The sequence below is a fragment of the Zootoca vivipara genome, chromosome 6, assembly GCF_965207765.1.
Source record: "Zootoca vivipara chromosome 6, rZooViv2.hap1.1, whole genome shotgun sequence".
In the NCBI taxonomy this organism is placed as follows: domain Eukaryota; kingdom Metazoa; phylum Chordata; class Lepidosauria; order Squamata; family Lacertidae; genus Zootoca; species Zootoca vivipara.
Window position 1 is genome coordinate 15,539,223 of NC_142589.1, and position 207,782 is coordinate 15,747,004.

At 46.8% G+C, this 207,782-nt stretch overlaps 3 protein-coding genes across 5 annotated transcripts; 1 reads left to right on the plus strand and 2 right to left on the minus strand.

The window, feature by feature from the left end:
- Positions 1 to 79,754: 79,754 nt before the first annotated feature.
- C1QTNF12 (C1q and TNF related 12) lies at positions 79,755 to 112,734 on the minus strand. Of its 2 annotated transcripts, XM_035120700.3 has the most exons (8): positions 111,591 to 112,734; positions 96,447 to 96,566; positions 94,159 to 94,270; positions 93,284 to 93,465; positions 88,867 to 88,975; positions 88,499 to 88,589; positions 81,930 to 82,008; positions 79,755 to 81,076 (listed from the first exon to the last, which is right to left on the minus strand). In XM_035120700.3, exons 1-8 carry the CDS (start codon positions 111,777 to 111,779, stop codon positions 80,978 to 80,980), a joined length of 981 nt encoding a protein of 326 aa, XP_034976591.1. In that variant the 5' UTR covers positions 111,780 to 112,734; the 3' UTR covers positions 79,755 to 80,977. The 2 variants fall into 2 exon arrangements, with proteins under 2 accessions (XP_034976591.1, XP_060132185.1); XM_060276202.2 differs by lacking the exon at positions 96,447 to 96,566 and having other exon boundaries at positions 111,591 to 112,702.
- An 11,948-nt stretch (positions 112,735 to 124,682) lies between these two features.
- On the minus strand, positions 124,683 to 138,607 carry UBE2J2 (ubiquitin conjugating enzyme E2 J2). Its single transcript, XM_035119978.3, has 7 exons — positions 138,413 to 138,607; positions 132,702 to 132,832; positions 131,673 to 131,713; positions 130,823 to 130,925; positions 128,957 to 129,095; positions 128,719 to 128,799; positions 124,683 to 127,835 (listed from the first exon to the last, which is right to left on the minus strand). Exons 2-7 carry the CDS (start codon positions 132,830 to 132,832, stop codon positions 127,548 to 127,550), a joined length of 783 nt encoding a protein of 260 aa, XP_034975869.1. The 5' UTR covers positions 138,413 to 138,607; the 3' UTR covers positions 124,683 to 127,547.
- Positions 138,608 to 142,405: 3,798 nt separating this feature from the next.
- On the plus strand, positions 142,406 to 206,741 carry SCNN1D (sodium channel epithelial 1 subunit delta). 2 transcript variants are annotated; one of them, XM_035120046.3, is made up of 13 exons: positions 142,406 to 142,578; positions 188,560 to 188,897; positions 189,669 to 189,888; positions 190,937 to 191,130; positions 194,420 to 194,523; positions 196,401 to 196,564; positions 197,998 to 198,096; positions 198,704 to 198,821; positions 199,717 to 199,807; positions 200,619 to 200,676; positions 201,337 to 201,392; positions 202,511 to 202,592; positions 203,839 to 206,741. In XM_035120046.3, exons 2-13 carry the CDS (start codon positions 188,563 to 188,565, stop codon positions 204,232 to 204,234), a joined length of 1,917 nt encoding a protein of 638 aa, XP_034975937.2. In that variant the 5' UTR covers positions 142,406 to 142,578; positions 188,560 to 188,562; the 3' UTR covers positions 204,235 to 206,741. The 2 variants fall into 2 exon arrangements, with proteins under 2 accessions (XP_034975937.2, XP_034975938.2); XM_035120047.3 differs by lacking the exon at positions 142,406 to 142,578 and adding an exon at positions 174,877 to 176,488.
- Positions 206,742 to 207,782: the final 1,041 nt, after the last annotated feature.

Below are 207,782 nucleotides of genomic sequence, written 5' to 3' on the forward strand. Positions count from 1 at the left end.
TTCTTATGAGGAATGGTTAATATTGGTCGTTTATGAATTGCTTCCTTTGAAGCACCTCATAGTGGTTTCACAACACAAGAAGGGGGGGGAAGCATACCTTCAAGAATTGATATGTAAAAACAGTTGTATGTGCAAAAGCAATTCAAAACGAATACATACACCGAAACAGTTAACTGCATATGTAAAAACAATTTGAAAGAGCAAGATAGTGTACTGGAAAATTTGGAAAAGCAGGAGCCCATCATGACAGCTCCATAGCTCCCAAAGAGTCCAAAATATGCAGGCAGCTGGCTGCTTCATTAAACACACACACTCCATAAAGCAAAGAGCATTAGTAAATAGCATAATGCCCAATTTAGTAGGATCAGTTGACAGTAATAGAATAGCAAGCTGTTCTCATTCCCTGACTTCCACTGCCCCAGGGGTGGAGGATGTTTTTAAACCCAAGGGCCACATTCACTTCAGGGTAACCTCCTGAGGGTCACATGCCAGGAGTGGGTGGGGCCAGAGAAAAAAGTGGGAGGAGCAATTGATGTGAACTTTATCTTCGTACAATGGGCTAGTTTCCTCCTCTAACCTCCATGCAGGCAAGAGAGGCATTATCAGAGATTTATTTCACAGACTAAAGCATTTCATAGCACAAAAGCCACTGAAATGGTGCACAATAGCATAAAACTCCAAAGGGCAAGATCCAGAAACAAAAACCATTTCAGCAAGCGATAAAAACCATCTCCACAAATTTCGGCTGATGTGCAGTTAATATAAGTGAACTTGGGGAAAGCCTTTGACGAAAACATTCTCAATCAAGGACGCATTCGAGCCAGGCAAAAGCATCTCGAGGGTGAAACATGTGAAGTGGTGAGGTAAGTACCCTGCGGAGAGGAGTTGTAGCCTGGAAAGAGTTTCAAGAGCCACATAGAGATGCCCAAAGGGCTGTGTTCAGAAGGTGAATGTTGGATGGTTCAGGGTAGATAAAGGACTTCTTTATGCAGTGCATTGTTCGACACTGGAACTACCAACTTGGATGGCTTTAAAAGAGGATTAGAGAAATTCATGGAGGCTAGGCCTATGGAAGGCTACTAAACATGGTGGGAACTTTCTGCCTCCTCGGTTGGAAGAATACCAGTTGCTGGGCTTCCACGGAAGGTGAGAGTGCTCTTCTGCTGGAATCCTGGCTGTGGGTTTCTCACAGGCTTCTGGCTGGCTATTGTGAGAACAGGATTTTGGATATCATGGACCATTGGCCTGATCCAGCAGGCTGTTATTAGTCATTCACGGTAAAACACAAAGACCTTGTCGCCACATTCACTTGCTAGACGCATGCGTAGGCAACCTAAGGCCCCTGGGCCGGATGCGGCCCAATCGCCTTCTCAATCCGGCCCGCGGATGGTCCAGGAATCAGCGTGTTTTTACATGAGTAGAATGTGTGCTTTTATTTAACATGCATCTCTGGGTTATTTGTGGGGCATAGGAATTTGTTCATTTTGGGGGGGTCGAAATATAGTCCTCCACCACCACCACCCCCAGGTCTGAGGGACGGTGGACTGGCCCACGGTTGAAAAAAGTTGCTGACCCCTGTGCTAGAGCAAGGAGAGGACTCTGGCATTCCAGCAGGTGATATTACTTCTCCGGCTCTTGAAAAATCCTCTCTTGCCTCGCTTTCTGCTACGCCACTGCTTGCAACAATTCTCAGCAACGAGATATCAAAAATATGAAATCCAATTTAGAATGAGAACAGCAATAACAGCCTTGGAAAATGGTGACTGTTTTAGCTTGGTGTTTTAAGAAATAAGAAGGAATTTTGTAAGTTTTTGGTAAAAAAAATTGTACCCTCTTCCTTCCTTTTGAGATGAGAAACATGATCACTAGTCCAGGGACAGGCAGCCTTCATGGTTTATTCTGCTCAGTGCAGGATGGGCAAATGTTTTTGTGCACCTCTCCTTGAATCATTGTATTTTCCACTTGTTTTTCTGGACATTGCTAAGCATGCTTTGAGAAGTCCGGTCTGGATTTTTTTCACCATTATCTTGCAATTGGTGAGAGTGAGCGCAGAAGCCACTTAACAGTTCTTTTTCTGAAAGCTGGGACCTTGCAAAGATGGACAGGGTTCCTTGGAAGAAATCAGCGACGTGGTGTTCTGTGCTCTGTGTGTGTTGAAATCTATCAAACTCCCTTGCTAGTTTACAGCGCTGAGCTCACCAGATGGGAAATCAAGAGCTGTTTATTTCCTGCTTGGTTACAACATTGGGATGAAATGGGTGACATTATGAAAGCTGAGAGCAGCTTAATTTTGCTGGGCTGGAAGAGCAAGGAAAAAAGAACCACATACCCCTTCGTTTCATACAAAGCAGTCTGAATTGTGAGTGCAGTAAAAAAAAAGTCAATCAAATATGGTTATTAATTGGTCAGTTGACCTTCTAATAGAAATACTATTAGACAATTTCATGGAGAATAAGGCTATAAATGGTTAACCTCCACAGGCTGAACTAGGAACAACTTAAGCCAGATTATATGAACACTTCTGCTGCAGTGGAGAAACCGAGGCAGGTTTTCATTTCCTTTCTAGTTATCTGACACTAACCTGGGCTGCTTGTCTGCAAGATTTTGTTCCTTTGCCAGTCAACCAGATGTTTCCTGGTTAAACAAAAGGATGAAATAGAAAATAATAGAATGTCACAGCTTCGGCAAAGCCGATTATTAATTAAGGTGACAAGTTAGGGACTCGTAATCATAAACACCCGAGAGTTATTACAACCTTCAGATATATTGCCGCCTGTTTGGCGTTCAGCAGACCCCCCTCAAGGAAGAGACTCAAAAAGGTTTCTTAAGGATCAATCAGGAATTTGCCTTGTAAGTGTGCATTCTCTTAACCTATTGTGGGAGGAAACTCAGTAGAGGAGCACACGAGAGACTGTTTCAAGTTCATACATCAGGCATAAGGAACCTTTGACCCTCCAGAAGTTGATCAGCTTGCAACTCCTGTCATCCCCAGCCATTGGCCATGCTTGCTGGGGCTGATGGGAGTTGTAGTTCAGCAACATCCGGAGAGCCAAAGGTTCCCCACACCTGCTCTACATAGTTGCAAAGACGGCACCTATCATTGACTGGATTCTTCCCTTGCCTTTCAGATATTATTGAAGTGAGAGTTGAGGCCGACTCTCTGCAGAGAACTTCCTGTCCACCTTTGCAGTCTACCAGTGTCAATCAGGCCATTACAGGCTAGGGCAGTAGTCTTCAGGCATTTCGGCCCAGGATTTGCTTGGGGACTCATTTCTTAATCTTTTAGCATATATTTGCATGGGGGGTGGTGCTCCTGTTGTGACCCACCTTGGATCAGGTCCATGAACCACTAAGGGTGGTTCTAGGCTAGGAGATGCCCATAAGCAAACACTTCTTTTTCATCACCTTGGAACAAACGATACAGGGTGTATCAGACTTCCCCAAGATCTTAACAGATAGGGGATGGCACTGATCCTCTATCTAACAAATGTGCCTGGCAACCTCTGGAGACCATGGGAATTGCCTTCCATTGCCTTTGCCGACTCTTCCACGCGCCCAAGCATTAATGTTCAGCTCACGTTCTCTAATCGCGTTCTCTAACCCTCTATTTTTGTCAGAGGATCTATGCTTCCCATGTTCCAAGCGCAACGGATCGCTTTACTAAATCTCTGACGCCAGCCGAGTTGCTTCAAAGGTAGCCTTCGGGAGGCTGGCGTGCAACTCCAGGAGCATCTTAGCGGATCAAATGATGCCGGAGCTTTTAAAAACATGAACAAGAAGAGTTATCTACATGGCACACAGTTTGACCTGTGAAACTCTAGGCGTCCAGTCCTGGGGCTTTTACAAAGGAGAGTCTGGTGTGCTGTTGCAGAAGGCAGGAACTCGAAGCTCTTTGTGAGATCTCAGAGAAGAGAGTATAACCCAATGAGTAACAGTGGGACAGGGATGTAAGAAGGCACCCATTTCTGTTCTGATCTGTGTTCATCACCTGCTGCAGTTCGGCAAAAATCACATTATTCGGCTCACGGTCCTCTGTGCTGGAATTTTATGTAGTTAATTATAAAGCTAGGGGTTAATTAGAGAGCCTAGGGCTTGCTGATCAGAAGGTCGGCGGTTCGAATCCCTGTGACGGGGTGAGCTCCCGTTGCTTGGTCCCAGCTCCTGCCAACCTAGCAGTTCGAAAGCACGTCAAAATGCAAGTAGATAAATAGGAACCGCTACAGCGGGAAGGTAAACGGCGTTTCCATGTGCTGCTCTGGTTTGCCAGAAGCGGCTTTGTCATGCTGGCCACATGACCTGGAAGCTATACGCTGGCTCCCTCGGCCAATAATGCGAGATGAGCGCGCAACCCCAGAGTCGGTCACGACTGGACCTAATGGTCAGGGGTCCCTTTACTTTTACCTCATTATAAAGCTACGTTACCATTACAATAGAATCATTGTGATTTATTAAACTTGTTGGCTGCATTTCTCACAGAGTGACCCTGTACTTCTGGGTCCTTCGCTGTCACTTAAGGCTCAGGTGGCCTTGGTTGGGCAGAGTGCCTTCCATCAGCTTCGGCTGGTGGCCCAGCTGCACCCCTCTCTGGTCCAGGGATAGCGTAACTTCTGTCGTCCGACCTCTGGCCACCTCTACTTTAGATTCCTGCAATGCATTATACTGATATGTGGGGCTGCCTCCGAAAACGGTTCAGAAACTGTCAGCTGGTGGAAAATTCAGCATCCAGGTTGCTGACATGACTCAGAGGAGGCCCCCTAGATTAATGTACACAACTAATTCAGGTCCATTCAGTTCAGTGGGTCTACTCTGATTAAAACTTAGCTGGCTACAATCCTGGAAGAGGGCCAAATAAGTTATCAGCAATTTCTGCTCCCATTTTCATTCCCATCTGAGTTCTCTAGACGTCGATAAGTTATAGCTGATACAGTGGTACCTCTACTTACAAATAAATCTACTTACGAATGTTTCTACTTACGAATGGAGCTCCGTCCGCCATCTTGGATGCGGTTTAGATAGGATTTTTTCTACTTACGAATTTTTAGATAGGGTTGCTTCGACTTACGAATTTTTTCTCCCAGTGCATTCATATGGGATTCGACTTACAATTTTTTTCGACTTACAAATGTGTGTTTGGAATGCATTAAATTAGTAAGTAGAGGTACCACTGTATTAATTTGGGTGCAGGGGGGGAGACCTGGGGGGCATAGAAATGCAGCCTCCATATTTGCCATGGCATCTAGTTGTGCCATTAGCTTCCCGCATCTCTCTGCCCATCTGACCGGATTAAAGTTAGTGGTACATTTTGCGTACTCCTGTAAGCATCGCCGAGCTAATTCACACGCGGGGATCTCCATGTGAACAGAAAGTGCTGTGTACGTATCAAGTATCGTCTTCGGGAGGCTAATGCCTTTCAAGAAACATATATTCTGAAATAGCTTAATTGCCCTCTAAAAGCAAAATGCTCAAAGGCGTGCGGAGCCGTGTTGTCGGATTTTGAGCGTGGTGTAACGGCACGCGATTATGAATTGCCCTGACCCAATTAGGCAAGGTGCATCAGATGTTCGGCGAATTCCGACATATGCATTAAGCATTTAAAACAATGGAATGATTTGCTGAAGTGTGGGAGGCAAATCACGGTTTAATAAACAGGAGCCCAGGGAGGGTGGGAGAGAGACAGAACCCCCTCCAAAGTGTGCATTAATAATTCAGAAGCACTTTCCTATCTGGGGATTGGATGTAACCTGCTTTCTGCTTGCATAAGGGGGAAAAAAGATGCAGGAGCTTTTAGCAGAACCCTTCTGTTTTCCATTCACTCGTCACAAAGGCTATAATTGCCGCCACCCCCAACCCCAATGCAATGTAGCTGCGTAAACTGCTGGAATTCTGTTCTCACGCGGCCAAACAGAATCATAGAATCGCAGAACTGGAAGGGGCAACTGTAGAATTGTAAAGTTGGTGCCTATTGCCCCACATCTTGTGGGAATGAATTCTAGGGGTGCTCTGCGTAATCCATTGTAAGAAGTGAGCTACTTCGTGGTACAGTATTTGTATTTCAGTTCCTGCAACAGCAGGCCCTCTGATAGTGGGCCTTTATAAGATGGAACGCAGCAACCGTAACAACAGTAACAACTTTATTATTTATAACCTGTCCATCCATCTGGGCTGCCCCAGCCACTCTGGGCGGCCTACAACACATACAAAATCACAATAAAACACCAAACATAAAAAAAAACTACTGAGAAGGCCCTCTGCCTGGTTCCCTGTAACCTCACTTCTTGTAGTGAGGGAACCGCCAGAAGGCTCTCTGCACTGGACCTCAGTGTCCAGGCTGAATAATGGGGGTGGAGACGCTCCTTCAGGTATACTTGGCCGAGGCTGTTTAGGGCTTTAAGGGTCAGCCAAATTAACAGCAATAATTAGGAGGATCCCCAAGCAGAAGATTAAGGAAGAGTGGAAATATGTTGATGATTATTTTCACAAACAAGGAATTAATTCAAAATGGGTGATATGTTTAGAGTAAAATGCATAAGCTGATTAAGTAAATGGGAAGTATAAAGAAGTTTCTATATGGTATAGAACTTAAATGATTAGGAAAAGCCTAGGAAAATTGTACATGAGAGAGAACCGAATTTAAATGTTTGGAAGTTATTTTTTTATTTTTTTTATTTTATTTTTTGTTTCCTTACTTTGCTCTTATTTTTTTCTATTTTTGTCTCTCTCTTTTTTCTGTTCGCCTATGTTCCTTTTTACTTTCGAAATTTTTTGAAAATTTTTGAAAGTTATGTTTGATTATATTGGATTATGTTGGATTATGTTTTATTGGGTTTAGTTAGATTTGATTATGTTACATTTATGTTGTGTTATGTTATGTTATGTAGATTTTAACTTGAAATAAAATTAAGCTTTTTTTAAAAAAACAACAACACTGAATTGTGCTCAGAAATGTACTGAGAGCTAATACCTATAGGTCTTTCAGGAGCCAGGGTAATATGGTCTTTGTGGCCGCTCCCAGTCACCAGTCCAGCAACCACATTCTGGATTAGTTGTCGTTACTGAGAGACCTTCAAAGGTAGCCCCACATAGAGCACATTGCAGTATTTCTAAGCGGGAGATAACCAGAGCATGTACCACTCTGGTGAGACCGTGCGCAGGCAGGTGGGGGTCTCAGTCAGCATACCAGATGGAGCTGGTAGACAGCTGCCCTGGACCCAGAATTGACCTGCGCCTCCATGGACAGCTGTGAGCCTACCTGTTGTAACAGGACCAAAGGCCAGTCTAGCCCAGCATCCTGTTCTCACACTGGCCAAGCCGATGTTTCAGGCAAGCAGGATTCGAGCACAAACAGGAAGCTTTTGATAGCACATTGGCCAACCTAGCTTGACGAGGCTGGCCCAGAGAAGGTGAATACTTCGCTGCCCAAGAAGATGCTCCAAGCTGCAATTCTGAACGCTCACCACATGGGGTCACTGCACACACAGAATCAAAGGTTCCCGGTCCCAGCCTTCCTTGGGCTGTGGAATTCGCCTAGTGACACCTTGTTCTTCCTCTTTCTAACCTGTTTGGCAAATGATGCCAAGTATTGCCTGCTGGCAGTAACTGAGCATAACCTAAGTAGAGCCTCGCTGGATCAAGCCAAAAGGCCATCTAGTTCTGTATCCTGCTCTCACGGTGGCCAATCAGATGCCTCTGGGAGAGCAACTCTTCCCATTGGTGATCCCCAGCAACTGGTATTTTGTAGCATCTTGGAAAAACGTAGCCAGGGTAGCTAGTAGCCACTGATAGCTCTATCCTGCTTGGGTTTGTCTACTGTTTTTGGACTACAATTCCCATCATCCCTGACAACAGGTCCTGCTAGCTAGGAATGATGGGAGTTGTAGTCCAACAACAGACCGAAGGCTTGGGAAACCCTGGCCTAATCCTCTCTTAAAGCCACCCAAGTTGGGTAATTAAGAATCCCATCTGCAACGAGCTTTTATTTTCAGAATGAAACTAGCTTTTCAGGGGCAAAAGACATGCAATGCACCTAGAACAGGCATCCCCAAACTTTGGCCCTCCAGATGTTTTGGACTACAATTCCCATCTTCCCCAACCACTGGTCCTGTTAGCTAGGGATCATGGGAGTTGTAGGCCAAAACATCTGGAGGGACGCAGTTTGGGGATGCCTGACCTAGAAGATTGTGCATCAACTACATGGAGTTGTTGGAGGCTGAGCATGGGGTATTCTGCATGCAAAGCTATGTGCTTGTTTGTTTGTTTGTTGCATTTATATCCCACCTTTTTCTACAAAGGAGCTCAAGGTGGCATGCATGATTCTCCCCTTTCTCAGTCCACACAATAACCCTGTGAGGTAGGTCAGGCTGAGAGGCAGCGGCTGGCCCACGGTCACCCAGTGAGCTTCGTGGCTGAGTGGGGATTCGAACCCTGGTCTTGCAGGTCCTAGTCCAACACTCTAACCCCTGTGCCACACTGGTGGTTTGCTCAGCCACTGTTCTGGCTCCTCCCTAAGGGCGCACCCTTGAGGTTCACACACATAAATAACTGCAAAGCAATTTGCTCACTAAGTTTGCCATTGGGCCAATGTTATACCCAGCCACGCTAATTGAATTTGAGCGTTCGTATCCTTTTCCGAGTGCATAATCGGGGGAATAAGCACGGTTCCCAGGGACGCAACTGTAACATACACCAGAAAGCCCAAGGATAAAATCTGAGAAGTAACTAAGTACACCCTTGCAAGCAAGCTGCGTTACCCCAGCTCAGCCGGCATGTGGGCGGGGAAGAAAGCAAATACCTATGATTTCCTCTTGCATTTGGATACGGATGAAAGCATCCTCTGCTCCTCGAGGTACCTTTGCAACCTTTTCTCTCTCTCTTCCCATGTGCGCCCGTCCTCCCTTTCTTTTCAAGGACTAAGGTTAAAGGAAGGATAAGGGAGTCGGCTTTCCAAATCTCCCCACCGCATCTCTCTTTTTCTGGGCTTGGCACATGTTTTGGTTTTCTTTTTTAAAACCAACCTTTGCTAGAAGGCACCATGAATTATGCATGAGCAGCACGGTCCTGTATACTGCCAGCCAGAACTCGGATACCATGCCTTGTTTGCTTGTTGCTTCCTTCCTTTTTCAGCCACCAGGCACGGGGGCCCATGAGGAAACTGCCAGTCTGCCTGGCTGCCTGCCCGTACTGAGCCTCTCCATCAACTGGCTGGGCTGTATCCGACTTGGGCTGCTTGCACACAACATTTTACACTGGAACCAATGGAGGTGGCATATTCGTTCTTGTTGTTTGTCTACATAGTCCTCGCACAGTCTGGATTAGTGGTTCCCAAAGTGGGTGGGAACACACCCTTGGTGTGGGGGCGGTGGAATTACCTGGGAGGAGGCACAAGGGGGAGGCAGGGGGCACTGGAGGTGTGAATGACTTCGAAAAGCTGGTTTCTCTGGATCAAGTTCATCAATTCTGTTGAATTAAATCAAATAGTTTCAATTAGATTTTGGATAAATGGGCAATTCATTGCTCCTGCTTTGAATTTTGTTGTTTTGTTATCTTCCTTGGTGAGTCGTGCAAGCTGCAATGCTGAATAATGCTTTTTATAGGGTAGGGGCCAGTGAGGATAAGTTTATGGAACCAAGTGGAGGGTAGTTCCAAAAGCCCTGGAAACCACTGATCTAGATCCATTGCAAAAATATATATTTTTTTGCCCCTGAAAAGTGCTTCTTGAGAAACTCGAAAACAAAAAGCTCATTGCAGAGAGATATGCTGCATTAACCCAGAGCGTACCCGTTCAAAGACAGTAGTAACCATTTTTGTGTTATAGCAAAGGAAAATGAGCCACAATATTGGGTCTTAATTTCCCAGCAGCCAATGCCAATAGAGAAACAAGCAAAGTGATGTCATTTTCCTTGCCCAACAGCAAAAAGCCCGCAAGCTCAGTTGATGGAACCATTCTTTTCCGGTGGCTAAACTGAGACAGGTATTTTTCATGAAGGTATTTGGATAGAAGACCCAGAACAATGCAGTGGGCGATGGCATCTGTAATCATTTGAAAGCAGCTGTGGGCAGATGGCGAATGGGGGTACACACACCTGCCCAAGGATGTTATGGATCACAACCACCACTTCTATCTTCATCCAGCTGGGGCATGCATTGCAGGAGGTAGGACTAGATGGCCCTTGGGGAGCCCTTCCAACTCTACAATTCTGTGATTCAATATGCAGGGAGGGAAAGGCACGAATAACCCACTTAAGGGGAGAATGAGCAAATGGTTGTCAAGTAGCTACACCCACCACTTGTGGGTGGCAGGATCCAGAATCAATCTAGATTGAAAGTAGCATATTGAGGGTGAGCCTACATGATTCCCATTTGATACGAACTGGGGGGGAAAGGCTTAGTGTGTACTCATCCTACGTTTGATTTGAGAGTAAGCCCACTGAAAGTTGGTCATGCCCATTAATTTCAGTGAGTCTACTGAAATGTATTTATTGAATTTATATCCTGCCCTTCCAAAGGAGCCCAAAGTTGCAAAGTTATCCACATTTTAAAAAACAAGCGAGAAAACAGAACTTCTGATCCAAAAGTCTTCCTTGCCCAATTCAAGCCGGCTGCATCGCAAAAGCCTCTTGGAATAAATGAATGGAGGTTTGCCTGTGTATACATGTACTTAAGATTCTAACATGGCTAGCAACCATCCTATACCCCTCTAGGCTCTAGAGGCAATCTTTGAGCTCCGCAGGGACTCCCAGTTATACCAGTTACAAGATCAGCACTCCATTTAGCTTTCAATAATTCAGCGGAAGATTAAACTTTAATGCCATCCCCAGCAACATCCCAGAGAGGCAGGGGAGTTCTCTTTATTCATTAATCTGAAAATTATTATTGGTTTTAATTAAGCACACAGCCATCCCTTTATTGCAGAGGGAGCTGGGGGCCCTGGCGAATTAAGCAATTGGAAGTGATAACATGATTAATCTGCGACAAGGGCGGAAGGCGGGGGGGGGGGGATAAAAGGAGGAAATTGCACAGTGAGGTGGCTGTGGTGGGCCAGGCCTAGAAACACAGCTGGATGTCACAGTGGGGTTTTATCAACACCCCCCTCCCAATGGAAACTGGGTAATATGCGAAATTCTGCAGTGGTGGAGCTTCTGGCCGTGATTGGCTGAGCTTTCCTGATGTCACAGAAGGGAACGGTCGTTACTCAAACTGTTCCGATCCTAGAGACAAAAGGCAAAATGGGATCATTGAAGTTGGAATGGGTAATAGCAACAAAATGAGAAATGGAGGACAGGGAGAAATTTTTATATATATATAACTCTGGGCGGCTTCCAACAAAGATTAAAAATACATTAAAATGCCACACATTAAAAACTTCCCTAAACAGGGCTGCCTTCAGATGTTTTCTAAATGTCAGGTAGTTGTTTATCTCTTTGACATCTGATGGGAGGGCATTCCACAGGGCGGGCGCCACTACCGAGAAGGCCCTCTGCCTGGTTCCCTGTAGCTTTGCTTCTCGCAGTGAGGGAACCGCCAGAAGGCCCTCGGCGCTGGACCTCAGTGTCCGGGCAGAACGATGGGGGTGGAGATGCTCCTTCAGGTATACTGGGCTGAAATGGTAGCAAGCTGGACCAGTCCTGGCGAAGTGGAGTGGGTGGGGGTGGGGCAGGAGGATGCAGTAGAAGGTGGATGGGAGGAACAGAAAAGGCTGGCCCTCAGTGGTCAGCAGTTGTTTGCCAAAGAGCCCAGGTTCCCAGGGACTTGGCAACTCCAGTTACAACTGGGAGGGACCCCCGCCTGCAACCCTGGAGACCCACTGCTAGTCCGTGTAGACAGTACTGTGCTTAGATGGACCAGTGGTTTGATTCAGGATAAGACAGCTACCCATGTTCCTAGGATCCAAGCTACAAGCCCTGCTCCCACCCTGCAAGAATCCTCAGAATCATACTCATGTTAAGGGTGCTGGGAGTTGTAGCTCTGCGAAGGGCAAACTAAAGTTCTCGGGGTTCTTGGGGAGAAGTCATGCACCTTAAATGCACGGTGTGTACATCTGTACGTAAGGAGAGCCTGCCGGATCAGGCCAATGGCCCATCTAAATCCAGCCTCCTCCTGTTCTCACAGTGGCCGACCAGATGCCCCGATAGGAAGCTTAAAAGCAGGACCCCAGTATTCAGGAGAAGTAGCGCATTTGACAGCAGAGCCAGAGCACAGCCATAATGGCTGGTAGTCATTGAGAGCCCTCTCTGTGAATTTCTCCCAAGTTGGTGGCCATCACTGCCTCCTGTTCTTTCTTTTATCTCTCCTGAGTCTTCCAACATTCAACTTCCCAGATGTCCACAAGTTTTAGCGTGATGAGAGAGGGCTGAGAGGGCTCTAGACACTTTCCCCAGGCCATTTTATAAATGTCTGTGGGCGTGATCCAAGTCTCCAGCGTTCTTTTTCTCCGGAGGAAACTGATCAGCTGCTACTAGGGATATCCTGTGGCTCTGACAAGGCTGCAGAAAGATCTCTTTGCCGTTTCGAAAGAGCTCTCTGCACTTTTACCCCACTGCTTTAAAACACAGCTCTGAGGAGTTTACAAAAAAAGGCCTTGTGGCCTTTAGAAACTGGGAAGAGGGGACGGGGGATGCATGCCGGTCCTTCGGTGTTGAAGCATTGTATAAGTTGAAAGAGCGATTGTTACCTTATTAGAATAAGAATCCCAGCTGGGTCCCATAAAACCACACCGAAGGCGCGCTTCCAGGGTGAAGATGAAGTTTATGGGATGTGAAGACGGGGTAGGGCAACGGGAAGCCTTAACAACGAGGATCTGGTTTCTTAGAAATAACAGATCACCAGAGGAGGGTTAGAGCGGCTGGTCCCTTTGCAATCGCTGCAGATAAGATCAGCTCGTGGCTGGTGTTTGCCGTGAGGCCCAGACACTGAGGCTTGCGGGGCAGCAGAAATAAATTCTTAAAAGCTGAGACAAATTAAGTGCAGCGGTTAGAAAATGCTGACGGGCCCCTCTCCTCCCCGCTTGGTCCTATCCAGGCAAAGTAAATGAATATATGGGGGTGGGGGAACTACCCAAAGTTGAGCCATCCTATTCCAAAAGGGTTGTGGGTCACTGGAGATGACAGTGAGACGTCTCCCTTTGAGTGGAAGTCAGAGGTCCGCAGACACAGAAGAGAAGCTTAATGGGGTGCCAAGATCATTTCTGTCGCTGTCCGGCAGATGTATTACAATAGAGTTTCACACGTGCTAACACAAACCTTCCCTGGACAGTTGGAGATTTCGGAGACGAAGGGTTGTAACCAGCCAAGATAGTGATGGTGCACTGGGTTAGAGTGTGGGATTTGGGCCTGGGAGGTAAAGGTAAAGGGACCCCTGACCATTAGGTCCAGTCGTGACCGACTCTGGGGTTGCGCGCTCATCTCGCATTATTGGCCGAGGGAGCCAGCGTATAGCTTCCAGGTCATGTGGCCAGCATGACAAAGCCACTTCTGGCAAACCAGAGCAGCACACGGAAATGGCATTTACCTTCCCGCTGTAGCGGTTCCTATTTATCTACTTGCATTTTGACATGCTTTCAAACTGCTAGGTTGGCAGGAGCTGGGACCGAGCAATGGGAGCTCACCCCGTCACAGGGATTCGAACCGCCGACCTTCTGATCAGCAAGCCCTAGGCTCAGTGGTTTAACCACAGCACCACCTGGGTCCCTTGGCCTGGGAGACCAGGGTTCAAATTCTGGATGATCTTGGGCCAGTCACAGTCCCTCAGCCTAGCCTACCAAACAGCGTTGCTGTGAGGATAAATTGGGGACTAAGAGAACACTGAGCTCAATGGGAAGCTGGGATATAAATGTAATAAATACATAAAAATAAATAAATACTCAAGAGTAGGTCCGTTCACGTATATTAATGACCCTGAGTTAGTCATGTCCATTCAATGCAATGGGTCTACTCTGTGTAGGGCTAGCATTGCACGTAGATCATTGAAAGGAACGGAGTGGTGTTAGTCATGGCCATTCATTTCAATGGGTTTCCTCTGAGTAGGACTAATGTTGGATCTGTTTTCTTGTGTTTCTTTGTGAAATCCAGTCTGATGAGAAGTTCAGGAGAACCTAGGGGCTTGTTTGTGGTGGTGGTGGTGGTGGTGATTCAACTAATATGCCACTAAGGACAAATACAGGCTTTTAAGGAATTGAGCTCAGTGGCAGAACATCAGAAAGACCTCCACTGGTGATTGTTTTGCTTCTGGTTCAGTTTGGCTCCTGGAGATGTCCCACCTGATGAACATTCCTGCTTTAATACCTTGTTGTTTCTTGAGAGCTTGTTTCTTATGTTACAATTTGTCCCACGTTGGATCTTTGGTCATGAGCGGATGGGCTGCTGATGCAACAATCTGGCTGACACTGAACAGATTTGAGCCTGCTCATTGCCAGGTAGGATTCAGGGAAGTAATTCGGTTCTGTTTGGATTTTAACGTGGATCTACCCCATACGCCCTTGTCCCAAGCTACAGGCAAACTGAAAACACAACCTGTTCTTTGAAACTTCTCTGAATTTTGTAGCGCAGTGCTCAGGCCATGTAAAAGTTCAAAAATCCACATGTTCGTGAAAATTGCATACCAGAAAAACGTGCCGATCTGGAAAGATCGCACACAAAAATACAGCTATAAAGAGAAATTTGCACTTAAATGATGGTGAACTTCCATGAAGAGGCAGACAAAAAGACAGATAGATCTTCACAAATGGGTCTAGAAATGTGGAGAACCGACAACAGAAGCTGAAATTGACTAATGTGAATTATTTGTGGCCATCGTGACACACTTTAGTTTGGATCCCGTTTGGATTACTATAATGAGGCTGCCTTTGAAAAGTCAATTACAGCACCAGTCAAATATTCATGTCAGTTACATCACAACTGCCAGATTCATAATTTTTTTTCTTATTCTTTTAAAAATATTCTCCACCTCCTGCGGAAATGAGTTCCATAGTTTAACTACATGCTGCATAAACAACTCCTTTCTTTTCTCTGTCCCGAATCTTCCAATGTTCAGTTTCATTGGATGTCCAGGAGTTCTGGCATTGTGAGAGAGGGGGCAAACCTTTCCTCTCTCCACGCCGTGCAGAATGTTATAAATTCCTATCATGTCGCCTCTTACTCTAAACTAAAAAGTCTCAAATGCTGCAAACCTTTCTTCCAGGAGAGCTGTCCTATGCCCTTGATCATTTTGGCTGTCCTTTTCCAAACCTTGGCCGGAGAACGGCATTGCAGGGCTCGGGGAAAGTGCAAAATTTCAAGGGACAACTGCGTTTCGTTTCCGCAGATTGTTTCGGGAAACGTGACTCGGGCCTATTCCCTTTGATATGCAGGTTGAATCAAATTTCTTCCCCCACCCCTGAGCTAAGACTATGGAAATGTCAATCACCTCTCTTCCAGTTCACTCCTTGGGTGATTCGTCCTGTAGTCAGCTCCATGGAGGGTGCTAGCATTTTCCCTGTGATGAACTTGTTCTCTGGACCTGCTCCTTTCCTGCTGATTGGAGCCAATTTGTGATTCACCCCTTTCTCCCGGAGCAAATATGTGACCCCCCCCTTTTGCTTTCCGTGTAATCAAGAGCTCTGTTTATGCCTTCTCTTTCGCCTCGGGCCTCTGCCACAAACAAACAAACAAACAAACAAACCCTTAAGGCCACCAAATACCAATTTGCAACCCACCCACCCCCTTTCCCTTTTTTTGTGTCAGCTAAATGGGTTGTAACAGAGATTTGCAAACAAAGGAAATGGGTGCCGTCTGCGCTGATTTTCAGGGCACCTGTGACATTTTCACCTTCGCCTCTGACTGCCTTCTGTGCCATTTTATCATTGGGAGAAACCCAGGTGTTATTTTCAGATGTTGCGGTTTTGCTCTGCCTTAGTTATTTTAGAGGGGATGGATGACTTTGTCTCCTTAGATCAATAAAATGTTAGGCATGGGGAACCTTTGGTCCTTCAGATGTCTTTTGAAAAAATATTAATATTTTTTATTGAAAGAATTGCAATCATAAAGAAATAAAGTGATGCAAAGGGGGGGGAAGAGGGGGAAGTTAGGGGGGGAACAAAGATGCATAGAAAGAAAGAAAGGAAGGAAGGAAGGAAGGAAGGAAGGAAGGAAGGAAGGAAGGAAGGTAAAGGGACCCCTGACCATTAGGTCCAGTCGTGACCGACTCTGGGGTTCCACACTCATCTCACATTATTGGCCGAGGGAGCCGGCGTATAGCTTCCAGGTCATGTGGCCAGCATGACAAAGCCGCTTCTGGCAAACCAGAGCAGCACATGGAAACGCCGTTTACCTTCCCGCTGTAGCGGTTCCTATTTATCTACTTGCATTTTGACGTGCTTTCGAACTGCTAGGTTGGCAGGAGCTGGGACCAAGCAACGGGAGCTCACCCCGTCACAGGGATTCGAACCGCCGACCTTCTGATCAGCAAGCCCTAGGCTCAGTGGTTTAACTCACAGCGCCACCTGGGTCCCAAAAATACAAAAATGCAATGTAATATACTCCCATACATTCTTACATAAATGGCTAAGGTATTGCTATCCTAATGCAGATATAGATGTTAATAGCCTGTTACATTCTGTATGAACTCATTCCAAACGTTGTCCTTTTCATCCAAACAAAGTCTACATCTATAAGTAGTCGGTTCACAAATTGCAAGTGCTGCCATCCGACAGCATCTGTCCCCAGCTTAGGGGAACGAGGTTCCTAGCTGCGAGCAGCACAGAAGTGGCGACACAGAATTCCCTTCCCATCAGTTCCTCTCTCCCTTTGCCTTATCCCCGGTGCTCTCGCGGGGGCTATTTCACATGCACGCAAAGTTCCCACAGTACGTTCCCATCCCACCGCTGAGACGCATTAAAGGAAATAGCACCAACCATCCGGCCACAAGGCCATTCGGAAGCCAGCAGCCGGGAGACAAGCTGTGCCTCGTGCCAGCGCCTGCTCTGTCTTGTGGCTCCAGCCTGGCTCCACGGCTAAGTTAGAACGTATCATTAGGGAAATTAGAGCAAGGCACACGCCTTGAGAAAGAGGGGAATGATTGGAAGGCTGGCTGCCCAAGGTCAGGCCAAAGGGCCAACTTGTCTAGCCATCTCGTTGGAAGAAGCAGCTGGCCAGATGCCTCTGGGAAAAGCACGAGGAGCACCCTGCTGGATCAGGCCCTTCCAGCCCAGCCAACCAGATGCCCATTATGGGAAGCCCAAAGGCAGGGCTTTGGCACAAGTCGCATCACTCCATACCCTCCAACGTTTCTCCAATGAAAATGGGGACGTCCTAAGGGAAAGCAGGACATTCCGGCATCAAATCAGAAACCGGGGTGGCTTCTGTAAATCTGGGGCTGTCCCTGGAAAATAGGGGTGCTTGGAGGGTTTGCTGAGGAAGCAGGGCATGCGTAGCCATTGTGGCTAGCAGATGTTGAAAGCCTTCTCCTCTAGTACGTCATGCTGCTCTCGCGGTGGGCAGCAAGATGCCTTTGGGGTCTCCCCTAATAATTCATTTTACACATTGCTTTCATATACGTATGCATTCTTATGCCCCTTCCCCTGCACAGCCCCGACTGAAGTGTGGAGGATCAATTGTGTTTGTTTGTGTGTGGAATTGAAGCCGGTGTTGTTTGGTGCAATCGTAGGCGTGTCAAGCCCATGGGATAGCTCGGTTGGTAGAGCCTGAGACTCTTAATATCAAGGTCACTGGTTCGAGCCCCATGTTGGGCAAGAAGATTCCCGCATTGCAGGGAACCGGTTGTCCCTTGTGGTCCCTTCCCATTCTACTATTCTGTGATTCCGCTATTCTATGTGTTGAGAGAATATAGATGTGGGGAAGCAGAAAGGCATATGTATCGCCAGGCTCGCGTTGAACAGCAGAGGGTGCCCGTGCATTTGCAAACCGATAGCTTGCTGGTTCAGGGAAGGAAATAGGAGTGAAGTTCTCATGCAGCGTCTTTCTGAGACAGTGCAGAAGATCTGTGCATTTTGGGGAAGGGATGTCGATCGGTGGCAGAACATCTGCTTTGCATGAGGTTGGAGCTCAGGCTTTTCCAGGTAGGGCTGAGAATGTCCCCTGCCTGCAACCCTGGAGAGCTGCTGCCAGTCTGTGTAGGCAGTACTGAGCTAGAGGGACCAGTGGTCTGACTCAATCTAGTGAAGGGCTCAGTGGTATAACCTCTGCTTTGCCCACAAAGGGTTCCCAGGTTCAGTCTTGGCATCTTCCGTTAGACAGGACTAGGAAATCAGATGTCTCTGGGAATAGTTATGAGAACATGACAGGAGCCCTAGCTGAATCAGGCAGAGGCCCATCTTGTCCAGTCACCAGTTCTCGCAGTCCTGATTGTTTGCCACATTGGCTGTGGATGATGAGTGTTAGAGTCCAACAGGAATCTGCCGGGCCATTTGAGAGCGAGAAAGAAAGAGAGCGGGGTTTGATCGAAAGAGAGAAGGGTGAAAAGAACGGAAAACAAACAAAAAATATTGCTTTTCTGCTCTTTTTCTTCCTTCCTTTCGTATTGTTATATGTTTTGGAGAATCTAAAACAGGGGTAGGCAACCTAAGGCCCGTGGGCCAGCCAGATGCGGCCCAATCACCGTCTCAATCCGGCCCACGGATGGTCCAGGAATCAGCATGTTTTTACATGAGCAGAATGTGTCCTTTTATTTAAAATGCATCTCTGGCTTATTTGTGGGGCATAGGAATTCGTTCATTTTTTCAGCCAAAATATAATCTGGCCCACCACACGGTCTGAGAGACAGTGGACCGGCCCACAGCTAAAAAAGGTTGCTGACCCCTGATCTAAAAGCCTGGCCCAAAATGTGTGTGTGTTTTTACTGTTTATTTATGCACTTCTAAAAATAAATAAATCGCAACTTTCTTTTGTAGTTGCAGTTGCGGTTGAATCTGCAAATGGAGGACGTTAGGACCAGTATTTAATGATGACGGCTGTGTCTCCTACTGTCTCCATCTGCATTAAGATGCACCTTGAATGGAACCCTTGGCATTTCAGAAACTTAGGAGGAGAAGGGGGACTATAAACAACAGTGATAGAGCATCTGCTTTGCATGCAGAAGGTCCCAGTTTAAGTCCCCAAAATGTATCTCCAGGTAGGAAGGGGAGGGACTGTCCCCTGCCTGAGCCATTGGAGAACCACTGCCAGCCAGAGTAGGCAATATTGAGTTAAATGGACCAAAGGTCTGTCTCGGTGTAAGGCAGATTCATCTATTTCTAAGAAGAAGAAAGGAGGAGCGAGAGAGAGGCTGCACACACACATTTAAAGCCCATTCCCCACCCGGGGAAAAAAAAGAATCCTGGGGACTTTAGTTTGTTGAGGGTGCTGGGAGTTGTAGTTCTGTGAGGGGTAAACGAGTGATTAAGGGGGTGGCCCCACCCACTGCAGGCTCCGGTCCTGTCCACTACCTGCATGTGGTCCTTGATGGGGGAAGGAGCAGCCCCCCACCCACCCTTGCGTTTGGAAGATGTCCCCGCGAGAGGAGGCTGAGTTTGAGGAGCTTGGCGGATGCTCAACCTCCTTCTCCTTCCAAGCCCTCCTTTGTTTATTTGATTCTTGCACTGAGCCGCGTCCTGGACGGCTTTCCTTTCTTGGCTGGACATGACAAGTTAAATCTCCCCCGGGCTATTGCTTTTAAATCACTCTAAATATTTATCCCTTGTTTAGGCTGGGAGGCGCGAGGGGCTCCTCTATCGCACGGCTCTGGGAGAAGCGCCGGCCTTTCGCAAGGGAGGCTGCGATCCGTGGCACGCTCCCTCGGTGATCGGCCGCGGGGGTGGGGGGTGGGTGGGAATCTTGCGTAGCACCTCTTCGCCTCCTTCTGCGCATTCATAAGCGCATGGTGCAATGTCCATACAGGGACATAGTTAAAGATAAAGAGAATCCACACACACACACCCCTCAATTTCCCCTTCCTTTATGGTTTTCAGTGGGGGAATTTCTAAAATCCCAGAATTGGGACCTGTACAGTTTGCTGTTGTAGCATGCAGTGTGGAGTTGGTACAGGCCCAAAGGGTCATCTAGTCCAACACACACACACACACACACACACACACACACACACACACACACGATGCTGAGTTCTTAAATTTGTTTCTCATCCTCCTTCCTCACCACCATCCCTGTTATTTCCAGTGCCCAGGCTGTGAGTGCCAAAGCAGCGTGAAAGCTATAAGTGGGGAGTGGGCCCTTTCATGGTGCTGGGAACCTGGTTCTTGCAGTCCAGCAGCATCAATATGGCCAAAGGTTGTCCCTCCCTGTGTTAATCCGTCTCCGTAAAAAGCCTGAGCAGACACTCATGCAGAGGCACGGCAGGGAAACTCCTCCTTTCTGGATGGGGATTCCAGTTCCCAGGAGGTGTATATAGGAAGCCTGCCTTCATCTGGAGCCAACTAATCGGGAGATGAGTGGAAATTTGGGGTTGCATCCATCTCAGTCCTGCTCAGAGGTGACCCATCAAGATGAATGGACCGTGCCGATTGTCCTCAGCGGGTCTACTCTGAGTAGCACTAACCTTGGCTAGGCAACCCTTCGCCTCTGCCTTGTTTCAGAACTAAGGCAGCAAGTGCGTGCTTGTTCGAAGCTGGGAGTGTTCAGGCGCTGCCCTCTTGGGAAACGACTCATCAAAATCAGGAGGGAGAAATGCGGCAATATTTTGATCAACTTAATACATCTTTGTCATTCTCTTTTCCTAGGCCATTTGATCTCTTTAAAAAAAAGAGATTTTTTTCTGAGGGGGAAAAAATTACCTCAGCCTCTGCTGTTTACTTAAGAAACAACAGAGCAAGAATTTGGCCGGGGGTCACGTTGGTGTTGGGGGGGGCTTTTAAAAAAGGGTAATTAGAGCTCCTTCCGTGGCTAATTAAGTTCTCCGGTGAATGAAAACAAATTTCCTGGAATGATCGTCAGCTCATTTGAGGGGGTTTGCGCAAAAACGCAGGGCCCTTTGTATATCTTTCGGAGCTTTTCCCTCAGGGAGCTGGCTGCCTCTCTCCTGAGTCTTCCTGAGACTATACCTCAGGGTTTTTATTTTATTTTTATAAAAAATAAAAATAAGGCGACAACATACCGCATCCCTCCTCAGAGAGTTGCCTGCCAGTGCCGTGGGGCTTCAGAGCAGAAGTTCATTGGGGGGGGGGACAGCGGTGGCACGAAGGAGGCAGAAATATTCAGAGACTGTGGAACTTTCTCCCACAGGAGGCAGTGATGGCCACCAAGTTGGATGGCTTTAAAAGAAGACGGGGGAAATTGTGAAGGAGAGGGCTCTCCATGGCCCAAACCCCTGCAATGCAGGAATCTCAACTAGATCACCCAGGACAGATGGCCATCCAACCTCTGCTTAAGAACCTCCAAGGAAGGAGAGGCCAGCACCATCCTACTGTCGAACAACTCTTACTGTCAAAGAGTTATTCCAGATGCTTAGTCAGAATCTCCTTTCTTGTAAAGTGAATCTATTTGTTTGGGTGCTGCCTTCCAGAGCAGAAGAAAGCAAGCATGTGACAGCCATTCAGCTATTTGAAGATGGCTATCGAATCTCCTCTCAGTCTCCTCTTTACAAGGCTAAACACCCAATTCCCATGTCTTTTATGCTCTGCCATGCGGGTGGCGTTGTGGTCTAACCACTGAGCCTCTCGGGCTTGCAGATCAGAAGGTCGGCGGTTCAAATCCCTGTGACAGAGTGAGCTCCTGTTGCTCTGTCCCAGCTCCTGCCAACCTAGCAGTTCAAAAGCACGCTAGTGCAGGTAGATAAATAGGTACCGCTGTGGAGGGAAGGTAAATGGCGTTTCTCTGCACTCTGGCACTCATCACAGTTGTGCCAGCAGAAGTGGTTTAGTCCTGCTGGCCACATGACCTGGAAAGCTGTCTGTGGACAAACGCCGGCTCCCGCGGCCTGAAAGCGAGATGAACCCCATAGTCACTGTTGACTGGTCGTAACTGTCTGGGGTCATTTACCTTTACCTATGCTCTGCCTTCATGGTCAGAGGCAGTAATGCTTTTGAATACCAGCTGCTGGAAGGGGTAGGGAGAGTGCGCTTGTGGTGCCCGGATCCTGCTTGCGAGTTTCCCACAGGCATCCGGCTGGCTTGTGTGAGGACAAAGATGCTGGACTAGAGGGGCCATTGGCCTGATCCAGCAGGCTCTTCTTATGTTCTTAGAGATGGTTAAGCAGAAGATGGGGATGCGGGTGGCGCTGTGGGTTAAACCACAGAGCCTAGGGCTTGCCAATCGGAAGGTCGGCGGTTCGAATCCCTGCAACAGGGTGAGCTCCCATTGCTCGGTCCCTGTTTCTGCCCACCTAGCAGTTCAAAAGCACGTCAAAGCGCAAGTAGATAAATAGGTACCACTACAGCGGGAAGGTAAACGGCATTTCCGTGCACTGCTCTGGTTCACCAGAAGCGGCTTTGTCATGCTGGCCACATGACCTGGAAGCTGTACGCCGGCTCCCTCGGCCAATAAAGCGAGATGAGTGCCGCAACCCCAGAGTCAGTCACAACTGGACCTAATGGTCAGGGGTCCCTTTCAGCAGAAGATGGATGGCCGCCTATCAGGGATATTACAGGAGTGGGTTTCCTGCATCAGCAGATGGTCAGATTAGATGGCATTTGGGTTCCTTCTAACGGTACCATTCCATGTATGATCAGGGGGTCTGTGCCACGTTTTCTGCCATAAATGGCAACAGGCTCCAAAGGCGGCAGCACCAACAGGCTGGGCAAAGTAGCGGGCGGCATACAGGGACCCGTGAAACCGACCTCGGTGCCACCCTTCGTCTCGGGCTTTGCGTTAGCTAACTCCCTGGCACCGCCTGGCGTCGCGAGGAGTCAATGGCTTACTGTCAGATCCTGCTGCCCTCTGCGGCGTAATAAACTCAAATTGGCTCTGCCGTCCTTTTAATTCTTTTTTTTTATTGGGATTACTTTTCACACCGAAGGGCTGGCGTGTTACTAAGCAAACAAGCGTAAATGCGGCAGCTCTGCTCGGGGTGAGGTCACCTCTTACTCCCGCTGACTCCTCACGGCGGCGGCCCTTCTCCCCTCCTGCGCCAGCCTTGAGACACGGGGTGGCTGTCAGCTGCCGTCTCGGCTTACAGGGAGGGGTGGAGGAGTCGGAGGTGAATGCTGGCCGGCTTGCAAAAAAGCCAAGAAGTTAAAAAAACAAAAACAAAACAAAAACCCTGTATGCAGAGGGCTCTGGGTGTTGTTGTTTCTTAAAGTGGGCCTGCATCATAGAATTGTAGAGTTGGAAGGGACCTCATCTAACCCCCCCACCCCCCCGCAAGGCCAGAATCACCTTGCATGGACGGCACGCAGAAGTAGGGTTGCCAGAGGCACTTCTGTGCCTTTAATTGCCCTGCTTTCTTTTGAGTCTGGAAACCTTAAAGAGAAACCAGCAGACCCTTTGTTTAATTTCCAAGCAAAGGGTCTGCTGGTTTCTCTTTAAGGTTTCCAGACTCAAAAGAGAGCAGGGCAATTAAAGGCACAGAAGTCCTGTCCTCTATTGAGTCTGGCAACCCTACGCAGAAGGCCAGGAGACTCAAAGAAGTCCTGCAGGGCTGGGGCTGGCAGCTGGTATCCTTAGGCAGCTGATAAGGCCCCAGCAGTGGCAGAGGTGCTGTTGTTGTTTAGTCGTTTAGTCGTGTCCGACTCTTTGTGACCCCATGGACCAGAGCACGGCAGGTACTCCTGTCTTCCACTGCCTCCCAAAGTTTGGTCAAACTCATGTTCGTAGCTTCAAGAACACTGTCCAACCATCTCATCCTCTGTCGTCCCCTTCTCCTTGTGCCCTCCATCTTTCCCAACATCAGGGTCTTTTCCAGGGAGTCTTCTCTTTTCATGAGGTGGCCAAAGTATTGGAGCCTCAGCTTCACAATCTGTCCTTCCAGTGAGCATTCAGGGCTGATTTCCTTAAGAATGGAGAGGTTTGATCTTCTTGCACTCCATGGGACTCTCAAGAGTCTCCTCCAGCACCATAATTCAAAAGCATCAATTCTTTGGCGATCAGCCTTCTTTATGGTCCAGCTCTCACTTCCATACATCACTACTGGGAAAACCATAGCTTTAACTATACGGACCTTTGTAGGCAAGGTGATGTCTCTGCTTTTTAAGATGCTGTCTAGGTTTGTCATTGCTTTTCTCCCAAGAAGCAGGCGTCTTTTAATTTCGTGACTGCTGTCACCATCTGCAGTGATCAAGGAGCCCAAGAAAGTAAAATCTCTCACTGCCTCCATTTCTTCCCCTTCTATTTGCCAGGAGGTGATGGGACCAGTGGCCATGATCTTGGTTTTTTTGATGTTGAGCTTCAGACCATATTTTGCGCTCTCCTCTTTCACCCTCATTAAAAGGTTCTTTAGGGCTCATAATTGATGTCTTTACCTCCATTCCAGTCCCAGTGCTCAGAACAATGCCAGGTAGTTGGTTGGTTGGTTGGTTGACTGAGGTTGGTTGACTGAGGTTGGTTGACTGGAGGTCTCAGGGCGGCCGACAGAACAAAACCAGAATGCAAAACCACAAAATATATAATCAACATAAAAACAACAACCCAATAACACCCTCCCCCCAAAAAACACACACCCCACATTTTAAAAAGGCATAGGATTGAAGAGGGGTTGGTGGGAAGACCAGGTGAGTAGAGGATTGCCACATGTCCTCTTTTTCAGGGGTGAAAATTCTGTCTGGTTGGATTTTTTAACCCCCCCCCAAATGTCTCTGGCTATGCTTTCTGGATGAGATATAGACATAACTGAGGGTTGAAGATTTGCTTTCCTCTTCTCTTCTGCTGCCCCCCTTACTTTCTGCAATATATCACAGCTTCTATAGCCTACATATAGTAGGGGGTATTTAAAATGAGAGTTGTCATAGCATCCTCTTTTTTTGCTCTTCAAAACTTCGCAACCCAGAGTCACTCCAAAAGAATATTTAAAGAAATGCTATAGTATGATGAATTCGTGAGCAGGATTTGAACTACGAGCAGCAGAAGGAATTAGAGATTGTTGTACGGTGCTGGTATAAGAGAGAAAAGCAAAGGGGGGAAAATAAAAAACACAGTGGAAAAGGGGAGGGGAAGTTGGGGGGAGATTTTTTCAATCTATTGGAGTGTATATGTGAAATTTTATAAAATATAATAAGCAAAAAAAAGAAAAGTGATTCCTACATTGGCCCTTTGGGTACTTTCCAACTTGACATTTCTATGGTTCTTTGAAAACCTTTTACTACCCAGAGAACAGCTTCACCTTTAGCCCCAATGGCTATGGATAGACCAAGGGGTGGGATGTCTCCGGTCTGGAGGGGGGAGGAGGCAAATGTGGCCCTTGAGGCCTCTCTTTCTGGACTTTGGGGTTCCACAGGACCCCCCCCCCCCGAGGCCACAATCTCCTCGAGTGCTTGCACTGAGATGTGCCCTTGAACTGTGACCTCTTGAGGAGGAGGATGGAGGGGTTTGTATGTGTGTAAGCCTCTGACTTACACACATTTGTGCGTACACACAAATTGTGCTGACTTACACACACTTGTGCATGGCTGGAACAGAAGATCTAGCTTCTGAGCTAGATAATCTAGCTCAGTATTGCCTGCACTGCCTGGCAGTGACTCTTCAGGCAGGGTTCTCTCCCAGCCCTAACTGGAGATGCTGCAGATTGAATCTGGAACCTTCTGCATGCAAAGCAGGTGCTCTGACATCGAGCTAAAGCCCTTCCCTTAAGATGCAGGAACAGAGGAAGCTGCCTTATACTGAGTCAGACCTTTACTCTATCTAGCTCAATATTGTATACCCTGGCTGGCAGCAGCTCTCCAGGTTTTAAGGCAGGGGACAATTCCCAGCCCTACTTGGAGATGCCATTAGGGGTGGAACCTAGGACCTTCTCTGTGCAAAGCAGATGCTCTACGCCCTTTCTTGCGTTACCTACTCCTGTGCAAAAGTGAAGAGTCTGTTGTCCATAGCTCCACCCACTGTTACCTCCAGCCACTACCAACCCCCCATGAGAGAATGCAAGCTTTGGACTAAGCAAGGATCCCTATTCCTGGGTTGGACCAATGAGCCAAGTTCACTCTGGAGAAAGGCCAGAGCGCTGTGGCAGAGCAAATTCCTTGCTTTGCAGAAGGCCCTGGGTTCAATCTCTAGTATCTTCAGGTAGGGCTGGGAATGTTCCCCATTCTGAACCTTATTTCCCTCTCTTGGTTTCCTGTGAAGAGGGATGGATCGTTGAACCACTTTGGGAACCGTAGTTTGGGAAAGGGAATCACAACTCTCAGTACTCATGACAAACGACAGCTCCCAGAATTCTTTGGAGGAAGCCATGAATGCTTAAAGTGGTACGATTATGCTTGAAATGTAAAGTTCAAATGGGGCTAGTCGCACCATTTTTAAACCGTCATGGCTTCCCGCAAAGACCCCTGGAAATTCGAGTTTAATGGTGCTAAGAGTTGTTAGGAGACCTGTATTTCGCCCTCGCAGAGCTAAAATTCCCTATAAAGAGGAATTGACTAAGAAACAGCTCTCTGGGGGGAATGGGGACCTCCTCACAACTCTCTGCACCCTGAACAGTTCCTAGAATTCTCTGGGGGGAATTCTCTGGTTTAAAGTGGCATCCCAGTAAGAACGTGGCCCGTCTGGAGAGCTTGTATGTTGTGGGAGCAGGCAGGGTACCAGAGTGTAGACAAAAACAGAAACCAAATTCCTCAGCTTAGGTTGTTGATGGATCGTAGGGCTCCATACTTCGAAGGACTTTCTCTCTGTCTCTCTCCCCGATCCCTCCTTTGCGGACGAAAACGGCCAAGCATGTGTTGATCTTTGCTGATCTGTCTTAGAGGGCTAATGAGGAGAAACAGTGGCCCTGCCAAGAAAAATGGAATAACAGGAAGGCGTATGTCTGTTCGTGGAGGGGCAGGCACTGCCCCACAGATGGGTCCAGAGACAGCAACAAGAGATGTATTGCGGCTCCCAAAAGCTCCCTTGTTTGGGAGCGCTCAATTGCCTCCTCTGTCACTCTTCCCAGGAGGGCTCCTGTGGGTTCCTCAGCCCCAAACACGGACCTCCCACATGCTGACTCGCTGGGGGGTCTGTGGCCACTGGCTCTGTGGGATCCAACATCTCACAGCCATCAGGTGAGGCGGATCCCATTGCAGTGATCGCTCGGACAAGAGCCCCTCTCAACGTACGTGTGGGTCTTCACGCTGTAGGCAAGCAAACAAGCTGTTGCGCCGCTCTGGGTGGGCTTTTGAAAGCGCAGTTGTGAAGGGGTCCTGAGCCAGAGTCCACTTGGGAAAGCGGAAAAACTGGTCAATGGAGAAACTGCTGTAGGAAGAAATGTAAGAAGCTGCCTTATATCGAGTCAGACCATTGGTCCAACTAGGCCAGTGTTGTCTACACTGATTGGCTGCAACTCTCCACAGTTTCAGTGGTTTACTGTGGTTTTATAATTTGCTGGAAGCCGCCCAGAGTGACTGGGGCAATGTAGTCTGATGGGTGGTAGGTAGGGGCATTCCCAGCCTGACTTGAAGATGTCAGGGACTGAATCTGAGGTGCTCTACTGCTATCAAAAGGTAAAGGACCCCTGACAGTTAAGTCCAGTCGCAAACGACTCTGGGGTTGCGGCGCTCATCTCGCTTTACTGGCTGAGGGAGCCGGTGTTTGTCCGCAGACAGTTTTTCCGGGTCATGTGGCCAGCAAGACTAAGTCGCTTCTGGCGAAACCAGACCAGCGCACTGAAACGCCGTTTACCTTCCTGCTGGAGCGGTACCTATTTATCTGCTTGCACTTTTGGGCGTGCTTTCGAACTGCTAGGTTGGCAGGAGCTGGGACTGACAATGGGAGCTCACCCCGTCCATGGGGGTTCAAACCGCCGACCTTCCCATTGGCAAACCCTAGGCTCAATGGTTTAGACCACAGTGCCACCCACATCCCATTCTACTGCTATTACCAGTGCTTTCTTTTTCTAAGAACAACAACGTTTAGGGGTACTCTCATTTTCCTACTCATATTGAAATACTGCCCCTCAATGAGGCCAAACTTAGATTCACAAAATGTTATGGGGTATGTGTACCCCTGCGTCCCCCCAGAAAAAAAGCACTGGCTATTGCCCTTCCCTTAAGACACAGGAAGTTACTTCATATGGTATCACATCAGAACACTGGGCCATCTTGTTTCCTGTACTCTTCACAGACTTTAAGGGCCAGAGATTGCTTTTTTAAGGAAGAAAAATGGCAATTCTGTGGAAATGGCCATAGCTTTGAGGAGGGGCCCCAAGTCAGCGTTAGAGCACCTGTTTTGCATGCTGAAAATCTTCGTTCCGACCCCTGACATGTTAAAGTCTTCTTTCTTCTTGAAAGCCCGGAGAGGTGCGGCTGGTCAGAGTCTATAATATTGGGTTCGACGGACTAAGCGGCTCAACCTTATAAGAAGAGTCCTGGTGTATCAGGGCAATTGGTCCATTTAGTCCAGCACCCTGGACTAAATAGACCAATTAGTGGGAAGTCTGCAACCAGTGGCAGAGCTTCTAGCATTTATCTGAATTTTGCAAGGCAAATAATCTACAGTCACGCAATGCGCGCAAGTTTGCACGTAATAGGATTTGGTGCGCACATTTGCAAAAATAGTGTGCAGGCGTGCATTCTATTGGGGCAAATCGCTTTGCAAAAATGTGCAAATCAGGCAAAAACTGCATACAAAAGTGTGTATACAAAATAAAAAAAATTCCTTCAGTAGCACCTTAAAGACCAACTAAGTTTTTATTTTGGTATGAGCTTTTGTGTGCATGCACACTTCGTCAGATGCTCTTGAAACAGAAGAGCCAGGCCCTTATGTATATACAGAGGGTGGGGGTGGGTGGGAATGGGTGATGGGCTGGTAGGAGTGGTAAAATTGTTGATGGCTGTTAACGACTGCTGATGACTGCAATTGGTCCTGCGGGGGGAAAGCAAGGGCTGAGGCACTAAAGAAAGCTTGATCATGCATAATGAGATAAGAATCCAATGTCTTTGTTCATCCCAGATGGTTCCATGGTTTTAAGCTTGGTAATGAGTTCCAATTCAGCAACTTCTCTTTCCAGTCTGCCTCTGAAATCTTTCTGCAATAAAACAGCTGTCTTGAGATCTTGTATAGAATGTCCTGGGAGATTGAAGTGTTCTCCTACTGGTTTCTCTGTTTTGTGGTTCCTGATGTCAGATTTATGTCCATTTATCCTTTGGCGTAGGGTTTGGCCTGTTTGTCCAATATAGAGAGCTGAAGGGCACTGTTGACATTTGATGGCATACACAATGTTAGAAGATGAGCAATTAAATAGTCCTGAGATGGTATGTTGGATGTTGTTGGGGCCAGTAATGATGTTGTCCGGGTGTATGTGGCAGCAAAGTTGGGATCTGGTTTTATTGCAGGCTCTGGTACCAGTGTCCATGTTAAGTCTGGTGGTTGTATTATTGTGGGTGAGGAGTTGTTTAAGATTGGGTGGCTGTCTGTAGGCAATGAAAGGTCTTCCTCCCAGAGTATACAAAGATACATTAACACTTAAATGCTGCTGGATTTTCACGAGGATTTTTATTATTATTAAATAATCTCAGATTGTTGCAATATGTGGAGAGCTGGATGTAAGGGTAGAGGAATGAGAAACTGGGAAAAGTGAAATTGACAGATCCTTCCATCTGCTCCCAGGTATCTGCACCTAGTATTTGCAATGCCCTGTTACCAAAACCACAACGTTAAGAACAAACCACCATGATTTTTTCAAAAAAAATTTTTTTTTTAATGCAGCAGGTGCCTTACAAAATAAATAAATAAATGAGCCCTCTAACAAAGGCGTGTGTACACACCATACATTTAAAGCACATTAATGTTCCCAGTGATTTTACCAATAGCTGCTTATTCTACGGTGCATCTGTTGTGACACTTCTTCATGATTGCTAACAAAATGCAATGCTCACAGAATCACTGAGGGGCTGGGGGAGGGTTGCTACTGAATTTTCATGAGGACTAGTATTGTTGCTTATCGTTTCTGTTTTCTTAAAATTGCAAACTGATGTGGAAATGTGGAGAAGTGGACTTTGGAGAGGGCATACGAGGGATGGAGAGAAACTCAAAGCAAGGGGCAGATTCCACCCGTCCCTGGTGGAGGGAGGGTTAAGAGAGACCACCTCTTTCCGAAGTAGCAAAATGCCATTCCTTCAGACGGGGATGAGACAGAGAGTGAGACGGGGAGCGAGAGAAAGGCCCGTCATTCTTCTCGCCCTGTTTTCGTAAACCTCGGGACCCCCACAACTCATCGCTCCATCTGGCATTCCAGTCAGCCCGATGACATCTCCAAAGTAGCAGGGATTAAATTAATTTGTGTAAACATTACTCATCCCGGGGCAGACAGAGAGACGGGACACCTTTGCCGATTGGAGCCAAGCCGGCTGAAAGAGCAGCGCACGAAGGCACCCACCTACCAGCCCCGGCGAGGAGGGGGCGGCTGCGATGACACCAAGTGTCTGCTCCAGAGTCCTCGTCTCCAGCTCGTCCCGTTCCCTCCCAGCCCCTCATCTCTCTTTGCTGCGTTTCAAAAGCACAGATTTGGAGTGGAGGGAAAAATACAGGAAGACACTGTCAAAATTCCTGTCTGCTTCCCCCCCTGCCCACCCAATAGAAGCTGGTACAAGGGAGCCCCTCCGTCCCTGGGCTACCTCGGCCATAGAAGTGGAAGGGTTCTGCTTCCATTGCCAAAGGCAGGATTGTGGAAATTCCAGTTGTTGGGAATCGCAAGCGGGGAGATTTAATCTTGTGCTCGGGGTCTTCTTATGAGCTTCCCATTGGGGCATTTGGTTGGCCACTGTGAGAACAGAGATGCTGGACCAGAGATGGTCTTTTGACTTGAACCAGCAGGGAATTCTTTATTCCTCGTAGCTCTGCCTCCATGGTTGCTGGAAACCACAGGAAGAGAGGGTGCTCCTGTGCTCAGCTGTTACTTGGGGGGTTTCCCCCAGGGAGTTGGCCGGCCACTCTGAGAACAGGATGCTGGAACTGGATGGGCCATTGTCCTAACCCAGCAGGTTCTTACCGTGTATTTTCCTTAGATGACTGCTGGAGGCAGTAGGCTTCTGAATACCACCGGATAGGAATCACCAATGGGGAAAGTTTGCTGTTATGCTTTGCTTCCTGGCTTCCCAGAGGCCATGGCAGGCCTCTGGCCTGATCCAGCAAAGCTGTTCTATTGAGCAACAATGAGGCGGGACTCCAGACAGGGACATTCCCTGCCCTACTAGAGGCACCAAGAATTGAGCCCAAAACCTATTCCATGCAAACCAGAGGAGTCATAACCCTGAGTTATGACATTGAATGCCAAGGTTGCAGGTTTGATCCCCGTATGGGGCAGCTGCATAGTCCTGCATTGCAGGGGGTTGGACTAGATGGCCCTTGGAATCCCTTCCAACACTATAATTCTATTATTCTAAGCAGGGGGGGCACTGGAGGTGGGCCCATCGGAGGGCACTGGTTGCTTATTTATGATAGACCAGGCTAGACCCCAGAGCAAAACATCTTCCCCGTTTCTTGTTTAAAGCTTTGCTCCTCTCATCGCTTTCAATGCCATTTTTCTTTGGTCACATTTCGTGTCATGTGTTCGTGTCATGAGCCAATTATTGGTCATCGCTGCCAATTTTCTTATAACGTCTGCAGTAGGTGAAGAAATGTGCATGCTTGGTAAGCAGCAGTTATATAGAAATGTCCTATGCTTTACATTTCCTTCACTCTTACGTTTTCCTTGCGTAAAAATAATCTGCCGCAAAGTTCATCAAAGTTGGTGATCAATTCGTTGAATTAACTGATGGACTTGTTGAATTTATTTTGTTGACTTGATTAAGCTAAACAGTTTTAACTGGGTTTTGAATAACCGGGCAATTGACTGTTACCGTTTTGAATTTTAGATCATGTTATTATTATCTTCCTTAGTGGCTCATGCAAACCACTAGTCTGAATAATGCTTTTTATAGCGTAGGGGGGCACTGGGGTTTTTTGGTTTATGGAACCAAAAAGGTGTTGGCCCCCAATTTTTTTAGGAACCGCTATCCTAGAAGCATGATTTCTTTGGTCCCCTCCTGGAACAGGGGCAAAGTCAAATGAGGCCACAGTCAATCTGTGGCACAGATCACCCGGCCTCCTCCTGCCTGCCTACCTCCCTCCTTGGACAGAGCCGGCTGTGTGGTTCTGTGGCGGCTGCCATAATTGCAGCTGAGGGGGTCCGTCGGGAAGCCCAATTAAGTAGCCGCGAATGAGCCATGTTTCTCCTCCTGTCGCTCACGGAGCCTGGAACAAGCAGGTCCTCTGTGTTGCTTTTGGGAGCCGGCTCTGCGGCCGCCGAGGAACGGGCAGCAAACGGCGTGTTTATTTGTAAGGTGCAGCTCGCGGGAGGGAAAAACGAAATGGCTTAAACGGTAACTACTTAACTGCTTTAATTGCTCTGCGTGCCCAAATTGGCCGGGAGAAGCAAAGACGGGACATGTTTTGGCAGAGGGCGCGGTGAAAATGATCACAGATACAAAGTCCTCACGGGCCCTTGTGTAGGCGAAACAGAGCCATTGGAAAGGGCCATAGCTCAGTGGTCGCGCATCTGTCTTGTATGCAGGAGGTCCCAGGTTCAATCCTCAGCATCTCCAGTTAAGTCTGGGAGAGGCTCCTTGCCTGAAACCCTGGAGAGCTGCTGCCAGTCAGTGTAGACAATACTGAGCTAGATGGATCAAGGTCTGACTTGGTATGAGGCAGCTTCCAGGTTCCTGCATCTTAGGAGAAGGGTTCAGCTCTGTGGCAGAGCACCTGCTTTGCATGCAGAAGTCCTCAGTACAGAATTATCCTCATCCTACAAGTCCTATGATTTCAGAGCTACAGTTCTCAGAGTGGTCTAACAAGCCCCCAGGGATCTCTGGGAAGGGCTCCTAACAACTCTTAGCACCCTAAACAAACTACAGTCCCAACGATTCATTGGGGTAAGCCATGAATAATAATAATAATAATAATAATAATAATAATAATAATAATAATAATATATTTATACCCCGCCCATCTGGCCAGGTTCCCCCAGCCACTCTGGGCGGCTTCCAACAAAATATTAAAATACAGAAATCCATCAAACATTAAAAGCTTCCCTAAACAGGGCTGCCTTGAGAGGCCTTCTAAAGGTCTGGTAATTGTTGTTCTCTTTGACCTCTGGTGGGAGGGCATTCCACAGGGTGGGTGCCACTACCAAGAAGGCCCTCTGCCTGGTTCCCTGTAACTTGGCTTCTCGTAGCGAGGGAACCGCCAGAAGGGCCTTGGCGCTGGACCTTAGTGTCCGGGCAGAACGATGGGGGTGGAGACGCTCCTTCAGGTATACTGAACCAAGGCCGTTCAGGGCTTTAAAGGTCAGCACCAACACTTTGGATTGTGCTCGGAAACGTTTAAAGTTTAAAGGGATACAACCTGGCTTTAAATGTACAGTCATACCTTGGTTTTCGAACACCTTAGTTCTCAAACGTTTTGCCCGCCGAATGCCACAAACCTGGATGTGAGTGTTCTGGTTTGTGAATGTTCTTTGGAACCTGAATGTCCGATGTGGCTTCCACAGCTTCCAACTGAGTGCAGAAAGCTCCTGCAGCCAATCGTAAGCTGTGCCTTGGTTTTCGAACGTTTTCGGAAATCAAACAGACTTCCAGAACGGATTCCGTTTGAGAACCAAGGTACGACTGTATAGTGTGAATGTGCCCTTAGCCCTACTCAGAGCAGCACCCATTTAAATTAACAGACTTAAATTAGTTATGGCTATTCATTTCAATGATTCCCCTCTGGGGAGGGCAAACATTGGCTATGACTCTGAACCCGGGACATTCTACATGCATCCGAGAACTGGAGGTGAAGTCATTATCGATGGTGGGTGGTTCCCCAAAAGTCCCATTTTCACCAGCTGTGAAAAGGGATTGGGAGGTGGGGTTCTAAGAGGGCGTGGTGAAACATTGGGCAAAAGATTCATGCGCTGCAGGGGGTTGGACTAGATGACCCCTGTGATCCCTTCCAGCTCTGCAATTCTGTTAAAACAATGCTGCTGTGTCTCAGCGTACTTTTTCTTCTGCTTCTTAATTAGCACTTAAAAAAATAAAAATCCTGGCCAAGTCATAGCAAAGCATTAAACGCACCAGAACACGGTGCCTGATGAGCAGGCGCTTCTTCCCAGCTAGAGTTGCCAAACGATGGTAGTGCTATGGCTCTCAGCAGCTCTTATTTATGAGGACTTGGATTCCACAGAAGGGACCAGTTTATAAAACCTCAAAGCAGCCTGGGCTGGGCTGGCAGCTTTTGCACAGTTTACATCAAGTTGACTCCACAGTATATATAAGATAATGCTGCGAGTTTATGTAGCTTTTTAAAGATTGCACAGAGAGAGAGAGAGAGAGAGAGAGAGAGAGAGAGAGAGAGAGAGAGAGAGAGAGAGAGAGAGAGACCTTGAGGGGTCATTGTGCGCCTTGCAGAGGAGTAAGGAAGATTTTTCAGCCCAGGGGCTCCATTCCCTTCTGAGCGATATTTAGGTGGGCAGAGCAATGGTTCATAGAATCACAGAATTGTAGAGATGGAAAGGACACCAAGGGTCATCTAGTCCAACCCCCTTGGAATGCAGGAATCTCAACTAAAGCTCCATAGAATTATAGAACTGTAGAGTTGGAAAAGGCCCTTGATGATCATCTGGTCCAACCCTCTGCGATGCAGGAATTTGCAGCTGCCGCATACGGGGATCAAACCTGCAACCTTGGGCATTCTCAGGGCCATGCTCCAACTGAGCTATTCAGGCAGCTCAATGGCAGGATGTTAATGCTGCCTTCGTACAGTAGGCTAGTTTCTCCACACCCTCCCTATCCCTCATCCGGGCAAGCAAGAGGCACAATCGGAGATCAAGGACACAAAAACAACCAAGGAGGGCGCAGAGCAGGGCCACTTAAGGGTGTAGCTTGGGGAGATCCCTGAGGGCCAGATGGGGGGGTCTCAGGGGCCAGATGAAGAAGGCTGCAAGATAAAACAACACTGAGTCTGTTTACCCCTCGCTTAGCACTCCACTCAGCTGACCCTGAGGATCAATTTGGCCCCAACGGGCAAAAAGACGTCTTGTTCAGGTTTAGGATCTGGGCACAGGTTGGTCATAGAATCATAGAATTGTAGAGCTGGAAGGGGCCATGAGGTTCATCTCGTCCAACCCCCTTCAGTGCAGGAATCTTTTGCCCAACATGGGGCTCGAACTCAAGACCCTGAGATTAAGAGTCTCATGCAATTCAAAGCTGGAATGCTTGGCTTTTCCAAGGCAGAATTCCTGGAAGGTAAGTCTATCAATGGCTACTAGCCATGATGGCGGTTCTCTGCTGCTTCCACGGTTGGATGCGGTCGTGCTGCTCGATACCAGTTTCGGGAAACCGAAGGAGGAGATAGAAACGGTTGCGCTCCGATCCTTCCTACGGTCATCGGGCTTGGCGACCGTGAGAACAGGGATGGGGGGCTTGATTGCCATTGATCCATCAGAACGAGTCTGATGGTGTATGTTGCTCTTTTCAATTCAATGCAAGGATGCTCAGAAGATCAGGTCCTGGCCTTTGTCAGTCCTTGCCCAGAATGATAAAGGCTGAGGTTCAGGTCCTATTGGCTCAACATCAGTTTCTTGTAGGAGCTGTCCCAGGTCCTGGAGAACTTGGGACCTGCCTCTTCAAGGTCAGCCCCCTCCAAACCCTGTTGAGCACCCTTGAAGGCTTACACCTTAGCTATAACAGAGCAGAGTAGTCAGAGAGGAGAGCAGCATCACTTTAGGACATGGGATTGTGCCCACTACTAGTCTCACTCGGGCTGTGTACGCACCATACATTCAAAGCGCACCAAAAGCACATGATTGCCTCCCAAAGAACCCTGGGAACTGTAGTTTATCCCCCATAGAGCTACAACCCCCAGCACCCTTAACAAACTTTACTTCCCAGGATTCTTATTGTGGGGGGGGCGATGTGTTTTCAGTGTGCTTTAAATGTGTGTTGTGTGCACAGTCTCAAAGCAGACTCATGGAGGAGAAAGGGACAGCGTTATTGGGTTGTTTTTGTTTTGATTATGTATTTTGTGTTTTTGTAGTGTGACTTTGTGTTGTAACTGCCCCGAGACCTGCAGGTACAGGGCGGTATGCAAATTTAATAAATAATAATAGCCATGATGGCTAGGCTCTGCCTCCATAGCCAGAGGCAGCAATGTTTCTGAATACTAGTTGCTGGAAACCATTGGAGGGGAGAGTGTAGTTGGGCTTGAGAGTTTCCCAGAGGGATCTCACTGGGTACTGTGAGAACAGGTGGGCTAGACTGACCTAATCCAGCAGGCTCTTATGGGATAGGGTCATTGAAAAGTTAGTCTCTTAATTTCAGTGGGTCCACTCTGAGTGAAACTTCATTGACTGCAAACCAGGGTGGATAAAAATCAAATCAATTTTTTTATTTAAATCGGATTTTTTAAAAAAAAAAAATGCTTTTTGAGGAAAATATATTACCATCTAAAGGTTATTCCATCATGAAATAAAGATTAGTTTTTTAATTATGTAGAATAAGGTTGTATATGTTTAATTTTTTTTTTTTTTGGTAAATAAATTCCATTAATCCATTCACAATGTCATGCTCTTCCAGAGGTTTTTGTAAGATTATTGGGCAGTTTCTCTGCCTACAAGATATTATCACAGATGCTTGGTTTACTTTTGCAGTTCTCAAAACTGAATTTGACTCAACAGAGATCACATGCCTCTTCTTCACAGCAAAAATGTTATAACATGAACAGAGTTGAGAAAAAGACCTTAATCCTATTGTTCTACAAACCTATGAATACAGAATCAACCCCTTCAGTGCTAAGTTTCAAGAAGTTCAGTGAATAGAATAGAAACAATATTTTTCTGATTGTTTGGACAGTATTTAAGTTTTTCATGTGTAGGCTGGGCTAACAGTCTAAGTTTCTTTATATATATATATACTGTATATTCCTGCATATAAGACTACTTTTTAACCCAGGAAAATCTTCTCAAAAGTTGGGGGTCGTCTTATACGCCCAGTCCGTCTTATACGGTATCTTGTTTTTGTTTAGCCAAATTAGTTAACAAGCATGGATGTTTCTTTAAGCAAATAACATATGCTGTAATGTTATTGTTTCTGTTGAATAAATCTATTTAATTTGTTATTATTTAGGTAATGGTGATTTTTCAGTACAAGTAGATTCAGAGCTGATGAAGCGGCTGGGCCAAAGCCGAAAGGACACTCAGTTGCGGATATGCCTGGAAGCGAAAGGAAAGTCCGATGCTGTAAAGAAAAATATTGCATAGGAACCTGGAATGTAAGAACCATGAATAGAGGTAAGCTGGATGTGGTCAAAAATGAGATGACAAGAATAAATATCGACATCCTGGGCATCAGTGAACTAAAATGGAAGGGAATGGGTGAATTCAGTTCGGGTGACTATCATATCTACTACTGTGGGCAAGAATCCTGTAGAAGAAATGGAGTGGCCCTCATAGTCAACAAAAGAGTGGCAAAAGCTGTAATGGGATGCAATCTCAAAAATGACAGAATGATCTCGATACGAATCCAAGGCAGACCTTTTAACATCACAGTAATCCAAGTTTATGCACCAACTACCGGTGCTGAAGAAAGTGAAATTGACCAATTCTATGAAGACCTACAACACCTTCTAGAAATGACACCAAAGAAGGATGTTCTTCTCATTACAGGGGATTGGAATGCTAAAGTAGGGAATCAAGAGATAAAAGGAACAACTGGCAAGTTTGGCCTGGGAGTTCAAAATGAAGCAGGGCAAAGGCTAATAGAGTTCTGTCAAGAGAACAAGCTGGTCATCACAAACACTCTCTTCCAACAACACAAGAGACGACTCTACACATGGATATCACCAAATGGGCAGCATCGAAATCAGATTGATTATATTCTCTGCAGCCAAAGATGGAGAAGCTCTATACAGTCAGCAAAAACAAGACCTGGAGCTGACTGTAACTCAGATCATCAGCTTCTTATAGCAAAATTCCAGCTTAAACTGAAGAAAGTAGGAAAAACCACTGGGCCAGTAAGATACAATCTGAATCAAATCCCTTATGAATACACAGTGGAAGTGAGGAACAGGTTTAAGGATTTAGATTTGGTGGACAGAGTGCCTGAAGAACTATGGATGGAGGCTCGTAACATTATACAGGAGGCAGCAACGAAAACCATCCCAAGGAAAAGGAAATTCAAGAAGGCAAAATGGCTGTCCAACGAGGCCTTACGAATAGCGGAGGAGAGGAGGCAAGCAAAATGCAAGGGAGATAGGGAAAGATACAGGAAACTGAATGCAGATTTCCAAAAAACAGCAAGGAGAGATAAGAGGGTCTTCTTAAATGAGCAATGCAAAGAAGTAGAGGAAAACAATAGAATGGGGAAAACCAGAGATCTGTTCAAGAAAATTGGAGATATGAAAGGAACATTTCGTACAAGGATTACCATAATCAAGGACAAAAGTGGTAAGGACCTAACAGAAGCAGAAGACATCAAGAAGAGGTGGCAAGAATACACAGAGGAATTATACCAGAAAGATATGGAGGTCTCGTACACCCCAGGTAGTGTGGTTGCTGACCTTGAGCCAGACATCTTGGAGAGTGAAGTCAAATGGGCCTTAGAAAGCACTGCTAATAACAAAGCCAGTGGAAGTGATGATATTCCAGCTGAACTATTTAAAATTTTAAAAGATGATGCTGTTAAGGTGCTACACCCAATATGCCAGCAAGTTTGGAAAACTCAGCAATGGCCAGAGGATTGGAGAAGATCAGTCTACATCCCAATTCCAAAGAAGGGCAGTGCCAAAGAATGCTCCAACTACCGCACAATTGCGCTCATTTCACACGCTAGCAAGGTTATGCTTAAAATTCTACAAGGCAGGCTTAGGCAGTATGTGGACCGAGAACTCCCAGAAGTGCAAGCTGGATTTCGAAAGGGCAGAGGAACCAGAGACCAAATAGCAAACATGCGCTGGATTATGGAGAAAGCTAGAGAGTTCCAGAAAAACGTCTACTTCTGCTTCATTGACTATGCAAAAGCCTTTGACTGTGTCGACCACAGCAAACTATGGCAAGTTCTTAAAGAAATGGGAGTGCCTGATCACCTCATCTGTCTCCTGAGAAATCTCTATGTGGGACAAGAAGCTACAGTTAGAACTGGATATGGAACAACTGATTGGTTCAAAATTGGGAAAGGAGTACGACAAGGTTGTATATTGTCTCCCTGCTTATTTAACTTATATGCAGAATTCATCATGCGAAAGGCTGGACTAGATGAATCCCAAGCAGGAATTAAGATTGCCGGAAGAAATATCAACAACCTCAGATATGCAGATGACACAACCTTGATGGCAGAAAGTGAGGAGGAATTAAAGAACCTTTTAATGAGGGTGAAAGAGGAGAGCGCAAAATATGGTCTGAAGCTCAACATCAAAAAAACCAAGATCATGGCCACTGGTCCCATCACCTCCTGGCAAATAGAAGGGGAAGAAATGGAGGCAGTGAGAGATTTTACTTTCTTGGGCTCCTTGATCACTGCAGATGGTGACAGCAGTCACGAAATTAAAAGACGCCTGCTTCTTGGGAGAAAAGCAATGACAAACCTAGACAGCATCTTAAAAAGCAGAGACATCACCTTGCCGACAAAGGTCCGTATAGTTAAAGCTATGGTTTTCCCAGTAGTGATGTATGGAAGTGAGAGCTGGACCATAAAGAAGGCTGATCGCCGAAGAATTGATGCTTTTGAATTATGGTGCTGGAGGAGACTCTTGAGAGTCCCATGGACTGCTAGAAGATCAAACCTATCAATTCTTAAGGAAATCAGCCCTGAGTGCTCCGTGGAAGGACAGATCGTGAAGCTGAGGCTCCAATACTTTGGCCACCTCATGAGAAGAGAAGAATCCTTGGAAAAGACCCTGATGTTGGGAAAGATTGAGGGCACTAGGAGAAGGGGACGACAGAGGACAAGATGGTTGGACAGTGTTCTCGAAGCTACGAACATGAGTTTGACCAAACTACGGGAGGCAGTGCAAGACAGGAGTGCCTGGCGTGCTATGGTCCATGGGGTCACGAAGAGTCGGACACGACTAAACGACTAAACAACAACAACAAAAAAGTACAACAGAAAAGTTGTCCAAATATGAATGATTAACCTATTAAACTGGGGATAAAAAAAACTAATATGAAAAGTTGTTATTCTAAAAAATCTTCATCTACTTGCATATTAAAGTCATACCAGCAAGAATTAGTCTTTATGTAGAAAACTATGATTTAAACCAAGCCTTACTGACTAGTGATTTAAATCGTGATTTAAATCAAATCTACCCTGTTGCAAACCACCCATTTTCAAATTCTTCTTCGGAGGAACTCGCTCCCACGGGACACACTGGTGGCTGCTAACTCAGAGGGCTTCAAAAGAGGATTCTATAAATTCGCCGAATCATAGAACTGTAGAGTCGGAAAGGACCCTGAGGATCATCTAGTCCAACCCCCTGCAACGCAAAAATATGGAGCTACCTCATACAGGGTTCAAACTTGCAACCCTGTTTTTTTTCAGCGCCACCCTCTAACCAACTGAGCTAGTCAGACCAAGATGAGGCTATCAATGGCTGCTGGTCATAATGGCTATGCTCTCCCTCCACTCTCTGCCCTTATTAACCCAAAGCAACGTTTTGTTTATTTATTATTATTCTGTTTATACCCCTCCTTTCCTCCACAACAGAACTCAAGATGGTATACATGATTTTTCCCTCTCACCATTTTGTCCTCACAACAACACTGTGAGGTAGGTTAGGCTAAGAGACAGCGATGGGCCCAAGGTCACATGACTTCATGGCCGAGTGGGGAATTTTGAACCTCGGTCTCCCAGATCCTAGCGCCCAGCACGCTAACCACTAGACTACACAGTCTTTAGGCAAAACCCGTGTCAGTTCCTCCTCCTCCTCCAAAATCCACCCTGATGGCATTTTCCTGCCACTGGAACACTCTTCAGTTCCCCCTACACACACACACACACACACACACACACACACACACACACACACACCGACGAGATATTTTGAGATGAAAGGGCCGTCCCCCAGATGAAATGTTTATTTTATTTTAAAAGGAAAAGAGCAGCAAAATTCCAGGCGATCGTTTAAACTGGCAGCTTGACTTCGGCACCCTCGAAGCCGAGATTCTTGGGAGGGAGCCAAGCATGACACCACCCCAACACACTCTTAATCCTGCTTAATGTGGATTTGCGGCTGCCCTTGGGGGTCTTTCTAGAGAGATGGTTCTTCTGCCGCCCTTGACTTGAGACGAATGGCAGAGGAAAGGGAGCACAGGCAGCAGCCTTATATGGTGTCGGAGCACCGGTCCATCTTGTATTGTCCACCCTCAGCTGAAGATATGGAATCTCCGAATTGGAAGGGACCACGGGGGGTCATCTAGTCCAGCCCCTTGCGATGTAGGAATCTTTTGCTCAGTGTGGGACTTGAACCCACAACCCCGAGATTAAGAGCCCTGTGCTCTACCAACTGAGCTATCCACAGGGCTAAGACGCTGAGGATTGAACCTGGGTCCCAAGCGTGCCAAGCAGGTGCCCTAACTGTGAGCTGCAGCCCTTCTCCTAAATAAAAATAAAATAAAAATAAAGCCAGCTCCTAGTCCTCATGGTTAATGAATGAAGGGCTCATTTAAATACATGCAAACCTTCTGCATGCCAAGCAGGCGCCCTACCACTGAGCTACAGCCCCTTCCCCAGAAAATGAGTACCATTCGTGATGAATTCACAGTAGGGCTTATACCAGGCTTCCCCAAACTTCGGCCCTCCAGATGTTTTGGACTACAATTCCCATCATCCCTGACCACTGGGAGGGATCATGGGAGTTGTAGGCCAAAACATCTGGAGGGCCGCAGTTTGGGGATGCCTGGCTTATACGGAGGAGCAGTCTGTGAAGCACACACACTTTAATCAAATAATAATCACAATGTTGTTTTGTTCAAAATTAGTCGTTTGCTCCACCGGATGCTGTCCCCAGCTGCATGCTGGTGCTCCTGTATCTCTTGACATTCCAGGAACACTGGCTGGCAGCAGCTCTCCAGGGTTTTCAGGCAGGGGACTCTGGAGATGCTGCGGGTTCAGCCTGGGGACTTCTGCTTGCAAGGCTGTTGCTCTACCCCCAGAGACATATAACCCTTCCACAAACGGTCCATTTGTTGACCCAAGCCAAAAGTGCTTTCAGAAATTGAATCCAGCGTTAAGGCTCCAGGAGTGTGTGTGGGGGGTCCCCACTGCCTCATCTCCAGCCTCACCTGCCCTCTCTTTCCTCAGCCAGATTTGCAGGCTAGCATCCATGACTCAAGAGTGCCATCTAGGCTGCAACACAATCCCTCCACTGGTCTAAAGCAGCCCGTTCTCTCCCCTGTATGCAGACCATGACAGCGGGTGTTTAGAGGATCTTAAGAAGGTGAGATTTGGGGGTAAGAGTAGGGGTAATGTGCTAGCCCAGCAGGGTTATCCTCCCTGTGCTATTTTGCCCCCCCCCAACCCTCACAGCTTCTCAGGACCCCTCCAGATGACCCAAACATGCTTGGACAAAGCTTGTGCAAAGATTATACGGTGCCTGGTCTTTCTGGAGCATTGGTTTGGATATGTGTTCGGGGAGGCTATCTGACGACGAGCACTCATCCTGATTTGCCTCTCCCCAGACACACCTTTCCTTGAATGGTTTTGCCTGCCTGGAATAGGTCCTTGAACTCTGACCATACCTCTTGCTAGCCTAGATGAAGGTGTGTCTCTGAGTAGTAACTTGCCTACCGTACAAAGATCAAATTCACTGCTCTACCTACTTCGTCCCCCAGCGGTGCAGTGGCTGTTAAGCAGCTGACTGCTGACCAGAAGTTTGAAGGTTCGAGCCCATCCTGCGACAGCTGGGGGCAGCATTCCTGCACTGCACGGGGTTGGACTAGATGACAGCTGGGTGGCCCTTCCAACTCTACAACTCTACTCTGTTATTCTGTCTCTGGCCGTGCCCTGCCCACCAATGGCATATAACCCCTGGAAGGAAAAGTGTCCCTCAAGCTAAAAAAAAAAGTCCCCCCCCCTCCACAAGTCTAAAAGTTGCTGCATTGTGTGCTTGTTTGTATGTACCTTGCTTGTTTCTATGGATCTGCAATCTTTTGTTAGAATCTCTCAGTCGAAAGGCAAGGTATAAATCTTCACAAGGAAACAAATACTTAAATTTAATGTGTGCAGCTTTGGGCAGTTTTCTTTTCCTTTTATCATTCTAAACGGTCCTGGCCATTGTGACTGAGGAGGAAAAGCCTTGTCTGCATGTTCTAAACCAGCATCCCCAAACTTCGGCCTTCCAGAGGTTTTGGACTACAATTCCCATCATCCCCGACCACTGGTCCTGTTAGCTAGGGATCATGGGAGTTGTAGGCCAAAACATCTGGAGTGCCGCAGTTTGGGGGTGCCTGTCCTAAACCAACAGGCAGACAAACAGAAATAAAAATCCAGCGCCGAGGGCCTTCTGGCGGTTCCCTCATTGTGAGAAGTGAGGTTACAGGGAACCAGACAGAGGGCCTTCTCGGTAGTGGCACCTGCCCTGTGGAACACCCTCCCATCAGAAGTCAAGGAAATAAGCAACCATCCTATTTTTAAAAGACATCTGAAGGTAGCCCTGATTTAGGGAAGTTTTTAATATTTAATGCTGTATTGTTTTTAACACTCGACTGGGAGCCGATAGGGAGCCCTCTCCCTCTCCGTCTTCAATCTAGGCAAGGAAGGGTCAGAGTTCAAGGACACGATCCGCTCGAGCAAACAGTGAGAAGCAGGCCCAGGGAGAGCTGTGGCCTGCGGAGAGCTCGCAGAGAGGCTTAGGAGCGCCGTATTTGGCTGCCAGGCCTGAGTCTCCCTACCCCTGATTTAAAGCGATGGAGGAGACGCTTGCTGCAAAATCCCTTCCTTTGGACCACACACTGCCTCTATTTAATGCACCGCAACCCCGAAAGCTGTCTCCATATATATTTAGATAGATATAGATGTGCACTCGCCTACACCTCTCTCTCTCTCTCTCTCTCTCTCTATATATATATATATATATATATATATCGGTATACACACACACACACACACACACACACACACACACACACACACACATCTGTAATATAAACCTGCCGAATAGCAGTGTGTGGCCTGGCTTTGTCTTCCTATTTATAACTCAGCAGAGGAACGAATGATAACTCTTCCCTTTTATGACTGCTCTTCTCCCTTTGCAAGCCAAGAGAGTGGAATTCTGTCAACAGAGGGCAAGACCTCGCTATAAGAACGGGGGTATGTGCCTTGCAAATCAGGCAGCCAACGGAGAGACTTGGCAAAATGTTTTGGACCACAACGCCCACCAGCCCCAGCCAGAAGTATCTAGAGAGTTGATGGTTCTTGGAGGGTAGGGCCTGAATTGTAGAGTTGGAAGGAACCCCAAGGGACATCTAGTCCAACCCCCTGCCCCCTGCATTTCAGCTGAAGCACCCATGACAGGTGGCCATTCAACCTCTGCTTACAACCTCTAAGGAAGGGAGAGCCCACAATCTCTTGAGCGAGATCATTCCACTATCAAACAGCACTTACTGTCATAAAGTTTTTCCTTATGTTTACTCGGAATCTCATTTCTTTGTAACTTTAAGCCGTAGGTTCGAGTCCTACCCTTCAATGGAGCACAGGTTTCCCAAGCCCAGTTTTAATGGAAGACCCACTTTCTAATGGGGGGGGGGGAAGAGACTGTTTTAAAGAAAGGATCTGAGAGGGAGAGGAGGGACAGAGGTATCCTAATGATTCAGAGCCGAGCCAAAACAGTGGCCTGACCCACACATCCTCCATTCTCAATATCTGTGGGAACCTGGCTGGCTTATCAAGAGTTGGCCTTGAGAGGAACAGGTGGCTTTGATGATGTTGATGAGGTTAACGAGAAGGCCGAGCGATTGCTTTAACGAGGCTGGGGGAGGGAGCCGCCTCCCGACTGCCAAGGCTTGGGAACTCTGCAATGCCCACACTGTTCTCTTTGAGGCTTCCCAGTGTTATCTGCTTGCTATCATGGCATGGCGGAGTGGCCTTGGCAGGTGGCTACTGAAGTTGCTGCTCCTGGGTCTTTTCCAGATGCATAGGGTCAAAGTCCTTAGCAGGGAGTGGAGGAGTCTTGCATCGGGAGCTCTGCCATTTAAGCACTTTAAGGAAACAGGAGGTACCACAACACAGCCACTTGTTTAGGAGGAGCAGTGCGGTGTAGTAGTTAGAGCAAGGGGGGAAGAACCCAGTAGAGTTGCCAGACCTCCAGGTTTGACGTAAACTCTCCAGAGTTTCCTGCCCCACTCCATGTAGCAGGTGAAGGGTTTGGATCTCCTGGGGGGTGGGAGTGCCATTTATGGGTGAGTGGGCATGCAGGTTGCAAGCTTCAGCCCAGCAAGAACTACACCTCTGCCCTCTCCCAATTAGCCTCCATCTCTAGGGCCTACTCCATAACACAGACCCTCCAAGTGCCCCTATTTTCCAGGGACAGTCCCAGATTTACAGAAGCCGTCCCAGTTTCTGATTTCATAGAATCATAGAATCATAGAGTTGGAAGAGACCACAAGGGCCATCCAGTCCAACCCCCTGCCAAGCAGGAAACACCATCAAAGCATTATTGACATATGCCTGTCAAGCCTCTGCTTAAAGACCTCCAAAGAAGGAGACTCCACCACACTCCTTGGTAGCAAATTCCACTGCCAAATTTGCATTTGATCCCAGAATGTCCTGCTTTTCCTTGAGACGTCCCTATTTTCACTGGAGAAATGTTGGAGGTTATGGAGTTAGGCAATCCCTGAGCAAAGGAGATAAGTCACTCTACAACCTTCAGAAGACATCTGAAGGCAGCACGGTATAGGGAAGGGTTTTTTCCAATGTTTAATGTTTTATTATGTTTTTATATATGTTGGAAGCTGCCCAGTGGCTGGGGCAACCCGGTCAGATAGGTGTCTCGCCAGAGCGGTGCATGCTCTAGTTATCTCCTCCTTGGACTACTTCAACACACTCTACGTGGGGCTACCTTTGAAGGTGACTCGGAAAACACAACTAATCCAGAATTCGGCAGCTAGACTGGGAATGGCCATAGAGACCATATACCATATTTTTCTGTCTATAAGACATCGCCATGTATAAGACGCCCCCTATTTTTGTGGCAACAACCAATTGCCAGTCCACCCTTGGTACTATCCGTGTATAAGATGCCCCCTAATTTTTGACATTATTTTTTAGGGAAAAAACCAAGTCTTCTACACGAAAAAATACGGTAATACCGGTCCTGAAAGACCTATATTGGCTCCCAGTACGTTTCCAAGCACAATTCAAAGTGTTGGTGCTGACCTTTAAAGCCCTAAATGGCCGTGGCACGGTATAACTGAAGGAGCGCCTTCACCCCATCATTCAGCCTGGACACTGAGGTCTAGCGCCAAGGGCCTTCTGGCGGTTGCCTCCCTGCAAGAGGTGAGGTTACAAGGAACCAGGCAGAGAGCCTTCTCAGAAGTGGCGCCTGCCCTGTGGAATGCCCTCCCATCAAATGTCAAGGAAATAAACAGCTATCTGCCTTTTAGAAGACAGCTGAGGGAAGGTTGTTTGTTTGTTTTAAAAAAATGTTTATATGTTTTTATATATGTTGGAAGCTGCCCAGAGTGGCTGGGACAACCCAGTCAGATAGGTGGGGTATATTATTATTATTATTATTATTATTATTATTATTATTATTACAGTGGAACCTCGGTTTATGAACACCTTGGTTTACAAATTTTCGGTTTACAAACGCCGCGGACCCATCTGGAATGGATTAATTCACTTTCCATTACTTTCAAGGGGAAAGTTCGCTTCAGTTTATGAACGCTTCAGTTTAAGAACAGACTTCCGGAACCAATTACACCCATGCTTCGGGTTAAGTACGCTTCAGGTTGAGTACTCCGCGGACCCGTCTGGAACGGATTAATCCACTTTCCATTACTTTCAATGGGAAAGTTTGCTTCAGTTTATGAACAGACGTCCGGAACCAATTGTGTTCATAAACCAAGGTACCACTGTATTATTATTAGGACGCCCCTATTTTCATCAGAGAAATGTTGGAGGGTATGATATTTGCAATCAATTGCTTGCAGGGGGCTCTTGCGTAAAGCCGCCCAGCTGCGACCTTAAACAGAGGCAGACGTCCGGGGCTTGGAGTCGGCTTACCGCAAATCTTTGCAATAATGGCTCGGTAGGGATTTCTCCGCTTGCAGTCCTGACAGGCTAGCCGCAGAAACCGCCGGGCAATCAGACGGCTGGTCTTGGTTTACCCCCGAAATACTTGCTGGGTCTAGTTCAGACTGGAAGCCTCTCAAGGGCAGATGCTGTTTCCGAGATCACTCACTGTTTGGGCCTAAAAAGCTGCGCTCAGCCTCGCGGGCCGGTTAGCTGGAATACCCTCCAGTGTTTCACAACTGAAAACAGAATAACAAGGTGGGAGACTGGAGGAAGAGATAGGCACATTCGTCCAGCTCTCACCTGGGTGCCTACAATTGTATAGGGGAAAGGAAAGGAAAACAGAACAGAGAAAGAATAACTAAAAACAAACCTTGATCACATTTATGTCGTGCATATCACATCATATCATGCTTGCAGCTTCCCAGAAGCACCATCTGCTTGGCCACTGTGAGGGCAAGATGTTGGATGAGATGGGCTTTTGGCCTGATCCACGAGGGCTCTTTTTATATTCTTAGTTTCAACGGAGCTAACTCTTGAGTACGGTTTTGTTGTTGTTTAGTCGTTTAGTCGTGTCCGACTCTTCGTGACCCCATGGACCGTAGCACGCCAGGCACTCCTGTCTTGCACTGCCTCCCGCAGTTTGGTCAAACTCATGTTCGTAGCTTCGAGAACACTGTCCAACCATCTCGTCCTCTGTCGTCCCCTTCTCCTTGTGCCCTCAATCTTTCCCAACATCAGGGTCTTTTCCAGGGATTCTTCTCTTCTCATGAGGTGGCCAAAGTATTGGAGCCTCAGCTTCATGATCTGTCCTTCCAGTGAGCACTCTAGGCTGATTTCCTTAAGAATGGAGAGGTTTGATCTCCTTGCAGTCCATGGGACTCTCAAGAGTCTCCTCCAGCACCATAATTCAAAAGCATCAATTCTTCGGCAATCAGCCTTCTTTATGGTCCAGCTCTCACTTCCATACATCACTACTGGGAAAACCATAGCTTTAACTATACGGACCTTTGTAGGCAAGGTGATGTCTCTGCTTTTTAAGATGCTGTCTAGGTTTGTCATTGCTTTTCTCCCAAGAAGCAGGCGTCTTTTAATTTCGTGACTGCTGTCACCATCTGCAGTGATCATGGAACCCAAGAAAGTAAAATCTCTCACTGAGTACGGTTTAGTTAACTCCAATCCTGTGTTATTCTCGTTCCTCACACCTTATCCTCACACCTCACCCGAGGATCCGAGTGACTTTTTAGGAAAGCCGAATGGCTACTAGGCAGCCTTTTGAGGCCTTTTCTCTCTCTCTTTTAAATGTAGAGATGGAGCGAAGTGTTAAGGGGGAGAGAGAGGACCTGATGGAGATTTAGAAAAGAAAGTGTGCAAAGACCAGAGAAATGAGAAAGTCTCTTCACTCTTTCCTCAGGGAAGCAGATTAGTTGTAGGTTCAGGACAGGCAAGAAGCCTTTCATGTGATTACCGCAGCACATAGTTAAACTGCGGAACTCACCCCCACAGGAGGCAGTGATGGCCGCTAACTTGGATGGCTGTAAAAGAGGATTGGACAAATTCCTGGAGGAGAAGGCTATCAGTGGCTGCTAGCCACAATGGCTATGCTCTCTGCCCCTACTATCGGAGGCAATAACGCTTCTGAATACCAACTTCTGCAAGCAGAGAGAACCATTGCTGTACAGTGGTACCTCGGTTTAAGAACAGTCCAGTTTAAGAACAAACTCTGCAAAACCGGAAACAGTGTCTTGGTTTGAGAACTTTACCTCCGTCTAAGAATGAAAGCCGAACAGTGGAAGGGCACCGGCGGCGGGAGGCCTCATTAGGGAAAGCGCACCTCGGTTTAAGAATGGTTTTGGTTTAAGAACAGACTTCTGGAACAGAATTAAGTTCGTAAACTGAGGTACCACTGTATTCAGGTCCTGCTTCTGGGCTTCTCATTGGGGCATCTGGTTGGCTACTGTGAGAACAGGATGCTGGACTAGAAGGTAGGTAGCTCTTCTTGCTGCCCTGAGTCCCCATCGCAAACGCTGAGATGCACAGAGAGCCCTCCCCACTTCCCGGCCTGCAGTCCTGCTGCACGACACCCACGAGCGAGCGCGGCCCATGCTCTCTCCGAAATGTTTTCCATCCCGATAGCTGGAATGTGACCGGGGTGGGCAGACAAACGGCTCATCATCGCCAAGTACGGACCAACTTTGGCTCCAGCGCGAAGTTTCCAGCCACTGCGGAGCCAGACACATTTACATTCTTCTATTTGAAGTTAAACCCTAATCCTCTGAAAGATTTGCAGTCTGAGCTGCGAGAGTCGCTTACCAGCACCAGCACCACCGGCGCTGACGCGGCACAAGACGCGTTCTTGCTGCGCCTGGAAAAGCAGAGGCGGGCCTGGGCTTTGGGATGGGGAAGGGGAGGACGTTGAGGAAGGGCAGGTGGGGGTGCACCCTTTGATCAAGGTAAGTTACTAGAGGAATCAGGCTGCTGAAAACCTGTGTCCGAGGGGGCGCCTTTGCCTGACATTGTTGAGCAGGTTATAGGGTCCTATCACCATGCAGGGCCCACTGATGACTAGAGCTGACCCGCGGAACTCACTGTTACTGGAAGCAGTAATGACTACCAACCTAGATGTCTTTAAAAGAGGAACAGACCAGTTCCTGCAGGAGGGGGCTATCAATGGCTATTAGGCATGATGGCTATGCTCTGACTTTGCCAACAGAGGCCTTATGCTTCTGAGTATGCATTGCTGGAAACCACGGGAAGGGAGCTCATCTGGTCGGCCATTGTGAGAACATGATGCTGGACCAGAGGAGCCATGAGCATGTGTGGGAATGTTAGGGATGTGAATTAGGATATATTATTAGATAGATCCTATCCAAGCTTGTGTTAGCAAGCTTCCAATATCAGCAGAGTGACATTCCCCTTTTGTGCGCAGCAAAGCGTGAGCGTTGGGTTTGTTAGAACCTCTGCAACAATATTATACTTCAATATTATACTTCCTGGCAAATCCCCTTTGTCCCTCTTAAAAGGAAATACACGACACAGTATTAAAATAAGATAGAGTTTACTCACATGACATCCTGAGTTAACAGCATAATCTCAGAAAGGCAGGCTTATGTAGAAAAGTTACAGATATGTACATCTGGAGTCCACTTAGTAAAGTGAGGCTCCATCTGGTCTCTCTCTTGGCAGCAGGCCGAGAGGGAGAACCATCCTAACTGTAGATTCTCTGGAGATGTGTTCCCATTGAAGGAGAAATGGCTAAGAGAGAGAATGGCTGCTGGCTAGGGGCTTTTCTCTGCCAGCTAATCCATCTCATCTGCATATCTGAAGGAACAGGAACTGAACTTAGTCAGGTGTCCCTCCAGGTGAGTTCCTGTTAGTGGACACTCTAGGAACTGTTGTGACTTGTCTGCCCCAGTGTTCCATCCCACAGCATGAACCAGCAGGCTCTTCTTACCTTCATAGGCCTGCCCCACCCCAAGCTGGCAGGGGAGGTGCTTAACTCTCCAGGTGGGCGAGAGAGCCTTAATTTTTGTTTTTGTTTTGTTTTTTAGCATACAGCCTACAAGCTTCAGCCCAGCAGGATCCAGCTACAAATTATTACATAGAGTCATGGACCTGGGATGCTCTCCGCCCCTCCCTCTTCCCATCTCCCAATTAACCTCCGCCTCTGCAAATTGTTTGGGCCCTGAAATCTCAGGGTCTGGGATGCTCCTGACCTGGCAACCCTACGGAAGATGTCTGCCTTGGACCCATTCCTTATTTTAAACCCTTTAACTGAGAAATGATGATTCAGGTCTGGGTTTAGCTGCCACTTCTATTTCCCAGAATACCAGCTGCTGGGAATCCCAAGTGGGGAAGCATCTGATTGGTGAGCTCGAAAGCAGGACGCTGGGCTTTTTGTAGGGGCAGGGTCCCGATCCAGCAGCCAGGCTCTTCTTTGGTTTCTGCCCGCAATGTCGATTTCTCCCCAAGGAGCTGTGGCCGGATCCAGCCTCCCTTTGCCAAGCCGGATTGTCTCGAGAGCCAAGAGACGCTTGGCTCCTTTGTGTGCCTGCTTGCACAAAAGCCAAACACCCCACAGAACAAGCTTAGAAGCTGCTTGGTTGGAATCTTGTAAACTTCGCCCACCAAACCCATAAATCCATTTGGCTCCTGGGTTTCCAGGCATGGTCTTGGATCCCTCTGGCCTTTGTCAATTCCTGCCCTCCCACACCAGTACTGTATAGATATTGCAAAAGTGAATCGGGTGTTTGGCCTTCCCTTCCTCCCCTCTCCTCCTGTTTTCCTCATCTCTCTTCAACCTTAAAAGTACACGTTCTGGCTGACAGACCCCTTTGTTTCGACTCTCCTCCCGAGAGCAGATCTGCCTCCTCTGCTACTACCCCGTGGTGCTTATGACACAGAGAATTAGATAGAGGGTCCGTCTGCTCAATGCATTCAAAGCCCGTCTCATGCCATTTTAAAGGAACATTCTCGCCAGCCAATCCCCAACGTCTTCATTCTGTAACAGGCAGAAGCTTTGTTTACCCGTGTTCTTACTTCAGACATCGCCAGACTGCTTTTCCATTGAGAATACCGCTTGAAACACTTGTGTAAGTCGCTTTGGGTTACCGTGGGCAAGATAAAGGGACTCACCAAATTCAATAGAACAAATAAATAAAGTAAACAATGGATTCTGGGGGAGCTGTGGCTTCTTTAGGGTTGTGAAAAGTTGTCAAGAGATCCCTGATGCCCTCACATAGCTAAAATTTCCAGAGTGGTCTAATGCTCACAACAAGACCAGCGAAAGAAGAGCGACAGTTGAAAATGATGGACTTTGTGGAACTGGCGAAGCTGACGGGAAAAATCCGAAACCAGCATGATCAAGTATTCCAAAAAGACTGGACTAAATTCATACAAAATTCGAAAGACCATTGTAAGCAATTAACAACCCTAGTTGGGTTGTCTAAAGACTTGTAATGAGAAACTTTCTTCCTTTTTGTATTTATTTAAATTTTGAGGAACTTTGTAATGAGTTTGATCAGAATCGGCTACGATATACAGTGGTGCCTCGCTTAACGAATGCCCTGCTTAACGAAATTTCCGCTTAACGAAAGGATTTTTCGAGCGGAGGTTGCCTCGCTAGACGAATTCATTTTATGAAAAATTCATCTTGCGAATCGCGGTTTCCCATAGGAATGCATTGAAATTCAATTAATGCGTTCCTATGGGCAAAAAAAAAAAAAAAATCAAAAAAAATTTCAATGCATTCCTATGGGAATTTTTCGTTATAAGAAAAGACCCGTGGAACAAATTAAATTCGTCTAGCGAGGCACCACTGTAAAGGTTTATTTTGAAAGCCATGAGGGGGGAGGGAAGGAAGCCAATAGACTCCAAAGAGCCAGAAAGGTAAAGTGGATAATAATGATGTGATTATATATTGTTAAATGGAAAATTAATAAAAATTATATTTAAAAGATAACCCTGAATTTCTCTTCCCCGGGTAACTGGGAAACATTGCTGAGAGAGGCCCAAGGACATACCCAACGTGTGCATAGCCTCCAACATTTCTCCAAGGAAATAGGGAAGGGCTATTCCATTGTTAGGGAGGCGGGTGGCACTGTGGGTTAAACCACAGAGCCTAGGGCTTGCCGATCAGAAGGTCGGCAGTTCGAATCCCCGCGATGGGGTGAGTGCCCGTTGTTCGGTCCCAGCTCCTGCCCACCTAGCAGTTCCAAAGCACATCAAAGTGCAAGTAGATAAATAGGGACCGCTACAGCGGGAAGGTAAACAGCGTTTCTGTGTGCTGCTCTGGTTCGCCAGAAGCGGTTTTGTCATACTGGCCACATGACCTGGAAGCTGTACGCCGGCTCCCTCGGCCAATAACGCGAGATGAGCGCCGCAACCCCAGAGTCGTCCATGACTGGACCTAATGGTCAGGGGTCCCCTTACCTTTATTCCTTTGTTATTATTGCTACAGGTATTATGCTATTTATACCCCAGCCATGTAACTGGGTTGCCCCAGCCACTCTGGCTTCCAACATATATAAAAAGCGTAATAAAACATTTAAAGAAATTCCCTATACCAGACTGCCTTCCTATTGCTCAGGGGCCAGATAACTCCATACCTCTCCAATGGAAATAGGGATGTCCTAAGGAAAAGTGGGGTATTCCAGGAGCAAATCAGAAGCCAGGACGTAAATCCGGGACTGTCCCTGGAAAACAGGGACACTTGGAGGGCCTGCGAAGCTTCCTAGCCAAGTGGTAGATATGAGCCCTCTACAACACACTGGCTCGTCTGTGTTTGCTGCCCTGGGCTCCTTTGAGAGGAAGGGCAGGGTATAAATTTAATTAAGTAATAAATAATAAAGTTTTTTGGGGGGGGGAATAGAGAGGAAAAACAAGGGGAAAGAACTCATTCTTTCCCAGCAGCTTGTCTAATTCCATTATGGGGTTTTTTTGGGGTCTCCATTGCCAAACAGTCTCCGGCTGCCAGGTTAGGTGTGAGCAAAAGACCATCTGTGTTCACTGTTAGCTAAAAACAAGGGCGAATTTACTGCTATGGGTCATGACGTCCCCATCCAAGCCATAGCCAAGCTGTTCCCATGGGTTTTGCTGCCCCAGAACCTCTGCCAAGTGCTGCCTCTAAGAAAGGCTTTCCATAGGCTGAGAACATCTCTCTCTCTCTCTCTCTCTCTCTCTCTCTCTCTCTCTCTCTCGGCGATCACTCTGAGTAAGATTGTCTTCCATGAACACAGTCTTAGCTGTGTGTCTGTAAATGACTGTGGCAGCCAATTCTGGATCTGCACATCCTTCCACAGTGGGGACATAGGTTTCCAAGCAGGAGTTGATCACGGTGAGGATTTGTCAAATGGGCCTTCCTTTTAGCTTGTGTCTTTCCTTTCATCCTGAAGTTGTGCTTCTTCAAAAGCCATGGTGCCTTTAGTAGAGGCTATTCTCCAACTGGAGCAGTTGCAGGCCAATTATCCATGCTTATGCTACTTTTTTTTTATTTTAGGTTTGCCTTGAGAGTGCCTTTAAACCCATTCCTAAGTTGGGTATAGAGTAGTTGCTTTGGAAGTTGATAAGCAGGCATCTGATGACAATCAGAACATCACCCTGAACCTGAAGATGAATGGTGTAATATTCAGAACAGATAAAGTACTTCTTTATAGCTAAACTGCGGAACTCACTCCCACAGGAATAAATGTTTTAAAAAAGCAAAGCAAAGAGTGAGTTTTTTTTTAAAAAGGGGGGGGAAAGGGGAAAGGGGAGGGAAGGAAAGGGAAGGAAGAACGTGGAAGAAGCTTTTCCTGAATTGTATCTGCATGTTTTGTACTAACAGGTGTGTATAGGAAATTTTGCTGAGCATTAGCCAAGAATTAGTTCCTCTGAGTTTCTCATTCTTCAAGTCTTAAATTCAGCTCTCCTCATTTCTGCAATTGAGGGGAAGGGTGGACGTTCCAGGCAAAAACCAGCATTTTTCTGTGCTTTTCTCCCACTGTATACATTTTTATATGCAGTATCCCCTAAATACACACATTTTTGCAAAGCCGTTTCTCCTAATATGATGCATTTTGCATGTTATTTTCAGTAACCCGTGCATTTATGTACATTTTAGCATATGCATCGCTGTACAAATGACTCAGTTGGACAACTACATTGCAAAAGTTGGGAAAGTGCAAATTTTCAAAGGGCAGCTGGGTTTCCATTTTCTTTTTCTTTTGCAAAGTGTGAATTAGACGAGTCTACCTTTAATTGTGAACTGAATCCAATTCCACCTCCCTTCATCCCCAGCCAAGAAGAGGTATGTGTGTGTGTGTGTGTGTGTGTGTGTGTGTGAGAGAGAGAGAGAGAGAGAGAGAGAGAGAGAGAGAGAGAGAGAGAGAGAGAGAGAGAGAGAGAAGGAAGAGAGAGAGAGAGAGAAAGAAAGAAAGAAAGAAAGAAAGAAAGAAAGAAAGAAAGAAAGAAAGAAAGAAAGAAAGAAAGAGGGAGGGAGGGAGGGAGGGAGGGAGGGAGGGAGGGAAGGAAGGAAGGAAGGAAGGAAGGAAGGAAGGAAGGAAGGAAGGAAGGAAGGAAGGAAGGAAGGAAGGAAGGAAAGACAGACAGAAAGAAAGAAAGAAAGAAAGAAAGAAAGAAAGAAAGAAAGAAAGAAAGAAAGAAAGAAAGAAAGAAAGAAAGTTGCTGCTGCCTTCCTTCTTTGCAGTATCACACACACAACCAAATGCAACAGCTTGGTCTCGGAACCCAGGCGATTTGGTGAAAATCTAATGTGTCACAGATAAGGGCTTTTTGGAGCCATTACCTGGATTGACAGCCAGAGGATGGGAGGCAAAGGCTTGGCTCCAGCCAACTCAGCCGAGCAGAAAGTGTCCCCGTTTGCAGGCATACCCAGGTCAAGTGTCTTGGCGCCTTGGGTGTATTAAAGCTTCTTCTTTTTTTTTAAACAAGAGGGATTTATAGGGTCTCACAAAAAAGGAGCAACTTCTGCCGGGGGGGGGTTGAAGAGTTTTTCCCCTTAAAGGTTTTCCTCGGCGCTTTGATGCTCATCAATCAGATATGGGGGAGACGTCCTGGATTTTATAAAGAGCCATGTCTCCTCTTGAGGTGCACAGCGTAGGATATCTGCTGCAAAGAAGCAAATGATCCAGGAGATGGGGCGGCTCCCCTAGCAGGAAAGGGGGAGAAAAGCTGCAGCTGTTTCATTTAGGGAAAAGGCGGCATGACAAAAGCTTATAAAATTATACATGGGGTAGATGAAACGGATGGGAAAAAATGTTTTTCTCCCTCTGCCGTTACCTACAGAACTCAGGGACATTGGACGGAGCAGAATGTTGGGGGGAAATTGGGACAGGCAAAACGAAGTCTTTCTTCCAGAGTTATAACTATGGAATTCGCTTCCCCAAGGGTCAGCAATGGCCACCGACTTGGATGGCTTTAAAAAGAGGACCAGGCAAATTCGTAGAGGACCTGAAGGGCTCCTAGCTACCATTGCCTGTGTTCTCACTCCCCGCATTGGAGGCATTTTTGCCCCTGAATACCTGTTCCTGGGGAGACTTGCACTCAGCTCCTGCTTGTGGGCTTCCCATTGTGGGCACTTGGATGCTGGACCAGAGGGGCATGATCCAGCCAAGCTCTCCTCAATTGTTCTCAATGATATTATTTATCATTGTCGATCGTTTGGCTTGCCCTTCTCTGAACTGTTTCCAACTGTTTCTGCAATAGGGGGCTCTTGTAACCTGACCTGAAGCCCCTCACATGAAGATGCATACACCCAAATTCTATGTGACTGAGCAGGGTTTTCCTTGGGGGGAGGGGGCAGGGGGGAGAGACACCCTATGTCTCATTTCCTTAACTCAAAATGAAGGCTGCTAATAAATCATGGCCGAGGCCGCTCTGTTTTCTGGCTCCTCTCTATAGAAAGTACTGGGGATGGTGAATCTGCATTGTGGAAATGTCAAAGGTGTGGGATGTAAACAGGTGCGGTCAAGTCACAACAGTTCCTAGAGTGTCCACATGGAGGACCACATGGAGGAACACCTGACCAGGTCAGTTTCCTGTTCCTCCACACATGCAAATGAGATGGAAAAGGGTCAGATAAATTCACTGGCCAGTAGCCATTTTCCCTCTCTTGGGCCACACACTTCGAGCAAGCAACATCTTAGTAAGGAGACTCTCTCTAGGCTTCCAGCCAAGAGAGAGAGGAAATGGAGTCTCACTTCATATAAGTGAACTTCACATGTATATACTACTCTTATGTAAGATAGTCTACCTCCTGAGTTGTGCTGTATCTCAGGAAGCTTGTAAGTAAACTCTTTTTATACTTTTAAAAGAGCACTGTGTCGTGTCTTTTCTTTTAAGAGGGATAAAGGGGGAAATTACCAGGAAATATATACTTTATTCTAGAGGTTTAAGCAAACCTGTGCAACCGTTTTCTGCTGTGCATTGAAAGGGAATGTTACTCTGCTAAGTTTGGAGCTTGCTAACACAAGCTGGGAGAGGATATATTTAATAATATTTCCTCATCCACATTCCTGAATATTCCCACAAAAGGAACTTCAGCAGCAACTCATGTGGCTGGGGATGCTGGTCTCACTGCAAACTAGGAGGCGAAGGAGGAACCTCCTGCATGTTCTGCAAGAGCCACAAGAATATACGCTTTGCTGGATCAGACCAACGGAGTCCCTCATCCAGCATTCTGTTCTCACAGTGGCCATTCGGATGGCTCCATGAAGCTCACAGGCTAAGGTCCTCCTCGGATGCCTAAGCCAGTGCATAGCTTGCCTTCTCGATCGATGCTTCCTGGAATGCCGTGATACAGTTGTGCAACAACCTCAAGAGGCAAATCAAAGCCTACACATTGCAGGGAAAGCAGTGTGTGCAGACGCATAAATCAGCGAAGATCTTGTGGGGAAATGCATTTCAGGCGGGGTGGGGGGAAACCTCTTGCACAAGCGTTCATATCGGACAACGTTTTAAAAATGTGCATGATGCAGGGGGGACGCTGGCAAACGTTCACGCAGACTTGCAAACAACTAGGAAGCTGATGTGGCAATGAATGAAAGTATGGGGAAATGGGAAACTGAAAGCAGGCACAGAGAAACATAGGAAGCTGCCTCCTCCTCCTCCTCCTCCTCCTCCTCCTCCTCCTCCTCCTCCTCCTTTGGCGATCACTCGTAGCTGAGTAAGATTGTCTTCCATGAACATGGTTTTAAAAGTGAGTCTGTAAGTGACTGTGGAGGCCAATTCTGGATCCACACGTCCTTCCACAGTGGGGACATAGGTTTCCAGGCGGGAGTTGATCACGGTGTAGATTTGCCCAGCGTGCCTTCCTCTTAACACATTTCTCCCTTGCGTCCTGAGTTTGAATGTATTCAAATCCCATGACCCCTTTGGTAAAGGCTGTTCTCCAATTGGAGCACTCGCAGGACAGTGTTTCCCAATTGTCGGTGTTTATACTACATTTTTTTAAAAAATTGCCTTGAGACAGTCCTTAAACCTTTTTTTGCTGACCACCAGTATTACGCTTTCCATTTTGAAACTTGGAATAAGAGAGTAGCTGCTTTGGAAGATGATAATCAGGCACACAAACAACATGACCAGTCCGACGAAGTTGATGTTGAAGAATCATTGCTTCGACAATGGTGATCTTTGCTTCTTCCAGTACACTGGCATCCAGTTCGCCTGTCTTCCCAGGTGATGTGTAAAAATTTTCAGAGACACCATTGATGGAATCTTTCGAGGAGTTGGAGATGGCAAACCATCCTAAATATCTTTGCAGAAGCTTACGAAAAGCTTGGCCTATCACTCAACACCCAAAAAACACCAAAGAAGCTGCCGTATATTGAGTCAGACCATTGGTCCATCTTGCTCAGCATTGCCCACACCGACTGGCAGCAGATCTCCGGGGTTGTCAGGCAGAGGACAGTCCAACCCCTACCTGGAAATGTTGGGGATTGAACCTTCTGTGTGCAAGGCAGTTGGCTCTACTACTGAGCTGTGCCCCTCTCCTGAAGTGACAGATTCCCCAAACTCCTGACACCATGCAAGTGGGGAAAAGAGGCCCCTAAGGAGTCCCCCTGGGAGCTTCTGTCTGCAATGCATGTGGAGCAACAGGCTCTCCCTGCCTTATAAAGGTTCAGGAGCACATTCCTATCCTGGCAGTTCCAGCCAAACTCTAAGCGGTTTTGCAAACCGGTTCTTGATTTGGTTGTGTGTATCGGCCTTTGGTTGACAAACTGAGTCATGAACGATGTTGTGTCTTGGCATGCAGTGTTGGGAAGGGAAGGATGTCTTGTTACCAGTTTCAGGAGGAACAAAACATAAATGTGTGTGTAAGAATAAGGAGGCCCACACCAAACGCCTCCGAGCTATAGTTATATGTCATAAACGTGATGTTGGGAGGTGAAGACAGAACCTTTTAACAACATGCCAGTATTGCTACTAATTTAGAAGGCAAATAACTCACTCTAGGCATTTTCCTTCTTTTTGCAAAATATAAATATATATAATAATAATTTTAAAAATAAATAACTTATCCCCCCCCCCTGAGTTGCCTCCCCTCTTCTCCGATCTCCTTCCAGGCAGATTAAATGTTCTGTTTGGGAGTGTTTCAGAAAGTAGCATAAAAAAGAAGTATGTTGGGAGTTCCTGACGAGAGCAGCTCCGGGGAGGAAGCAAATTCAGATACTTGCTTGGGTTCTCTGATACACATGGGCAGCCAAAAAAACTAAATCAGCCAAAGGGCGGAGAGTTGATCCGGATTATTATCTGCTTTATTGATGGAACCTGGGGCTGAATTCAGGTTTGAGCAGGGCGTAAGAATATATGTAAGAAGAGCCTGGTGGATCAAGCCTATGGTCCATCTATTCCGCATCCCACTCTCACAGTGGCCAACCAGATGTCTTTGAGAAGCTCTAAATCAGGACTTGAACACAAGAGCCCTCTCCCCTCCTGCAGTTTCCAGCAATTGGTATTCAGAACCATTACTGCCTCTGACCACTGAGGCAAAGCACAGCCATCATGGGTAGCAGCCACTGATAGACTTATCTTCCACACACCTGTCAGATCCTCTTTGAAAGCCATCCAAGTTGGTGGCCTCTCGTGGGAGCAATTTTCATAGTTTGACTATGCACTGTGTAAAGAAGTGCTTTCTTTTACCTGCCCTGAAATCTTCCAAAATTCAGCTTCAATGGATGTCCACGAGCTCCAGTGTTACGGGAGAAGGAGAAAACGTTTCCCTATCCACTCTCTCCACGAAATGCACAATATTATAAATGTCTATCATGTTGCCTCTTGATCGACTTTTCTCTAAACTAGAAAGTCCCAAGCAGTTCCTCATGGGGGAATTGCTCCATCCCCTTGCTCGTTTTGATATGACCTCAACAAAGTTCTCTCTGATAGGCTCCCTTTGGAGGTGAACTGCACTTTCTCAAATGATATACAAACTGTAACGTGGTCATCCTTCAAAATTTTGCAGTGCAATTCTCCAACCAATTAACAGGCGCAAAAATGCATATGCTAGGGTAAAGCGTGACTATTTACGCATTTTAAAAAAGCAAGAATAGTGAGCAAGATTGCATTATACTGGGGAAAATTGCTTTGCAAAATTGTGTCTTATTAGATAAAATATGGACAAATCTTCGTGAGGACTTAAAAAACAACAACAACTTGCCAGAAAAGGATACTCGCCCTCACACTCTAAGGGTGATGAAAGAGACACATTCTCAGGCCTGGGCAGTGTGGACTGGGTTGTAAATTAGGGTGATGAAGGCTCCCTTTGAGTAGGGAAACTGAGGCATCATTCGAATCAGTCTTCTCCAGGCTAATGCTGGTACCCCAAAGACACAGACAGGAAGAAGAAGTAGAAGTTTCTGTCTCATTCTGGCAGTTTCCTCTCTCTCGCACACATAGGGAAACATGGGATACGTAGTCATCTCCATGTGCCTCATTTTTTAATAAAAATAAATAAATGGTTCACTCTCATCATGTCATTTTCTGCAGAGTCCCTGTGTTCTCATTGATAGCAGGACCAGAAGGATCGGGCCATCCTCTCACCATGGCTTAGGCGCCACAAGTGACAGTGTTTTGATGGCTTAAAGAGCCCCCTGACAGAAAGCACTTTGACAGCGGAGAGATGAGCCGTGGCTGCCTGCCAGTGCAGGTGATGAGAGGCAGCGTTTCTGCAGGCCGTTGTGAAAGATGCAATTTTGGGGAGGGGGTGGGCTGCGTGGCGGGGAGGGGAAACTCAGCATTCTCTGTATCGCAAGCTGAGAAATAGGGGTTGAAATGTTATTTGTTCCCGTTGGAGGCAGGCAGAATTATCCCTCCCGTTCAGGTATGGAGAATAACGTGGCCTGCCAGCTCCTGAGATGGCACCATGCGACTTCCATTAGGCTTTCCCAGTTTAAACTGAAGTACATTGAAATGCCCTCAGTTTAATTCCTAAGGGAGTGCTTAGAGGACAGGCTCTGTGTGAAGATGGGTCCCTTGGCATTTCCAGATCGGTGCAGCAGCGCCAAGGGTCCCAGGGATTTGAAAACCTGTTACAGTGGACCCATCTGGAACGGATTAATTCACTTTCCATTACTTTCAATGGGAAAGCTCACTTCAGTTTATGAACAGACTTCCAGAACAATTACACCCATGCTTCGGGTTAAGTACGCTTCAGGTTGAGTACTCCGCAGACCCGTCTGGAACGGATTAATCCACTTTCCATTACTTTCAATGGGAAAGTTCACTTCAGTTTATGAACGCTTCAGTTTAAGTACTCCGCGGACCGTCTGGAACAGATTAATCCACTTTCCATTACTTTCAATGGGAAAGTTCACTTCAGTTTATGAACAGACTTCCGGAACCAATTGTGTTCATAAACCGAGGTACCACTGTACTTTTTCTGCAGCCATATCCCAGCAGGGTCCCCGCCTCCAGCACCCTAGGTCTACCCAAACAGCATTAAAGAGGAACTTTTTTTAGACACTGAGAATGGAGTCTTCTCGCCCTCTGTGCTGATTGGAGCCAATCAGAGTGAAAGGAGGTGAGTCAGTCAGTGAGGATTGGCTCCCAGGCTCACTCTGAAGGAAGAGGGTGTGATAAGAGATGTTGTGGATGCCCCAAAGTGTTTAGGGTCACTGAAAACACAATTTTAAGACAGTGAGGTGCAGGTTCTGTTTCGTACAATGGCACCTCAAGGAAAACGCCATTTGACTCACTCCAAAAAGAAATACTGGAGCACTCCAAAACATTTGCCCGCAGAAAATAGTAGGTTCCGATGGAACACATGGGGGATCTATGATTATTGTTGCAGTGCATCCCTAACAGTCATTATTGTATGCTGTGGATTAAACCACAGATTCTAGGGCTTGCTGATCAGAAGGTCAGCGATTCGAATCCCTGCAACGGGGTGAGCTCCCGTTGCTCGGTCCCAGCTCCTGCCCACCTAGCAGTTCGAAAGCACATCAAAGTGCAAGTAGATAAATAGGGACCGCTCTGGCCGGAAGGTAAACGGCGTTTCCGTGTGCTGCTCTGGTTTGCCAGAAGCAGCTTTGTCATGCTGGCCACATGACCCGGAAGCTGTCTGCGGACAAACGTCGGCTCCCTCGGCCTATAGAGCGAGATGAGTGCCGCAACCCCAGAGTCGGACACAACTGGACCTGATGGTCAGGGGCCCCTTTACCTTTACCTTTAAGATTACTGTATAATCCTAGACGATTGCATAAATTTAGAACAGCGTATAGCTGCTCTGACTATCACGAAAGGACCCCGTACTTAAAAATGTGCTGTTACACCGCTGCATACAGCAGAAGATGAAATCAGAGAACTGAAGGAAATTAGAGCGGTGGATTCTTCCCTCCCATGGTCATAAGTGGATTACACCCCGAGCGTCTGAGCTTGGTTACTGGAATAAAATGGGCTGGTGATACCTGAGAACATCAGCCTGTCAGGGTTATCGTGGCATTAAAGACTGAAAGAAGAGAATCCACCTTTGCACATATGCCCAGCCCTGAGGCTGGTGGGGTTGTTGCTGAGGAATGCATGATGGCATGGGAAAGGGCCAGAACACACCTGCAGAAGGTTTTGGGTTCATTCCCCATCATCTCCATGTAAGGGCAGAAACCCCAGAGAGCTGCTCCTGGTCGAAGGAGACAAAACGGAACTAGATGGATCAATGGCTTGGCTTAAGGCAGCTTCTCACATTCCTATGCCTTAAGGAAATCACACTCATAGAATCGGAAGGGACCCTGAAGGCCATCTAGTCCAGGGACCAGCAAGGTTTATCTTGCCTGGGCCAAATCGGTCCCACGGAGATCCCGTTGTGTGCGAGTGTGTGTGCCTGTGATTTCTGACACCTGCGCATGTGCAGACGTGATTTCTGGCATCTGCGTCTGCGCAGGCGTTATTTTCGGCAGCACAGAAGTGAGGCCCCGGTTTAGCACAGCACGCGAGCAGGCAGCTCGGTTTGTGGGCGGCTCATGGGCCGGTGAAACGACCTCCGCAGGCCGCTTCTGGCCCATGGGCCTTAGGTTGTTGACCCCTGATCTAGTCCAACCCCCTGCAATGCAGGAATATGCAGCTGCCCCATACAGGGATCGAACCTGCAACCTTGGCATTATAGGTCAGAGCTCAAGGTTGGAGCATCTGGTTTGCATGGAAAAGGTCTCGGGCTCAATTCTTGATGCCTCTAGTAGGGCAGGGAGCTGCTGCCGGTCAGTGCAGTCAAGCCCTGAGCTTGCTGGATCCTTGGTTTCACTCTCTATAAGGCACCTTCCTAAATTCCTATAGAACTAGGGACACCCCCGGTTTATTATTATACAATGTCCTTGTCTGAAGTCTTGGAGAGCTGCTGCCAGTCAGGGTAGGCAATACTGAGCTAGATAGACCAGTGGCCTGACTTGGTATCAAGCAGCTTCCTAAGGAATATGCTCACTCAGGGCGATATTTTTGTCAGGGATTCTAGTACAGGGTGAAAAACATAGCAGTGAATCCCTGCTTAACAGACTGGAGTTCAATGTGGCATTGCATTTTAAGGTAAAATGTGAGGAATATTGCACTACTTTCCTGGGAAGCTTTTTCCACTGTCTGCCATCACACCTTCCTTTCTGTCAGGCATGCAGTTCTCTCTCATTCCTGTTTGTTATCAGATTCCCCATCCTCACGAGTCTAATAGCATCATCAAGTTTAACAGAGAGAGACAGGGGGGGGGGGGTTGTTATCAGCAGAGATCCATATCGTTCCTTAATATAGCTTGAGACTCAGACTTAATTTGCTAAAATTGGCGGGAAAAAGCTTGAAGAATGCGGCCCATTGAGGATGGCTGGGGTTGGTCACAATCATGGCTGTAGATTTGGAGCTAAGATGTCTAGCACCTCAGACCGTCCACCCATCTGTCAGTCGCTTTCTCTTGCTGGCATTTATTTGCTCGGAAATATAGAGACTATAAAAGAAGTGGAGAAATAGTACCACATAATACAATACAATACAATACAATACAATACAATACAATACAATACAAATAATATAATATAATATAATATAATATAATATAATATAATATAATATAATATAATTATAATATAAATACTGCAACAATTAATTGGTTAATTCATTAGACTGACTGATTTTAAATCTTTTCCCTTACTAAATATAACAACAGGGCAAGATTTAAACAACCCACACCTTTCAGTCCTATCCCTGCCCTACGCAGAGATCTGTTGACATCAGTAAACCTAAGTCTGCCATGTTCTTTAATGACTCTACTCTGTGTAGGATTAACTTTGAAGATGGCTCATTGTTAATATAAGGGCTAATACAATCAACAGCTTTAAGGCGTCACCTTAAAAGGGGTGTACTGTTTCTCTTACACACAGGGGGAAACCCATATTCTAATATGGTGTCTGCTGTGGCTTATAGGATGCTGAGCAGAACCGTTGTTCGGTGCAGGGGGTGGGGGACCTGAGGCCTAGGGGCCAAATGTGGCCCACCAGGCTTCCACAGCTAGTTATTGATACTCTCCCCGGGAGTATCAGCCCTCCCCTGTCAACAGCCCTCTCCCCGAGTGCCCTCTCCCTGAGTGCTGTCTGGAATATGTCCTCCAAGGCTTGTCTGGATGGACGGGGAGCATGTCTTCTTGTCATGTTCTGGTCTGGTGCCGGAAGGGAAGCGACAAAGCTGGAGGACCACGGACAGCTCCGAGTGAGCAACTTGCTTGGACAAGCAGACCTGTTCCATGCGCCAACTGCTTTAGAGAACTTCGGAGCCTTAAAGGGCCAGCCTGAAGAAAGATGAATGTTCCTCCTCCATTCCACAGCCTCCCTCCTGGTACTGCCAGATTGGTGGTGTGTCTTGGGAGGCCTCTGGACCTTCAGCCTCAGGTGTCCGTGAGGGGCCAGGTTCTGTTGGCCTAGGAGGCCTAGGAGGTTCTTCTGAGAGTTCCTGTCCAACCGCCTCAGGCGCACTGGTGTCTTTGTCTTCCACAGCCATCTCTGCGCCCTAAACCACATGGGCTTCCCTGCAAACTATGTCTCTGCGTTCAGATCACTGCTGGGTATGGGGGTCACAGTGTGCTGGTCCCGTGGGTAATCCGAGAAGCGAAGCCCAGGTCTGGTCTGTGGTCCAAAGAGTCAACGTAGAGTCAGTCCAATGTAGCTGAAGCAGAGTGCAGGACAGGAAACCAGGGCAGGAAGAGGAACACAGGGAGGATCTGGCAAACAGCAGCATTGCTCCCGCAACCTGGGGCGGGTTCTGACCACCTTTTATCTCTGACGGGGTAATGGCTGGTCCTGATCCCCTGATGACTCACCACCCTGTCTCACCTGAAGGCGAGCATTCCTCCTGCAAGTACTCAGGTCTCTCCTTCTCTCAGACCTGAGTCTCTGCAGCTCAGGAGACGCCGGTGGGTTACCAGACCCAGGAGCCGCCTCAGCCTCTCCTGACTCAGCCGGTAGTGGACCAGCTGTTGGTGATGACCCAGTTGACGGCAACGAGGTATTCCCCGCATCCGGAGCCAGGACAGGCTCAGGCCTCTGACTCGGCTCAGCTGGTGCCTGTTGCAGGGGAATCTGTGCAGACTGAGGCTCCTCAGAATCAGGCCCCCAACTTAGCTCAGCTGATGTCCGAGGCAGAGGATCCAGTGCAGACTGAGACTCCTCTGGTTCCGAGTCCGAGCCCAAGTCCTAGGCCATCACACACGGCACCTTTTGTACCCTCCCACATTTCTCAGATGAAAATAGGGACACTTCTCACTCCTCCGCTCCCCAACTGACCCTCCTCCACCCCCCATTATTTATTCCCTTCCTGCAGAGCATTTCCACTGCACCAGTGGGACACAGCACAAACAGCCTCCACCGTCTTGAGAAAACCCCTCAATCCCGATTTGATTTTATTTTATTCTTTTGTCGATGTACAAAAAGGAATACACACAGCCATAAATAAATTTTAGAAAGGGGCAAGATTAGATGCAGATGCACAAAGCATTTTTTAAAAAAATCAAGCCTCCTTGCATCCCATTCCGCTCCCCCTTTCTTCCTGCCCAGGGTGGCCTGCCCTCTGCCTGCCCCTCGGAGCCAGAGCAATACATGGGGCTGGGTTTCAGTAGCCACAGCCCCTCCTCCTCCTTACCTGATCTGCAGCAGCTCCTACGAGCCAGCAGCGGCCATGGAGAGGCAATGGGGTGATCTCTCACTGGCACCACTGTTGCTCAGGACAAGCACCGCCTCATCCTCCGCCCGAAGCTCGGAGGCGGCGGCACTGGGGGGGGGGGGAAATAGGGACATTCTGGGATGGATTTTGTAATTCCGGGACTGTCCCTGGAAAATAGGGACACTTGGGGGTTTAGGATCTTCATGCATGTAAGAAGGAGCCCACCGAACCAAGGTCCAGAGTCACATCTGTTGCTCAACCAACTTCTTCCTCTGGTTCCCACCGCCACTCACATATAGTCTCTGGTGGTCTCTGCATTTCCTGGGGAGTGGGAACAGAACCCGACGTGGCCATGGCCCTGTGGTTCAGTGGCAGAGAGCTGCCACTTGGGGAACCCCTCATTCCAGCCAATAAGGAGAGTTTGCCAGCGGCAACCTAGCCAGGCACACTTTGATTTATGTCCTGAAGACAGAATGATCACCTCGTTTCCATGGCGGGCAAAAACCCGGAGTCTTGCAAGCCACAACAAGAGGAAGGGGGTGGCTGCCTTGCCCCCTTGAACAAGCTTTCTCTCTCTCTGCCCTTGTTTTCCCACGAGAAGTCGGAGGCTTCGAGGATAGGAGGACGTGGGCAGGATTTTTTCATTATTATCATTAACCCAAGAGGGTACTATGTTTTTCACAGTTTTGTCCATTCAATGGCCCCCATTTCTGCCATTTTAAGATACCCAGAATTCATTTTAAGTTACCCAGATACCCAACAGGTAAAACTTCCCCATTCCTCAGATTTCCACCTGGAGCAGGTCCTACCTATGAAAAAGGCTGGCAAATCAGCCTGGTTTCAGATGGACTGTGTTCACCATTATCCTTCAAATTTTCTTAAAGTCTTACGCGAGCCAGGGAAAACAGCAGATGCTTCTTTTTTAAATAAAAAATAAAAAACCACGTTTTAAAAGCACATTTTATTTGCCAGACTGCACGCCGTAAACTTAAATGGGAATAGAAACAAATTCAAGCAAGCAGGTGTTTTATAACTTTGAAGGCTGGCGTGCAACCCACAAAAATCAGCAAGGAAAACTGTGGTCAATACTGGCAACGTAAAAATTGCCATTTCATGCTAGGCTGAAACATAACCTCTCAATTTCCCAACCTCTCTCTCTCTCTCTCTCTCTCTCTCTCTCTCTCTCCAGTTTGGAACATCCAAAAATGATTTGTGTTACATTGTAAAGTCGCACATAGCAAAGCTCTGTAAGCGGGGAAAGGAAGATCGGCTCACTGCCAAGGGCATCGAAACAGAGGTGCGGGGAGAACAGGGGCAGCTGGCTCAGCCAGAAATTGTTCTGCAGGAACTAAAATTCATGGATGGCAAACTGGGGTGGGGGGCAGGAATGAATCGAGAAAAAGTTTAGCACAGCAGATCCAAGGGCTTGCATTCAGTGACAATCCTTAGACCCACCCACTGAAGTTAATACGGCTAACAGACATCCATTGATTTCAGTGGGTCATAGAATCATAGAAATGTCGAGTTGGAAGGGATCCCGGGGTCATCTAGTCCAACCCCCTGCAATGCAGGTATCTCAACTCAAGCATCCATGACAGATGGCCATCCAACCTCTGCTTAAAAACCTCCATGGAAGGAGAGTCCACAACCTCCCGGGGGAGACTGTTCCACTGTTGAACAGCTCTTACTGTCAGAAAGTTCTTCCTGAGGTTTAGTTGGAATCTCCTTTCTTGTAACTCGAAGCCAGTGGTTTGAGTCCTACCCTCCAGAGCAGAAGGAAACAAGCTTGTTCCCTCTTCCATGGGACAGCCCTTGAGATATTCAAAGATGGCTATCATATCTCCTTTCAGTCTCCTCTTTTCCAGGCTAAACGTACCTAGCTCCTTCAACCGTTCCTCATAAAGCTTGGCTTCCAGACTCTTGATCGTCTTAGTCGTCCTCTTTTGCACACATCCGAGATTGCCAATCTCCTCCTTAAATTGTGGTGACCAAAGCTGGACACAGCACTTCAGGTGTGGTCTAACAAAGGCAGAATAGAGCAGAACTATTACTTCCCTTGATCTGGACACTATACTTCTGTTGATGTGGAAGTATAGTGACGAATCTGAGCAGGACTTACTTGGGTGCTATCCAAGATATTTAATCCAAACAATAATATATATATCATATATTTGCATTGCTCTTAGCTGAGTTGAAATATCTGTCTGTCTGTCTGTCTGTCTGTCTGTCTCTCCATCCCACTCCACAGCAGTTCTCCAAAACCATCCCTGCAAAAGCAGAAGCTGGCTGCAGGCTTTCTTGGGAAATGGAGACATTTTTGCAGGGGGGGGGGCATTGCTGCTAATTTTACTGGTCTTGCTAGGAAGCTGTAGACCAGGAGGGCATGTCCTTTTTTCAGCCCAGGGACCACATTCCCTTGCAGGTAAGATTCCAGGAGCCATGTGCTGCTAGTCAGTGTAGACCAGGCATCCCCAAACTTCGGCCCTCCAGATGTTTTGGACTACAATTTCCATCTTCCCCGACCACTGGTCCTGTTAGCTAGGGATCATGGGAGTTGTGGGCCAAAACATCTGGAGGGCCGCAGTTTGGAGATGCCTAGTGTAGACAGTATGGAGCTAGGTGGCCTGACTCCACAGAAGGCAGTTTCCTGTGTTCATCATTATGTGCTGGATGAGGAAACTCTTCTTTCCTTTCCTTCCAAATCCTCTGCTAATCAAAACCACTGCAGGGCCCTGAATCCTGGCCTTGTGATCCCCACCAACTGATATTCAGAGGCACAAGGTCCCTTCTGCGCTGCCTTCTTGGGGTCCCTTGTTTTCAAACTAGACTGGTCTTCCCTTCAAGTAGAGCCAGGATGAGGCACCTGTAGGCCTCCAGATGTTGTCAGACTACAACTCTCATCAGCCCCTCACTGGTATGGGCCAACATCTAGGGCTGATGGGAATTATAGTTCAACACTACTCGGAGGGCGCAAGGTTCCCCATTCCTGAAAGAGAGGACTGTCCTTTGTGCAGAGGCACAGTCTCAATGGCAGGGATGAGGCTTGTGTAACACAATACAGGCTCTCTCTCTCACTCACTCTCTCTCTCACACACACACAGACACACCAGACAGGCTCATGTGCCACACCCCAAATACACTGTCAAAGGAAATGCAAGCAAACACACACACATACACATGCACACACACACACACACGAGAGAGAGAGAGAGAGAGAGAGAGAGAGAGAGAGAGAGAGAGAGAGAGAGAGAGAGAGAGAGGTGTGTCAACTCTCCAAGGATATCTATTGCGTATGTGGAGGAATGGTTTCATGGGGTGTGGCCCCAGGCACATCCAGACATGGGCATCCTCTCCACCAAATTTGGCTCCTTCTCGGCATCGTGTCCTATCAGGGGCGGCTCCTGTTTGGAGTCTCAGCCCACCCCTAACACCCTCCATTCTACTTCTCCTTTCCCCTTACCGAGGGCACGTGCCCTCAGGTCCTTCTGGCAGCCTTCCGGAAGCATCATCTGATTGGCAAACCAGATGCTGCAGTAGACATGCCTTCAGCCAGATCCACCGTCACCTTTGGAAGCTGTGTGCCTCTCCATTCCCAGCCCCCCTGGGAATCGCAACTGGGGACAGTCGCTGTTGCACCCAGGTTCTGATTGCCGGTTCCCTCCAGGCATCTGGTTAGCCACTGTGAGAACAGGACGCTAGATTAGATGGGCACTGGGCCTGATCCAGCAGGGATCTGCTAAGGCAGGCATGTCCAGCAGGTAGATCGTGATCTACCAGTAGATCACTGGACGTCTGTGGTAGATCACTCGTAGATCAGTGGCTCCCGCCAAAGAAGCTAAAAAACTTTGGCTCCCCTAAAAAAGCTCAACATCTTTGCCCTGCACCCCTAAAATGACCTGAACCACCAAAAACAGGGCTTTCCTTCCTAAAAAAAACAACTTAACAACTTTGACCTGAACCCCCCAAAAGGGGGTAGATCACTGCCAGTTTTTAACTCTGTCTGTGAGTAGATCGCAGTCTCTTGGAAGTTGGCCACCCCTGTTCTAAGGTGCTTATTTGTAACCTACTTGTCTTTAAAGGCCAGGAGATGCTACTCTTTGTTATCATTAAAGGTACCGGGTAGGTGAAAGATGACTTTGAAAAGAGGGTTGGACAAACCCATGGAGCAGAAGTCTATCAATGGCTACTAATATATATATATATATATATATATATATATATATATATATATATATATATATATATTGGGGGGTCCCCCTAAACCCTAGAAATTAATAAATGGTGAAAGATTTATAATGAATTAAAGAAAGTGTTGGAAAACACATTTATTAAGAAACCAGAGGCCTTTCTATATTGGGTATAGTTGAAAAAGAAATCCCCAAGAAAGATGTTCCTTTTTTTCTGTATGCCACAACAGCAGCAAGAATATTGATAGCTAAGAACTGGAAAACACAAAAGGTGCCAACTGTGGAAGAATGGCAAATGAAAATGATGGACTATATGGAACTGGCTGAACTGACCGGGAGACTACGCGACCAGGGAGAAGAGTCGGTGGAAGAAGATTGGAAGAAATTTAAAGTATATTTAAAGAAATATTGCAAAATTGCTTAGCATGAAGTGATTTGGAAGTGTATAGAAACTGCAGGTTCAGAACTTTTAGGTTAATTTTTGAGGAAAGGTCAAATACGAACTGTGTATGAGTTAAAGTTAGGATATAGAAATAGCTAAAGATGATTGTTAATGAAGCGCAGATAGGGGGAATTTGAGGAAGTCACCCCAAAATGTGAAGAAAAGATTAAGAATTGAGAAAGAATTGTGTTTTTTTGTGTTTATTGTTATGTATATGTTTTATTGTGGTTGTTGTTTTGTTGTGTTTTAAGCATAAAATGAATAAAAATTATTTGGGGGGGGGGAGAAATTAATAAATGGTAGGGTTTTATTATTTGGGATGTGAAGGGAGAAATACAAGCTGCTGAGGGATTCCTGAGCTAGCCAATGCAAAATGACCTGGATAAGCTGGAGCCATTAAGAAACAATACAGGGCCGTTGGCATTGCAAGAGAGCTGTCCTTCCTCCATTGCCCTGAGGTGTATCAGAGACTGGGGGGTTTGGAAGGTTGCCAGGGTAACTGGGTGTGAGGTGACAGGCAAAGAGAGCTTTCAGCAGGGCATTCTGGGAAGAAGAAGGAAGACTGGTATCCATCTTGGGCAGGTTGGCTGAAGGCTGGCTGCATTGCTGTGGGGGACAAAGCCCTCTTGAAATGACCATGCTGTAAGATCTGGACTCCCCCCCCCCCATGCAGACAGAAGGCGTAAATAGGGGAACAATCCGTATTTTTTGAAGCTACGACAGTCTCCGCTGTGTCTCAGTTCTCCAAAGGAACACAGACCCTGGGTGAGTGCCTGGAACCCCCAGGAATCTTACAGAGAATAGGGGGGTGGCACACGACTTTTGTAACAATATTATCCTGGAGGATAAGGCTATAAATAGCTGCTTCTGGGCACCGGTTGCTGGAAACCACAGGAGGGGAGAGGGCTCTTGTGCTCAGGTCTTGCTTGAGGGTTTCCCAGAGGCATCGTGGTTGTCCACTGCGAGAACACGTTGCTGGACTAGATGGGCCACTGGCCTGATCCAGCAGGGCTCTCCTTATTCCCTTATTTCAGGCAGAGGCAAACTCGGCCCTCCAGATGTTTTGGGACTAGAACTCCCATCATCCCTAGCTAACAGGACCAGTGGTCGGGGAAGATGGAAATTGAAGTCCAAAACATCTGGAGGGCCAGAGTTTGGGGATGCCTGGTCTACACTGACTGGATGGTGGTGGTTGCAGTCCCAAAACACCTGGAGGGCCGAGTTTGCCTATGCCTGCCTTATTTCCTATGAAGGGTTAAACGCTCTGCCACTTGCATTTACATCCCCTGAGCCTTTTTTCATCTCTCTTGGTCGAGGGAATGCTGTGAGCCGCCGCTAATCCAACGTAAATACCCAAGGAGTCAGTCTGGAGCGTGGCATCAAAATCATTTACGAAAACCTGAAATCTGAAGAGGGCTTAGAAAAAAAGAAAAGAAAAGAAAACCCCCCATAACCTGTCAAGTCCCTGCCAGGGAAAATATTCAAAGGCCGCAGGAGAGCGGAGCCACAGAGCTGTCTGGGTGCCAGAGGGATTGGCCATAAGAGCGAGGAGAGATGGCGGGGGCAGATACCCAGTCTCTCCCAGCTCAGACCGCTTGCATCTCGTGCCCCAATGCAAGCTGGCACCTATTTGGGAGGAAGCTGCCTTATGAGGAACGGCTTAGGGAGCTGGGTATGTTTAGCCTGGAGAAGAGAAGGTGATATGATAGCCATGTTCAAATATATAAAAGGATGTCATAAAGAGGAGGGAGAAAGGTTGTTTTCTGCTGCTCCAGAGGAGCGGACACGGAGCAATGGATTCAAGCTACAAGAAAGAAGATTCCACCTAAACATTAGGAAGAACTTCCTGACAGTAAGAGCTGTTTGGCAGTGGAATTTGCTACCAAGGAGTGTGGTGGAGTCTCCTTCTTTGGAGGTCTTTAAGCAGAGGCTTGACAGGCATATGTCAAGAATGCTTTGATGGTGTTTCCTGCTTGGCAGGGGGTTGGACTGGATGGCCTTGTGGTCTCTTCCAACTCTATGATTCTATGATTCTATGACATGCCATCCGTTAAGTGTGTTTCTCGAGAGGTTGAGGGCCCATCTCCCCCACGTTTTGCGGAACAAAGTGGTGAGATTCTGAGCTGTCTCTTTATCATCCACCGCAATTAACAAATTAATTGCCTTCTAAACCAGCGTCTCGGGGCAATTTACAGAGTTTAAAACAACAAATACATTCAAAACAAGAGCAAAACCTTAATAATTGGACACGTGTGGCAAAGACTCCCACTGTGAAAGCCTGTAGCAACAAAAATATATTCAGTTGTTTCCAGAAAGCCGAGAAAGTGGGCTCCTGTCGTATCTCGACAGGGATGCTGTTCCAGGGAACAGGGGCTGCCACAATGAAGGCCCTGTTCTGAGTCACTGCAGAGCAGGCCGATGACATCTTTGGAACTTGGAGAAGAATCTCTCCCGCAGACTGCAGCAGTCCACTGGGAGCACAAGGGATAAAGAGGTCTCTCGAGTATTAAGGCTGGGCAAATCCGTCCATTTCAGTTTCTCGTTTTCCCCAACGTTAATTCAGTTCCCCACATTCCTGGATCAGTTTGCAATTTATATGTTACTCTGATTTACGTTAAGAAAGTTGTCTTCCAAGTCCTAAGCAGGATGCTTTTTGAAAGACTTTAGTGGACTATAACTAGGGGTGGGCAAATTTGTCAATTTCAGTTTCCAATTCTTTCATTCTTAAGCTCAGTTCTTCATATTTTCACATTAGTGTTGATGTTTGCATTTTTAAAGTCCTCCTGAATATTGATTAATATTTTAATGCAAATGTTTGCCCCCATATATATATATGCAAGCAAAGTATTTTCCCCTAATATGATGCATGTTTGTAGGTCATTTTCCGTAATATACGGTGTGTGTGTGTGTGTGTGTGTGTGTGTGTGTGTGTGTGTGTGTGTGCACTTTAGCATGACTCTTTTGCACTCAATGCTTGACTGGAAAACTGCACTGCAAAGTCCAGAAGAGCATAAATGTCAATGGATGGCTATTTTGGTTGGAAGGTTTAAATGTGAACTGAAATGAACTTCTCCTCCATCCCTACAATTAGGCATGAAAGGAATCCTGGGAATTGTAGTTTATTAAGAGTGCTGAACTATGGTTCACTGGGAGGCATTTCCTCATCAGTTCACTTAGGATTTCAATGTTCACCAAGTCAGACCACTGATCCATCTAACCTCATATTGTCTACTCTGACTGGAAGCAAATCGCCAGAGTTTGAGACAAGGATATTTGCTGCCACTTATTCCAACTGAAGAGACTGAGGCTTAAACCTGGGACCCTTCTGCATGCAATTATTTATTTTAGTTATTTTAGAATAAGTCTTTAACCCTTTTGCACATGGAGGTGTAAGGAAAACCGGGAGTTGCCCAGTTGCCACTGATCTCTGACAGGGCCTTTTCACTGGTGGTTCCCTAGTTGTGGAATGCCTTCCCTAGTGAGGTGCACCTGTCTCCATTGTTAGCAACTTACTATAAAAAGAAACTGGAAACATTTGACCCAATTGTGTCAAAAGAAGTGACCCCATCCTCATGAAGAGAAGTGGACCTCTTCCCATCCCCCAATGTTCTTGAAAATAGTTCCGGAAGGTTCTGTACTGAGAAGGTTGCCACTTGCAGTCCAACGGACCGCAACATGGGGCAGCCACACACAGACACCAGAGACTCCTGCCCTGCTCTCATCCTCCCTTCCCTTGAGATCTCCTGGAGTTAAGATATTGCAGTGAAAAATGAATGCTTCTCTAGTGTCAATGCACAGACGTGGACACTACACGGCTCAGGACCTCAATACCATAAGGATCACCTCTCCCCATACAAACCAACCTTGACAAATACTTACATTCCGAGTCCCTTCTCTATGTATGCTACTCAATCAAGAGGTTTGGAAGGTGACGAGAACGGGCCTTTTCTGTGGTGGCTCCCTAATTGTGGAATGCTCTCCCCAGAGTGGCTCGCCTGGTGCCAACATTGCATGCCTTTAGGCACCAAGCAAAAACATTTCTCTTTACCCAAACCATCGGCCATTAAATAATCTATAGCCTGTTAAAGGTGATGCAGGGGACTGTCATCATGATTCTATTATTATTATTATTATTATTATTATTATTATTATTATTATTTCTATTACTATGCTTTGTTTTATGTCTTTTATTATTATGTGCCGTGAAATACGTTCTTAATGTTGTACACTGCCCTATGATTTTTGATAAAGGGCGGAAAATAAATTGAATAAATCATAATAAATCACCATCATAATAAAAGCTGGGGCCTATGGAAGTCCAGCAACACCTATAAAATCCACAGCTCTTTACTTCCCCTTAGGGCCGAGTCAAAAAGTTCTCTCGCACACGCTCCCATCTGCAACCTAGGAGGAGGAGGGCGTTTTTCAGCTGTTTTCAGGGAGATGTGTTTCGGAAAACATGGGGACGTTGGCCTTTCGAGCTCAGTGTTGTCTACACTAAGTGTGGGGGGACTTTGGAGGCTGTGGAACTACAACTCCCATCAGTCCCAGGAAGTGTGGTCAATGGGCAGGCATGATGGGAGTTGTAGTCTGTCAGCATCTGAAGAGCTAAGGTTTCCCCACACCTGGTCTGCACTGACCTGCAGCAGGATTTCAGGACCAGAGCCTCTCCCAGCCCTGGAGATGCCATTCGGGATTGAACCTGGGACCTTCTGCATGCAAAGCAGCTCAGCCTCCGAGCCACATCCCTCCCTTAAAATTATAGGAAGCTGTCACATTAAGGCAGGCTATTGCTCTGCCTAACTCAGTATTGTTTGCACTGACTTCCAGCAGGGGCATCACACAGCCTTACCTGGAGATGCCAGGGGTTGAAACAGGGATGCTCTGCTACTGAGATGCAGTCCTTCCCATGGGTTGAGGGGTGGAACTTATTAGAGCTCTTGAAGCTCCATTGGGTTCCCTATTCCCATTTTTAGATTTCCCCAAAGGCTCCACCCCAAGGATCATTTTTTGAAGGTGCCATTTATTTAGTGTGGTGGTCACCCTTTATTTTCAGGGGTGTGTACCATTGGAAGGGGTATGGTTAGGGTTAACCAGTGTTGTGCTACACCATCGTTCAAGCAAACCATGGTTTGCTGGAAGCACAGGATGAAAGGAAGTGAGAGAGCAATTGAGTCTTGAAGGGCAGGCTCTTGCTCTCCAGGGCTGAGGAACCCGCCAGACGTCACCTGCCTACAACTCCCATCATCCCTGGCCGGTGGTCATGCTGGCTGGGACTGATGGGATATGGAGTCCAACAACACTTGGAAGGCACCAGACTCCTTCTCCTAACCACTGTCTTATTCTTCTGTATCTTGGATATTTGGGAAAGTTGTTCGTCAGTCTGCCTGTTTTCTCTTAAGATGTTGTCACCAAATTTGGCGTCACCGTTGCTGAAATCAAGAAGGTGGCTTTCATCTATGTTTGGATAGAATTAGAAGGCATCTTGAATCAAGATGGCGGGCCGGACTTCTCAAAACGGAACTGATATGGATGCAATGATGTCATTGCTAAATTTCCTGTAACAGTTCCTGAGTTTGTGGAGCAGGTTTTGGAATTGGAAGCCGCTTTGAATCAAAAATGGCAGAGCCAAGCTTTGGAAGCTGCACAGCATTTTAAGAAGTGATTTGAAAACTGTACTGACATTTCGGTTTCTTAGAGTTGCCAAGCAATGCTGGGAAATAGGTTGCTAGTCTTGTTACACGTTTGGGAAAGTTATTTGCCTGTTCATGACGCATTTGGACACCTCTAAAGCCATTGTAACCAAATTTTGCATGATGGTTCCTGAGATCAAGGAGCAGGTTTGTGCTTGGGTACAAGTGGGTGCCATTTTGAATCAAGATGGTGCGCTGAACTTTTCTAAACTGCCTTGATTTCTTAGAATTCTTGTGCAATCCCAGGTAAGAAATCCCCAATTTTAAATATTGCAATCCTTTTGGTTTGTATCCAACAAAGTCCTACTCTGAGCTGACCCACTGGGTGGCATTCAATAAAGTTTCACTCAGAATAGACCTACTAAAATTATTTAACCAGTTAGGTACATTAGTTTCAACAGGCCGACTGTTACATTTGGTTAATTACCACCCACAGGGCTGTATTCAACTAAGTCCTTCATTGAAATGACCGAATCTAAAGTTAGTCATGCCCATTAACTTCAATGGGTCTACTCTGAGCATTGAATACCACCCAATGAAACTGATGAACCCAGTGGGGTTCTGCTGGTGCAACAAGATCTCTGTTTCCTCTCCACCTAGTTAAGCAACCCCAAATAAATCTGCTCTGGAGGGTCCCCCAAACTTTCAGAGCTAATTTAGAGGGTATCAGGGAGGGAAGAGAGAGGAAGATACATTTAGCAAATTTAAATCCCGTGCACCAGCAGAGCTGCTGCATTGGATAAGGCCTAGTGAGTCTACTTTGTGTTGGACTAACATAGAAGACGATCCATTAGGATTGTATGAGAAAAATGAAGAGCTGAATTCTCTCTTCTAAACAGAGTAAAGCCATTGAATGCAAGTTAGCCATGTCTATTAACTTCAATGGCTTTACTCTGAGCAGAACTAGCACTGGATGCAACCTAGAGCTTTTAAGTCAGACTGAAAACAGTGCAGTAGAGAGACTGTTTGCACCACATTATCCTTCACAAGCTTTCATCGCAGTCAATGCCAAGCCAGGCCCATAAATAAGTCAGCACTCTCCCTGCCAGCCTGCCGATCCCATGCCAGGCTGCTTGGCAGCCCCTCCAGTGTGCAATGATATGTTTATGGCTTTAAATGCGTGCCCCGAGGGCTGCTGTGTATACAAGGTGACTAAATATACAGATTTATTAATATATCTTATTAAAACATAAGACGATAAAGGCAAGAGGCTCTACTAGAGGGGTTGCGCTTGCTTGAAAAAATCTCCCTCTCCCCGTTTCTTGACACACACACACCACACTCTTATTCAAATTAAAATTGAAATAAATCACCCAGCTTGTAGGAAATGTTTCGCTTGGTAAAAGATCTAGGGCAGGACTAAATGTTGCAAGATAAAAGAAGCCGTTGCCCAAATTGGCAGCTCCATGTCCCCATGGTCATTGGTCACAATGCTCTGTGTTCTTTGCCTGGCCCCTGAGCATGATAGGTCCTCCTGCAAAGAAGAGGGAAACCCAGTCCTTACCATGGCTCCCAGCACAGACTGGGATCAGAGGGAATTACATTTCCCATGACCCCATTCTGAGGCCACCACCTCAGGTGATGCCTTCACCTAGCGGGCTGAAACATGAAGGAACCCAATGTACTTCCTGTTGGGACTCCCCACCTAGCCACAGATCCTTTCCCTGGCCCTCCTGAGACTGAACAAGCAGAAGCAACAAGTCTGTGCCAAACCCCAACATTGGAGATGGAGTGTGTGTTTAGCAGGCCTCCTTTCCTTCATCCCTCCTTGGGAACTGGGGTGGGCCAATCTTTCCATTTTGGTTTCTCATTTCCCCATTCTCAAGTGGTCCATTTCTGCATTTTTAAAAGGTCTCCTCAAAAACTCATTTGTGTGGTAGTGGGCAGGTTCTCTAATCCACCCATATATATATTTGGTATGCCGTTTTGCTGAACGCAGATGTTTTCGCAAGCTGTTTTCCTTAATATGATGCCTTTTGCGATGCTATTTCCCCCCAATACATGCATTTTTCTTTTCTTTTTTTGGTTTGAGAACCGCACCACAAAATTCAGAGATTTTAAAAGGATAGCCATGATGTACACGTTGTCTTGGGGAGTGCAAACCAGGTAGGTGCACATCAAAATGTAAAATGAACCAAATTTATCTCTCCCCACTTTAGGGGAGGCAGACGCAACAGGGCCCTGCTGAGGAGCCAGGAAGAGGCAGGAAAAGCTGGCCTGCTATAACACACACACACACTCCGTCTCCACAAGTCTGTTGGCTAATGTAAAAGCTTTGCTGAACCAGCACCAGGTCATTGCTGGACAGCTCCCCTGGTGGACATCTCTCCTGCCAGGACCAGGCTGCTAAATCCATCTTTGCCCACTGCTGACATTTCATAGAATCACAGAGTTGGAAGGGACCCTGAGCTGCCCCTTATGGGGACTGAACCCACGAACTTGGTGTTAACAGCACCACACTCTAACCAACTGAGCTATCCAGCAGGATTCTGCCCTGCTCAAAGTGGACAGGTGTGGACTGTTTAAATCGCTACCTGCTTCCTGCACAGGGAGGGCAGAGAAGTGTATCGACGAGGTTAGGAGACGAATGAGAGCTCATAATACGGGTGCGGGAGGGGGGAAATGGATTTGTAACACTTTGTCCTGCCCTAATGGGGTTGCTTTGAAACCCAACAAAAGGCCTGGAGGGGGCGTGATTTTTAAGCAGTCGGGGTGGGGGAGCCTTTGAAGGTCCAGGATGGGTGTTGATGGTTAAGTCCACAGTTGCATGTCAAAGTCTCTGGAAAGAAGTTAGCGGAGATCTGCCAGCTGCTGTGATGAGCCCAAACACATCCTTTCTGTCTGTTTGGGAGGCTGCGCTTGGTGGGAGCGTATCCCCCTTCTCTTTCCCCCCCAGGAACAAGAGCGGCAAAGTCCCGTCAGAAATCACTCTGGCGACATCACACCAATTACAAATAGCTCCAGACTTGCCTTCCTCAGCCTTTGTATATAGTGAGGCTGGGCACTTGCGGTCAAGCACAGATAATTTAAATAATATACAGTTCTCTTCTCAATTATAATAATTATTAAACTGTTTTTCAACTCAGGCAGAGCCAGCACAAACACACATACACACACACACACAATCCGACAACAATCACTTGAAAGCAGGGCTGGAATGTCAACAAAATTCAGGGATGCGGTGAAGATGGAGAAATTGAAGGATGCATGGAGGAAACCCCATTCTAAAAGTGGGGACTCCCCTCTCCTTCATCAGCTTTTCCTGCGACTCACAACCCACCTGTTAGAATAACTTTGCAGCTGTTCCATTCGTTTTGGGTTGTATCCAATGCTAGTTGGACACAGAGTAGACTCATTGACAGTAACGGGATGCTTCAGTCCATTAATTTCAATGGGTCTGTTTTGAGTGGGACATCATGGGCTACAACCATATAGTTGCTTCCTTTGCTTCCTCTGGGAAGGTCTAAGTGGTTCACAGGAGGGGCCTGCATAGGTTCCCTGCCAGGAACTGATTGGGGGGGGGGAAACCACCCCACCACCAATTGATGTCCAGAGAGAATAACTGGTCCAATGGACTTACTTGCTCTCCATCCATTTTTATGGGACACGCTTTTGCATCTGCAACGGGAAGGCTGATTAAAAAAAGGGTTCTGCATTAAATTGCAAAGAGCTTTTTGGGCTTTTTCTTTTCTAAAGGAAACCAATTAGGTAGGGTGGAATCAGAAAACAGGAATCCTTTCAGAAGGGAGTTTGCTGTTTCTCAAATCATGCTGGAGGCTGGACCAAGGACCTTCTACACGCAAAGCAGGTGCTCTGCTGTGGAGCCACCTTTGTTTTTCTTATGCCCTCAGCGACCCACTTACCCACAGTGCACCAAGCCCGCCCGCCCCAGTTCAGATGAGAGTTAGATGTCCTTGGAAGGCTGGCCTTTTCAAAAACAAAACGCTGCATCCCAAAGCAAAAGCAAAGTTTTGGATCTCACTGAGGAAGTGAAGGTATCCTGTGAATATATTGTACTGGGAATGAAATAGATCTGGTCTTTTAGGTTCAGTGGCAAGAACTGTTCTCCTCCCGTGATTTTTGTCTTCTTCTTGAATTATTGCTATGCCGTGGGGAGAAGGGAAAGTATTGTTTGCGTCACTCAGCTGGAGAACCGTAACAGCAAAGAGAAGGTGATCTCCTGGGACAGAGGCGGCAAAGTACGGACAGGCAGGTCCTCGGTTGCATCTTCACCCCTCTGCCACCCTGCGTTGTGGGTCATCTGGGATTAGACTCCTACCAGCATCCCCATGAAATCGGATCCATTCTGAATGGTGACAGGGGCACCGGCGCTGTTGTCGACAAAGATAGAAGTGTACTGTCCAGGCTGCACCACAAGGGAAGAGAAGAAGAAAGTGCGATGTACAAAGCTACAAGAGAACCACAAGCCCAGGGGCTGCCAGTTTGTTTCCAGGTCCGATTGAAGGGCGTTCAAAGCCAGTGTTTCCCATACTTGGGTCCCCACCTCTTTTTGGACTACAACTCCCATCGCCCCTACCTAGCTAGCAGGGAGAAGGATGGGAATTGTAGCTGGAGACCCAAGTTTGGGAAACACTTCTCAGAACCATTCAGGGCTGAAATACCCGAAAGACCTGCTCCTTCCCTGCAGACCTTCTTGGGTGCTGAGATCAGCAAAGGAGGCCTTCTTCCTTGTTCCGCCACCCTCAGGAGTTGGGGGGGGTGGCAGACCAGGAAAGGGCCTTCTCTGTAGAAGGTTGTGGGGCTCCCTCCCCTCCATGACAAAGCACGCCTTGGCTTTCGACACTTGAGGTGCATGCTTTTAGGACCCATCTTATTTCTATAATTTGAAGCTGTTTTACAGCATTTTCAGTATTTTAATTGTAATCTGCCCTGAGACCTGAAATGCACACAATAAAACCTAATAATAGTACCTTGGAGATGCCGGGGATTGGACCCAGGATCATAGCTGTCAAGTTTTCCCTTTTCTCGCGAGGAAGCCTATTCGGCATAAGGGAATTTCCCTTTAAAAAAAGGGAGAACTTGACAGCTATGCTCAGGACCTTCTGCATGCAGAGCAGATGCCCTGCCACTGAGCTACGGTTCTTCCCACCTGCCGAACCTGTTGCATAAAAATGGTGGCCCCAGGGGTGGGAGTCTGTCTCAGTTCGCTGATGCTCTTTATAGGCTACATTACTGTCAGCTCTCCAACCCCCTTATACCTGCAGCTGCAGCAATCCGTGGACATAAACGGTGAATATCTTGCTGTTGCTTTCCAGACCAGCAATAACTTCCAAAGACCTACGAGATGCAAAAGAAAGGGAAACAGATGTTCACGGGCCAGAGTCATAGCTTGGCATAGCACGGCGGCTGAGAACTGGGATATCTCAAATGCCGCAAGCTCTCCGTCATTTATAAGGACATAAGAAGAGCCTGCAGGATCAGGCCAATGGCCCATATAGTCCATTTATTCTCACAGTGGCCAACCAGATGCCTGCAAGTAGGCCCTGAGCAGAGGAGCACTCTCCCCTCCTGCCATTTCCAGAAACTGACATCCAGAAGCATTTTTTCCCCTTTGACCACAGAGGCAGAGCACAGTCATCAAGGACAATAGCCATTCGTAGTCTCAACCTCCTAGAATTTGTCCAGTCCTCTTTTCAAGCCACCCAAGTTAGTGTTCCCCGCTTCCTCCTGTGGAAGTGAGTTCCGCAGGTTATCTATGTGCTGCCTGAAGAAGCACTTTCTTTCCTCTGTCCCAAAGCTTCCAACATTCAGCTTTTGTCGGGATGTCCACGCATTTCAGCGTTATGAGAGGAGGAGGGAAAACTTTCCCTTATCCCCTTTCTGCATGCCAAGTATAATTTTATAAACTTCTGCCATGTCACCTCTTAGTTGCCTTTCCTCTAAACTAAAAAAAAAAAATTCCAAATGCGTCAACATTTCCTCATAGGGGAGTTGTTCCACCCCCTTGATCATTTGGGTTGCCCCTCCAATTGCAGTATGCTCTCGTTGTTTCCTCTGTGAATTCCGCCGGCTTGCAAAGACAGATGTATTAACAACCTGGCCCTAACTTTACTCTGCACCTTTACCCATGAGGAAGACCACTGAACACAGTACCAGTTTGCTTCCGGTTGCATATGCATAGGAATGGGCTATTTAAAAGTTTTGTTCAACTTCCTCCAAATTATCTTGAGAAAAAATGACTGTGGGGGGAACCTCTGGCCCTGCACCTTGGCTGAACTACAACTCTCCTTATCCCTCTGGCCGTTGGCAACGCCTGCCGGAAGTTGTAGTTCAGCAACATCTGGAAGGCCAGAGGATCCCCACACAGTCAGTTTCTGAAGATAATTTGGAGGAAGTGGAGCAAAAACAAAGTGGAGATGTTTCAGCAACAAACACATTAATTTAAATTTCTTCCATCCATCCCTCGGTTCTAAAGCAGATGACTAACCAAGTAAAAAAATGATGGGTTGTAGCCAAATAAGTTCTGCTCAGAATATACCTGTTGAAATGAATGAACCTAAGTTAAAAGTGACCATTAATGTTAACCTAAGTTAGACATAGGGACCCAGGTGGCGCTGTGGGTTAAACCACTGAGCCTAGGGCTTGCTGATCAGAAGGTCGGCGGTTCGAATCCCTGTGACGGGGTGAGCTCCTGTTGCTTGGTCCCAGCTCCTGCCAACCTAGCAGTTCGAAAGCACGTCAAAATGCAAGTAGATAAATAGGAACCGCTACAGCGGGAAGGTAAACGGCGTTTCCATGTGCTGCTCTGGTTTGCCAGAAGCGGCTTTGTCATGCTGGCCACATGATCTGGAAGCTATACGCCGGCTCCCTCGGCCAATAATGTGAGATGAGTGTGCAACCCCAGAGTCGGTCACGACTGGACCTAATGGTCAGGGGTTCCTTTACCTTTACCTTTAAGTTAGACATGACCATTAATAATGTTAGACATGCGTCCATTGAAAATAATGACCACAGCCAACTTAGGGTCTACTTTGAGGAAGGTGTAGTTGGGTACAACATAAAACAGGCACCCCCAAACTCCAAATGTTTTGGACTACAATTCCCATCTTCCCCAACCACTGGTCCTGTTAGCTAGGGATCATGGGAGTTGTAGGCCAAAACATCTGGAGGGCCGCAGTTTGGGGATGCCTGACATAAAAGGTCTAGTCTGAGGAGGATTAAAGTTGGCTGCAACCCCTAAATTAGCCGTGCCGAATCATTTCAGTGGATCTACTCTGAGCAGGGCCGATGTTGGCTACAACCCCCATGTTTACGACATGCTCTTCGCTCTCACCAGTTTTGCCAGCCGGTGGCTCGTTTGGGCTTGCTCTCCTACCGACATTGCAACAGGTCCCATGCCCTCCGGAGGCAGGTTGCCCCACCCTGCAGGTGCAAGCGAAGCCCTAATAAAGGGGCACTGCCAGGTTGGGCAGGTGGTAGAGGCATGCCCCGAGCCAGCCGATGCCCTGGCCTCGTCATGTTTCATAAGAGGTGAGGCAAGCCGAGGGAACGGAAACCATCGCCTCACTCCACTGCTCCCAGTTTCCACAGCTGCCATGCCAAAACCCAACTCCAACATTCACATGAACCCACCCCTATCCAGAGACGGTCCAAGAGCAACAGCCCCCTGACTTGCCAGAGGCTCTCTTCCACCTCTGTTTCAGCAACTGGAGTAGCCTTTACAAGCATGGCCAATTGCTCCAAAGCTGAAGAAGAGACCCTTGGCTTGGTGGGTAGGCCACCTGTCCAACATCTCCTGATAGGGCTGGGAAATATTCACATCTGAAACCCCAGAGGGTCTATTGAGGATCTTTTCCATTATGTGGAGTACTGTGTCCAGTTCTGGGCACCACAGTTCAAGAAGGATACTGACAAGCTGGAACGTGTCCAGAGGAGGGCAACCGAAATGGTCAAAGGCCTGGAAACGATGCCTTATGAGGAACGGTTTAGGAGCTGGGCATGTTTAGCCTAGAGAAGAGAAGGTTAAGGGGTGATATGATAGCCATGTTCAAATATATTAAAGGATGCCATATAGAGGAGGGAGAAAGGTTGTTTTCTGTTGCTCCAGAGAAGCGGACACTGAACAATGGATTCAAACTACTGTACAAGAAAGAAGATTCCGCCTGAACATTAGGAAGAACTTCCTGACAGTGTTCGACAGTGGAATTTGCTGCCAAGGAGTGTGGTGGAGTCTCCTTCTTTGGAGGTCTTTAAGCAGAGGCTTGACAGCCATCTGTCAGGAATGCTTTGATGGTTTTTCCTGCTTGGCAGGGGTTTGGACTGGATGGCTCTTGTGGTCTCTTCCAACTCAATGATTCTATGTTTCATATTGCCCATTGTGTGATTCACCCAGAGCTAAATTTGTCTCCCCTTTTCAGATTTCCTTAGAACAGGCATCCCCAAACAGCGGCCCTCCAGATGTTTTGGCCTACAACTCCCATGATCCCTAGCTAACAGGACCAGTGGTCAGGGAAGATGGGAATTGTAGTCCAAAACATCTGGAGGGCTGAAGTTTGGGGGTGCCTGCCTTAGAAAGTCAACCAGATGATTCGAAAATTAAATGGTTTTGGCAGATGTTGAAATGTGCATCAGCTATAGGGTGACACTATTTCTACTAGCACAAGAAAGGTAAGAGCAACTTTTTTGGTTCGTGCAACTGCCAAAGCCCAGGGATGCTGAATAGAAGGAATGTTCCTAAATTTTGGACATTGTAGATTTGTCCTGGTCTGGTGGCATGCAAAGTCTTTAGTTTTGTAGCTGTGTGATTTCTGCTCATCCTGTATTGTGATGGGCCATTGGGCTATAAACAATTAAAAAAAACTAAGCTAGTGTTTATCTATACACCAGTGTGGTGCAATGACTGGAGTGTTGGATTAGGACCTGGAAGACCAGGGCTCAAATTCCCAAGCAGCCATGAAACTCACTGGGTGGCCTTGGACCAGGTGCAGTCTCTCAGCCTAATCTATCTCACAGGGTTGTTGTGAGGACAAAAATGGGGAGGAAGAAGTGAACCACGTACACGCCTGCTCAAGTTCCTTGTGGGATAGAAACACGAAAAATGAAAATAAGCTTGGTGGTACTGTGCATTAAAGGGCATATAAGGGAAAAATGGTATACAAACATGCATTATATCAGGGGAAATGGCTTGCAAAACAAAACCTGTGTATTCGGCAAAGCTGCATATGGAAATGGATACATTAGGAGAAAATCTCAGAAAACAGCAGGTGAATTTTCATGCGGGGCTTCTTTTAAAAAGGCAAGAGGAAATGTGGACTGACTGTAAGACTGGAAAAATGAGAAAAATGAAATGGGACACATCCTCTCTTCCCTAATTAGGCATTTTGGCCCTTGCTTAAAACATATCTGTTCACCCAGATTTCCCCCATGGAAAACATCAACTGGCTGCGTCGATGTATTAAGCTCCTGGTTTGCGGTGGATTTTGTATTCGTGTTATGAATGCAATTTATTGCTGACTCTGTGTTCTTCCCTGCTGCGGTATCTGCCAAACTATCAGGTTCGAGGGGTTTCTGCCATCTCCCAGCACCCACTGCTACTAATAACATCTCATTGAAAGCTCCATGGCGTCTTTTGGGGGAGCCAACAAAGCCTATGAACAAGGCCTGGTCTGGTTGTGTTTTTTTTAAAGCCTTCAGCATTCCACACCTTCTTCCCTGTTCCTCCAATAAAAGTGTTTAAATTAGAACTTTAACAGCGAGATCGGTTCCATCTGAGTCACAAAGAGGAAGGGGGGGGCCTTTGGCACAGCCACGATCCCAAACTTTTCTTCCAGCTCCACTTTTTGGCTTCCGTGGGGTTTCAAGAGCTGCTAGCAGAGACCCGTTCCGAGGACATTTCCCCCACTTTTGACAGAGTTGTGGCGAGTGTGATGGACAAAGAACAAATCAGGCAAGAGAAAAGGCCCAAGATGGCCATTCTTGCGCAAGGAAAGCATAGGGGATGTTTTAGAAAGGCCTGGGGGAACACCACTGCCACCTGCCGAATGAACTGCAGATCTCTAAGCTTCTCCAACAAGGCCTCCTGAGGAGACACAGCCCTTTCAACAAGGTCTATTGAGGAGCTGCAGGCCTTCGGAAGAGCTGCGGATGGTTGCCATGGGAGACAGGGGCCTGTCAGCAGGTCTGAATGCACGAGGCTGCCATATTTTTGTGCACGGCAGCCATTCGGACCCCAGAATGCTCCAGAATGAGTCAACTTCCAAAGAACCCTCCAAAACAAAGATGGCGGCCACGGGCCAGGGTAAGCCATGAACGCTGGATAAGAGAAGATGAAGGGGAGACCACGAGAGGATTGAAGGGTTGTCCTGAGGAAAACCGAGCCGGTGCGTTTTCTGTCGCTCCAGCGCGAAGGAGCGAGGGGGGTGGAAAGGGCAGGAAAGTCAACTTTGGCTAAAAGATAGGAGCAGTTGAGTGCCTTGGAAGGTGGCCAGCTCTGCTTCACTGAAGGTTTTTGTGCAGAAACTGGTTAGTCAGCGAAGCAGCATGGAGAAGAAGGCTATTAAGCCTGAAATCTACGTTCGGCCTTCAGTATTGGATGCACAATGTCTACTTGCTGGCATTCACAAGTAGGGAGAGTTGCTGTTGCACACGGGTCCTACTGGCAGGATTTCCAGAAGAAGCATTTGGTTGGCAGGGTATTAGACTAGATGGGCTTTTGGCCTGATGTAGCAGACTTTAGTTATGTTCTTAATTTCCATGGGCCCTGTTTTGGTGGGGCTTCCTGTAGGTATCTGGATGAACACTGGGAGAACAGGATGCCTGACCCCAATGGGCCATTGGCCTCATCCAGCAGAGCTTTTCTCATTATTTAGTTGCCTCCAGCATTGAAGATCTTGTGCCCAGCAGGGGGTGGAGCAAAATGACCTCCAAGTTCCCTTTTGACTCCTATTAAAGGTAAAGGGGCCCCTGACCATCAGGTCCAGTCGTGTCCGACTCTGGGGTTGAGGCGCTCATCTCGCTCTATAGGCCGAGGGAGCCGGCGTTTGTGGCCAGCATGACAAAGCTGCTTCTGGCGAACCAGAGCAACGCACGGAAACGCCATTTACCTTCCCGCCGGAGCGGTTCCTATTTATCAACTTGCACTTTGATGTGCTTTCGAACTGCTAGGTTGGCAGGAGCTGGGACTGAGCAACGGGAGCTCACCCTGTTGCAGCCCTAGACTCTGTGGTTTAACCCACAGCGCCACCTGGGTCCCTGGGTCCTATTATTGAATCCTATTATTCATAATGTGCTAGTGTTATTCTGACCAGCGTAAGTTGAGATTCAAGTGTATTTTGGGGAGGAAAGAATGGCTGGGATATTGCTGTTGTTGTTCTTGTTGTTACTTCAATTATCCATTTAGAAAGAAACCTTAGATTAGACCTGCCGTAAAGATGCTAGAACAAGGATGGGGGACCCTTTTTTATTCCAAGGGCCGCATTCCCTTCTGGGCAGCATTCTGGGGGCCACATGCCAGTGGTATTCAGAGCCAGAGGTAAAAGTGAGTGGAGCAATGGATTTTTAAATGACCTTTGTGCAGTAGGCTGGTTTCAACACCCACCCCTCTCTATCCAGGCAGGCAGAGTTCAAGGACATGTTCCAGCCAGGCAAATGTGTTCAAGGAAGGTGCAAAGCAGGGCTGGGGAGAGACCTAGCTGGGGAGGTGTGTGGCCTGGGGAGAGTGCTGAGAGCCAGACACAGAGAGCTGGAAGGCCACATTCGGACAATGGGCCGAAGGTTCCCCACCACCCATGTCCTGAGATGGCATTGCAGCAGCATCTCAGTGACTTACGTGTTGCGATGACAGAGGGATTCGATGCAGATCAGCACCCGGACGTTGTCTCTTGCTCGAAGCTGTAGTTTACTTTTCAGCTCACTGTGGTCTTGGAGGAAAAGGAAGGAGGGTATGTAATGAATATAGAGATGTGCGCATAGAAATTAGCCTACGATGCAAATTTAATATCGACATTTATCGCCCCACCCACTTTTGCCTCTGCAAATGTTGCAAATGTGACCCCCTCGGATCATAAATAAGGTCCCTGTGTTAGAGGAGCCAGCTTTCATGGGGTTAGATTCGACCTTCTTTTTCCAAGACTGGACCGGCTGGGAAACGAAGGCAAAAGGACATGTTATCTGCCAGCAGCGAGAGTTCCCACTCACCAATGTGGACGTTGGCCGAAAACTGATAAATGCCAGATATAGATGCTGTAAATCTGCCGGTGGTTAAGTTCAAGCCAGATCCCCGGAGGAACGCTCCTTTGGCCGAAGGCTAGGGAGAAAAAGAACGCTGTCACAAATCCAACGAGACCCTGGCCACCGCCTCCACTGCTCCCCTTCTCTTTATTTCATAACTTTCTTGAGTTGTGCCCTTGACTCAAAACATCACCGGACCGCTTTACATTCAATAATCTCAGGGTTGTATCCACATTAGGTTTAACATTCAATCTTTCCCCCCCAGTTAAGCCTTTCACCAAAAATGGCACCATTCACCTCGCTTGTCCACTGTAACGAAACCGTAACATCCGTAGCGCCAAGTGCTTGATTACATAAGAATCATAAGGCTGCAGAGTTGGAAGGGACCCGTGAGAGACACCTAGTCCAACTCCATGCAATGCAAGAATCATTTTTGCCCAAAGTGGGTCTCGAACCCATCGTCTCACGCTCTACCACCTGAGCACTATCCCAGGAATGGGGTTGTGACATTATTCCATCCGGTTCATTTCATCGCACAATGCAAATGGGGGGGTTGAGGCAGGGAGAACCATAATCAATTGTGTATCGTTTGAGGAAGGAAAGCAGACAGAACAGCAAATGCCGATCATGTTCACCCAATTGATTTCCATTCTGGATGTGTCCTCTGGCAATTTCTGCTACCGTTTCTGTTTCGGCGGAATTCTCAAACATCCCTAAACACGCAGCCCTAGCCCTACCGAATCACGTTTTTCTGCGCCATTGGGAAGGGGCTTAGCGGCCTCTGTTTTTCTTTGCCTTCATCTCTACAATTTTGGGGTGGGGACCTCGGAGGCCCAAAGAGCCCTCCCAACCTCCCACCCTGGGTTTAGCTGCTGCCATGCAAGGGAGAGGTCTCCAGTTGCAAAGCTGGCAGGAAAGATTATCGGACTTAGCCTAAAATAAACGCAGTGCGGGTGTTTATTGTTATCTTTGGCTCCTGCCCTGTGGGTTTGGCTCAAATCAAGGAGGAGGAGAAAATTAGCTTTAATGTGCCAAGGAAAGAAAAAGCCCATTAATTGGAGGTTCTGCTGTTGCTGCAACATCAGAACTTGGGTGGTTTTTTTCAGGAGAGAGAGAAATCTGGTTTTGCCTAGGTAACTCTATTACGATTAGTAATTACTGTTACTAATTAATAATATTTATTATTACTACTACTACTATTAATATTAATAATATTTTAATTGTTATTACTGCTACTACTATCCGTATTTTTCCATCTATATGACACCCCCATGTATAAGATGCCCCCTATTTTGGGGGACTCAGATTTAAGAAAATGGGGGATATGACCCAGAGTATAAGACGCCCCCTAATTTTTGACATTATTTTTTTGGGGGGGAAACCTAATCTTATACAGTACATGGAAAAATACAGTAATATTATTGTAATCATTGCTACTACTACTACTACTACTACTGTTATTAATAATAATAATATTTATGATGACGATGATTATATGGTGTTTGGTCCAAAGGTCCCAGCATATTAATACACCAACACTAAGGGTAAAAAAATAATATACAATAGATCTTCCATCAAACCATCCATCAAATAAGACTGCAATCCTAATGGGCATGTCGTCGGCCACTGTGAGAAGAGGATGTTGAACTAGATGGACCATTGGCCTGATTCAGCTGCAGGGCTTTCCTTACATTCTCATGGATGAACATGACAGATGTAGGTCCATTAATTTCAGGTAGCTCTATCACCAAGAAGGACTTAGTGGGATATGGCCCATCGTAAAAGGATGGATAAAACAGCTAAAATCCACAAAACTGGCAGATATACGTAATATATTTATCAATAAAACTCAGATGAAATGAGTGGGTTGCTTGAGTTAGCTCAACAGCTACAGAGCTAGAGCGAACCTACATAGAATCATAGAATTGTAGAGTTGGAAAGGACCCTGAGGATCATCTAGTCCAACCCCCTGCAACGCAAGACTATGCAGCTGTTCCATACAGGGATCGAACCTTCAGCCTTGGCATTATCAGCACTATGATGCGTCTGTTGGAAGGCTGTACCACTTTGGAGAGTAGGACGGTAGAGAGCGATATCAAGCCATAGGCCATGCATAAGACAGCTTTGATTCTTCTCAGTTGCTCATTTGACACCCCTAGTATATGGTATGGGGCCTTCCACTCCCCTTTTCAAATTTATGTGTCCACCCCCTCCAATCTCTTAGGCAGAAGCTGCCAACCCATTTTTGGCAGCTCTGCTCCTTCCCCCATTTCGTTAAAAGCAATTAAACTAAAACGGAGGCAGCGACTTAATTCCCCCGAAACCGCGGGCTTGAAATGGAAGGCAATTTTCCGGCACCAGTAAATTACCGCTTGATAAAACATTCCTGTTTCTTCACGTCTTTCTCTCTCTCTCTGCGGCTTCACCATTCTGTCTCTTGCAGAATGAAAGAACGTCAACAGAGTGCTCCCATTCCCTATGAGGACTTGAGCTCAGCAGTAGAGCATCTGCTTCACCAGAAGCATGAAGATGTTAAGAGCCTAAGCAGAGCCCTGCTGGATCGGGCCAAAGCTCCATCAAGCCCAACATCCTGCTCTCAGGTGGGCCAGCCACAGGCTCATTATGGGAAGCCCGCAAGCAGAAACTGAGAGCTCTCCCCAGTTGCGATTCCCAGCCACTGGTATCGTGCAGCATCCTGCCTCCATCAGTAGCGAGAGAACATAGCCATCGGGACTAGCAGCCATTGGTAGCCATTGAATCAGAGAATCAAAGAGTTGGAAGGGACCCCAAGGGTCATCTGGTCCAACCCCCTGCAATGCAGGCATCTCAGCTAAAGCAGGTGGCCGCCCAAGCTCTGCTTAAAAACTTCCAAGGAAGGAGAGTCCACCACCTCCCGAGGGAGACCATTCCACTGTCAAACAGCTCATACTGTCTGTTTAGTCGGAATCTCCTTTCTTGTAACTCAAAGCCATTGGTTCGAGTCCCACCCTCCAGGGCAAGCTTGCTCCATCTTCCATGTGACAGCCCTTGAGATATTCGTAGATGGCTATCGAATCTCCTCTCATTCTCCTCTTTCCCTATGCTAAACATACCCATGTCCTTCATGAATTTGTCTGATCCTCTAGTAAAGATACCCAGGAGGAGAATTATGAACGACAGCCCTGATATATTAGACCGGCTCCCGGGGCCCAAGGCACTACGGACCCCCAATCTTTTTTTTTTTAGGGGCTGGGCCCACTCAGTATTCAGAGGGACCCACACATGATGTCAGGACTTTGTGTCGGGGCCCCCTCAATTGTCCAGAGAAACTGGCGCCTCCGGGCCCAACACACAACACAGCCCAGCACCGTGTCCCCACAGTGGTCAACCAGACAGCCCTCTGGGAACCCCACAAGCAGGGCTGGAGCACAACAGGTCTCTCTCCCCACTTCTGATTCCCAAGGACTTTGCGTTCAGTCTGCAGATACACCCAAAGACTGAGGTGATGAAATGCCGCCTTGACAAGGGCCTATTTTCCCTTTCGTCGCCAGGATGCCCTCTCGTCCCGCTGTCGGCGCCCACAGCAACTGTGCCGCAGACTCACGGCTACGTTTGTGCCCCAAACACGCCCTGCTCAGGCCCACAAGTGCTGGCACCAGTGTACCCCTTGGCACGGGCAGGCCCCAAGAATCTGCCAAATGTAATTAAGAAAGGACTGACTCCCTCCATTACAGCCCCTGATGGCTATTAAGATGTCTTGAGTCTCCCTCTCTCCACGCCAATTAACATGGCACCAGGATTATCCTTCCAGAGAACTTTGCCCACCCACCCCCTTTCCAACATCCATATGCAGGGAGCAGAGATTTAACTTTTAGAGAGGCTCTTGGCAATTCATTGAGTTTAAAGAACGGCTCTGGGACTCAAACTTGCCATTCCAAGGCCGAGAGGGTTATGAAATCCTTAAAGTAAGTAAATAAACTACAAACGTAAGCCACATTCACACGTTTAAAACACTATGATATCACTTTGAACAGCCATGGCTTCCCTCAAAGGATTCTGGGAGCTGCCGTTGGTTAAGGGTGCTGAGAGTTGGAAGGAGACCCCCCTACCCCCCCAAACAGAGTTATGATTCTTCACATGGTTTAACAATCAACTCTTCTTCCTGGGGAACTCTGGGAATGGTAGCTCTGTGAGGGAGAACAGGGGTCTCCTCACAGCTCTCAGCACCCTTAACAAATGACAGCTCCCAGAATCCTTTGGGGGAAGTAGCTATGGCTTAAATTAGTCCTCCTGTTCATTAACATCAGTGGGTCTACTCTAATCAGGACTAGCCTTGGCTACAACCCAATACATGCCTCTCACCGTCCAATAACGCCTGCTAGTCAAAGAGATGTGGTCTCCTCACCATCTGGAAGTTCTGGAGTTCCATCAAGGTCTTCTTGTCCACAATGATCTGGCCCTTGAGTTTGCAGTGAAAAGCCTCCTCCACTCGCCGGTAGGGAGTGGCCTCCTCCAGGGACAGCAGCAAGGGGGGCGCCTCACTCAGAGGGGTTGGCAAAGCAGGAGGGGCCCGCCGCTCGGTGGCTTCTGTAAGAAAAAGGAATCAAATAGGAGGCCGTCTTGTAGTCCCTGAGAATCCGGCTTCTCTGTCCAACTGGAAGAGTGAGTTTGGCTGAGTGAACACCATCCGTTCACAGCACTTTGCCTTGCCCTCCAAAGAATTCTGGGAACTGTAGTTTGCCCCTTCCCCACAGAACTACAATTCCCAGCCCCCTGCACAAACCAAAGTTTCCAGGAGGGTGGGGTGGGGAGTCATGTGCTTTAAACATACGGTGTTGTACAGCCATAGCAGCACCATACATTTAAAGTGCTCTTGTGCTGAACTCCTGTTTGCAAATGTCCCATTGGGGTATCTGGTTGGCCACTGTGAGATCAGTTCGCTGGTCTATCTAGAGCAGGGTTTCCCAAACTTGGGTCTCCAGCTGTTTGGGGACTACAGCTCCCATCATCCCTGACCACTGGTCCTGCTAGCTAGGGATGGTGGGAGTTGTAGTCCCAAAACAGCTGGCGTTTGAGAAGCTGTGATCCAGATGGACCCATTGGCCTGATCCCGGCATGGAGGCTCTTCTGATGTTCTGAACATGCTTCAGGTGAGGCTTAAATGTGTGGTGCTAACAGAGCCGTAGTGGGGGAAAAATGAGGGCTTGAGAAAAAGAACAAGAGAGGAAGATGCTGCCGCCTGAGCTTGGAAGGAGGCCGGCCTCTCTTGAACCCGCGTACCTTTTAACATCTTCTTGAACTCCTGCAGCAAGACTTCCTGGGTGACTTCTGCCCCTGGAGCCCCCGGGGGGCCTGGAGGGCCAGGGGGTCCTGGAGGCCCAACAAGCCCCCGCTGAAAGAAAGAAGAGTGTTTGGGGAGAGAGAGGGGATTCAGAAACCTCATTAGTGATAAATATGCTAGCCTGGTTCATTCGATTTGACTCCTTCATTTCATATATTCTATATCCCACCTTTCTCGCAAGTTGGGTTTCAAGGCAAAACTCGCAACATTTACAAAATACAGAACAATGCAAACGGGGGGGGGGGGGGTGCGGTTGGGGAGAGAAAGAATACAACCCCAACAATGAAAATACAATTTGCCGGATGCTGGGTCAGGTCTTCCAGGAGTGGGGAACTTCCTGCTCTCCAGATGTTGCTGAACTACAACTCCCATCAGCCCTAGCAAGGGCAGCCGATGGTCAGGGATGACAGCAGTTGTAGTTCAGCAGGATCCAAAGGGCCAAAGGTTCGCCCCGACTGACTGAGCCCAATATCAAATCATTGGCATTCACTCTTCAGGATCTTTGGTAGACCTGGAGGACAAGGCTCTCAACGCCTACTAGCCATGATGGCTATGCTCTGTCTTCACAGTCGGAGTAATGTTCATGTGCTCAGGTTCTGCTTGCTGGTTTCCCACAGGCACCTGGTTGGCCACTATGAGAGCAGGATGCTGAACTACATGGGCCCTGATCCAGCAGGCTCTTCTCCTGTTCCTAGGATAAAGACCCTAACTGTAGACACCGGGGATTGAAGCGGAGAATAATCCGAAAGCAAATCACACGAGGCTCTGCTAGAGGAGGACAAGGCTGCCAGCGGCTGCTAGCTATGGGGGGCTCTGTTCTGCCTCCACTATCGGAGGCAGTAAATCTTTGCATACCAGTTTCTGGGAACTGCAAGAGAGGAGAGTTTGCTGTTGCGCTCAGGTCCTGCTCACAGGCTTCCCAGAGGCAAAAGGGTGGGCACTGTGAGAACAGGATGCTGGAGTCAGCAAACCTGAGGCCTGATCATGGGTGGCAGAGGAGCACCTGCCCCCCCCCAATCCAGTAAATAAATAAATACAAACTTAACTGAAAGTAGAAATAATCAGAATATCTGAAATCGAAATGACAGGTTTTTCTGAGCACATGGGGTCAAAAGAATTTTTTTATTAAAAAAACCTGTTGTTTCATTCCAAATCAGCTAGTCAGAGCCAGGAAGAAAATGGCGACAGGTGGGTGTCCTTCCCCCGCCCCCCGCCCCGGCAAACAGCATAAATCCTGGCTACACCCATGGGCCGGATATAAGCTGCAGGATTCCTCTTCTGTTCTTTGCAGCCCTGCAGCTCAAGATCTTTTAACTGGCGAGGCAGAAGACGGAACTGGGGGCCGGTGACTCACAAAACAAATGTGAGTGGCAAAATCTCCCCTGCCCCCCACTCCAAACACACACACACACACACACAAGGTTGCAATCCTATACACTATACACTAGAACCAGTGCTGGATTTACGTATAAGCTGAACAAGCTACAGCTTAGGGCCCCACTCTCTTGGGCCCCCCAAAAAACATTTAAAGGGGGGGACTGGATGTTCATTTCCAAAATGTAAGATAAGAAACAAATAAAATAAAACCTACATACAGCAACAGTGTTTTGTGTTGCGTAGGCTCCTATGATGTAAGCAATGGGCTCCTCAATCGTTTTAAGTTAGAGCTTAATAATTATTTCACTGTTAATATACTTTTTCTTAATTGTATTTCACTGTTAAGATACTTCTTATTTGTATTTCAGCTCAACAATTACTTTGGTAAAATACGTATTTTGTTATGTGCAAATGGCTTTAGGTACCTATTAGGTCCATAAATTACTGTATAGCATATATTCAACACACAAAAACAGCGACAATTTGTTGTTGACAAAGGACAGCTCAGCTGGGCATATAAAGGGCCCCGTTACCTTCAGTAGCTTAGGGCCTCATCAAACCTAAATCCGGCCCCGCATTTAACCAGGGAGGAGTACACCTCATTGGACTACTTCTGAATAGACATGCATAAAACTGCAATCTTCCCACCGCCCACCCCCCAAAATGCTTCTCTACTTCTGCAAACCTTGGCGTTTCCCCAAACTGACCCCACCCTCTCATGGATGGATGGTGCCATTTTGACTGCACAGATTAACGACACTCCCACCCTGAAACTTCAGAACCAGAGGGAAGGGTTTATTATCATGATGGTTGTAATGGACAGCTAAAAGGGCTTCCGAGAATAACCTACTAATTTCTTATCTCTGCCTTTGCATTTCTTTTTGGAGTTGCTGCCATCATCAGGACGATGTACAAATGAAATCCACGTCCGACGCGGGTCAGTGATGCGAGGGTCTGGGGACTCTAGCATCTAAGGAAAGAAGAAGAAGGATTGAGGGCACTGTGAGTCTTTTATCCACAGCCAATTATATATGTGTGTGTGTGTTTGCGTGTGAATGTGCTGGAGGTAATGTAAGTTGAGTGGTTCATGTGCATAATAACCGGCCATAGTGCACAATCATCAGGCCTCACGGAAAACGTGCACATAATCTGTCCCTGACGGGTAAACTGTGCACATTTCCTCGGCAGTATACACATAATTTCCCACAGGGTCTCGGGAAATGTGCACATTCCCCAAGACCTGTTGAAGATTGTGCATATTGGCTGGAGAATGTACAAAAATGCATTCGAGATACGCTCATTCCCCAAGACCTGTTGGAGGTTTTATATATATATATATATATATATATATATATATATATATATATATATATATGGAAATCTGCAGAATTCATGGACAGGTTATGTGCACATTCTCCGCAAAGTCTTGTGAATGTTCACAATGGCCTGTTGTTCTGCACATTAACTGTTCAATTGACATTACCCCATATATAGATGTATAGATATATAATCCAACAGTGTTGCTCAGCTTTCAGTAATGGTTCCTTCAGTAGAACAGAAAAGAAAGCCATTTTTTATTGATACCTGGAACACCCAGCCCCCACCCCCTAAATTCGGCATTGAGGGTTGATTTTTGGACTGAAAATACTTCAGTTTCCCTATGAGGATTTCCAAGGTTGAAAATCAAATTTTGCAGTTCAGAAATTCAGGTCTCAGAATGGTTGTTTTGCATTTTCCATAAACCTAAATTAAGAGCCACATCTATGCTTGAGGAGGAAAAAATATTTTTTAAAATTGGGGGTGGGGAGAAATGCCGAGGCTGAGACAAAACAAAAGCAGAAGCCTTAGCCATGGGAGATATATTATTTTTTTAAAAAACCTCACAATTTTAAGAAACAGCAAGCTATGCCTGCACACTTCAATATTAAGACCCATTTTACAGATGGGGAACACCGAGGCTCAACGTTACATACAACTTGCTCCTAGATTAGGCAAGTACTTGTGCATAGAACTGAAGCCCTTTGTTGTAGCTTATATTGTTAAATAATGGGGAGTCAGAAATCATACCACTGAGCTCCAGTAGATCTACTTTCTGTCCACCCCTGCTATTAACACCAAGGCGCTATTGCCCAGACTTATTTTCCACTTTAACTAAAATTAGAAGCAGATTTTATTTTTGCCCTTAGAAGGTTTGCACGGAGAAGCATTTCCTCCTCCTCCGGCTTTCAAATGCTTTACTTGTGGTTTAAAGCATTAAAAAAAAAAAACCCCATTTCACAGCTAGAGGGCACTGAGGCCAGGCATTCTGATTGGAAGATAGCAACAAGACCAGAGCACCTAAGCCCTGCAAGGAAGCAATGGGCACCTAACAACGCAGGCAGGTAATTCTGTTGGTTCCCTTATGAGTGCGTAATCATAAAGAGAACTTTCTGGTCACCTAGTCCAATCATTCGATGTAACTTCTGCAGTGCAGGTTGCAACTACAGCATTCATGACAGGTGCCTTATATACCAACTTGAGGTATTTTTCCATGAAGTGTGAAAGCCTATTCTAGGCAGCATCAGCAGAAGTATAGTGTCCAGATCAAGGGAAGTAATAGTCTTGCTCTATTCTGCCTTGGTCAGGCCACACCTGGAGTACTGTGTCCAGCTTTGGTCACCACAGTTTAAGAAGGATCTTGACAACCTGGAATGTGTTCAGAGGAGGGTGGCCAAGATGATAAAAGGTCTGGAAACCAAGCCTTATGAGGAATGGTTGAAGGTATGCTTAGCTTGGAAAAGAGGAGACTGAGAGGGAATTTGATAGCCACCTTCAAATATCTAAAGGGCTGTCACATGGAAGATGGAGCAAGCTTGCCCCCCGTCCCCCCGTAGCTCCAGATGGTAGGACCCAAACCAATGGAATCACGTTACAAGAAAGGCAATTCCAACTAAGCATTAGGAAGAGTTTTCTGATGGCAGGAGCTATTTGACAGTGGAATGGATCCCTCAGAAAGTGGGGGGCTCTCCTTCGTTGGAGTTTTTGGCTATATGTCCCTTCCAGCTCTACAGCTCTATGACCCTGTCACTTTCAGTTCCCCCCCCCCCATTCACTCCTCCACACTTCTGCACCAAGTTAGATTTTCTTTTTTTAAATCCTCATAAAAACTCAGCAGCTTTTTAGTCCAGATTTCTCCCAATATACACATTTGTGTATGCAGTTTTGCCTAACCTTTGGTTACAAAGCGAGTTCCCCTAAGACAATGTGTGTTGTATATTTTCCCTCATCTAAGCCATTTTACCCCAGCATGTGCACTCTTTTGTACGGTACATGCTATTTGGCATTGCTATGTTTGGAGAAGTGCGGGTTTCACAGGGCAGCTGTGTTTCATGTTGTGTATTGTTTCAGAAACCGTGAATTAGGCAGATTTGACCCCCCCCCCCAATCGCCACTCCAGGCTCTTTTCCTTGCTATCTGATCCCTTTTAACTGGAGATGCCAGGCATTGAACATGGAACCTTCTGGGTGCCAAGGGTGCTCTCTCCCAATTGATGCTCCCAATTTTTGTTCTCTGAGAAGGGCCCCGACTTGTGGGGGTGGGGGGCAGGTCTTTTCCATGCAAAGGGGGCCCAGGTGCCACCCCTGGTATTCACAGGTATGGTTGGAAAAGACTCCAGCAATAAGCCCATGGAATCAATATAGATCATGAATCTTCAACCAATGGATCAGGACCTACACGTGGGCTCCAGGGTCTACACCAGGTGGGTGACGCCAAGTTGGATTCCAGTTAAGGCTGACAAGACCAAAGGAGTCCTATGTGTGGTGTCTGGGCTAGGATCCGTTCTTCTGATGAGGCACTCGCTCTATCAATCTCCACGAGTGCTGCAATATGGCAGGAAAAAACATGAGCCATTTCTTTAATAAGATACATATTTCTGGCCAATCACATGCCCCACCTTCCTATATTGACGCTTCTAGTGTGGGAGATCTCTATGGAGCAGGGGCGCCCTGTTCACTTTCTACTCTACTTCGGCAGCTTACTGGACTTCTCCCAGCATGCAAAAAAACAAACAAACCTGTTTTCAATACCTTCTTCTCAGCTTTTAGGCAATTATGAAGCTTAAAAACCATTGGGTTTCATTTGGTGGCGATGCTAAGGCATACTGCACAGTGAATTGCCATTTTAGGCTTAATTGTGCACATTATCAGGCATTATCTACTGTGCGTTTTGGAAAAACGGGTTGTCCGTTTGTCCTCTATTGGTTCAGCCGCCTCTCGAGATAGCGTCGCCAAGCTTGGCACGAGGATTCCTGAGATGGGGGAGGGGAGAGTGGTCTTCATCAACATCTGGGTGCCAAGTGCCATTTCTGAATCGAGACGGTGGACTTTGGTGCGACTTTGCCCAGTTTTCGGCGCGACCAAAAGCTCACAGATAACACTACCTATTTAAATAAATCGCAATATTCATTGGTTTCTCTACAAATTCCTGGGCATTCCCCGCTAGTAAAGTATAAATCAAAAGTGGAAATGTGAAAATGGGTCCCATGCTTATTATAGGTCATGTGTCAGAGGTGGGCCTTGGGTCTGGGCCAGCTGAAGACCAGCTGGTGTAGATGTCATTAAGCTGGGAGGATCAATTACGTGACTTACATAGGAACATAAAAGGAGCCCTGCTGGATCAGGCCCAACGCCCACCTACTCCAGCATCCTGTTCTCACAGTGGCCAATCAGATGCCTCTGGGAAACCTTCAGGCAGAACCCGAGGAGAAAAGAACTCTGCCCTCCTGAGGCTTCCAGCAACTGGTTTTCAGAAGCATTCCTGCCTCCAATTGTGGAAGAAGAGCAAAGCTGTCATGGGGTAAGTCAGCTTCCTCTGTTCCTAGTAAGAAAAGGTCCGTAGCTTGGTGGCAGAGCATCTGCCCACTGCCACCGATCGCCTGTCAAAAATGGAATCTGGGAGTGACAGCCTCCCCAGCCAAATCACATGCCAAAGTTCCATCATCAACAGGGAGAAGAAGAAGAAGACAAGCCCGGGAGTCACGAGCCCCTCCAATGAATGAACTGTCAGCTCAGGAGCTTTAATGAATCACCTCTTGGAATCTGGGGCTTGTTAATGAAAGCAAGGGGTGGTGGGGTGGTGGAAAGAATGTATCAAAATTAGAAAAGAAGAATGCATATTGGCACACGTCGGGATTTATCTAAGGGAGGGGGCTTGGATGGAGGGGGGGTGGATCCCTCTCAGATTAGGGTGTTGGCAAAAAGAAAAAAGAAACTCAGGAAAAAAAGAACTCAGGAAATCAGAGACACCCAAACCAGAATTACCGGATGGTTGGGAAAACTTAGAGAGTTCCTCCGAGGGTCCCCTCCACTCAGCAAAGGGCTCAGTTCAGTATCAGCTTACTATTTAGAAGCTGAATCAGAAAATCCCTTTCTAAGAGTTTTCTCTCAGCTGCCTGTCCCTTGTCTTCTTCATTTATTGTTATGTTACATACAGTGTTAGTCCCACGCAGAGTAGGTCCATTGAAATAAATGGAATGGGCATGAGTAACTTATGTACATTAGTTTAGACTGGTTTACTCTGTATAAGACTCAGTTGGATACCACCTATTATTATCATCATCATCATCATCATCATCTTCCTATATACATAAAAAGGTAAGGTTGTTGTCATGCTGCAGTTTGCATGGTCTCCTAATGGCCAAGAGAAGAGCAGGCAGGAAGGTAGCTCTGGCTGCCAGCTTCCTGCTTCTTGGCCTCAGTGTTGCCCTTGTAGAACTCAGCAAGGAGGAGGAGGAGGGAACCCTACCAATCCCAGCAGGCACCAGCCGTCACTGGTTGAAAGTGTCAGGTCCCCCCCCCCCGCCCTTTTTTTTACAGCTACATAACATATGTCCTAGCAACCCCTGGGGCCAGATCAGGCCCAAGGGCTACCAATTGGAGCGCCCTGGCTCACTCAGCACCGCCCCCCTCCTCTCTTGCCCCAGGTGGGGGCTTGCGGAATAGCAGCTGTCTGGCTTGCGAGCCAAAGGAAGGGGCTGCCTGAGTCATTTCCAGCAGAGCCTTCACACATTCCATGGTAATTGAGTAATTAGTGTCAATGTTAGATCTGTCAAGCACGCCCTCGGGTCAAGCAGACATCCCAAGTACGGGATCAGGAATCAAGTGTTTTACGGGATCCCAAATTGCTGCCGGTGAAACAAATGTCTTGGGAGGGGGTGCTCGCAGGAGGAATACCTCTTGAGCAACTTCTCCTAACTTGAATGTACCCACAAAAAATTCAAGAAGTAAATTCTAAATTTCTAAAAATCCTACAGGTAGAACCTCCAGGGGAAATGTTGCCATGTTAGGCTTCCCGACGGCCAGCTCTGCGTTGGTTCCCTGGTGGACACACCTTTCTGTTTCTGCCCTAGTTTTCCATTTTAACCCCCCTGATAGTCAACATGCTGTGCCCACTTGAACATGCTCAATCCAATACTGGACTGATTTTTTTTAAGGGGGGGAGCCTCCCTCCCCCAAGCTCCCCCCACCCTTCTTCCGCAAATCCTTGGGTTTCTCTGAGCCTCACGTGAACTTTCAGGTTTCAAGTTCGCTATTTGCTCTCCCACCAAAGGCCTAGCCTCAAAATCAGGGGTTTTTCAGCCTGAATGCCACATTTCCTTCTGGGTGACCTGCCCAGGGCCACATGCCAAGGGTGGGTGGGGCCCCGAGGCAAATGTGGGCAGGGCCAAGAATGCAAATTTTACCTTCATTCAGTAGGCTAGTTTTCACAGACACACTGGCACAGCCCTCTCTGTCCTCCATCCAGGCAAGCAAAGAGGCATGATCGGAGCTCAAGGACATGTTCCAGTCAGGCAAAAACACTCAAGGAGGATGCAAAGCAGGGCTGGTGAGGAGTGTCGTCCAGGGAGAGATCCAGGAGCCAGATAAGAACCCCAGAGGGCTACATCTGACCCCCAGATCTGAGGTTCCCCACCGTCACTCTAAGGCAGAACATTTTTTCAGCCTAAACCATAGGAGCCAATTCGTAGGGGCCGAGGGAGCCACCACCCCCCAAAGTTGATGGGCACTGCCATTCAAATGGTGTGCGTGCAGTGCATCATGTGATTGATTGTGCAGTGTGGGGGCTTACCTCCCCCCCCAATATTTTATTCAAGTTGGCACCCCTGGCCGGAACTCACGGGAACTCAGTTCTGGCACCTCTCAGGTGGGCGCTATTGCCATGATAAGAGAACAAGGTTCATGATGAGTTCTGACACCTCGTTTTCTAGACAAATATCAAACCATGTTTCAGGCTCTGCTTTTCTACTGGAGGACTTTGGGGTTGTGTTCATCGAACAGCAATATACTCCTCCCCACCTTCCATGATAGACTACCTTTGAATCGGGAGGTGTTTGACAGCAGGTTGCAGTATGGCTGCGAAGTCCAACTCTCTCTCATCAGGACATAAAGAGGAGCCCTGCATCTGGATCGCATTTTATCTATCCTAAACCATTCCATATTCAGCTTCACTGGATGTCCACGAGTTCTGGCATTAGGAGAGAGGGAGGAAGAAAGCTTCCCCAGTTCACTTTCTCCACATTGTGCATGCATAATATTCCACTCCTCCATCATCTGGTCCAACCCTCTGCAATGCAAAATGTCCCAACCTCCCCTCATATTGACTTGCTCCAGCCCCTGCAATGCACAAGACAGCTTCCTATGCAGTTTGTGAGGACCTAGCTGCAAGTTTGTACAAAGAGCACCACCAAAATAACAGTAATAATAATATATCTTTTCCCAATGAGCTTTTGGGCTGTGCTCTGCGATCACACGAGCGTGGGAAAGGCTGCAAACAGAGCCTCGTGCCAGGGCTCTCTTCTGCAGCCGCCTCGCACCGGCCGCAAAGAGAAGCCACGCAGGCCTGGCCACCGCCGCTGGCTTCCTTGAGTTACAAATCCCTCTTGGAGAGAGGCAGGCCGGGCGCTCCCTGCTTTCCCCACCACCAGCCGGCGTGACTGACAGTTAAAATGAATGTTCTGTCCTTGTGGTATTATTATTTAATTACTATGGCATGCATGAGCAATCCCGGGAATGAGCATGTAAGCCGCGCTCTGTTCGTCTTGGCAAAGGCAGGCTCCGGCAGCTGAAGGGAGATGCCTGCAGCCCAGCCGGGGTGGCTGAGCCACCACGGCGAACAAGAAGCCAAAGCAGGGGGGGGGTGGACCCACGGCCACAGCGGAGGCTGGTCCAGGAGACTGAACAGATTGCCGCGCACAGAGGGGCTGCCTTGGAAGCGTGCTCAGAAACTTCAGAAGGGCCAATGAGCTGCAGCCAGACGGTTGACCGGGGTTGGTCATAGGAAGCCCACGACTACCTGGTTATAACTGGCTACTGGTCTGTTTCCAGGCACAATTTAAAGTGCTGGTTATAAAGTCCTACACAGCTTAGGCCAGGCTTCCTCAACCTTGGGCCTCCAGATGTTTTGAGACTACAATTCCCATCATCCCTGATCGCTGGTCCTTCTAGCTAGGGATCATGGGAGTTGTAAGCCAAAAACATCTGGAGGGCCGAGGCTGAGGAAGCCTGGCTTAGGCCCAGGCTATTTGAAAGGTATTCCCAGATGCAAACCTGCCCAAGCTCTGAGATCCTTGGGAGAGAGCCTTCTCTTGGTCCTGCCACCCTCGCAGGTATGATGGGGATGCAGGAGAGGGCCTTCTTAGTGGTGGCTCCCAGACTTTGGAACTCCCTAGAGAAGTTAGACTGGCTCCCTCCTTGTTGTCCTTCCACTAGTGAAGGTGAAGACTGTTGTATTCCAGCAGGCCTTGGGGAGCTAACAACTTTAAAGGAAAGGGCTTTTAAGAGTGCTGCGCTGTTTTTGCCATCTGCATTTTAATAGATTGGTTTTTATATTGTTTTAATTCTATCATGGTTTAATTACTTCTTAGCTATTGGATTTTAGTTTTGTGTATGTTATCAGTGTTGCCTTAATTTTGTAAGCCGCCTTGAGTCCCAGTTTGGGAGGAAAGTCATCATCGTCATCCTCATCCTCATCATTGGACACTGCTCCCCCCCCTACCTTGATCTCTATGCAGACCTCTCTCTTTGATGTTTAGACTGATACGTCTTAGGTTGCATCCTGTTCATAATGTGCAAATTATAATGCACTGACAATGTGATTCCCTGCCATGGGATAATAGCAATGGCTAAAGACAAATGGAGGATAGATCTGTTGCAGGCTATTGGCCATGATAATTAAAAGTGGAGTCTGCAACACAGTCTTGCAGCGTGGAATGCTCCCGTTAAGGGTTCCAAGCAACTAGGCAATTAGTCATGGCCTCTGGGCATGCTCAGTCCTCACTGGGTTGTTTTGGGGTCTGTTCCCCCACTTAATTTACATAAACTTTCACGAACCTCTAATCTGTTGATGCCTCTGTCCTGTGTGCGAATTCTGAAGGGCTTGGGCTCTATAAGAATGCTGACACTTGGGGAATGATTGTGCTGTTTGTAGATAGGATTCAAGCCTCCAGGCCCATTGGCAGTTAACATCTAACAGATCTCATCTAATAGGGCTCCTCTGAAGCTTAGCACACAAACATACCCTTCCACACATTTGTCGAACAGACTTTTCAAAAATATATATAATTCCGACCATCTAGCACATGAACTACCACAAGGCGATGAGCTGATGGCCCACTCTCTCTTCCAGCTCTTTCCAATCCATACAAGAACCTTCTGAAATCCATCCATTTTTACTCCCATTCTACAGGCCAGGAAAAGTGAGGCTGAGAGAGGCCGAGTGCAGAGAATCGCAAAGTTGGGTGTGCAAGTTGGACGACTTCTGTTGCATCACCAGAGAAAAAGGGAACGCAGCAACGAAAAGGAACACAGATTTGTGTCCGCAGCACACACTCTTTTATATACATAGGTGCACAATTTAGAAATCGCTGCTATAGTTTTAAACAGAAAATGCACCCGTCGTGGGGGAGGCTGTGAGCAGATGAAGGGTGTGTCTGCTCAATTTGGCCATTCAGGATCTGGGGATGAAGGGCAGCCTGCCTGCCCTGCTTGGCTCTCCCTTATTAGTATCCTTTATCTTTGAACTAGACTTCTGCCAGGCAACCCTTCAAATAGAGGAGCCTCCTCTGTAAAGTAGGCTACATGGCCACCATCATGGCTGGTCATCTCTAATCCAGGTGTAGGAAATGCTTGACCCTTCTGATGTTGCTGGACTGCAACTCCCATCATCCCTGGCTGAGGCTGAAGGGAGCTAGAGTCTTATAACATGGTTAAACTACAACTTCTCACCGTTCCAGACGGTTGGCCAATGGTTGAGTCCAGCAACATCTGGAGGGCCACAGGATCACCACCTGACCAGCAGCAGTTCCCCAGGAACAGGAGCTCTACCATTGAGATATTGGCCCTTCCCTTGGGACACGGGACCATAGGGATCTGCTTTAGGCAGAGTCAGACCATTGTTCCATCTTGAGGAGTGGTGTCTACTGAAGTCAAGAGTCTTCCGTCCACCTAGTTCAGTATTGTGTAAACTGACTGGCAGCAGCACCCCTGGGTATTAGGCGGCGGATGCTCCCAGCCCGACTTGGAGATGTCGGGGTTTGAACGGGGACCTTCTGCACGCAAAGCATGTGCTCAGCTATTAAGCTAAGGCCCTACAATGTTGGAAAGATCTCCTGGACCACTGAATATAATGGATCTAGGTCATTTGGGCACTTTCTCAGGCCAATATGTTCTGGGATCACACACAAACAAACTCCCACTCACGTCATAGAATCAAAAAATCATAGAATTGTAGAGTTGGAAGGGACCCCGAGGGTCATCTGGTGGAACCCCCGGCAATGCAGGAATTGCAGCTGAAGAATCCCCTCTTCCGGTGGCCATCCAACCTCTGCTTAAAAACCTCAAATGAAGGTGAGGCCACCACTTTCTGATCAAATAATCACTCGACAGCAGCATTATCACTGGATGACTATGTGCGAGTTTAAAGGTCCACCACTGGTCAGATCCCACAGAGACAAGGCAATGGAATGCTTCCCTGCCTATGTCAGGCACCAGGGAACCCATGGCTCTGCAGATGTGGTGGGACTCCAACTCCCATCATCCTTTGGGCCAGTGGCCAGGTTGGCTGAGGCTGAGGAGAACTGGAGTACAAAAATATGATTAAACTACTACTCCACTGGCCATGCTGGCTTGGGCTGATGGAGACCAACAAGATCTTGAGAGTTCTAGGGTCCCCACCCATAGATCTCAGCCAAAACCCAGCACTCGATACAAGGCTGGCCACCTTTCCAAAAGAGATTGTGCCTGGGCCTGTGGAGCAGCCAGCCAGCACATCTCCCCCACCCACGACCACAGAGCCTCTTCCTTGACAAACAAGCTCCCTTCCAGGAAACCCAACAGCTCAGACAAAAACCAGAAAAACGAACCGGCGGATTCAGACTAAATAAAGCGCCGCGTTGGCCGTGCCATCAAGCAACAGTCTTTCCCAACTAATTGGCGCACACTCCTAATTGCCCAGATATAGAAGAAGCAATTGTCTCTGAGCTCTTGTCTGGAGGGTAAATCTCTCTCCTTCTCCCCACCCACAAGAGGGTAATTAGCTCCTATTAGCTAATTAACCACAATGGAGTAAATTGCCGGCTGCTAAGCCCCTGCACAGACATCCACAGATTACGGGAATGACACTTCTCAGTGTGTGCCTATGAGAGCGTGTGTGTGCGTATTTCTTAAGGCTGAAGAGGAACAAAGCGTCTATAAGGGGTATTAAGTGTTGCAGCTTGGCGGTCACGCCCCTCGGCGCCACAGATTACCCATTGCGCCGCCCGCCGCCTGCAGGTAAGGCAAGTCCCAGATGGTTCCCGGGGCCGCAGCCCTCATTGCTGAGTGGCAGGTGCCTCTGCGTGGCCGGCTCCAGGGTGCTGTGAAGTAAGCCTGCGGCTTCCGTTGCAATAGTGGCAACAGAAGGTGCAGAGGGTCCTCCTCCTGCAGCAATGTTGCCCAGCAGTTAGAGAACCTATTTTCGGTGCCTTATACAGAGTCAGGGCATTGGTCCATCTCACTCAATTGTCACCTCAGTTGTCTACACAGACTGGCAGCAGCTCCCCAGGGTTTCAGGCAGCCCTACCTGGAGATGCCAGTGGGGTTTGAACCCGAGACCTCTGCATGCAAAGCAGATGCCCTGCCACTGAGGTGCAGCCCTTCTCTTAAGATATAGGAACAGAGGGAGCTGCTTTATTTTGCATGAGGCCATTGGTCCATCCAGCTCAATGGTGCCTTCACTGACTGGCAGCAAATCCCCAGGGTTTCAGGCAGGGGGTCTCTCCCAGCCCTACCTGAAGATGCCAGTGGGGATTGAACCTGCAGGTGCTCGAGCCACTGAGTTAAGCAGACAGTCCCAGGTTCAATCCTTGGCCTCTCCAGTAACAAGTGAAGGGAGGCAGACCCTTCCCTGGTCGATACCCTGGAGTAGGGCTGGGCGATATAAGGTTTTCAAAATCGCGATATATCACCAGCTAAACATTGCGATGCATCAATATATATCACAGGCATCCCCAAACTGCGGCCCTCCAGATGTTTTGGCCTACAACTCCCATGATCCCTAGCTAACAGGACCAGTGGTCAGGGATGATGGGAATTGTAGTCCAAAACATCTGGAGGGCCGAAGTTTGGGCATGCCTGATATATCATGATGTCTGAAATAAGGATGGAGCTATGCAGAGACATCGGCTGGCTTCAGTTTTCCCTGTGTTGCAATTTCTGCATCGTACACACACACACACCATGATTTGCGATATATTGCCAGGTGAAAAATTATGATCATGATAGGGACTTCAAACCGGTTTTCAGTGATGTAGCGCTGTATCGCCCAGCCCTACTCTAGAGAGTCTGTCGGAGCTGATGGTGGCAGGCTACATAGACCAAGACCGGGTGTGGGGAGAATTTGGCCCTCCAGATGTTGCTAAACTGACAGCCGCAGCCAGCATGGTAGGGCGGATAGGAGTTGTAGTGGAAGCTGGTTCCTTGGTGCAGATGGGGCACTGCCCCACCAACTTCGGTCTGCCCTCGGCCTGCCGCCACCTGCCTGCCTTTTCACGGCCATCCAGCGCACGAGGCGGCTTTGGCTGCCAGCTTCCTCCTCCTCCTTGGTAGAATTCAGGAGGATGGGGATGAATCTAGAATGACCTGACTCTGCCTGCCATTGGCTCTGGCGCCACCTACTGCTGGGCTCCCTGGCTTCTGCCCCATCAGCCCCAGAGGGCACCAACCATCACTGACCCAAGCAGGGAATACTGACCGAAACAGGGCAAATATTCCAAGGTGATATAAAGCAGCAGAAAACGGGAAGCATGACAGGGTCAGGGTGTCAGATGTGGACCAGGTTCAAATCCTTCTCCAACCACGAGGCTCACTGGGTGACCTGAGGCATGCCTCTCTCCCTCTCAGCCTAGCCTACCTCACAGGGTTGTTGTGAGGCTGAAACGGTGCAGAAGCAAACCTTGTGTAGGAGTAGAAGGCGGAGGGGGGGGGGACACGACAGATTGCAAGAGAGCCTTACAAACCCAACATCCCTGTTTTGCAACAGATGCTTTTGGGAAACTCACAAGCAGAAGGCATGATAGAAACAAGAGCCTCCTCTTGCCTAAGAGGCTAAGCATGATCACACAAGCTTAATGAAGAAGAGCGGTGCTGGATCAGGCCAGTGGCCCACCTAGCCCAGCATCCTGTTCTCACAGTGGCCAACCAGATGCCCCAATGGGAAGCATGCAAGCAGGACCTGAGTGCAAGAGCAACTCTCCCCTCTTGTGATTCCCACCAACTACAATTCAGAGGTGTACTGCTTCTGGCAGAGGAGGTAAGTAGACCATAGCCTTCATGGCTAGTAGCCATTGATAGCCTTATCATCCAGGAATTTGCCTAATCCTCTTTTTAAAGCCATCCAAGTTGGTGGCAATCACTGCCTCCTGTGGGAGTGAGTTCCGCAGTTTAACTATGTGTTGCGGTAATCACCTGAACCTACCTAGTTGCCTGTCCTGAACCTACCGCCAGCCTGCTTCTCCGAGGGGAGAGAGTTTCTCATTTCTCTGGTCTTCACACACTTGCTTTTCTAAACCTCCATCAGATCCTCTCTCCCCGCCAATCCTTAACCACACTTTGCTGCATCTCTACACTTAAAAGAGAGAAAAGGCCACAAAGGCAGCCTAGCCACTCGGATCCCTGGAGCATGCATCTTGAAAACAAGGTGTGTTGGATGAGAATCATACAAGCTTTGGAGCTAACCAAACTGTGCTTGGAGTTAGACCTAAGGAAGGCTAACATCAGGTGCAAGTGAGAGTGCTTTCTGCTCCTTCAGAATTAGAAGATGGGTATGAGCACAGTTTTGTAGGATTGGGCCAAGTTGCCTGAACCATTAGGATTAAGGGGATAATTTTAGTTCGGTTTGCATTTTCTCATAGAGTTAGAAGGGACCCTGAGTATCATCTAGTCCAACCCCCTGCAAAGCAGGAATTTACAGCCCTTACGGGGGATTGAACCTACAACCTTGGCACTGCCGGCACCATGCTCTAACCAAGTGAGCTATATGAAGACACTTTCAGTTTGCATTTTCTGAAACAACCCACAAACAAAAAAAACCACAGCCATCCTTTGGAAACCGGGCTTTTCCAAATTCTGCAATGTGGTTCTTCAGCCAAGGAGTGTGTCTGAAAATGCAGGTGTCAGAGGGAGGGAATGTGCATGAAAAACGCAAAAGTTAGTAGAAAGTAGGGTTTGTTTAAAAATGTATTTTATCACAGAAAACTGCTTGCAAAAATGTGTAAATTACATGCAAATAAAAGAAGAGCGCACTAGGGAGAAACGTACTCTAAGATGCAGACCATTTCCTTAAAAAGTAATAATACCAAACGGATGTGGAAATGTGAAGAACTGAACTAAAGATTGGAAAAATTAGAAACAAAAACGGGCAAAATCAAAACCGACAAGCTCACCCATCCCTATAAATTGGATTATCTCTGGGAAGCCCAGGAGCCGGGCATGACGGGAAGACCATCTCCTGACATACAAAAATCACCTCGGAAAATGAGGCTGTGCTCTTAGCTCCCACAGGGGTGGCTCCAAAGCTAGATCTACTCAAAATAGAAGCTAACCCAGATCCATTCATTCATTTCAATGGGCCTCTTCCGAGTAGAACTTAGCTGGACACAGATCATAGCTGTTAGGCACTCATATCTCTGACCTCAACACTGACAGGGGAACCTGTTGCCCTCTGGTTGTTGTTGATAGACTACAGTTCCCATCATCCCTGACCTTCGGCCATTTTGGTTGGGGATGATGGGCATTGGAGTCACAGCAACAGCCGGCAGCCTTATTTTAAAGCCATGCAATTCAATGAGCAGCCATTGCTGCCTCCTGCGGCAATTCCTTCCATCAGTTCAGACAGCATCCTCACTGAGCCCACAGAGCAGACCCTTGGATTGGGATGGAGGGGAGTTTTATTTGTGTTGCGTTTTAAAGCAAACTGGCCTCTGACCTAATTCACAAACTGATCAGAACAGTTAACAAAATGGGTTGCGTGCTTCTTCCAATTCCGATTTTTATTTTTTTTTAAAAAAAAGGTATTTTGTGGTGGGAAAACGCCTACAAAGCAGTGTTATCCTTAAGTAGCAAAGGCAGACAAAATGCATAATTTCTCAGAAAGTGGACATCTCCCCCCCCCAAAAAAAGTGAGATTTTTTCATGCATTTAAAGAACAACCTTCAGCAAACAGAGCTATTGTCAGTCTTGAGTGGCATGGAAATGAAATGATTCCTCCTTAACCCTGCCTGTGTGTAGGTTCTGTGCCTTGGCCGCCTAACTTTACGTCATCCTCAGTTTTCCCCATCTGTGAAATGGGAATCCAACTGTGCTGTCACGTGAATGAAAAAGATATTTTTTAAAAGAGATTCCACCCCGCCCCCCTCCATCTGACTCTTGAAGATTGACTGAAAAGAGGAGCTGAGAACAGGCATATATATTTGCATAGCTACCTTGGAGTGTGTGTTGAGTTCTTCGCTGTTGGAAAGAGTCCCGTTGAAAGGCTCTGTGTACTGATTAGGCTCCTTCGGCTTCTTTCTCTCTTTCTTGGCCACCGCTACTCGGATGTGGGAAAACTCTTGGCACACCAAAGCTGCCAAAACTAACCAAGTCCAACATTTCATCTTGGCTTTGCCGGACATCTTTCAAATGGAAAGACGAGAGAGGGGGGGGGAGGGAGAGAGAGAGAGAGAGAGGGAGACGACCCCCTCCAGAGAGGGAAATCAAAATGCCTGGGAGTCTTTGGAGAGAAATGTGGTTCGCTTCCTTTCGCCTCTTAAAAAAATCGAAATGTGCAATGCAGTTTAGTCCTTGCCTGGCCAACTGAGTCCGTTCACGGGCAGAGAATGATCACGGTGAGCAAATTTGATGCTCCTTTGGAACAGATGGTTGATCAGGTTTTGCCCAGCCAAAACAACTCACGGTTTGAAGTTACTCCTTGATAACAGCAGCTTGGGAAGATACAAACCCAGAATCTGACTGACTGGTGGAGTTCAGCGGACACCTGCCCAGTATTTCACATTTAAGTCTCCTTCCTCACCCAAACGTCTTCAGACCTCTAGATTCAAATCAGCAGCAGGTGAAGGGACGAAATAGCAAAACAAAACCACGCACACAAGGAATTGAAAACAGATTGAGGGTGGGGGCGGTGAGCACCCTCACAATTCTTTTTATCTTTGCCGCTTGCTGGGAAAGTTCACCTCCTGACACGGAAAACATCCACTCAGCCTTCGCTCTCTGTCCACCTTGAACTCAGCAAGGAAAAAAAGTCTGATCCTTACCAGTGGGAAACATCGTGTTTACAGATGCTGGAGCTGGAGCTCTCAAAGGCATCAAAAGTGCTCAAAGTCAACTATCTCACTTTTTCTGGGCGCAGAAATTTGCAGATAAACGATTTGGCAATCACCTCCGTAGGGAAGAAAACAAACTTTTCAGCCTGGATCCCGTTAACTCCAAAAACTGGGGTCCAAATCTTCGTTCTCTCTCTAATTGGGCCTCTCTCTCTCTCTTTGCTCTCGACCGCTTTCCAAATGCCCGTCTGCTCTCCGTTCCTTTCCCGCCAGTGGCAGACCGGCAAAAGCCTCCTTGGTTGTCGCTCGGCAAATAAATACTAGTTTTGTGGGAGAGTTTCCCATCAACTTGAAGGAGGGAGGGAAGTGAGACCCAGCCAGAGAGGGAGGGATCACATTCTAATGAGCTGTCAGGGCTGGTCTTTTCAGACTCCTATTAAGGGGAGACTGGTGGATAAGTGGAATCTTTCCCTGTGCCAAAGAACATTTAAATCAGAAATGTCTCTCTGTGCATTCCCTCCCACCTAGCCCCTTCCAAAAATTCTCTTCCCCATTATCTCAGACTGGGATCGCCGCTTCTCAGCAGAGAACACTGTACAAGTGGAGCACTGTTAGCTTTCATAGAATTGGGAAGAGATGGAAGGGACCACGAGGGTCATCTAGTCCAACCCCCTGCAATGCAGGAATCTTCCGCCCAACATGGGACTTGAACCCACGACCCTGAGATTGAGAGCCTCGCGCTCTGCCAACGGAGCTATCCCAGGTCTAGCACCTTGCTGGACTTAACAAAGTGAGGGGTGCGGGTTCACTGAGGTCAAGGGCAGATCTTGGCGTGCTGGCGATCCAGCTCTGAACTGGGAGCACAGGAGAAGGGATGATCAATGAGATTTCATGCAGTGGAACCAGAAGGGCAGGACTTTAGGAAAGGCGCTCAGGCACCCAAATGCAACAGGGCTGGCTTACTGCCTCTACCATCAACAGGCTTGTCCTCTATGAAGCTGGCTACCTGCCTTTTAGGAATGTAGAGAGCTGGCTTCTCCTGACTTAGGCCACTGGTCCTACTAGCCCTGTATTGTCTACACTGGCTGGCTGCAGCCCCCTGGGATTTCAGGCAGGGGACATTCGTAGCACTGCCTGGAGATGGCAGGGATTGAACCTGGGACCATCTGGGAGGCTCTGCTACTGAGCTACAATCCCTTCCCTTAAGATATAGGAAGCTGCCTTCTACTGAGCCAGCTCAATGTTGCTGGCACAACATGTCCAGAGATTCAGATAGGGGACTCTTCTCAGCCCTACCTGGAGATTATTATTAGTATTATGTGTTGAAGTTCTATACTGCCCTTCATCCAAAGATCAGGGGGTGGTTTGCTATATAAAAACACAAACATAACTATATAAAAACACAAAAACGCATGCCGCAATAACAAACAAAAACAATACCCCCACAGTATTAGGCTAGAACAACATCGGCTTGAGTGGACACAACTTTAAATGGGAAAGGCAATGCTGTGTTTCCCCAGGTCAGATTGCTTCTCCAGACAGTGAACGGTTTAATCTATTCTATTCTACCTATTGTAATCAGTGATGGCTGGTGCCTATTGGGACTGGTAGGGTAGAAAGCAGGGAGCTCAACAGTAGGTGGCGCCAAAGCCAATGGCAGGCAGAGCCAAATCACCCTCCTCCCTGCTGAGTTCCATCAAGCGGCAACAGAGAAGATTGCCTCCCCTTGTCTTCTCTCCTCCAGGCTCATCAAACGTTCAGTCAACGTTTCTTTATTTCCTCTACCCCCAGATCGCCTCTGTGGCCCTCCGGCAGCCCATTCCAATCCATCTGCAACCTTCCTTAAAGAGTGGTGCCTCAAACGAGGAGGTTTGGTCAGCACAGAATAAAGGTGGGACTAATCACAGTTGGAAACTCATGACTCTATTCATGGAGCCTAAAATCGCATTCGCCCCTTTTGCAGCTGCGTCACGCTGCCAACTCATGGTCAGATTAGCAATCTGGGAAGCTGCCATTTCGAGTCAGGTCTTCACTGGCTGGCAATGACTCTCCACGGATTCAGACGCGGACCTCTCTCAGCCCTACCTGGAGATGCCAGGAAATCAACCTTCGGCATGCAAAGCAGGTGCTCTACTACTCAGCTATGCCCCCCACCCTGCACACCTTGTGAATGACTGCAATCCCGACAGCCTTTTTGTATTGGTCGCTGCCAAGCCAGGCAGCGCCCCTCTCCTGTACTCCTGCATTTGATTGTCACTTTGCCTAAATGCTGAACTTCACACTTGCTTGCTGAATTTAATTTTGGTTTGTTTCCATCTGTACATTTTTCTCCAATTTTTCCTTTTGAATCTTGGGAGGGGGGGAGTATCTGCATTGCAGAGGGTTGGACTAGATGGCCCTTGGGGTACCTTCCAACTCTTCAGCTGATTGACATCCAACGCTCTTTTAAAATGTGTTGGGGAGAGGGTATTATCGAGTTGTTTTTGTTCTTGTTTTTATTATGTATTCTGTTATTTTTTTAAATTGTGATTTTATGTTGCGAACTGCCCTGAGACCTGCAGGTAAAGGATGGTATACAAATTTAATATATTATTATTATTAACAACAATAAATACAGCTCCATGATCCTATCTACATTTATATGAGCCTGGGCTAAGTTAGTTTATATTTTGGTATGAGCTTTCGTGTGCATGCACACTTCTTCAGATACACACTGCATGCACACGAAAGCTCATACCAAAATATAAACTTAGTTGGTCTTTAAGGTGCTACTGAAGGAAAATTTTTTTTATTTTGCTTCGACTCAGACCAACACGGCTACCTACCTGTAACTGGGCTAAGTTAGGACCTCCTTCACAAGCGGATATTTCTTAATTTCATTTTTTTAACAAACTTGGGGTTCTTTGGCAGACAGATCTGGGATGGTGGCCGGGGGGGGGGGGCGGAGTTCCCTGAAGCAATAAGGTTTGCAACACATTGTAATAAACATTTTTAAAGTATTTTTTTTAAAAAAAAATACTGACACCCCCCCGTAATTTATCCCAATTGCAGCTGCCGGGTCAGCTTGGCAGGGGGTTTGTTTACCTTTTGGTGCCGAATACTTAAAAGGTTCGACTCTAGACATGCTTAAGGAAAAGTTGCATGCAGAGTCTGGGATGTTTGAGGGGTGCGGAGATGTTAGGTGTGTTCTAGGAGGAGGAAAGAGCCGTCGCGAGAACGCCAATCCTTGCCACGGTCTGCGGAACCGTCTGGGCTGTTTAGCTGCAATATGACAGATCGTCCTATTAACGTGTCATCAAGTACACTTACAAACTCGCGGGGCCGTCTACAACTAACCTGAACAGGAGCATAAGTACCAGGAGACGCCAAGGAAAGTTAAATATTATTAGCAGAGAATGGCTTGCTACATAGTTCTCAGGAATGCAAGATAGCTATTTATGCAAGGGGAAGGGCAGGAGAAAGATGATGTGAGCTGGAAGCAGGCGGGAGGTGGGGGCGGGAGCCTGTTAAGTATTTATCCATTCATAGAATCAGAGAGTTGGGAGGGAGCCCGATGATCATCTAGTCTGATCCCCTGCAATGCAGGAAAATGCAGCCATCCCATACGGGGAATCGATCTTGCAACCTTGGCGTTATCAGCACCATGCTCTAACCCAGGGGTTCCCAACAAACTTTTCTCGAGGACCCCTCATTGAGCCGCTATTGTGACAAGGACCCCCATTAATTCCTAATCCTAAAATTAAAAAGTGAGAGCCAAATTAAGAGTCTTTTTATAAGAGTCCAGGGAGGAGGGAGGGGAATGGAGAAGACAGGGTACCTGCGCAGTAGCGCAAATGAAGCCGACGTGCGCAAAGCATCTTGGGGAGGTGAGCATTAGTAGAATGCGTGCGCTGCCTCTTTGCAAAACAGTAGTGTTTGTAAACGGCCACCTAACGGCATACAGCAGAACTACTGCCTCATCTAATTCTAGTTTTGCGCTAGACTCTGCTCATGCAGGAAGCGGCCAAAACAAAAAATCTGTTATCATACGAAATATATTTAATATATTTTTTATTCTAATAGCATCTTGCGGACCCCTCTGGCATAGCTCGCGGACCCCTGGGGGTCCGTGGACCACCTGTTGGGAACCACTGCTCTAACCAACTGAGCTATCCAGTCCAGGTTGGTTCTGGGCAGGCATAGGCAAACTCAGCCCTCCAGATGTTTTGGGACTACAACTCCCATCATCCCTAATGGGCCCAGTGGTCAGGGATGATGGGAGTTGTAGTCCCAAAACATCTGGAGGCCCAAGTTTGCCTATGCCTGGTTCTGGGTTTTTAACCAGGGTGACCTAGGGATGGTTTTATTTATCTTTATTTTTTTATTGCATTTACATTATATCCCACCTCTCCCCCCCCCCTTCCAAGGAGCTCAAGGCGGCACACATGGTTTCCCACCCTACAACGACCCTGTGAGGTAGGTCCGGCTGAGAGGCAGTGACTGGCCCCAAGGTTGCCCAGCAAGCTTCGTGGTCTAGTGGGGATTTGAAACCCCGGCCTCACAGGTTCTGGACTGACCACAACATTCAGCATTTTGAAACTTATTTCCCTTCCTTCACGGGAAGTGCAGAATGCGGACAGGAGCGAGGTCTCATCGGCATCTAACACCTGATCTGAACCGGTTGCAGGATTGCCACGGGGTCAAGTTTGAGGTGTTGCAATTGGTGTACAAAGCCCTTAACAGCTTGGGATCAGCTTATTTCCGAGGGCGCCTTGCCCTCATGTATGGCCATTCAACCACTTTGATCTGCAGAAGTGGCACGGTTACAAGTGCCACATGATACCTGTTCTGCACCTGTAAGAAATCCATCTTTTAGTGCAACTGCACCTACAATTTGAAACTCCCCTGCCTATTGATACCCTCACTGTACTCTTTTTAGCACCAGCTAAAAAAACATCATCGTTTGAACAAGTCTACCCAGATTATCCAGAATGCTGGTGCGTTTTTAGTTTATTGCTGGTTTTGATTTTTTGAACATATGATTGGTTTTGCCAAATTTTTTATGCTATTTTTTGTAAACCACTTTGGGTTGTTCTTGGTGTTGCTTTAAAAAAAAGAACCAAGTGCTTTATGAATTTTATGAAATAAAATGCCCATGAAAATCCGTCGGCTTTTTAGTTTGGGCTCATCTGCACATTTTCCCAAGGGATTTCCACTGATGCAATGCATTTTCGGAGGTTATTTTCACCAGGGTTGGACAGTTGCATTGCAAAATTTGAGGAAGTGTGAAGTTCAAGGGATAGTGATGTTTCAGTTTGCGCACTGACTGGAAAGGTGAGAATCGGGTAGTTTCTCATTAAAATGGGGAGAAAAATCAAGTTTCTCCTGCACACCTACCACTGATCAGCTATTGAGGAGTGAGAAAACTGGGTAGGAGGGGAGGAAGAATGGAGCAGATGGAATTCTAAAATGTGCCACTTTGTGCTACAACAATTTGTTGCCATCCTCTCTTGCATATTGAAAAATTGCTACGAGAATGGCATTCGCTCTCACCGAATCTCATCCAAAGCCCCTACAGCAGAGATAAGGAATCTATTGGAGGGGCCACATTCCCTTCTGGACAACTTTCCAAAAGCCACATATGAGTGGTGGGCGGGGCCAGAGGCAAACATGGGCGGAGCAACGGATGCAAATTTTGCCTTTGTACACTAGGCTGGTTTCTACACACACGTCTTTGCCCTCCATACAAAGAAGCAAGAGGCACGATCAGTCCAAGGAAATGTTTCCAACCAGACAAAAGCACTCAAAGGGGATGGGAAGCAGGGCTGTGGCTTGGGGGAAGTGTTTTGAGGGCCATATAAACAGGCATGGAGGGCCACATTCTTCTACAGTTTTAGAAGGTCAACACAACATTGTCTTTGGGTTGTATCCAATAAAATTTGATTCAGAGAGCACCCATTAAAAGGAACGGGGAATAAGTTAGCTGCATCCATTCATAGGAATGCAGCTCTTTACTGCTGAAGAATGCAACAAGCTGAGAATCGCCTCGGCTGTGTTTCATTTTCTGAAATGCCGGCTTGCAGGAGGAGAATTTGCTAAAGGGACCCCCTTTCAAAGAAAGAGGCAAGCACTGTACTTTTCAATCAAGACCTTAAAAGCAATGCAAGGATGAGTGCCATGAGCAGGATTTATTTTGTAGGTAGTTGTGATCCAACTGTCCATACACCCTGCCCAGACTTGCGCCTGGGGAACATCACTTTTGCATTGGTTTGACTTCACCCCTGGATGCGCACTCCATTGTCTCTGGAGACAGACGGATGCCAACATTTTTTTCCAAAGCACTGCAGTGGCTAAGCAGTAACATGAAACTCGGAGGGAGAGGGAGAGGAGGAAGAATCAATGCAGGGCTTCCCAAACTTGTGTCTCCAGCTGTTGTTGGATTACAACTCCCATCATCCCTGACCACTGGTCTTCCCAGCTATGGATGATGGGAGTTGTAGTCCAACTGGAGATCCAAGTTTGGGGAAAACTGATCTATAGCTCCTTCCCGTTTTGAAGTTATTTTAGACACAAGGGATCTATTGACATGTGAAACTGCTTTCAGATAAGCTGAAAGAACTGGGCCCAGCATCCTGTTCTCACAGTGGCCAGCCACATGCCTCTGGGAACCTGAAAAGCAGGAGCCAAGCACAAGAGCCCTCTCCCCTCCTGTGTCTTCCAGCAACTGGTATTCAGAAGCCTACAGATTTCAACACTGGGGATAGTAGACCCCTGATCTACCCCTGGCCTACTCTGACAGGCAGCAACTCTCCAGTGGCTCCAGCAGAGGTCTTTCCCATCACCTGATTCTTCTCACTTGCGGATGCCATGAACCTGGAGCAAGTATTCTGCCACCGAGTTATGCCTCCCCCCAAAGGGCCTGGGACTAGTGGGACAAAATCAAACAGTGCATGCAAGAAGCATTATCATCATTATTATTTCTCCTCCACCACCTGGTACTTTCTCCGCTGGCCAGGTGAGACAAGAGAAATGGAGAACACTTCTGAATTGAGAATCTCTAGAAAACGGATGCAAGGTATAGGTAAATGGATTGAGGGCTCCACCACGCTCATTTAAACTTGGGTAGTATCGCAGCGCCACCTCGTGGATTAAAAAGAGAAAACACACACACACACATGCTCATTGAGAAGAAATACACTGTATCCAGCCAGATGTGTAAGAAGCTCACTAGTACGGTATGATGTGAAGGGGATGGCCTACCTGTTTGCCCGCCCCAACCCCACATTCTGGTATCAAGAGGTAAACTGCTCCTGAGCAAGGAGGCTCCATCCAAAAATGATCATGAAAAGTCCTGCTATATAAGGGTTGCACAGAAGGCTGAGCAGAATCTGCTGGGTGATTTACAGTAGGTCAGGAAGTTCCCAGCTCTCAAATTATTTACAGTGGGGATCATCCAACTAAGATCTACTGAAATTAACGGTAGATCTATTGAAAATAACAGTACAGCCTAGTCAACAGATCTCTGGACTTCATGGGCCTTGGGTCTTGTCCAGATAAGTCCTACTCAGAGTAGACCCATTAAGTTAATGGGCCTAGGTTAGTTATGTCCATTGTTTTCAATGGGCCTTCTCCCAAGTAGGAATAGGATTGGATGCAGCCCTGAGGTTTGATCCTGAAAGGCAGCACATCTGTTCTGGTTAAGAGAGTGGTGCTCCTAATGCCAAGGTCACAGAATCATAGAGTTGTAAGTGACCCCAAGGGTCATCTAGTCCAACCCCCTGCAATGCAGGAATCTCAACTAAAGCAAGATGGCCACCAAACTCTTGTGTAGGTTCATTCCCTTTATGGGACAGCTGCATATTCTTACATTGCAGGGGGTTGGATTAGATCAGTGATGGCCACAAGTGGCCGTCCAGCTGTTTTTGGGACTGCAATTCCCATCATCCCTGACCACTGGTTCTGTTAGCTAGGGATGATGGGAATTGTGGTCCCAAAACAGCTGGAGGCCCAAGTTTCGCCATCACTGGATTAGATGATCCTCAGGGACCCTTTCAACTCATACTACTCCATGATAATTGGGGACACTCCTTGTACAGGGGCAGTCTACCTGTAAATCTCAGGTGCAGGGGAGAAAGAATAGCAACGGAAGGCTGTTGCTGGCTTTTGGGCAGGGGACATTCGCAGCCCTATCCAGAGATTTGAACTTGGGACCTTCTGCACGCAAAGCAGGGGCTCTACCACTATGGGCCCTTCCCTTAAGACACAGGAAGTGTCAGACCCTTAGTTCCATGAAGCCCAGTAGTCTAGACGTCAGGATGAGACTCCAGGTGTCACCAGACTGCAACTCCCATCACCTGTCCGGCCATTGGCTATGCTTGCTGGGGCTGATGGGAGTGGTAGTTTAGAGACGTCTGGAACGCCAGAGGTTCTCTGCACTATCGGCGTGACTGCACGTTTTTTATAAAAAAAACTGTTTTTAATATTGTGTTTTCACATTACAAAAGGGTGAGGAATCAGCAGCAGCAGCAACATCCAGAGCACCAAAGGATTCCCACACCTGCTGCAACCTCTGAGCTCCATCCCCTTTTCAGACTTCTGTGGAAAAGGTTCTAGGCTCTTATCCAAGACATCTGCGGTCCAGGATTAAAAGATCGAGAGCCAGGCTCCGAACTCTGCGCCCTTCGTTTCATCCTCTCGCCACCCCAACTCTGGAAACCTTGCCTAAATAAATATTTACTCCACCCGGAACAGGGCCCAAGTGCTGCGGTCCAACTGTCGGGCGGATTCCAGGCGCAGAGGGACTCTGCAGTTGCCATTGGTTGAGAAGATATTTCCTCGATTTAAAACAAAAACGGGAACGGGAACGGTTTCAAATGAGAGGCTTACCATCTGGCATGGAACATGTGGGCCGTAAGAGTTTCAGCTTCACAAAATACACACATGCTAAAGAATCCTGTCCCTTTGACGTCGATGCCTCAAAACCCACAAACACGAAATCTCAACATTCTTCCTGGATAGGAATGGCAAGAGGGAGCAGAATGTGGTGGCATGGAATACTCCCGCCAGCCATGCCCTCTTCAAGGCCATTCCATTCCATTCCCCCCACCATTTTCCTTCCCACCCCTCCCTGCTCAGCATTCTGTGGCCACTGAGCATGCTCAGCTCTATTATTAGGTGGTTCTAGATTTGGTTCTACCCCCACAACCCCATCACCATACTTTTTTGTGTACTTCAACCAACCTTAGGGGGTATCCCAAGCCTGCTGACACCCTCCCCCTCCACATGGGTGATGCCATTTTGGCTGTGTAAGGCTCTATGCTCAGAGAACGAGCCTGTTAAGAGCATACATATTACCGTATTGGCCTGAATATAAGTCTCACTTATATAAGTGACCTTACAATAACTGGCTTTTGCGATATCGCTGCTGAAACAGGCATACGGTAAAACAGAACGGGTGTGAGCACCTGTGGAATTTTAAGGGAGCGGCTTATATTCGGGTATTGTCCTTCCCTCCCCCCCCCTCGAATTTTAAATGTGCGGCTTATATTTGGGCCAATACGATATATATAACTATTTCTATCCATGGTTAGCAGCCATGATGGTTGAGATTCAGTATACAGTGGTGCCTCGACTTACGAATTTAATCTGTTCCGAAGGCACCTTCGTAGGTCAAAAAATCCGTGAGTCGAAAAACGCCAATGGAAACGCGATTTCCCATAGGAATGCATTGGAAACGGAAAAATTCGTAAGTCGAAGCAACCCTATCTAAAAATTCGTAAGTCAAAAAATCCCTATCTAAAACCGCCGCGGTTTCCTTTTGGATGTTGAGACATTTGTAAGCGCGCGGCCATTACCCCCATTCGCAAGTCGAAAAATTCGGTTGTCAAGTCATTCGTAATTCGAGGTAGCACTGTATCTCTTTCCGGAAACTGCAAGAGAGGAGAGTACCCTTGTGCTCAGGTCCTGCTTGCGGGTTTGCCCACGGGCATCTGATCAGCCACTGTGAGAACAGGATGCTGGATTGCATGAGCCGCTGGCCTTATCCAGCACGTTCTTATGTTCTTTAAATCCCACAGGCTCAGAAGGGAATCTCATTGCCTGAGAGCTTTCCCAAAGTCCCATCAGGTTGGATGTTGCTGGGAGGAGGATGCTGGGCCAGGGAGGCCTCTCGATCGGATCCAGGAGGGAAGTTTTTGCATTCCTAACGTTAAGACGTATGCACGCCATGGAAGGGGTGAGAAGAGGACAGAAACCCAGGGTTTGCACCACATCACTGTACCGTGGAAGTATGCGAGACCTTTCTAAATTTGTATCGACCGCATGAATTCATGGAATCTGGGACAGAGTCGCAAGGAGGGGTACGAAGAGGGCAGTGCTTCCGATTCCCCGCACGCAATGTGGAACTCTGTCCAGATTTCAGCTTTATGACAACAGAGGCAGTATGGCCTAGCAGTTAACAGAGCAAGAAGCAAACAGGTTCCAATTGTGCTTAGCTAAATGGCCTTGTCCGAAAAGCCGTCTCCCGACCTCAGCACCCCTCTCTTCAATGCAAGTGTGCGAACGATGACCTAACTTTAGAGGGCTGTTGTTAAAGGCTGCAGGACTTGGGAGGGAGAATCTCTCCGTTTCAGTGACTCGCTCTTCCAATCTTCAGTTCAAAGGACGGCTGTGTTCTGGTTCACTGGTGGTTTTTTGGAAAGGATTCAGCCTTGAAATTGAACTGAATCAAAACTCCCCCACTATCAAGTGACAAAACTCGTGGGCATTCGAAAAGCAGAAAGCAGCCTTAAACTTGGAACAGACCACTGCTCCATCAGTATGGCCTATACTGACTGGCAGCAGCTCTCCGGGGCTTCGGGCAGGGGACATTCCCAGCTGTACCTGGAGGCTGAACCCTGGGTCTTCTGCATGCAAAGCAGATGCCCTACCAGTGAGCTAAGGCCTTTTGGTAAATGCAGAGCTCATGTAATCACAAGCTTACCTCTGGAAGGCTTCCTCCAAATTTGCTCTCCTAGCAACCGATGTTTCCTCTCGGGCACCTGGGGGGAAAGCCATTTTGTTTGCTCAGGCTTTTAATGGGAGATAATTGTCCTGCTTTCCAACAGGGACACTCTTCTGCCGATGACTTAATTTGCCTGTTATTTTACTTTCCCTGTTTTGATTTGCCGGGGTGCCTCACAAGATCCATTTGAAAGCCTGGCTATAAATCTTCAGGGTAGGTTGTTTTGACGTTCTGAAGTGCTCTACCTGCGCTGCCCTACGAAAAACCATGTGCAATCTAAAAATCAGACAAACTACTACTACAAAAGTGAGCTTGTGGCTGGTTCCTCCCCCCCCCCCAAAAAAGCTCAAGTTTCCAGATCTTGTCGTTGCAAGCTTCAGCTAAACATGAGTGGAGAGGATTCGTTGTAAGGTAAAAAATAAGGATGCTGAGCCGCCCCTACCCATCAGGGCTTCAGACCCTTCACAGCTCATGGTCACAACGCAACAGGAGCTGTTTAGTTTAGCTATGCACATCTGCTTGAATTTTGACACTCTGTAAAAGCCTTGGAATTCAGCTGCTGTTAACCTGCTGCTGTTTTGTCTTAGGGCAGAACTTGCTGCTGGAATACAGAGTATATATGGAGAAAAGGGAAGGAGCTTCAGCCCAGGGGAGAGCTCTGGAGAAGGGTGAGCTTTGCTCTGTTGCAGACAACCAGCCTTGCATGCAAGTGAGACCAGATTTGATCCTCAGCCCCCGGGGCTTTCTTTAAAAAGAAAGAAAGATAAAAAGCACACCACTCAGTTCCTAACAGAGAAGACAGAAGCCTTTGTAGAAACAGATACATTTAAGATCTTCTCGTGCTGAGAGAGCCGATGAAAAGCATGTACAGGAGCCCGACTTGAAGAACGATTATAAATAAAATTCAATCAAAAAAAGGAAGGAAGAAAAGGGGAGGGGGGGGGAGAGAAGGAAAATAAACACAAAATCTCCAAAGTGTTTTTATAAATACAGATATTAAGTCATTCCTTACCGCACGTCATCTGCACCGCCCCCCCTCCCATCCCCACTACAAGATATCCTTTCCAAAGATATGGATCTATCCAGTTAGCTTCAACTATTCCATACCTATTTGCAGAGAAATTGATCAAAGCACATATTTACTGATTATCTAAGCTACATGGCTCATGGGTTTAATGCTCTCCGCTTTTGCTACCCCACCCTCTGCAACTATTTTAAATCATCCAGCAGAACCAGGAATCAAATTATTTGGTGGGTGGGTGTTTTTTTATATATAAAAAAAAAACCTACAAAAAGGGGAATAAAAGCAGCAGCCTAGAGTGTGTTTTTTTTAGAAAGGGGAGGGAAAGGGGAAATATCACATTCTTAATACTCAGGAAGCCCCCCTTTATTTTGAGCCTGTGGCAAAGGTTTTTTAAAAAAAGGAACGAAGTGGGTTTTAGAAGTTTAAGAGCCTTTCAACCTCACCAATATTCCTTTGTTAAGTTGGAAATCGAGAAGCCTGTGACTTTATAAAGTGAGCCACGGCCGATTTAGAAAAGGCACTAGCATTCGCCTCTGGGCTGAGGCAAAAGGATTTGGGAAAGATTTGAGTGGGGGCCTCTCAAACCAAGCCATAAGCCACACCTCAGCTATTATATGACATGCTCTTTTTCTTTGACATGGGAAGAGATTCTGCAGCGGCAGAGCTAGGGGAACCTCCAGGTATTGCTGAACTACAACTCCCATCAGTCCCAACCCAGCATGGGGTGTTAGTTCAGCAACATCTGGAGGGCCACAGGCCTCCCACATGTCTGTCACAGAGGAGGGCCCAGCAACGTCTTCCAGCAACTTTGGTCGCTCTAACCTTCGGCTCCCCAAGGTGATCGGGCCGGCAGCTGCCAACACCAGGGCTCCGACCACATTTGCCAAGGCCTTGGGAGCCAATCACGGGCAGTGGTAAAATACAACTAGCAAGTAGCTTCACAACCACCTACAAAATCTGGAACTGTGCTGCTCCTAGCTGTCATATTACGGGTGGAAGATGCACACATCTGAATTCTCTCTCTCGGACACACCAAGAGAAACCCTCTGCCAGGTTGACATCCATCCCATGCTAGGTTTTTCTACATGCAGGGTATCCTCAACACCCCTTCATGGGAGAACACCCACCAAAAGCCAACGCCATCTCAACTTGGAGCCTGAAAAAGTCCAAACCACGAGAAGATTCTTCCAAGTTGGTTAAGAAACAGCGTCCCTGGCAAAGCCTAGAGGCCTCTGTGAGATTTGAAGCCAAGAGAGGGTCATCTCCTGACCCAGTGGCTGAAGCATGCCCACCCTCCTCCACAAGCTCATTTGAGCACTACTCTGATTTACAGTTCCCTTTGCCCGCTTAGGAGGGTGAAGATTTGGGGTTCAAGCGAGACCAAGTTCCAAAAATCTGAATAGAGGAGCACCCCTCTATCTGCGTTTACAGGGCAAGTGAGTCACAAATGTTCCTCAACCCAAAGCACAGCAAAAACCGGTCCCTTCAGGAAACCCACTTGTCGCCTGATGGAGTCCTACTCTGAGTAGACCCACTGAAATGAATGGAGCAAAAGTCAGTTGTGCCCATTCATTTCCACTGGGTTGACTCCGAGTAGGGCCAACGCGGGAGGCAAATCTCCATGACGCACCTTGAGGGGGCTTTGCTCCCAACATGCTCAACATCGACAGATGCTCTGCATTTTGGAGAGATAAATTCTAACTGAACAGCTACACCTGGTGGCCAATTGCGAGGGGAGAAGAAAAAGAAACCCCAAAACAACCCTAACATGATCACAGACTTAAACTGCACTTGTTAAACACAGCTGTTTCAGGGAGGATTTTTTTTATTTAAAAAGTAACAATTAAGAAAAAACACTAACTATAAAAGCCTCCATTTAAAAAGAAAAAAAAGCACAGCAAACGCCACCTGGAGACGGACTGTTCAGACTGCTCAATCGACAATCTTTTCCAGCTGTGACTGGCAATAGTGAGAGTTTGTGAAAGCCAGGAGTAAATAATAGAAAGAAACCTTGCATTATTGTGACAAGTTAAGACCAAAAAAAAAAATGTACGTGCACTTCAAATGCACATCCTGCTACCATGAGGGGCCTGGACTAGCCATGATTGTGTGGGATGGCAGGAGGCAAAGATCCACTCGTACAAAGCAAACCAGCTACCTCTCTTGGCACAACAAGGCTCTCATGGGGACGGCAGCGCAAGCAGTGCCTTGCCCCCCCCCCCATTTCGCTATCGTAATCTTTACTTTTAAAAAGAAAAATAGCTCTTTGTGAAGAAAACATCTCTCACCCCAGATGCAGGACACAAGATGCTTCGTCAAGTGTGTCCCTTTTTAAAAAAATGATGAACGTCTTGGCCTAAGAGCAGACCGACGCGCTTGACAGCTGAGCACCAGCACGTGAAGCGATGGCATTTGGGAGAGAGGGGGAGGCAGCTCAACTATTCCTCTACCCTCCTCCACCCCCTGTGTTTTTCCTCTACAAACCGCTTCACACAACAGGAAGTTCCAAGGTGTGACTGGCAGTCTAATGCATCAAAAGAGACCAAAAGGCGGAGGGAGAGAATGCAGGGGTCAATTGGCAGATTTGGGGGGTTATGCAGCCTTCCCCTTCCCACCCTGGCATGACATGGGGAACCCCCTGGTGTCTCCAAAATGTGCAAACCCAAGTGAATACTGAAAAAGAGCTGAAGAATTCAAGAACTGATTCTGAGGTAAGTAAAAACAACACAACAATGCCATTTTGCGGGGAGAGAGGGAGAGGTAGGCAGAAACCGTTTTTCCTCTTGGCTAGCTAGTCTATTTTTAAAAGCAGGAATCCTACCTCACCTGCCCCGAGACACGACTCATTTCTTCTCCTCCTCTGCCCCAAATTGCATTTGCTACAAATTTTTAAAGGTGGGTTGTTCTTTCCCCCTTCCCCCATCCCCAAAACTAAACCCATGAGCCAAACTTTTGTTTTTACCTGTACATCGCGGTATTTATCCCAGAGTCGGGAATAAGATACCTAGGGAGTCCCATACGCTTTTGTTTTGTTTTCCTGCCGCTACCACTAATTTTGGTCTTGGAACCGGGAGGGGTGTAGGTGGATGGGTTGGAGGGAGGAAAAACAGCGCCTTCACTCCTGCGCTATGCTCCTCAGGACGTACTTCACCGTGTAGGCGAAGGCCGCAAAGCCGACTATAACAAACAAGTTCGCCAAAGCTCCGCCCAGGAGTCCATGGTTCCGATTGGCCTGCTGTAGGCCGGGGTGGTTGTTGGCAGCGGCCAATGGGATGTGACCGTTGAGGAGGGGCAGCCCGTTCTGGACGTGGTGGGCTTCCCCGTCGGGGACGACGTCCGGGAGCGGGAGGGTCAGGGGCCGGCTGTGGAGATCTTCTCGCGCCTTTTGTTTCTGCTTGATTTCCTGGGACGGGGAAAAACAGGGAAGGGAGATCAGCGAGGGGCAACGTCTGCACTGGTGCTGTTGTTGTAAATTGAATTTTATATACTGCCCTATACTCGGGGGTCTCAGGGTTGTTCACAGAAAGAAATCAAGATATAAAACCACAAAATAAATAAAAACAAAGACAACCCAATAGTCCTCCCGCCCCCCGCCCCCCAAAAAAAACATTTTAAAAGGGCATAGGATGTAAATCAGATCAACCAAAGGCCTGGTTAAAAAGGAATGTTTTTGCCTGGCACCTAAAGGTGTATAATGAAGGTACCAGGCAAACGTCCCTGGGGACAGCATTCCACAGATGGGGAGCCACTGCAGAGAAGGCCTGTTCTCTCGAAGAGGCGGCACAGGGAGAAGGGCCTAAGAAGATGATCTCAGGGTTCAGAGGTGGTCCTTGAGGTACTGTGGTCCCGAGTTGCCGGAAGGAGGCGTACAAGGCGCCAGTCAGTGTAGACTATACCAAGCTAGATGGACCAAGGTACTGAGCTTCCTAGGTACCCTCCCTGCCTTTAGCTGCAATAAAATCAATGCCATCAAGGTCGCCCAGAAAGGCCGTTTTATACTGGTTTAGATCCATTGGTCAATTTAGCTTGTCTGACACTGAATGCCACCTTGGGCAACAGGTCAGTCATTTCCAGGTAGGCCTGGGGGGGGCGGGGATAGACTCCAGCCTAAAATCCCAGTACAGTACAGACAATACCGAGCTGGATGGACCAATGGTCTGACTTGGTATAAGGCAACTTCCTGTGTTCCTGTGATACTAGAGGTAAACCTACAGCCAACCGTGACTATTGCACCATGCACACTGATCCCGTTTTGCTAATGCCCGTTTCCAAATGTTCAAGCTTACCTCCACCACGTCAGGGAATAATTCACAGAAGACTTTGTCTTTGACGTTAAATGCTAAACTCTGTGATGCAAGCTGCCTTTTCTGTTGAAAGACAGGGAACAAAAAGAAAAGGCAGGCATCAGTTTGGAGCCGGCATTTTTGCAAATGAAACAAATGCTTCCTTTGAGGACCTATGCAGCATTCACTTATTTATTTTTACATAGGCAGCGAGCAGATCCTGCCGTGGGAGATTACTTACTGTGAACTCTGACGTTTCTATACTGCCCAGAGTGGGACCTTTTTCAACCATAAAACTAAGAAGGCCTGTTAAGATGGTCGAGACCGACCACGCTGGGTTCCATGTGTCTGGGTGGAAGTCGGTAATCGAAAGACATAACCTGCAAGGGAAAAGGTCAGTACAAAATTAGATAAAACTCCACCAAAGAGCATCTGGACCACCACAAAAACCCCACTCATTTAAACAAGAGAAAGAAAGAATGTTTTGCATCACCACGACCAAAGAATCATGTGAACTGTAGGTTGTTAAAGTTGCTGGGAATTGTAGTTCTATCAAGCGTAAACTACAGTTCCCAGGATTCTTGGGGGCAGGACACCGTTTAAATGTATGGCACAAGAGATGTATATTGGTATATGAGACAACAACCTCAATATAGGTATCTGGGAAAATAAGGACAGTCCTGATTAGGAAGCAAGTGTGAAACTATAGCTCTGTCATTAGCACCCCAGTGCAGTGTTATCAATTCACTGCCTATTTCTGCCTCTTTCAAATACAGCAGATCCTCCAAAAAAGTATTTTCAAGGTTCTTCTCACTTTCTGCGCATTATATTCTGGCAAGTGACACGTGGTTCTTTAACCAAAGGTTGGATTAGGATATTAACAAAATATCTATTTACCGGTACACTTATTTCATATTTTGCAAAGACCTCCCTACACATGAGAGAAAATTCTATCCATTCTCTTGCCTCTCTCTCTCTTTCCTTTTCCCTGTTTATGATGGTGTCCTTGAGCATCGATAACGTCAGCTAGCGCTGACGAGTTCTTTATAAACTCTTTGTTTATCCCTCCAAAGAAACAAGTTTGCTGGCCTCTGCTGTATATTAAGCCAAAAATCTTACCACGGGGTTGAGCAAATTTCCAAGCTCTTTATACAGCATGAGCTTTCTAGAAGGTGAACAGTCTTAAAACGGGCTTGAGAGAGTCTGGAAGCTGGCCGCGCCCAGTAGGTTTTAGAAGGATTTGATAAAGGTTACTTTGCCTTCTTGCAATGAAACAGACAGCTTAAAACGTGGCTAGAAAAGAGAACTCACATGTGGTCCCATCACCATCTTATCTATTTCAATCTACTCTTGCCTCTGGCCCTGCCCATCACTGGCGAATGTACACTCACACCCAGAGGTTGCCTAGAAGGGAAAGCTATAACCCCCCCCCAAAAAAACCTGGATTACTACAATGTGCTCTATGTGGGGCTGCCCTTGAAGATGGCGCTGAAGCTCCATTTAGATTGCATATAATTCTTGAAGATGCAAAGCTTCAGCCTGGCATCTGACACCTGAGATGGTTGTGATTTGCTTAAAACTGTTCTTAAAGTCATATTTTAAATTGTTTGCAACCCACACTCTGGGAACTTAAGAGCGGGAGGAAGGAAATTAAATTAAATTAACAATACTCAGGTCCCTGGGCTGAAAAATATTCCTTGTGTCTTGTTTAATAGCAGAGCCTGTGCTTTCTACGCAGGAGGGATCATTTGCCACATAAATGAATCCCAGGTTAACAAAGCTGAGAATCGCCTAGACTAGAGGAGATTGGTCAGCCAGAACAGACAATGTCTGGATACAGATAGGCCTAGAGATTGCCTCTGCAAAAGCTAGTTTCCTGATGGGACAAAAGGGGGGTGGACCCCTTGGCAAAGAGATCTGTGGACCAGCTTAGATCCAACATATCAGAGTGAGGTGAGGTGGGGGAGAACAGTATTGAGGGCTGACTTAGTACCCTCCCTTACCCAGCATTGGATTTTAGAATCCAGCTTTCTAGAAGACACGGTTCGGCTTTGAAGTCTTTGACTGTAACAGTAGGGACAGGCAGACATTAAAGGAGATTACTTACCTTGTATTGCATTTAAATCTTCCATTCGGTGTTATCATATAAATACTAGGAGGTTTGAAAGGAAATTCTCTGGGGAAGATTAGTTTCCCGTGATAATAGCCACCTAAAGTGTCGGGAAGGAAATAAAAACCACCCTTATTCAATTAGCAGCGAAGGTTTGCTCAAAATCAGCCTGGCAGATACACTGAACACCCGACGGCAATTCAAACACACACATCCTATTCAAAACCACTGCTACCACCCCACCCCACCCCCACAAAAAACTACAAATGGCTGTCAACGGCAATCAAACTGGTTGCGTCAAATACGAAGCAGGACTGAGGCCACCAAAAAGAGAGATTCAGCTTTATGGGCTGTGGTAGCCTCTAAACAACTTATCTAGGCACAGTAGTAAGAAGCGCCTGTAGGAAAAGGGAGAGATCGGACTGCAGGGGCTCTCTACCAGCTCTGATGAAAAGACAAGCACCTTTGGCCTCTTCCTCTCCAAATCTTTCCATTCCAGCCAAGTTAGCTCACTGTAAGAACTAAGGACGAGGGCCCATGTTTGCTTTACCCCTCTCTTGTCCTTTCGTGTCGTGTTTTTTTAGGACTGCGGGTCAGAGGACAGGGAAGGTCTTAGTGATATTTGTAAGCCACTCTGGGAGCCTTAGAGGTGTGTCTGTGTGTGTGTGTGAAGGGATATAGATAAATGGTTGAGATATAGAAGGGGGAAGTCACCAAGTACCACCAGCAACGACACAGATCTAAAGCACATATTGTTGGTGTTGTTAGAGCATTTTGAGGAAGGCTTGTTTGCGTCATAGTCTAGCTTTGTTTTTATCTGGCGTTTCAAATGGTAGCTGCGATTTACCTTCGTACGGCGTCAACTCGGGTCCCCGTACAACATAGTGCCTAAGGGAAAAAGGAAGAACTTTTATTGCACAGTTTCCAAGGAAGGGGGATAGGGAAGGGGGAGAGAGAAAGGGAGAGAAATAAGTTACACATTATATACCCACTTCAAAAAGCAGGTTCGCTATAGGCAGCCCTGCAAGAACGCTGTATAGTTTCATGATGTGGGGTAGAAGAATCATCCCGTGTCTAAAAAAACTTACAAGTGGAAGTGATTTCAGTTAAATTTGGGGCATCACGGAGCAATGTTGGCAATGATTCATTTGATAAAGAGAACAGATCATAGGCTTGCGATTAATTTTCTTCCTGTGACACCTCATCATGTTATGTGCATTTACACACACACACACACACACACACACACACACACCACACCAGTGTGGTTTAGTAGTTAAGAGTGCTAGGTAGAGGCCTGGGAGACCAGGCTTCAAACCCCCCACTCAGCCAGAGTGTCTGTGACCTTCGGCCAGTGACTGCCTCATAGCCTAACCTACCTTACAGGGTTGTTGTAGGGATTAATGGGGACACCAGTTGTGCCATGCTTAGCAATTTGGAGGAAAGGTGAGATATAAAAGCAGTAAGTAAGTTCTGAGTGCAGGCAACAACTGTTTTAGGTGCGTCCAACTGAAATGCAACCACGCATGTGTGCACTGGGCCTACCCCAGAAATGGCCAGAAAAGGGGGTGGAGCAGGCTTGCATGCGCTCCACTGCTATGTGCGGGGGTCAGGAATGCAATCCCTGTGCAAGACGGTCATTGCCTGTAGATATACATGGAATGTCCCCCTTAAGGGTCAACAGGCTTCTGTGTTTGTTGGAGGATTCCATCAAGCACGCTTTCAACATAAATAAAGAAGAGGGTCGTATCCAATGAAATCCTATGCAGAGTCTACCCTGTGTCCATCCATTTCAATGGGTCTACTCCGTGTAGGGCCAATGTTGATGACAAACCAAAAGGCTGTGACCCCTGCCCAGTTGGCTCCAGTTTCTTACCATTCAAGGATATTTGAAGGTAGAGGTTCAGCACATATATAAGGCACTGGGTCTTTTTTAATTCGCAGGTAGTCCTGTTTGAGTCTCTGGGTGGCTGTCGTGGGTGCTCGCTTATTACTATTGCTGCTCATCTGCTGACAAAGAGGGTGGGGGAAGGGGAAATACACACATTTATTTTTTTTCAGCATTTTTAACTTCCCTTTCAGTCAAAGACGCTTTCAGAGCAGCTTACAAAAATCATTACTAAAGACAGTTTCCCTGCTCTCAGGGCTCACAATCTAAAAAGACACAGCACATGAGGAAAAGGGGGGAGGGAGGAGGAAACGGCAATGCTCAAGCGCAAGTTCTTCAAGCTGCAATTCTTAAACTGCACACAGCCTTAGTCAGTGGTGGTTCTGGCCATCTTGATTTTTTTTTAAAGTCTCTTTCCTATCCCCACCCCTAGTTCAGACCCAGGAGTAGAGCTGGTGACAATGTCGAGACCAGGAAGGACAACACAGTTCCTGCCTCACCAAACATATATATATATATATATATATATATATATATATATATATACACACACACACCCAAGTTGTTTGTGTTGCCAGGGCAGACAGCAGCCAATGGCAAGAAGATCAACAGCGCCAGCAAGAAGACTTTCTACCATATGCAATGCTTCTATTACCCACTGCCAAACCAGGAGCAACAGCTGCCAATCTAATGGTCCGGAACCCAGCAACTGCAGGGGAGCAAAAAGCGGAAGGGCAGTACCAAGCTAATCAGAACTTTGACCGATGTCCTTCAATTTTACCCACCTTTCCGACACCTGCAGAACATCAACCTTCACTATCAAGTCCCAGCTGCCTACAAGAGCCTTTGCAAAGGCCCTCAAAGAATTAACATGGACACATTTCCCCTGTCTGTCTCCCAACAGAGGTCACCATACAGGGTGATTAGAGCAGTTTCTGTGTCAAAACCAGGCCTAAACCCCAATTGAAATGGACGTAGAAAATCATTTTCCTGCAATAGCACCTCAATCTGGTCCATGTAAACCCACTAAAGAACTTTGCACAAAAAGAGGAGATTGGCAGTTAGTTAGATTTTCCGAATCCAGGAAGGGTTTCTTGAGGAGTTGTTTTCTCATTTTTTCAGATCATTTGCCTTAACTTTACACTCTGGGTAGGGGAGCAGCTTCTGGACTCAGAGAAAGGAGTGAAGGGGTGGGGTGGGGAGAAGCAGCTCAACGTTTTCTTGCGCAATATTGGTTATCGAAGGTCAAACTGATAAAAGCTCCCTTTAAGCACACCACGCTCAAACAAAATATTCCAAGAAAACTCTCAGGGTTATGACTGCTTGATCCAGCAGCACGATGAAGGTTAAGAAGCATAATGGGCGGTGGGGGGTAAGGAACAGCCTGGCTTGTCCCATAGAAGTTCAAGGACTTTTTTTTTTAAGAAAAAGAGGGGTGAATGGGAGCACAATAAGCTTTCTGAACTTGGTGAGAAGCCACCAACCAGAGTTGGGCTGGGGGGGGGGGAGAGAAAGGTCTCTGTACATCAGAGTCAAAAGCTGCTTTATTCTGGAATTAAATTTATCAGGAGATTATTAAAACACACATTCAAATTTGTCCTCAGTTATTCCCTTACTAAACGCATAGACAGGCATGATAAAAAGATGCTGCCAAAAGGAAATTCTGGCATGGATGCTGGCAGCAGCGTCTCTATAGCACAATGGTGGGAATCATTCAAAAATCTGAGTATATCCTTATGGCATAAGAATCTCTGGAACCTAGTTACAGCAGAAAGACACACACATACATTATGGGTCCCAAAGGGACAGGAAGATCACTTCTGCTCAATATGGTGGGATTTTATTTCAAATAGTTTAGTTTCAGATTTACAGATACACCCCCCAATGCTGTCTACATGAATATGGATGTCATGGTTTAAATTGGGTGTTATTATTTAATATACAGGTAGGTAGCCGTGTTGGTCTGGATCGAAGTAAAATAAAAAAATTCCTTCAGTAGCACCTTAAAGACCAACTAAGTTTTTATTTTGGTATGAGCTTTTCTGAAGAAGTGTGCATGCACACGAAAGCTCATACCAAAATAAAAACTTAGTTGGTCTTTAAGGTGCTACTGAAGGAATTTTATTATTTAATATGTTTAGGATTTATATGCCCTGCATTTAGTTGGATATATTAGAAATAGGCTAGCACTTACTAGACAACTTAACTGTTGTTAATAAGGCTGCATACCTGCCATTTCTCCCCATCCCCACAAAAAAGAAACTTGGGAATCGTAGTTTAACCCATCACACAGCTGCAATTCCTATCGCCCTTAAACTACAGTTCCAATGATTCTTCCAGGGGGCGTGCTTTAACGTATGGTGTGTACATGGATTAAGAACCAGCTATTCTAATTGATGGCTGCCCTCCCACATCCAGAAAATGTCCAAAGGCAATCTCTGAACCCCCATCCGTGGCAAAGATCCCAAACATTTAGCAGGACAGCTAAATAAAAAACCCATGTTCAATGGCAGTGCACCTCTGAAGACCACACATGGGGGACAAGGAGTGAGAGAAGGTTTGGGCCTTAGTATCTTGCTTTGCGCGCATCCCAGTCATGCGGGCTGTACAGGCTGCTGGACTTTATGGGCCTTTGGTTTGATCGAGTTGGGCAGCTGATTTGCTGGGATTAAAAACTTCAGGTGCAGAGGAAGTGAGACCAAGTGGCAGAGTGACAAAGAACACAGCAAGGCTGCCACTTTTGAGATTCAGTCATTTGAATGGCCACTCTGGAACGTGATGACTAGACAGACTGGTCTGATGTACCAAGGATGTTATTATGAAAGGATCCAATAACTTTGCTGGGAACGGTAGTGCCAATCACCAGCAATCATCCCTGAGAGCCAAGGCCAGAACCTCCATGGTCAGAGGCAGTGAACCTCAGGGGCTGCATGTCCCATTTCACCGCTTGAGGTGAAATGGGAAGTGCCACCCTGCTCTGCTGCACTGCCCCCAGACCGACCGCCATGCCACCTCTGCCACCGGCACAGAAGCAACGCTGGCACTGACGACAATTTACAGCATGCTATTGCAAGATTTTGGCGAGATCTCACTGGAAATTGGCTAAGTAGCTGCAAGAGAGTGGTACATCTCACTACACGACCAGAGACGCAAGTTACCAGCTCTTTAAAACTGGATGACGTACACCTAGCCCAATTCTCAACTGATTTGGCTTGGATTGCTTTAAAAGGGGATGAGACAAATTCATGAGGATAAGGCTTTCAACAGCAACTAGTTGTGGTTACTATATGCCACCTCCAGGATCAGAGGCAGAAGAATACATCTGAACAGCTGCCTGAGGTGATTCTCAGAGGCATCTGGTTGGCCACTGTGAGAAACTGGATGCTGGACTGGATGGAAATTAGATCCTCTGAAGAAGTAATACAAAAGTTCTGATGGAAGTGGAGGAGTAGAGAGATACAGTAGTTTTGATGGCTTTTTAAACGTTAGACAAAATCACCTAGATTTGTCAATGGCTACCAATCATGACTGCTTTACAGAACCCTCCAAAAACATAGTAAGCTGCCTTACTGATCTGTCCAGCTCAGTACAGTCTACACTGGCAGCAGCTCCTCGGAGTTCCAGATAAGGCCTTTGCCAGCACTACTTGAAGGCTCTAGAAGCTGAACAGGGGATTTTCTGTATGTAACTCATGAGCTCTACTACTGAGCTATGCATGGCCCTTCCATTAAATCAGAAAGCTGCCTTAACTAAATAGCACAATGGCCTAGGGTAAGTACTCTGAGTAGCAACGGCTCTCAAGGAAGCAGAAGCAGTCTACAGAAGCTCTCAATTACCAGTTCCTGAGGAGTAAACAACATGAAGAAAATGTTGTTCTCATGCCTTGCTTATTGGCTATCCAGGGGCATCTAGCTGAACACTGCCGGAAACAGAAAACTGAGCTGGACAGAACTTTTGGTGTATCTTCTGAGGTTCTTGGACATGATACACAGGAACGGAGCAGAACATCTGTGTACAGAGATGGTAAAGGTAAAGCGACCCCTGACCATTAGGTCCAGTCGTGACCGACTCTGGGGTTGCGCGCTCATCTCGCATTATTGGCCGAGGGAGCCGGCGTATAGCTTCCAGGTCATGTGGCCAGCATGACAAAGCCACTTCTGGCGAACCAGAGCAGCCCACGGAAACGGCGTTTACCTTCCCACTGTAGCGGTTCCTATTTATCTACTTGCATTTTGACGTGCTTCTCGAACTGCTAGGTTGGCAGGAGCTGGGACCGAGCAACGGGAGCTCACCCCGTCACAGGGATTCGAACCGCTGACCTTCTGATCAGCAAGCCCTAGGCTCAGTGGTTTAACTCACAGCGCCACCTGGGTCCCTGTACAGAGATAGAAGATCTCTAAATAGAAGAGATAGAAGAGCTCTAGCAGCAATGGCTTCTGTCCAGTGTTAATCCTAGTTGGAGTTGACCCATTGAAAATAATGTACATGTCAAACTGAGGTCCATTGATTTTAATGGGCATGCTCTTGGATACAACTCAGTACAGAGATAGAAGATCTCTAAATACTGAGTTGTATCCAAGAGCAGTCCCATTAAAATCAATGGACCTCAGTTTGGCATGTACATTATTTTCAATGAGTCAACTCCAATTAGGATTAACGCTGGACAGAAGCCATTGCCTCCCCTTCCACAGGGGAGGGCTGTTGCAAACATGCCCTGTTTGTTTATTAGGTTTTAACCCACTTTTTAAGCAAATCTCCTCACAAAGCAGCAAGCTTAACATACAGCTAACAATACAAAACAAGTGTCTAAAAGTTTTTAAAAGTATTACCAAAGATTAAGAGTTAGCTAGCACATTTTAAAAGTCCAACCCCAGTATCAAAAAATGCAACAGGTTGTATTCAGTGTTGGTCCTGCTCTGAGCAGACTCACTGAAATTAATAGGCTTGATAAACATGGGTTGGTTAACCAAATGGACCTACTCCAAGTAAATCTAAGTTATATACATAGCCCAATGGGTTACAGCAACCCACTAAGTTCTACTTAAGACGCGTCAAAATCAATGAATCTCTGGTCATTGGTGTCCATTGGTTTTTATGAACCTGCGCTGAGAAGGACAAACGCCGGCGACAATCTGTAATATAAACAGAAACTTAACTGCAGCGCACCTTGTCCCCAAGCCCTGTAGAAGAGTAAGGTCGTGGGCTCCCCACAGACCGCTGACCGGTATACTGCTGCCAGTCAGTGCAGGCCTGAGCTACATGGGCCAAAGGTCGGACTCGGTGTAAACAGAGCTTCCCGTATCCTTATCTCAGGGGCCGAGCTCCGGCCCCGCGCTCCGAAAGCCCCAGGTTCAACCCCCGGCGACGTCTCCAGGTAAGGCCCTACGAAGCCCTGGAGAGCTGCTGCCAGCCAGTGCAGGCGGCAGTGGTTTCCAACGCGCCTTTTCCACTTCCTGCGGAGAGCCACCCCCAAAGGGAGAGGGGGTTCGGAGGCTCCCCACAGGCGCCGGCCTAGAAGGGACGCGGCCCTTTGGGTCGGAAACGACCATTCGGCTTCCCAGGCCAGAAGCTGCACCCCATAATAACAAAATAACATTCTCCCCCCCACACACACCTATAGACACAAACCCGCTCCTCCTTCCTCGGCCTGCCTGGCTCCTTCGTTCCTCCTCCCTCCACTCCTCCTTCCCTTGACTCACCTCTCCCTGCTGGGCTCAGGGCCCCCCTGCGTGGCCTCAGGGCGGGGGAAAGGGGGAAGGAGGGGAGCTGGAGCCGGAGTCGGCCTCTCAGCCTGGGCGTCTCGCTGGGTCCCTCAGACGCTCTTCCCGCCGCCGCTGCTGCTACCGCCGCGACCCTCCAAGATGGCTGCCCAAGGCAGGCGCCGAATAAAGACCGGCTTCCCGTTTTCCCCCCACCCACTTCCGGTTCCTGAGGAGGATGAAAATGAGAGGGAGCACTTCCAGAAGGCGACGCTCTGGGCCGCGGCCGGAGATGGGGGATTTGGAAGCTAAATGAACCATAGAGAAAGGTGTTTGTTTTTCTTTTCGTCACTTCCTGGGGAGAACGGAACCGATGTCATCACCATTGTAACCCCTCGCAAGATTGTACAGGAGTGCTTCGCCAAGAAGGTTTGCAGCACATTAAGGAGGCCTATGGGCAATAGAGATAGTAAAGTATAGAGTGATGTACGACTCCTTACTTTTTTTTTAAAGTTACAGGTGGTAGCCGTGTTGGTCTGACGTAGTCGAAACAAAATAAAAAAAATCCTTCCAGCAGCACCTTAGAGACCAACTAAGTTTGTCATTGGTATGAGCTTTCGTGTGCATGTATCTGAAGAAGATCCTTTTTTTAAATTTAGGACTCTCAGTTTGATTTGAGATTTGTATGGCGGTTTTTCTAGCAACAGAAGCAAAGGGGAAAAGAGGCTCACAAGGATAACAAACAACAATAGATTCTTTAAAAAAATTAATATGATCGTACCAACCACAGCACAATAATCTGATCGTACCAACAAGGCCAATCCGTACATTTAAAGCACTATTCTGCCACTTATTTATTTATTTATTTATTACTTGCTTGCTTTTTAAATTCATCCGAGGATCACGCGGTGATTTACAGTAAAAAAAAAAGAGTAATGGCTTTCCCCAAATAATCCTGGGAGCAGTAACGAAAGTAAGTCATCTGCAGCATAATCAGGAAGCATAACCTGCTATTTTCATTTCATTTCATTATTTTTATACCACCCTTCATCCGAAGATCACAGGGCGGTTCACAAAGATACATATGCATGTAAAAGTATTGTCACTCTACACGATATTAAGTCTATGGTGATTGGCAACACATTCTCCTCGTTCCATATCGAATGGGTCTAGCGCGGCTACGTGGCTCGATGTGCGCCTGCGCAATACAGTTTCTTCCCGCTTTGGTCCTTGGCGGCAACTCACCTTGACTGTTACCAAGGGGAGAGCGATGCGCTTAGTCTCTCAGAAGCAAACAAAGCAACGATTACTACCGTACTACTACTACCGGTACTACTGGTACTGGTACTACTGCTACATTTATTCATCACTTTTTTTTAAGGATCTCAAAGTGACTTACAAAATATTTAAAAACACCAAACAACTTGTTGACTGTAAAAATCAAATGCTTTAGAAACGAGCATCTCTAAAGGTATTCACCCAATAACAAGAATAAAGGTGCATTATTTTTATTAATTTATTTTTGTTTTACAAACCACATTATTCTAATAACAAACCAAAAAAGCAAAGCAGTTTGCAAAAAGAATAAAACAATGAAATTCTCATTTAAAAACAAACCGAAGAATTCAAAACCCTCAAAAATAATTAAAACCAATGATCAGCTGAAAAGCAATTAAAACACATTCCAACATTCCACATGGCTGGATAGAGTTGCCTGAAGAAAAATGTTTTTAGCAGGCGCCGAAAAGGGTACAATGAATCATGTTATGTGTAAGTGCGACTTATATACATAATTTACCTTGGTTCCTCGGGTCTTTGGTGAACAGTGTGGCAAATGGATCTGAGCGTCCCCTGAGCATGTTTAGATAGTGCCTACTTTGTGAAACGGCTATATACCCCTAACGATTACTTCTTTAAAAATTGTGAAAGTTCTCAGTATTCAGGAGCATGTGCAGAGAGCAACCCAGTGAAAGGAGCCCAGGTAGCTCCCTCAGAAGGTGGCCTGCCAAAAATAAAAATAAAATACAAGATGCATTTTAATTGTGACGCTCTCCAGTTTTAAAAGGATCAGGGAATGCAGGCATCATAATATCCTCCTCATTAAGCCTATTTAATCCAGAAGTACTGTTTCTTTGATTTGTTTTATCAGATTTCCCACAGAAACTCTGGATTAACTGAGGAAATAGGACAGGATAACATTTTGATGAGGGGCGACATTGGCTGCATCTACACCATATGTTTAAAGCACGCATGAATTTCCCCCAAAGCATCCTAGGAACCGTTAAGGGAGCTGGAAACTCTGTGAAGGGTAAATGAAAGTTCCCAGGATGCTTTGGGGGTAAGTCCATGTGTTTTAAATGTGCTTTAAATGTATGATGTGGGTGTGACTGCCATGTAGATGCTACAAAAAAGTTGTGTGCATGATCATTGAATCTACAATAAATTGCTGTGTGGAAGCACCCCAGATGATGAGAAAACACTTATTGCATCAAGAGTTGCAGACATTGGATTTATTTTGTTTTGCCATTATATCCAATAGAGGGCAAAAACAGAGAAAGAGGGCTCTTGGCAAGATGGGGCACAGACACAAAGATAGCATTTTGGCTGCCCAGGAACCCAGTGCTGTTCTCCTGCAGGAAGCAAGCTCCTCTTGTGAATGCTCTGATCTCTCTGCACAGTAGACTCAGGTGTATATGTGTGTAAATAAAACCATATATCTTAAAGACACTACAGTCTCTGCTGTGTCTTATTTTTCCAAAGGAAACACAAACCCTGGTTAACTGCCAAGACCTCTGGAATCTCGCAACCCTCAGCAGAGATTTGGGTGGCCTATAACAATACTTTAGGAGAGGGCTAAGGAAAAATGACCACGGACAATTTTAAAAGGTGCTTCATTAGGTTTCTGTGAGATGAAAGGAACTTCCAAATGGCAAGCAATTAGGAAGATGAAATTGAGGATTAAAAGCACTGTCTAAACAATAACATATAATTAAGGAGTTTTATCATTTTTTGTTCTGGAGAGAGAAAGAGAACATTCTTGCAATGTTGACGGTAAGGTAAAGGGACCCCTGACCGTTAGGTCCAGTCGCCGACGACTCTGGGGTTGCAGCACTCATCTCGCTTTATTGGCCGAGGGAGCCAGCGTACAACTTCTGGGTCATGTGGCCAGCATGACTAAGCCGCTTCTGGCGAACCAGAGCAGTGCACGGAAATGCCATTTACCTTCCCGCTGGAGCGGTACCTATTTATCTGCTTGCACTTTGATGTGCTTTCGAACTGCTAGGTTGGCAGGAGCTGGGACTGAGCAATGGGAGCTCACCCCGTGGCGGGGATTCGAACCGCCAACCTTCTGATCGGCAAGCCCTAGGCTCTGTGGTTTAGACCACAGCACCACCTGCATCCCAAAATATACACCATCGAAGGTTTGCAACTGCCCTGGACTCTTCAGTCAGTTTATAGCGCTTGGTTCTCTTCTCTCTGTGTGTGCTTTTGTTTCCACTACAGATAATACCATAGAGTTGGAAGGGACCCCAAGGGTCATCTAGCCCAACCCCCTGCAATACAGGTATCAAAAGAACCCTGCTGGATCAAGCCAAGGGCCCAGCCGGTCCAGCATCCGGTTCTCACAGTGGCCACTGAGTCGCATCCTCCATCAATCTGACTGGATCCATCAATCCACCCAAGTTGGTGAAGCTTGTGGCATCTTTCCGACTGCTGGACCAGATCAGCAGGGCAGTCACCCGCCGTCACGCAGAGTTCATTATGCTGCTGGCTTCCTACCCAAGCCAGCTTCTCTCTCCACTCAGCCCTTTGTCTATCCAGCTCTGCTCTGCTTGTTCCAGTCACCAACCTGGTATTTTAATCTCACCAATAATGACAGTATGTTATTAGGCAAACCCGTCTTGCAAATAAAAAATAAAAAAATGGTTTCAACACCTCTGCTGACTTGTTTTCTCCCGCATGCAAATAAATCACAGTACATTACAGGAACAGCATTCACTCCTCATCCCGAAGAAAGGATCCAGGTGGTGTGGCTGGTTGTGTCTCGGGATGGATGCAATTCACCAAAGCAGAGAAGAAGCTGGGATTTTGACATTTTCTTCTGCGGGAAACTGTTCTGTGTGTGGAGGGCTTTCTGGAATCTCAGGAAGGAATCAGAGTTGAAGGTAAGTGGGCATTTTTTCATATTTCGGGGAAATAATAGTAATACGAGGCCAGACAAGCCTCTTGCCTAGGGCATCTGTAGTCTAGAGGGCATCCCTAAGCTGTTGTTTTAAATGTATGAGTTGCAAGCCCTTTTCTCCTCATTCCACCCAAGTGCTAATCCCATACATGTGAATGGGCGGCTGATATCCAGGGGTTCTAGGGTTGTCGTGTTTTTCTCTTTTTTAAAAAAAGTGTGCATGTGTGGAAACAGTGCCCCAGGTTCCCCATTGCAAACTCCTTCCTTCTCGTTCCTTCCAAGTTCTCATTCCATCCAAGTGAATGGGTAGCTAAGTACAGATGCTCCAGCTTTATTGGTTTGTTTGCTTGCTTTTTAAAAGTGTGTAGGTGTGGATACAGTCTCCCAACTGTCCCATTGTGGGCCTATTCTTCATTCCATCCAAGTGAATGGGTACCTTTTGCTTTGTTTACTTGTATGGAACAAGGTCAACATGGGGGGGGGGTTAATGATTAAATTTCAGTGCTGCTCTCTTGGGAGAGGAAAGGCAATTTCCTTCCCGAGGATAATTGTTGCTATCCGTCTGTCTCGAGAGACAATGGAGTGTGCCTCCAGGGGTGAAGTCAGAGCACTGATCAGCAGCACTAAAGTGACCTTCCCAGGGTGCAAGCCTGGGCAATGTGTGTGGAGGTCCTGGGCTGCCCAGATGACAAAACCACCCTCTCAGCCTCACTGATGTGGTCCAAAGGAAAGCAGAGCAATAGATTTGGCACCAGCTGGGCTGCAGGAGTTGCCAGAAGGAGGCATACAAGGCACCATTCAACCGTCTTAAGGACTCCACTCCAGATTTGGGTTTCTTCTCCTACAAGGCAGCAGAGGTTTAGGATCAGAGTTTTCCTTCTCCTAGACGGGATACCTCTCCCCCTCACTTCCCTCTACAGCACATGCAGAATCCACCTTCTTGACCACTGGACCCACTATCGGTCTCGTCGGCTCAATCCTCCAGAGCCTATCTTCTCATGCAAGGGAAACCCCGAAGTCGCCAGCTACCTTCGCTTGGTTTAGCCGGCCAGTTGAAGCCATTCCCAGGGTGTGGCCACTGTCGCATACTGGCAGCTTCTGGGAGCCACAGGTGAGAGCTGACTGCAGGGGGGGGGACCAAAGGCAGACAAACTATCCCAGAAGGAACACAGTGTGTCCCCTCCCCTAATACCCCATACCCCCAAGAGAGTAAGGTGCAGAAAAATGCCTTGTTGCCTGAGGCTACCAAATATGGCATGCTGAGGTTGCTCCGATATTGTCGGGAGGGCTTTAAAAATAGCTCAGCAGCTTTGGGGTTTGTCTTAAAAAAGCTGAACAATTTTCGAGTTTTATTTTAAAAAGCTCAATAATTTGGGGGTCTTCCTTTAAAAAAAAGCTCAACAACAACTGCCAAAGTGTCCTGGTTTTTACTTTTTGAAATATGGCAACCCTAATACCGTATCTGTGCCTGATGTAATATAGGCTGCCCATTTCCCCTTTGGGGGTGTTTAGGTGGGTGCCTTATCTTGGGCCCTGTTAGACTCCTACTCCCATCATCCCTGGTCAGCATTATCATTAAATTTATTTCCTGCCCTTCACCTGCAGGTCCCAGGGCAGGCTCCAACAATTAAGAACTAGGTGGGCCCTGAAGACACACCTCTCAGGTGTCAAAAGACAGGGTAAAGAGGTTGTCTTTAGCATTGGCTGAAAGCTGTACAAGGGAAGTGCCAGACAGCGAAGGAATTCCACGGCGTAGGGGCTGGCACGGAGAAGGCCCTCTCCTAGACCGCCAGCACCCAGATTTCCGAGAGTGGTAGAACAACAAGAGGACCCCCTCTTCTGTTCTTAACATCCAGAGGGCCTGTCAGGACAGAGGTACCGGTAGTTGCTCAGATATTTGGAGCCTAAGTCATATAGGGTGTTAAACAACAATGTGAGCACCTTGAATTGGGCCTGGAAATGAACTACAATCAGGGGCGATGAGCTGGAAAACAACATTTGTTGGCACAAGAAGCTGCCTGGTATTGAGTCAGCCCCTTGGTCCATCTAGCTACGTATTGTCTACACGGACTGGCAGCAGCTCCCCAGGGTTTCAGGCAGCTCTACCTGGAGATGCCGGGGATTGATCCTGCGACATTTTGTGTGCAAGGCAGCTGCTCTAACCACTGAGCTATGGCCGCTCCCTGACCTACTGCAGTAACGATCTGCCAGTCAACATTGAGAATGGGTGTGTCCCCAGAATTTCACCATTTTCCAGGAAGGATTCGGGCCCATCCCGGAAATTTTGGTTGCCCAATTAAAAGGGATTAAAGCGCTAAGTCGCCTTCGCACAACCAATCCAGATTTTACAAAAAACCACCACCACAACAAAAAAAGCCTTGACATTTTGCTGCTGGGAAAGTGTTGGGGAAACATAATGAAAAGTGTGGGATGAAGATATGATTAAGGCGTAACGGCCCCGCAAGCAAATCAGGGTGGATGCAAGTTGAATGCTCACTGTTACATATCCACCCTGTAAAGAAATCAAATCAAATCAAATCTTTATTGCATTAGCATACAGCCATAGCAAAATAAAACAATACAAAAATGCCAGAGACAAGCAACAAAACATAATTCAAGGCGATATTGCTGGCGTAAGGTAAAGGTAAAGGGACCCCTGACCATTAGGTCCAGTCGTGACCGACTCTGGAGTTGCGCGCTCATCTCGCATTATTGGCCGAGGGAGCCGGCGTATATCTTCCAGATCATGTGGCCAGCATGACAAAGCCGCTTCTGGCAAACCAGAGCAGCACATGGAAACGCCGTTTACCTTCCCGCTGTAGCGGTTCCTATTTATCTACTTGCATTTTGACGTGCTTTCGAACTGCTAGGTTGGCAGGAGCTGGGACCAAGCAACGGGAGCTCACCCCGTCACAGGGATTCGAACCGCCGACCTTCTGATCAGCAAGCCCTAGGCTCAGTGGTTTAACCACAGCGCCACCTGGGTCCACTATTGCTGGCGTAATAGCATTTAAATTACCCTAAGACAATGATGCAAAGGTTTAGGTGCCAGCGCCAAAAATCTAATATGCGGATATATTTGAAGCATAAAATAGCCCCAAATAGGCTCGACACATTGAGTTAAAAAAATATAAAAGAGAGCATTAAAGCAGGTCCAGGCATAGGACACACTACCCTGTCAGGGTAGCCCTGAGTTTCAGAGCCTGCACTATGAAGATTGCCACCCCACGTGAAATTTGGGGATTTGCGTCCACAGTCTTCCTTAGATGTAATGGTGGATGGGATCAAGAGGAGGAGCTTAGATCTTATTGGCTCATAAATGGGGCAGTAGAAAAAGAAATGTATGAAGTCCTCTATTTCATTCATTGTGCATGGGCATAGATGCTGAGTAATAGGGGTCTTAGAGTAAATCCCCTGCAGGAAGGCCGTGGGTATAGAATGGAAACGGGCCATAGTAAAGGCTCTTCACAAATTGGGCTCCGTCAGTTCTATCAAGTAGTTGGCAAGTGATCTTACCACTTTCACTTTAGGAAGCCACGTAGAGAGGCGGGCTGTGGTGGACCGTGCCCGGTCCATGGCCTCGTCCCTTTTAAGAATCCAGACCCGGATTTTATGTTGGTCCCAGGATGACAGCGTGTCGAATTCTGGGAGGGAGTAGCGTGTAATGATAGTCTCCATGCCCTTGGACCATTGGTTGCTATGGGAACAAGTTAAAAAGGCTTGCCTGGCTAATAGGGAAACTGGGGCATTTATTAGTTTACAATAAAAACTAATAATTCTAATGTGGGCTCTCGCAACAATGGAGGGGAGGCCCAGTTCTGTTCTTAACTGTGCAGCAACCGAGCCCTTGGGGAGACCCAGTATCTTTCGTGCAAAAGAGTTTTGTAGAATCTCCAACCGTTGTAGAATTTTTAAATTCCACCCCCCAAATTTCAACCCCATGCAGTAACATCGGGAGGACTTTGCTGATAAATGCTTTCTAATTGGTGGAACCAGCTGGCCGCCTTTTGCATAGAAGAATTTCTCCAAGGCTTTGATGGTTCTGCGGGCGGCCAGGATGGTCATATTTAGGTGAGCTGACCAGCTAAGCCCGTGCTGAAAGGTGATACCCAAATATTTGAATGCTGGACAATATTCAATGGGGTGGCTCTCAAAATTCCAGAATAACTTCCGAGTTTTCGTGCCAAAAGTAAGAATTTTGGTTTTGGCGAAATTGATTTTGAGGGAGTTGGTGTCACAGTATGTCATGAGCCCTCTGAGCATGTTGTTTAGGCCCTGCTTGGTTAATGAAAGTATCACCATGTCGTCCGCATCGAGTAGTATGGGGATCTTGAGCTGTTGTAAGGAGGGGGCAGATTGGTTTAGGGCCTTCATAGTTGTAACAATGTCATTGATATAGAAATTGAATAGAAAAGGGGCCAAAAGGCAGCCCTGTTTGACCCCTTTATTCAGAGGGAAAGAATCGGAAAGAGCTCCCAGAGGGCCGAATTTTACTCTGGCCGATATGTCATTATGAATTTCCATTAGAAGGAGGAGGAGTTGTCTCTTATCTATGTTGGCGTAACTAAGCTTCTGCCATAGCCTATCTCTGGGAATGGAGTCAAAAGCGGAGGTCAGGTCCACGAAAGCCGCGTGTAATTTGCAGTTGAACCTGTTTAGGTATTTATCAATCAGAGTAAATAGAACAAGACATTGGCCAGATGTGCTGTGACCTTTACGGAAGCCAGCCTGTTCCGGGTGGAATAGCTTTGTTTCTTCTGCCCACTCGATTAATTTCTCTAGCAAGAATCTAGAGTAAACCTTGTATGTTATGTCCAGCAGGCTAATAGGTCGATAGTTGCGCGGATCTTGTGGGTCCCCCTTTTTATGTATTGGAATGACTGTGCTCTGTTTCCAGTTAGGTGGAATTTTAAGAGTAGCATTAATAGTGGTAAAGAGAGATGCTAAAATAGGGGCCCACCACGTCCGGTTCGATAAGAATACCTCAGGTGGTATCATATCCTCCCCCGGGGATTTACCCCCTGATAGCATGCTAATTTCACCATTTTCCAGGAAGGATTCAGGCCCATCCCGGAAATTTTGGTTGCCCAATTAAAAGGGATTAAAGCGCTAAGTCGCCTTCTCACAACCAATCCAGATTTTACAAAACAACAACAAAACAAAAAAAGCCTTGACATTTTGCTGCTGGGAAAGTGTTGGGGAAACATAATGAAAAGTGTGGGATGTAGATATGATTGAGGCGTAACGGCCCCACAAGCAAATCAGGATGGATGCAAGTCGAATGCTCACTGTTACATATCCACCCTGTAAAGAAATCAGAACGCATGCTCGGCAAAGACCAGGCATGGTCTAACTACTGTGTAAGCCTTTGCTCAAGCAAATGAGGACATTTGCTGGTCACCTGGAGGTACCCCAGATAAGTTACAAGTGCAGAAGTCCTTAGTCTCACCATTGGAAAGTTGGAGTTGAAACATTCTCTCGTCAACAAATAGAAGTTACATCCAGATAGGGATGGAAGGGTCTGTCGATTTCGTTTCCCTCGATTTCTCATTTTTCTAACCTTAAATTCAGTTCTGCAGCAATGTGTGTTTCTCTCTCTCTAATAATTCCTCCTAAAAATTCTACAGCCATTAATATGAACTTATCCTAACAAACACTTTTTCAGCCTGCAGTTTTGACTAGCATACAGTTCTCCCACGCATAATTTTCTGCCTTTTAAAAATACTGTAAGGTGGCCTTTTAGATTTCTATTTGTTTTTTTCTTTTATATCTATTTAAGTGCATGTGTTTGCTTACATACTGTTAAGCCGCTTTGAGGTACCTCGGTGAATTAGCAACCAACAAATTTAATAATATTGATACCCTGTCTACTAACCGAAGTTTTCAAAGTGGCTTGCAGTATATTTGCTAAACTGTGGCTCTCCAGAACTTGCAGAACTACAAATCCCACCTTCCCTGGCCATTGGTCAGCTGGCTGGGGCTGGTGGGAGTTGTAGTTCAGCAATGTCCAGAGGGACACAGGCTCCCAACCACAGTTTAACTGCCTGCCTGCATTTAGATGTGATGCTAAACCATGGTTTAGTGCAACCATTTGCCTCTTTGTGTCTCCTGATGTTTTGGAGGTGTATACACAATGCATTTAAAGCACATGACTGCTCCCTCCAAAGAATCCTGGGGGCTGTAATTAGAGAGCTGCAAGTCCCAGCACACTTCACAAACCCTAGTTCCTGGGAATTTTTGCAGGAGCCATGTGTTTTTAAAGTGTGGTGTGCACTTAGGTCTAGAGCAGCCATCAGTCCTAGCTAGCAAGGTAGCTGTATTCCCTGAGTCTTTAAAATAAGGCAGGGCACAAAAGTAAGAAAAAAGGAGAAGGAAAAGGGGGGGACCCTTGGAAGTGCAGAGCTTCAATAAACAGACCTGTAACCTGCGTTTACCCTTGCTGAATTGTTTTGTTACCAATAGATAGTTTTTAAAGCATCAAATGGCATTTCACGCACGATTGCCATTTTTCTGTATCTGAAGGACTGTTACAGGAAAGATGGAGCAAGCTTGTATACTGCAGCTCCAGAGGACAGGGCGGGTTCAAATTACAATAAAGGAAATTCAGAGTGAATGTTCTTGGCGGTAAGAGCCACTCAACAGTGGAGCGGATGACCTGGGAAGGTGATGGGGTCTCCTTCATTGGAGGTTTCTAAACAGAGTTTGGCTGGCTCTCTGTCAGGGATTCTTTAGCTGTGATTGCTGCATTGCAGCAGGGGGTCAGACTAGATGATCCTTGGGATCCTTTCCGACTCTACAATTCTATGATTTATGTGGCTTTCAGCACCAGCATTTTGGCTTTCAGCATCATGAAGTGCTCTGATAAAACGGAAACTATGCTGTTTCCAAGGCGGCAGTTACAGGCAGCTCCCAATTCACGTGTGTCTGATTGGCGTGCAATCACGCACGTGCTCAAGGCACCGAACTCGGAAGTGACCCAGAAACATCACAAAATGTCACTAAAAGGGCAGAACGGGGCCGGGGCGGAACACTTCCCGTGGGCCAGGCCAATGCACATGGTGGTCCGGAACATAACCCCTTTGCAAAACAAGGATTGTCTGTAAAAAGCGTTGAGAATGGACCACTCACAAAAGCTGAAGGAGTGTCTCCACCCCCATCGTTCAGCCAAAACACTGAGGTCCAGATCCGAGGGCCTTCTGAGGGTCCCCTCACTGCGAGTAGTGTGGTTACAGGGAACCTGGCAGAGGGCCTTTTCGGTAGTGGCGCCTGCCCTGTGCAATTCCCTCCCTTTAGATGTCAAGGAAATAAACAACTACGGTATCTGACTTTCAGAAGACATCTGAAGGCAGCCCAGTGTTTAGGGAAGCTTTTAATGTTTGATGTTTAATTGTGTTTTTAATATTCTGTTGGGAGCCGCCCAGAGTGGCTGGGGAAACCCAGCCAGATGGGCGGGGTATAAATAATAAATTATCATCATCATCATCATCATTCAGTGAAGATAAGCAATGCTGTTGTTATCCTCCAGGCCATGTGGTGCAAATGTGTCCAGTGTGTACATCCAGCAGTTCTCCCTCTTTGCAAACCTTGATAGATCTCTGAGCATCTCTTTAGCAATTACTGACTGTGGTTCTAAGAACTGGAATGTCCAGCCACTGGTTGTTCCACTCCTTCAGTCAAGATTGCAGATTTATGGTTTCTAAAACGTGTGCGTAGGTTGGTTGTTGTTTTACCTACATATTCGATGCGACATCCCTGGGGCTGTTCCCCCCCCCCAATGATATAGATCATATTGCAGAGCCTTCAGGTGATGTTCCGTTTGATGTCGTATGTTCTAACCATCCTGCCGCTTTTGAAGATAGTTGTCTCCAGGAGATACAAACACGCAGGTGATGACAGTGTTTGGAATTACAAGGATGAGTGTGGGGATTGCTAATAGATGGCTTAACTACAGCTCTCACTAATAGTTTGCATAGATTTGGATTATGCACGGGAATGAAATAACAGCCAGGTTAAAAGGTCTACCACCTCCAGCATCCTGTTCTCACAGTGGCCAACCAGGTGCCCGTGGGAAACCCAAACACAAGAGCGCTCTCCCCACCCCCTTGGTTTCCAGCAACTGGTATTCAGAAGCATTTACTGCCTCCAACCCTGGGCATAGTCATTATGACTAGTAGCCATCTTTTAGTTGGTGGCTGTCACTGCCTCCTATGCAACTGGTCCATAGTTTGTGTGCTGCGGGAAGAAGTAAGAGTACCACTTCATTCTGCCTTGGAGTCCTGTGTTCAGTTCTGAGCACTGCAGTTTAAGAACGATGTCAACAAGCTGGAACATGCGCAGAGGAGGGTGACCAAGATGATCGAGGGCTTGGAAACTAAGCCATATGGTTGAGGGAATTCGGTATGTTTAGCCTGGTAAAGAGGAGACTGGGGAGATATGATAGCCATCTTCAAATATCTCAAGGGCTGTCACATGGAAGAGGGAACCAGCTTGTTTCCTTCTGCTTTGGAGGGTAGGACTCGAACCCATGGCTTCGAGTTACAAGAAAGGAGATTCCCGATTAAACATCAGGAAGAACTTTCTGCTAGTAAGAGCTGTTCAACAGTGGAACAGTCTCCCTCGGGAGGTTGTGGACTCTCCTTCCTTTGAGGTTTCAAAGCAGAGGTTGAATGAGCACCTGTCATGTATGATTTAGTCTTGCATTGCAGCATGTTGGACTAGATGGCGCTTGGGGTCCCTTCCAATTTTATGTTTCTATGATTCTAAGTACTACACAAATACACACACACTAGGGTCTGGGCTCCTGTTTGCTCCGCTCACCAACACCTCACGCCATTCCCTTCCCACCCCATGCAACTGCTAAGCGCGCGTTTCACCTCCCGAACCCCATTTTTTCATGCAAATCCAAGATTCTGATGGGACACTACAAATCCTCCAATGGGAGCTGTGCTTTGACTTCATGCAAATCCAGGTTTGTGATGCGACACTACTAATCCTCCAATGGAGGCTGCGTGATGACTGCCTTCCATTCTATGCATATAGGAAGATATAGTACCATCCACATTCCTTCCACAATACTACGTTTCAGGGATGCGGAACTTCAAGAATGGCCTACCAGACACGGTTGGTGAACAGGTCTCACGGGAACATCACCCTGTGGGGTCAGACCAAAGGCCTGTGTCGTCCTAACTCAGCAGTAGCCGAGGAGATGCCTCTGGGAAGCCCACAAGCAGGTTGCAGAAGAAGTATCCAAGAGCCAAAACAAACAAAAGCAAATCTTGCACATCCTGCACTCAACTGCTTGACTTGATCAACCTCATTTATCTTCCTTGTGAAGTCGGTGGAGACATTCAGGAAGGGCTTTGCCATCCTGCCGACCTTCCGGGTGTCTCATTATGAGTGTCATTGCTAGCATTCACCTCCTTCATTGGCTGCGTACTGAGTGCCAAAACTCAACCCCACCCATCCATTGCCCACGAGCAAGGAATGACAGGGTGCCAGTGGTGGGGATGGGGAGGAGGGCACTTCCTGAATGCTTTCAGAAGAATTGGTTTTATCCGCCTGTCTCTTTAAGACTCGCCAACATACTGGTGAGGGCACATGGCTGGCAACATGTGGCAGCCTTGTTAAAACATCTCCAATGGCTGCCCATCAACTACTAGATCAAGGGAAGTAATAGTACCACTGTATTCCGCTCTGAATCCCAAGCCGGAATTAAGATTGCCGGAAGAAATATCAACAACCTCAGATATGCAGATGACACAACCTTGATTGCAGAAAGCGAGGAGGAATTAAAGAACCTTTTAAAGAGGGTGAAAGAGGAAAGCGCAAAATATGGTCTGAAGCTCAACATCAAAAAAACCAAGATCATGGCCACTGGTCCCATCACCTCCTGGCAAATAGAAGGGGAAGAAATGGAGGCAGTGAGAGATTTTACTTTCTTGGGCTCCTTGATCACTGCAGATGGTGACAGCAGTCACGAAATTAAAAGACGCCTGCTTCTTGGGAGAAAAGCAATGACAAACCTAGACAGCATCTTAAAAAGCAGAGACATCACTTTGCCGACAAAGGTCCGTATAGTTAAAGCTATGGTTTTCCCAGTAGTGATGTATGGAAGTGAGAGCTGGACCATAAAGAAGGCTGATCGTCGAAGAATTGATGCTTTTGAATTATGGTGCTGGAGGAGACTCTTGAGAGTCCCATGGACTGCTAGAAGATCAAACCTATCCATTCTTAAGGAAATCAGCCCTGAATGCTCACTGGAAGGACAGATCGTGAAGCTGAGGCTCCAATACTTTGGCCACCTCATGAGAAGAGAAGAATCCTTGGAAAAGACCCTGATGTTGGGAAAGATGGAGGGCACTAGGAGAAGGGGACGACAGAGGACGAGATGGTTGGACAGTGTTCTCGAAGCTACGAACATGAGTTTGACCAAACTGCGGGAGGCAGTGCAAGACAGGAGTGCCTGGCGTGCTATGGTCCATGGGGTCACGAAGAGTCGGACACGACTAAACGACTAAACAACAACATTCCGCTCTGGTCAGACCTCACCTGGAGTACTGTGTCCAGTTCTGGGCACCACAGTTCAAGAAGGATACTGACAAGCTGGAACATGTCCAGAGGAGGGCAACCAAAATGGTCAAAGGCCTGGAAATGATGCCTTATGAGGAACTGCTTAGGGAGCTGGGTATGTTTAGCCTGGAGAAGAGAAGGTTAAGGGGTGATATGATAGCCATGTTCAAATATATAAAAGGATGTCATATAGAAGAGGGTGAAAGGCTGTTTTCTGCTGTTCCAGAGAAGCGGACACGGACTACCTGATGGTTGTAAGTTGCCCATGACTCACTTCCAATAAAGGACACTTGGTAGACCTTCATTTTGGTATTGGTATTCTCTTCAGCTTTTGGAGAGATGAGCGCCATTGCCCTAGCTGCCTTGCCAATACACTTTTGCAGCTCAGCATCGATGGAGAGGCTGTTGGTTATGAATTATGATGGAACCCAGGTAGACAAAACTGTCTGCCACCTCAAGTGTAAACAGGAGGAGGAAAACAGAAGAAAATAGCACGGCATTTTGCTGAAAGTTCCATTTTATTTCATTCATTTCTGTTATGTGCACCAGTTTGCTTCCAACACAGAGCAAACAGAAGTCTCCTTACTTTCCTCTCCCTGTGCACCCCCAAAATTTGCTCTGGAGGAGTCCCCTAACAATCTCTTGAATAGATTTTGAGAATGCACAGGGGGGTGGGGGTAAATACTGACCTAGATGGACCAATGTGCAGTGGTGCCTCGCAAGACGAATTTAATTCGTTCCGCGAGTCAATTCGTTTTGCGAAAAATTCATCTTGCGAATCGTGGTTTCCCATAGGAATGCATTGAAATTTCTTTTTTTGCCCATAGGAACGCATTAATTAAATTTCAACGCATTCCTATGGGAAACTGCGATTCGCAAGACTAATTTTTCACAAAACGAATTCGTCTTGCGCGTCACCATCAGATCGCAAGACGCATTCGTCTTGCAGGGCATTCGTCTTGCGAGGTACCACTGTGTTTGATTTGACTGGCAGCAGTGTCATCTGTGCCTTTCCCTCCACACAAAACCCCCTCTTGTGATGCTTCTTGTTTAGGTAGAGTAAACAAGGAGAATATTTTCCGCCCATTGGGCCATTTTGACCCCACCTTCAGCCCATGCCTTACTATACTGCTGGGATTCACCAATCCAAACGATCTGGCCAGATGACAGGGCAAAACAATTCCCTGCTGCGTTGCCAACTTGAGATGCAGAGGCCATGTGTCACTTCCAGTCTCGTGCACTTGCGCAATCCCTGGCTGCTGCTTTTTCATGCGCGTGTCTTGGAGAACCTGCTGTTTCATCATCCGGGCCCAGAACTGGCTCTCTTCTTTGCAGGAAGAACTCAGCTCACCAAGGACAGTTGCAGGAGGAAAAGGCGAGGTGGCTCAGTTGGGCAATGCAGTGCCTGAAAGGTGCAAGACAGTACCTGAGGTGGCCTTTGGGATTGTGTTGTCACTGGAAGGCAGAAAGTTGCTGCAAGGCATGGAAGACCTCTCTAGATTTCGGCCACGTGTTTCCCCTTGGGGGCTCTTTGTCCACAAACGTTGACGTTTGAAGCTGCTGCTGCTCAAATCTTCAAGCTCTTCCAAAGAGCATCAGTTTTTAGGTTCCTGGCTATTTATCTGGGTCAAAGCCATAATCCAATTGACTGTCATGAGTCATTTCTGATTTCCCCCTTTTTGAGCCTGAACTTTCTGCCCACTTCTTTTTCCATTCGCACACAGGGGAGAATACCTTCTTTGGCCAATGAGGAAATAAATATGTTTATGAGAGCAGAGAACCAAGGCTTGATAGGCAGAAGTCTTGCAGTAATTTGGCATACATAAAACACACACATACGGTACCCCTTCCTGAACTATCTGTAATGTTTCCTTTCCTTAAGAAAGGAAAGATCTGAAATCCAGTTGCTAGAAATTCCAAGAGGGGATATAGCGTCCTTGTGCTTGAATCCAGCTTGCGTGCTTCCCACAGGCCTCTGGTTGGCCACTGTGAGAAGAGGGTGCTGGGCTAGGTGGGTCGCTTGGCCTGATCCTGCAGGGCTCTCAGTACGTTTTTATGGGTACAGCCCAGGGCACTGGTAAAGATAAAATATCTTGGGCAACCATCCTGTCTTTCAGAGCTGAGCTAGTTCAGTTCTAAGGTTGCCACCTTTCGTGTATAATACAGGGTTGTCCCGTATTTCAATGTAAAATGCTACATCTTGTATTGATACGGTTTTGTCCTGTATTTCAGGTCCTCTCTCTCTGTGTGTGTGCGCGCGCCAAGTTAGGTATCCTCTCCAAATGCATGTGTTTGAAAGGGTGTGTGAAAGGCCACATATTTAAGCTCTGGGTAGCCAAGCACAGACTGATATACAAGTGTGTGTGTGTGTGTGTGTGTGTGTGTGTGTGTGTGTGTGTGTGCACGTGTGTGACAAATTCCAGAGGGGACATCCTGTTAGGTTGCAATAGATTGCAATGGATTGCTTTGAAGTCACGTAAGAACCATATAAAAAGAACAACAACCATCCACTCCTCCTCCCTGTCCTGTATTTTGCCAGAGCAAAGGTGGCAACCCTATTCAGTTCCTCCAGTGTCCTTTGCAGTCTTTTATGTAGAATGTAACATACATAAATTTGCATAAACTGGGAGCATCATGTGCAAAGAGCAGCTGTGGAATCGGAAAGCATTACCCGATTTGGGTTGCAAATCTGGAGAAACTCTTTCAAGGGAGGGGCAGCGGGTTTAATGGCAGCATGTAAATTTCACTAGCACCAAAAAAAAAAAAAAAAGCTCACTTTCTGGACTTTCTGCAAAGTTGGGTGTAAAGCTTGTCAGTTTCACTGCTGCTCTAACGTGGCCTTTGTACCGACATCCTTGAGTTTGTGCAAGATCTGACACATCCCGCAGGTTCCATGCCGTCCTTGTAACCCAGCCTGTAACTCAGCCTAAGCAAATGCAACTAAAGCAGCCACTTATGACTTCCCTGTTTACCCCTAACATCTCTTCCCTCCCATGCTTCTGGAGGAAGAGCTGTAGCTCACAAGTAGAGCATCTGCTTTGCATGCACAAGGTCCCAGGTTCAATCCTTAGCTTAGCTGATTCCTTACATTCCACCTCAATCGCTGAGACCCGTGCCCTGGAGGCTCAGTCACCCTTCACTAGGGAGCCTTTAGTGTGGCAGTCCATGCCCTCTGGAACTCCCTACCACTGGAGGTTTGGCAGGAATCATCCCTCCTTCCAGTCATCTTTTGAAAACTGCATTGCTCGGACAGGTCTTTGCAATGTGAATTTCTCACCAGTATTTACTGATGTTTGTGGATGCTTTTGATTTGCTTCATGGTTTCAGCCTGGAGCAATTTTTTTAAAAAAAATTCTTCCAGTAGCACCTTAGAGACCAACTAAGTTTGTTATTAGTATGAGCTTTCATGTGCATGCACACTTCTTCAGATACACATACACACAAAAGCTCAAACCAATGACAAACTTAGTTGGTCTCTAAGGTGCTACTGGAAGGAATTTTTTTATTTTGTTTCGACTACGGCAGACCTGTAACTACCTACCTGTAACTAGTCTGGGGCAGTGTCTGTAGCGAGCATGCAAATGGGCAGGCTCTGTAGAACCGAACCAAGCCCATGTCAGGTCAATAAGTCATTTCTCCCAGCCCCAGTTTCTCATATGCAGAGTGTCTGAGGACTGGGACATTCGCAGGGAAACCAAAATGCTTGTTTACAAAGCTATTGTGCTACCAACCTCACTGTATGCTTGCGAAATGTGGACCACTTATAAATGCCACCTCCAACTCCTCGAAAGATTCCATCAACGGTGTCACTGAAAATATTTACACATCACCTGGGAAGACAGATGAACTAATGCCAGTGTACTGAAAGAAGCAAAGATCACCGGTGTTGAAGCAATGATTCTTCAACATCCACTTCATTGGACTGGTCATGTTGTTTGGATGCCTGATTATCGTCTTCCAAAGCAACTACTCTATTCTGAACTTTAAATGGTAAGCGTAATGCTGGTGGTGAACAAAAGAGGTTCAAAGACTCTCTCAAGGCAAATCTTTAAAAATATAGTATAAACACCGAAAACTGAGAAACACTGGCCTGTGAGCACTCCAATTGGAGAACAGACTTTACCAAAGGTGCCGTGGACTTGGAACGCTCGAACTCAGGACGAAAGGGAGAAATGAGCTAAGAAGAAGCCACATTTTGCGAACCCTCACCATGATCAACTCCCGCCTGGAAACCTATGTCCCCATTATGGAAGGACATGTGGATCCAGAATTGGCCTCCACAGCCACTTACAGAATCACATTTAAAACCGTTTTTATGGAAGACAATATTACTTGGGTATGAGTGATGACCAAAGAATAAGATTCTAGCAGAGGCTGCTAATCAATTAACAAGGCAGTCAAAATGGGTTCGCCAAGAAACAAGGAGAGGTGTTGTCCTGCATGGGGGCACCCGAAGGTTTTGCAAAAACAGGTCAAGCAAGGACGATAAAAATATATAATACTTTTCAAAATACTGTATATAAATCCACACTTTAAACAGTAGATGGCAGAGCAGCATAAAACTACGGAGATGAACGTCATAATTAAAATGCCCGGGACAATTAAAAAGGGCTTTGTCTGGCACTGAAATGATGCCAGAGTGAGTGCCAGGGGAGCTTTTCTCAGGATGGTTGTCCACAGACAAGGTTGTCCAGAAGACCTTGTCCTTGACATCCACTGGAATCCCAGACTCAAAGGATTAGAGCAGGGTTTCCCAAACATTGGTCTCCAGCTGTTTTAAGACTACAGTTCCCATCATCCCTGACTACTGCTTTTGCTAGCCAGGGATGATGGGAGTTGTAGTCCAAAAACAACTGGAGACCAAATTTTGGGCAACACTGGATTAGAGAGATGGAAGGGGCTTTGAAGCTCATCCGCCCCAGATGTCCTGGTCCTCACTGCCAGATGAATAATTTGAACTCCTGTTTCTGTTTCTGCTCGCCTCCTAGCTCGCCAGCCCCCTCCTCGGGTTTCAACATTTATTGGGGGGGGAGCAGTTCCACTTCCCCCAACTTGCTGGACCCATTTCACAGAAGGTAAACTGGTGAGGCTAATAGATAAGTAACTTGACCATAAGTAACATACTGAGGTAGGGATGGATGGATCTGTCAATTTCAATTTGTCATTTCCCCAAACTCTAGCTTGTTCCTCCATATTTCAACACCAGCCTGCAAATCATTTTTAATTATTTTATTTGCATTGCAAAATTCAGAGAAGTGCAGATTTCAGAGGATGGCTGTGTTTTGATTCATGTATTGCTTCGGAAAACAGCTTTTTAAAAAATGTGTATTTAGGCAAAATTGCGTACAAATGTATATTAGAATAAATTTGCACTAAAATGAATTTTCGCTTCCTTTTTTTAATGAACTCAAATGAATGTTCTTCTTGTTGTTATTACTTGTAAACTAATATGGAAATGTGAAGAACTGAAGTTAGGAATGGTAAAAAGAGAAATGGAGAGACACCCAAGTTGAAAAATAATAATCCATCCCTAGTTTTAAGACACCTTGGAAGAATTTGTATCCCAATCGATGGGATATAATTCATTGAAAAAATAAATTATAAAGTTCAGTAGGCTTTTCCAGGGTGTGGTGTGGCAAACATCCACTTTGCTAGAGGCACAGGCTATAAGGAATTGCTTTAGAGTCCCTTCTTGGATAGAGAAAGTGGCAATAGCTACGTAAGAGGTGGCTAAACAGATGGCTCAATCGTGCTTGCCTGTCACTCTGATCTACTTCTATCACATTCACCACCAATCACATGCTCTTCCTTGTTGATCCATAGGTAACCAAAGTCATCCATGTCCGTGATGTTTCAGAAGCGTCATTGCAAACATGAGTAAAGCATTGTTCAATCAGACCAGCATGCCCTATCAATAACATTTGGAGTGTAAAGGTGGAAGGGACCCCATGGGGCATCTAGCCCAACCCCCCAACAATGCAGGAATCAATGGCTACTACCCACAATGGCTATGTTCTGCCTCCCCTGTTGGGAGACAGTATGCTTCCACACGCCAGTTGCTGGCAAGCCACCGTGAGAACAGGATCTTGGCTTGACCCAGCAGGTTCTACTTACTTTCTCACGGAAATTCAAGCAGATTTGCATAGCCTTAATCTGCACCCATTGCACTGTGATAGGGACAATGAGCTGTGAAGGGCATGAGGTCATGACTTCAGGCAGGTTCTGCTCAACATTAGGTGATAATAATAATAATAATAATAATAATAATAATAATAATATAGCTTTCAGCAGGCATTAGTTGCTATGTCAAACCAAAGCTTGCAACAATGAGATCTAGAAACTTGAGCATTTTTTTTAAAAAAAAAACACCCCACAGGCTCTCATTTCTGGTAGTCTTGTCTATTACATGTGGTTTATTTATGGCTGCCCAGCTAGAGTGCTTTAGGGCAGGGGTCAGCAAACTTTTTCAGCAGGGGGCCAGTCCACTGTCCCTCAGACCTTGTGGGGGGCCAGACTATATTTTGAAAAAAATATATAAACAAATTCCTATGCCCCACAAATAACCCAGAGATGCATTTTAAATAAAAGGACACATTCTACGAAGGTAAAAACATGCTGATTCCCGGACCGTCCGCGGGCCAGATTGAGAAGGCGATTGGGCCGCATCTGGCCCCCGGGCCTTAGTTTGGGGACCCCTGCTTTAGGGTGTCGAAACATCCTATGTTAAAGATGTTCAAAGTGAGTCCCTGAGGCAATTCCCAGGCGGCTTTAACAATCAATTCCTATTCCCTAGGAACTCTGGGAACTGTAGCTCTGTGAAGGAAATAGAGTCTCCCAAGAACTCTCAGCACACTTAACAAACTACACTTCCCATGATACGTTAACATGTTGTTACAAAAGTTGGGAGCCACCCTCAATCTCTGTCAAGATTCCAAGGGATGCTCCTTTGGAGAACTGAAGACATGGCGGAGACTGTCATGGCTTTAAGATAGAGTGGTACCTCGGTTTACAAACTTAATCCGTTCCAGAAGTCCGTTCTTAAACCAAAATCGTTCTTAAACCGAGGCACGCTTTCCCTAATGAGGCCTCCCGCCGCTGGTGCCCTTCCACCGTTCGGCTTCCGTTCTTAGACCGAGGTAAAGTTCTCAAACCAAGACACTATTCCCGGTTTTGCGGAGTTTGTAAACCAAATCGTTCTTAAGCCGGACTGTTCTTAAACCGAGGTACCACTGTATATGGTTTCTTCACATTATTTAGTCTGCATGGAGGGAGTCCAGATCTTACAGCATGGTCATCTCAAGAGGGACTTGTTCCCCACAGCAGTACATCCCTGGAGTCCGACATCTCTCCCTCCTGCCTTCAACCAGCCTGCCTAAGATGGATCTGTGCTTTTCTCAGCTATTGCAAAGGCCCCCCGAATCTTCCTGTGACATCATGCCCTGTTACTCTGGTCAGCCTTCCAAATCTCAGTCTCTGTTCATGCCTCTGGGCAGGTGGAGAAGAACCTTCTCTTGCATTGCTAATGGCCCTGTCTTCTTTCCCAGTGGCCCTAGGGGATGAACTGGAATGGAACCAGTTTCTTTTTGGAAGAGGTGGACTTGAATTGCAATTAATTCCTTTTTTAAAACAAGCTTTCCAAGTGCTTTCCAAATGCCCATTAATGACCTTTCTTTAATTAGCAATTCTCAGAACAACTCTGAGAACTTAAGAACCCTGCAATTATCCAAACAATATTTACAAAATAAAAATAAAAAAATTGCATGTTAGAAGGGGAACTGTTTGTAAAAATGAATATATTTGTGGAAACAGCATACAAAAAAATGCAATCTATTAGCAGAAACAGCTTGCAAAAACGTAGCTGTCCATCAAAATTTATTTAGTCGGAGTTTGCACTAAAATGCTAGAAGGTTTTCACAAGGATTTCCTTTGAAAAACAACATTAATTGCAAATTGCTGCTGGAATGCAGAGAACTAAATTTAAGACTGGGGAAATGAAAAGCTCATGGAACCAGAACCGAAATAGACAGAAACCATTCCATCCTTCCTTGAAACCCCCAAGTTTAAAAATGGGGAAGGGGGCTGGGTGGTAAGGTTAGTAAACTGGGGGTGGGGGGTGGGCAGCAGGTAAAGATGGGAGAGCGGTGGATAGGCGGTGAAAAAGTGGGAGTGGGATGAGGAGTAAAAATGGGTTATTTTTTGACTGATTAAGGTGGTCCGAACTGGAATGACTTATGGAGCTGGCTGATGCATCTGGGAGACCCGGAGTCCAGGGGAAGGGGGGGGGTAGAATTAGATATAAGTGGTTAAAGGCTATTATGATAGAAGAAATAATATTTGAATGTATTTTTAAAAATTGGGGGTAGAAATTTTGAGGCTAAGAGAAGAAACAGAGATGGGTGGGAAAATAAATTTAGATTTGGATTAATTAATGAATTTATAGGTTGGGGAGAGTTGATGTTCTGTTTTAGATTAGAATTGGTTGTGAGATAATGGAAAAAATGTGATAAAATGATTTAAGGTGATAAAGGAAAATTGCTTAATTTAGATTTAAAATTGGAGTGGGGGGAATCGAGGAAGTCCACAATGTTAATTCAATGTAAGAATTGATATGTTTTTTAAAAATGTTTTGTGTTTTGGTTTTTGCCAAATTTTGTATTTTGAATTGTTTGAAAATTAATAAATATTACTGGGGGGGGGGGGACAAAAACGGGGAAGGGGAAGATTGCAGCAGAGTGTTTTCAGGAAGCATCCAGAGACTCAGTGAGAGCCCTCTGCTAGATAGAGCCAGCTGAGTTCTTGGAAGCCATTTGGAGATAATGGCTTGCTATTGTCTACAAGGGTGAGGCCAAGCAGGTATAAACAACATGTGATACAGAGGAATAGTGAGCAAGTCTGGATGCAATGTGTGCAAGAGAATTCTCTGGAAATTCCCCCCAGCAAGTTGCTGCTTGAAACCAGGAAGGAGCTTGCAACTGCAAATTAGCCAAGGGATCTGATCAACAAAATATCCACCTGAATAGGTGTTTGAGATGAAAGGCTGCCAGCTGAGGGCAGATCAGAAGCTAAGTCATTCTAAGCTCTCGCCATCATTAGGTCTTCCTCTTTGTAATAGAATCATAAGCTACAAACAAGGGGCTGGGTTTGCGGTTCGAGGACCCGCCCCCCACGATAAATAAAGACACAGTGACACATGGTATTAGAGTTAATTAGGCATTGGACTCACTAGCAAGCGTTGACTCCACCCCGCTCAGCGGGGGGGGGGGTCATATCAGGTTAACACCCCGAGGAAGGAGCCTGTTGATGCAAATACAACTGAAAGCTCCCCCTGGTGTCACTGGGGGTCGTGCCATGGCCCTAGCCACCAGCAGGGCGTAGGACGGGATCCACGACCGCCGGATCCCTTAAGGGGATACCCCTATAAGAGGAGGGTTGGATGATGGCCACAACCAGTCCTCGAACACACCAGACAACTCCATATTCCAGTGCCTACCGCCAAATACCGAAGAAGTTGTGACGAATTGCTATGAGGTAGGCGAAAAAACCAAGAGGCCGGTGCCAATTAGCCAATTGGATAAAAAAACTCCTACCAGGCCCCTTGGGCAACCAAAGGCGACCAACCGAAGTCCATAGCAAGGTCAAAGCGAGCACCCTAAGGGAAGACCTAAAGGGAGGGTGGGCGGGGAGATCTGACGAGGAGCAGCGCAAAAGGGACAAGCTGGGGTCTGCCGCGCTCTTTTAAAACAGGTAGCCCTGCCCACAGCTGGCCCTATTGGCCAGCCAGGGCCCTGAGCACGGCAGGTAAAGGTGGAGCAGGGGGTCGAACACGCCCCCCTGCTCGGAGCGTAGAGAGGGTCCCGCCCGCAAATTCCCCCTTCTCTGAAGAGGAGGGATCATCTCAGAAAGTAAGATTCGACCCCTGAAAAGGAGGGATGGATCTCAGTTACAGGGCAATCCTACCTAAAGTGGAGGAGGAGGTGGATGGGTGTGGGAGAGAGAGAGAGAGGGATGGGGAAAGAAAAGAATATATGAGGAAGAAAAAGGGGAAGAAGTGGGACAAGGAGAAGAAATGGAAGAAGAAAGGGGAGGAGGGGAAGGAAGGAAGAGGAGGATAGAGTATATGCTTTCTATGCAAAAAGTCCTTGGTCCAACCGCTGACCAATCCAGGTAGGAGTGGTAGAGCGAGCTGCTCAAAACTCTAGAAAATCAACACCAGTCAGGCACCCCCAAACTGCGGCTCTCCAGATGTTTTGGCCAACAACTCCCATGATCCCTAGCTAAGAGGACCAGTGGTCAGGGATGATGGGAATTGTAGTTCAAAACATCTGGAGGGCCAAAGTTTGGGGGTGCCTGGTGTAGACAATACTGAGCTAGATGGAGCAGTGGTCTGACTTTCAGTATGAGGCAGCTTCCTGTGCTCCTACTGTTGTAATATACAGATACCGACTTACAGTTGCGTGCATGGAAGAGTTAACTAGAGCCCAGAGCTCAGGTTGCAGGTGGGTGTGGCTTAGCAGGCTCTCAGTAGCTTCTGCTCCCCCACCCACCAGTCTCAGTCTTTTTTCCTTCGTTCTTCATGGAACAGGCAAGAAGCCACATGGCCATGGCTCCCTGCAATTGAGCTGAATCGCTCCAAAAGGGAGATTTCACAGAGTGTATCTCTGCTAACCCAAAGATTGCACAATCCTTTTTGTAAGGAAACAAAGTTATTTAATTTTTAAATTATTTGGAACCTTTTTCATCTTCATTTTACTGCCAATGGATGAAAACTGTGTCTGTGATTTATTCTAGTCTGTGGAGAACTTTTGTTTAAAGGTGGATGAGGGCAGATGCAAATATAACCAAGTTTAAATATGCTTGGAACAATCACCATTATGCTAACTCTGCTACAAGAGAGTAAGAATCTCTCTTCCAAACCTCTCTCTCCAACAGCTATGCCACAAGAGAAATGCCATTGCTCCATGGTTAGAGCACCTGCTTTGCAAACAGAAGGTCCCAGGTTCGATCCCTGGCATCTCCAGGTAGGACTGGGAATGTCCCCTGTCTGAAGCCCTGAAGAACTACTGCCGTTTTCAGGCACACCTAAAGGATATGTATTCGATAGGGTGGTCCCCCAGACCAGGAGCAGACTTTGGGTAGAGCCTGGAAGCATCCTCCTGGCTGCCATTTCCCATCCCTTATTAATTTACGTCATTTCTACCCCAGCTTTCTTCCCACATCCTTTTATCATCACAACAACCTTGTGAGGTAGATTAGGCCGAGAGCTTGTGGCTGGCCCAAGGCCAGGCAGAGAACTTCATGGCTGAATGAGGGATTTGAACCCAGGTCTCCCAGATCCTGGTCCAACCCTCTACACCCCATTTCTTTAACTTGTCTTAGTGGGGCAGAGTGTAGAGTGGCCAGAAAGAAACAAAGGCTGAGCTCTGTCCTGTGGGTTGTTGTCATGTAAAGACACACCAGCTACAGTTGCTTGTTAGGCAACTGTTGAAGACCCAGGAGCCCTGCTTGTATTTTTGCATCTGACCAACCTTTTGGGGTAGGTGAGAGACCCTTTCACCCGAGGCGCCACCAACCCTTTGGCTCTGAACATTCTTGCAGGTGCATTTTGAGAACATAAAGGCTCTCCTGGTCCAGCCAGCATCCTGTTCTCACAGTGGCCAACCAGATGCGGGACCTCACTCCCACAGGAAGCAGTGGTGTCCACCTACGAAGATGGGTTTAAAAGAGGATGGGACAGATTCACGGAGGAGAGGGCTATCGATGGATACTAGCCACAATGGTTGTGCTCTGCTTCTACTGTTTGAGGCAGCAATGCTTCTGAATGCCAGTGGCTGAAAACCAAAGGAAGGGAGAGGTTTTTTTGTGCTCAAATCCTGCTTGTGGGCTTCCCACAGGTATCTAGTTGGCCGCTGTGAGAACAGGATGCTGTACTGAACAGGATGCTCTGCTCCTCAAGTATTTATGCTCCAGTGGGAAGCCTGTAAGGAGGACTCAAGTGCAACAGCAACTATCCCCATCTGCGTACTGCCTGCGGGAATAGAGACACAGCCTAGGCACCATAGCTAGGAGCGTTTAATAGCCTTATCCTTCGTGAATTTGGCTGGTCCTCTTTTAAAGCCAGCCAAGTTAGCAGCCATCACCAACAGAAAGGTGGCCATGAGCTACCCAACGGCAGAGATGAAAGGAGGCGTTGGTGAAGCACCGTTTCTGTTGCGCTGCAGTTCGCCTTATGCATGTCTACGTTATTCATGTCACTGCCGGCTGTTGCAGAATCATGTAATTTACACAATTAATTGTACAGACTGTGTGCATTATATCAGTTACGCTGTCTAGGGTGGGCCAGGGAAATAATCAATTACGTGTCGCCCGCAGACTGAAAGCAACAACAATAGCGAATACCGATCATATTTGCTGGGTTGATTTCCATTTTGCATGTGGGCCAAATAAACAAAGGTCAACAAAGGTTAGGGAGGTCAAAATCACCTGACCTCCCTAACCTCTTATAGGATCAAATTCTGTGGTTTAACTGTGTGAAGAAGTACTTTAGAGTCCTTTTGGGGGGGAGGGGGTGAAAGGTAGGGGTAGAGATGGTCCAAAATGAAATAGGTGTTTCCTGCATTGCCGGGGGGGGGGGCTGGATGAGCCTTGGGGGTCCCTTCCAACAATTCATCAGTTCTAAGCAAACAGGCCAAAGGCAATGTGGCACCAGAGCAATGACAAAGTAAGTATGTAGAAACTAGCTTAGTATAATGGGGAAATGTACATTTATTGATTCACCCGCTCTTCCCTCTGGCCTCACCCACATGTGGCCCCCCAGAAGGTTTCCAGAAGGGAATGTGGCCCTTGGGCAGAAAAATGTTCCACCACCTCTCATGGATCACTGGTCTATGGCTTAACCCAGGGGGAGCCCGGGGCTCACCGGTGGCAGGGGTGGGCTTCGGGGGGGAAGGGGGGAGGAGATAGGCCCGGCTATAAAATGAAACGCCTTCGACCGTCCAGCCTGCATGGGACTCTCTCGTGGCAGGAGGGGGCTTGTGGGGGCGGGATGGAAGAGGGCGAGAGAATATGAAATGTATGTCTTGTTTTATTTTATAAAATTAATAAAAATTATTATAAAAAAAAACCCAGGGGGAGCCAACATGCTTCCCCCCCCCCCAGATGTTGCTGACCTATACTTCCAGCCATCCGTGACCACTGGCACTGTTTGCCGTGATGGGAGTTGAGGTCAAGCAATATCTAGAATGGCCAGACTAGGAAGGTTGCATCAAGTATATTAACTGGTTCAGCCAGTCAAGTGAATAGAACACCAGTTCTGACAAGTCTACAGTATGCTATTGAGATGATTTAATGACGACTTACAAAGCCCTGAACAAATTATCCAATTCCCTGCATTCCCCAATATTTCTTTTGCCCAGCTTTTACGATCTGCCAGAGTGGCCCTACTCATTATTCCGCCACCGAGTAGAGTTTGTAAGTCAGTGGCTCGTGAAAGGGCCTTCTTGGTGGCGGCTCCCCAGCGGCAGAATGTCCTCTCCCTTGTAATTCAGCTGATGTTTCTATCAGTTTCTAACCTCCTATGCAGGGTTCTAATGATGCTTCTACTGTGTTTGGCCACACCTCCCTGCAGCTGCAATATTCATGGATTTTATATTGTTCTTAATTAGATCGATAGATAATTTGCATTAGCAACTAGCATTGCAATTTGTCTACAAAAAATACAAACATAATCATAACATCAGGTAAAGTGACCAAACAAAATTTCAAAGTGCCAGCCATTTTAAATTCTGTGTAATGTGTGTGTGTGTGTGTGGTAAAACTGCAGAAGTAAATAGAAATTATGCAATTTGAAACTCAGAAAGCAAAGTTGTCTGTGGCCCTTGTTTTAATGGCAGTTTCTAGAAATTTAGCAATCAATACCAGCTTATCCTGATCCTCCAGGTGAAAAATTACATAATAATCGGCTGCACATCCCAGGTTGAGGTAATAATTGAGGAGTGATTTATCTCATTGCCCATCTCTGCACCAAGAGCAAAACAAAGAGTACATGGACCAATATATTGTCTGTATTACCCCATCTTCATAAAGTTTGATGGTTCTGTGTTGTATTATTATTATTATTAGTAGTAGTAGTAGTAGTAGTACCAGTAGTAGTAGTAGTAGTATGTTGCACCCAAATGTCTTTTATTTGGAGTAAAGCCACTGAAAGGAATGGACCTAAGTTAAGCCCCGTCTGCACTATACATTTAAAGCAGTATCATACCACTTCAGTTACAACTCCCTCCAAAGAATCCTGGGAAGTGACGTTTGTTAAGGGTGCTGAGAGTTGTTGGAGACCCTTGTTCCCCTCACGGAGCTACAGTTCTCAGAGTTCCCCGAGGAAAGGGATTGGCTGTTAAATCACTTTGGGAATTGTAGGTCGGCGAGGAGGAGACGGGTCGCCTATCAGCACCCTTCACAAACTACACTTCCCAGGAGTCTTTGGAGGAAGCCACGGCCATTTAAATTGGCGCGAAGATACTTTAAATGTAGAGTGCAAATAGGGCCTTTCTCTGAGTAGACCCATTGAAATTAATCGTCCATTAATTTCAATTAATCCATTAATCAGTTATTGCGTAAGCCATCACCGGTAAATCAGCGAGCAAATCATCATCATTGATTTGTATGCTGTATCATCCATTCATTTCAATGGGTATACTCTGAGTAGGACTTACATTGGTTACAACCCCCTTCTTTCATAATTGGATCTTCCGCTCAATCCCTTATTTAATGCAAAGCAGAACAAACAAACAAACAAAAACCATACATGTGACCCATCACCGCTGGCCTTTGGTCACGCTGGGCTGGTGCTGATGCGAGTTCGAGTCCAGGAACATCAAGAGCGCCACAGCTTTCCAACACACACACCTGTGGTAGGCAATAGACTATCTTGACTAGCCAGATTCTGACTCAGAACTGGTCCGGCATTTCTAAGTTTATTTTATGGCTTTCCATTCCGCCTTCGACATATTCCAGTGGGCGACTTACACAACAGGAAACTAAAGTAATAGGATATAGATAATGAGTGGGATGCACAAAGTGTTGCAGCGCAGAGTGCCTCCTGCTCAGGGTTCCAGCCAGCCATTCCCTTCTCCATTTAGGGATGGGCGAATCTTTCATAAGACTATCAGAAGAGATCTGCTGCATCAGAACAAAGGTGTATCTAGTCCAGCTTTCTGTTCTCCCAGCAGCCATTCAGGAAACTCCAAGAAGCCCACAGGCAGGGCATGAAGGCATCTGTCCATGTTAGTCATAAAAAGAGCCTTGCAGGATAAGGCCCGATGACCCCTCTAGTCCATCACCCAGTATCCCACATTGGCCAACCAGATGCCGCACTGGGAAGCTCACAAGCAGGACCTGAGCTCAACAGCAAAGCTCCCCACTCGTGATTCTGAGCAACTTTCCTTTGTTCCTGTTTTCACAGGGGAGAGTATTCCATCATCGGGGCCCCGCTACCAAGAAGGCCATGTTACAATGAGCTTTCTTCAAAAAATCTCAGAAAACGTCCCCGTTTTCCAGCTGTCATTTTGGCACATGGAATAAAACGTGTCATCTGCATGTCACTTCCCAACATATTCTGGTTAGCTAAATCTGCAGGTCTGTTTTTTTGGGGGGGGAGGGGAGCGGAGCGACAGGCACTCTCGCCAACATACATGGTTAACTTACCAGGCTAAAACATTCCTACTTGTCCAGGTTTTTTTTAAAACTTAGATTGTACTTGTGCATACTTTATGGCCTGCTTTCGACACAGTGAATCAGTGAGCAAACCATCATTAAAAAATTCCTTCAGTAGCACCTTAAAGACCAACTAAGTTTTTATTTTGGTATGAGCTTTCGTGTGCATGCACACTTCTTAGTGTGCATGCACACGAAAGCTCATACCAAAATAAAAACTTAGTTGGTCTTTAAGGTGCTACTGAAGGAATTTTTTTTATTTTGCTTTGACTCAGACCAACACGGCTACCTACCTGTAACTCAAACCATCATTATCATTGATTTGTACGCTGCCTTTCCCTTGTTAAACCATGCTCCAGGCAGCTGATGACTTCAATGAAATGCACGTAATTCATTCTAGCAGGTACAAATTTGGAACAAAACAAAAACAGTCATGCTTCTAAGTACCCATTAGGGTATCAGATCGGATGGTGATCTGTCCTTGTTTATAAAGATGCAGTTGATAGAAACAGAGGAGCTCTGATGGTTATGTGTTGTGTGGAGAAATCAGGCCTTAGGACCATCAGAGGAAGCTGAAATGTTGGAAGATGCAGCCACTCCAAGCGTCCCTTATTTTCCAGGGACTGTCCCTGATTTACAGAAGCCGTTCCGGTTTTTGATTTGATCCCGGAATGTCCCGCTTTTCCTTAGAATGTCCCAATTTTAATCAGAGAAATGTTGGAGTTTATGGAGTTATGTGACACCCCCCCCCCGAACCAAGGAGATGAGTAACTATACAACCTTTAGAAGACACCAAAAGGCAGTCCTGTAAAGGGAAGTATTTTTAAAATGTTTTATTATGCTTGTAGATATGTTGGGAGCTGCCCAGAGTGGCTGGGGCAACACAGACAGATGGGCAAGGTATAAATAATAAATTGTTGTTGTTGCTGTTGAATAAAGGTAAAGGTAAAGGGACCCCTGACCATTAGGTCCAGTCGTGACCGACTCTGGGGTTGCGCGCTCATCTCGCATTATTGGCCGAGGGAGCCGGCGTATAGCTTCCAGGTCATGTGGCTAGCATGATAAAGCCACTTCTGGCAAACCAGAGCAGCACATGGAAACGTCGTTTACCTTCCCACAGTAGCGGTTCCTATTTATCTACTTGCATTTTGATGTGCTTTCGAACTGCTAGGTTGGCAGGAATCTGTTGAATAGGATGTCCCTATTTTCATCGGATAAATATTGAAGGGTATAAATATGTTCTCCTTCACACGGCGCACAGTTAAACTATGAAACCCACTCTGGTAACATGCTGTGTCGACCACCAATTTGGGTGACTTTAGAAGTGGATTAGAAAGATACTCGGAGGCTAAGGCTCTCACGGATGCAGGGACATAGGTGGCGCTGTGGTCTAAACCACTGAGCCTCTTGGGCTTGCCGATCAGAAGGTCATCGGTTCGAATCCCCGCAACGGGGTGAGCTCCCGTTGCTCTGTCCCAGCTCCTGCCAACCTAGCAGTTCAAAAGTACACCAGTGCGAGTAGATAAATAGGTACCACTGTGGCGGGAAAGTAAACGGCGTTTCCGTGCGCTCTGGTTTCCGTCACGGTGTCCCGTTGCGCCAGAAGTGGTTTAGTCATGTTGGCCACATGACCCGGAAAGCTGTCTGCGGACAAATGCCAGCTCCCTCAGCCTGAAAGCAGGATGAGCACTACAACCCCTGACTGGGCTTAACCATCCAGGGGTCCTTTTACCTTACTAGCCACAAAGGCTATGTTCTGCCTCCCCTTTCGGAGGCAGTATGCAGTATGCCTCTGAATACCAGTTTCTGGAAATCACAGGTGGGGAGCATTGTGGTGGTTCAGATCCTGCTCGTGAACTTCCCATTGGGGCATCTGGTCGGCCACTGTGAGAACAGGATGCGGCCTAGATGGGCCATTGGCCTGATCCAGCAGGGATATCTTCTTACGTTCTTGCATTAGAAAAAAATAATAAACCAATGAAAATATCTCAGTGAATATACAATCAAATTAAGGACTCTCCTCATACTTCTTCTTAAGGTCTAACAATAAAGATACAAAGCTGTGCTCTCAGTAAACAATCCTCTGAAATCTTGACCCATAGCATAAAGGTAAAGGGACCCCTGACCATTAGGTCCAGTCGTGACCGACTCTAGGGTTGCGCGCTCATCTCGCATTATTGGCCGAGGGAGCCGGCGTATAGCTTCCAGGTCATGTGGCCAGCATGACAAAGCCGCTTCTGGCAAACCAGAGCTGCACACGGAAACGCCGTTTACCTTCCCGCTGTAGCGGTTCCTATTTATCTACTTGCATTTTGACGTGCTTTCGAACTGCTAGGTTGGCAGGAGCTGGGACCAAGCAACGGGAGCTCACCCCGTCACAGGGATTCGAACCGCCGACCTTCTGATCAGCAAGCCCTAGGCTCAGTGGTTTAACCACAGCGCCACCTGGGACCCATAGCATAAGCGTCTGTTATACGTTAACATTCATTTGGAAGCCTATTTGTGCAGGGTTGTGTTGTTGTTTTTATTTAAAAAAATGTTTAGAAGGGCGGAATTAGTCTGAGCATTGCTCAAGGAGCAAAGAGCAAAAATAGTTACATAAAGGGATAAATTAATATTGCTCAAGGCGCAAAGAGCCATAATTGTCACACAGAGGGAGAAATTATGCAATTCGCTTTCGGGAGAAAAGTTGCCACGCCTACGGGCTCCAACATGCATTGATCTTTCTGACACTTTTTTCTGCATAACAACCCCTGAGCAAATCAGATGAAAACGAGTGAGCATGGAACGAGTGAGTCAGGCAAGACCTGGCTCTTTCCTGTGGCGCGATGGAGAGGGTGGAGCTTCTGCCGCGAGGCTGAACATGTGGGATTTAGTATCTCATAAGGCACCTTCCTGTGTCATGGGGGAAAACCCAAATCCTTATCTCTCTCTCTGACAAGAGAGCATCAGGCTAGGTGCATGAGGTCAGGGTCTGAGACATCAGTCATGCACATAGGAGACATAGGAGGAAATGTCTCCTGGCCTTAGAAAACATTGTACGTAGTTCCTTAGAAAACAGTGTACGTAGTTCCTTTTATTTCCAATGTTCAGGCTGTGAGTACCATTCAAAGCATTTCTAAACTATGTCATAAACTATTTGCTGATTACAATATAAAAGCAATGTACCACATCCGTAAAGCGAGAACATAAGGTATAACCAAACTGTAGTATAGACACATTTTAAATAAATAAAAACAGGAATTTGGAGAATTCAATAAGGTCTGGTCATGGGTCAGGAAAAGTTTGGACAAAAAGATATGGATTGTATCTAAGTCAGTCCAGTAGACCCACTAAAATCAATGGACCTAAGGCTAAGCAATGGAGTCTGGTCTATTTAGGGCCGTGGTTCTCAAAGGTCGTAGCGTGCCACACTGGTGTGGCAGGAGAGGGTGGCAAGTGTGGCAGGAAGATTCAAGGACAATCCAAGAAACATTTAAACATTTCAGTGTAGTATACCACATGATGGTATCAAAAGAATTTGTTTTATTTGCAGAATATGGATTTGTTTTCAAAATGAGAGCAAGAGCATCAGGTGTGTGGAAATGAGTCCTGTTCTGGTTTTTACACTTTCTGGATGTCCCGTGGTCATATTATAAAGTAGTAACCCTGCTAGGTGTTACTTTCTTTTTGTTATCAATAAAAAATAATACTAAAAATCGGTGTTGCCCAAGCAAATTTTTAATCTGAAAGTGTGGCCCAGAGAAAAAAGGTTTGAGAACCACTGATATCAATAATAATAATAATAATAATAATAATAATAATAATAATAATAATAATAGGGCAACTGGGGACACAGTTGTAGCAACCTCAGCCTGCCCTTAGCCAGCCACCCCCTGCTTGACATCTGACTTGCAACTCATCCAATGGCATGTCTGTCAGCTTCCTCCTCTTTTGACACAGTGACTCCCTTGTAGATTTCAGCAAGGAAGAAGGATGGGGGTGAAACTAGAATGAGTTGGCTCCGCCTGTCATTGGCAGGAAGAACCAGTGGCTGAGGGTTGTCGTCAATACTAGTTTTACCCAGAGTCGGCTCACTGCCATTAATAGACTTGACTAGCTTACGTTCATCAGTGTTGATAGGTCTACACATTGGAGTTACAGTATCTGGGAGTGACCCCCCCCTCCCATTGAATTCATTGCAACTTACACAGTTAGGATCACAGCCGCCATCTGCTTTGCCCTCTCTGGATATTCCTGGAGAGTCATGCTGACCCATGTCGTCACAGAACTTGCCTGCTGTTCTCTTGAAACCAACCTCCCCTTTCACTTTCGGTCAAGTGAAAATGCTGAGCTTTGGAGCATATAGAACTCTTCCTTTTTGGTGTTCTTTCTGTGCACCTTCTCCAGAGTGACCCTAGGAGCCAATCCCCACTGGCCGACTCACCTCCTTTCACTCGGATTGGTTCCAATCAGCCCAAAGGGAGAGAATCCTCCTTCTCAGGGGCTAAAAAAAGCTTCCCTTTCATGCAGAGAGACTCTGCTGCAAAAATAGTAGTGGGTCTTTGACCTCCTGCAACTCTGGGCCACTAAGCCTCTGGCTAAGGTTGCCCCTCCACTTGCCAAAGGGACTATACATTTGCCCAGAAATGACAGGCAGAAATTGTCATCAGGGTGGAAAGTTGCATTTTAATTTCAGAGAATCGTAAAATTGGAAGGGACCCAGAGTGTCATCTAGTCCAAACCCCTTCACTTAAATACTTCTCGCCTTCCGTTCACACAGTGGTCCCTGTGCTGGTGAAAGAAACGAGATAAAAGTGTACAAAATCACAGAGTCTAAAAGCAGCCACACTCTGTTATGAACAAAATTCAGTGGCACATCGGCACAGTAGATCTTGGTTATCCTTTGCCCACTTTAAAATAAAATTAAAAAATCACAGTAAAACAGCTGGTCAACCTCTAATCCATCACATCACTGAATTATCCTTGTGGCAGCTTGCAACGGGTGGGAATAATATGTGCAAACACTCCCTCCCCCCCATTCACGCAGGCAGACATGACCCAAAATTCCGCAACCCAGTGGAATAGGCAAGGTAGGCAGCTGGCAATGGCAGTAGACCAGATGCTGGACTTTGATGCCCTGGAGTTCACTTCCAGGCATCTCTTTTAAGATGGGCTGATGCAAGAAAGGTTCCTTGGCCAGCCTTGGGCTGGGGAAGTGCTGTCGCTCAGCAGTAGGCAACCTGCTATGCATGCAGAAGGCCCCTGGTTCAATCTCCCATGGCATCTCCAGGTAGGGCTGGGATTTATCCCCTACCTGAAACTCTGCTGCTGCCAGTCAGTGTAAGCAACACTGAGCTAGATGGACCAACGGCCTGACTCAGTATGTGTTCCTGTGTGTGTGTGTTGCATGTTGTGTTTCTGTGTCTTAAGGGCAGAGCATCTGAACGGCCTCGGTCCGGTATACCTGAAGGAGCGTCTCCACCCCCATCGTTCTGCCCGGACACTGAGGTCCAGCTCCGGGGGCCTTCTGGCGGTTCCCTCACTACGAGAAGCCAAGTTACAGGGAACCAGGCAGAGGGCCTTCTCGGTAGTGGCTCCCACCCTGTGGAATGCCCTCCCACTAGAGGTCAAAGAGAACAACAACTACCAGACCTTTAGAAGGCATCTCAAGGCAGCCCTGTTTAGGGAAGCTTTTAATGTTTGATGGATCTCTGTATTTTAATGTTTGATGGATTTCTGTGTTTTAGAATTTCTGTTTTGTTGGAAGCCGCCCAGAGTGGCTGGGGGAACCCGGCCAGATGGGCGGGGTATAAATAATAAATTATTATTATTATTATTATCTGTTTTGCATGCAGAAGGTCCCAAGTTCAATCTCCCATGGCATCTCTAGGCAGGGCTGGGACAGACTCCCTTCCTGAAACCCTGGAAAGCTGCTACCAGTTGGGGTAGATCAGGGGTCAGCAAACCTTTTCAGCAGGGGGCCGGTCCACTGTCCCTCAGAACTTGTGGGCGGCCAGACTATATTTTGAAAAGAAAAAATAATAATGAATTCCTATGCCCCACAAATAACCCAGAGAGGCATTTTTAAATAGAAGCACACATTCTACTCATGTAAAAACACCAGGCAGGCCCCACAAATAACCCAGAGATGCTTTTTAAATACAAGGACACATTCTACTCATGTAAAAACACCAGGCAGGCCCCACAAATAACCCAGAGAAGCTTTTTAAATAAAAGGACACATTCTACTCATGTAAAAACACCAGGCAGGCCCCACAAATAACCCAGAGATGCTTTTTAAATACAAGGACACATTCTACTCATGTAAAAACACCAGGCAGGCCCCACAAATAACCCAGAGATGCTTTTTAAATAAAAGGACACATTCTACTCATGTAAAAACACCAGGCAGGCCCCACAAATAACCCAGAGATGCTTTTTAAATACAAGGACACATTCTACTCATGTAAAAACACCAGGCAGGCCCCACAAATAACCCAGAGATGCTTTTTAAATAAAAGGACACATTCTACTCATGTAAAAACACGCTGATTCCAGGACCGTCCTTGGGCCAGATTTAGAAGGTGATTGGGCCGGATCCGGCCCCCGAGCCTTAGTTTGCCTACCCACGGGGAGGAAAAGAGCTGCAACACCAGAGACCAGAATATTAAAAACTGAAATGTAGATGTAAATAAATGGAGCTTAAAAAAACAAAACAGTAACAGCCTGCCATGTAAAGCTCCAAAAGGAAGTGTCTCAGCAATGTGGTGGCCCCACCAAAAGTAGAAGGATTGTGGGCATCTCCCTTGCATGCAGAAGGTTGCAGGTTCAATCCCCAGCATCTCCACATAGGACCAGGAAACACGCCTGCCAGGGACCCTGGATCATAGATCACAGAACTGTAGCATTGAAAGGGACCCTGAGGATCATCTAGTCCAACCCCCTGCAATGCAGGAATATATGCAGCTGCCCCATACAGGGATCGAACCTGCATCCTTGGCACTATCAGCATCGTGCTCTAACCAACTGAGCTATCCGGGATAACTGTTGCCGGTCAGTGTCGACAAGACTGAGCTAGACAAGCTAATGGTACACAACACGTGCTCAGTGTAAGGCAGATTCCTGTGTTCCTGTATTCCTGAGAATACAGGAGGAAATTTTCCGAGGCAGGGAAATCATCCAGCATCTTTGAGGGCAGCAGGAGAAATGACCGAATCACCTGAAAGATGAGGACGATTAAGACACCGCAAGGAGGATTCCTCAGAATTTGGAATTGTTTCCTCCTTCCCTCCTCCCTCTATCGCAGCCAACAAACGGGAGATTCCGCATGAATCCAAAGGCTTCCCAAGTTGAGCAAGGCTCTCGGCGTCCTCCGACTGGCTGATCTGGTCTTCTTCCCTGGGAAGAAATCTGCCAGCCTGCTGAGTCTCTCCAAGAAGCTCCAGCCCTTTCGAGCTGTGACTCAACCTCTCAATCTGCATAACAAGGCTGGACAGCTCCCAGGCGCTCTTATCTGTGGGTATAAAAGAAAACTCTCAGGATCAACTCTCACACTTTGCCAGCTCCTTCGCGCTTCGCTCCACGCTGCTCCACCCGGCTCCCAGTTCAAGAGAAGAGCAGGAGGCGCAACCAAGGTACCGATTGCTTTCTTGCGGCTGCTAAAGTGTGTGCATTGTGTGTGGCTCTGCCCTGGCATTAGTGCCTGAAACCAGCTCATAATTGCTATATTTAGAGCACGTAGGCTAATGGTAGTGTAACTCAGCTTCTTACGATTACATTTGACTGTGTGTGTTTTGCTCGATGGGTTTATACAATTGAGTGCAGTTTGGCGAGCATCTACAGCATGCAAGCGGAGGGGTGGACAATGAGGTGGCAGAAAGGACTGTAACACTTCAGGGGGTGCCTGAACCACTTTTTGATGTCACCCCACATTATTTTTAAAACATGCACAGAAAAAAAGGGGGGAGTCCTCAAGTTTCTCCCAACCAGCCCTTTCTCCTGCAGTGCTGGTTTTTTCCAATTCCTGGACAATCTTTGACCCAGGGAAAGAATTTGGAATTGTGATTTTTCTGCCCACCATCGGTTCTACCAGGACCTGCTGCCGTGTTCTGCCACAGGTGGACAGTGGAGAATGAGCCAAAGGACAATCAACGCTCTGTTATGATTTCCATGTTCCATCTATTTTGGCCCCATGAGAAGCTCAAGCAATTTCCAGGAATCTGTACGCAGAAGAGACCCGTTTTTGTACATACGCAGAAAGGGACCAGTTGCGATGGTGCATTTTTTTATAAAAAAAATTATAAGCTATGTGACTTTGATGATCTTTTTACACTGCCTTTAGTCTTCTACCTATGGTGTTATTTTTGTTGTTGTTGGTTATAGTCTAGTAATGATTTGCTGTCATTGTTGAGAGCGAATATTTGCTTAATTATTATCAGCTGATATTTTGAGAGTTAATTTTATTGTGTGATAGTCTATTTGAAAAGGATTCCTGAATATTACTCTATTTTGCATAAACCACTTATTTTAAATGGCTTTTATTGTGACATACTTTTGTTGGATCGGAATGTTTTAATGGATGTGCAGCCTTCACTGTGTATTTTGTTGCTTCTACGGCTTGTAAACCGCCTTGTGTATATAGCAATGAAGGAAGACGGTATCCCAGTTTAAAGTGAAATGAAACGAAATGGGATAGAGTGGGCATCAAAGAGGGCAAATGACTAGAGGTGGATCAGTCATTCACTTCTGGAGAGTGTCAGCTGTTGACTTTAGTTAGTTGTTGACTTTAGTTAGTAGTTGTTTTGGAGATCACCTGTACCTGGATGAGAAGCTGACTGAGCTGTCCTCCTTTTTATAGCTTAAAATGTTGGCCTCTGAGTGGATTTTCGCAAAGCAAGCAAATAGTGGTAATGACTAGCTTTTGGAAGTGGGAAGCTAATAGCTTCTGGCCTGCCATCCTATGCTCTCCTACCCAGGTGTAAGCCCCAACTCAGTGCATACGATTGCACTGTCAGATGTATTGCTGGTCCAGAGATGAGAAATAGACACTTGGACCTCACTTGTCCTTTAATATGAAAGCTGTAGTTGCCTTCAAACATAGTTGTGATGCTCAGTGTTGTCAACTCAAACCAACAGCAGGAGAGAGAGAGAGAGAGAGAGAGAGAGAGAGAGAGAGAGAGAGAGAGAGAGAGAGAGAGAGAGAGAGAGAGATCTGCTTCCACAACTCAGCTCAAGAACCTTTGAAGTTGGGGTGTTCTGCATTCAACACCAGTGTCACAGCTTCTTGCAAAATATCACTAATGCTTGAAGGTGGGATGTTCTGAGACAAAGGAGTGGGAGAGGAGATGGGCCCATCACTCTCTAGATCCCAAGTCACAGAAACTGGGGTGTTTATCCCAGCAGAGGGACTGCAAGCTGACTTTGGCTGGACTGGTGGGCAGATTGCGTATCATGATGGCTGAACCAATCGACTCATTTTATTTATTTATTGCATTTGTATCCCCACCTTCTTTTCCAAGGAGCTCAAGGTGGCATAAAGGGTTCTCCCTGTCCTCACTAAATCCCCACAACAGCCCTGTGATGCAGGTCAGGCTGAGAGGCAACGACTGGCCTGAGGTCACATCCAGTGGGGAACTGGAGACTCCCAGGTCCTAGTCTAGCACTCTAACAACCACACCACACTGGCACTCAGTGTTGGGAAGTAAGGAAGCTGGATTGTACCAGTTCAGACTCAGAATCATAGTAGAATTGGAAGGGACCTCAAGGGTCATCTAGGCCAACCCCCTCCAATGCAGGAACAAACTTTGTCTATGTAGACTTAGAATGTCTGCTGTGACCAGGAGTGACTCCCTGGGGGTCTTGAGCTAAGAAGAGAGGCGTTTGTTACCTGAACTTTGGACCATCTCCATGTGCTTTAGCACTGAGCTGCAGTCACTCCCCAAGTTGCTGGTCATCTGCCTGCTGCCCCCAGGGAAACCACCATCCTTGCGCTACAAGTCCCCACCCACACACCGTTGCAATGTAGAGATAACAATAATGGGATTTTTACGAGGCTTTCCTACTGGTGCTTGAGGCAATGGGTGTGGGACACTGGAAAGGCAAGGCGCTGCTGCTAAATATTGAAACAATTGTTAGGGATTAGTATTATTGGTGTGGATATAAGGCGATCGGTTGAGGTGTGCAAGGCTCCAAAGTAGATTGATGCATCTATCGACAGGGGTGGATAGATCTCTTAATTCATTTCTCATTTCTCCAGTCAGCTAGTTACATTTCTGCCTCAGTTTGCATGTGCGTGCACACACACACACACACACACACACACACACACACACACAAATAGTTCTACTTAGAGTAGAAATTAATGAACCTAAGTTGGTCATGGTCATTAATTTTGATTGTTCACCTTAACTGCAGCACTGATCAGCATTTTACGGTGGACTTCTAATGTACTTGTCTCTGTATGCAATTTTGCCTACTATACACATTTTTGCAAACTGGTTTTCCCTGATATAGTGCATTTTTGTATGCCATTTTAATAATAAGTGGATTTTTAGGCAGGCTTTCCTCTAATACTTTCCATCTTTAAAAAAAATCCTTGGGAAAAACGTTGCAGAACTCAGGGAAGGGCACATTTCAAAGGATATCAGTAGTTCAGTGTGTGTTGCTTTGGGAAGTGCAAACGTAAGTTCTCCTCCATCTTTATCCATGGATGGGCACATATGTGTGTGTGTGTGTGTGTGTGTGAGAGAGAGAGAGAGAGAGAGAGAGAGAGAGAGAGAGAGAGAGAGAGAGAGAGAGAGAGAGAGAGAGAGAGATTTGAGTATGCACAAAGAAGGGTTTGCAAACAGTGAAGCAGTTAGCTGATTTTGGACTGTAGACATACATGGGGATTATTTCACTCAGCATCAAAATGGATTAAGTCAGACCCTGCTGCTTTGAGAACCCTCCTGTTCATTCTGCTGGCCTGGAGCCCCAGACCTCTACCCCAAAGTCTTGTCCTACGGACCAGTGCCACTGTTTGCAAAGAAGGAGAAGAAGAATTTTCTTTATACAAGAGCATATGTTTTCAAACATCTGCAGGAAACTATTCCTGCAGCACATCTGTGTGGTGCATTCCTATACATTTCTATTTAGAAGTAGGATGACTGCATTCAATTTAACTTACTGCCAAGTAAGTCTGCATAGGCATACATCCATGATCTCATATTCTCATCCCCCCCCCTCTCCTTTTGTTCATGCATTCAACTACTCTCCATAATTAGAACAATCATCTGTAGCAGAATGTTCCCTTCTGCCTCATGAGAACTAGCCACTTGCTCACAAAATGGCTCATCCGATGGTTTTCCTTGCCGCAGCTGACATTTCTGTTTTAGTTCTTGCTAATTGCATCCTTTGAGTCTCTCTCTCTCTCTCTCTCTCTCTCTCTCTCTCTCTCTGCACATAGCTGCTATGCAGTTGATCATCCAGAAAAGTTTTGCTGAGCAAGATGGTAGGGAATCTGCAAGGGGAGGTCATTAAAGCAGAGATTCTCAGCACTTTACCAGGGAGCAAGTGCCATTGCATTGAGTGAGACTCACTTCTGAGTAAACATGCTTACTGTCCCTCTGCACACGTCTTTATTTTCCAAACAACGATGGCATAACGTGTATGTTTGCAAGCTGAATTCCTCTGGGTTTCCTTCACTCATCCTTGGCTCATCCTTGGCGAATGTAACTTCACATAAATCAAAGTCACGTGGAAAAAATTGTCAGTCCTAGAAATGCTTCACTAGGAGTAAATTGGATTGAGCTCAGTAGGATTTGATTCTGAGAACATCATGCTGGCAGGGTCCTCAGACTGAATTCGTGTAATGTTTTCTGCAAAAAGTGTAGTGTCAAGTCTTTTAACAGCTTGCAAAGAATGGAATCTGGTATCTCTGCATCAAACCTGTGAGTTGAAACACAGCCCTCCCACCCACCCGCGGCAACAACTCTAGTTGAGAAGCAAATCGTTTTTGAAAAAGATAACCTGTCCTCACAACATCAAATGCTTTAGATAAGTGGCAAAGGGAATTTTGTACTCTAGATTTAATGGTCTAACTATAGGGGGGGTGAAGGCTCTTTTAGATCCCTTAGGCTGCAATCCTAAACCCACTTAGCTGGAGATGAAAGTTAGGGGAAGAAAGGTGTGCTCAAGTCACATTTTAATGCAAAGCTACCATATCTGCATTCCCCAAACTAATCAGCAAACCAAAGCACAGCTATTCAAGCATCTCAGTTTTTACAATGCCCTCCCCATACCAAAGAATGCATGGGAAACCCCCCCCCTCCAAGGTAAGGCAAGGAAGGAAATGCATATGTCAGAGAAAATCACAAAGACGTTGGGGCTGAATTGCTTGGGGGGAAGTGCATACAAGTAAAGTTGTGTTCAAAAAGGCATACCTTAAAGGGGGAAGGGGGGGGAAATGCATACAATTTTTTAAAAAAATCATGCACATGTGCAGATATAAGGGGAACTCAATTTAAGAGTGGGGAAAACCCATAGATTTGTCTGCATTCCAGCCTGAGTGTAAGTCCCCTTGAGTTCAACAGGACCTGCTTCTGAGTAGAAGTGGTTAGGCCTGCATTGTTAATGTCGTAAGACCACCCTGCTGGAATGGGTGCCTCCCCTCCTCCTCTTGCAGGGCGTTGGACGCTTGGGGTCTCTTCCAACTCCAACTCTACAATTCTGTTCTACAATTCTTTCCATGTCTCTTTTTTCCAATCTTCAATTTGGTTCTCCACAAATCTTGCATTGGTTTGTGAATACCTCATGAAAATTCACCAGCATCTTAGTGTGAATTTCTCCCCCGCCCCCCACCTGATTGCTGCTTCCTCACAGGCACCTGAATGACCACTGAGAGAACAGGATGCTGGAACAGAGGGGCCATTGGCCTGATCCTGCCACACTCTCCTTATGTTCTTAGTGTAGATTTCTAACCACACATTAAATTCAATGAGGTTTGTTTTGCTCGTCAGAAACGTGCGACGGCAGGTTTTATTGCTGCCCGTTTTGACATATTTGGCTTTTGAAGCTCTTCAGTTTTTGTTTCAATTAAAACATGTCGGTTGTAAGGCTTTTGTTACGGCTTCGGGAAAATCGGCTCGTTCATTGGTCGTTCTATTGGATGGTTTTACGATTCTTCTGGGTACATTTTAGCAGAAGAGGAAGATATCAGCAATAAAAAAGATGACAATTGTTAACCAAACTGGCTAGTGAAAAATGTGGACTAGTAACTCCGGGAACTTTGAGAGCAACTCCCAATAAGGGACCAGGGAGGTGCAAAGCAAATGATTCACTTCCGAAGCCCTGCTGGCTTTTGCCGGCCACGATGGAAAGTTCTGGTGGGTTTTGTTTTACTTTATTTCTTCCTCTTGCTGCACCAGCTCCAGGCTTGTAGATCCCTGGTAGATAAGGACAGCCTCAGGGTGTGTGTTGTACTGTATCAGAAGAGCGTACAGCCGTACACCATAGCTGCCAACCCTCCCTTTTTTTTGCGGGAAACTCCCTTATTCCAAGCCACAGCTGTCAACTTTCCCTTTTTTTGCTGGAAATTCCCTTATCCCAGTGCCATTTCCCGCTGCTATCCCGGATTGTTAGATATACCGTAGACTGTCCCCGGGACAGGTGAGGCTGCTGATCCCTTCTTTTCAAATCCGAAAGTTGACAGCTATGCCGTACACCCATTTGCCAAAGCATTTTTTGCTGATTTCATCATAACCTGCGATGACTGGATATGGAAAGGAGATTACAGGCAATGCAGCATGTGGGATGCTATGCCAATTGAGCAACAGCCTATCCTGCCACAAGTAAACATGCTAGCATGACCAGTAAACTTTGCATGTTATTGTCACAGAGAAGAGTGAAGCATCGGGGGTTTTCCTGACGTGGACATCTGTGCGACTCGGAAGCTTGCATCACTTAGGCTGTGCACACATTATGCATGTAAAACACATTCCACACCCCCATAAAGAATCATGAGAGCTGTAGTTTACCCCACGTGGGGTTATGATTTCCAGCACCCTTAATGAACTACAGTTCCCAGGATTCTTTTTTCTTCTTTTTCTTTTGGCAGGTGATTTAAATCTATGTTGTGCACACACAGCCTTGGTAACTTCTTTGTTCCTTTGAATTCAGGCTCAACTGGGAGTCTAAGCAAGGGCCAAATGGAGAGAAGCATAATCTGAGAACTATACATTCCTTTGGCAGCAAAACTCTTGAATTCGTGGGAAGTAAAACAGGCAGGAAAGAGATGGTAATAGGATGGAGGAGGGGAAGGCAAGAAATCATCATTGGTGAACTAGGAAAGCCATACATTAAATGTTGCACGGTTTTGAAACACTGCAACATTTTTGAGAGTTTAAAAAATGTACTTTATGACATTGGTTTTCCCCACACTCCCCTTTCTACCCTCCATCCATGCCAGCCCCTCTCTCCGTTTCTCATTCTCTGAGTCTTGTGTTCGAATCTCCAAAGCTCTGCAGTGATTATTTATTTATCTTAAAAGTTCCTCGTGAAAATTTGTCGGCCTTTCTGTGCAAAATTCTTACCCTGTAGCTGCTCTTCTAGCCTGTTCTGCTTCCCATACACATTACTACAAGCCACCTCCCATAAGAGAAAGCATTTATGTACATTTATCTTAATCACTATATGTATTTTTATGCACCAAACCCCGAGAGAGAGAGAGAGAGAGAGAGAGAGAGAGAGAGAGAGAGAGAGAGAGAAAGAATATGCTTTATTTAATTGGAGAACCTCATTGCAAAGTCAGAAGCGCACATTTTAAAAGATAGGTGGATTGTTTAAGTGTGAATGTGTTAGGTTTGGATTAAAATACTAACTGCACCATTTTTATATCCTCCATCTCTCATGTCTACACTGTTGTTAAAGTGTTGCATTAAATAGTAAATGGATAGGACCATTTATTGTTATGACTGGTTGCTATTGCTGCATGATATAGCAGAGATTGCAAAGGATCTGGCTGTAAGTTTGCTTTCCAGTCATATTCTGAGTGGCGTGACACTTGTTATATTATTGCGATGTCCCTTGATTAAGCAATAAATTTGTTTCTCAGTTGCTAGTTGCATGGAACCAACTTGGGATAGCTGAGCCCTTGGTAATGGGGCTCAGGAATCCTGTAGGTCCACCTGTACCTCGATTAAGTCTTGTGAAGCCCAAGAGCGCGGCAATTAACATTAGTGACATTTAAAAAATGAAAATGAGGAAAGAGTATCGTGCTCAACTGTGGAGCATTTAATGCACTAGTGCTATGAGTGGAATAGGAAATGCTTTAACTGCTCTGAGAGCAAAATAACTCAGGCAAGCTTTGAAGGAAGCCGAGCTTCTCTCAAAATTATCTCTGCAACCATAGGGACTAGAACCCTTTCCTGCTTTTAAAGGAAAGCTAGTCTTCTTCTCAAGACTCTACCGTATTTTATTTTTAAATAATATTTATTTTAAAAATTCCAATCAAACCAAATTATATATTCCAAATTATACAAATTATCCAATAATCAAACAAATCCCAATGTTATGCCCAATTATAAATTATTATCATCTTTTAGCTGACTTCCCATGCTTGGAGATCAGAGGGAATCCTAATCATGTCATATTTCTACTGCATTTCAAAATATTACAATAATTCCCTTAATACATTCTGATGTCAATCCTTCATTCTTCTCAAGACTCTAAAAAGAGCATTTTAAGAAAGAAGTAGAATTTTAGAGTTGGAATGGACCACAAGGATCATTTGGCCAAACCCACATTTAGACCAGAGTCCATGGATGTGGCTTGTGTAGTTTAGCAGCAGAGCATCTGTTTTGAATGCAGAAGGTCCCAGATTCAATCGCAGGTAGGGGCTGCAAACGATTCTCACTCTGAAACCTTAGAGAGCCACTGCCAGTCTGTGCAGACAGTATTGAGCTAGAGGGACCAATGGTCTGACTCAGTATAATTTCCTACCACCCTTCTCCCTTAGTCACAGCTCAGGGGTTTCGCTTCCTCTCTGCAAGTCCCAGGTTTGATCCTCAGCATTTCTAAGTAGCATTGGGAAGGATGGCCTGTCTGAGCCCTTGGGGAGCTGCTGCCAGCCAGTGTAGGCAATACTGAGCTAGATGCATCAGGGATCTGACTCAGCAAAAGGCACCTTCCCACATTTCTCTGTAAGAAACTGCTGAACGTTCAACACCATTCAGACGCAACCAGCAGAGGGCACCAACTTGCAAGGCCATGACTCCTCTGCAGAGCCAACACTTCTGCAATGGGCGTATCTTGAGTATACAATATATTATTAAGTTCTTTAATTGATGTACACAGTACTAAAAAAAAAGACATATTAAAACAAATCTTCCTTTATTTAAAACGAAACAGTGCATTCCTGCCTGCTTAAAAAAGGTCAGGGTTGAATCCATGCCAGTACTACTCAGAGTAGGCTCATTGGAGTTGAGGGACATGACTAAGGGTTTATCCACACTTATCTTTTGCATCGCTCTTTCCAGGCACAGGCCTGAGCTTTAAAGCTCCGCGCATTGTTGGTTTCCCCCCACCCACCCACCCCGACCTGGAGTTTTCCCTGCGAAAACCCGCTCGGTCGGAGCAAACGTCGATTTGGGTTATCCCAAGAAAAGCTCCAGAGCAAATGAGAAAGGTGCTCAGACACAGAGTTAAAAGCACAGGCCGCGCCTGGAAGCAGCGGAGGTAAAGTGAGTGTGGCTCCATTCATTTCCAACTAGAACTTAGTTGGATCTTGGGGGGTGTTAGCATGCAAAATGCATATGTAAAGGGTTAATTTCAAGAGCTGTGGTTGTGGCAGTTATGAACCCTCCTAACAGGGAGACTGCTGTCTGCTTCAGAGTCAGAGATAGTCTGTAACAGTTGAATCTATGTGAGATGTTTTAGAACAGGCATCCCCAAACTGCGGCCCTCCAGATGTTTTGGCCTACAACTCCCACGATCCCTAGCTAACAGGACCAGTGGTCAGGGATGATGGGAATTGTAGTCCAAAACATCTGGAGGGCTGAAGTTTGGGGTGCCTGTTTTAGAAGCTTAAGCTATCATCTATCTACCTGCACTATACATTTTTTAAAAAACAACAACAACAACAACAACAACAACAACCCTTGTAACAAGCTTTATTAATAGTCTTACAATACATTACATATATATAGTACATCTCTTAAAGCAAATTGAAATTTCAATCATGTACACAAAAGGGGGGGAACCATATACTTATCTTTTCTTACATAATTATGAGCCTTAAGCTTCAACTGTATTTATGCTATTTTTAATATGATTATTAACAAAAATTATTAGCAAAGATTATTAACAAAAGATATCATAAAGACTTTGGACTTCCTGTCAATTCCCGTTGTATGATACGGTATTCTTTATATATTCTCTAATACATTCTTACAGCAATTTGTACCGCTGCTCTTATTTCTCATATGCCGTATTTCTTTACCCAAGGTCAATCAAATGGTGCCATAGACGAAAAACCACTGGTATATTTTTATACCTATCTCTTATATTTATCCCATCTTTGTGCAAACTCTTGTCTTGAACTGCCCCTTAGGCTGTTGGTCAATTGCGCACTATGCATTTAATTTGCAACTGCAAGCCCACAAAATAAAAGTTATCTTGTTATTTAAAATTTAAAAGAGAGTGTAGCTTTTATAGGCGGGGGAAGGGTCGAACAACCAGGGCAACTCTGCAAATCTGGAGTTTAATTCCCACAGATAACAAGCCTAGGCTGCCAGCCACAATATCGTAGCAGTGGTCCTGTAAGACTGACTGTGGTTTGTGAGGCAGTACCCTAAAGGGCCAGCCTCCAATGCAGATAGCACTTGGCACCTGACATTGAGCCATACATCCCTATACATTTCCGCAAACTGCTATTGGGTATGTTTAGCCTGGAGAAGAGAAGGTTAAGGGGTGATATGATAGCCATGTTCAAATATATGAAAGGATGTCATATGGAGGAGGGAGAAAGATTGTTTTCTGCTGCTCCAGAGAAGCGGACACGGAGCAATGGATTCAAACTTCAAGAAAGAAGATTCCACCTAAACATTAGGAAGAACTTCCTGACAGTAAGAGCTGTTCGGCAGTGGAATTTGCTACCAAGGAGTGTGGTGGAGTCTCCTTCTCTGGAGGTCTTTAAGCAGAGGCTTGACAGGCATATGTCAAGAATGCTTTGATGGTGTTTCCTGCTTGGCAGGGGGTTGGACTGGATGGCCCTTGTGGTCTCTTCCAACTCTATGATTCTATGATTCTATTGCTGCATGATGACCCCGCCGCCCTTCCGCCAGCTCTCCAAAAGATCCTTGCTTAAGGTTCCTGCTACTCACCCTCTAGGTTTCGTAGATCTGAGACACACCAGAAATACCATATCCATTGACCAGCTCAGGGCTGAAATCAAAATCAGGTATTGGGTCTTGCAATGGATGAATGTCCCTGCTGAATCGGGTTGTGATTCAGGCCTGTTGTTGAAACCTGGCACATGGCATGGGAGGCGCTCCAGGAAGTGATCCCTTGTGAATCAGATGCTGCTTGCTACTCATTCCTTTTGGAGATGTTGGGTCAACATCCCCATTTGGAGCTAAGGGTATAAGAGATGCTGTTTCCAGGAAGGCATAGGAAGGAAAGAGGAGACTCTGCCACAGTCCCAATGAAATGTCTCTAAATCTTGGTCCCATAGAGTGGTATGTTCTAACCCTGTTGTCAGAGGCACTAAGTTGTCAGCAGCAAAGTCCTACTGAGAGTAGACACATTGAAATAAATGGGTGCCAGTTAGTCAAATCAGTTAATTTACACCAGTTGGTGGTTCGAATCACTGCAATAGGGTGAGCTCCCGTTGCTCGGTCCCTGCTCCTGCCAACCTAGCAGTTCGAAAGCACATCAAAGTGCAAGTAGATAAATAGGTACCACTCCGGAGGGAAGGTAAACGGAGTTTCTGTGCGCTGCTCTGGTTCGCCAGAAGCAGCTTAGTCATGCTAGCCACATGACCTGGAAACTGTATGCTGGCTCCCTTGGCCAATAACGCGAGATGAGCGCCGCAACCCCAGAGTCATACACGACTGGACCTAATGGCCAGGGGTCATTACCTTTAAGTAGAACTAACATTGACTACAACCAAATGTTCTCTGGGTGGCAGCTGTCGTTGAGAATTACAAGTGAGGAGTGTGCTGTGACTTTCAGGTCCACAATGGACAACTGGTTGGTCACTGTGAGAAGCAGATGCTGGACTAGATGAGCCCATTGGCCTGATCCTGCACTGCAGGGTCCTCCTCAGTTTCTTACATTATTACATTTTGACTCTGAACATCCTCAGAGCTGCCTTGGAACTTTAGTTCCATACAGTTCTGGTTCAATCGAGTTGAACCTGCTTTGAGGCACTATCAACTTTTCATATATCTTATACTTAAATAAGTTTAGTAGTATTATTATTATTATTATTATTATTATTATTATTATTATTATTATTATTACCAAACTCCTACCTGTATTCAGCCTGGGCTGAAATGCCCTCCCCGTCACCCACATTTAGCCACCCTATTTGAAAATGGCAGAATGTGGAGCACCTTTTCGGCTAAAATAAAGTGCCTTGGAGTTGGGGAGATCAACTAATTGCTTAAGGGGAGCCTGGGTCTCCCTTGCCCATCCTAACTCTGAATTTCAAAACTTTTTATCTGTTTAGAGAATGGAAGAAGAAACACATAAAGAGAAAGAGGTGGAAACGAGAAGGGAGGAGGATGCTGCCCTCATTGCTTTCTACAGCTCCTTCAAGGACCTCTTTGAGTTCTTTTGCTTGAACACCACCATCCATGGCACCATCCGGCTGGTCTGCTCGAGTCGGAACAAGATGAAGACGGCCTTCTGGACCCTCCTCTTCCTCGCCAGCTTTGCCATGCTGTATTGGCAATTTGGGCTCCTCTTCAACCAGTACTGGCAATACCCAGTGGTCTTGTCAATTTCTGTCAAATCACAGCAAACGATGTTTCCTGCCATCACCCTCTGCAATTTGAATCCATACAGGTACGGGTGTTTTTGTGTTTTGTATTTTCAAGGGGCTTCCTTTCAAATCATGGGGGAGGGAGAGGCACATTGAAAAACTTCACTTGCGGGTTGAGAGGGACTGGAGTTTAGGGGATCACTTGTTTGCAGGGAGGGGCGAATTTGTCAAATTCCGTTCCCCTCCCCTTTTCTTAGGCTTCCTGTTTTCAGTCTTTCACAACATAGATAGATAGTATTTTATTGCTTTGTCACCTGGGACAAGCAAAATCTATAATACAGTAGACAACAACAATAAGAGCCAGGTCTCTCCTTTCTTGGAAAAAAATGTAGCAGCAACTTAATGTTAGAACTGCTACTTAGAACAAATTTATGAAGCATAAATATGAAGCATATTAAAGTCTCTAGTCCAAAAAGTCTCTCCAGTAGTTTGGGAAGTTGACTGCTGCATCTCATATGGGAGATGAATGGATGCTTGGTGTTGTCGAAGGATAAAGGACTCATATTGCCTTTGAACACCCAGATCTGGCAAGTCTATTCTTGGCCAGAGCTACAGACCACACCTGAGCCTATTGGCAGGCATACCTCTATTGCCAGGCATGTATTTCTCCCCTTGTAAAAGTAAATGGAGCAATACATTGGGGAGACACACTCCAAGTTTTCTTAAGGTTCTGTGTTTCGCCTTCAGGGTTTCCCAGAGTGGTCTCTTTGATCAGGCTGTCCCTGCTGATTCCTTTGCACGGCTTGGTTCATGTTGATATTCAGAGCCCTTGGTCATTTCTCTCATTTCCCCAGGGTCAATATAGTCAGCAAAAATATGGCCGAGCTGGATAATCTGGCCAGGGAAACCCTACACAACCTATACCCCTTCACCATCCCGGCGAGCACTCTGGAAGACAACTCCAGCGTCAGTGTGGAGAACTGGACAAGCAGTGCGGTCAACAGCTCCAGCTTCAAGCTAGATCACAGCGTTGCTCTAGTGAGAATGGGCGACGGCAAAGTGGGCTTCCGGCTGGTAAGTTGAACGGGGATTTCAATGGCCATTTCCAGTGGCCATCTGCCATTGACAATTGGTCTTCCTGGACTGGTTGCAGGCTGAGCCCAGCCACTCAGGGATCGCAGAATGACAGGGAGGCTATCATGACCCGGTTGTCGTTGTTGTTGTCGTTGTCGTTACAATTTCTCAATTGCCCTTCACCCCAAGGTCCCAGGGCAACAATTAAAACACAACATTAATTTTAACATTTGGGGTGTATGTTTTAGGACCCACCTTATTTCGATGGTTCCAAGTTGTTTTTCATTGTTTTTAATATTGCTTTTAATGCTGTAACCCGCCCTCAGATCTTAGAAGGAAGGATGGGTAAGAAATAAATTACCACCATCATCATTATCATTATTAAGATACAGTGGTAGCTTGGTTGTCGAACTTAATCTGTTCCGGGAGTCCATTTGACTCCTGGAATCGTTGGAGCTTCCTGCACTCAATCAGAAGCCGCGTAAGCCGCGTCAGACAATCGGCTTCCAAAAAACGTTCACAAACTGGAACACTCACTTTCGGGTTTGCAGTGTTTCAGGAGCCGATTTGTTTGGGAGCCAAGCCGTTCGAGAACCAATGTACCACTGTACATTAATATACAATATTGAAAACAGTTGAAAACAACTTAGAATTACAGAAACAATACAGGTCCTAAAATATACGCCTTTGGAATCAAAAGCCATGGTTAAGAGATGCGTCTTCAGCATTCACCAAAAGCTGTATAATGAAGATACCACCTCTGTGGGGAAGGAATTCCACAGCTCAGGGGCTGCCACAGGGAAGGCCCTCTCTTACACACTGCGCCTCTGAGGTCATGGTGGCTGTGTGGTCAGAGGCAGTATGCTGGGGAGGAGCAGCTGGAGAGGACACTTGGCTTCCTGTTCTATTTTCAGGCTACCAAGACAGACCTTTGGCTTTGCTCCGCAGAGCTCCCTCTTCTGCTCTCTCTCTCCAGTTTCTTGACCCACTGCACAGTTGTTTCTTCGGAGCCGAACATCTCACTCCCCTAATTCTCTTCCTTCCTCAGTGTAACCAAACGGGCGGAGACTGCTACATCAAGGTTTACTCCTCCGGGGTCGACGCTTTCCAGGAATGGTACCGTTTCCACTACATGAACATCATGTCCCAGGTGCCACCCATCATTGACATCTCCAAGGATGCCGACCACATCAACGACCTGGTCTACGCTTGCCAGTATGACGGATTGCCTTGCAAAGCTAGGTAACTCACGCAGCCCCCCCCCCCCCCGGCCTGCTGGCCTGCACAGTTGTAGAACCATAGCATTCCGAGAATCACTCCAGAGAGGGAGCTCACAGACAGCAGCTGGTGGCCATCGATGGAAGCATTGCTCCTGCAAAAGAAGAATGTAGGGTTGCATCCAATGCTCAGACTAGACCCATTGAAATGACTGTAATTCAGATGCCTAGGGCAGTTGCTGGGAATTTGTCTCCTGGTCCCCCAGGTCCTTGTCCAACACTCTTAACCACTAGACCACACTACCGGTAGTTCTTATTTTTCCTCTGAGGAGCTCGAGGCAGTATGGGTGCCCCTCTCCGCATTATCCTCACAACAACCCTTCGAGGCAGCTTCCTGACCAGGTTTTGAGCTCTACTCTTCCAAGGTCCAACCACTGCAGATCCCATGCACCCTTCATAGATAGGGGAATTGCTCAATTCCCCTCTATCCCATCGATTGCTCTTTCTGCAAACCTTTCATTGCCCAGCCCCTTTCTCCGGAACCGCCCTACATTATTCTCCCAAGCCACCCTGCCTATTTCTATTCCCAGATCCCTCACAGAGAGGAGCTGGTTCCTTCAGGTGCACAACAGGGCGTTGGCGGCTCATCTCCTTTTGGGATAATTTCAGGCTGCGGGTGGGGAAGTTCCCTGGAATTGCCTCAGACTCTCCCTGTCTCTCTCGAGGTGAAGGGCAGGTTGGCACCCGGTCCTCCCCGGCTTCTGTTTGCATACGGCGCAGCAAGGAGAACAATCTGATTAAGCCAAAGCAAACCTGCACACACCCACTGAAATGCTGCCTGTTTCGGAAGACAGGCAGCAACAGCAACAACAGCAGCAGCGTTGTCCTCAGGGCCATTGCAGGTGCTTTGCGAAAGGAGCAAGGCAGAGGGTGAAGAGGGCAGGGGGGGTGAACTCTGTTGCTATTGCCTTGGCCAAATGGGAGAGACAGTGTGGTGCAGTGGTTAGAGTGCCGGATTGGGGCCTGGGAGAGCAAGGTTCAGATCCCCACTTGGCCATGAAGTTGAGCCCAACCCCTAGAATCTTGAATGGCAAACTCCCATCCCCCCAGATTCTATTGGCTGTGCTGGTGTTCGTCCTGCTCATGGGCAGAACCATTGATGTTCTTGGCCATAACTGAGGGTTTATCCACACTTAGCGTTTGCCCTGCTCTTTCCAGCCAGAGGTCCATGCTATAACGATCCGTGTCCAAGAGGTTTCCGTGGGGCTATTTTGCTCCAAGCTTTTCCCATGAAAACCCATTCTTTAAAGTCAAATCGGTGCAAACATCAATTCAGATTTCCCCACAGATTGACGTTTGCTGCTACTGAGCTTTAAAGAGCTGATTTTCATGGCGAAAACTCCGAGGGGGGCAAATGGGAGCTCAGGCCCAGAGGTTTAAATCATGGACAGTGCCTGGAGAAAGCAGGTGAAAGGTAAGCATGGATAAGCCCTAACTTAGGTTTGCTCCTTTCATTGGGCCTGTTCTGAGTTGAATTGAGTTGGAAGCAACCCTCTCTTCTCAAAGTGGCCAACCAGATGTCTCTGGAATGCCCACAAGCAGGACCAGAGCACAAAAGCAACTCTCCCCTCCTGCAGTTCCCAGCCACTGGTATTCAGTGGCAGGTGACTAAAGTAGCTGAACCTAAAAAGTCTTGGGCAGTAGGAAGGTCTTCACCTTCTCCTTGCACCATAAAGTTCATCATGGTGCTAGATGTTCCTCCTTGGCGAGGCAACTTCAGAAGCAGGGCACTCCAGCAAGAAAAGGCCCTCTCCTTTGTGGGAGCAGAACTTCTATGGAAGGGATTGCCTCCACTCTTAGCCCCACTCAGAGTATACCCATTGAAATTAATTGACCTCAGCCAGCCATGCCGTTACTTTCAATGAGTTTCCTCCAAGAGGGGCTAAGATGGGAGAGATCTCAAGACACAAGCAGGCAGTTGGGTGTAAAGAGGGCATCAGTTTTGTGGAACAGGCAGGAAGGCTTCTGGTGGCCTTACAAGACCTTTTACCTGTAAGAAGTCTCACTTCTGGAGACACCCTTCCCTTTGTATCACCTGCCGGTCCCCACATGGCTTGGGATGTGCTGCCATGAGTGACTTTTAACCATGGTGCTGTTGTGCAGTTGCCGGCTATCCCGTTGCCTGGCCTTATCTCTTCTCTGTACAGTACAAGGTGTGACTGTACCAGTTGTTCCCTCGGTGGAGCCAAACCGGTCCCTACCACCACCGCCCTGGGTCCGTTGTTGGAACAAGAAGCCGGCGGAGCTAACCGCAAGGGCCCATCAAAATGTGTCGCCGATAATGAACCCAAGCAAACATTTGCTTAAGCGTTATCGGCCGGGACAAATTGAGGGTAATTGGCAGAACTCCTGTAAGTTTTAAGCAAACTTCCAGAAGGTGGAGCCTCTCTCGGGCTGCTCTCTCGTCCCAAGTCGAGATGACCTCACTCGTAAAAGTAACGGTCAGCTTTGGAATGCAGGTGTCATGTAGGGCCATGTTTAAACATCCACACCTTCGAGGCTGGAGACATAATGCCCATAAATGCCAGTTACTGGAAGCCGCAGGAGCAGTTCTGCTTTGGAGCTTCCCATTGGAGCATCTGGTTGGCCACTGTGAGAACAGGATGCTGGACTATGAGTCATTGGCCTGATCTAAAAGGCTGTTCTTATGTTCTTAAGTTCTTATGGTGTCTTTATTTATATTCCTTATATTTTATCCCTGTTCTTAAGCACTAGCTGCCCCCACCGCCAAATCCAAAATACCGCTGGTGGGGTGTGTGTGCTTATCATCTGAGGCTGATACTATTCACAAAAGTCCCCCTTTCTCTGAGATGGCTTTTGTGATGAAATGTTTCAGCATGGTCACATGGAACGAGATGGTTATCTCTCCATCTCACCATATCTCCCCGGGGCTGTGAACACTTAATGGGCGCCCACAGCAAAACATTTCAGTGTGGCGTGCTCCCGTTCAGGGATCCAGCCAGCCATGCCCTTTCCAGGAGACTCCATTCTGTTCCATATCTTTTTCGAGGACGTTGGTGAAGGAAGGCTGTAGAACAGGCATAGGCAAACTCGGCCCTCCAAGTGTTTTGGGACTACAACTCCCATCATCCCTAGCTAACAGGACCAGTGGTCAGGGATGATGGGAGTTGTAGTCCCAAAACATCTGGAGGGCTGAGGAACTGGAGAATGAAGTCCAGTGAACAAACGCTGGAAAAGGGAGAACAACAAAAAATGCTCCTATTTTGACCCCCCCTTTCCTTCCTTCCCTACAGTGAAACGGTGCACTTTCATCACCCCGCCTATGGAAGTTGTTACACTTTTAATAAAGGCGGGACAGATGAGTTCTGGAAAGCTTTGAAGCCTGGAATCGTTTACGGTAAGAACGGAGAAAAAGAATGTGCAGGCAGATAAGTGTGACTATTGGTCGCTTGCAAGAGTTAGGCTGTGTACAGTGCGCATCATGTTCCACAGACGTGTTGCTTTAAACTACAGAGATAAATCTAGATGTTGTGTTCCCCCCCCCTTGAGGCAATGAAGGTCAGACACAGTTTGGTTCAGCTGGTGTATCAGTCAAAGTACATGCTGTGAACCAAGAGGGCAAAATTATCAGAAACGGAATGTTCACAGTCCAGCAGTTTCTGTGAGGGAAGGGGTAGCTGTCAGTTTGGCTGGATGTCCATTTGCTTTCCAGCATACATAACCTGCCATTTTATTACTGTCTTCAGAGTGTGTCCTTAGAGTGAAAACAGGTCCAGTTATGTCCCAGATCAGATCAGGGCTGTGACACTGGAAAAATGGGTGGGTTAACCCTTTCCAGTAGGGTCATTTGCCTGATTAAAATAACCTTTGAAGCTGCTATTTGCCCAGCAGAGGGACAATATACGGGTATCATATGGGCACCTTTATGCCCCCTCCCCACAAAATTGCTGCAAATAGAAGATCTGAGAAGTGATTTTTATCAAGAAAATGACCCGGGTAGAAAAGCTTAACCTCTCTCCCATGATGTGCTGTTCCTAAGGTGAAAGGTCAGGGAGGGAAAGCGGGAAGGGTCAAACAACAGATGACCCTGAGGGGAGCTAGAGGAAGAGATATTTGTAAAACAGCAAAACTCTTTTCTGGTTTTCACTGTTATAGCTTTCTCAACAGAGGTGCAATACCAAATTTTAAGATGGCAGGCAGGCAGGCAGGCTTCAAGCTGCCTACTTTGATTTTCGCTGCTAGGGCAAAGTACACCCAATGGATCTAGGCCCAGAATGCCAGCTCAGGGGGCAGAGTGAGGAGGAGTGGGGTCACCCTATAACATACTAAGAGCCTTCTGGATCAGACCAGTGGCCCATCTAACTGTGGAGGCAGAGCGTAGCCATCGTGGCTAATAACCTTTGATAGTCTTTTCCCCCACGAATCTCTCCAATCCTCTTTTGATAACATCCAAGTTCGTGCCCATCACTCCTTCAAAGATTTCCATAGTTTAACTGTGCCATCACCCTGTAGGATAAGCTGAATATACAAAGGCAACTGAGCTATCATAAATCGATGGTTTTAGCACTATAAAACAATACACAATGCCAACTGTAAAACAATGTAAATGTATGATTTGAAGGGCAGGGTGAGAAAACACCAGCAATTTAAAAGCACACTGAAACAAATGGTCTCTGGAGCGCTTAAGCTAGTAAGACGATACTGAGCTAGATAGACCAAAGGTCTGACTCAGTATAAAGCAGCTTCTTATGTAACTGCCTTCAGGTGTGTTGGGGAAAGCTTTCCTGACATCACCAAGGTCAACTTCAACTGCTAGCCCAGCGGTCTTCTGCATTTGGAGTGCATCATCTTATCCTTGCCTCAGATGGCAAGATGTCCTTGGCTGGCCCTGAATCATTCCTACACACTAGCGATGATGATATATGTGAGATCTTGTGCCCATGAGGGTGTCTCTGACATCATAGTGAGCAACACAGAAGCGATCCCTCTCTCGTGTGAGGAGCCGTTGCTTTCACAGCTGCTCATTGTGACCTCAGGGGCCAACTATGTAGGTGGAAATTTTGAGCAGCGTTCTCTCCCATCAGAGAGGGGCATGTGCAATAAAAAGAGCTTTGGCCACACGGTGATGCCACTTCCTGTTTAGCAACAGACTGATGTCACTTCCTGCTTGGACAGAGCTGTGCTTTGACGACGAATCCCTCTGCTTTTTCCTCGACGGGCCATTGGCCCAATCCAGCAGGTTCTTCTTACCTTCCTGTGTTTCTTTGGTGCCAGGTCTCTCCCTTATCCTCAAAGTGGAACAAAAGGACCACATCCCGCTGCTGTCCACCAAGGCGGGTGTGAGGGTGATGATCCACAGCCACAACCAGACCGCGTTCTTAGAGCACGAGGGGTTTGATATTCGGCCGGGGATTCAAACCACCATCGGGATCACACAGGTGAGCATCGGGGGGGGTGTGTGTGTGTCTGAATGGGCAACAGGAAAAACCTTGACATGTGTCGTGTGTGGAAGAGGAAAAAACCTAAACACGTTGCAGAGTTCCCAAAAATAGACCAGAGGCGATTGTACTTCATCCAACATAGCTTTACTGCTCCAGAAGGCAAATGAGCATAATGGTCACAAATTCAATACATTCAGAATTGGCACTGTCCATAAGAAATCCAGTTACAGCAAACTTAACTTAACCTTAACAAGAACTTATAATAAGACTGAACCTCAACACTAAACGTACAGAACACCACACAAGAACAAAGAGATAGAAAGAGAAAGTAAGTGAAACCAAGGCTCCTCCTGGGCTGACTATTATAGTCAGCATGACATTGACAGAAAGGATAACAGAACCAGTTTAAACCAGCTGTACAGTACTCAGTTTCTCAGAAGGAATAACCCAAACAAGGACCATCTGCCTGTTTCTTTCACATAGAAAGAAACCTTCCAGAACCCTCTTGAACTAAGCAGAACAGGAAAGAACTCTAAACATCAGATCAATACTTTCTGTACTAAGGAATGCAAACTGACAGGGTGGTCGGGATGTGGGGTGGTGGGGTGTCTGGGAGGCAGAGCAGGGTAAAAGTGTTTTAATCAGCGATTGGGAACTTCGGGCCCGGCAGCCAAATTCCTTCTGATCTGGCCCTTGACACTCTCTTCCCAGGCCACACATCCCTTACCCTGATTCGCATCCCTGCTTTTACCTGGCTAAATGCACCCTTGAACTCTGGTAGTGTCTCTGACTCGCCTGGATGGCGCATAGAGTGGGGTTTGTGTAAATGTGGATATAAACTAGCGAAAGTAAACCTTACATACAATGCCACGCCCCCTTTTGGCTCTGTGTCCCCCCCCCCGTCCCCCCCCCGGAAGTTTGCCTAGAGCAGGCATCCCCAAACTTCGGCCCTCCAGATGTTTTGGACTACAATTCCCATCTTCCCCGGCCACTGGTCCTGTTAGTTAGGGATCATGGGAGTTGCAGGCCAAAATATCTGGAGGGCCGCAGTTTGGGGGTGCCTGGCCTAGAGTAAATGCAGCCGTCGCTCTGAAAAAAGGTCCTCCCCTCCCCTCCCTGATGTTTTTGAACTGGCATTCCAAATTGGGTTGTTGTTGTTTTTTTGTAATCCCAGTTTGGGGGAATGTCAAAATGTTTGGGCTCTCTGAGTTCCACCCCACCAAACCTGCTGGGCACCAACTACCACCAGACAGTTGACTTTCAATAACTGGCGACAGACAGTTTGCAAGGGTCTCCCCTGTGGGATTGATGTTGCTTTAGTGGTGGAGAGGGGAGGGACTCTTTCAGGTTTAGCTTCTTTATTTTGAATTGATTCTGGCCTGTATGCTAAACTCCAAGTGATATGCTCTTTCCTCCCTCCAACTACGCAGGACGAGGTGACTCGCTTAGGCGGAAATTACGGAACATGTACAAAGGACGGAGATGATGTGGCCGTCAAGCTCATATACAACAGCACATATACGCAGCAGGTACAGCTAAAACAGAGGCTTTGTTTTCCCACTTTATTCATCCCTGCCTTTTTAAGATCCTGCCCCTTTCCATGTGCTGGATCACTCAAATAATTAGAGCAACCGGCTCACTGTCAAAGATCTGCCCAGTTAATTCACATCAGGGTGTGAAATTCAGGCTAAGGAAGAGAGGGGAGAAATTTGATCCAGTTTCGATCTTAAGGCAAACCTACCTAGTTTTTTTGCAGTTTTCGAACTGACAAGGTAAGCTGGAAAGGCAGGCATCCTTCAGAATCTGCCCCATTCCAAATTGTGCAGTGCAATTCTCCAGCCAAGTAATGTGTGCAAAGATGTATGTACAGAGGCAAAGTTTCCATAAGAACGCCTGTATTATTGCAAATACCAAGCAAGCATGCATTCTATTGGGGAAAATTGCTTTGCTGTTGTGGGTTTGGCTCTTCTGCTTCACCTCGGGTGGCAAAATGCATTGGGATAGCCCTGCCCATTAAGTTAACACCTATCTACCCCACTAGCGGATCTGAAGCGAAAGGCTTGAGGCACCAGAGAAATTGGACTTACAGCACTTTCTGTTTTGTTCTGTCTCCCACCCCATTTCACTGCCCCACAGGCTTGCTTGCATTCATGCTTCCAGAGGAAAATGATTGAAGAATGTGGTTGTGGGTACTATTACTACCCACTGCCTCCAAGAACGGAGTACTGCAACTATAACAAGCATCCTAATTGGGGTAAGGAGAAGCCACATGCACACACACACACACACACGGTTAAATGTGTTCAGAATGACTTGATTTGGCCAATGGCACAGAGTCTATATGTAGTCTGGCCAGCTGTTCCCCCATGAGAGCCAATGTGGTGCCTGTAAATGTTGCTAGACTCCAACTCCCATCATTCTTGTCCATTGGCTTGGCCATGTTGGCTGGGGCTGATGGGAGTTAGAGTTCCAACAAAATTTGGAAGGCACTATGTTGGCTACCTCCTGGCACACCTGAACTAGGGTGGATACTTAAACAACGAGAGAGAGAGAGAGAGAGAGAGAGAGAGAGAGAGAGAGAGCGCCAAAGAGGACCCATAATGTGAATACTTTTTATGAGATGACTCAGGGGTAGGGAATCTCAGGCCCAGGGTCTGGATGCGGCCTTTCACAGTCTGGTCCTTGGGATTCTCCCTACATCATTCAAGCAAAGCATGTTCAGTTAGAACAGGCACCCCCAAACTTCGGCCCTCCAGATGTTTTGGACTACAATCCCCATCATCCCTGAGCACTGGTCCTGTTAGCTAGGGATCATGGGAGTTGTAGGCCAAAACATCTGGAGGGCCGCAGTTTGGGGATGCCTGAGTTAGATGGAAGTGCTGATCAATCTGTATTCAGCTGAAAACAGGAAGTGACAGCCAAACTGCTAAATTGGAAACAGGACGTGGTAATCAAAGTGGGTTCAATTTGAAGCAGGAAGAACCACTCAAACTAAGTTCAGCTGGAAACAGGAAATGTTGATCAGACCATGTTGGGGGTTGGTTTGGACAAGGACCCTTGATGATGGCAGAACAGGGCCATCCTCAATTTTGCCTGTGGCAGCTGCAATCTATTTAACTTGTTCCTCTTATTTTTCCCCCCTCCTGTAGGTCATTGCTTCTATCGCCTGTACAATCGTGTGTACAATCAGGATGCCACTCATAGCGAATCCTGTTTTGACAAATGCCACAGACCATGCAAGTGAGTAGCAAAGGCTTTTGACACATTTGAATGGTAGCAGGGTCAAGCTTAGCATGGACCAGATATGTGCCTTTTCATCGACTGACCCACTAGATATCTACCTCATCTCATTCTCTTTTGAGTTACACATGCAGGTCCCACTATTGGTCTGGTTGTTATGCAAAGATTCACTTATCCAAACACACACACACACACACAAAAAGGCCCAAACCTTGTTACACGCTCAGCTCATTCAGATATCCAAACAGCCAGAATCTGCCCACTTCCATACTTGTTTATGTTTTGCTGGTCAGCGGCAACCACTTTCAGGCAGAAACCATGGAGAAAAGGAATGGGGGGGGGGAAGAGAGATTGGATAAATCAGGGAGCCGGAGAGTTTGAACAAACCAGATTTTCCTTTGCCTCTCTCTTGCTGGTTGGCTGCAAGAGGGGGGGGGAGGGAAATCATGGATCAGAAATGTTCACATAGGAAATAATGGAAACTGTCATCTTGTTAGCTGAATGGTCGCCTAACGAACAATTTCCGGGGAACACGCTGTGTTCGGTGCATGTAGATCACATGTAGATCACCCAAGGATGCATACGGGCATTACAGCCTTTTCAGGCTAGTGGACACTTTGGGAATGTTGAGCACGTACTGTGGCTTCCAGTCACCAACTGGCTGCCATAGGGGTGTGTGACATAACATAAAAAGACCGCCACATCTCAAAGTATAGAAAAGGAGACGAGACCATAAAAAAGTTCACTGTAGCTTTTGTTCTGATGCAGCACGGTTCCCCATAACCTTTTTACATTCTTGTCTTCTTGGCAGAGAGACTTGGTACAAACTTTCAGCAGGATATGCAAAGTGGCCCTCGACCAAATCGGAGGTAAAGTATAAACTATGCGGAGTTCAGAGTGGGGGAGGATGCTAAATTTTCAATGTTCTCCTAAGCTGGCTAATGATAGTCACTTACCAATCAGAGAGCCTGCTGCAGTGAACAAGACAACCAATCAAGGAGCCAGTCAGCTATGGTGCGTGCTCCTATAAGGAGGAGAATTTAACTGTTCCTTCTGCCTCTTTAAACATCTGATAGGGTGCAACAGGTCCTCCATAGTGGTGTCAAATTCCCTTTTTTTAAAAACGAGAGCAAAGAAAATATATTAAACATATCGATGAAACTTCCAAGTGCAAACAAAAAGTTTTGAATATTCAACATATTTTTAAAAACTCGATAGTCACACAACTTCTGCCTTGCTTGTATGTATCCATTTTTAGTATTGCAAATTGCCAACTACTCTACTGCACAGTGCTACCCCGCCTTTAACAGCAGCTTGACCCAAAGGCCTTCATAGGCGGTCATTTTTATCCCAATGGCATTTTAAGCTTCACTGCAAAGCAAGCTTCTGTTAAGAGCCCAAGAGCCAGTCCAGCTGATATTTTGGACAGCTGGCAGCTCCCCTATGCCACCCCTGGCACATTGCCACTTGAACAATCTGCTGCGTCTGCTTCCAGATTTTGAACCTATTTTCTGTGTCTTCCTTTTTAGAAATGGATTCACAAAGCTTTGGAAGCCCAGAACAGCTACAATGTCACCGGCGACAGGTTAGTCACAAGTTGTTTTTTCTACTTGGGGTGGTGTGCTGCTGCTGCTGTCAAGTCCTCCTCTTTCACCATAAATGCAAGATTATTTGGCAACTGTCTTCAGAACTGGCATCTATGGTGCAGTGCTAACTTTTGAAGTGTAGGAGCTGTAGCCTCAAGGAAAGTCCACTTCCATGGCACTATAGCAAATTTGTGGGTGGTCTAAACCACTGAGCCTCTTGGGCTTGCCGATCGGAAGGTCAGCGGTTCGAATCCCCACGACAGGGTGAGCTCCCGTTGTTCAGTCCCAGTTCCTGCCCACCTAGCAGTTCAAAAGCACGTCAAAGTGCAAGTAGATAAATAGGTACCACTCCGGCGGGAAGGTAAACGGCGTTTCCGTGCGCTGCTCTGGTTCGCCAGAAGCAGCTTTGTCATGCTGCCCACATGACCTGGAAGCTGTACGCCGGCTCCCTCGGCCAGTAAAGCAAGATGAGCGCCGCAACCCCAGAGTTGTTTGTGACTGGACCTAACGATCAGGGGTCCCTTTACCTTTACCTATAGCAAATTTATTTTGATCAGTCCAACTGCAGTCCTGTGCGTAGTTAGCGTAGTTAGCTGTGCGTAGTTAGCTGGGGAGGATGCACCGTGGCATTCAGTGGTCTTCGCTTCTGACTGTACCAGTTCAGTTTGCATTTTAACAAAAGGTCCTCAGCCACCTGGAGCAAAGGAACACACAGAGTGAGGTTGTTTGGTCCATCCAACTCAGTGTTGCCTACACTGACTGGCAGTGTCTCTCCACAATTTTGTCAAAAGTTCCCTCAATCAAATTTACACTGGACAGTTACCATGGAGTGGATGTTTTGGATAATTTTTTTATATGTAGCAGACAGATGAAGAATTTGAAGTTCTCTCTTTTTTCCCCCTTCTCCTCTTGCTTTGTTGTTTCCCCTTTTTTCTTTTCTTCATTTTGGTTTGTTTTTATTTAGATTTAGGGTTTTTTTAAAAAAAAATCTTTGATAAAAAGATACTGTATATTTGATATTAACCTTCATGTATTTTCTTTCAAACTGTAATAGAATGTATGGGTTGGGGGGGAATTTACACTGGACTAACTTGATCTCGACACTCTTTTTCCTCAGTGCCAGGAAAGATATTGCCAAGGTGAACATTTACTACGAGCGACTAAACTACAATTCTTGGGATGAATCTCCTGAATATACAGTAAGTTGAAGGTTGCTCTGCTTTTATATGTGTGTTTATTCGGCCCACGTTAACTTTAGTTAGTCATGTTCATTCACTTGAAATGGGTCTACTCTGAGTATAGCCAGTATCTACCCAGAAGTATGTCCTCTTGAATTCATAGGGGCATACTCCCAGGTAAGTGGAGTTAGGATCACCGCCTTTGTCATGAGTTAAGGACCACTGGTTTCCATGGCAACCAGCTGCAGCTAACAATAGGCACCCATAGTATTCATGCTTACCTGGAAGTAAGTCCCATTGAACCCAATTGCTGTGCTTGTGAGCAAGCATGCAGAGAATTATGCTGTCAACTTGGATCCAGCCCAACTTAAACAGCAGTTAGAAACAACTATTACCAAAGAAAGGAATTCATTTCCTTTTGCATCTTGTTCTTTGGCTGAAAAAAATTCTCCCAGAGCAGCTTAGAATGATCAGGAATCAGACGCCACTCCCCTGTCTTAGAGTCTTAAAATTACAACAGAAGGGGAAATGAGATTAGGAAGGAGGAGAGAAAGAACACACATAATGTTCTTAGCCTTTATAAGTTCTTTGAAACTGATAGCAGAGGCCACATAAAGTTGCCCTTCCGCAAACAAATCCGTAGGCTAAGGAAGACAAGCAGCAATTAGAAATGAAATAAAACTAGGAACAGAAAGAAAGGACAACTCGGCAGGTAAACGAAGATATTTGCAGAAGAGAAACACATTGTCTCCAACTAAGTCATAGTCAGAGTAGATGCACAAAAATTAATGGCCATGACTAAGTTAGATCCATAAACGTTGATGGGTTGACTCCATGTGGGACATTAATGTTGGCTGCAAGTATAGGGTCACAGCAATGTCTAACCTGGGGCTTGGGCAGCTAAAGTCCAGGGGCCAAGTGTGGCCCTCCCAGGCCTCTCAATCTGGCCCTAGGAACTCTTCCCAGGCCACTCCCTTCCCCAGCCCTACTTCACACCCTCCCCGAGTGCTTTGGCCTGGCTGGAATGTGTCCTTGATCGCTGATCACGCCTCTTGCTTTCCTGGATGGAGGATGGAGAGAGGTACTGTACCAGTGTGTGTAGAAACTAGTCTACTTGTACAAAGGATAAAATTGACGTTTGTTGCTACACCCATTTATGCGTCTGGTCCTCCCACCACTGGCATGTGGCTCCCCGGAAGGCTATGTGGCCCTCGATCTGCAAAGGACTCCCCGCCTCTGGTCTAATCAGGTGGTCTGTTTTCCCTAGGAAACCCAGATGATGTCCAACATGGGAAGCAACTGGAGTCTCTGGTTTGGGTCGTCGGTACTGTCAGTGGTGGAGCTGCTGGAGTTCCTCGTGGATGCCGCCATCTTGTCTCTCATCTTCCTCTACCGCCAGTTCACGGCCAAGAGGACGCATAAGGTGTCTCGACCCCCAAACATCCCAAGCATAAGCTTGACTTTGGAGAAGTACCGCTATGTGGAGGAAGGCCTGGCCAGCAACCAGGACATGGCAAAACCTTACGCCAGCGATGGCACTGGCATCCCATGCCAAGACACAAAGTATAGCACATGCCAGATGCCTGAGCTCTACCCAAGTGTGGTGCTGAGTGGATTCAAGCGCAGGAAAGAGCATAGCATAGATATGCGCCTCAGCAGCTAATGGCGTCCGAAGAGAACGGATCTCGGAGAACTACAAACCTACCTTCATACCCTTGAAGAAGAGCTGTTTTGTGGGGAATTGTGGGGCCAGTACAGTTGTGACTGCTGACCCACAAATGCTGGCTCAGAAGTGCTGGACTGATGGGGCCGAGCCTCCAACAGGAGACTGAGTTTGTGACTTTTCTGAACCTCCTCGGACAGTTCAGTGGCAAACAAGATGGAGCCCAGGGAAGTGAGGTTTCCCACTCCGCAACTTGGGATCAGATTTGCAACCCGTTTCAGGACTGGGATCGACTTGAAGACCCTTTCCCCCCTCACGTTATTGGTTCCGCGGTGGTATTTTCAGAGATGACTGACCTGTGGCCTCCTTATGAGAGAAGCCTTTTTTCCCTCCTTTATTTCGTTTGAGGGAAGAGGAAAGCCAGAGAGTGACTGGCGGTTATCCAGTTCCCTATAAAAAGCCGCAACCGTAGCTTCCCGCCGAAGCTCTCCTGAGGGAACCAGATCCAACTGGGCATCCCTGGGCAAAGAGGCGGGAGCGTCAACATTTCACAGGTGTCTCCGAGTTAAATGTTAATCCGCCCACACATTAAAAAATGTGTCTAGCGAACATTTACGAGGCTATGTTCTCTTCTGCCTGTGTTAACAGTGCCTCTGGGATCCCAAAGGGATGCAATGAATACTTGACCGTGCTGATTGTAATGCCCATGATACCTCTTCTGTTTGACAGGTAGTGCTTTCCTGTTTGAGCTCTGAAATCCATGGCAAGGAACGTGTTTTTAATTATGATTGTGTGCTACCTCTGTTAAAATGTGAAGTTCAGGGTTTATAAGCTGGGTTCTCAAATGTGAAGAGGAAAAACAGTAGCTTGCATGGAGCAGGATAGGTGCCCAAGAACCCCCAGTGTCTAGCCTAGCAACTGCCTGTACTCAGGTTACAGCGCCCCCTTCAGGTGGCAAGGGAACAGCACTATGCAAAGTCAGCTCTTTTGAGTGGCTGGCAGTGCAACAGCTTCTGACTGGCCGTTCTTCACTCAGGAAATTAGTTACAGGGCACTTTTAAATATTACATTTTATTGGTGAATTTGGAAGCCAATATCAACTTTTCGAATGGATTTATTTACCTATTTCCCCTCTTCAGACCTCAAAATCCAACAGTGTTCATATTGGCTGCTGTTCTTTTTAAAGTAAACGGATATATTCTCGCAAGCACATTGAACTTTTGCTTTACACAAAATGTGCCAGATTTCCCCTTTGCATAATGGTTTCTTGATCAAAAGAAAAAGAAAAAGAAATGTTCCAACTGTATTCAGAAGATTGCTTTGCTATAATGGACATCCTGAAATCCTGAACTATGAAATATTTAGTTTTATACAGAAAATAGATGTCTGGATGTACCAGATCACCAGAGCTCAGGGCTGTGCCACACTTTACGCATTCAGGCCTCATTCAGTCATCCCTGTTCATTACTTGAAGTTTGCCATGCCAAGTGGCAATTTACCTGCTTGAGCCTTCCTGAGGGAGAAACTTGACTGCATGCCAGCGGTGGAGCTTCATGTTCCGCCACCAGGGGCAGAGAACAGGCGCGCTGCCCCCAGTGACGTGGCGTGGCGATGGCGCCCCTGGGATCGCGTCGCTTGGGGCGCACTGTCCCCACCACCCCATCTTCCTACGCCCCTGCTGCATGCACACAGAGTAATCTAAGCCAGGGGTCAACACTATGCCTTGTGTTAGTCCTCAAGTGATAAACATGTCTCCCTGAATAACTCCAAGTAGCATTGTTTCAGCAAGGGGGAGTTGGGAATCTATCCCCACACTGCTGGGATCACTGTGGGTGGTGTCCAACTAAGACCTATTGAATTTAATGACTCTAAATTAGTCGTGTCCATTAACCTCAGTGGTATGGCTAGTGTTGGATAGAATCCTGTAGATATCTATCTATATTATTATCTATTATTTTCTGTGAATGAAATATGTAATGTATATCCATCTGCCTTGCTGTTGAATTCTATTGATGGTTGGATGCAGATGCATTTTGAAGGAGAACATTTGACTGTAATTTATTTTGAGTGTGTGCATGAATGAGAGGGAGAGGGGGCAGAATTATGGAAAGTGACCTGTTTTTTTGTGGCTGTAACTTAATAATTTATTGTGCTCCTATTTTGCCCCCACCCCCTACCCCTACCCCTTCGCCTTCTTGAAGGTTAAAAAGAACAAAACTATGCAAACTGCACTGGTTATTTTGTAACCGTCCTGTAATAAAATGCATATTTTCATACCGACTAGCATCTTTTATTCGGGGTTTGAAATTTCTTGGGGTGAACGAGATGAAGCTCATCACGCTAAGGGGAGCACGGCGCAGTTTGTCCCCATTGCTGATTGTTCCCTGGTGGGGCGGGAGCCCAAAAAGTAGGGGGAGCCAGAGCCAATGATTGGCTGAGTAAGAGCCAATCAGGCAGCACCAGCTTGTTGTACTATTGTCCCCATCCTCCTTCCTGCCGAGTTCTACAGGGGAGACCTGAGACTCCGGTGGAGGGGAGACCTGAGACTCCGGTGGAGGCAGCTGACAGTCAGGGCCTCACCGTGGACTGGATGTCAATAAGAAATCAGGTGGAGTTGGAGGAATCCAGGTTGAGTTTGATGGGGCAGTGGCCCATTTACTTTAATGGACCTGCCCCTACAGCCTGGAAGAACCATGATGGGCTTGGATATATAATTATCACTCAATTGGAAATCACCAGAGCTTGGGTTATTCAGATTTAAAAGCAACTAGTTCAACTTCCGCCTGTCGGAAAAGCCACTGGCTCCAGTTCACGTTCATTCTTTCACAAAACAAACGGGTTCCATCCAAACTCATCCAAATGAAAGAATAATGATAACCCAGAACATTACAGTAGACGGTCCAAAATTGGACCCACATATAAGTAATAAGATGGCTGACAGAAAGTCATCCACTGATGTTTCCCCCATTATCATATTTCCATACAAGAAAAGCCTTACCCGGCTGAATTTATGCCACCCAGGGCATCTTTCACTTTGTTTTTGTGCTTCTCGCTGCAAGCTGCTCCTGTTGGGAAGGAGAAAATCTCTTCAACCAAGAAAACACAGGAAATGCCTCACATTCCTTCCTTTTAGTTACTTGGCAAAAGTGGTTAAATGACTAAGTATCCTTAGCAGCAGCAATGCCATTGTATCTGCCTAAAAAAACCATAGAACATTGCCTCCACCATTTGCTTTCTTACTTTCTTTATAAATACCCAGTTTTTCCTTAAAAAAACAAGCAAGCAAATATTCTGGGCCTCCTGCATTGTGGGGCGGAGTGGGGAGAGATGAAGATGAACTAGAAATTGTTTCAAGTTCTACCCCAAAATAAACTTAATTCACATTTACTTCAGCAGGGAATTATGAAAACCACTTTGGGGTCTAATTTAAGGTGTGTGTGTTTTATAACTACCCAGTAGTTCAGGGAACTTCATTCCAAGCCTTGGAAATCACATGATTTGCATGCTTAAAATCTCAGATTTGATCCCTAAAATTCAAAGTAAAAGAA

What these genes read in the sequence shown, in the direction of transcription:
- C1QTNF12 (XM_035120700.3), bottom strand. Translation starts at nt 111,779, where the DNA reads ATGTCCGGCAAAGCCAAGATGAAATGTTGGACTTGGTTAGTTTTGGCA. An exon ending in AACTCAACACACACTCCAAG is followed by an intron (nt 96,567 to 111,590) that starts GTAGCTATGCAA and finishes TTCTTTCCTTAG; the next exon opens with ATGCTAGAGTCCCCAGACCC. An exon ending in TTCGGCCAACGTCCACATTG is followed by an intron (nt 88,590 to 88,866) that starts GTGAGTGGGAAC and finishes TTTTCCTCCAAG; the next exon opens with ACCACAGTGAGCTGAAAAGT.
- SCNN1D (XM_035120046.3), top strand. Translation starts at nt 188,563, where the DNA reads ATGGAAGAAGAAACACATAAAGAGAAAGAGGTGGAAACGAGAAGGGAG. An exon ending in TGCAATTTGAATCCATACAG is followed by an intron (nt 188,898 to 189,668) that starts GTACGGGTGTTT and finishes TCATTTCCCCAG; the next exon opens with GGTCAATATAGTCAGCAAAA. An exon ending in GGATTGCCTTGCAAAGCTAG is followed by an intron (nt 191,131 to 194,419) that starts GTAACTCACGCA and finishes CCTTCCCTACAG; the next exon opens with TGAAACGGTGCACTTTCATC.
- UBE2J2 (XM_035119978.3), bottom strand. Translation starts at nt 132,832, where the DNA reads ATGAGCAGCAATAGTAATAAGCGAGCACCCACGACAGCCACCCAGAGA. An exon ending in CGAGTTGACGCCGTACGAAG is followed by an intron (nt 130,926 to 131,672) that starts GTAAATCGCAGC and finishes CCGACACTTTAG; the next exon opens with GTGGCTATTATCACGGGAAA. An exon ending in TAGAAACGTCAGAGTTCACA is followed by an intron (nt 128,800 to 128,956) that starts GTAAGTAATCTC and finishes GTCTTTCAACAG; the next exon opens with AAAAGGCAGCTTGCATCACA.